This window comes from Artibeus jamaicensis, unplaced genomic scaffold (assembly GCF_021234435.1).
Source record: "Artibeus jamaicensis isolate MK-2021 breed Jamaican fruit bat unplaced genomic scaffold, CSHL_Jam_final contig_465, whole genome shotgun sequence".
Lineage (NCBI taxonomy): Eukaryota > Metazoa > Chordata > Mammalia > Chiroptera > Phyllostomidae > Artibeus > Artibeus jamaicensis.
This window is the reverse complement of record NW_026521843.1, coordinates 25,408,684-25,697,041: the sequence shown is the minus strand read 5'-3', so window position 1 is coordinate 25,697,041 and position 288,358 is coordinate 25,408,684. Positions and strand designations below refer to the sequence as shown.

General features: G+C 40.9%; 2 protein-coding genes across 5 annotated transcripts; one reads left to right on the top strand and one right to left on the bottom strand.

Moving 5' to 3' along the window:
• Nucleotides 1-46,304: 46,304 nt before the first annotated feature.
• Nucleotides 46,305-55,337, top strand: LOC119061534 (cytochrome c oxidase subunit 7A-related protein, mitochondrial). Its single transcript, XM_037162088.2, has 3 exons — nucleotides 46,305-46,449; nucleotides 53,175-53,306; nucleotides 54,506-55,337. The coding sequence occupies exons 1-3, from the start codon at nucleotides 46,378-46,380 to the stop codon at nucleotides 54,644-54,646; spliced, it is 345 nt and encodes a 114-aa protein (XP_037017983.2). The 5' UTR covers nucleotides 46,305-46,377; the 3' UTR covers nucleotides 54,647-55,337.
• A 6,471-nt stretch (nucleotides 55,338-61,808) lies between these two features.
• On the bottom strand, nucleotides 61,809-269,978 carry EML4 (EMAP like 4). 4 transcript variants are annotated; one of them, XR_008391938.1, is made up of 24 exons: nucleotides 269,823-269,978; nucleotides 153,119-153,301; nucleotides 135,599-135,728; nucleotides 132,080-132,253; nucleotides 129,949-130,077; nucleotides 129,235-129,260; nucleotides 114,059-114,182; nucleotides 112,616-112,765; nucleotides 109,820-109,889; nucleotides 108,564-108,674; nucleotides 106,058-106,153; nucleotides 101,069-101,203; nucleotides 100,819-100,954; nucleotides 94,268-94,419; nucleotides 92,346-92,471; nucleotides 92,131-92,262; nucleotides 91,377-91,444; nucleotides 84,554-84,642; nucleotides 83,132-83,229; nucleotides 76,423-76,510; nucleotides 75,832-75,930; nucleotides 73,244-73,374; nucleotides 69,987-72,420; nucleotides 61,809-61,870 (listed from the first exon to the last, which is right to left on the bottom strand). XR_008391938.1 is itself a non-coding variant. In XM_053666818.1 (23 exons), exons 1-23 carry the CDS (start codon nucleotides 269,956-269,958, stop codon nucleotides 71,950-71,952), a joined length of 3,054 nt encoding a protein of 1,017 aa, XP_053522793.1. In that variant the 5' UTR covers nucleotides 269,959-269,978; the 3' UTR covers nucleotides 69,644-71,949. The 4 variants fall into 4 exon arrangements, 2 of the variants coding, with proteins under 2 accessions (XP_053522793.1, XP_037017969.2); XR_008391937.1 differs by lacking the exon at nucleotides 61,809-61,870 and adding an exon at nucleotides 63,400-63,463; XM_053666818.1 differs by lacking the exon at nucleotides 61,809-61,870 and having other exon boundaries at nucleotides 69,644-72,420.
• Between the last annotated feature and the right edge of the window lie 18,380 nt (nucleotides 269,979-288,358).

The following is a 288,358-nucleotide window of genomic DNA, read 5'->3' as shown; positions in this document are numbered from 1 at the left end:
TCCATTTGTCAGGTAACACTTATGTGCTATTAATCAGAGCAATGATTTCTAAGCCACAGGCTTTGCTTCTCAACAGAGGGTTTGTTTTTGTTTTTGTTTTTTTAAACTAATCAGGTTTTTGTTTTCTTTTAAAGAAGAATAATAGCAAATGTCAGACTGACTATTATATGGTTGGATTGTTTTTCGCAAATTTAAAAGAATGACAATTTAGTGTGTATGATTGAAAATTTTGATACCCAAGAAGATAATTAATGTTTTGGTTTAAAAAAAGCGGGGGGAAGTTTCACAGGTCCTCCCTCCCATCTTTTGTTGGTGCCTCAGGTTGGCAAAGCAAGAGATCCGCCACTCAAGTTCCATCATCTCCATTCTTGATAAATCTCAGGCAGGTTCTGTGAATGTACCTCTTTGCTGTGTTAGGCTGTGAGCCCAGTGAGGTTCTGACGAGTGTTTGGCCGAGAATGGGTTTTGGCACTGAGCTACCGGAGCAATGCAACCTTTTCAAGGCCAAGGAATTTTTGTGTGTGTGGGTGGTCCTTCTGTCTGCTGAGAGTGGTGAAGTAAGTGTTTCTACTTTGCTAAGTTCTGAAGAATTTGTGGAGCTTGAGGTGGGGGGTTTCTAGGAGCCAGAGAGGTCTGGGGAGAGAGGAACTCAACTTTACTTAGGCAGTGAGTGCTTTTATTAGAGCTCTGTAGGAGACATTGGACCCATCTTAAAAATGAACTGATTTTTAAAAATGGGTAAAAATAGTAGAATCCACATGCAGGAGAATATAGAAAACAGGAAGAGAAAAAATAAGCACATACGTCCCTACTGGTGTAACAAGTTGCTGTCTCACCACTTGGCTTTCTTCCTCTTGCTTCATTTCTCTCTGTGCTGTGCTCTGGACCCACATTTAGAAGACACGCTCTTTGTCCTTACAGAGCTCCTGGTGGGGAAAGAGACCAGGAATAAAACATTAAAGAGGTCTGGGGGTGAGGAAAAGGTTGGCAAATAGCTGCTCTGGATCCCAGAGGGCAGTCACCTCTTTTAGCTCAGGAGTCAAGGCAGGCTTCCTGGAGGAGTGATTCTTAATTTCAGTTTAGGGAGGCAGACAAGGATTTGTGACACAGAGGTCAATGTGTACCAGAGCAAGAGAACGTGGCTTGTTCTGGTAGTTGCGCTTGGTCAGGCAAGTCCACAGAGAAGAGCGAGGGGCGCTACTGGGTGGCCAGAGGCTGGATTAGGAGAGGCCCCGGTGTCAGCCAAGGAGGTGGGCTTCCTGCTGCAGGCAGAGAGCCCCTGCGGGACCTCAGTCAGGGGCCTGCCCTCCAGGGATTTGTCCTTTAGGGGGATCACTCTTTCAGCTATGTTAAAGGTGGAGAGACACAGGGGACAGTGGGACCACTTAAAAAAACCTTGTGGTCGTCATCCTGGGAAGAGAGAGTGGTGAGAGAGGGTCCAGTAGCAAAGACGAGAGACACAGAAAAGGAGCGAGCAGCTTTTGGTGGGAAAGAGTTAATAGTTGGAAGACATTGCCTGTGAGGAGCCTGGACAGCATCCAAGTGGAAATAGCCAGCAGGCTAGTGACTCTGCCTTGAGCCCCAGGGAGGGGACAATTTAGAGTTACACAGTGGCCAAGATTTGGGGACCCTTGGCACATAGGTGGGAAGAGAAGCTAGTTTGGAATAGGATATGAAAAATTCCTCTGAAAGAGAAGGCTGAGGGAAGAGATGAAGTAAATTGAGCTTGGCCTCAGGGAATTACCAAATTGGGCAAGAGGAGGAAAGGAGGTTGAGGGACCCAGCAGGGAGGTGCAGATGTTAACTGCCTCCCAACACTCGGGTGAGAGGAAAGACTGAGACGTGTCATTAGGCTCAGCAACCAGGAGTTCTAGGGGACTTCGGAAAAAGCCACTCTGGTGGCTTATGTCACCGATGCAGGTTATATAGGCTTTTTCCTAAAAACAGGTATAAATGTGATAGACCTACAGAATTTCTGTAAACTTTCCCCTGTTATTGTTGAATCTCCACAGCCATTACTTTTAATATCTCTTTAGGGATGTACCAGAACTTACTTCCTTAGGATAAGATTGCCAGAAATGGAATTACTGGACCAAAGAATCTTCCTTTGATGGCTTTTGAAATCCACTGTCATGCTGATTCTCCTTGGGGTGTACTGCTTTGCAGTGTCATCAGCAATGAACTGATGGTGTCCCCACACCCTCGTCAGCCTTGGATTTCCCCTCATTAAGTTATTTTCCTAATGTACCCGATGAGCAGTGGCTTCTCACTGTGTCAGCTGCAGTAACCCCTTGGTTACCAATAGCCGTGTCTCACGGTCACTTTCAGTCCCCAGCCAGCCAGATCAAAACCCACATGTTGGAAGATTGAAGATTTTAAAACAAAAACTGAACTTGTCACACCGTGCAGACCGGCGCAGTGGGGCTGGCTCCTCCTGCTGAAGTGGCTTAACGTTGGTGGGCCAGTTTCTGAACTGAGAAAACCAGTTGATGTTTTCTAAGGGTCTTTCCAGTTCTAAGATTCTGGGCCATTTAGCTTTGTTCTCCCCTTGACTCTTCCAGTGCCTGAGAGTATGAGGCCTACCGCTGGCCCCAGATAAACATCAGGAAGTTAACTAACTTTGGGTGTGACTGGAAAACATTTTGCCTTGGAGCATGAAGATATTACCAATAAAAGAATAAGGACGTGATCTCTTATGTTCATTAAAAAAATTAGAGATCATCAAAAAGAAGAAAATAAAAATCTGTATTGTTGTAACTGTACTTGTACCCTGCCCCCCCCCGTGTACCCCCACTTACCATCCGGTCTCAGTGTAAATGTCCTTTTCCCAGAGGGCCCTGTTGACCTCATTGCGGTAGAGCAGGTTCACTAGATGTGCTGTCACCCCACTGGAGTTCCCTTATGATAATTGCTTCTGCACTATATCCACTTCATCAGAGCCATGACCTTGCATGGATCACTAATTCCTGTATCACCGATACATGGCACTGAGGACAGCACATGTTTGGTGCTCAGTATTCATTGAGTGCGGAAACTCAGATAATCCCTTTAAAAAAACAGTGTGGCTTTTTTAAAAACAGAATCTTTATGAATTTATTTGAGCCAAGACTGATGACATGCACCAGGGAGCAAGATGGTAAATGCTCCCTGTGGCATGCTTTCTTTTATTGTCTTTTTTTTCCTTCAGCATTTTAAAATTTATTTATTTTTTAAATTTTTTAAAATATATTTTATTGATTATGCCATTACAGTTGTTCTATTCCCCCCCTTCATTCCCCTTCACCCTGCACACCCCTCCCCCACCATCTCCCCCCTTTAGTTTATGACCATGTGTCTCAAGTTCTTTAGATTCTATATTTCCCATACTATTCTTACCCTCCCCCTATGTATTTTCTACCTACCATCTATGCTACTTATTTTCTGTACCTTCTCCCCCTTCTCCTCCTCCCACTCCCCTGTTTCTTACCCTCCACGTGATCTTCATTTCTGTGGTTCACTCCTGATCTAGCTGTCCTCTTAGTTTGCTTTTGTTTTAGGTGTGGTTCTTAATAACTGTGAGTTTGCTGTCCTTTCACTGTTCATCTTTTTTATCTTCTTTTTTTTCTTAGACAAGTCCCTTTAACATTTCATATAATAAGGGCTTGGTGATGATGAACTCCTTGAACTTGACCTTATCTGAGAAGCACTTTATCTGTCCTTCCATTCTAAATGAAAGCTTTGCTGGATAGAGCAATCTTGGTTGTAGGTCTTTGGATTTCATGACTTGGAATGCTTCTTTCCAGCCCCTTCTTGCCTGTAAGGTCTCTTTTGAGAAATCTGCTGACAATGTGATGGGAACTCCTTTGTAGGTGACTGTCCCCTTATCTCTTGCTGCTTCTAGGATTCTCTCCTTCATTTTAATCTTGGCTAATGTAATGATGATGTGCCTTGGTGTGTTCCTTCTTGGGTCCAACTTTGGGACTCTCTGAGCTTCCTGGATTTCCTGGAAGTCTATTTCCTTTGCCAGATTGGGGAATTTCTCCTTAATTATTTGTTCAAATAAGTTTTCCACTGGTGGCTGTTCCTCTTCCCCTTCTGGTATCCCTATAATTCGGATGTTGGAATGTTTAAAGATGTCCTGGAGGTTCCTAAGCCTCTCCTCATTTTTTGAATTCTTGTTTCTTCATCCTTTTCTGTTTGGTCATTTTTTTCTTGCTTCTGGTCCACTCCCTTAATTTGAGTCCCAGTTTCCTTTCCATTACGATTGTTTCCCTGTGCATTTTCCTTCATTTCAATTAGTTTAGCCTTCATATATTCCTCTAATTTGTGACTAAAATCAACCGGTTCTGTGAGCATCCTGATCACCAGTGTTTGGAACTGTGCATCTGAAAGTTTGGCTATTTCTTCGTCACTTAGAGTTATGGGCTCTGGGGCTTTGAGCTGTTCTTTTTGAGCCATAATGTTTTGTTCTGTTCGCACCTGTTATGTATGAGGAGCAGAGCCTTAGATGTTCACCAGGGCGGGGCCACCCAGGTCACTGGTTTGCGACGCTGTATGTGGGGACGGAGTCAGAAAGGGACAATGGCGGTCCCCTCTGCTGCTTCCTGCTGCAGGGGCCTGCGCGGTCTGTCTCAGTCCCACTGCTCGCTCCTTTGCCGGTTATCTGCACGCGAATGTGTGGACCACAGTCAGCCCTCAGTGAGTCCGCCCGCTGCTACTCCACACCTGGGATCCACCCACTGCCTGTGAGCCTGGGTCACGTGCCCTGGTCGGTCTGGTGGATCTTTCCTGCCTGACCCCGCTCTGCTGCTGGCTCTGCCCCTCTTACCGGTTTGGCTGAATGGTTCATTGTTGTTAGACTTCTGTATAGTTCAATTTTCTGTGGTTTAGCTGCGTTTTTGTTGCTAAAACTTTGTTGTTTTTAAACTTGGTTGTGAGAGAAGGTAGAGTGTTTCCCTCTACACCTCCATCTTGGCGGAAGTCCTATTGTCTTTTCTATCTATAGATTTATATATCTATATACCAAGATGACTCTTCCTTCCAAAAGTGAGATCAATTTATACTACCGGGTTGTTGTTTGTTTTTTACTCCCATCGAGTCATTAAAAAAAAAAGATTTTATTTATTTAAAGAGAGAGGAAGGGAGGGAGGAAGAGAGGGAGAGAAACATTGATATGTGAGAGGAGCCTTGATCAGTTGCCTCTTGCACGCTCCCAAACAGGGGACCTGGCCTGCAACCTAAGCACATGCCCTGACCGGGAACCAAACTGATGACCCATTGCTTTGTGGGCTGACGCCCAACCAACTGAGCCACACCAGCCGGGGCCCACTGACTCATGCTTGCATAGTAGCCTGCTGGCCTGCAAACCTGTTCTGGGATGTAGCCCCGAAGCTCATGACTCGTCTGCTCAGCGCTGCTGTCGGTTGGTTGTGAGCACTTACTGATAGTGCTGAGGTTGTGCTCAGCAAGCCCAGAACAGGAAATAAAGTAGTGATCCTTTTAACCAAAGGGCTGAAAGTTCAAGTTGTGTTAAGTGAAAGAGGAAGGTAGCTGAATGCGAAGGCCAGGCTTTTCAACTCCGATTTAGCAAACCTTTGATCCAGAGTTCCCATTTCCTGGAGTCTAACCTTTTCCAAGGATATTAAGAAGCACCATTTGAACTTTATTCTGATCACTTGGGAACTTCCCCTGGGCCTTCCAGGAGCAGTGTTATGTCGTTTGCACAGCTAAAATCACAGTCACATTTTCAGTTAAATATCAAGGGCAGTTACCCAAGGGTAGCATTTTACTACAAATGATGAAGCTGGAACTGAGTGTGTTCTTAATCACATTTAGACTCAGGGAATGTGGCACTGTAATAGCTTACGCTTTGCTCCAAAAGAACTGTTTTACTAATAATCATTAATCATTATGAGCCATAAAATCTTATACAGAAGAATAGGAGGATTAAAGGTGAAAAAGGGGATACTCTTAGGTGCAAGAGTCTTCACTGAGTTGTATACAGCTTTCTGCAATGTAATTTTAATTTTCAATAAATGCTCTTCAGTTTTGGAGAGTCCACGGCTGGTTGATTAGGGCAGCCACCTTAAGTTTTTACTAATAATCTTTAAAAATACATTTGCAGCTATTTTTTAGATCTGGTATTCATTCCCCTTATCAAAAGGAAGCATTTTTTTTATTGATTATGCTGTTACAGTTGTTCTATTCCCCCTTTATTCCCCTCCACCCTACCCCCCATCCCCACCATCTCCCCCCTTTAGTTTATGACCATGTGTCTCAAGTCCTTTAGATTCTATATTTCCCATGCTATTCTTGCCCCCCCATCTATTTTCTATCTACTGTCTATGCTACTTATTTTCTGTACCTTCTCCCCCCTTCTCCTCCTCCCACTCCCCTGTTGCTAACCCTCCTTGAGATCTTCATTTCTATGTTTCCACTCCTGATCTAGCTGTCCTTTTAGTTTGCTTTCGTTTTAGGTGTGGTTGTTAATAACTGTGAGTTTGTTGTCCTTTCACTGTTCATGTTTCTTTAACTTCTTTTTCTTAGATAAGTCCCTTTAACATTTCATATAATAAGGGCTTGGTGATGATGAACTCCTTGAATTTGATCTTATCTGAGAAGCACCTTATCTGTCCTTCCATTTTAAATGAAAGTTTTGCTGGATAGAGCAATCTTGGTTGTAGGTCTTTAGATTTCATGACTTGGAATACCTCTTTCCAGCCCCTTCTTGCCTGTAAGGTCTCTTTTGAGAAATCCGCTAACAGTCTGATGGGGACTCCTTTGTAGGTGACTGTCCCCTTAGCTCTTGCTGCTTCTAGGATTCTCTCCTTCATTTTAATCTTGGCTAATGTAATTACGATGTGCCTTGGTGTGTTTCTTCTTGGGTCCAACTTCTTTGGTACTCTCTGAGCTTCCTGGATTTCCTGGAAGTCTATTTCCTTTGCCAGATTGGGGAAATTCTCCTTTATTATTTGTTCAAATAAGTTTTCCACTGGTGGCTGTGCCTTTCCCCCTTCTGGTACCCCTATAATTCGGATGTTGGAGCTTTTAAAGATGTCCTGGAGGTTCCTAAGACTCTCCTCATTTCTTTGAATTCTTGCTTCTTGACTCTTTTCTGTTTGGCCATTATTTGCTTTCTTCTGGTCCACTCCATTGATTTGAGTCCCAGTTTCCTTTTCATTGCTATTGGTGTCCTGTGCAATTCCATTCATTTCAATGAGTTTCGCCTTCATATATTTGTCTAATTTGTCCGTATAATCAACCAGTTCTGTGAGGATCCTGATCACCAATTTTTTAAACTGTGCGTCTGTGAGTTTTGCTATTTCTTCATCGCTTAGATTTATTTCTGGGGCTCTGAGATCCTCCTGCGCCATTCTTGGTCTGTTCTGGCCCTTTAAGTGTGAGAAGCCGGCGGCTTGGATTCCCAGGTCGCTGGGTTGTGACGCTGTATGTGGGGGCGTGGCCAGAGCAGGGAAATGGCAACCCCCTCTGCCGCTTCTCACAGCTGGGTGCGGAGGAGCAGTGGCGTAGGTGGTTCACCTGGGCCGGGCCACTCAGAGTCGCTGGGTTATGACGCTGTATGTGGAGGTGGGGTCAGAGCAGGGAAATGGCGGCACCCTCCACTGCCGCTTGCCGTGGGGACCTGCCGGCCTGGTCCAACCGCCCACTTCCTCGCCTGTCCACCCTCGCACAAATGCGCGACCTCAGTCAACACGCAGCCCCGGCCCGGCTGTCTCCCCCGAGGTCGCTCGCCTGGTTGCTCGCTGGGTCGCTCGCTAGGTCTGACCCTGCGTCTGGATTCCGCGGGCCTGAGTGTGTCTGGCCGAGTCCTCCTGTGCAACCCTGCTCCGCCAGCCGCTGGTTTCGCCCCTTACCGGTCAGGCTGAAGAATTTGTTGTTAACGGACTTCCAAAAAGTTCAATTTTCCATGTTCTGGCTGTGTTTTCTGTTGCTAATATTTAGTTTTCTCTAATCTTGGTTGTGGGAGAAGGCACGGCACATCCACCTATGCCTCCATCTTGGCGGAAGTCCAGGAAGCATTTATTTTTAAAATGCTCTATTTGTTTAATTATATAGGAATTGTAACAAATTTAAATAATACAGGAATATATAAAATGAAGGGTAAATATTTTCTCAGTTTCAAATTCAACCCAGTAGGCACCCGCTGGCAGTGGTTGGCTGTGTAGTACTGAGGATCTTTTCTGTAACAGCCTGCATTTAGCTACTATTTGATCAAGAAAACAGAGACAACAGCCAGAATGGTGGTGGGAACAACTCAAATGTCCATCAGTACATGGAGGTAAACCCAGTGTGGTACACGCACAGCAGAATATTACTCAGCTTTAAAAAGGCTGGTAATGAACCCTGAAAACATTACACCAAATGAAATAAGTCAGATACAAAAGGACGAATAGTGTCTGATTCCACTTACATAAGGTCCCAAGAATTGTCAAATTTGTAAGGAGAGAGAGTAGAATAATGGTTACCGGGGGCTGGGTAATTATTGTTTAATGGGTGTAGAGTTTCTATGTGGAATGATGAGAAAGTTCTGGAAATGGGTAGTGGTCACAGATGCCCACCACTTTGTACTTAAAGCTACTGAATCGTATACTTAAAAAGACTAAAGTGGTAAATTATATATATATATTTACCGTGCTACAAAGGAAAGCACAATATGTAACTTTAGCATGTATTCTGAACACTTAGAAATGACATAAAAATACAGTTAAAATTTTCAATGTAGTTACCCCGACAGCTAGAAATATGTATGTCACCCTGAACTAAGTGACACAGTGACAACCGACAACCCTGCATCTCGGTTTCTTATGATCACTGGAGTTTATTTCTTGCTCACATTCTGTGTCTTTCACAGGTTTGCTGTGATTCTATGCCACATCCTCTTCATTTGGGGTCCATGATGGAGCTGCTTTTATCTGGGATGTCACGGTTCTTGTCAAAGAAAAACTTTGGTGAAAATATGCAGACTTTTTTAAAGTTTCTACTGGAAGATGTCACGCTTCCTTTATATTGGCATTCTATTGACAAAACTAGGTACGTGACCTCACCTGAAGTTACTGGGGTGAGCAAACATAACCCTTCCATGGGGAGGGGAAGTAAACATCTGGAAGCAACATTCCATCCCTGTAGGGCTGTGACCAGGAATGTGACGCTGGTCTGGGCCACAGGAGGCAGGGAACAGGCTTCCTCGTGTGAGGCCACACTAAGTTGGTGCGGAGCCTGGAGTCACACTGAATGGGCTAGAGCCCTGAATCAGCTCAGATCCCTGCACCTGTGTGGGCTGGACTGTATCACCAAGTAGAGCACCTGACAGGAAGGGGCGCAAGCAGGATCAAACTCCCAAGATTTGCTTCCCAAGATAAATTACAAAGCCCTGTGGAAGAGGCAACAAATCTAAAGACATGGAGATTTGTATTAGGAAATAGAACTCACAGGCCAATCCAAAAGACTTTAAAATAAAAAGTACATTTAAAAGGCTTAGATATAATAGACGGACTAGTATCCGTGAAGTAAGATGAGAGGCAATGACATAAGGACAGCTAGATGTGGAAAAGATAGTCATTGGAATGAAAAACTGGTCTGGACACATTTAAAGGGAGAATTAGTACATTTGAAGATGGAACTGAGGAAACAGTATGGAACAGAGGCACTGGCTGGTGACAGGGATGGTAGGTTGAGATGCTTCAGCTTATGTGAACTAACGGTTTCACATGGAGGGACTATGAAGAGTGAAGAAGAGGCAATATTTGAAAGCAAAACAGGTAAGAATTTTCCAAGGTTCAAGGACACAGGTTGTCAGATTGAAAATGCTATTGCATCCTTAGGCAGATTATAAAAAATATGAACAAGAGCAAAAGAAAAGAAATTATACTTAAAACATTGCAGTTAAATTACAAACTACTAGAAATAAAGAGAATCATTTTAAAAGCTACCAGAGAGAAAAGACAGATTATCTAGAATGAAAATCAGATCAAAAATATGCTTCTTATTAGTACAAATAGTTGCAAAAAAAATGAAATAACACTTTTAAAGTACTGAGGGAAAATAATTTAAACATAGAAGTTTATACTCAGCTAACCTATCAATAATATGTGTAAAATAGAGATATTTCAAGACACACAAAGACTAAGAGAATTTACTACCAAGACTGAAAATTTATATACCCTCACTAGAAGGACAGCTAAAAACTGCTTCAGCAGGAATAAGAATGAATCCAAAAGAAAAAGCATGATCTCACAAAGAAAAGAGAAAGAAAGAAATTGGCAAAGCATGTTGGCAAATCTTGAATGTAATAATTACTATTTTGCAAGAACTGTTTTTTGCATGCATATGTATGTGTGTGTTTAAAATCAAGCTGTTTGCGCCCTGACTGGTGTGGCTTAATGGGTAGGGCATTTTCCCATTGAACAGGCGACCAAAAGGTCGCCTGTTCAATTCCAGGTCGGGGCACATGCCGAGGTTGTGGGCCAAGTGCCTAGATGGGGTCACGTGGGAGGCGACTGATGGATATTTCTCTCACACATCAATGTGTCTTTCACTCTCTTTCTCCCTCCCCCTCTCTTTAAATATAAATAAAATCTCTAAAAACTGAATCTGGTAATACTTCACTAGAATAAAAATAGAATATATAACTTCTTAATCACTAGAATTAGAAAATAGAATACATTTTTATCATTTCGGTAGAAGGCAAGAGAAAGAAAAAAAGTATATTCCCAAAACATGAATTTGAAAGAACATAAGCACCCCTATGTTCACTGCAGCATTAGTTACCATTGCCAAGGTGTGGAAACAGCCCAAGTGTCCAGCTGTAGATGAGTGGATAAAACAACTATGGGACATTTACATAATGGAATATTACTTGGCTGTAAAAAAAAGAAAGTTTTACCTTTGCAAGAGAGTATAGATGGACCTGGAGAACATTATATTAAGTGCAATTAGCCAGTCAGAGAAAGACAAACACCATATGGTTTCACTCATGTGGAATCTAATGAACAAACTGAACTAATAAGCAAAATAGAGACAGACTCATAGAGAGCAGGATGACAGCTATGGAGGGGAGGAGGGAGGGGGTGGAGGGATTGAACACAAAGGAAAAAGGACTCGAGGACATGGACAACGGTGTGGTGATTGTGGCAGAGAAGGGGAATAGAAGGGACTAAATGGTGATAGAAAAAAATACCATAAAATCATTTAAAAAAGAAAAGAAAAAGTATGATAAATAGAGAAAGCAAGACAGCACCTATACATCTACATAAATTAGTAATCACAATATCAGGAGGTTATATTCTCTTAAGAGCAGAGACTTTTACTGGATTTAAAAAAATCCAGGTATACACTGTTTGTAAGAAATACTGCTTTAAAACATGACATGGAAACATTCAAAATAAAGGAATGCAAAAGGAATCCAGATGCCACTAGAGGGGGGGAAACCAGGTAGCTGAGGTCAAGGATGGAAGACATCGCTGTACACTCTTAAATTTTCAACCACATAAATGTTTTGCTTCCTTAAAAAAAACTTGAGTTACTAGCCTAAAGAAACTCAGCATAACAATATAATATTACATTGCCCTGGCTGGTGTGGCTCAGTTGGTTGAAGCCTTGTCCTGTAAACCAAAAGGCCACAGGTTTGATTCCCAGTTGGAGCACACGTACACGTTGCAGTTTTGGTCTGCTGAGGTGCGTTCAGGAGGGAACTGATTGGAGTTTCTGTCTTGTTCTCTCTCCATCTCCCTTCCTCTCTCTCTTAAAAAAATATATATATATATATAAATTACATGTAACAATATAATAGTGATAGACCCAGTATCATTTAAGGATAAAGGAAAGAATTAATGTGCACAAAGGTTATTTTATACTACTGAAAGAAACAATATACCAAGAAATAATAATAACCATGTACTTTATACCTCACAAAAGAGCATTTAAAATATATGAAGCAAAGGTAGTAGAATTTGACAAGTTTGTAATCATAATGGGAAATGTTAACACAGCTGTCTGAGGAATTGATAGGTCTTTGTGTTCACAAACACAACAGAAACCATCGTGACAATAGGAGACCCTATTATTCAATAGTCACACAAAAGATAAAATACTGAATGAGTCAGGGTTTCGTTCAGGAAACCAAAGTCACTGTTGAGTATTTTAAGCACAAAGGAATACAAGGAACTGGGTGCTTCCCAAATCGTTGCCAATGTAAATAATCACTTTTAATTTTTAAAAGTTGCTTGTATCACCTTCTGCACATAGTATATGTTGCATGAGTATTACATAAAATTTAAAAAGGTGTATACAGTTGAGGACTGTCATGAGGTTAGTAATTTCCAAGTTAAGTCACCAGAGCCGTAATTGAGAGGACAGGAAGCTGTGGCTGCTGCCACCGCCACGATCCCCTCATGTCCACATGGGTGGTGACTAGATGCTGAAATGCTGAGTCCAGGGGCTGAAACCCTGTGTCAGGCCAACCTCACCTGCTGGGCACCCCGGCAGCAGCAGGCTCTCCACCTGTGTCCACCTTCCTGCTTTTGCATCCATGCATGTGACTGGGTCAAAGCCAAGTCACATCCAGAACTCTTGCGGTCACAGTCTGGCTAGTGTCATTTTAAAAATTTTTTTGCCTTTCAGCCCCTTCAATTCAGAGGAGGAACAGCGAAGTAGATGAGAATGAACGGTAAGTGCCAATTGACCCATATTAAGCACGAAGCACAAATATCTAAGAATTGCCTTATTAAGGAATATCTTCTATCTTTATGGAGAAAACTTTAAAATATTGCTGAGGAACATCATAGGAGACCTGAACAAATGAAAAATGTTCCATGTTCTTGGACCAGACGTGTCAGCATCATAAGGAGGTCAAGTCTCTTAAGTTAATTTATAAAAGTAATGCAGAAGCAATAAAAATGCTAACTCTTATTTAGGACCAGAAGTGCTGATGCTATGCTTCACACAGAAAAATGAACAAATAAGAACAGTGTGGGCCCTGGCTGGTGTAGCTCAGTGGATTGAGCACAGGCCTGCGAACCAGAGGATCGCGGTTCGATTCCCAGTCAGAGCACATGTCCAGGTTGCAGGCAGGTTCCCTGCAGGCCAGTTCCCAGCAGGGGACGCACGAAAGGCAACCACACATTGATGCCTCTCTCCCTCTCTCCTTCCCTTCCCCTCTAAAGATAAATAAATAAAATAAAAAAATATATAAATAAAGATTAAAATACATAAGAAAATATTTGTGTATGTTCAAAGGACTGTCACAAATCAGTGGGAAAAAAGATTATTCAATAAATTGGATTGAGAACAATCAGGGAGCCATCCGGAAAAAAAAAAGCTGAATCCCTACCACAAAGCATACACCACAAAAGCTTCAAAGTGGTTAAAGATTAAAGATAAATGTACAACACAAAAACATAAAAGTACTAGAAGGAAACATACGAAATGTCTCCGTAACTTTAGAGCAAAGAAGGCCTTTCAGAGTTCGACCGCAAAGTTCTGCGCAGCGCAGAGAGAGAGAGGGGCCCATATAAGCAAATCGAAGTCGAAAGACAAATGAGAAACTAAGATAAAACACGGGGTGACAACAAACTCCTGTGACTCACACTAGCGAAGTATCAAACACTGAGGTATGCAGATAAAGCAGTGCGCTTGCTCAGAAACAGAAAAGATTGAAAATGTTATTTAGTGTTCACCTTAAGGCTAGAGAATGAAAAGGTAAAATGCAGAACAGATAAAGATAAAAGCACAAATAGAAATAGAATACAAAAAAAAATCAATAAAACCAAAAGCAGGGTGTTGAAAAGATAAAATAGGCACATGTCTAGCAAACCAACTGGGAAAGGAGAGAAGTCAGAGACAAACAGCATTTGTATAACAGCGCACGTAAATGCATGGACAGCAGAGACTTAAAAATCATGACACATATTAGATACAAGTGATTAGCACTCAGCCGTGCTTTGCACTTTGCTCGGGTGCATCTTCCTGACTGCCAGGGCTGGAAAGCTGAAAACCGAGTTTCAGCCAGGTTTCTAGATGACGGTCAGGTTTTGCCATAGCAGCACTTGGGCGGGATTTGGTTGGAGAAGGAAAGCAGAGGCTGTAATCCGGGAGCCTTATTTCATTTTATTTTTAATTTTTTTCAATTACAGTCTACATTCAGTATAACTTTGTATTAGTTTCAGGTGCACAGCATCATGGTTAGACAATCATATACTTTGCAAAGTGTTTTCTCTGATATTTCCAGTACCCACCTGGCACCACACGTAGTTATTACTCGTTACTGACTGTATTCCCCATGCTGTACTTTACATCCCCGGGAAGTACCAATTTGTACTTCTCAATCCCTTTACCTTTTTCACCCAGATTGACTCGATTTGTTGTCTTTTATTTTTGCTCGCAAACCAGGCTGTGGAGACTCCCAGCTCAGGACACAGCTTCGAGAGTGTCAGAGTTCATTGTAGCCACGGCAGAAGCTGAAGTCAGATGTCTCGAGCTAGTCACAGCTTAAGGGTTGGGAGTCTGTTTTAATCTTGGCTTCTTTTTAAAAAATATATATATACTTTTAGATCGGAAGGGAGGGAGACAAAGAGGGAGAAAATATCAACATGTGGCTGCCTCTCATGCACCCCACACTGGGGACCTGGCATGCAGTTCAGGCATGTGCCCTGACCGGGAATCAAACCAACTACCCTTTGTTTTGCAGACCAGCACTCAATCCACAGCCACACCAGCTAGGGGTAGTCCTGGTTTCTTGAGCCTGGGTTGCTGCCAGTGATGTGTGCCCTTGAATTCCATTTTCCCTATGGCAGCATCTGGCCCCCACCCTCCTGATGATAGCACAGTGGGTAATTTCCCTGGTGGGCCAGTTCTAGGTTGTTCTGGGAGACATTTCTGAGGGCTCCAACCAGAGCTTACTCCTCCAGAGCGCTCTTAATTTTGTAAGCATGCAGTTTCCTGTGTTAAATTAGCGGTTCTGAGTCCTTGTGTTGAGCATGACAGATGAAAAGAGAACTATCAGTAATTCTATGCCAAGAAATTTGAAAACTAGTAAATGAATCATTTCCTAAAAAACATAAATTACTAAAGTGGACCCTAGAAACAATGAAAACTTGAATAGATGATAATAGTAAACTGAGCAGGGAGTCAAAACTGCCGGCTTCCCTCTCAACTCAAACCAAGGCTATTAGGTCCCAGCAGTTTTATGGGCCAGATTTCCAAGAAAAAGCTAACCCCTGTGTCATGCACATTGTTCTAGAGAGAAGAAAAATAGGGAAAGTTACTTCAACTCATTTTGCGAAGAGAGTCCAGTCTGGATAAGGAGAGGACAAGAAACAAAAGTTAATATCCAGTCTCAAGAGCTGAGATGCAGAGATTCTGATTAAACTGTAGTGCATGAGACCGAGTCTTGTATTTAAAAACTCATCATGGCCATGCAAGGTTTATTTCAGGATAACATTAGAAAATATACTAAGTAAATTAATAAAAATATGTTAAAATTAGCGGAATTCTTTGGTGCCAAATTTAAAAACAATGTTACCCCTAAGACATTGCATTTTCTGCCTATAATGCAGCGCTTGTAAATGGCACTTTATTTTTCTGTGCACAGATTCCTTAGTCAAGTGGCAGGAATGCCCGGTTATTCTAGAACAGCTCAGCTTTAAACCTGCCGTTGAATGTGCTACAAATTTTAGTTCTTTGGTGTTTTCTTGTGTGGAGGCATGCGAAATCTCTGCCCAGGTCGGCTTAGTCAGCCTCTTCAGTGGTGGGCCCAGCGGAGCCGCCACCGGACCGGGGCTCCACCCCCGGGGCAGCCTCGCCTCCTTCCTCCTGGCAGGCCTCCTGCTTGCACTTCTTACGCTTGGTGTTGACGGCTTGGTGTTGACGGGGCTGCAGGCTTTCTCCAGCTTTCTCTACAGATGTTCAAAATCTTCCTTCTCTGCAGTCTGGTTTTTATCAAGCCAGTTGATAATTTCATTACACTTGTCAAGAATCTTCTGTTTGGCTTCACAGTTGATCTTGCCTTGAAGTGTTTCATCTTCAACAGTTCCTTTCATGTTGCATATATAGGATTAAATGAGTTCTTGGAAGACACATTGTCCCGCTGCTTCTCATCTTCAGCTTTGTACTTTTCAACTTCCTGAACCATACGCGCAATGTCTTCCGTATGGAGGAACCATATGATTTAAATAGATTCAGAAAAGGCAGTTAGCAAATTTTAACACCCATTCCCGATAACATTTCTTGGCAAACTAGGGATCAAAGGGGCTTTCTTAACTTGATAAAAAGCTGTCTACCAAAAGCTGACAGCAAACGTCATTCCCAGTGGTTAAATTTTAGAGGCATTTCCACCGAAGTTGAGACAAGGACAGCTGACATCATTACTAGTATAGAGACAGCACTGTGCTCATGGGCCTCGTCACCGAGTATTACCAGAAAACCCCACACCAGGAAAATAGCAGAACTGATACAGCTATTTGCAAGGTGGCTGCATTTAAGCTCGACATAAAAGAAGCAATAATGTTTCTTTGCATGAGAAACAACCCATTGGAACATGTAAAAAAGAGAGAGAGAGATGCCATCACCATTAGCAAGATAAATAAGATACTTAGACATGAATTGCAAACTCCTATTAAAAATCCACATAAAGGCATTTTAAGGACATATAATGATAACCGAATAAATCATGTTTATGAGAAAGAAGACTCAAGAAATCTCAAAATAGCTATTCTGCCTAAATCGATCTATACATTCAATGCGACCCTAACAAAAATTCCCAATAGATTTTTTGTGGCCCTTTGACAGATATTTCTTAAATTAATGTAGATGAATGGTTATGACAATCCAAACTCAATTCTGATAAAAAAGAATAAATACCAGAAGTCAAGGCAATATATGTCTAGTGTAATTTAAATGCTGAATGCGGATGCAGGAATAAACAAATAGATGAGTGGAACAGAACGGAGAGCCCATAAAAAAAGAGCTCAAGTAATATGGGATCTCAGTATGAGATAGGTGTGGTCTCGCTAATCAGTGGTAGAGTGTGGGTGTTTAATAAATGGTAGTAGGAAAACTGGTTTTCTGTAACAAGTTTTAAAAAATCCCTATTCTGCCTGGCTGGTGTGGCTCAGTGGATTGAGTGCTGGGCCTGTGAATCAAAGGGTTGCTGATTCGATTCCCAGTCAGGGCTCCTTTCCCGTTTTCTCCGAGGACCTCTGGGACCCCACTACAAGCAGGAGTCCTGTAGGTCTGTCTTGTTGGCCATGAATTCCCAGAATAAATCCCCTTTTCTGCCCCGGGACACGTGGGAACTCTCCCCCCTCCACTTCCCATCTTTGTGGGCACATTGGCAGCTTGTTGGCATCTTGTGCGTTGCCTCACTTGCAGAGTTAAAGGGACAGACCTTCTACTGTGGTAGAGTGTATTGTTCCCAGGCCATTTCAGGGTTAATGACCAGATTACATGTGTCAAAAATACCCAGTGCTTTACATTGCAATAAGGTTTCCTTCGAAAACAGCTGCTACATTTCTCAGCCTTTTTTTCTTTGTTCTTTGTCCCTAAAGGATTGACTTCTGCTGGAAGATTGCTTATCTAATTTGGAAGGTTATAATAAGTATTAAAGCAATTCTTTTTTTAAATATATATTTAATTATTTATCTTTAGAGGGGAACGGAAGGAGAGAGGGAGAGAAATATCAATGGATGGTTGCCTCTCGTGAGTCCCCTGCTGGGAACTGGCCTGCAACCCAGGCATGTGCCCTGACTGGGAATCGAACCACGATACTCTGGTTCGAAGGCCTGCGCTCAATCCACTGAGCTACACCAGCCAGGATAAAGCCAAATCTTTTAAAAAATTTTTTAAATTGATTTTAGGGAGAAAGAGAGGAACATTCGTTTGTTGTTCCACACATTGACACATTCACTGGTTGATTCTTGTGTGTGCCCTGACTGGGGATAAAACCTATAGCTTTGGCATGTAAGGCTGATTGCTCTAACCAACAGAGCTACCCATCCAGGGCTCAAAGCTACTCTGAGTCTTCCATACAATGTTGTGTGTCTCAAAAACTTGTGGTGGGACTTAAGATTTGTCTCGGGTGGCAGAACCAAATCCCAGTTCCCAGGCTTTTCCTGGGGGGCTGTCCGCTCATCCCTGGCCCAGGGTGGAGATAGATCCTCAGAAGTCTGGGCTTTGCAAAACGAAGGCCTCCAGAATGCCAGAAGAACAGAGGCAGCCGTGGGGAAGAACAAGGATCTCAGAGTCCAAGTGTTGTTATCTTGCCTTAATGTTAAAGACAAAACTGCCTGTTAGAGTTGTCATGAGCATTAAATGATGAGATATGCACATGAGGGAACCGCAGACACCGAAAGGGCCATGTGAGTGCAACGTTTTCTAACACATAGCACACACAGTTGGCCACGTCTTCTTAAAAATAGATTCTCTTTTTTCCATTGCTAAGCCAATTCAGATTCATGAAAGAGAGTTTTGAAAATACAAGCAAGCAGAAAGAGGAGAACACTCAGTCCCACCATCTAGAATAGCCACATAACATTGGGCTGCGTATGTCCTTCCTTCGTTAGTCTCTGCACAGCTTCAGGCCCCTTTCTCATGCCATTGTAAACATATGGAACAGAAGATGCTGTATGTCACCCTTATACCTAAGCTCACAATACGTTCTCATATTACTTCATTCTCTCTAAATCTGTTTTTTCTTTTCTATTGAATGTGTTGATTATGTAAACCACGATTCCGAGTGGAAACTATGTAATAGGCGTGTATATATGAGCGGCAATCCCTCCCCACTCCCACTCTGTTCCCTCCTCCCCCCGTGGGCAGCCATTTATATTTGTCTCTGAATTGTCTTTCCAGTGCTTATATAATATATGTTAGCACTTTCCCCTCCCTCCCACACGAAAAGGAGCATACTCTATATACTGTACCTTGCTTTTTTTTCATTGAACAGTATATCAGGGTGACCATCCCACATCAGCAATTACAGATTTTCCTCAATGTTTTTATGAAAAAAAAACAATGCCCAGTACTCTATGGTATGGCTGTATTTTAGTCTATTCAACCACTTCCCTAAAAATGGACATTTAGATCCCTTTAAATCCTATGATATCACAAATAATGCCGCAGTGAATGACCCCTGTGTACATGTGATTTTGAATGGCTACAGACTGTGCCTAACCTCACCTGTCCATCAGTTTTCGAAGCAGTCATCTGAAATCCCATCCTGTATCCTCCGGCTCTGAATTCTCTCTGCCAGGTTCTTAATCTGACTTTGGTGACAACCAATCTCAGTCTCGCCTGCCCTGAACTTGGGATTCAGGCACGGGTTCTCCAGGGTTAGAATCTTGACTTTCTCAGGGGTCTCCAGGTCTCCAGTTGGTAATTCCTCAGCTCTCACTACCCCCCTGTGGACTGGGGTAGAAATGCCTGCAGGAGCTCCCCCATGCCCGCCCCCATCTCCCACCCAGCTTCTTTCCAGAGGAATTTGAAGAGGTTACACCGCAGTTTATTTTGTCATCCCTGGATTGTTTTTTGCTTGGCTTGGTTTGCTTTTTTATTATGAAAATTTCGAACACACAAGAAAGGAGAAGGAATAAAATTAAACATCCAATATCTCCACCACCTTAAATTAAAAATTGTTAACATTTTACCATATTGGATTCATCTGTATTTATTTTTCCTGAGCCATTTTCAAGAAAATTATAGACATCATGATGCTTCACATCTAAGTACTTCTGCATAAAATTAAAAAAATAAGCCCTGGTTGTGTACTCACTTGGTTAGAGCACTGTCCCGATACACCAAGGTTGCGGGCTCAGTCCCTGGTCAGCACAGAGAAGAAGCAACCAATGAATGTGTGAGTGCAACAAGAAATCAATGTTTCTCTCTCTCTCCCTTCCTTTCTCTTTCTCAAATCAATAAATAAAAAAAGAAAAAAGAACATTCTCCTATGTAAACACCATTATCATTCTATTCATAATAAACAATAATAAAAAAGTAAACTAATTCCCTAGTTCCTAATACCCAGTCCATATCCAACTATCCCTGGTTATTCTAAAAATATCTCTTATAACTTATTTTTTTAAACCAGGATCCAATCAAGTACCACAGATTGCATTTGGTTATGTCTCTTTTTATTTACAGCAAACACCCCTCAGACCTTTTTACATTTTTCATCAAATTGTCATGCTGAAGGGACCTGGCCAGTTGTCTTGTGACATGTCCCATATTCTGGATTTGTCTGATTATTTTCTCACGGTGTCACTGACCTTTTTTTTTTTAGGTTTTGTTCACCCAACATGGTTTCTGTTGGTTTGTTGTAATCCCTGCCTCATGAGAAGTTTTTCTCCTACGACCCCTACTGGCTGTTTACCTCACCGTGGACCCCGCCCTTGCTGGTTGGGTCCTGTCCTTAGATGTCCCCGATGTCAGTAAGTCTAATTCCCCAAAAAGGTGCATTTGATTTTCTGCCCGGAGTGGATGCACCTGGGAGCCAGGGGGGAAAAGAGTTTGGAACTTTCAACATATAAGCAATTTTTGATCCCCTGTATTCCAATGGAAAACGTGCTCTTGCTTCTCAGAGTAGAGACCCTGTCTTCTCCCCAGAGAGTCAACCTCTAGTCTTCTGCTGGGGACCTGGCGGTCAACTGCTTTTCCTCCTCCTCCACCTTCTCCTCCCCTCTCCCCACTCTCTCCCTCTTCCTCCTTCCCTCGCCCTCTTCCTTGTTCTCCTCCTCCTTGCTATTAAATTGATTTTAGACTGGGAGAGGAAGGGAGATACAGAGAAACATTAATTTGCTGTTTCACTTACTTATGCATTTATCGGTTGCTTCTGGTATGTGCCCTGACTGGAAATCGAACCTGCATTTTTGGTGTATAAGGAGGACACTCTAACCAACTGAGCTACCTGGCCAGGGCCTAACTGCTTCTTAAACAGCCTTTCCGCCAATCTGCCTGATTTTGGCTCCACCTTCACTGTTATTACCCACAGTACCTGTTCTGCTAATTCCCAACCATTTGGGGTGCACTGTGAAAGGGATTCCTGTTTGTTTTTCTACCTGCCAGTTTATAATTTGGCTCTCTTGGAACTGTCTAAATCACTCACCATTTGCCCATCTATTTTACAGCTTCCAAAATATTGTTGCAGTTATGTTCTTCCCAAGCTTCTTGGTCCTTTCGGGTTTGTATTCTTTACAAGTTCCTTTACTGATACCGTAGAGGAGTGTGAAGAGGGAGCAGGAGTAATACATGTATTTATGCACCAGTTGCATCCATTCTTTGATTTAAAAGAATACTCTGACTGGTCTGACGGGCATTGTGGGAGAGAAGGACTTGACCCAGCCATAGCAGCACCCCAGGACATTAAGATACAGGTGAGAGCAGTCACAAGGGGAAGCTGAGTTGCCCAGCATCACACTGAAGACAATTTTGAATTTCTGGAGAGAAGTGAGTGGTCTGAGACCAGCAAGAAAGTGGATGATGTGAGACAGGTGCAGGCATGACAGAGGTCTACAGAGAGACAGGAACCAAAGTGATGTCAGTAAGTTAGTGCCTTAAAGAGAACCAGAACTAATGAAAGCTTTCCCATGGGAGGGGCTGGCTGTGGAGCTTTGGAAGAAACAGGCTTAATATCCAACTTTAGGTTGTTTGTTGTGCTGTGGTGTTGTAGCCGAGATTATGATCCCTATGGTTACTCTCCCCTTTCTTTTTCATAGTATTTAGTTGGGTGCATTATTATCTGGAATAATGAGCATATTTCCCAGCTTCCCTTGCAGCTAGTGGTGGTCATATTACCCAGTTCTAATTCATAAGTTATAATCAGAAGTGTGACCAAGTCTAAGCCAATAAATGTAAGCTGAAGTTCTAGGTTGGAATACTAGGCAGGCTAATAAAAGGGGAGCTCACTCAGCTGACATAACCTCTTTTTGCCCATCTGCCTCCACTTCTTCTTCCACACTACAATTTGGATGCAATCATGGGAGTTCCTGCAGTCATCTTGTGTTCTGCGGAATTTTTAGGAAGGAATATAAAGATAAGAGTTTGGGTCTAATAATACCTTAAAGCTGCCATACAAAGTCTGGACTACTTACCTCTGGACTTTTTAAAAAGTATATTTCATTGATTATGCTATTACAGTTATCCCAGTTTTTTCTCCCCTTTATTTCAATCTGCCCTGCACACCCCCTCCACCAGCATCCCCACCACCCCTTAGTTCATGTCCATGGGTCATAGGTATAAGTTCTTTGGCTTCTCCATTTCCTATACTGTTCTTAACCTTCCCCTGTCTATTTTCCACCTACCATTTATGCTTCTTATTCCCTGTACCTTTTCCCCCATTCTCCCCACTCCTCCTCCCCACTGATAACCCTGCATGTGATCTCTATTTCTGTGAATCTGTCCCTGTTTTAGTTGTTGCTGAATTCACCCTATTCCCACCCATGTCCTCAACCTCTCCAGTCACCTGTCCCTTGGCACTGGCTGAAGGAAGGAGATCCGGGAGTTTCAGGCTGTGAGCAGTGGTGTGAGCAAAGGCCCAGGGAGAAGCAGAAACTGCAGGAAGGAACCAGGTGACTTGGAAAGCCAGGGAGATGTGAGCCGCGGCATGGACCAGAAGTGACTTCCCTAAACACATGAGAGGAAGCCAGCAGAGAGATGCTTGCGTTCATGCCTATGAAGCATTTCCAGCATTTAACACCATTTCCTCAGGACTGATTCCCAGGCATGGGCTTTGGTACATCTTGACTTCATTTGAATTAAATCAATGAAAGAATTCTGTAGCCAATTTTAGATGCTCTACTCATTCTGAATAAAGTGATCCCCACAGATTCTGCTATATTATCCCTGGTAGGTAAAATTAGGGGCCAAATTTACTAGTTAAAGCGCTTGGCTTCATAAAGCCAGCTTTATTGATTGACTTAACACAAGATGAGAGCTGTAAATGTTAAAAAGAGACTTTCACTCCTTTGATTAGCCAGGAGGCCCAAGGGGTACAGCTTTCTTTGAAAGCTGTAGTTAGAGATCAGCTGTTCCTGTTGCCGCGTTGTCTCTCTGAAACTTCTAATACTTGGGCATAAGTCCCAGTCCTGGGTCACCAAGCTGACTGCAAGCGGGCCAACCTTAAGGACACCTTTGCAAGCTGGAAGGTGCTTGGGGCTGAGTTTGAGCTCAGCCTTGTTAAACCGTGAGTTGTGTGGGCTGAGCCACGTGACTCAGTTTGCTCTGGGTCCTTTGGCAGCTCTCAGGGGCTTACCCCAAGTCACAGAGGAGAGCGGAGCCAGGCAGGCTCCATGTGGGAATGCCATGAGGGGGATACAGGATTAATAACACCATCCTGCTCTGATTTGTTCCCCCTTATTCTTCTCTTTTAAAGTCCTCAGTGAGGATATGGGTTTTTTAATTGATGTTTTTTAAGACAGAGAGAGAAATAACACTGTGACAAATATTGATTGGTTGCCTCCCATACATACCCTGACTGGGGATCAAACTCACAACCTAGGTATGTGCCCTGACCAGGGATGGAACCCACAACGTTTTTGGTGCACAGGATGATGCTCCAACCACCTGAGCAACCTGGCCAGAGATCCCCACTCATTCTTAATAAAAACACAAATATGGTGAAGCAAATGAGCCCTGCCTGCATTTGGAATGCACATTTGTCCTGCAGGGCCACATCTGGTGTAGCCGCCCTGAGAGAAAACCGTTGTAGCAGCTGTCACCAGAAGAGTCTTTCTAGAAGATTCCCCAGGAGAACCATGAGCTCTGCCCACAACACTTCTCTAAACGAGGGGGATGGCAACGGCCTGGGGAAAACCCTAAGCCCAAACTGGACTTCCCAGAGGAATAAGTAGGTGTCCTCAAGGAGAAAAACGAGAGAAGAGGAAAATGGAAGTGAATCAGTCGTGGTTTCAGGCAGGCTTGGAGCTTAGAAGATAACTAGGCATACACAAATGCTAGCCCAAGACTCGTTGTAACAACTCACTAGATCCTTAAGTTTTTGAATCATCTAAGAGAACGGGCCATCCTAAGGAAAGAATGAGGATTTCTAAATAGGCAGCCTGATGAAGGTCCAGAGCTGCGCCCCCAGATCAGCACAGCCTTTTGTAGGAAGCTTGACAAATATCCCGAAGCCTTTTCTTCTCGGCTTTTATCTTCGCCCTGCTGATCATTCTGTATTTCCTGACTTCTCGTCCCTTCATTGACTCCTGCCCTGGGGACAGCATCACGAAGCAATCTGGGATATAACCAGGAACAGATCGCTGTTCCACATTAAGGGGAGGACGTCGTAAGCCCTGGAAATTAAACAAATCATTCACCTAGGACGGCTCAGAACAGATCATCCCCCGAGCTCTGCGCCCACTGTCCGTAAATGAACCCAGGGCCTTTCTATAGCAGTTTAAAAGATTTTATTCCTATTCTGTTTTCCCCCCAGAGCTTTGGAAATACATCTCTATAATTTAATAATTACAGGAGATGAGCAAAAGAATGAACTAAATAAGATAGCGTCAGCCTGCTTTGTGATGAAGGGCCAAATTTTCCAAATATAGAGCAAAATCCAATTGCGGGTCTGCTTCTGCTCCTGCATCACACTGGCAGGAGAGACCCCGAGGGGACACGTGCATGGCCTTTGCCTCCTGAAGAGCTTTCCCCTTGGCTCTTCACAAAGTCTGGGGAAATAAACCACAATGCTCAGTTTCTCTAAATTACCCTCACCACCCTGTAGGACGGTAACTTCACTGATGGAACAAGTCAAACCCTGAAGCAACAAGCAATAACCACTCATTAGCATTAGAGATGTCGAGCCCTCCAAAGCACCAGGGACTCTCCCGCGGTTGATAAAATATAAGATTTAAAAAGCAATGCCACATAAAACACAACATGGTATCCTGGATTGGATCCCATAATAGTAAAAGGAGCTTGGTGGGAAAAGTTGTGAAATGTAAGTAGTCTGCAGTTTAGTTCATAATAAGGTGCCACTGTCAATTTTTTAGTTTTGACCAATGCACCCCGGTGGGGTGATATATTAACATTCAGAGAAACTGGGTGGAAGGCCTGTAGACACGCTCTGTATTTAGTACTGTTGTTGCAACTTTCCTGTAGGCAATACATTTTTTTTCCAAACAAAAAGTTAATTTTCTTTAAAAAGGCCACAAGTTCATTTGTTCCGTGTGGGAGTATAAATGGGTATGAATGTTTGGACACGACTCACGGAGGGTTTTGACAGGATGCATGCCCACCAACCAGTAATTTCAGTCCCAGGAACTTGTCCTGAGGAAGTAGTCAGGGGTGCTCATGCCAGCTGTCTGTAATGGGGGATGTTGGCTGTGACCCTCAAGGCCAGAATTAGGGGCTAAAGGAGCCATGATGCAGCCGTACCAGGGAACCCCTGAAGTCACTAACAGCAACGTCAGAGAAGTAAGTTTGATGGTGTCTGAAGACTGGCGCCATGTATTGTTGAGTGAAAAAATCAGCCTGCAAAGTATTTCGCACAAATATCTCTTATCTATTTCTTAAATCTGTGTGCTTCGAAGAAAAGGAGGAGATATAACAAAGTATATAGTGAGTGGTTTTCTCTAGTTGGGTGAGATCGTGGGTGCCATGGACTGAACTGTGTCCCCCTCAAATTCTTATGTTGAAGCCCTCATTCCCAATGTGACTGTCTACTTAGAGAGAGGATCCATAGGGAGGTGATTAAGGTTCAGTGAGGCCAGAAGGATGGGATCCTAATCCTAAAGGATCGATGGCCTTATAAGCAAAGGAAAGTCGCTGTGAGCACACAGCTGGGGGACAGCCACCTGCAAGCCAAGAAGAGAGCTGTCACCAGCTCCAGACCATGCAGGCACCATGATCTCAGATTTTCAGCCCCCAGGACTGTGAGAAAAAATACATTTCTGTTGTTTAAGCCACCCGGGGTAGAGTATTTTGTTATGACAGCCTGTGCTGACTCAGACAGTGGCTATTCTAAATTTTCGTGTTTTGGCTGTCTTGCTTTTCTATAGTGCATATGAATCACCTTATTATTTGAAGAACAATAAATGTGAAATTTTTATTCTTAGAGTTTCACTTTACTGATGACAGAAAGAAACACAACTGCCTAGTCTCCTTCGGGAACAGTCTTTGAGAGGAGATAGTAACATCTCCAAGGTCACGTCCCCCGTAGGGTTGGCCTGCTCTCGGGCCCCTTCTGCCCAGGTCCTCAGGGGGCATGGACCCCTTCCTAAATTGCTGTCATGGTCAGTAATTTATAGTTCAGTTTGTATGGGACTTACAGTTTAAGACGCACATATGTGTCTATTGATTTAGTTGATTACCATAGGTAGTAAGCAAGGAAGGTAATATAGCTCCTCATGAGCGAGGTTTGGGAAGGTATGAGACTTGCTCAAGGCTGCACACCTCGTGGTGGTGGAGCCAGGCCTCTCGACTCCAAGACCAGTGCCTGTCTCTGCTACCAGCGACTTCCTGTCTAGCCCTTTCTTTTGCAGCCGTCCTGAGCCATATCATGAATAAGATGCAGAGAGCTGTCTCAGTCCTCCAGATGCGCACCCCAGGCAAATGCTGGTCCTCATCTGTTTCATACTGGAAATAGAAAGATGTCCCATTCTCCTGTGTCCATGCCAACCACGAGCTAGCTGTCCCTGGGTCATGTGTTTCTTGGAACCTCAAAGGCTATGTAGGCTTTGATAGCCTTAAGCAGCCAGCCTTTACTTGTCCTGTGCCTTCACCCTGACTGTGAGGTGAAGCCTGGACTCTGGGCCCCACAAGGAGGATGGCATTTTCTCAGAATGGCTCTGCTGGAGCTGGAGAAAGCTAGGGTCTGTCAGTGCTGGGATCTAGTTTCCAATACATTTACATATTGATTCAGCATCAGCAAATATGAGCTTGGATAAACATTTTTAAAGTCTCTTAGGGATTTTGCAGTTTTTGCATTAGTGAATGAAAGCAGTTGCAGACACCAGTACTCTGCTAGATCACTTAATATTCAGAGAGTTGAGTGAAAATTTAGGTGACTAAATGGAAGAATCAGGAAGAGTTTGTATTGGCATGGGGATTGCCACTTCTTGCTTTGACTGTGGAAGTTAAAAAAATCAGTTTACTTATAAAGCAGGAAAACAGAAAGAGCATTCATTGCACTCTATGTACATTCAACAGACATATCTGTGCTTGAACTGTGCAAGATTGTACCAGGTGTATAGGAGATGCAAAGCTGAACCCCAAAATGACACCTGCCCTCCAGGTGCATACAGTCGGCTGCCAGACACGGGCACACAACGTCATCACCCATGGCAGTCAGGTTTCTGATCCCTAAAGGTGGCTGGAGAGGTGAGGGCAATTATTTTCTTTCCTTTTATGTGAGGTTTTGAAAAATTGAGGTGTAATTGACATATAACATTATATTCATTTCAGGTGCTCAGGATAACAATTCGACATCAATACATATTGTGACAGGACCACCACGATAAGGCCAGTTGATATCAGTCACCCATGGTAGTTAGAAATAGATTGTTTCCTTGTGGTGAGAACTTTTAAGATCACTGTCATGGCAACTTTGAATTTGCAGCACAGCTTTATTAAGTAGAGTCACTACGCTGCATAGTACATCCCCGTGACTTACTTTAGACCTGGACGCTTGTACCTTTCGGCTCTATTCACTCATTTTGCCCACCCTCCACCTGCTGCCTCTGGCAACCACCAATCTGTTCTCTGTATCTGTGAGCTCCAGTGCTTCAGTTCTGTTTGTTTGTTTTTAGATTTCACATATGAGTGAGATTATATGGTGTTTGTCTTTCTATTTCTGACTTATTTTACTTAGCATGATGCCCTCAGATTTCATCTATTTTGTCCCAAATGGCAAGGTTTTGTTCTTTTTTTATGCCCAGATAACATTTCATTATACATGTAATGAAATATTACATACACACACCCCGTCTTCTTTATCCATTTGCTCATCGGTGGACACTTAGGTTGCATCATATCTTGGCTATTATAAATAATGCTGCAATGAACATAGGGGTGCAGGTATCTTTTCAAGTTAGTGTTTCATTTTCTTCAGATAAACACTTAGAAATGGAATTGCTGAATTGTATGGTAGTTCAATTTTTTAAATTTTTTGAAGACCCTCCATACTATTTTCCATAGTAGCTGAGCCAATTTACATTTCCACAAATAATACACAAACATTCCCTCTTCTCCGCATCCTCGCCAACACCTCTAATTTCTTGTCTTCTTGATGATAGTAATTATAACAGATGTGAGTTAATATCTGATTGTGGTTTTAATTTATATTTCCTTGATGACTAGTGATGTTGAGCATCTTTTTGTCCATGTACCTGTTGGCCATCTCTATGTCTTCTTTGGAAAAATGTCTATTCAGATCCAGATCCTCTGCCCATTTTTAAATTGGATTGTTTTTCTTTTTTCTCTCTCTTTTTTTTTTTTTTGCTATTGAGTCATATGAGTTCTTTATTTATTTTGAATATTAACTCCTCGGCAGATGTAAGATTTGCAATTATGCTCTCCCATTCAGTAGGTTACCTTTTCATTTTGTTGATGGCATCCTCTGCTGTGCAGAAGCCTTTTAGTTTGATGTAGTCTCATTAGTTTATTTATTTATTTAGTTCCTAGATTTTATTTATTTATTTTTTTAAAGAGGGGAAGAGAGGGAGAGAAACATCAATGTGTGGTTGCCTCTTGTGCGTCCCTTACTGGGGACCTGGCCTGGAACACAGGTCTGTGCCCCGACTGGGAATCGTACTGGCAACCCTGTGGTTCACAGGCCAGCGCTCAATCCACTGAGCCACACCAGCCAGGACTCGTTAGTTTATATTTGTTTTTGTTGCTTTGCTTCTCGGGTCAAATCCAAAATCATCCCCAAGACTAATGGCAAAGTGCTTACTGCTTATCTTTCCTTCTAAGACTTTCATAGTTTCAGATGGGACAGAGGAGTCTACTCCATCACCTCCAGGGGCTGTGACTTTGGGCAGCTTCCTTTTATCTCGTTTGGCCTTGGTTGTCTCAATTGCAAAATACCTAGCATGCCAATTGTTGTAAGGTTTGAATGAGACATAATGTATGTAAAATGCCCAGCACTCATTGCACAGGCCCAGTAAACAGTGGTTGTTAATTGCAGCTTTGGGTTTATTGGTTTCTATAGCTACCACTATGAGCTGCTGGCCAATAAAACTAACCATAAATGTGCGAACTGGTGTAGGTTGGCATATAGGCATGTTAGTGGCTGTGAGAGGACATTTCCCCTTGACCTTCCTTCCCACCGAGGAACTAGGAGAGGCAGAGCTGGGGCCTGCCTCCCATCCCGTCCCTAAATGGGCTGTCCCTGGTCAGTCTGCTCCGCACTTGGCTCCAGCTGAGGAAATTCAGGGGAGAGGGGAACTGGCTCGGAGTCACACAGCGGGGCGATGTGGTAAGAGTCGGGTTGAGAAGTTCCAACCCAAGCTTCCACCTGCCTCACACTGTCTCATGGTGTGGAGAGAGCCAGGGGCTGGGTTGCCCCCCCCGCCCCCACCTTACTTCTCAGGCTGGAAGGCAGAGGCCCTCATCAGGAAGGGAAGGGAGGGGTCAGTGAGAGGAAGCCAGAATGATCTTCCCTGCCCTGTTCTGAAGAGCCCCCATGGCTGCCCAGTACAGCAGAATCAGACTCCCGGTAGCCTCCAGACCCTCCCTGCACAGCCAGACCTGCAGGCGCAGCTCATGTCTCCCTGCTCCTCTCCACACTCCCGCTGGCTTTCCCTGAAATGCTCCCGCACGTTGCTGACACTGGGACTTTCTGCATCCTGTTCCTGTGTCGCCACGTCCCCACTGGGGACGTGCCCCTTTGTCAGTCTGGCTCAGGTGCCTCAGCCTCCCCGAAGCTTTCCTCCATCCCTGCCATGTCTGGGGTCCTGCCTGTTCCGCCTGTGTCTTAGTGGGATGTCGAGCACCTGCCACTTGTCTCTGGGGCTGTGTGTTGAGGGAAAGGACTGTGTCTTTGGTCAGCATCTCAAGCATAGTTCTTGTGAGGTTCATTTTGGCATTCTCAGGGCTTACCTCGGGGCCTTGCGTAGCCTCGGGAAAGATGAGTATTTCTTCCCTGGTATCACATTTCTCTCTCCTCCACTGGGTGACACTAAGTAACTCGCCAAGGAATCTCTATTGAATTGATTCGAGGAAAGAATGAGGAAAGACAAGCATTAGGGAGGCATTTGTTCCCCCAATTATTTACAAGAAATAGCAGAGGCCTGAAGTTATAAATGACAGCTGGCAGCCCCGCTGACAGCCGTGTGTCCCAGCGTTCTGGCAGGGCAGCTTCAGCCTTGCTCAGGACCACACTCCAGAAACCCTGACGCTGGCAAAGCTGACGTCCTACAGAGCTGAGAAGGGCAGGTGAGCAGGAGGGGGGTGGGGAGACCTGGAGAAGCACCTGGCTGCTGGATTTTTGGAAGGGAAGCTTTTCAGTGTGAAGTTTATGATGCCCTCTTCTAACATTTCCTCTCATATAGCCAGTAATAAAATCATTAATGACGGTTTTCAGTCTAGACAGTCCCTTTCACCTGAGCAATTTTGAGGTTAAATGACTAGTGAGCAGATGGATGGCTTGGGGGTGAGAAGGTTGTTCTAATAACTTTATTTATTTATTTATTTTTTGCAAAATGAAAGAAATCAGCCTCCAAGAACTAGGTGGTATTTAGGCAACTGCACAGCAGGTTCAGGGTCACACTGGAACTGGATTCAACTCCAACACGCATGCAGTTGTAGGAAACCGGCAAGGCGGCTGGGCTCTGGAGGTCTGAGAGCTGCCGTCACATATTTATGAACTGAGAAGCCTTGTGGTGTACCTGGTACCCAGTCCTTAGGCCTCTGTTGTTCCTTGGGGCTGTCTCCAGAGAGGAGAGTCCAGGAGGGCAGCTGACCAGCCTGCTGTGGAACTCTGCATGCCGTCCTTACCCTCAAACATCAGGCCTACAAACACTTAGGGTGGTACTTCCATTGGTGTGGAAGCACCAGTCCACTCCCAGCCCTTTGTTGGTTCCCCCCATATGACCAGCTTGGTGGCCGGGATTCTGGGTTTATGAAACCATGGGGATCTAACCAAGATGTGGGTTTGAGGCTCCATTTATCCAACCAGTTGGCTCCATACTGGCAGTGGAGAAGCCAAAGGGGCTTAGGGTGCAGAAACCATCTTAGGGCACAAGAGGTGACCAGAGTCACCAGAGACCAGAGAAGGGGCTTGAGGCTGAGGAGGGGACTTGGGGTGTGACTTCCAGACTTCCTTCTCTACGGACAGATACAGGGCAGTGACAGGCCCACTGAAGTCAACCTTGAAACACCACCTCTTGATTTCCAGACTTTCACAAAGCTCGGCACAGACGGCAGCTGCATACCTCCAGACTGTAGGAAAAAGCCATTTGTTCTAAAAATATAAAGATCCTTTGTCGAAGACTGCAGTTCATTCCACCACCCAGGGTGCGTGTCATGGAACAAACGCGGGTGTTTGGGCTCTGTTTCAGCCCATTAGCTTGACGGCTCTGGTTCTTGGAAGTTCTGCCGAGGACAAGCATTACCCTGTCACACAGACATAGTCATCTGGCTGAAAAATGTGTGCTATTGTTTTCTGAGTAATGGTCGTTGGAAGTAATGCGTGTGTTTTTTCCTTTCGATTGTTGTGAATATTATCTGGGCTCCTTTGGGAAAGCAGGAAGGGTCCAAGGAGGCCGAAGGATGACAGACTTTCTCTCCTGCCCAATCATCTCACACTAGCGGAGGACGGGTAGCCAGCCATCACCGCTGAGAAGATAATTAGGAGATAATGTCAGTGGCAGAGAAAGTTGTCAGAGCGGAGTGGTCTCCCGCTGCTCTCCGAATGCTGAGTGTTGATGCTGGGAGGGCGGAGGGGACAAGATCCTCAGTGGATGTAAATGTGGAGGCAGAGCCGACTATTCCTTTCCCCCGAGGATGCGCTTGTCCTACAGCAATAGTTTGCCAATGGCGGCGAATCCTACCCAGTGTCCACCTTGAAGAGATACGGGTAGAGGGGGTATCGCTGTTTATGACAATGTACAGCCAAGATAAGGAGACAGCTAACTGAATTTAATTCACTGAGGAGGCAACCAGTTTTGTGCCAAAGCTTAACTTCTGGCTGATAAATATTTTGCACTTAGTGCTCATCCCCTGAAAACCAAATTCCAATTGTTTCTGCAAAGACAGATTGTGCGGTTGAAGGGCAGAATGGTGGGCAGTTTGAAGACAGCTGGCAGGGGACCGACCCCAGGCCTGGGCTCTAGATGTCTTGGTGGGTTGACCTGCTTCCCCCTCTCCCGGGGCCTGCTGCATGCGAGACACACGCGTGACAGGGACCAGGGGTCAGTGAAGCTGGCTTAGTGATGATGGGGCTTGAGGTCTAAATTTAGATTTGCCAGAGTGAACAAAAACGCAACCCTCCTTTTCCACTGTAGGTGACAGGCTGGTAGAATGTTCTGGAATGTGTGCGTGTGATGCTTATTTCTGGAAACACTTAAGGTTTTAGATAGTATGCGATGAATTTCTAGGTAGCATCGTGTATTTCTGGACTTTGTCAGTCACAGCCGTGAGCAGTCAGCTTCGGCTTGTGCCCCCAGTGTTTCTCTTGGGCGGGGACTGTCTCTCTCTCTCTCCTTTTCTCTCTCTTCCTCCCCACCCTTATGTGTTCCATTTCACAGCCCACCAGCGAACAACCCAAGCATCACACATGCCAATTCTGCTGGGAAAATGAATTCACATGTGATCATTGATTGAATCCTTAGCACAGTGCCTGGCCCCAAAGTAGATGCTGAACAAAAATTTCTGGAATGAACAAGTAAAAAAAAGTTTTCCATATTTTTTTCCTTTTTCTTCCAGAAACTAGTCAGGAGAGGTGACTCCAATGCCTTCAGGTTGTGGAGCTTCCAGTTTGATCCACGAAACCTTTACCCACCCAAACTGGGGTGTCTCAGGAAGAGCTGTCATTTCTGCGTTTGTACCTGGGAACAGGGACTGCTGGCAGCTGTCTTGTCCTCGAGGACCCCAAGGTGGTGTTCTGCTGCCACAGCGCAGGGCAGTTCACTTGAGTTCTCCACACAGAAGAGCCCTGTTGCTTAGGACGGCTAGTTTGATAGCCTTTTTATTCATGGTCTGCAATCATGAGCCAAGGCGTGAACGCAGAGACTCAAGCAGACAAGTCCCAGTGGGGGCGGAGTTCGTCGTGTGAAAACAGTCAGATTTCAAAAAATTAATTATAACAAGAAAATAAAAGGAAAAAAGGGTTCATCCTAATAGAATGAACTCCATGAATTTATAATCACTGAGATTTATTTTCTTTTGAGGGGAGATGACTAATTATCAGAGAGGGACTCTGATGAACTGTGACGGGAACCAAAGACTGTGTGAGGATCACGGCAAGTGGGGGGCGGGGGACAAAAAGGAGAGCTCCAGCTGATGAAAACCATGTGCCAAAAAAAGTCAGTGGGCTTTTTTTTTTGGTACAAATATCAGACTAGGTGAATCAAGGTGGCAGCTGCCTTTGGAGGCTGAAAACCAGTCACTCTTGAGGGGCTCGGTGACAGAGCAGGCCCTTAAAGGATAGAGAATGTTTATTTTCTATAATTATCTATATTTTTTTACAAAAGGGAAATATTTCTCTCTTTTGTAAAACTTTAGAGTATTACAAAGTAAGAAAGCTGCAGGTACACAACCGTATAACCCTGCCTCATGGTCCTAACTGTGTCCATCACCTACCAAATCCCTTCGGGCCCTGGCTCGGGGTACCTGGAACAGGTCTCATACGCACAGTCCAAACTAGGGGCGGTGGAAGGCCCTTGCAGCCCCATCAGTGTGAGGTGACTGAGGGCCCCCGGGGGGCTGAGCTGGAGGTGCCCATCCACACACCCTTAGCCAGCTTCCTCCCTTCCAGTCCCATCACTCCACTCCCTCTTCGTGCTTCCTGGACAGGCTCCCAGATGAAGTGCTTGCCCCCAAATCCTTGCCTCTGGGTGTGCTTGGGAGGCCTTACTGCACTCATAACATCCTCCTGGATTTACCTTGTCTGTACCTGGGACCCAGAGAGCGGCCGGGGTGTGGGGGACTCCTGCCCTTCTGCCTCAGTCTTTTCTCTGCTACGCAGGCCTCTCTGATCATGGTGCTCCATTTGCTGCTCAGCTCTCTGGTCCAGAGCCCAGTTCTCTTCTGAACCGGTCACATTCCCACCCAGCACAGCTCTTCTTGTTTATTTCCATAATGCAAATTCGTTTTAGAAGCACACCCGGATTTACAATTCAATACGTATTCATTCATCATTTGCTCAAGTTCATGTGTCAATCATCATTGTGTCAAGCACAGGGCAGACTGTCTCTAGCCTTGAAGCAAGGGAGGAGGGAGACAGAGGTAGACATTTGTGACATTGTCACAACATAGCATGCCAAATGCTATGGTTCCACACACTGAGGAAGAAAGTCAGTGTTGGAGTCTGGAACTCAGAATTCCCTTTGCAACAGAAACAGCGGGATGCATGATGGTTGTCAGGTGGGTGGGTGTAGTAGGGTGAATGTGGCCTCCCCACCCCGAGATGTCCATGAACCTGTGCACTATCATAATCCCAGAACCTGTGACTATGTCACTTCACTTGGTAAGGACATTAGATGTGCTTAAATTACAGATTTTGAGGCGGGACGTTGATCCTGGATTACCCAAGTGGGCCCAAGATAATCCCAAGAGCCCTTAGAGAAGGGAGGCAGAACATCAGCGCAGAGAGAGGGGTGTGAAGAAGCTGCTCTGCCTCCAGCTTTGAAGACGGAGGAAGGGGCCATGAACCAGAGAATGAAGGCGTCCTCGGGAATCGGGAAAGGAACCAGCCCTGCCAGTGGTACCTGGACTGTAGTCAGCAAAACTGACTGCGGACTTCCAACCTCTGGAATTATGAAAAGGTAAATTTACATTGTTTTAAGCCACTGTTTTGGTGATCTGCTATAGCAGTAATAGGAAATTAATACAGCAGGTCAGTTAAAAATAAAAACTTGTTACCAGATAAAATATAGGACACCCATTTAAATTTCAGATAAACAATTTAAAATTTTTACATTATGTATACTGTGCCACCGGTGGGTATTCACGTGCGCGCACGCACACACACAGAGTTTTGTAAAGAAGTACTCTTCTAGTAACAAAACAATCATTTTTGCATCTTCAGTATGTGCCAGGTGCTTAAGGAAGACATTCATATGCATTGTTTCATTTTCTTCCCTCACAACCCTGAGGTACAGAGCGGGAGACCGAGGCACAAAGAGGCTTAAGTGATTTGCTGGAAGTCTTCAGCTAAGAAGGTGCAGTCAGGGCGGGAGCCCCCAGTGGTTGGCTTCAGAGCCTGATTTTTAGCCCTCATGCTGTCCCTCTTTCTTGTAAAAGAGAAATCCATTGGTGGAGCAGGGCACAACTCAGTAAGGGGCTAAAAAATGCTTCTGAGAGCTCTGACGTGTCTTGCGTCTGTGAGATTGGATAAATCCCGTGCCTTCCGACCGGTTCTGCGTTCCTGTCCCTCCACAGGGAATTTGGGGGCAGAGACGACGGTGGGTCCCTGTACTTTTCACAGCTGCTGTGTCACCACTGCTGCCGCCACGGCCTTCCTCCCTTCTCGTAGATCCCACTGCCTTTTTGACATGAAAAATGTACTATAATGAGTCTACTGGCTAATTAATTAAAAGGGAGAAATCCCAATCTTCGAGTATGAAATGATTAATTACATAAGCATTAACGCCCCTGCAGACTCAGAATGGCACGTCTTCAATTTAAAACTTTTTCCAGCACATTATTTTCTGCCGACGTATGTGTTTTCTGCTCACACGAGGCTGATTTCTCTTACACCTCAGTCCATTTCACAGCAAATGGCCCTGAATGGTGTTTATCCTGCTCATTAGGAGCCCGTATCAATTAAACAGGCCTGGCTGAGCTGCAGGCCCAGACCTGGCCTCTCCATGCTCTTCCCACCGGAGAGCTGGCTGGGACATCCCTTGCCCCTCCCCACTGCTTAGGGGCCCTGGGGCTTTTCACCCAACCTGGGCAGGGCTCTGACATCAGAGGGCGCTGCTGTGTGGTGTTTGTACTTCATGGATTTTTAAAAGCCTATTGTCTGGCCCAGACACCAGGCTCCAAGCTGCTGGCTTCCTGGATCTTTCAGTGGTTTGTTTTTAACCAGAAAAGCCTCACCTGCTCTTCCTCTGCAGCTTCCCAGCCTGTGCCCTGCTTGAGACTCTCTTTGTTTGGAATCACTCATGTCCCCTCTTCTTGACCTTTTGCTCTGGCCTGCTTCACAAGGGCTGCTGGGGCCTTGGGCCATGGGGAGGTGGTAAGGAGTCCCATGTACTGTGTTTTCCTGGTGCCAGTTGTCCGTGGGCAGAGGCCTCTGCATCCTCAGGGCATTTGCCCAGGCCCAGGGGTGTTGCTCAAATGTGAGACATAAGCTGGTTAATGAACCCCAATCAGCAGCAGGTGCAAATTTCTTAGTGGAGTCAGTTGTCACATCACAAGCAGAAATGGTAAAAAGCAGTGAACTGTTGAATGGCATGGTTGTCTAACTCAGGGCGAGAGACCTGACCTGCCACTAGCAGGAGAATGTTATGCTTTGGGCTATAAAAATCATCACAATGTTCGAAGCCTCCAGAGGCAAAGCTCTGCATGACTGGAAGATGGCTATGAATGGTGGGCGCATACCAAGAACAACACTGCCATTGTTCAGAAGCATAAAATGGTATTTGTCCCACCGAAATTATGCAGAAGAGAAGCTATTATGGTTCAGAATTTAGACAGGCATTAAAGCACTTTCAGTACAAATTGAATTTTTTTTCACTCCTGTGGCCTGAAATGATTAGCAAATGAGTTGGGTTTCCTTCTCTCAGGACTTAGACAGACAGAGAAGTTGTCCTCATGTCTCCTTTCTCTTTTCTGCTTTGGTTCCCTTAAGCCTGAGCTATGCAAAACCAAAGCCACGAGCTGTATGTGGCCATCCAAATCAAAAAATTATAATGAGCCCTGGCTGGTGTAGCTCAGTGGATTGAGCTCGGGCCTGCGAACCAGACAATCGAGGTTCAAATCCCAGTCAGGGCACATACTGGGTTGCAGGCCGGTTCCCTGCAGGCCAGTTCCCAGCAGGGGACGCATGAAGGCAACCATACATTGATATTTCTCTCCCTCTCTCCTTCCCTTCCCCTCTACAGATAAATAAATAAAATCTTTTAAAAAAATTATAATGATGTAAAATTACAATTAAGACCTTCAGCTGACAGCCACATTTCCAGTGCTCAGTCACCGCATGTGGCCAGCACAGACAGAACATTATCATCGCTGCAGAAAGTTCTATTGAACCGCTACCCACCTTTATTATTGCAGTTAGTTTGTGCATTTTGGGGTCGTATTTATTGATCAGCATTTTTGTATCCTTTAAGTAATTTAAATAATGAGTCAATTGAACACTGTAGTTTTTCCCCTAAATTGCTCCCTCCCCAAACCCTACCACACAGAGACCCCACCACCCCAATGCCCCGGCTATATGGTGACGTGTTGTTTCTTTCTTACATGGCTCTTCTTAGAAATGACAGGTTCCCCACGGTTTCCTAAATCAGAGGTCTCCAATGCCCGGATAAGGGTATAAATGCCCAGAGGCAGCAGGCCAGTATCTGGCTGTCAACTGCCCCTGGGCAACTGCCTCCCCTTGTCAGGGCCACTGCTGCTGCCCTCCTTCCAACTGGGGCTACCGCAGATACTTCTCAGCCTGACTCCACCCATATTCCTTGCCCTTCTCTCCCCTTATGGGTGGGGCCGTGTCTAAGTGGCTAAAACTTGGTCCAAGCAGCCTGCTCAGGTCATAAGGGCGAAGAATCCATTTGCACCCACGAGATACTGCTAAATGGCTGCCAGCTTCCAGTGGCCAACTCAGGTTACACGTGGCTTCATCATGGAAATGTAATGGACAGTGAGTCCTTTGCTGCAATATTTGCAATCGGTATAAAGATAAACTTAGTCCTTTTTTTTCTTTTTTGCTTTGTTTTTCATTCTGATGCACAAAATCCTCACTGAGAGTAGTTACTTTTGCATCATTTAACTTAGAATCCTACTGGGCTGCTGGCCTTGAAGCTCACAAGGATAAATGGCACTTTTACAACCCACCGGAAATTAAGTGCTAGGTGACTGACAGCATTACAGCTCTCTTGGAAAAGTCTGTGGCTGCTGCTCTCAGTTCTCTAATCTGATCTGCTCCTGGAGTGGGCTAGGCTGGGGATGAACCGCCCCCAGCACTCCCAGAGATTGAAGGAGGTGGGACTGCTGGCACGGTTAGCATTCCTGTAGTTAAGACCTTGTCCTGGACACGCACTGTCGGCTGGACAGGCTCTCAGTCAAAAGGCAAAGTACCTCTGTGGAGCCTCCCAGGGAGGGAAGGGTTTGGTGGCCCACGGCCCTTCATGGGGCCTCCCACGCCTTCCTAGGACTGGCCATGTTCTTGCATCACCCCTACCGCTGCGACCCCATCTGGTTCCAGGCTGGGAGGCTTCCCTGTACCTGTTAGTGTTGTGGGTACAGTCTGCAGCACCCTCCTGGGGATGAAAGCACTCTGGAAATGCAGTCTCATTAGCCTGTTGAAAAGCAGCAATATTCTCTTGTTTCCAAAAGAATCTCTGCAAGTAGAGCAGACAGAGGAGAAATTATTATGGGACTAAGTTATTAGATCTGTTCCATGGAACATTTTTTAGAAACCAAGTTCATTTTCCTGAGAGAAAATTTAATGCAATCGCTCCCTCCGTCTTCTACAGCACCTGGTGCCACTATTCTCTTCCCTCCAGCAGCAAGCCAGCTGCCTGAAACAAGGGGATACCACAGCCTCAGACAATGCACCTGGGGGCAAGTGCCAGACAGGACAATGCCCAGAAGCCGACGACAAGGAGAGAAAAAACAATAAAGGAAGTTGCAGCCAGATGGTAAACGTAACATCAGAGCTCACCAAAACCGTGTGCCCCTCCCGGGGTGGACAGAGTGGTGGGGGGCAACTCGGCAGGTCAGTCTAGGCACAGGCGGGCACTGTCGGGGGTCCTGGAAGCCTGGAGCACTAACTGGGGTTCTTATCGCCAGGAGAAGTCTGAGAGGGGTGTCGGCTTTGTGCCAAGGCTGGGGGAAGAGTGTATCAGAGAAAAGGATTCACAGGATTCGGCAAAAGCCTACTATCCTGTCAGCCTAATCACTGCAACTGTTAGTAATAATAGTAACGGTTGTAGTTTAATGAGTGCTTACTATGTTCTACTCACTCAGTCCTCACAAAGTGGATATTATACCTGTTTTATAGATAAAGAAACTGAGGCACAGTGAAGTTAAGTGAAGAATCCAGTGACAGGAGCATAAACCACTAATTAAATCCTGCTGATAATTAGCACCACAGAACTTTCTTTAATTTTTAAGAAAAAATTTCGGTTACAGTGGGTATTCAATATTATATCAGTTGCAGGTGTACAGCACAGTGGTTAAACATTTATGTGACTTTACCAAGTGATCCCCTGGAGAAGCCGAATTCCCACCTGGCACTACACATCGGTGTCACAATATTACCAACCGTATTTCCTGTCTGTACTTTCCATCCCCAGCACCACAGAACTTTCAATTCACTGGGTGAACAAGGTCCCCATTGCCCGGTGATGGAAAAAGAAAAGCAATTTTTCAGATTTGGGAGCTCTAGTTTGGAGCCGTTTGAGCAATATGGAATTTTCCTGTGCGATTCCTACTACCAGATCATTCATTTTGGTTGAGTAAATGGGATTGGTTTAGGAAGACAATGCAACCTGTTCTTTAAATTTGTAGACATTTTTGTAAAGCTCTCTGTTCCTTTTCACTGAGTGTGGGAGAACTGGGGACAGGAAGGAAGGTGGGGTGTTAAAAGGCAAACACAGAGAAGATCCTTCTTAAAAAAAGAAAACACGTCTAGAAATGATGGCTTCATAAACAAAACATGAGTGCACACAGCAATTTCATGTTCTCGTTCCACCCACTGGGTTGTTCTTAATGATTCAAGAACAGAACTGCCTGGGCAGATTTACAGGCGCCGCGTTTCTGACATCTGTGCTGAAACAAGGCTACGTGTGTTTGCAGAGCGCTTGCTTTTTGCTCAGGGGAGAGAACACTAACACCTTGATTCGATTTTTCCCTTTCCCATGACTTAAGTGAAAATGGAGGCGGCCATCCTCCAGAATGCATCCATGGACTGTGAGGACAAGAGAGTGGGCACCGGGAAAGAGGACAGGGAAGTCTGGAAGTTTGGGGGCTGAAGGACAGGTGAGGATCACACAATTCAACGCCCACACCAGTGTCTTCTTCCAGCTGTCCCCACGGTTACAAAGCTGGGCTTCAATGTAAGCCTCGTACCGGAAACCTTTGGGTTGTTTGGATCGGTGCTCTGGCAACCCCTCTGCTGGGTGAGAGCCAGTGCGGGGCAGGGGCTCCTCTGCGGGTTGCCAGGCCCGGAGCCAATGCCACTTGACTTGGGCTTTCTCAGTTTCTCAGCTCTGCTTTGGGGAATGTTGTACTCTCTCCGGTCCTTTTTCTTTTAAGGGAGGTTGTGTATGGAATTTGCCTTCCATTAGACATGTCCCCATATTTGTAACTTCCTCCGACTCCTTTTTCCGTGGCCTTGCTTCCCAGACTATAATGGTGACCGTCACGGGCCTGTCCAATTTTTGGAAGAGGACCCAGGCTGATCTTGCTATCCCTCTTTCCCAAGTCAACCATTCTGGAATCACCTTCCAGGCTGAGCTCAGGAATTTAATGAACATACAGGCTGGTACCTTTGCTGCCCAGTAATACACCGATAACCCCGTGGTTTAGAACCTTCATTTCACCTCTGAGATGCTGAGCGGGGAAGTAACTGTGCAAAGGTAGCTGAGTTTGTCAGTAGGAAGAGCTGGGATTCAAATTCAGGCTGGGCTGAGGTTGCAGACTATGTACCTGTCACCCTCTTCATAGGGTGGTCTGGAATTAGGGCTATGACTTTGGGTTTCCAGGCAGCAGAGCGAAGGAAATGTCAAACCTCTACTGCTTAAGAATCTGAGGCAGAAGGGGAGGCTAGTAAAATTATGGATTTGGCATTTGAAAATGATATCATTTTTTATTTTAATGCAGATGCTGAAAGGCTGGCTATTATTTCAGTGGGACACTCAATTCCTGTCTTTGGTCTTCAAGCTTTCAAGATAGATTCCACATCTTTGGGGGCTGTTTTCATACTGGGTCCCACCTGACAGCTCTCACCTTAACTGATATTTACGACTTTTGCAGAAAGGAGACAGGGAGACAGAAGAGCAGAAGGGACAAAGGTGAGAGGATTGGAAAGATTTTTAGGTTACAATTTTTATTATAATCTGCTGCATTACATGAACACAGAATTGAACAGACTTACAATTCTAATGCTTTTTATCATGCTAAATTAATTTTGGGTTTCTATCAGTGACTACAAATCTAGTTTTTAATTAAATTTATTGGGGTGACATTGGCTAATAAGATTATTTAATTTCCAAGTCTACATTCCTCTTATACGCGATCTGTATACAACATTGTGTGTCCACCACCCAAAGTCAAGTCATCTTCTGTCACCATGTATTTGACCCCTTTACTATTTTCCTGAGTATTATTTCCCATGTAGACATTTATATATTTACAGATTTTCTTTTACCTTATTTAATCCTTGCACTCACCACGTTAAGCTGACACTTTTATTCTGTGGCCAAAAGAGGTTAAGACAGCAGCCCACAGTCACAGGCCTCGTGCAGGCCTGGGACCTGGACATGCAGATGCTCAATGGCTGTGGAGCGCCCCGTGTTTTGATACTGGATAGTGTCAGATTTTTTCAAAGACAAAAAGTTCTGCCTCAAAAGAAAATGATCCAGCAACATTCACCTTCTTGATACCCAGGTGTATCGTTCTTAATCTTCTCAATTTGACCACCCAGTTTCAAAGAACTCGTGGAAATAACCACCCAGGATGGTTGTTCATGTCTCACAGTAATGTGTAGAGATGATGTTCCTTCACTGTTTGTTCATTAGTTCATTCATTCATATGCCCACTGACTCATTCATTCCCTCATTTCTTCGACAGCCTGGTGAAGAACCACTGTAGTGTTAACGTCAATGGGCAGAAGGGCCCTTGGGTGACTCTTCCTGTGGCTTACCACTTGGAAACTATCACTCAATAGTCTCCTTACATCTGCACAGGGGGTGATAAAAAAAACATTCTAATTAATTGGTAATTTGTGTTGTAAGTATGTGGAAACATTTTTAAATTCTAATTTTTATGCCTTTCGGGGATTTTATATTATTTGTGTGTATATGGGCTTACAAAAGGCACACATGCACATTGCAAAACATTCTAATGTTTCAGGCATGCAGGATGCAGAAAGTGGGACTCTCCAGTAATGAGGCACCACCCTTTGACCCCAGACTGGAGAAAGCCACTGCTAATCCGCTCAGTCTGTATCGTATCCACTGTATTTTTATAGATAATATCAATGTAAAATTGCATGACTCTTGTTCTGGATCTCAAAAATTTTAAAGCATAATTAAGTGTATTTGAAATGATTTAAAATAAATTATGACTCATACCTCAGCCTTTCTTAACCAGTGGAATGAAATGTGATGTGTCAAAATTGAGTTAAATCCACGATCTCTGTGGATGTGCTTTTGACTTGCACACAACAAAAAGTAGGCAGGCAAAAGTAAGGCAGCTTCGCACACCATATTGACATTCAACAATGAGAAGGTCAGAGCAGAGAGTTGATGTCAATATGTTCGGCACGTACTGCAATAAAGCTGTCCCAGAGACTGCAGTCCCAGCTGCCACTCCCCCTGTTGTGAGTGAGACACGCACCATTCAGGCCCTCAACTCCTTTGCTATAAAAATACTGTGCTTTAACAATGGTTTAATTATTTTTCAATAATATTGATATACTCTAGATTGCAGGTTTCAAAGACAAACTTAGAATTTCCACACCAGATAGAGCTTTATGTGACAAAAAGAATAGGAGATGACAGCTGAGCTTTCTAATTCTGCTGCATGAAAATTTCTGAGTAATTGCATGACAGGTGACATTGTTCTGAGAATTACAAAGTGCATGTAGCTCTCCATTTTGTTTTCCAGTATTTTATTGGGGATGCTTTTCTTGGGGACATCACTAGCAGTTTTAAATGTTGAAGAAAATGTTTTCCCTTTACCTTCTTTTTTGTCAAAAAGACGGTAGACACAAGCCACGATAAAAAAAAGATCACACTGCACTATAATGTGACAGTATTATAATCTCTTTTCCATCAGGGAATTGCCCTTAGAATGGGCAAAATCCACACCCATAAACACGCTACCCCAGGTTAGAAAAGGTCTTCAGTTTTCAGATTTGGCAGCAAACAGAGAGTAAGAGGGGGAAAGCAGGGTTTCCTGAAGCCGTATTTCCTGGAGAAGCCCGTCACATGGTAAATCATCACAGAACAAATGCTCATCACTCATATTACTGCTCCCCACTGGTGACACTGAAGCCAGGCGATACATGAGTCCTTCTGAAGACAGGGAAGGACTGGAGGAAGTAGTGGAGCCCACCAGGATGACCTGAACTGCTACAGGGCCTCCAACCTTCAACTCTGCCAGACACGCCAAACGTCGGTTTTTTTAAAAAAAAGTCGATTCTGAGAAAATTGGAGAATTAAAAAAATTAAAAACTATTTCACAAGGAGGCAGTTCCCATCTACATTCAGTACAACCCAATTTAAAATTTATGTTGGTCTTCCATCCCTAAGTGCTCTCACAGAGTGGCCTGCCAGAGGCCATTAGCACACAGCCCTCCCAAATGGAGCGGCAGCAGCATGCAGATTCACCGGAGCCAGGCTGGCATTTGCACTCACAGAAATTGCTTGGTGATTGACAAGCTTCTCTGCCCTGTGAATTATGGTTGCTTCCACTCCGAATAGAATCAAGGGTCCAACCTGAACGGATCATGATATAAAGGCAGATCATGCTTTGGTGCTGGGTGGGGTATGCAAATAAGAATGAGAAAAGGGTGCTTTAGTGCTGTCAGAGTGTGCTGGGTTTTATTTGGGAAATGAAACAAAATCTTCCTCTGATCAGCCACTCCATGTGACATCCCAACCCACACTCTGCTACTGACATTTTATCTCCCACTGAACAGCCCGGCTGTTGTAACATTTTCAGGATTCTTAATTTATGTCTTGCAGGATCTAAAATCAGATGGCAGAAACTTTAAGAAAATAACCAGCGTTGACAGACACTTTTGTACCTCAAGAAGCTGGTACACCTCAGTGCTGCGAAGAGTTGGGTAATATTCTCTACTTTCTTCTTTCAAAATATGTCTAGGAGATGGTGGGATGGAGATAGGGAACTGTACTAAGTCATTTAATTTCTCTTTTCAATCTAAACTCTTTGAGAGACCTTTTTCTTCCACTCAGTAATTGCTAGCAAGCTCATTCAGTCCCCTTTCTTGGTATGAGTGACTCTGATAATCAATCAGTCAATCAATCAATTAAAATGAGAGTAACCAAGAAAAGAACTAAGATCCTTATATATAACCAAGAACTATGAAAAAGTAAAATGACTCAAAGTTAAGATCTGCAACATAACATTTGTGTAAGATTTAAAACCCACGGAACTGTTGGTTCCCAGAACACTACTGGGGGACGATATTATGATAACGACTCCTCCTTACCTAGGATGCAAGTGAGGCTCAGGAAATGGACAGGACTAGCTGTAAGTCACTCGGCCTTGAAAAAATGGTGACTCAAACCCAAACCACCATTTTCTTTCCATTATATTATAATGCTGCCTTGTAAAGCAGTGACTTTGGATTGGCTGATCATATGAAGAACCCGAAACCTTTGCTTTCCAAAGCACTGGTGTTGCTGAACATGCCAGACCCTCGGGCTTACACCTGCCTAAGCTGGGATACTGGTGTACACCCTAGCCCTGGAGTACTTGGCATTCATCCCCCTTTCATCAGAATGGATTTATACCTATTTAGCTACAACGTAGTGCCTGAGAGTACAGACTCAAGTCAGATGGCCAGCTCTGCCACTAACTAATAGCTGCCCTGGGCAAGATACTCAACTTTTCTGGGCCTCATTTTCCTATACTGTAAATGGTGATGACAATAGCACCTACCTCATAGGATGGTTGTAAGGATTAAATGAGCTTATTTATGGAAAATATTATATAGGGGTACCACCCATCAAGTTTGCCACATGCTTTCATAAGTGCACTATAAATGAACCCATAATAGGCTTTTGAAAAACTCTGGCTAGATCATAAAGCTAAGAAAAGTCTTGCTCCACCCCCGTAGGTAGAAAACTAGTATACTCCTTTTATACAGTACCTTGCACATACTGGAGGCTCAAAAAACGTGTTTAAATTGAACAAAAGTCAATTCTACCAGAACGGAAAGTTGTAGTCCTGAATCATTCAAGCTCAAGGCCCAGATTTCTCAAGTATTTCTGGTCCACTTCCCTCCACTCGTTGCCTCATTTACTCAAAGGGCAGAGGTCAGGAGAAGGATGAGTAACCAGTTCACATAAAACTCAACTGAGAGTAAAAACTAGTTCTGAAAAACTGCAACATTTACGTTTTGGTGCCTGAAATTTAGGTCTCTATGCATCTTTTCTACATAAATCCCAGGAAGCTATCTTTATATTACTGGGGCGAAATCCTTCACATCCCTCTGTACCAAACAGCTGCCAGCAGGTGTTTCTAAATTTTATTTGCATCCCACTCCCTGGTTGCAGGAGAAGCCTGGCTGACGGGTATCTACTCCTGGGCAGGCGACAGGAAGGGGAGGGAAGAAATGAGACTATAAGCAAGTTAAAAATCGTAAAGATTTTAGCTTGAGAAGCCTTCAACCCAACGCACCAGGTGGAGGCGGAAGCCTGGCGGTACTGGCTGTCCGCTTCAAAGGGAGAGGCGTCTTCCCGCTGAGGCCCCGCCCCTCCCGTCCTAGGCCCTGCCCAGAGTCTGCCCTACTCAACCCTAGCAGGTCCCTCAGCGTCAGGCCTGGGACGCCGTGCGCTTGCGCATTTCTTAGGTCGTCTGGGCACTTGCCCTAATCCAAAACGTGGGGAAAGAGGCAACTCGTATTTTCCTCAGAACCCGCTATAGCGACTGTCCGCTGTCTCGTACAGATGATTTTTCCTTTCTTGGAATTGGGAGTCCGGATTCTTCTATGTGATTTAAAACTACATATTTTAAGTTGGGCGATCTCCGGATAGCCCGTCTTTTGGCTCAGGGTCCTTCAGGTTGAGCCTTGGGACCACTACGGGGAAGGCAGGGTCCTTTCTTGGGGCCGTCGCGCGGGTAGCGGCTGTGAGTAGCCGGACACAGGGCGCAATGTACTACAAGTTTAGTGGCTTCACGCAGAAATTGGTGGGAGCAGGGGCTTCCGATGCCTATAACCCGCAGGTACGGGTTTCACTGCGCCGGCTGAGACTGAAGAAGTGGTGGCCTGAGCCTCTGCGCCCGGCAGTCGGGGTGCCAGAGCTGCGCGAGGCTTCTGCTAACGGTTTGGGTTAGTTCGCCCGTCACCTCCCGGCGCCTCTCGGCACCCACTTGGCGGCGGCCAAGGGGGTTCCTAGTACTGTAGTTGCTCTCCCAGTGGAGCTAGCTTGGCCGGAAGTTGGGCCTGGCAGGCAGCAGGGGTCAAGGTGACCCTCGGACTTGTTGCTTGTGGCGTGTTCATGGAGTTCGCGGCACCCAGAATGTGTCCCGACCAAGTCCGAAGTTCTGCTCAGTCTTTTTAAAGGAGGTCCTGCTTTCACTCTTATTAGTGTCACATTGTCACCCTCTGCCGCAGTCCAAAAGACAGCTTCATGCAAGCACGAGATTGGAGAGCTGGAATGACCCCACTGGGGAATTCGTAGAGCCAGGAGAGGCTGTACGATCGGAATTGGGAGACTTAACGGGTTCCTTGAAATGTTTGGGTGATTCTGGGTAGTTGCATGCAACGAGCTTGCACTTTCCCAACTTTAAAGTGGTTGATAGATGCCTATTATTTGAGTGGCCTGAAAAGTGTTCCAATTTCACTCAGATTTTGCCAATTAAGAGTTTCAGTCTTCCTCTTGTGTTGTAGAGATGAAGGACTTTATATAGAGTCCAGTAGTTCTAATTAGTACCCAAATCCTGGCTTCGCTACTTTACTTTATGACCTTGAGCAAGTTACTTAGGTTATTGTGAGGTCAGTCTCATTTAGGGCAACTGGAGTGCAGGTTACATGAGGTGTGTAGCAGTCTTTGGTGGGTGCTTGGTCCTGGCTAAGTGGTAGCTGTTCTCCAGAAGCCGAGCCTGAGCCACCACCGTATTTCTTTCTCATCCTCTTAGAGTGGTTGTGGGAAGGGTTAATAAGGTAGTTGGAAAAATGGACTGGAATAGTAAGGGGCCCAGCTAGCGTCTAAAGGATGCTCCGTACTTAACCTTTTTTCTGTGGGACATTGCAACTTGCCCCAAAAGGAGGATGTTGAGGAATGATTTCAATCTAAGGTTAGATGTGCTATTAACTAGCAGAGAGAGGGCAAGAAGAAGGGCAAGGTTTTTTTTTGAGGGGGGCGTGGGGTTGGGGAGAAAGGGTTTACGTTTATAAATGTTGATGTGATATGCCTGGTAACAGCTGGCTTTGTGAATATGGAGTTTAATAGATCTGGGTATCTTAGGTGAATAGGTGGTAACATAATCTGAGGGTGTTGGATAGTGTATAGTGAAGAAAGGTGGGGATATAGTTAGAGTACAGACACATGAAAGGAGGGTGAAGTAGAAAAATTTACTCAAGTGGAAATCAGTGTGGTGCCACTGAAACCAAATTGAAAACTAGGTCTAAAGAAGGGATTGTTTTCAGTGACTCCTTTTACAGATAATAGCTGTTTCTATCTTATCTGCTTCTACTGTAAAGAAACCATTTTTCAGTGTACGGATCATAAATGTTATTACAGTTTGGTGAGTTTTAACATACATCACCCTTAAGAAGTTTCCCTCTTTTGCCCAGCCAATCCCTGTCCGTCTCCCTATTATTTTTATTACTATAAATAGTTTTGCCTACTTTTGAATTCCCTATAGATGGAGCCACAAAGTATTCTTTCGTGTAAGACTTCTTTTTCTCAATATTTTTGAAGTTCATATTACATGTATTAGTGATCAGTTTCTTTTATTGTTGTGTAGGATTTATTACTACGAATATATCACAACCGATCTATTGTGTTGGTGGTTGTAGATGTTCTTTTAGTAGAGTTTTAGCAGCACTTAGGTTTTGTTACCCACTGAGGAAAAAGTGAAGTTTTAGACTAAAACAAACATACTGAAATTGAATTGGCAGTCAGAGCAGAGATTACCCTGAGATGTGTTTGGTACAGCTGGGGCTTTCAAGTTTCTAGCACCTCTTGAATTGTGTTGCTCTTGAGAATTTGAACTTTTTAGTTACTTACGGATTTCTTATGTTGATCAAGGTGATAACAAGCGGCCTTCATATGAATCATAGATTTTGGAGTGACTGTGACTGGCATCCTGCCAACCAGGTGTTCTGACTTTGGTAATGTGAAGTGTTTCAGTTTTTTCCTTTCTTGGAAACATTAGCACACTGGAAAATGTACATATTTGTAACTTTCAGTATTATGCAAAGTGCACTGAATAACTGAACATACATAGACTAATCTTATATGGAAAAGCTAGTTCTTTAACAGTAGTGTACATAGAGATTTATAAATCAACTGATGGCAAGTAATTTGGGGGAGTATTTTGGAGTGTTGGTTGAAAAGCATTTTCCTTACCTTTACATGTGGTGCCATCTAATTGAGGCTAATAAACACGTGAAGAGGTGATCAAATCATTAATCATTAGGGAAATACAAATCAAAACCCCAATGAGATACTAGTTTACACCTAAAAATATAATGCAGAAAATTGTGGTAGGGTCTTGTCCAGAGGTTGCAAGAAGGACATGCTTGTAACCCTTAGTTTCATGAAAGGTTTATGAAGCTATTCTTTGAAAACATGAATCTAACTGGGAGAGACCAGTGCCAGGGATGCCTGTTAGACCCATAAAATCGTTCAGGGTCTTCTGAGTAGGAATGCAGAGTCAGTTCTGGGAGATAAGGACTTAGTGACTGAGGAGGGAGATTTTAGGGATGAAGAAAGAGGAATTCAAGATGACTGGGAAGTGGGAGGGTGCTGACGCTTTCCACAGGAAAAAAGCTCCTGAGTGGACACGTGAGAAACTGGGTGAATCTGGGACAGGCCAAGTGTGAGATGGCAGGGAAACATGGAGGCGGTACTGTCTGTCTGGCTTGTGGTTAGAAATGGAGGACTTCAGCCCCCGCGGGTTGAACTTGTTTCCAGTCCTAAATCACAGTGCAACAATTCATAGGTTTCTGTCATTTAAAAATGAATAATTTTTTGAATAAGTTTTATTTCTCCACCTTTCTTCCTCCTCCTCAGACCCAAGAAGTAGGAGAAAAGGAAAAACTTTTCTTTGTCAACTTTGATGGGGAAAAAAATCATGTTTACTTTTCTCTAAAAAAAAATGTGGAGCAACTAAAATAGAGTAGGAAGAACCCAACTGCTAAAGGTGGTTACAGGTGAATGGCTGTTTGTGTCAACAGCCAGGAGAGTCCATTGATGCTAATAAGCAGAACCTGTGTTTTCTGTTTGGCCCATAGACCACTTATTTTAAGAACAACGTTCAGTTGTTTTCTCATTGGCCATCCAGGGCTGATTTACATGATTTAGTTCTGAAGAATTTGTCTACACTGGTGAAACTAAAGACTTCCTTAGCTTATTTATACATTCAACAAACATTTACTAAATGCAGTCTCTGTGTGAGTTGTTTTTGTAAGTCCTGGGAAATAAGAGCATGGAAGAAAAGGGTGAAATCCTGCCCTCACGGGACTTTCATTGTGGTAGGGAAGGCACAGCGAACAAAGTAGAAAATAGTATGTTGATGGTGATAAGTAGTGTGGAGAAAGAGAAAGCAGAAAAGGGGGATAGACTGTTAGCAGGTTAAGCAGGAGGACATACAGTTTTTAAAAGGGTGGTTTAGGGAAGTTCTCACCGAGAAGTTGACATGTGGACAAAGAGTTGAAGGTGAGGGTGCAAGCCACGTGCGTACCTGGAGAAGAGCGTGCTAAGCAGAGGGAGCATGCTTAGTGCTTGGGAGATTTAAGGGGCTAGTCCAGTGGGCTGGGGCAGAGGAAGGGATGATGTAAGTGGGGAAGGGGTTTGAGGAGTGCATCTCAGGCCCTGCAAGCCATTGTAAGAACTTAGAGTTTTGCTCAATGAGATAGGAGGCCTTTTGAGAGGATTTGAGCTGAGTAGTGACATTGCATGTTTTAACACAATCACTGCTTCCTGCATTTAGAGTAAGTAGACCGTAGGGCAGCAATGTGGGAAGCAGGGTGACCAGTTGTAGAAATCCAGGGCTTTGTACCAGAGTGTGGCTTGGTGGAGATGGGTGAGAACTGGTCAGATTCTGAATATATTTTGAAGGTAGAGCCAAAGGGATTTGCAGGTGTGTGAGCGAGAGGTAATAAGAGTAATTCCAAGGTTTTTAGCATGAGTACCTGGAATGATGGCATTGTCATTTATTGAGATGGGGTGAAGTGTATTTGAGGTTCTTAATTTTGCTGGGTTGGAACAGGCATAGCCCCGGATTTTGTACTAGGTCCCTTCCTGTAAATCGCAGGTGGCAAAAGCAAGGCCTGTGGGCTGAATCTGGCCCTCCGCCTTGTTTTATCCAGCGGCAGCACAGAGCTCCTCGCCCCTAGTTAAGGAGAAGTTACATTATACAGTCCTAAAATTTGGCCCCTTGAAGGCAACTGCGAGGCTGATGTGGTGAAAATGGGTTTGATACCCCTCTTGTAATTACAGCTTCCTGGTCAAGTCCACTCTTGAGAACCCTAGTGCTAGTTCTATCCAGCTGCCTTGGAACATGGAAAAAAAATCACCTGCTCTTAAATTATTAGATATAAGCCCTGGCCAGGTAGCTCAAGTTGGTTAGAGCATCATCCCGATATACCAAGGCTGTGTATGTGCCCTGAGTGGGGCACACCAGTGAATCAGCCAGTGAATGAATAAGTCAGTGGGACAACAATTGGTGTTTCTCTCCCTCTCTTAAAAAATAAAAAGAAAATAATAAAGATAAAAAGGTAAAAGAATTGTTAGATTTAATGATGAGTAGGTGAAGTCCCTTCCCATCACAATCACTCCTTTTAGCTATATCTTGGCAGACAGCTGAGTTATTGATACTCTGGTATTTGAATCGCATCTTCCTTATGGAGTCTCTGAACTTTCTTTTAATCATTTGTAATGTGGGCTGACAATACCTCATTTACAGGGTTGATGTGAAGAGTAAATTTAGTTATGAAGATTGTATAAGAACCTGAAAAAAATTGCATATTAAATAGAAATGAAAGAAAGAATGTAGGATTTTACATTAAGACTCTAAAGATATTAAAATATGCCTATGAAATAAGACCAGGGAATATACAATTTATAATAATTGATGGGATAAGATCATGGGATGATAGATAACTTTAAAATTCTATATTCTAAACTTTTACAGTATTATAAATGGAAATATGAAATTATTTAAAACTGTTAAGGTTTTGAGATGATATTGTTCAAAACCTTTGATGTGGTTCTGAATCACTTGGTGCGTGAACACACACAAAGCAGTCAGGTGTAATGGCTGTCTCAAAATGCTTTCACGTTAGTCCTGTCAAAACATGAATTTCAAACCATTTTTGGAGATGCTTGGTGGGGTTTTTAAATTTTTTCATTCAAGGGGAAATGATTATTAGGAGAAAATACAAATTGCTTACAGAATAAGGGAGTACATAAAGTTCTCTAGTTCAAAGAGAGGCCCTTTTAAGCCTTGTTATCTCAGTACCTGGGGTCCCGTCCTCCCATCCCAGACTCCTCCTGCAACTCCGTTTATATATGTTATATACCAACTGTGGGCTCACACCTTACTGACCAGTCTTTCCCTTTAAATGGATTGTTGTTTTTAGGCCATAGTTGAGGGGCAGTAACCTAGGGTAGATGGTGAGGTATTTAAAAATCAAGGCTCTGGACTTCAGAGAGGCTTGAGTTTTGACATTACGCTCTCTTTGCCGTGTGATCTCAGATAAGTTACCCTCTCCGTTCTAGTTCTCTCCTCTGTAAAAAGGGAATCGGAACATCTCCTTAGGGTTGCTGTCAGGATTAAATGAGATAATTGTGTGAAATGCTTAAATTAACATGATACTGGACACATAACAAGGGCTCAGACATTAGCTTCTGTTACACCATAATAATATCCGTAATAGCAGAGATTGTGTCTGTTTTCAGTGTAGAGTAAGTGCTCGGTAATATGCGTGAATGAGTAAATGCAGTACAGAATAAAGGCTGTGATTCAGCCCCACTTACAGGACTGTGTCTGAAGAAATAGATGCCAAGTTTACTTGAATACCTTCTTGTTGCCATGTTGATCCTAATGCCTGCCTGGTGGGAGTAACATCGAGGTTTTCAGTATTTGAGTTTTAGAAAAGGCTTGGTCAATTATAGGTAAATTTGGATTCCTTTGAAGAGATCAGGAACCAGAGGGTGGACTGCTGTATTTATTAATTTGGGCTGGTTTGGAAAGACAAGTCTTTTACCATTACAGGCTCTTCCAGATTGGGTTATTTCTTCAGTGTGTGTCTGGAAAGAATCTGAAGTCATCTTCTGGGGTTAGAGGCTCCATGTTAGTCCCTCATCACCAAGAGAAGAAAAGGGACAGCCAGCTCTCTTGAAATCAAACCAGAGTTCATACAGATTAAACTGTTTTACCGGTTTGATAAGAAGATATACACAGGTTATTTCTAGCTCAGATTGGGCCTTTGTTTGCTCCTCTCTCCCTGTAAGCTCCCCTTCCTCGTCCTCAACTGGAAGGAGTTCTTGATAGGGTTGCTCTGGGAAAATGGACTGGAGTGCTTTTTTGAAAGTTTACAGACTTTAAACCTTAAACTTAAAAGATTAAAGGCATCGTAATGCAGAGTCGGAGAGACTTTCCTTCTCTCGTGTGGTCAAATAGGACTGCCTCCACTATTCCAGACAGCCTGCTCCTTGGAAGTCTTGTTCAGATGGCCAGACATACTTTCAACTTGACATTTCCCTTTTTTCCTGTAGGGATTAAAGCCTTTGGTTTCCACAGAATCACCGCCTATCATATTTGCCACACCAACGAAACTGACCTCGGATTACACTGCATATGACTATGCTGGGAAAAACAAAGTTCCAGAACTGCAGAAGTTTTTCCAGGTGAGAGAAGACACCCTAGAACAGAGACGCCTGTAAAGTAAATACGTTTAAAAAACGCTTTGAAACCAAGTCTTAATCTAGTTCACTACCCACTTTCTCTCTTTTTTCTTTAATAGAATTCTCTTGATTTTAGTTTGAGCCATAAACTAGTAGAAGCCTATGTAGGTAGAAACAGAGAGGGTGGGTAATTTCCTCATCAGTATGTGAGGGACGCAGCTTGTCACATTGCATGTATCAGCTGGAGGAAGCAACAGCACATGTAACGTGTGTTAATACCGTGAATAATCTAATATGTATTTGGCTTTGTGAACATGCAGTGACTTTTGACATCGGATTTTCTCCCTAGCTTTTTGCTTCTTTGATATTAACACCCACTGAGCTGTTGCTAGAAGTGAAAAAGGCTCTCTTGGGTTTGCTGATCAACAGAGAAGCCAAAGTTGGATTTAAAAATACTGTTAACATTAATCTATATACAGATAGTTGAGAGGTCAGTGACCCAGCTGTGTCTCGGGTGCCCTGGGGGAGGCATTGCCCGGGGCTCTGTTGTTGGAGCTTTTCCAGGTTTAGGATCAGCCTGGGGACTTGTGATCAGTTTATCCCTTATTAGCTGGCAGGTCAGTCTCCAGTGGGCCCCTGGGGTCTGGAGTTGCTGTGGGGAGGGATTTTGGAGACAGTGCCGAATAATGGACTAAGCGGACTAAGCATTCTGTGGAGTCTCACTGTTAAATAGGGGTTTTAACAGGTTAATGGAGAGAGAAGGCCCCTAAATATAAAAATGGGTTAGAACCTGTTAGCTGACCTGGTCTGCTCAGATGTCATCTGCCAGTGATCAGGAATTCACACTAAATGTGGAGCGTTTCTTGTGCCTGTAGTTCTGTGGTTAGCTGCTGGTTACCTTTGCATTAAAAGAAATTCATCAGTGCTTCCCTCCTAGTTAAACAATACGACAAATTCCTTAGAAATCTGGAATCTGTTGTATGCATGGTACTGAGGCTGTTTTAGCAAATGACTTTGGACTTACAAGCTTTAGTTACATTTATAAGAAAATACACTAGTATTTTAATTAGCATTTTAGTGGATTAGGGCTTTTTCCACTGTAATGTGTTGATAGTTACAAAGGAAAAACATTAGTTCTTTATTAGCCTAAATTATATATCCGTTTCTTATCGACCGTATCCTTGATAATTCTTTCTTTCAAGAAATCCGACGGTGTGCCCATCCACCTGAAACGGGGCCTGCCTGACCAGATGCTCTACCGGACCACCATGGCGCTGACGCTGGGGGGGACCATCTACTGCCTCATTGCCCTCTACATGGCTTCACAGCCCAGGAACAAATGAGCCAGGCTGCAGAGGGCTGGGTTTTGGCTTAAACCCTTTGAATTTTTATTGTTTCTGTAAAAAAAATTTTTTTTTTACTTGAATGACCTTAACATTTTGCAAGAAAAAGAATAGAATGGTAATAAAACAATACTTGGTTTGTTTATGAAATGCACATGGCCTGTGAGAGCTCATTCAGCAGTTAAAACTGTCGTTCAGAGAAATGCTGCCACTCTTTGAGTCTGCGCCCTCGGGTTCCGCGGAGGTGCCCGCAGAGGCTGCGAGTGGGCTCGCTCACGGCAGCCTTTGTGAGCATGCGGTGCAGGAGCCTCTGGTTCGAATGTGTCTGAGGAAGGAAGACAAAAGCCAAGGCCAGGTGCATGAAACAAGGGGCTTGAATTTATAGTTACCTTGGGGCTTTTCCCATCTTGCCGTAAAACGTTACCAGAAATTATTTACAGCGTGCTTCTATTCATTGGGCAGTTTGTTTCAAAGGGTTACTTGCCTCATCTCAGATCTTTAGTGAATTTTATGTGTCATTATTATGTATTTATTCCACCGTGGGAACAGAACACCTGCTTAGTGTTGCGTTGTCGGCCGATGTTTTATTAATGAAGCTGTGACACGAAGTCTCCTTTTTAAAAATGTTGTGACTTTTTGAAATTATGATTTATTTTGATTGTGGAATAAATACATGAATGAAAAATTTCAAGTTTGGAGTTTTTTTAAATGATCTTTCAGAATAATTTCAGAATACTAGAAGCATTTTAAGCCTGAGTCTAATTTCTTTCTTTTCAATTTGGTACCGCATAATCTTTACAAAATGGTTCTTCAAAGTCAAGTAACAGGAGGCTAATGGCATATTGACGTAATAGTAGCATATGGTTCCTTACAGGAAACCTGCTTGCCCGTTAGTGAAATGTGTCTCAACACACAGCTCATTTCGTCATTAATTTCTGGTGCTGTCACAGTCGGTAGACTCACATACCAATTAATGCTGGAAAGCGGTGGAATTTTATTATATACGAAGCGGTGGTCTGTATCGTGCCATAGCAAAGAACGGTGATTTCTTACTGAGGGTAAAATCGTGTTGGAAAGTAATAGTGTTCTTACAAGCCAGGGAGCCTTTATTTGTCTGTACAAGTCTAAACTTTATTCTTCGGTATTTTTCCCCAAGTTTTTATTTTGAAAAATGTCAGATCCCAGAAGTATTGTAAGAATAGTACAAAATGCACCTGTACATCCTCTACTTAGATCTCCAGTTATCTATCAGTATATTCCCACCTTTGCTTGTTCCTGCTCTCAAACACAGGCACGTGATGTGTGTGCGCATACACATTTGGTTTTTGCTGAATCATTTATGATCAGGCTAGACTTGTGATTCAGCCATAAGCACTTAAGTCAGCGTCTCCCAAGGGTAAGGACATACTGTGGTTGTCACACCCAGGTTAACTGATAACATTACTAATGTTTAATATATAGTCTGTGCTTAATTCTCCCCAGCTGTCCTGATAATGTGTTGTTTGAAAATTTGTCTTTTAAAATTACAGCTTTATTGTGGTATAATTCACATGACACGTAATTCACCTGTTTTAAACTACTGTACAATGCAGTAGTTTTTACTACAGTCAGAGTGATTCCACCATTGCCACAAAACATTTTTTATTTCTTTACTTTTAGAAATCTTCATTGTGGTTTTTTTCTGTTATCATTTAGTCTCCTCCGCCAGTGATCACCATACTGCCCGTGAGTCCGTTTTCCTTTTTGCTCGATGTCTCCACCCCCTGACGCCACAGATCAGGTTTAAAACATTTTTACTGCTGTAAGAGGAAGCCCTGTGCCCCATTAGCAGTCACTCCCCTTCCCTACCCTACTTCCTAGCCCTAGGCAACCACTGATTTCTGTCTCTACAGGTTTGTTTTTTTCTGGGTATTTCATATAAAATAATCACAATATGCGATATTGTTAATCCATGTTGTATATATCGGTACTTCATTCCTTTTTATAGGTGAATAATTTTTCATTGTATGGATATCCCACTTAAAAAAAAAGATTTTATTTATTTTTAGAAGGGGTAGGGGGAGAGAGAGGGAGAGTAACACCAATGTGTGGTTGCCTCTTTTGGGCCCCCTCCCGGGGACCTGGCCCAAAAACCCAGGCATGTGCCTTGATTGGGAATCAAACCTGCAACCCATTGGTTTACAGTCCGTCGTTCAATCCACTGAGCCACAGCAGCCAGGACAGATACACCACATTTTATCTTGTTTATCAGTTGATGGACATTGGGTTATTTCCACTTTTTGGTTCTCATGAATAATGCTTTTATGGATGTTGGTATACAAGTTTTTGTACGGGCACATGTTTTTATTTTTCTTGGGGGTACCCCTAGGAGTGGAAATCCTGGGTCATGTGGTACTCACATATTTAACTTTTGAGGAACTTGCAGACTGTAAATCAGATCCACCATTCTTAGCAGCAGTTGGTTTTTGGTTTTGCTTTGGATTCAGGATCCACTCAAGGGTCACACGTTGCATTTAGCTGTGACATCCTTTAGTGTCCTATCATCCAGAATGGTTCCCAGCGTCCTTCACGACACGGACCTGTTTGGAGAGTTGAGGCCAGTGTTGCGCAGGGTGTCCTTCAACGTGGATTTGTCTCATTGTCTCCTTATGATTGGATTCGAGTGAAACATTTTTGTCAGAAATTCTTTGTAGATTGTGTCCTATCCTTATTGTTTATCAGGTGGTACTTGGTACCAGTTTATCCCATTATTGGTGATTTGAGTTAGATAATTAAGATGTTGTCTGTCAGATTTCTCCCTTGGAAAGATACCTCTTCCCCTTTGTAATTAGTAAGCAACCTGTGGGGTGATGTTTGAGACTGGGAATATCCTGTCTTCAATAGTTTTGCACCCAGTGTTAGTGTTCATTGGTGATTTGGTTTTTTGAATCATTTGTTTCTAAGGTGATTGTAAAATGGTTTCCTCTTCTATGATTTCTTCTACAATGTGGACGTTTTTCTGTGAGGATGAGTACCCCCCTTTGAAGACGTTACAGTGTAATTTTCTCCTTCGGTGAGTAACCGTCTCTCATTCATTCCGATGCCCCAGTCCAGCCCGCAGTTGGTTCCTGGGGCCGGTCAACACGGTCCTGTCGGTCTCTGAGCATTTCTTCACTTTCTGCCACTCAAGGCACTCCGTGCTGGCCTTGTAGTTTCCCCAGTTTGCTTCGAGGTGTGTTCTGTTCGTACACGGAGGTGCATTTTCCTTCTCCGCTGGTTTTATTTTGCCTGAGTGATGCTGTACCTTCTCACTGCTCACAGTGTGGCGAGTGCTCTCTGCTCCGTTGCTCTGCCCTGTGTTCCGTCATATGAACCTGCCATGGTTTATTTAACTAATCTTCTGGTGATTATTTAGTCTTACATTTTTTGCTTTTACAAACACTACTTTAATGTGTAATCTTACGTCATCTTTTATATTATCGAGTGTATTTGTAGGGTGATGTCTAGAAGTGAGACCTACAAGGCAGAGAGACCACACCCCGCACTTCGATAGCCGCTCCTCTCCGAAAGGGACGGTGCTGCCACCAGGGGGCCGCCCGTCCCCCCTCTCCTGTGCCAGACTGGTAAGTGATGACATTTCTTTGGTTTAAATTGCCTTTTCGTTGTAATAGTGATATTGGATATCCTTCTTTTATTTAAAGTTTATTCTTAATTTTTAACATTTTATTTTTAATTTATTAATCTTTTTGATCTTTAAAGGTACGCGTGATTTTTTTGGTTGGAGGGGGACTGTCTGTTCATGTACTCTGCCCACTTGTGTCCAGGTCCTTTTCGATGATGCCCTTGAGGTCCCGGGTCCCTCGGGCTGACATCCTCAGGAGCCACCTCTGCCGCCTCCTGTCAGAGCCGCCGCTCTGCCCACTGCAGGTCCCTGAAACTCGTTCCAACCCGCCTCTGCAGACAGGGGCATTTTCCAGGGCCCAAGCACGGTTGGGCCTCACAAGGACTACCTTTGGGACCGAGGTGGTCGTCCTTTTTGTCTCTCTTGGCCGTGTAGCTGTTTGAGTCTCTGTTTCTGTGGACCAGCGTTTTCTGTCTCTCCTTGCATGTGGTCGGAAACGGCTGTGCAGCTCCTGGAAGTCAGCCCCAGATTTTAGGGCCGAGAGTGTCGTTGGCCCCACTTCTGGGTCAGGCGTCCCCCAGGCTGTGGGGGCATGCAGAGAAAGAGCTCAGAGGGGTCTGTTCCTGGAGCCCACCAGACGGCTCCGAGCTCTCACTATTCTCAGGGTCATTCCATCTGAGCACTTAATTTGACTCTTGCCAGGCTGGCTTGTTTACACAGAGGGGCGCCATCCTCCTTGTTAGTGCCGTGCAGATGAGGGGCTGCAAAGAGGGTCATCTTAGTCTTTACAGCTGCACAGCGGAGGTCCCAGCTCACCGACCTGGGGGCAGGGAGATCCCCTGGGGCACCAGCCCACTTAATAGTTTGAAGGCAATCATTTGTTAGCTCCTTGGCTTCGTGACACTTCTGTAGTCGAGCAGCCTGAGAACACACCTGGCTCGGGGATGCCCTCGGACCTTCTTCTACTCAAAGGAGGGGCAGTGCCCACCCGTTCTAGTCAGACTGTGGACCACCTCTGGGTGGTGATGTTGCGAGTGTGACTCCAGTGGCTGGGTAACAAATCAAGTCTCTTTTGCAAGTTACCAGTTTTCTGAGTCTTTATTTTAACCGGATTGAAGGAGGAAACAGTTGAGTTGTTGGTCATTAAAAATAATTGTGGTAATAGATCACTATATTACTTTTGGTGTATAATTCAGGAGTTCAAAGAATTCAGAAGTACTGCTATTACAAAACTTCCATCCCCATGTTCATTTATGAGAATGTTTCTCAGTGCTTAATACTTGTAGAAATTTTAAAAAGGGATGGAATTGGTGCTGAAACTAACAGTTACCAAGATTCATCCGTGGAAGCATGAGCCAGCTCCCTCACCTATAACTGGGATGCATTTTGAATAAAATTTTGCTCATATTTAATAATCATCAATATTTCTATTCTGTTTTGATCAATTACATACTAATTGTAATGCAATGCAGAATAAAAATTTTTTTAACACTTAGAGCTTTATGGTCACAGAAAATTTAACCAAATTTATAAATATTATAGAGAATTATAAGTGATCAATAAGAAACTTTCAAGACTAAATATATGTGACATTAGGGTAAAATTTGGGTAGTAAAATTCTAGTTGGAAGAGTGAAAGGGAAATACAAGCTCAAGAAATTTCTGACTTTAGTAGACGTTTGTGTTTTTAACTAGATGCAGTTAGGTGTCTAATGGCAATGGGGTTTGCATTTCAAACTATTACGTCACATTTATGAGTGACGTAATAGTTTAAGCAATTGCTTATAATCAGAAACTGTACTCTTTGCAACTATTTTAACTTACAGTGAAAATTTTTAGATGTTGAACTTACATATGCAAAAGGGTACACATAAATTTTCAAAATTCTTTAGGGTACACAAGAGCAAGAAAGGTTGCCGATGGCTACTTTACAGTTCTTTCAAAGAAGGGCCCACTTACCCCCGCTTTGCTCTCTCTGCCAGCCAGATGCCCTTCTGGGTTCTGACTGGCTTTCCTTTTCCTTCCAGCCCCTCACCCAGGGGGCTCTGGCCTGAAGCCGTCGATGTCCGGAGGAAGGTGGGAGTGACTTTGGTAACCCTGGCTGACTTTCTTTGATTTATGGACTTTTTCTCCCCTTTATGACTGTGGCTCTGGGCAGGCTGCCCGGCTTTCTGGCTCATTGATCTTCAGTAGCTACAGGATATACCAGGGGCAGTAGTGATTGATGGCTTAGAGATTCTGGTAGTCTCTGGTCCCAGCGACTTAGTGCATTTGACTGCACATGTGGGGGTGGGGTCACTCTAATCTGTAACCAAAGACTGCCCATGTCCCCTTGGTTGACAGGTGGGGTCCTGTCCTTAGGGTGCCTCTCGTCGGGTACATTGTTGTCATCCTTGGTTGTCCAGGGCCTCCTCTGACCCATGGTCATCAAGGAGTTCCACTAATCCTCTGCCTCACTTAGGTGTTTAATTAGTATGCAAAAACCACATACTGCCAGGTGCCAGGGATCCGAAGATGAATCAGACACCTTTGCCTTTGTAAGTGAGCTCTGTTATTTCAAAATTAAGTATTATTTTTCAAGTTTAAAATTTATTTATTTAAATTATTTATTTTTTAGAGAGAGGGGAAGGGAAGGAGAAAGGGAGGGAAACATCAATGTGTGGTTGCCTCTCACATGGTCCCCACTGAGGACCTGGCCCTCAACCCACGTATGTGCTCTGATTGGGAATTGAGCTAGCGACCCTTTGGTTTGCAGCCCATGCTCAATCCACTGAGCCACATGAGCCAGGGCTGACATTTATTTTTAAGTCTTTCTTTAGGGTATCTCTCCTCTCTTTGGGTCAGTAAACCATCAGCTACAAAACTTTTTTGCTATGGAAGAATTCCACAATGACCCCCCACCCATGCCGACCAGGGAGCTCCTTGGGACTGGTGGGTTTGATTACTTTAGGACAGGCCGCCCCTGGGGGGCTGTGGGTCGGGAGCCTGGCTGCGGCTTCTCTTCAGGGAAGTGGGTAGCACCTTGGTGGTAGCAGGTCGGCCCTCAGGGTTGTGAGGGCAGCATTGCTGACCTTGCTCTCTCTCTGCATAAACCAGAGCAACTGGGGCGGCCCGGCCCAGCCACCCCTAAGGTAGTATTGGAGGTGTTGGAGGTCATGGGTCATGTGCAGTCTCCTCGGCCATCAGCAGCCGTCACTTGCAGAAGCCTGAATCTGGAGTCCTGACCCTGGTGTAGCTCCAGGGTGCACAGGGTGCCGTGCTGCTGCAGGATGGCTTGGGATGGGCAGATTGAGACCAGATGCTGCTTGTTGCTCAGCAAACTGTGCAAGGTACTAATGGAGATGGTCAAGCAGCATGGCCGGGAGTAGCATTCTTTAGATGATGCTTTCTTCCGAGAGTGCTTCACAGCCCTCTTGGGACATCACGCCTTCTCGCGCCCCCGATCTTGTCTATGACATGGAGCTTTGTCATGGTTGCATGGCTCTTCCTCAGGTCCTTCACACTGCCCAATATGTACTCATCAGACAGGACTCGGCCGGCTCCCACAGCACATTCTGATGGAGGTTGGCTGATGCTGCCCCAAGCTATAAGAAGCGGTGTGGTGCGGTGTGTTAACCTCTTAGTCTGCAGGGAAAAAGATTCAGAAAGAAGCAGAAACTCATTGCAGAAGGACCTTGGCAGGACTACAAAGTACTGCTAACAAAATCAGGGACCTTGATTTTCAAACGCAGCGAAGGAGTGAGGCAGGTGTGCCCCCAGGGCCTGGGTGAAGTGCTGGAGGTCAGCTTGGGAAATAGGGGTGGTTCCTGAAGGAACCTATCTAGGCAGCAATGGTGCCGAGCCAGGGCCCTCCACACTTTTCTGCACCACCCCCCCAGGAGAGGGGCAGAGGCGGGAAGAAGCAGGTAGGCGAGAGTAGAGGGGAGGCTCTTGGGGAGGCGTCTGCTGTCCCCATTTGAGGCCCATTTGAGGGGGAAAAGCCAAGAAAGGATGCAGCCTGGTTGCCCAGGGAGGCCTGGGACAGGTTATGGAAGTTTCTGGCTGCTGGAGAGGGTCAGGGAAAGCTAGAAAGTGTTTCAGAACTGGTTAGTACTGTCGGGCTCCACAGCCATTTCCCCCCCTCCCTCCTCACCCTGCTTAGGCCACGGAACCTTTGTGTTAGACAGCAGGTTAATTTGAAAATTGAGTTGTAGCTGGATGTGTGGACGTTGACTTCAAAGTTCAGTGGTGTTTAATTAAAGCCATCTAGAGACTAAACCCGCTCTCAGGAAATTATTCTGACCGAATAATTAAAGAGAATGAAGGTTAGATTTGTGTTTCTGGCTAAGCCTGTGTTGCATCGTGCATCTCCAAAACACGAGTTTCATTAACCTTTCATGAACCAACATTAAATTGCTTTTGGTTAGGTGTCATTCTAATTAAAGTAGAGACACGCAGAAGAGCCTTTGTTTACACTTGGTGTCCTGTTTTCTCTTGGAATTATGTCCTCTTGAAGAACAGTCATGTGGAAGATCAGTTTATACCTGTCTGTGTCTGCCCCTTGCCTCCCTTAGGCTGGGCCCGAGGAGGCAGGCTGGGGCTGCGGGGGAAGTGGGAGGTGTAACTTGCAAAAGCCTGTCCTATGGCCGTGGGAGTAAAGCTAAGGAACAGCTAAGGTGGCCCACCCAGCCAGGCCCGCTAGGGCCGGTCGGGGAGCTAAGGCGTGGTCCTCCAGAAGGGCCTTGTGTTCCGGAGGCCAGTGTGCTGCCCTTGGTGCTGTCCTGACCCAGCTGTGCCTGAGCCGTAGGCCTTCGGGGTGGGAGGCCTGCCTTCTGCCTGGTCCGGGCCTGTGGGCAGCCTCGGTCTCCTGAAAGAGCCTTCCCGGGTTTCTGTGTAGCGGCCCCGGCGGGGGGATAAAAGCTCTGTTCCTGCTCCAGGACGCACTATGCCTTGTCAGCCAGCATATTTCTCTTTATTTTGTGGAGTGGGTTATGGATGTGATGTGTTGTGACCGAGAAGGAATCTTTAAGCCAATGCACATTTCCTCCAGGTGGATAGTTCTGGAACCCAGATGTGTGCGGGTCTGGACAGAGGTCAGCGGAGCCGACCGCACCTATACTTACGTGTCTCAGGAATGCAGGTGTGTGGTGGGGACACGTGCTGGTCCTTGCAGAGTTCTGTGCTCTGTTCCGGGTCTGGAAAAACCTCACTGTGGGTTGGGATCCGGGCCAGATGCCACTAAAAACAGAGGGCAGACTGACCCCTTGTGAAGGCAGTCCTGCCTCAAGCTTTGTCCCCAAGAGCAGGTTGGGCCTGGGCTTTCCCAGTGCTGACCGCAACCCGGCCACTTCTGATCTGGGTCTTGAAGTCCTAATAGCTTGTACCTTTCCCCAGGATTCCCCAGTGCCCGGGCCATCTCGACTTCCCACAAGTTTCACTTTCTTCCCCTATCGACTACCAGGTACTCTGTGGTCCTTTTCCCCAGGGCTGTTCTGTGATCAGATCTGGGGTTACCTGAGGAGAGGCGCCCTGTCTCCTTATCAGACTGAGGACTTTGCCCCATCTTCGCCTTCGGTAACCCTTGGGGCGCACACCATCCGCCCTGTAATCTCTACATTGGGGTCTGTGCTGACAGTAGAGACCAGCCCTCCCACGATCACTAGGGTGTGTCCCCAGCTGCTGAGCGAGCGGCATCACAGGGATGCTGACATGAACGAGAGCGTGGAAGGCAAAGACCCGCAGGCTCAGGGCCTGCCTGAGAAATCGCCCGACAGTGCCAGTAGCCACGTGTGGTTTTCTGAGCGCTCTCCCAGATGAATCCCCGTGTTTAACTCTGCTAATGTTTAATAAAAAATGTAATTAACTACTATAATTTAAAAGAACTTCCTTCTATTTTGATGTGAGGGTTTCCCATAGAAACCACTTCAGCTTGGTGGCTGTGAGTGGCAGCTTTATTAGTACAGCCATCTGCGAGCCTCCGAACAACCTGTCGCACTGCTCACGGCTTCCAGGGCAAACAGTGTTTACGTGATGGAGGCTCAGCCCTTCCTGCGCTCTGACGCAGGGACGGCTAGTCTCTGTCTGCAGCTGCTTCAGTGCTGGGCCTTCACGGAGCAGGGGGGCGCTAAGCCCATGAGCTCACCAGGTGGTCTCCCATGTGGCTGAGATTCCCTGGGTGAGCAAGGCCTTTATTCTTTTAAGACTGAGACCAGGGAGAGGGGCCTGGGAACAGCACGGGTGGTACCTAAGCCCTCAGGGCTGTCTTTCCCATCACCGCCTGTAGTTTATGTCAGATTCCTCACTTGCCCCCCAAGGGAGGCTGGCGTCTTATCAGGGAGGAAGGGGGTTGGGTCGCATGGATGCTCCAGGGTCCTGTGAGGGCCCGAGTCCTAACGCATTCTTCCAAAAGAGAGGACTCTTGGCTCATCTCGGAATTAATTCATCTCCCAAATGGAAATGTCAAAGCCTGCCAAACAGTAGGCCACGCAAAAATAGATTTTGCCGATGAAGCCCGAGGCCTGTCAGTCTTGTGGGAGAAAGCCTGATCACCTAATCTCAGTTCTGTAGCAGTTTCACAAGGGCCCTGCTAAAGAGTGGGATTCTTTTTCTTGCCATTTTATGAATTCTGAATAAGGGAAGATGATTCACCCAAGCACATGAGGGAAGGCAGCTGCAGGGTTGGCTTCTGCAAGGGTTTCCAAGAAAGGGAGTACCAGAAAAACGAGGAGGCGGCAGAGGGCAACTGCCACGCAAAGGAACAGGACACCAAGAGGCCACCTCCTGCCGTGGGTGGTTATACAGTAGGTGCCTCTCAGCAGGAAAGGGGGCCAGCAGGTGAGTTGCCCCCAGTTGTCTTTGCCCTGCTCTGCAGGTGCCGAGCTTGAGAACCCCAGCTCTGAGCAGCAGACCATGCCTGCAGCCCCTTCATGCCCACAGCAGAGCCAGGAATTGCCCCACAGGCCCCCTGGGAGCAGAGGGGTGGCTGGAAAAGCTGCAGAGAGCACCCAGGTTCACAGCCTGTAGGGTCTGCTTTGACCCGCAGGTGGAGTACCCTCAAGTGCACGAGGACAGAAATCGTGTTGCAATTTCTTTGTTGTAGTAAGACCCATGTTCTTTTCCACATTCTCGTCAGAAGCGTAAAGGGAAGGTAAAGGTTCTACCTCTTTACTTTTTGAACTTTTTAATTTTGAAATACATAGACTCAAAGGAAGCTTGAAAAATAGTAGAGTTTGGTGAACCCCTCCCTCAGCTTCCCCCAATGGTGACAATCTTCTGTAACGTATAATAGTAAGACTAGGAAATCCATGTTGACACAGTACAGTAACCCACACTACAGACCTCTCTCAGTTTCCACTTTTTGCATGCATTCCCGAATGTGCTTCTGTGCAATTTAATCCCATGTGTATATTCACGTAACCACCATCCCAACTGAGAGACAGACTTCACTGCCATAAAGGACCCCTTGTGCTACCTCATTGCAGTGATGCCCCCCCCCCCCGCTGCCCCCTGGCAATGACTGCTTCGAGCTCTCTGGTGTTGGCATTTTGAGAATGTTATGTAACAAATTGAAGGTTGGTAAACTTTTCAAGATGGACTCTTTTTTACTGTGTATGTATAATGCCCTTGAGCTCCATCCAAATGTGCCTGCATCAATTAGTTTGCTTGCTTTTATTAAGTATGAGTCCATCTTATGATTTCTACATTATTTTTTAAATATCAAAGTTTAACCCTTTTGGATGTTGTAGGATTTGAGCAGTGGGTGGTTTCAATAGGTGACCTGTCCAAAAAGATTCCTTAATAGGAATATTACGTCCTTTTCCCGCTTCAAACCATGTACTTCATAGCCATGGCAAGGACTATAGTGTTGAGGGAAGTGGCAAAGGTTGTCTTTACCACCTTTCCAGGTACATGACCCGAGGGCAGAGGCTGTATCTTTGCCGTGGTCGGACTGCACAAGCCCAGTTCCTGGCATGAGGTAGGTTTGTAGTAGACACCTGTTCAATGGACGACTTCTCTGGGTCCTTGTCCCACAGAAACTCCCTGGGGTTCTGCCTGCTGCCACTTTGGACGTGTGAGAGCACAGTGCGTCTCTGCTGTGGGGACTGACGTCTGCAGAAGAGGACCTGCCATGTCCGGGCGTCTGACCCACAAGCTGTTAACTGAGAGTTAGTTCTACAGCTGGCCAGTGGGAGTGTCAGCTCCGTGGACGTCACTGTGCAGAAGCAGGCTCCAGTATCCTGTGACCTTCCCCAGGACGCATTCTGGCTTGGTGGCTTATGTGATCATGGAGAGTGAAATGGGATGACCAGGTGCGAAGGCTTTGCTTCTTATTAAGAAGTTAAATTTTCCTCTTTGAGGCCATTTCTTCTAGCACCTTCAGCTTTCGGTTCCTGCAGGGCAGCCCAGGACAGCTGTGAAGCCAACACAAAATCGTGTGCTTGAAACCTTTGCTTGACTCCTCAGTGTTTGTTAGCGTTCGTGTATTTAATGTGTGGCCCAGAGATGCCAGAAGGTTGGACACCCGGCACTAGTGCGATCTGGTGCAAGTTAGAGAGGAGCTGGAATTGGCCTCTGGAGCCAGTTCTGAGTAATCTGCTGGATGCCGTCATCCACGCCGGCAGTTGCCTGTGTTCGGCTCTGTCAGCGAGTGGCTCCTTAGTGAAACCTGTTTTCAGGACTACGTGTTTACACTGCCGAGGAAGCGGAGACGCAGATCAAAGCCCTGTGGCTTGGCACGGGGCTGGTGGAACCTCCGGGCTGGCCATGGGAAGTGTGGGATGTGAACTGAGGCAACGTGGAAAAAGCACTTGGCCAGTGACAGAAAGCAGCAGCCATGCTTCTTTTTTGGTGAAATGAAAATTGCTCAAGGGTTGGAAAATAAGGAAGCACCATCACTGTACAAATAGGTTTAAACTGAACAGTAGGGACAGTACCTTGACTGTGGCCAACAAAGGCACGAAGAGTAGGCAGCTGCCAGCAGCAGATGTTGCACTGTGACCTGAGAGCCCGGAAGCGCTTCTGCCCTGTGCTCCATTGTAGGGGTGGCAGGTGGGAGACTTGTGCATGAGAAGGGTCCCTTCAACATTGTCACTGTTCATTGCCCAAAGCCACCTTTTCCAGAGCCTAACCACTTCCTGTAGTTTTTCTTTAGCTGGTCTTAAATCCCTCCTACCAGAAGCTCAACCCATTTCATTCTCATGTTAATAAGAATCAGTTGAGAGTAAACATCTCCAGCGCCCGCGACGGGGGCTCTGCAGGTAGGACCCGGCTTCAAATCCTGCTGGGAGTGTAACCTACCTGGCTTCTCTGTTCTTCAGGTTTGTCTGTAAAATGGGAGTGATCGAATTTAGGATTATGAAAGGATGGAATGAGTTAGTACACGTAAAGCACTTGTTCTACTGTGTTAGCTGTTATTGAATAGTTTTAGTTGTATGGATGTGCTGTACTTAGTGTGTTTGGTTTTGCCCGTTTCTTCATGTTTGTCTTTTGAGATCTAGAAGTGGTGCTGTTAAGTTCTTCTGCCAGACTTCTGGCAGAAATTAAGGGGGAAAAAAAAACCCCAACAAAAATGTGTTCAGTAAGCCAGGTCTCTTAGGACACTGCCCACAAGGAAAAGGTAAAGTGATTAGCCAGGTGTAAACAGATTACCTGAGACCCTGAGAGCAGGAGCTGCCCCTTTATGTAAGTAGGGCTGCATGTATTTCTTGGCGGGGGAGGGAAATGGCTGGAGACCTTTCTGTGCTCCTTGAAGACTAGTCTTGGGCATCCTAGACAAGGCGGGCTTCTCCAGCAGGGCCTGGTTTCTGTGACAGTGACGCAGACGCACAGGCACTCTACCCACTCCTGGACCAAGGTTCGACACTGACACGGCCCTCTTCCGTCCCCGATTTCCCAGATCCCCGTGAGTCTTTCCTGTCATCCTTTCCCGCTTGCTCCGTTTCTAAAGAACGTTTCTCCTGGTGCAGGTGGGGGAGGTTCGAGCTTCGAAGTTACACAGCATGGCGCCTTGTGAGACCCTGGGCTAGGTAAGTGGACCGGGCCGGGTGTTGGGCCAACGCATGTTCCTCCGATGGCAGTTGTTTCTGCTCCACGTCCCACGTAGCTGCTCCTCAGCTGGTCTTTGTGCTGAAACGTGTGTCTTCGCTCCTCATTTCAGTTCCAGCTTTTAAGCTGGACACCTAGTTTCTTCTAGAAGTTATATCAATGCCACAGTGTGTCCAAAATCTAACCCATCGTTATAGTTCCCCATAAACAAGTTTTTTTTTATCTCCTTCATACTGAAAAATAATTTATACCTAAAAAATATTTATTCATTTTTCAGAGAGCAACATCAATCAGATTTCTCTTGTATGTGCCCTGATCGGCAATTGAACCTGCGACCTAGGTATGTGCCCTGACTGGGAGTCGAACCTACAACCTTTAGGTGTACAGGATGACACTCCAACTAACTAACCGAGCCACACTGGCCAGGGCTGGATCTTTTTGTTAAGAGTAAAAATCACATGGTTTAGTGGGCTCGTTCCAGTGCTCACCAGCCGTCTGGTCTCAGGACGGCTGCAAGAGTTCTCCCAAGACAGCCTTTCACGGCTTGGTCGGCACAGGCAGACCTGGGGGATGCTGTGATAAAGCAAGTCACACAAACGTTCTGTTCCCCAGTACATATAAAAGTTATGTTTATACTATACTGTAGCCTGTAAAGTATACAACAACATGCATTAAAAAATACATACCTTAATAAAAAAGACCCTATTGCTAAAAATTGCTAACCATCATCTGAACCTGTTAAATGGCTCTGATACACCTGCTTGCTGTAGGGTTGCCAAATCTTCAGTTTGTTAAAAAAAAAAAAATCCGTGAAGTGAGGCATGGTTGTGTATGTGAGTGGTTGTGACCTTCAGTCACCAGAGAGGGTAAGGTCATAATGAATACCCCATCATTTCCATGATTTTTAAAGCTGCAGAATGTATGGAATTCTCTCAATCTGCCTCTTCATAAAGAAAACCGCGTAGCAGCCAAGTGGTGGCCGTGGTGCACACACGATCTTGTCACTAAGCCAAAGGTGGAGAAGGCAGGGAATGCAGTGTCCTGCTGAGTTCGAGGAGTTGACAGACTAAGGCTAACACCAGGGAGGCGGCAGCAGCCAGTGGAGTTGGGTCAGGCAGGCAGCTGGGTCACTAGATCACCCAGCGTTAAACATGTACACGTGAAATAAAATGAAGCTATTTCTCTATTAAATGGGAGCATAAATCAGAATTAATTTCCTTTACCATTATGAGATCTTTCACTACTGGAATAGTTGTATCCGTAACAAGCAACCGTAATGGACTGAAAACTGTCATGTTTCCTAATAAACAGATAGTCATGGGAACTAGCTGTACACATGAAGAAAGAGTTAAGGCACATTTACAGAGACAAATGAAACATTTTGATTATTTTATTTTTAATCTTCAAAATTTTCTGCCATTAGACAGGAATGCATGATAGAAATGGCTCAACATCTTCACATGAAACACTTGGATTCATTTTCATTCACAAGTTTTTCTAAAAACATCTATAATTTCATAATCCCACCCACTTCCAACCATTATCACAGATTTGATTTGACTGTTAAAACAGTAGTTGCCAGCAATACAGCTGGAACGCTTTCTGCGTATTAGTAGTGTCTTTTGAAACTACCACCCAAGAGTATCATGATTATAAATGTCATTGTACACAGCAACCTCAGAGGTGACCAATGTCCCCACATCAACTCCCTGCTTACCGTGGAGCCTGAAGAAACGCTCTTCCTGCTCTTGGACTACTTGTTCGTCTCAGGACTGTTCTCGCAGGGATGCTTCAGTCACCGCTGCGAACAGGCAAATGGTGTGCCTGATAACTTTCTGATAACTATGTACAGAACATACTAAAAATAGACGGGTTGCTTGGAATCTGAATCTCTTCTTTTGAAGAGCTATTTTGAGGTGTTCCTTTTTTTTTGAGCAGTTGTAAACAAAAGGAAAGAGATCTACACAGACACGTATCTATCTACATAGTTAGAGATACACACTGAGTATTTTCAGTGTGGCGTATACCTGCTTATACAGAGACACACACACACACAGAGTGAGTGTCCACACTCACCCCTTCACACATACCCACACCCTTACACACAGCACGGGAACACAGATGTGGTGAGGGTCCTTGGGGGTTCACTGGAGTTTGCATGTTACCAAATGGTGATGAAATACCTGATCTGTATTACTCCTGAGAAGGTACTAGAAGGGAATGACAGTTCTGATGCACTTTGGAATGGCACAATCACGTAAACACTTGCATACTTAAGACTTCTGAACTCATCCAAAGTTTCTAAAACATAATCTAACAAAGAAGATATCAAAACAATGCAGCAAGTTAAAAAATAAATCAAAACAAAGTTTTTTATAATCCAAGTATAAACATAGGAAATGCATATTTTGTCAGTAAATGTTTTTAAAGTAGGAAACATGTACTTAAGAAAAAGTCATCTGACAAAACTTTAAAAAACAAACAAAAAACTAATATCCAATGCATAATAATACATGCATTGTCCAAAATAGCAGAGGATAACCACATTAGAATTGCAGAGCTTATAGCAAGTCCACCAGAGAAAAGCTACCATATATAGCAAGTCTGTTAAGTACACAATGTATATAGATTTTAATTACTATGACTGTTATTCACACTTCCGTAAAAAAGAATTTGCAGTTTGCTGAGTATCTTACCCTCAATGTAATTAATCTGTATAAAAATTAACAACTAAGCCAATGAACTTCAAGCACCAATTCTGTATTTATATTTCTCCTATTATTAAGGGAACAAATTATGTTGAAGGCTGAGCTAAAATTAGCTTAGTAATTATTACAGTTGTTTTATAGGCATGCGGCTTTTTCCCTTGGATGCCAAACATTTAAGAATGTTCAGGCTGGTAAAGGAATCCTTGGGGGACTCCATTATTTCTGAGTATCAATGGTTGTTTACTATACATTTAAAAGCTCTCTAACAAACCACTGCTTTCTTAGTTCTAAGATAAAATAGATCGGCACACAAGAAATTAAGAGACTGTTCCTTATTATGAGTCTTAGAAAAGGCAGCACCTATGTAGTAGACTAACAAGCACACCTGGGCATCTACCGGTAGTGTGGGGAAATGGCATTATTACTCAAGAAGGCAACACCACTGCCTGTGGCAATACTGCAGTTTTTCTGAACTAAAAAATTTCCTCTAGATATTTAGGGTAGGAGGGTATCTCAGTAAGAAAGCATTTTTTTTCCTTTTGATTTCTTTTTCTGCATCAGGAAAGAAGTAGCACAGTCTCAGCTACTGAGTTCCCAGTAGCTGAGTAACAGTGTTAGTGATGCCTCCGGTTGTTCCTGAAGAAAATGCGTTCAGACACCAAGGGGTTTGTTGTAAATCAATCCAACTGCTGTTTTTGCTTCCAGTATTTACATCTTATCACTTACTTACGCAGTACTTTCTGAGACATAATCGATGTTGCAGTCTTTCCTACTATTAGGTTTGGTTAATCTTTAACACACACCAAACTGCACCTTTATGTTGGCTGCATTTGACTGAGTAAGGATAAGACTACTGGAAAAAAAAAAACAGGTCACATGGAAACCAAAATCTCGGTCAACAGTGATTCTCCATCACTTCCTGGCCTGTTGTCTTAACTCTAGCTCAAGATCACGAGCATTCAAGCCCTGGTGTTAGGATAGAGGTGGAGGGTCTTGCTGGTCCCCAGTGAGAGCGGCTTCACCCTGCTCCTCACTCATCTCATTGGACAGCTCTTCATAGGCAGGCCCGCCGAGGTCTTCGCTGCCCCCTTCACTCTGCTCCTCACTGTGGTCTTCGCTGGGCTCCACAGTGTGTTCCAGGCTGTTCTCCAGAAGTGTGGGAGAACTGCTCATTCTACCTTCCTCAGCTGCCTCATTTAAGGGCTGGGAAGGAGGCGGCGTGGGAGTGTTGGACTGCACGGCGCTCTCAATGGAAGAGACGGGACCTTTGGTTAGAGCAGTATCTGCGACAATCTCGTTTTGAGGCAAAGACAACTTTTCCACAAGTTTCCACTGAATGATGCTCATGTCTTTTCCACCAGTTGAAATCAGGTGACTGTCATTATGAGTAAAACTGACATTGGTGACATGACTGCTGTGGGCACTGTACTTGTGACTGGGAGCCTATGTGAAATAAATCAGACAGGAAAATTAAACTCATTTACATACTTGCTTTCAGGTAATTCAAATCAAAGCCATAAGTCATCAATAAAACTAGCAGTAATTTCCTTTTAATACCTATTTATATGGGAGAAACAAAACATAATTAGACATCTATACTTTAGACTATATGTTAAAAAAAATAAGGTGCTGGCTGGGTCGCTCGCTTGGTTGAGCATCATCCTGATATGCCAAGGTTGTGGGTTTGATCCCCACTCAGAGCACATTCAAGAAGCAACCAATCAGAGCATAAACAAGTGGAACAACAAACTGATGTTTCTCCCTCTTTCTCGAAACCCTTTCCCCTCTCTCTCTAAAATTAATAAAAACTTTTTTTAAAGTCCATTTCTCCTGGGTATCAGGTTGGAGCACTTAGTAATTATTCTGTTGGGATGCCAGGAAAGAATTTACTAGGTTAGGAGGATTGTAGGTGATTTAGGAAACAGTTCCATGAGTTTTATAATGCTGATTATATGTGTAACAGAATACTTTAACATGTTTAGGAGCAATCTGAAACAGCCAGAAAATAAAAATAAACAAATGGACAATAAATAAAAATGAATAAAACATCACCAGCTGCCTTGTAGAATTATCTTCTCTTCGACCTTACTGAGGAGAGAGAAGACAAGCAATGTCTGCCTGGATGCTTAGAGACGACCGTGTGTACCCGGGCACTGCGGTCCTCGTGGACAGCAATCAGTCACCTTACGTGTTTTCATGCCCCTGACACAAAATGACCCCCAAACAAAATGCCCGGCAATGCTAATTTTTATTAAATTGAGTTTACCTTTGCTTTGGAGCAGGGATACTGAAACAGATGGACTTTGCAAAAGTCATCAGCCACAGCTATCACCTTCCTGTTGTGGGACCGCACCAGCGCGTTGATGTCTGTCCCATCAGATCCTTCTGGCCAGACACCTTTCACATGGGGACACGGGGGTGCAGAAGATTAGCCTGAAATCTGGAACTGCCACGCTACAGAGGTTCACTGAATTTTAGAATCTTGTTTTTATCTGTGTTCAAACTCTTAACTGCTAACATTTTCCCTTCCAAATTTCTTAGTGGCCCAACACTTTATTCAAATGAAGTCTTAGCCAAAGTCTAATAATAAAATTGTTAAGTCAAAATAGCCTCAAGATGGAAAGTTTGACACAAAAGTACTCACTAGTAACCAGCAGGTGGTGCTAAATTAATTTTAGATTTAAGCCTTAACACCTCAGCTTATAAGCGTTTACTTGTTCAAGTTTCTAGTTAGAGGGGAAGTTCTCAGTTACTTGTGTAAAGCCACAGCACTAACTCTTCAAACTGGGGCGCTGTGTAAAATTTACACACTTTTCCACTGCTCCCTTTCAGGCAGGCACTTCAAAGAAAACCTAGTCTACCTGTTATCCCACAGAAGTTTCTTGTAACTGTTATTTACGTCCAAAGATAAGACGTAAATAATAGCAAATTTAATTATTCTGAATCATTATGAGGCACTGGTGATTATGTTTAACATAGCACAAAATTCTATTAGACTAGATTACAACCATGGAGTACATAAGGGTTGAGATGCTGGCCTCCAGCTGTTCAATGCTAGGGAACAAATATATGTTTGGTAAATATGCTAAAACAAATCGAGACACTTGTGAAATGACCTCTCTTAATAATGAATATTGTATACTGCTTCATTAAAATAACTAGATAAGTTATCAGCTACTGGCCACTGCTTCAGCTGCACCCAGAATAATTAAATTGTTTATGGATTAGTCAGGGTTATTTTGTTTTTAATTTCTTCCTAGCCTAGGAGCCTTCTCCATCTGTATAGCAGTTGTGTTTAGAACCAACTCCTACAGCGGGTCATTTTTCTCATGTGCATAAAGTGTACAAATCTCTACCAGGCTGGAGGTGCAGCCCAGCTCTTGCAGGGCAGAGGTATATCGGTAAAGGACAAGTACTGCTTTAGGTATCGGTGCCACATGCTTTTATAATTAGTCTACTTAGTATAACATCTCTTTTTTAATTCTTGGCAAACAGGGCTTTATTATTTTAACTTTTCCATTTATTCTCTACCTTTTTCAGAAGGATACCTACAGATCAGGAAGGGCTTAGAAAACTGTCACCAAAGGCAGATTTCATAAGGAATGACCTCTCAATTTTACCTTTCAATAATATCTATTAAAAATGCCTTTATATTTCAGCAAGTGGTGCTGGGACAGTTGGACAGGTGCATGCAAAAGACTAACAATAAAATCTGCCAAGGAGAATGTGGAGAAACTGAACCCCCCACATTGCTGGCAGGAAAGTAAATGGTGCAGCTACTTTGGGAAGCAGCCTGGAGGTTCCTCGAAAGGTTAAACCGAGTTGCCATTGGACCTTGTGATTCCACTTCCAGGTATACACCCAAGGGAAATGAAAACATGCGTACACAAAAACTTACCTCGTTCACAGCAGCATTATTTATAAAAGCTAAACAGTGGAAACAACTCAAGTGTCTGTCAGCTGCTGAATGGAAAAACAAAATGTGGTGTATCTGTACATCGGGATATTATTTAGCCGTAAATGAAGTGCTGATCCGTGGCATCACATGGATGAACCTTGCAAACATGCTAAATGAAAGACGCCAACCTCAGTGGACCACATGCTGTATGGTTCCATTTATACGAACTGTCCAGAACAGACCAGTCATGGGAGGAAGAAAGGAGACTGTGGTGGTTGCTGGGGTGCAGAGGTGATAGTGACTGCGGATGGGTGAGGGTTTTCTTGGTGGGGGGATGAAAATGCTCTAAAATTGGTGATGGACCTGGCTGGTATAGCTCAGTGGATTGAGCGCAGGTCTGCGAACCAGAGGATCGCGGTTCAATTCCCAGTCAGGGCACATGCCTGGGTTGCAAGCCAGTTCCCTGCAAGCCAGTTCCCAGCAGGGGACGCACTAGAGGCAACCATACATTGATGTTTCTCTCCCCCTCTCCTTCCCCTCTAAAGATAAATAAATAAATAAATATTTTAAAAAAATAAATAAAATTGGTGATGGAAGCACAGCTCTGAATATATGCAAACCACTGTACTGTGCACTTGAGTATGTGAATGGTATCCCAATAAAGCTGTTTTTAAAATGTTTTTACAAATGTTAAAGTTTCAATTTTTACTTCAAGAAAAAATGGAAAGGCAGTCTGCTATTATGTAAGTACCTTTTGTCTTTCGTATTTATTGGGGATTAAAAGACTGGACTCTGCAGAAAACAAACCTCATACTGGGGTTTAATTTTTCTGAATCTGGCATTAACAGTGATAACACTAAAGAACACATAGAGACTATTTCATTAAGGAATGGAAGTGATTATTATATACAAAAACGCACAAACAACATTTCCCCATTGGGTGCTCATGTCCTTACCAAAGACTTGAAAGCCCAGTACACAGGTGTATGTCGTCCAGTCAATGTCCTTACACTCCGATCGATTCCTGATTAGTTTGCAGCCACTTGGAATGTCCCCTTTAAATTTAGAAACAGGAAGTATAAGCATAGTGCTTGTGTATAAATGTATGTGAATGTGCATCTTGATTCAAACTAGCCACGTTTACTTGTATTTATAATCCATACACTGAAAACATTAAGACACATAAAAAGGAAAAGTGTTTAATAGGGTTTATGGAACTACCCACTGAAGTTGTTCTTTTTTCTTTAAGAAGCATAAATGCCCATCCATTATACTTTTTCCTGCCTCCAGGAAAAGCTGTAGAATACAAAACCATTCAGAACAGTATCAATCTCCGAGTTATTTTCTTATGACTACAGGTCCACACATTTAAAAACTGGCTCATTACTTTCCTAGAGAAGTGAAGCAGATCTGAGATTCTCATGCCTTAGCTCACAGTAACACACACACTTTGTCAGGTCGTAGAGGCGGACATGGTGCCCCACGCAGCCTGCTCACTGGTGCCCCTGGCACACACACCTCAGCCATTCATGGTCATTCATACTTACAGTACAGTATTTCGTAGTCTCCCGAGTTAGACATTATGTACTTGTTGTCTGGGGACCAATCAAGGTGTGTGATATAGCTGGAATGTCCCTAGGAAACAACAGATGGATCAACTATTAGAAAGCATTTAGAGTTTGGTATAAATAGTTTAACAATCCGTACAACTGCAGGGCTCATCGCGGGTCTTCAGCCCTTTTCTGCTCCACCTTGTTGGGAGTCGAAGGTGCAGATACACGAGGAGGCCAGTGATACATGATGAGATCAAGCAGAACTTTGGAGCTACAGAGTACTCACCACGGTGGAAATAAGAAGCACTTGGAACTTGGGAGTATCCTGCTGGCCTCTCCACTTAGATACCAGCAATGAGCACCTACTATCTGTGAGAGACTTCCAAGAAAGAGAGTCTCGTTTTTAAATGTGTGCCTTAAAGGACACTGCAACAGGTACCATACCTTCAGGCCATATTTCAAATTACTGGTGTCCCTGTTAGAGTGACTTCATATTTAAAAAAAGAGACATATTTATTTTTAGGGAGAGGGGAAAGGAGGGAGAAAGAGGGAAAGAAACATCAATGTGTGGTTGCCTTTCATACCTGCTACTGGGGACCTGGCCCACAATCTAGGCATTGCCCTCACTGGGAATTGAACCAGCAACCCTTTGGTTTGCAGGCTGGCACTTAATCCACTGAGCCACAGTGGCCAGGGCATGGAATGACTTCATTTTTGAGAATGAAATATTGGCTCCAGGTTGTTCAGAGTACAATTATCCTGGGATGCTTCTTGAGTAGCCAAGGAATACCCCAGAGGCTGAGGAACACGGCACACATACGAGGTCTGTCCAGAAGGTATCCAGTCATGTAACATGAAGAGACATTTATCAAAGAAGACATAAGGAACAGTGTACATAGGACAATGATGCCTCAGTCCCCTTCAAAGTAGGCACCTTGGGACCTCACACAGTTCTCCCAATTGCCAACAGCTGTCCCACTGTATTTTCCTCAATGTCATCAACAGTCTGAAATCTTTTTCCCTTTCAAACGTGATTTTAGCTTTGGGAAAAGCCAGAAGTTGCAGGGTGCCAAATCTGGGCTGTAAGGGGTCTGAGTCAGCTGGGTGATTTGGTGTTTTGATAAATAAATGAATGAATGACACCCCCCCAAAACAACAACAAAAAATGCCGAGGTCCAGCTGACTCCTTGTTCTAACCTTTTGCTGAACACGAAACCATAAATTTACTTAAAACGAGATATTTTTGTGATTACATGTTACAATGCATTTAATGTGTGGCCCAAGATAACTCTCCTTCCAGTGTGCTGTGGAGGTGCCAAAACGCTGGACCCTGCCTTAACACGCTCCTTACACAGGAAGACAGTGAGCTTTTTCCGCTTAGACTTACTAATACTATGGGGATTAAAAAACTCCTAAATGCTGTATTTTGTTGGTGTCACATGTAAGGAGTCGATGACTTCCAACCATTTCAAATAAATCACAGAGATCAACCTACTGGTTTACCAAAATCAACGGAGACTCAAAATCACTTTTTATGTCCTAGAGTCTGTGGTAAAACATTTAATTTCTAATATACTTTTTGAATTACTAGTTTTCTGTGCATGTGGTTTTATTTTTTAAGTTAATAAGTTCAAAGTATCTTAGGTGTAGTTTTTAATGGTTTATACAAAGTATTCCAATTTATCCTATTACCCTTCTGAAGTCTTCTAACCTCTCTGAAGCCACGACCTCACCCACAGTGCTGTAAGGCACATAAACACACTTACGCATTTAAATGAATGTAAACTAGATGAGTTTGAGAACCGAAGCTTTCTGAAATGACCGGAAATTAGGTGGTGTGCTGGGAGACAGGTTGGCAGTCACTCGGCACACAGACCTACCAACTTAGTAAGAAACCAGTTTCCAGGCCAGAAAGACACACGTGGTCACTGGATATTGTCTAAATTTAGAAGGACGGGGTTTGCACAAATCCTTTTCATAGTTCACATGAATTTGATGCCTGGCTCTGGTACATGTGGAAGCCATACTTCTAAAATAAAGAAAACTTCTGCTACTCGAGTGCAGAATTTAACCAGATTAGTCATGACAAGTGTAGTCATCCCAAAAGTATTCATCCTAATGTAGAAGTATATGAAATTATCTGAAATATCTGTGAAAGCCTTTAATAGCATTAGTTAGAATATCAAACACTGTATATATACATAATATTCATATAACTCATATCTGTTTTGGACAAAACATACTTAGAGGACAAATCAATATAAAGTATTCTCAAAAGACTCTTGAGCCCTGGCTGGTGTGACTTAGTGGATTGAGTACTGTCCTGCAAACCAAAAAGGCACTGGTTCGATTCCCAATCAGGGCACAGGCCTGGGTTGCAGGCCAGGTCCCCAGTAGGGGGTGCACAAGAGGCAACCACACATGGATGGTTCCGTTGCCCCTCCCTTCCCTTCCTTATAAAAATAAATAGCATCAAAAAAAAAAAAAAAAAGACTCGAGTAGGAAAAGCAGCAAAGTCCTTGGAGAACCTGTCAGTTCATATTGTAAAGTGAAGTATTTTTTCCCCTGGTATGAAATCCAGTATCTAAGCAAAAAAAAAAATAAGAAGAAGAAGAAGAAGAAAGATGAAATGCAACTGCTAGGGGTCTATAATGCTACCTCTCCAGACACTCCCTCAGAGTGTCCTTGCCCCACCCAACTCATAGGCCATGGAAGGTACATGCACAGCGGGAGGGAACAGAGCCTCAGACATTACCTGAAGGTCAGAGACACAGTGGGAGCGAAACCTAGCACACCTCCTTAAAGAGAAACAGGAAAAGTATTCTAAGCTGGCAACTTCATCACTATCATTAAGTAGGTTAATGGTGTAACTACAACAGTCACAAGTGATGAGGCCCCAAAATACTTTAGAAAAATCGGAATATTTTAACTAAATTTGTCAACTGCATGGACAATCATCTATGTCAGTGATTGCAACCCTGGCTGTTTATTAAAAATACCTGAGGAATTTTTAAAAAAAGTACGAAAGCCCAGAGTTAAGGGTCTATTTTCCTCAGGAGGCATCCAGGAGTCCCTTCACCCTCTCCAGCAGCATTGCCCAGTGGGAGTTCCTGCGGTGATGAAAATGGTGTGCACATGCAGTCGAGTGCAGCAGCAACTGGCCGTCTGTTGCTTCTGGGTGCTCAAAACAAGGCCAGTCCTCCAGGAAACTGGACTGTATTTAATTCCATAATCACAAGTTGTGGTTAGTAGCTGTGATTCTAGGTAACACAGGTAGAAAACAGTTCATTCTTTCTCTACTGGTTTCAAATACCTTTTATTACCTAGTAAGTTTCCACATATGCAGAGCTCTGGATTCTCCTTTCTATTCCACTAGTTTATCTGCCTAACCCCAGCCAACGGTGAGAGTTTTGTGGTATGCAGAAAATTTCAGATAAACTTCAGGATCATTTTATCAAGCTCATAAATACCACCTTGAAAACCTAAGAGCGAGTGCATCAAATTTAGAGAATAATTTGCAGAGAACAGATACTTCTATTGTCTTTTCATCGAGAAACATTTCACATCTCTATATTTTTAGTTCTTAGTTCTTCTTTCAGCCATGTTTCACTTAAGCTTCCTGTGCTTTTTCTTGCTGTTTATTTGCATGTTGTTCTTGCAAATAGGACTTTTTTTCCCACTGCAGTTTTGATGTGCTTTTGCTGGTTTGGGAGAAAGCTTATCTTTAGAGTATAGACTGCTATTGCCTATTTTAATCCACATTCTGCCCTTTGGTTAAGTGCTCAGCTAAGACTATTTCCCAAACTCTTTTGCAGCTAGGGGTGGCAGATGTCACTGGGTGGGGCTTCCAGGAAAACTTGGGAGAACTTAGCAGGAGTGGTGCCTCGCCCCCTTTGTGCCGTTCCTTTCTTCCTGGCACTGGAACATGATGACTGAAGTCCCAGCAGCATCTTATTGAGGATGATGGAGTAGAAAAAAGGAAGGATCTCGAGTCCCTGATGACTCTTTTAAAATGAGAATATATCCCTCTTTTAAGTCTCCAAACTGTTATAGTAATAGTGACTCCTACTGCCATCCTGAAATACTGCATCAGTTTTATGGATTATTTTTTTGGAGATATCTAGGTAGACAGTTTTTCCTCTTCTTTTCTTTTGCATATGTATTTTCAATTACCAAAATTTTACTGGCACTTCTTGCCCATCCTGACTTTGTAATGCTTTTGATTTTTAGTACATTGCTGCAATTCTGAAACACTGTATCTCCTAGGCTACGATCTTTTGAGTACTAGTGTTAAAAGGTACACAGGAATTTGAGTCAAACAGAAAGCCATTATGTTACACTGAGGTGCACAATAAAATAACCCTACTTCTATTGCACACAGAATAGAACCTTTAGGTCAATCCAAACAATTGAACTTTTTCAAGGAAAATACACAACTGTCCATAATTAGAAAATTTTCAACTTTCATAGACTAAGGTTAAATTCATGTTAACAACACCCCTAGGTACAACCCAGGGTTCATCTAGTTACTGAGAATAACACTAGTCCCACTCCTAATAACACCTAACATTTACTGAGTACTTTCTATGTAGAGAGCATTAAGTTTAAGTACTTGACATACATTATGAACTCTAAATCTCACAGCGACCTTGACTGAGGATGCCCACTTTAGTGAGGTAAAGAAATTTAGGAGGCAGAGAGAGATTAAGTAACTGCCGAAATCACACAAAGAACTGGTGGAGCCAGAGTTTAAACCCAGGTCAGATGATTCTGGGCCAAATTAAACAGAGCATTTAAATCATGCTTATCTTTTACTCATTTCTGTAATACTGAAGATGAGCAGAAAGCTATTTAAAAGTAGAATTAAAAAAAAAAAAGGAGTTTCTAAGTACATCAAGGACCTTTCCAGTACATTCTCAAAACACTATGGGAGAGGAGGAAGTTAAGAACTTAACAACACTAAAAAGGCACACAACTCAGGAATCTTTGAGAAAACCAACTTTAAAACTCTTTTTAGCTACAAAATCCTTCTGTCACATTAAATTTCACCCGAGAAGTCCAATATGTAAAGCAAATAAAATCAGATCCATGCCAGCGCCACCCCCAGCCTCAAATCCGAGGGCTTTGCAGCAGAGAGAGAGTTTCTAAATTCAAGGCCTTAAAATGTTTTCTGTAGCAGCAGCTACAAAATCAAACTGCTTACACAGTGAATATGATAGAAACATGAACCCACGAATCCTGTAATTTAGGCAAACCACTTTTACAAATATTTACTGAACACTAAGATGGAAGCTCTCACAGGAAGTAAAAAATATAAAAAGGTCCTTCTAAATCATATGATCTAAAAAGAGGAACGAACTGCCGCAGACGAGGCCGAGGGGTCTGCAGCGTGTGCGGGAGGGAACCTGGAGAACCCAAAGGCAGCAGGACAGCGTGCTCGCGGGGCACAGGCGGGGACGGAAAGGCTGCTGCGGACGGTCAGTGCACAGGGATGACTCCATTCGCTTCCCTTCCCTCAATTCCTCAGCTGGCCCCCAGAAGGCAGGCTCATGAAGAGCAACTTATTTCTTGGAGGATCACCGCGCCTCCTTCGAAGACGTGGGCCAGGACCAGTCCTGTAAACACACCTGAGGTGTTTGTGAGAAGGTATCATTTGCCACCTAACAGCACAGTCTCAGCAGAAAAACCATGTTCACTCACTCTTCTTCATATAGATCTTTGAGGCACATGTGAGCACCATCTGTAAGCAGCAAATACTGAACTGTGCTCTACTGTCTAATTTGGACTGCTTTTTGAGATAACGAGATTTACGCTTTTCCATGGAATGTGTTGTCACCATAGTGCTAATTAAAGATTAGGCCTTTGTTAAAATGTGGCTACTGGAACTTCTCTTAGAGTTCCAAGTACAAATGCAGTTTTCTTTTCTTTACAGTATCTTCTGGTGACCACAGTAGCTGCAGAAGTGTGTTTAGAACTTTACAAGATGTCCCTCTAATAATTAAACTGCAACCCAACAGCTGGAGCTTGCTCCCCTTCACGGCACCACTTTCTGTGGAAACGTCAGGCGGGAAGGAGGCGCTCGAGCTGGCAGGAGGCAGCTGGCCCATCAGTGGTGGGCCCGGGGAGGGCGTCGCCGGGCCCGGAATACGGCTCTAGTCACAGAGTACCTGGCATATGGGGAGGACCAGTGTATCTCCAGAACTGAATCTAATGTTCACTTTAAAGTGATACCCTAGTCAATCTGAAATGGGCACAAATTAGAGAAAATGTTTGTTAAATCTCTTAATTTAGACAAGTATCTATATAAATTACTTTAGTGGCAGACAGGCGACACAGGAAATTGCAGGGTGTCAGGGTGGGCAAGAACAGGGGACATTAGGATTAAAAGTGAATTGCTCTTTCATTCCATTTTCAAACCATGTTCGTCTAAGGGGCTCTGATGGCAATCGCTGGGGAAACCAGCCTACAGCCGGCCAGAGACAGACAAGTATTCAACTCCTGTCAGAGGAGAAGGCTCTCCACAACACGCAGGGGACTGCAATGTTCTGCCGCCGGGCAGTCTCAGTTTCTCTCAGTTTCCAGGGAGACAAGCCAAAGTTTTAAAGCAGCTGAGGGACAGATACATCAATGTAAACATTTAACTCTCTTTTTAACAAATTAAATTTCCAACAGTTTCACAACTTAATTTTGCCTCATTACTTACAGTGCACTTTCCATATCTGCTATATTTTCTTCCATTTTCAGAGACTACATAGAGGTAAATAAAGTTGTCATGAGATCCTACAGCCAGGAAGGTGCCATCTAGAATGAAAGAGGAAAACGTGTCGACTAGAGAAATACACTGATAGATTTATCCACTGTTACTTTACCATCAGTTTAACTGTCATCTGATGAACTAACCATTCCATCACTAAGCACACTTGGAAAACGAACGGTCACTAGTTCCGTACATCGTCCCTTCTTGTAGATGCTCCCCGGCTTTGCACTCCACACACTCCAGCCTCATGTCCTTCTAGGTAGGTACGATCTGGCCCCAGGGAAGTGAACCTGCTTTGATGGGTCTAGGTCACAGTGCTCTCACTGCTGCAAGGCTGAGTGTACACCGGCTCATTTCAGCTGAGCACACCTGTCCAAATACAGGGTCGTTTTCTTAGAAGGGACCAGGTTCTCTTCTCTAGGGTCTCCTCTCCTGTACTTGTTACATAGCAGATGGTAGGTAAAGTCCAACTGATCCTTGGGTTTTAGTTGCTACATCTGCAGTAGTTTACCTGTTACTACAGTGCTGAAACCAAGCCAATCCAAACCAGAAAGGCTTTGCTGCTTCAAGTCCTGCCACTTATACACTGCAGGAAATAACTTTTCCTTCCTTTTTCAACTCAGAACAGTATTCAGTGCTTCCTTTAAAACAACTTAGAAGCAACCAAAAGGATCCCTTGGGACCCACACTGACCCAACAATTACTGGAATATATCTTTGAACATAGGTGAATGTCACTATAATTCCAAGGGGAGAATGATATGAATCAAAACCATAATAGGGGGACAAGGAAATAGAATACTACAGAAACTTAACATTTTGAATGAGGTACAAAGAATTACTCAAACAAAGCTAAACAAATGTATCAAATCCTTATGAGGTGCTGAGCATTATATTTAATCAACAAAACAATCATTACCATGTAACTGGTAACAATGTAACCCAATTTCAAAGAGGTTGAAGGGCCTGTAAAGTTTGTGTAATTTTAATATTACTATAATTTCTTTTATATTCTCTATATACAAAAAGGTTGCTAAACAGATGTACCATTCAGTCTAGTACCCATCCACATTCTAAGTATCTATAGTTCCCCCTCCAAAAAAGAAGGGGAGTTTGTGCACTGTTGTCTGCTTTCAACTGCACATACGGTCGTTTGCTATAAATTTATGTTTGCTTGGTGATTTACAATGTTGTTTAACTTTAGAAGATCTTTTGCAGTTTCCTGCAGAATTTAATTTGATGTTGGGGGGAACATACTTAAGACTTAACTCTAGAGATTAGAGAGAAAAAAAGCCGACTTTACTGGAAATGGAAATACGCAGTTACAGAGAAACGCTGGGAGTGCCAGGGCTGGGGCAAGACTACCCACCCACTGAGTAGCGCATCACAGAGAGCTGTTCATTCCCGTCTGTGTGGATAGAGACAAGATCTCTGGTTTCCGCATCCAGAACAAACCACCTGTTGAGAAGTAAAAATCAAAAAATGTTCAGATATTAGCACTTATGGGGAAAAAGTGGTTGCTCATCTTTTCTTTTTAATTTTTAAAAATTAAGAAATTTTATTAATGCCCTTGAGTGTGACATGTTTCCCTCTTCTAATGAAGGATGAATTCATTTTGCAAAATGCTGCTAGATACAATATAAATATACCTATATGGGCCAGGCGTGTTTTTCATTTCTATTTAGGTATTCACTGAATGCCTACAGGTGTCTTTGCCTAGGCACTGTTTAAATAGAGTAAGACGGCAGGATCAGTATTCTTGAAGATTATACTAGAGTTGAGAAAATGGAGATGAGCCTATTAAAACAAAATAACCTTGCAGAGGTGGTGGTCAAAAAAATCACAGCATAGGTTGCATGTATCTGAGAGACACATTCATTACTAGTGTGTGAAATGCAAAAAAAAAAAGAAACATTGCAAATCTGCATTTATTATATTGATATACATGATTGTTAACTTATTTTCAGTTACAGTCTAGAAATTATTAAACAAAGAAATATAAAAACATAAAGGATGTTTTCATTTTCATATAATGGAAACATGGATATCGCTAAAAAATATGGCCAAAAAAAAAAGTCTTCACTCGGCTCTGCAAAATGTCAGTAATAGTCATTGCACACAATACTGCTGTGCCCAAGGGGCACACTCTTTTCACAGCACTCAAAGTTATTTTGGTAGTGACTCATTTGGGATGCACAGCACCTAACACCTTTTCCTTTTTCTGCTTGTTGAAGGAGCCATATCTATGGCTTAAATGTTATGGCTTGACGTTAGTCACATACAAATGAGCAGCTAGTCATGACCTTGAACCTATGTACCTGATATTATGTATCAATATTTAAGTACCAATCTTAGTAATGGTGACTAAGCACAGGGTGGGGCAAAAGTAGGTTTACATTTGTTCATATGGAAAATACAATAATTAATAAACAATAATACAAGAATAAATTCTGTGTCTTGCATATAAATGTAAACCTTTTACCCCGAACTCTCATTAGGAAAATGAATGGTAGTAGACACAGAAAAACCTTTAGGGAGGATCAGATGTAGGAGTGGGTTGAGCTGAACTCAGAGAGAAGACATACGGCAGTTCAGGCAGGAGGAGCGAAAGCTGCATAGCTATGGAGGTGGGAGGGAGCACGCAGTTAAATTCAGAGAGAAAAGCAGAGGGCCATTCATTTGTAACCAGCAGGGGGCACTCTGCCTCTCTAATATTTCCAACATTTGCACATGGAAACTAAATCTGAGACAATTTTTCATTCACGCTTACAGGAAAAGTCAAAGTATAAAAGCCTCTTGAGGTAAACTGATGACTTAAATACAACTACATAATATGTGACTCTCATCAGACCTTTTTCTGAGAACACTCGAAGGACTGAATGGTGTTTCAGAAGAGCACGGTGAGATGGGGGTATAAAGAAAAGCTGGGAACCGAAGATGGGATGAGAGAGGAGGCAGGTCACAGGTGGGGCTGAGCTGGTTGAAGGACTGCAGATCGGGGAGCTGCCTGGCTCTGATCACACACTAAAAATATTTGTACAATGAATAAACGAACTAAATATAAAATAAGTCTTGAACACGACAAAACAGCAAGAATTACTTGGTGGTAGTGCAGTGTGCTGGGAGAAATGGTTAGGGTGGAGAAAATGGAACAAGACTAGAAAAATAAAATCACTACCCGAATCTCCTAGGACAGGATGGGACAAGAGCGGCAAGTTTTGTTTTTAATTATTCACATGGGGAAATTCCACCAGCAAACTAAAAACACTGCAAATCTGCATTTATTATGCCAGTAACAGAAATCATGACAGTTCTTTTTAATTTTGAAGCTAATTATATAACTACTAGCTGGAAAGGGACAATTTCTTTTTCAGATTAAAGAAAATACTGTTCAAAAGAGTAACGTGCTTTAAATTAAAAAAAAAATGTTTAGTGATGTTATTTCATATGCCAGTATATTCAAAGTAGGAGATGAAAGACGAAAAGATCTCAACTGTTTACTTATCAAATGAAATCCCTCTCTAAACATGTTTGTAAATGAATTTTAGTAACTTGTGAGCTATGAGTTGAAACCTCTCGGTAGCTAACCTAATTCATAAATTCTGTCTTCTATTCAGCTAACAGAAATAACTTCTCTTTGTGAATACTTGATTTAAAAGCAGGAAATGGGCACTTTGAAGCCTATGCTGTGTGTTCATTGAATATTTCCATTTCAAAAGGTATGTAAGAAACACGCTTTACTGCAACTGGACGGTATTCGTAGATCATGGGTTTCTTCTGAGAATGTATTTCATTAATCAACTTTTATAGCTACCACTGTGATGCTCCTCTAAGCCATGCAATGCCAAAATTGAGGCCAAGTGAACTGCCCTTTCAGATTAAGGGAACAAATATCAACTGGGATTAAACAGATGCACCTAAGAACAATGAGAGAGAGAAATGCTCTCATCACATCAAATGTGGCAAGGATAGGTGGGACGTCAATTTTTAGGTGGAGAGGAGTAGATAAAAAGGACAAAGGGGGAACTTCCACCAAGATGAAGGCATAGGTGGAAACACTTTGCCTCCTCGCACAACCAAATCTAAAAACAACAAAGTTTTTAAAACAATAAACGCAGCCAAGCCACAGAAAATCAAACAATATAAAGTCTGACAACAATGAACCACTCAGCTAAACCGGTGAGAGGGGCGGAGCAAGCAGCAGAGCAGCTGGGCAAAAAAGATCCCCCAAACAGGATGCAGGGCAGCCGAGGGCACAGATCCCAGGTGCAGGGTAGCGACGGGTGGACTGAGGGAAGGCCCGGGACAGCTGGATGACTGTGGTCACGCATTTGTGCGCAGATAAACCAGCGAAGAAGTGAGCATTGAGACAGACCTTGCAGGCGTCAACACAGGGCGGTGGGCTGACCATGGTCGCACATTTGTGCACAGATAAACAGGCGGGGGGTGGTGGTGGTGGTGGTGGTGGTGGTGGTGGTGGTGTGTGTGTGTGTGTGTGTGTGTGAGCGGTGAGGTGGACTGGGCGGGAGGGAGCGGAGAGGACCGCATTGCTCCCTCTCTGACCCGCCCCCACATACAGCAATCACAAACCAGCGACCTGGGTAGCCCTGCCCTGGTGAACACGTAAGGCTCCCCCTTCTCATACATAACAGGCACAAACAGATAAAAACATGGCTCAAGAACAACTCAGAGCCCCAGAGCTGATAAATCTAAGTGAACAAGAAATTGCCAACCTATCAGAAGCACAGTTCAAAACACTGGTGATCAGGATGCTCACAAAAACTGGTTGATTTTAGTCACAAATTCGAGGAACATATGAAGGCTAAACTAATTGAAATAAAGGGAAATGCACAGGAAACCAATAGTGATAGAAAGGAAACTGGGACTCAAATCAAGGGAGCAGACCCGAAGGAAGAAAAAAATGACCAAACAGAAAAGGATGAAGAAACAAGAATTCAAAAAAATGAGGAGAGGCTAAGGAACCTCCAGGACATCTTTAAACGCTCCAACATCTGAATTATAGAGGTACCAGAGGAGAAGAGAAAGAGCAAGTGGAAAACTTATTTGAACAAATAATAAAGGAGAACTTCCCCATTCTGGCAGAGGAAATAGACTTCCAGGAAATCCAGGAAGCTCAGAGAGTCCCAAAGAAGTTGGACCCAAGAAGGAACACACTAAGGCACATCATCATTACATTAGCCAAGATTAAGATGAAGAAGAGAATCCTAGAAGCAGCAAGAGATAAAGAGACGGTAACCTACAAAGGAGTTCCCATCAGACTGTCAGTGGATTTCTCAAAAGAGACCTTACAGGCAAGAAGGGGCTGGAAAGAGGTATTCCAAGTCATGAAATCCAAAGACCTACATCCAAGATTGATCTATCCAGCAAAACTTTCATTTAGAATGGAAGGACAGATAAAGTGCTTCTCAGATAAGATCAAGTTCAAGGAGTTCATCATCACCAAGCCCTTACTATATGAAATGTTAAAGGGACTTACCTAAGAAAAAGAAGATAAAAAAGATGAACAGTGAAAGGACAGCAAACTCACAGTTATTAAGAACCACACCTAAAACAAAAGCAAACTAAGAGGACAGCTAGATCAGGAGCAGAACCATAGAAATGAAGATCACATGGAGGGTTAGCAACAGGGGAGTGGGAGGAGGAGAAGGGGGAGAAGGTACAGAAAATAAGTAGCATAGATTGTAGGGGGGGGGGGGGGGGGGGGGGGGGGTGGTGGGGGGGGGCTGATTTTTCTAGGATGTTCTTGTCCTGAATCCAGTTTCCTGAATTTGCTCAGTTCATTCCTCTTGCCTGATACGAGGTCTCTGCTCTTCACTGCCCCTTCCAGACGCAAGAGTGCCATCAAGGCAGGTCTGGTCCCCCCTCCTGTGTGCAGTGGTCTCTGACAACTCAGGCTCATGGGAATTTCTCTGTGGGTGTCCCAGCACTGGTGCCTGTTTATTCAATCAAGTAATACTGAACTACTAATGCACCCTTACCTTTTTATGCGCACACATAATCTACTTGGGGCAGGGACCATGTCTCCCTCTATTTCTCAGGGCCACTCGCTGCACCTGGATCAATGCTCTGCAAGTTGCAGGAGCTCAATGAGCATCTGAAGAGGGACTCAGAACCGGAGTTGCAACAAGGCAGAACTGAGAGGAATTCATGCTGACAGAGTTTAAAAACACTGTACGCCTCGGGAAATGAGCTCAGGAGTGCCCATGGGCCAAGTTGAGAAGCTTCAAATTACAAAGGGAAAAGGCTGTTCACTTTTTCTGTATCACGCACAATTGGATGTGTGCTGCTTTCTTTATACTTGGAGGCAGAGAGGGAGAGAAACATCGATGTGTGGTTGCCTCTTGCACACCACCCACTGGGGACCTGGCCTGCAACCCAGGCATGTGCACTGACTGGGAATCAAACTGGTGACCCTTTGCTTCAAAGTTTGGCACTCAATCGACTGAGCTACATCAGCCAGGGCCAACTGGTATGTCTTAATGATTCAAATTCCTCTAACCCTTACACTCCATTCAATGTTTAACTCCTTCATATATATGGTAAATGCTTTTTAAATCTCAGCCAGTGATTTAGCCTTCAGAGATAAACATTTGTTACAATATTTCTAAGTATGCTGAACCACTCTACTAAGCACATCTCAAAGAGTACTGGTGGAATAGTGGAAAGAGACAAGCACTGGAACCATACAGAACCTGAGTTCAAATCCAAACTCAGTTACAAGTGACCGGAACTCTGTGGGTCTTAGTTTCCTGTCGGTACAATGGAGAAACAAATAAACATTCTGTTGTCCTCTTGCGAAGATTTAACGTGATATATAAAAAAATTCAGTACAGGGTCTGTCATCAGATACTAGATAAATAGTAAGTAATTCTTACTTTTATTATTTCACTGAGTTTATTTAGCATTTGGGATGTCTGTTCAACTGCTCAAAAAATAGACCTGAAGTGAACTCCTTCACGGGTTTTCTGAAAACTAGTTCAGTACAATAGCTCAAGCTGTTTCCCGCATGCTTGACTAATTGTTGGGGTACAATAGAAAATAATTTCCTACAAAGTGACCTTACACATACCTATTTAGTCCAAGTCTAAGTAATATTCCAGTATAGACATGTGATTGGAGAAATCTGAGATAGTAGAGCCATCTGTACTTGCCAGCTATCACCAATTATTTTCCAAGAAGCCTAATTCTATAATTCAATTATTTCAGAACCACTGAAATAGCATCTATAATTACATACTACCACATTTCAAAGTTTCATCTTTACTTTAATGACCTGTTCTTTCATGATTCTGAAAGACTGCAGCACTGTTTCTGAAAAGCAATTTTAATGTTTTGACTTTCCAAAGTTGTTAATTTGTACCCAAAGTCAATGGGGGTGGGGGATGGGGAGTGGGGGTGGTTTGCTTCAAAACAAATAAAAACAAAAACCCAAAACTCTAAATGACTAAATTTAATTAGAGTCAAATGAACTGGCTGATTTGAAATATTTGTTATATAAACAAAAATATAAGTGTGTTCACAATAGTTTTACCTCATTAATAACAACTGGCATTCCACATTTTCTATAGGTTTAACTTTTGGAAACTGGCTTTGTATTTTTCCTACCTCTTTTTTAAAAAAAGAAATTATTTGTGATGAGAACTTATTAGCAGAGGCAATATAAATGACTCAAAAATATACAGATCATAAATATGTATTAATAAACTTGGAAAGGTACTATATAAGGTCTGCAAAGACAACAACAATTTCAGGAAATATACTTTCATTATCCATCAGTTTGGCATTCATGAAGACAGGATGACAAAGGTACAGCACAAACAACTTCATGTTCAATCCTTCCCCACCACAGCTCTTAACATTTTCTAATTTAGTTATGTTAATTTTTAAAATTCTGCCTCCATCCCTAACATACACTATAATGTGGGCTGCACAAGGGTAGAAATTTTTGTTTTGTACCCTGATGCAGCCTAAACACCCACAACAGTGTCTAAGAAAGAGCTCAATAGTTACTGATGACTAAATAAGTAAATGTAACAGGTAAGAGCAACAAGCATATTAGTGTGCCATTTAAAAGATTAATTCCCCAGATCAGATTGACAACATTCCTACACAATGATCAAACACCCCACCACTTCAAATTACTCAACTTGCATTTCCCTTAGAGACCCTACCTGCCTGAGTGCGTTCCTATGGCCACCACTGTGCCACTTGGATGAAAATCTGCACAGTGTCCTGGTTCCTAGAAGAGAGACAGACAGCTGTTGGGGAGAACATGAGAAAGTCTCCCTAGATCTATGCGAATAGTGGCAAAAATGTACTTGACAATAACTTGTTTCATAAAAACGTGGAATTCTAATGAACTTCCTTAGAGCCATCTGGTATGAGAGGAAGAAGAGTCTGAGAGCAGGAAGGGATGTACATGCTGGCAGAGTGGTGAGGGGAAAGGACAACCAGCTTGTGGCGAGGCACTGGGATAATCATACGGATAACAACAACAAACATTTGCACAGCTCTTCAGTCTGCAAAGACATGTTTATGCCCTTTGGGCTAGAAAAGATACCTCAGTGGGGTAGGGAGAAAACACAGTAGGAGGCCAACTCAAAAAGAAGACAGTCTGTTAGTCAGCAGCACTTACTGAGTCCAACTGCAACACCACCAGAGGCCCAAACGTTTCTGTAACAATGCTCCATGAATATTCAAAATCTTGCTTTTACTACAGAAACCGATGGAAACATTGAGCTTTTGCACTAGTTTGCTTCTTCAGGGTGCGTTCACTGTTCACGTTATACTTTGTGACTAAACACTCTCCTGGTTACTTAAGCACTTTATTTTAACCAACGCTGAGTCCTTTCTCCTTTGCTGCTCCCAACTGCTAAGCTGGGGAGGTTCCGTGGGGAGGGTACCACTCCATTTTGCTTTACTCACATCCACGAGTCTCGTCCATTCCAGCTTGTGTTCCGCTGAGTTCCACATGCACACCTGTCTATCCTGAGCACATGTCAAGAGCAAATCTTTGAAGGGATGTGTGGCAAGACCCCAAAGCTCATCTGTATGACCCTGAAGATAAAATATACCTACTGTTATATGAAACAAAGAAAATTGCAAAAAATATTCAGTTAATAGTTAAAATCTCAGTTTACCTGGACTTCTATTTGGAAGCCATCGTTAAATGTTCCCCGTAAAATAAAGTTTCGTGATGTGCCTACTAAAAATTGATCTGCCTTTCCTTCTGCTACAGCTCTGATTGTTCCATACTGATCAGGAACCTAAAAAAGAAAATTGTAATGTCACCAAACACACACTACCATCCACTAGTTACTACCTTCATGGAGGCTACATTTACAGCTGAAAGCAATTAAGAACAGAATTCCAAGTTTGAAAGTAACATGGTAATCTTACGCTAATAACTTGTTCAATTACATTTTATTACACAGAAGTTATAATGTGTTAACAGAGTTTGCTTCAGTTCATTTTAATTTATATTTTATATGATTTAAAAATTTATTTATTTATTTATCTTTAGAGGGGAAGGGAAGGAGAAAATATCAGTGTATGGTTGCCTCTCATGGGTCCCCTGCTGGGAACTGGCCTGCAACCCAGGCATGTGCCCTGACTGGGAATTGAACCGCAATCCTCTGGTTTGCAGACCCATGCGCAATTCACTGAGCTACACTAGCCAGGGCTTTTAAAAAAATATGTATTTTATATGATTTTAAATGTTCGGGGTTAGGAGGGGAGGACAAGAAACTGGATAACATGAAGAATGAGGTCTGGCTTTGTTACTTACTAGTTATCTTACTTTGGGTAGGTCACTTAGCCTAAGACAAATTTCTTTACATGAAATATGGGGATAGTGAATACAAGCCCCACCTACTCATGACTGTTGTTTAAGGATCAAAATACAAGTGCAGTACATGTGAGATTTCTCTGTAAACTAAAAAGCAATATATTGTAAAGTGTTATACCTCATTAACAAGACTCCTTGGGAGATCAATCTCATTTAATGCACTACACGGCACTCTGACAGTGAATGCTGTATCAATACAGTAAGCCCAAAGAATGACTCTGAAATAATGCAATTCTTTCTTCTTTACGAAGTGAGATCTAAAACTACTCCTAAAAGTACAAAGAACTGAATTCTAAGAGTATCCAAATTTGTGTTAGAAATGGTAAAGGGAGGATGAACCAGATAGTGTAGCTTTAGATTAGAGGGTATGAATTATCTGTGAAGAAACAGCATGAACTCAAGGGTGAAATAAAACAATTCTTATCCATCTTAGAAATAAAACTCAAAAGCAGTATTATTGGGATCCTCTTTTTTAGAGATTTTGTCTGAAAACACGTTATGTGTGGAAAACATTGAGCGTAAGTTTGAAATCTAAGTCACTGAAAGAGAGGCGATACTGAACTCTGGGATCTGCCTTTGCTTTGAGAATCACTGATCTGGAACACAGTTCTCAGCTGCCCCGTGTCCTGAAACCTCAATGCAGTCCGTACACCTTCCATGAGCACAAACTCGGTCAGGTTTTATGGCTGCACTTGGGTCCATGCCATGAAGCAGACACATACATAGAAATTAGCTATTATCATTAAGCCCAATGTTGAACTATTTTCAAGTTTTAAAACTAAACTGGCCATTTTATACACCCTGGTTCTATTTTGGGTCACCAAAAAAAAAAAAAATCAAGCCAGGCTCTGGCCAGGAGGTCAGCTGGTTAGAGCGTTGTGCCCAATACACCAGGGTTGCGGGTTTGATCTGTGGTCAGGGCATGTACAAGAAGCAACCAGTGAGTGAGTAAACAAGTGGAACAACAAATCAACTTTTTGTCTTAAATAAATAAATAATCTCAGAAACAAACAAGTTAGTTATTCTGCTCAATCTTTTTAGTTTTTTCAAACTATTTAGTTTAATGTTTGGTCCTTTTTTTTCTTTTCTTTTTGAGGGAATTAAATGTCAAGAATGGGCACCAATTTCCTGGAAAAGTAAGTTATCTTAATGTGAGACTGAAGACATTAGTTTAGAGGGTTTAACATCTTACAGTTTTCATTTTCCCATCCTTACCTCAATTTCTCTCTCCGAGTTCAGGTCATGATCCCACAGAAGCACTTTTCTGTCTTTCCCTCCTCCAGTTAACAGCATCCCATTTCTCATCTGACAAAGTGTGAACACACTGCCGTCATGAGCTTTGATCTGTTTGCTGATCTGATAAACACCTGATGTGAAGAGGAAAAAACAAAAACACCAGTGATAATATTTCCATCGAACTTTAGTGGCTTTCTGGAAGGAAAATTGAGCAGAACTACAGATGTTCCTTGACCTATAAGATGTGGCTACATTCCAATAAGCCCACTCTAAGTTGAAAATGCACCTGACATACCTAATTTACCGAAGATCCTAGCTTAGTCTAGCCGGTTTCTACTGAAAGGCATGCTGTTTTCGCACCACTGTAAAGCTGAAAAACTGTCAGTCAAACCACAGTAAGTTGGGGATCATTTGTATGGAGCAAATATCAAAAGTGCTTATGACTCAACAATCAAAACCTATTTCAGCAAGTTGTACAAGACTGGTAATAAAGCTTAATACAATTTTTTGCATTTATGTCAATATTTAGTTACTCTGAAAATATTTCAAAATACATTCTTACAAAAGAGCAAACTAAAGTACTAATAATTCCATAGACTATAGAGGATATTCAGAACTTTACAATCTCATAATCATCTTATATAGTAGTTAGGGTAGTCTGACTTTTCTGATTTTAGAGCTGAGGACACAGAGTGGCTTAGAGCTGAAGTCACCAGAAGTAGCTTAACCAATACCACACAGAGTTCGCTAGTGGCAAAGCTGTGAATAGGACTCCAGTCTCTTCACTCAATGTTCCCTTACGTCTGCAAAAAAGCTTTCACTCCCTGCTGAGGTACAGCCTTAATATTTAACAATTAGCAACCACTGGTGACCTACCTGCTCTGCCAAGGACTACCCCTTTATTTGTTAAGATATAGGGGCCTGGGAAAGCACTGAAGGCTTGGAACAGTGGCTTTCGACAGACCAGAGAAGGGCTACCTTTCTTATACACTTGCAATGCTTTACAAGTACCCAGGGAGGGACAAGGCACATATATTAAAATATTTTAAATCCACGTGGAGATTAACACACACACACACACACACACACACACACACACACACACACACACAGAAAGAATATAATCAAATCCACTTTCTTAAAGGTGAGGACGAGATTTTAGTACATAAACCCTTTTCTTTGTTATTTATCATGCCTTCCTCAGAGAAGCTTTATCTGGCTAGTGAGATTGATAGAGAGAGTTAAAGCTTTTTGGATGCTAATTATCTTGCATAATTAGTTATTAAATTCAAAATGGGAAGGTAGAACCTAGATCTTTAAGAAAAATAAAAGTGCAAGTTTAAAAATTATTCAGTGGAGGAAATGGATGAAAGTGGTCCAAAGACACAGTGATAAGGTAAGTGAGCACTGGGAGTCCGATGGCCGCAGTGAACAATGCTGTGTTGTGTATGTGAAAGTTGCTGATGCCAGATCTTCACAGTTCTCATCACAGGAGAAAAAAATTTTAACTCTGTGAGGCGATGGACATTAACTAAACTTGTGGTTAAATAATTATGTTGTATACCTTAAAATTACACAATGTTATATATCAACGGTTACCTCAGTAAAGCTGGGAAAATGCTCATTTTCTAAAACTGTTCACCAGCTGATGCATAAACAAAAGGTGACATGTCCACACCATGGAACTTTTTATTCAGCCATAAAAAGGAAAGTATGATACATGCTATGAACATGGATGAACCTTGAAAACGTCCAGGTTCAAGTGGAAGAAGCCATCACAGAAGACCACATATATATGATTCCCCTGATATGAACTGTCCAAAATAGGTAAATCCAAAAAGGGCAAAAGCAGACAAATGGCTGTTAGGGGCTGAGGAAAGGGAGGAATGAGAAGTGATTGCTAAGGGGCATAGTGCAATAAAATGTCCTGAAATTAAATAGTAGTGCTGGTGGCCCAACTCTGTGGATAGAGTAAAAACCACTGAACTGTGTATTTTGAAAAGGGGAATTCTTTATATATCTCCATAAACTTGTTATTGAGATTATTCACTTTTGATCTTTTTATAATATTTGAGCTGACAATTATATTTTAAAAATTAACTAAAATTTGTAGGGCTTCAGTATCCTTAAAAAAAAAGCTACAGCTGACTAAAGATCACTGAGTGTGAGGGTGCTAGTGGTACAGATACTCACCAGACGGTATGTCTGACAGGGAGGAAAGAAAGCCTGGCTGAGTTGGAGTAAAGCTTGCCCGATTTAGCGGAATGAAAGCAGAACTCCAACAAACTTGCTGTTGAGGGTGACTGCTTCAGCTCGCACCAACATTCATCAAGTAGAAATACTTCAAACAATATAACTGTGTCCAGCAGGCTAGCTAGCCAGTCACCTACAATGTGTGAGGTGACTAAGAGAGAAAGGGCATCTGAGACGTGAATTTTCTGAGTACTGTCGGCTTTATTTGAGCCTTTAAGGGGGAGGGGGCATACTTTCTCATACATGGTTAAATGAATAAGAGTAGTCTTTTAAACTACAATGTAAAATTACAAAAAGCAGAGGTGTGGAGGCTCACAGATCTGCATCAGAAAGCAGAAAAATGAAATACAGTTTTTCCACTTTTAATTCAGTTTTCCAAACTTTTAAACATGACAAAAACCTTGCTAAACACTTAAGATCTTCCTAGAATGATGGAATGTTACCAAATAGAAAATATAACTGAAGAACAAATGCTTCCTGAAGCCTGTATTTCTGACATTTCAATTCAAGCCAAGTAATGTTTAAAAAAGAGGCCAAAAAAAATAATTATGCCTGAACTTAAAAACCTATCGCGTCTCCAGATGCAATCAGTGCCACGTCCCTGCGAGCGTCCCTGCCAGCTGCCCCTTTCCTCTCATCTCTAACAGAGCGAAGCTTCCATAAAAAGCAAGTTTACCTGGACTGCCAAGTAAAGATGTTTGGCGGGCTTTCTGTGCCTAACACGAATGCCAAGGAGACTTTGAAATTTATGTTATATTCTTAGCAACTGAGCAAATGGGCCCATGTCAATTATTTGGAGAGTAGGTAAAATGGTGGTGTGTTCCTTAGTTCCTAAAAAGAACTTAGATGTAAGAATAATGAACATTTTTATGGTGTAGTAGATACCATCAACTTCCCATCCCCCTCTTAAAAACTATGTATTATTTAATATAAGAAAAAACTGAACTATTTCATGTATGTAGGAAATAACAAATACCTTGTACAACTTAAGTGTCTACTGACAGAGAAATGAATCAAGAAAATGCAGTGTGTGTGTGTATACACACACAGACCCGTACACACACAATGGAATAAAAAAGGAGATTCTGCCATTTTCAACAATATAAACAGTCCCAAGGACACGACGTTAAAGTACAATGAGAGTGAAATACAACTACTGTATGATCTCACGTACCTGTGGAATCTAAGAAAAAAACCATAGGAAGAGAACAGACCAGTGGTTGCCAGAGGCCAGGGTAGGGGAACGGGGTGAAAGTAGTCAAAAGGTATAAGCTTTCGGTGATCAAACAAGTAAGTTCTGAGAGGTAATGAACAGCATGGTGACTAAAGTTAACGGCACTGCACCATGTATTCGAAGGCTGCCAAGGGGATGATATTCAAAGTTCTCATCACTCACACACGCATACACAAAACTATGTTAGGTGATGGATATTAACTTATGTTAATCATAGTGCAGTACATATCAAATCATTATGTTGTATGTCTTAAATATACAGTGTTATAGATCAATGAAACTGGGGAAAAAGAAATAGAATATACTAACTACTTTGAAAATTTCTGTTAGTACATATTTAAGATACCAAAGCAAGAAATTATACAGGAGAGCTTACAAGGCACAGAACACAGTTCTGCCTTGTGTCTCATACTAGAATAAAAGAAACAGCTGTGGAATTATGTTTGTGCCATCCAAAAAACGTCCCTTAAGGAACATGACAGCACAGTACACTCACATTTTAGTTGTAAGATTGCAGTGGGTACAAAAATGTCCTATTGGGGAATATACAACTTGGATCAATTTATTGAATTTTGGCAAGACTTTTAAAGCGGAAACAGTAAACTCTGCTGTGATCTGAGTTGACACATTTATTTCACCGTATGCACCAAATCCTTCCCAGACGTACTGAAAACCCCAAATATACAAATGAAGAAACAACATTCTTAGCAAGTTTGCCTATAACAGGGTCAGTTTTGCAGCAGAGCACAACACAGGCCATTTCATGTCCCCAACAGTTTACATCAGATTTCCCATTTCCTGTGTTTGCATATGCAGATTTTCATTGCACAATTTTTTCAGACAAAAACTGTAATAAAAATCACCTCCGAACCTTTCCCAACCTCTCTAGTCTTGACACACATTAAGCTAATAAAGGATACATTTATACCCAAATCATGCTCTGTACCAGAGGATAACATGTCAACAATTTAAGTCATGGTTTTGAAATACAATGTTCTGGGCATTTCAGATTCTGAAAAGTGGGAAAGGTAGTTGATAAAATACTGATGTTCTAACTTTCTTTTCTATTAAGATTCTTCAACCCACTGCCATCCTTGTCATATGTGAATTTTGAACATAAAGTAAATGAAAGAGACTATGAATACATGGCCAATCATTGAGATCAGGGTCACTGATAATACAATTTATGGATTTTTTAAAGCTTCTGAATACATCTAAATTCAACTCAACTGCAAAACTTTTAGAAATTCAGGTGAATGGATATGGAAAACACCAATGATGGTAATCTCTTACAAAACACACAATAAAAATCTTCACAGTCACCCTGGCTTGTGTGGTTCAGTGGACTGAGTGCCGACCTGGAACCAAAAGGTTGCTGGTTCAACTCCCAGTCAGGGCACATGCCTGGGCTGCAGGCCAGGTCCCCAGTAGGGGGCACATGAGAGCCAACCACATACTAATGTTTCTCCCCCCCTTTTTTGCCCTCCCTCCCCCACTCTCTAAAAATAAATAAATATAAAAAGATTTTTAAAATACGATCATAAGACACCTACAATGCTATACTCAAATTCCACACTTCAGTGAAAACAGTACTTCGATTAGTACCACTCAACTACAGTGACACTCAAAAGTAAGATTAAAGTCATTTCCTTAAGGAAATGTTTAACAAATAATTTTCAACAGTTAAGAACATATGCCCGACACTGTTAGTCCTGAGGAAATCCATTAGGAAAGTCAAACATATAAATTGGGTCTTCCCTTCTGAGCAGGGGAACAAGGATTGCCTTACGTAAGTGTAAATCACACGTGGTGATTTCCACGGTCTGATGCAGAGACTCCAGAGAGACGAAGCCAAGGATCACCCTGTTTATTTGCTGAGACACAAGGAACAGGAGATGGCATTGGGACAAAAATGGGTACTTGGAGCAGTGGCTCTGACCAACTAGAGAAGTATTCTATTTTTTTAAATTATATTTTATTAATTATGCAGTTAGTTGTCTCAACTTTTTTCCCCTTTGCCCCCCTCCACCCAGCACTCCCCCTCAGGCCATCCTGCCACCATTGTTCACGTCCATGGGTCATGTATATAAATTCTGTGGTTACTCCATTTCCTCTAGTGTACTCTACATCCCATGGCTATTCTGTGACCACAAATTTGTACTTCTTAATGCCCTCACCTCTTCACCTCTTCCTCCACACTCTCCCCACATATAGCAACCATCTGAGATGGCTGGTATTTGTGCTGGACTTGGAGATTCCCAAGGAAGCCAGGCTGTGAAGTCAGGCTGGCTGCTTCTAGTGTCAGGCCTGGGGCCACCTGACATAGGTGGGGGATGGGGGGTGGGGGGAGTAGCTGGCCATTGCTTGTTTGATAGTATCGGAAGCTGCGAAACAGAGCCAAGACTAGCCATTTACATGGAACAGTTCTGATTAACAGTTTGGGCAGGCTTACAAACTGAGAAAACCTGTATCTTTCATTCCTACATGAATTTTCAATGGTTTAGTGTATATTAAACTCTTGAGAAGAACTATAAAACACTGGTATTTTAAAAATCATATTTCATTCGATTGGCTCTTTTTTCTATTACCACTTTCACATGACAGATTTATTCACATTACCCCGAATGCCTCACATTCCAATCTTTCTACTTTTGCTTGTACTGTTTCTCTAAACTGGGATCAGAGTTCCATAACTTGTGATCTTGTAACATTCTTTTGGATTAATTTTAAATACCATTTCTTCTGTGAAGGCATCACAGAACGCAGAAGATCAGAGAGATTTGTCTCTTAATCTTTATACTGTTTAAATTAACATATATCTATATAATTTCTAATTATTTTGTATTAGGTTATATGTGCTTAATAACTGAGTATTTTAATTTAAGAAAGGTCATCATGAAGAACCTTAAAAACATGAGGCATGTTAGTGGTTCTCATATGGTTTTGCTGCAGTTTTCTTCTGGACTGGGAATGAGATGGGACTGCAATAGCAAGCAGTATGTGCAAATTAAAAAGGAATGACGTTAATATCAGAGTACTGTACCTTTAGGTCCTTTCCCAGGTGTGGGTTCTACAGTAGTTTTGCTCCATGTAAGTAAGACTCCACCAGAGTCTCCAGTTAGAACATCTCCATTCCCCAAAAATGCTAAACACTGCACAAATTTTGGTTTTTCATATTTCTACAAAGAAACAATAAGAATTTTCAGTTTTCCCTTTGGCATGATGACTTCATGCTCACTCATCAATTAAAAAATTAAAGTGTCATAATGAATTTATAACATTCTGATCCTTACCCCAAAAATTCCCTGTTTCCTTGTTAGTGAATTGCCACTCCAGGTCCAGAAAAAAATATGAGATTTACCACATGTTATTATGGTATTTGCATCTGTTGGATGGAATTCCACAGCCAAAACAACTTCGTTTGTTGTCTGTGGAAAGAGAAATGAAGCCTTAGATCACAGGTGGCAAACACAAGGCCCCAGGGCCGAATCCAGCCCTCCACCTTGTTTCTACCTGGCACCGAGCTCTTGCTTAACTGTTAAGGAGCAGTTACATTTATACAGTCCTAAAATTACATTTAGCCCTTTGAAGGCTAGTGCAAGGCTAATGTGGCCCCTGGTGAAAATGAGCTTAACACCCCTGCCTTAGTAGACTATATATTCTTTTCTCTATCAAGTACCAATCACAGCTACTGATGATCAAAGACAGGAACACGTTTTCAGGAAATGCTTTTCTTCCAAGATCTATTTTCCTCAACATCTTTATAATAATGATTTAAAAGTAATGTCTTTATACTATTATGTCATCTCTTACACTATTTATATATAATAACTGCATTAAGAAGACATTTATATAAATTAGTTTTAGGGTATTTCAGTTTCTTGCATGTTTAGCGGAAAGAAAGTACACTAAAACTATCAAATGCAAGAGCAATGTATATTTGTCTTAAAGACACTGACATTCTGGTTTTTAAAAAAGTCTTATCTTTCTTTGTACTACTATTACTGACCACTTGCTCATTTAAGAAAAATATTACTGATTTAGAGATTTGCCCTCAGACTTAAAACTGGTCACTACTGATTCATACAGACATAAAAAAATTAAAAAACAAAGAGCTTTTATGCCATTTCCTTAAAAACAAAAACAAAAACCTCAGAAAAGTCAGAAGTTAAATTTTTGAAAAAACTAGAGCAAAAAAGGAAGAAAATAGGCATGAGAGTCTAAAGGAATTACAAGTAGTTTTTTCACGAAAATTTCTAAATTGAGGATTAAAAACACCATGTTTCAGTAAATCATATTCAATTCTTACTAAATTGATGTTTTATGGTAAAAGCACCTACTCAAACTTAACAGTAAGGTGAAATCTATGTTTGTAAAGCTATTTACTGGTAGATGGTGTCCACCTGGAGGGTAATCTTTAAAGTTCTTTTTCTTTTAGCGAAGAAGTAAGTTTATGTGTGTAGAAACATTTATTCATTGTAATCCAACATGGTAAATATGCTAATCTTATAAACAAAGTGAGTTAAATATAATGCCAAAAATCTTCTTATAAAATGACACTTGAAGGAACTAAACTAATTTTTAAAAATTCCCCATGGCTCCAATATTCCTACAAATTTTACTTTTCTACTAACAATTGGGCTCTACAGCCTTGTATAGACAGATAAGTGAGACCCAAACAATTTAATCTGAATGCTTTCTCCCCTTACAAGTTATAAAATGAAGAAAACAACAACGATATAACCTTTTCTGTTATAGTTTTCCACAATGTTTGAAATAGAACTACATATACCTAGCAAGTCAAAGTAAAATTTAAAGACAATGTGTTAATTAACAAAGTAAAATTAATCAGCTCTCTTCCAGGATGATGTTGTCTTTTAAAACCAGCCTGAACAGTCCTTAGTTTTCACTTAAATCAAAACTCCTTGACAGTTGAGTCTTATGACAAAGTGATTAATCAAGGATTATAAAATTAACTATAAATATTCCTACTATATAAACACATAATGCTAGTGAAAAAGATATCTGAGATACAAAATGGAGTGATCTATGAAATTTTAACTTTTTATTGATGTATATTATCTAGAAAAGTTTGCAGATCCTAAGTACATAGCTTGATAGATTTTCTGAAATTGGCATACCTCTGTATAGCATCTAGAACAAAAAGGTGAATATTACTAATATCTCAGAAACACCTCAGATCCCTTTTCCAGTCATTATCCCCTCCCCCTGCTGAAGTGACCATGATCCTAATTTGTAAGACCACAGATTAGGCTTTGTATGTCTTATGTAAATGGAATCACATAGAACCCACAAAAATCACTGCTGGGATTTTGACTATGTTGAACAATACAGATCAATATGCAGAAAAGTAACATCTTTATAATACTGTCTTCTACCTGTTTTTATTGTATTATTTCTCCATTTACTTGGGTTGTCTTTAACTTCTGCCAATAAGGTTTTCAAGTTGCCTTACTGAATTCTAAACTTATATAAATCAACAAGTTATATAACACAACTCCCCAAATTCTTGTAACTTAAGCAAGGACAGAGCTCACGTACAGAATAGAGTAAGGTCAACAAGCGGGGAGAAGCTAAGAGGAATGACAGGGAACCAGTGACTCAGCCCCTGAATCAAGTCACTCCTAAGGCAAAATCCCCCTATGACCTTTACTAGAGGGCTTTTTTCTTCCCTAAATATTAATTGATAGATTCTCTTTTGGATAGCTTTCCTTGTTTTGCTGTCACTTGCACCGGAAAGAGTTCTAATAGAGACATTTGGAATAGAGTTTAGAGAACCTGCTACATGATTGGGTATGAGAAACAAGGGACAAGGAGCCATATCTATCTTGGGCAACTAAGTAGAGTGAAATTGGCTGGGAGCTAAGAAAGATGGTTAGCCAGAAGGAGAAGAGGAAGAGCGAGATATTAAAACCTTATTTGAAAAAATAATGGAGAACTTCTCCAATCTGGCAAAAGAAACAGACTTCCAGGAAGCCCAGGAAGCTCAGAGAGTCCCAAAGAAGTTGGACCCAGGGAAGTACACATCAAGGCACATCATAATTACATTATCCAAGATTAAAGATAAGGAGAGAGAGAATCCCAAAAGCAGCCAGAGAAAAGAAGACAGTTACTTCAAGGAAGTTCCCATAAGGATATCAGCTGATTTCTCAAAAGAAACCTTGCAGACCAGGAAGGGGCTGGAAAGAAGTATTCAAAATCATGAAAGGCAAGGACCTATATCCACAATTACTCCATCCAGCAAAGCTTTCATTTAGAATGGAAGGGCAGATAAAGTGCCTCCCAGATAAGATCAAGTTAAAGGAGTTCATCATCACCAAGCCCTTATTATATGAAATGTTAAAGGGACTTATCTAAGAAAAAGATGATAAAAAATATGAACAGTAAAATGACGACAAACTCACAACTATCAACAACTGCCCCCCCAAAACAATAGAAACAGAAACAAACTAAGCAACTACAACAGGATCAGGATCACAGAAATGGAGATCACATGGAGGGTTATTAGCAGGGAGGAAGGGGAGGGAGAGTAGGGGAAAAGGTACAGGGAATAAGAAGCATAAAAGGTAGGTACAAAACAGACAAGGGGAGGTTAGGAATAGTACAGGAAATGGAGAAGCCAAAGAACTTATATGTTTGACCCATGGTCATGAACCAAGAAGAGGGGGTGGGGGATGCTAGTGGGAAGGGGGTGTTGGGCAGAGGGGAATAAAGGGGAGGAAAAAAATGGGACAACTGTAGTAGCATAACCAATAAAATATTTTTAAAAAAGAAAGAAAGATGATTGGTACAGATTCGGCTATGTTGATTTTGACTTGTGGGATAGGACATTCAAATAAAGATGCCTAGCAGGCAAGAAGAAATGTAGGCTTAAATCTGTGAGAGAGATGTGAGCTGCAAGTAAATGATGTGGGACACGGCAGATAGTAACTAGGGCCATGGTAGCAGTATATGATGTCAGTGGAGGACAGAAGATACAACTCTGAGTAACACCAACATCTGAGGTCCTGGAAAGCAGACCAAGGAATGGCCAGTAGGGGGAAAACCATAAGACTTCATCTGGTAACCTTTATTACAAAGGATCAAAATTCACATAGTGCACTTTGCTGTAACTTCCTATGTTTCAATGTTATTCTGAATAATTCAAATTATTCTAAGAAATGACTGAAAGATTACCTATATTTTCATTTTACTTTTCCTTTTTACTAAATTTATTGGGATGGCATTGGTTAACAAAATTATATAGGTTTCAAGTGCACAGTTCCACTGTACATCATCTGTGCACAGTATCGTGTGCTCACCACCCCAAGACAAGTCTCGGTCCTTCACCACTTATCCCCCTGTACCTTCCTTCACCTCCCTCCACAACCCCACCCAGGCAATCACCGCACTGTTGTCTGTGTCCATGAGTTCTTTATACTTTTTAAAATCTGAGATTTCCTGATGTCTTATAGTCTTCTCCAGTACAATCAAATCTACTCTATATCTTTCAAAAGATTAACTTACACTATTTGAAAAACATAACCTCTTTCCAACCAACAAGCTAAAAGCTGGAAGCTAATACAGAACAAAACTGCTGAGACAGAGAGAGAGAGAGAGAGAGGCTCGCAACTAAAGAGGAATGTGATGTTATTTAAGAGTACAGCAAATATGTCACAGGCTTTTTTTAGTCATCCTGTCACTCTGAATCCCTCTGAAAGCCTGTCAGAGGGAGGCCATTTCTGACCCATGTGAATACAGTCGCAATGCTAACCTTACATTCCTCTTTTACAAGTTATAGCCCGACCCACACAAAGAATCAACACTATTCAATAGCTACTAGAAAGTATGCTGTAATAATCCAACAAACATAATTAAGACCAAAAAGCTTATTGTTATACATGCTTTTCAGTTACATCAGCCATACTCCTATGAATGAAATTTTCCTTAGATGTTTAAAGCTTTAAACAGTGAATGAAATAACACATTTTGTTTAAAAAGCAGTAGTCAAGTAGTATTCAGTATTAATTTTGAGATTAGACATCCATTTACTTTGCATTTCGGTAGCAAATGCAATGTGCCTGAAATATCCCTAATATTTTATCTTAAGAAAACCATAAAAATGGTGCTCTTAATACCATAAAATGATGACAATTCAGTAAATCTGATGGATTTGGCCAGTTGGTAAGCTCTTGCAAATAGAGGATATGCAATATACCTCCAAAAATGTGCAAAACAAGTAATGTATTCTAAAAGATAATAACTGAAAATTTTTGACTTACCTTTATTTCTGCTGCTTTTGACTTTTTGTGCCAATCCCACACAGTAAGCATGTGCTCATTGGAGTCGTCAATAACACACAGATGAACACCCGAGTCCTAATGAGAGTCGATTAAAGGCTTTTAAAATTTTCCAGATAAGGCTGACTTTCTAAGAAAAAATACATTATTAAAACTGCCAACATTAAGATAGTCCCAAATCCTTTACACTTATAATTCCCTGAAATATACTGAATATACTACTTACTAAAACTATGTGTTCTTCAGAAATACAATAAAGATTCTTAAAAAAATTTTTTTTTAGATTTTATTTTTTTATCTTTAGAGAGAAGGGAAGGGAGGAGGAAGAGAGGGAGAGAAATAACAAAATGTGGTTGCCTCTCATGTGCCCTTTACTGGGGACCTGGCCTGCAGCCCAGGCATGTGCCCTGACTGGGAATTGAACAGGCGACCCTTTGGTTTGAAGGCTCGTGCTCAATCCACTGAGCTATACCACCCAGGGCTAAAAAATATTTTCTTTTAAAAAAATTTCCCCCAAGTTGATTTCTACTTGCCATCTAGTCAATTCTATTATTCAGAGAGAGCAAATAATTCATTTTGAAGATTGCTAGTCTCTTCTGCATCTTATGCTTCCCTCTTGCCTTGCTGTATTTAAAGTATATTCCCTTGAAATAGGAGTGAAAAGTACATATTTTTATAACTTTGCTTCTAAGTTTTGACAGTTTGATGGAACAAGCTAAAATTAATGGCTAAAGTTTGCCAATTTTGGGTTCCATGCTATACATTAATATGAATAAACAAAAGAAAAGCATAGCTAAATTCCTTTCTATTTATTTTTCCAAAATGATTTTCATTCACATAATTTAAGCTTCCCAGTTTAAGAAACGCAACTGTGGATGACATTTAAAAATTATTTTTTAATTTTTAATATATTTTATTGATTATGCTATATAGTTGTCCCATTTTCCCTTCATTACCCTTCACCCTGCACACCCTCTCCCACCCACATTCCCCCCTTTAGTTCATGTGTCATAAGTTCTTTAGCTTCTACACTTCCCATACTATTCTTGCCCTCCCCCCTATCTATTTTCTACCTACCATCTATGCTACTTATTCTCTGTACCTTTTCCCCCTCTCTCCTCCTCCCACTCCCCTGTGGCTAACCCTCCATATGATCTCCATTTCTGTGGTTCTGTTCCTGTTCTGGTTGTCTGCTTGGTTTGTTTTTGTTTTAGGTGTGGCTGTTAATAATTGTGAATTTGCTGTGATTTTACAAATTATTTTTTTCCTACTAGCATCTGCAGCATATGCCTTAGATGTCTATGGAACAAAGAAATACTGTAGTGAAAAGGAGAAGTACCAAGGAAGGGCAGAGCTCACTCTCTCCTCCAGATCTTTTACCTTGTACTGGAAGGATGACCTAACCTAGGAAAAGTTAGAGTAGGAGGCAATCCAAGATACTCTTAACTTGTAGCAGTGCTATCAATGACATGACAACAGTTCCTGCTACAAAGATTTTAGGGAGAGAAAAATAAGATAGTATAAAAGTATTTCCTTTCTGTCCTTTTATCTCCTTTCCTATATGCCTTTCCCCTAATTCCTGACTCATCTCATTCTTGACATTCACAGTGCCTTCACGCTAGCAACATTACTATATCCACCCAAATTTATCTTTCTGTTCTAAAAATGTCCCTTCCTCCTCCATGTCCCCCACAAAACTCCCATAATCCAGAACACAGCTGCTGATAGGAACTGCAGAGATGATATGAATACATATATTCTAAAGTATAAATGAGACCCAATAAAATCTGGAGGAATATTTATATCTGAAATTTAAAATTATGGATCTTAACAAGTAGGTCTCCTATATACTTTGTAGTAATTACATATAATTCAAGAGTGAACAGAATGTTTAAATGAGTAACATTCTGTTTTATTTTCCCCTCAGAATAAAGCCTCGAGGGTAAAGTAAGATTGCTAAGCCCTGAATTTTAAACTCATGTTGTCATCAATTCAGAACAAAGATAATTCATGACTTTTGTGAATAAATACAAAGGTCTGATTGTTCTCTTGCTCCAACATGACATTAAGAAAAGACAATATTTGTGCATAATTGGCCAAGTTACATGTCCATGAATTTTCTAAATAAACAGAGAGCTCCATCATTCAAACTAAACAAAAGTACATCTTACTGCTTGTTTTAATTTTACAATGGTATGCATGTATTCCTCTAATTATTTCCTGATAGTATACTAGAATCATATTTCAGGAGAGAACAAAATTAAGCATAATTAAGTGTAATATCTTGGATTCTGTCTAAACCAAAGTACTTCAGTAAGTAGTGATGCTGGTTCACATCTCATATTTCAACTCAGAGTTATCACTTTCTGTGAATATGCATGCACAGCACACACACGCGCGCACACACACACACACACACACCACTGAGCTTAACTTCTTGTCAGCTTCTTTGTATCACCTGCTTACTTCTTTAAAAATTGTTACTTACTGCTTTTGAAAAATCCAGGCATCCTACTCCACGCTCAAAAGTCCCAAGTCCAATAATCTGCAGTGTGGATAGACTAACTGAATCCCACACCCTGACATGGGGTTGCAGAGGCTGCAAAACCAAGGGGAGAAACACAAGACAGCAGGACTCATTGGTACATAGGTGGATGCCAATAAATACCACTAAAGCACAGAACTGTTTAGTATCTTTAAAGAGTAATAGGGATGAATAAATAGCTAGTAAAAATACCTACTACATTTAGATATGCCCCCTAACAATCCTGAGCAGGTATTTTCTCCTCATATCTTGAAAATAACCATGTAACAACAGTGATAACAGTAGCAGGAGATGATCTGAGTAGTTTCTAAGTGCCACACATCATTCTAAGTACATCACAGGTATTAATGTATTTAATCTTCATAATTCTATGAGCTATGTACTATTACAATCACCATTTAACAAATGAGGAAACTGAGATACAGAGATTAAAATAACTTGTCCAAAGTTCTATAGCTATTAAAAGCTGGAGTCAGGATTTCAACCCAGGAAAACTTGCTCTGGAGACCCTGGTTTTATTGCATTACCTTTATTTCTAGGAAAATAATACTTTAAAAAATTAGTGTTCAATAAATTGCTACACAAACAGTTTTTTAAATCAGAATCTGGACCTGGAAGGGGTCTTATAAGTCATCCAATATTAGCCCTCCAACTCTTTTTTGTCAAAGAAACTGAAGCCAGAGAGTGCTGTCAGTACAGTCACGTACTGCTAGTCACTCACTACTAATTTTCACTGCTGAGCCTTACAAATAAGAGATTTGTTACTTAAGCCTATTTAGTGTTACTGAATAGTAACTAAAAAATTTTAAGCGTTATCAGTGCTACTCATATATAAAGTCCAGGGGGTCCTTCAATTTAGGGAAATTGCAGTACTGCTGACAAGCACTGATAACTTATTCTATGTAAAATAAATAAATAAATAGATAGATAGATAGATAGATAGCAACCTTATCAGCCTTCCCATTTTATAGAGAAAATAGTTTTCTTAGAGAGAACACTTCTTTTTTAGAAAAAAACTTTAAGTAGTATGATTCTCTTTTGTTTTTTTGGAACGTTCTTATAATCTAATATTTTTTCCCTTGTTTATACTAGAAATCTTGGAAGTTTTAGAAGAATAAAAATGAGATATAAAAAGTACCATCGATTCCGTTCTAATAGCAATGTCACCAGGTACACAAGGCATAAAACCGCACACTCACCCTTCCATCTTTATCCACGCCAGCTATCTGTCCAGTTGCAATCCTGATTTTGTCAGGGTGCACGGCAAGGCTAAAAAGCAGTATTAACGACAATTTTAAATGGAGGAAGAGCTTGTGAAACAGCAGAAATATGCCTTAGTATCTATGAATACTTTTTAAATAGTTTTTCAATCATTAAGATCTCATCGTGACTTATTTTCTTTAGCAAATCAAATAAACACCAACTATCAAAGACTTTCTTTTCTAAGTTTTCAGCCGTACTTCTTTGTTAAACTTAATGCAAATACTAAATCTGAATACTTATTCATAACTGTGACATAATAAATCAAGCTGGTTTTTTTTCTTTCACTTTTTCCCTTTTTCTTCTACTTCCTTCCATCTGCTTCCTTTCTGGTAATCACCATGTTGTTGTCTGTGGTTATAAGGTTAGTTTATACTCGACCCCTTCACCTAAATGATCTTCATTTGTTCAGGTTCCTTTCTAGTCCTACACCTATGTTCATATACCTATTCATGTGGCCTTATTACAATAAAGATGCAATATTACACTGTCATTTTAATCTATTAAAACAAACATTTTTTTCCATTTTGCTACACAACTTTATACATATCATTAACCTAACAGCTCTTCTATTATTTCTACTCTTCTACAAAGGAGCACTAGTGCCTCTAGCCTTTTAATTAGCTCTTAAGGCTACATTCTTATAGGTCAAACTTAGGGCAAGAAATTTTTATGTACAAATGGAAAATAGTACAGTATATATGCCCACATTCCTCATGATAAATATATAACTAGTAAAAAATTTAAAAAGATGTCTTCATGTTACTATGTAGAATCTTTCTACATCTTGCAACCAAGGGGCAAGCCCAACTTGAGAATATACATTTTTTGTTCTTGATATGTATTGCTCACTGCTTTCCAGAAGAACAGAATCAATAAGATACTGTTCTTAAGAAATAAAAACTATCATAAGAAATAAGTATGTTTTTAAAGTTTCATTATAATTTCCCCATAAGAATTATTATCTCTTGAGATGACTTGATAACCTGACTGGTATAAATAATAACTTGTTTAAATTTCTTTGATTGCTAAGGAGGACAGAGTTTATTAATAATGTTTCTTTAATATTATTTCTTCTTACTAGTCTATGTCCTTTACTCAGGTCAACTGCACTAAAAGTAACTAAAAATCTAATAGATTAGCAGTTGGAATATCTTTTAAAACACATTTAAAAAATATATTTTATTTATTTATCTTTAGAGGGGAAGGGAAGGAGAGAGGGAGAGAAGCATCAATGTATGGTTGCCTTTCGTGCATCCCCTGCTGGGAACTGGCCTGCAGGGAACTGGTGTGCAACCCAGGCATGTGCCCTGACTGGGAATCGAACCGCGATTGTCTGGTTTGCAGCCCCGCGCTCAATCCACTGAGCTACACCAGCCAGGGCTAAAACACATTTTGAAAAGTAAAGTTTCTGGAGTTGCAGTCAAGGTGGTGGAGCAGGTCAATGCTGTGCTCACATTCTCCCACAGCCATGCCAAACTCACAGCTAAGTTACTACAGAACAAGCACCATGAGAACCATCTAAAGACTAGCTGAATGGAACGCCTATAATTAAGGATATAAAGCTTTGTCGAGACTGCCTAATGACAATTATAGTTTCTAGTCAGACACACACTCAAGTAAAATTTCTGGATTAGGTAATACAACTGCATGGTTCAAATGTCAAAAGCTATAAAAGGACATATTGAGAAAAGTCTCTTTCCTACCCTGCCCCATCTTAATCAGCTTCTTTTTGTTGATTCTGAAAATTTTTCACATGTGGAACCCAAGGTAAGTATTTATTTTGCACACCCCTTTCACACATGGTAAAGCATTGTGCACATTTTCCTGCTCTGTAACTTGTACTGGTACATATTAGGGGTCTTCCTAAATTACATATAGAAAGATACTACATACGCGTACATAAAGAGCTTCCTCATGCCTTTTCAATAGCTGCATGGAAACCTATGGGTACCTTACAACTTCACTAGTCCCCAGCTAAGTGACAGGCTGTTTGCAATTTTTACTATTGTAATAAATAATTCTATGTTATTCTTCCAGTGTGAAAGGCAATGTTTTAATCATCTCTAAAAGTTTAACAATGTCCATACAATATTCTAATAGTTATATATTAATTTCTTTCTGATAAAGATATAGTTGCAAGAATAGTATGAACAGAGGAGTTCTGAATGTTGCAAAGTAATAAAGTCAAGCAATAAATTACCGAACTTAATTAAAAAGTAGCAAAATTAATTGAGTAATTTTAAAACATGCCTAAACATTTAGTTCTCACATTTTTACAGTTTGACACCCTATGGGATACTTATGATCCTTATTCAATTACGATGTCTTTCTCCTAAAAAGAAAATCAAGTCCAAATATTTATTTGCATAGACTACATCCTCAGTAATATTTAGTAACTAATAATCACTCTCAGATATCTTTAAAAGTCTAGTGTGCCTCACATACACTTGATACTATAGGCTGGAAGAAAAGGATCAGGAAAGATCAGAGAAAGAAGAGGTCCCAATTGAGAATTATAGGTGATGTGTTTTATGGCTGCTGATATCACACCAACTGTTTTGGAGGCCTGTAAGTTCTTTTTTCTTTTCAAAATATATTCTACAAAATGCCCGTAATACCTAAAATTCTGAGCTCTCCACAAGAAATTTCCAATAAAACCAAAATTTTTACAAAACCCTAAAAACAAAAAGGGGCATGAAATTTAAAAAAGAGCAATGTTAAATGATACCAACCATTTCACACAGTCTGTATGACCCAGGTAGTGTCGTTGAGTTCTCTCCTCGTAATTAAATAGTACTACTACTGACGCTATGAAATAAACTATTTCCCCAGTAGGAAGAAGGTAAACATTAGCTCGACAGTCCTTTCCTCGATAACCATATCTTAAAAGAAAGAGTCAAGTTTTTTAACGAACAAAATTTTTAAGGTGTTAACAGTTCTGTCAAGAATACTTAAGGGAATCAGAAAGGTACAATGTAAAGAGGACTAGACTGGACCTCGAAAACTCATGCCTGACACTGTGTTTGAATCTTAGTTTCTCCCACTCACCAGACAAAACACGCACTGAGTTCCTGATGTGTCAGGCACAGAGCTAAACATTAAAACCAGTGTGGGGCCGGTGTCCCTGGAGCTTATACCCTAACAGAGTTGACAAGAATAAAGGCCAATTAAATCTTTACAAACTGTGGAAAGAAAAATAAGAGGATGCTAGAAGAATCACATTGTAAAAGGAGGACCTAATGTAAATGGAGAGAAAAAAACAGGGATCAAAAGAAGGACTGCCTGAGAAAGTGACATTTATGCTTGACCTAAATGATAAATCAGAGATAGCCAGGCACAGTTTTATAGGCAGAGTATCTATTAAAAAGTTTGGTAGGGAGAATGTCTATTAAAAAACATTTTAAATTGATTTTAGAGAGAAAGAGAAAGGGGGAGGAGTGAGACACACACACACACACACACACACACACACACACACACACACACACCACCCCCACCCCGATTTGTTGTTCTACTTATTCATGCATTCACTGGTTGATTCTTGTATGAGCCCTGCCTGGCGATCAAACCCACAGCCTTGGCATATCAGGACAATGCTATAACCAACTTAGCTACCCGGCTAGGGTGTGAGTTCCATTTTACAGAGTCATTTCTTTAAAAAGTCTAGCTGAGAACAGGAGTTAATTCTGGAATTAAAAGACACCTTGTTAATTTGAGCTCTTAGTAATTCACATTACTTCACAGGTTACAAAATACTTAAAACTGATGCTTTCTTATTTAATTCTTACAACAGACCTGTGAGGCAGGGGTTGTTAACTCCTTTATAAATGAAGAAAGCCAGGTTCACTGGCAGTAAGTGGCAGAGCAGAAACTCAAACCCCAGTCTTTCAATTCCAGTCCAAGGACTTTTCTACTGTATCACAAACACCTGCTGTGATGATCACAGAATACTGTTTGCCCAATTCAAAGACATTAATTTTGGCAATTTTAATTGCTAATAGCAGAATGTATAAAATATGTGATAGGATCAGAGCTGACATCTCCTTACTTTTTCAAGTGGCTGTTATGCTCATTACATTTACTTTTCTGGGATAAAAATCATTTTGGCAGAGGTTAGGCAAACTCATTTTTTTCAAACAAAGCAATAAAGTTACTGTCATGGTAGAAAAGGATACGCCCACTCCAGTTTGAGCTTCTCTGGAGGCAGTTCTGTTCTGATGTCATCATAGTTGTCAACGTCAGAAGGAAAACACATTGTAATTGGTCGACCTCGCATAAACATTTTAACATATTCTCCTTCTGTTGAAACACAAGACAAAAATTAGATGTCTTTTCTGAATAATACAGAAAAGTGGATTATTGTGATACAATAAAATCAATAAAAAATAGCTACTTTACAGTTCTAGTCTCATATAGCTTTAGTCCAAAATGCTGTAGGAAAAAAACTAATGGTCATTTCCTTAAATGAGAATAACTATTTTCATAATCAAAATAGAATTTATCTGATTAAGTTGACACACTTCAACAAGGCCAGGAAGGTTGAGGTAGAAAAATAAAAAAGAAAATAATTTTGTCATGGAAGTTTCTCTAACAGTTAAAGAGAAGAGATTATCAGGGCAGACAACAACCATGTCTACCACACTACTTGATCACCCTACTGATGTTTAATGACTTACATACCACAAGGAGAGGAGTGCAATACCCTCGTAAGTCAGGACAGAGAGAGAGAGACTAGGAGCCCTGCTACCCCTGGCTGTGAACAGGGCTAAGAGGGATAGAAGACCAATGTCCCTTACTTCACAGTTGTGCCTACAATTGGCCTTGGAGCTAAGCAATTAAGTTCAATAATAATACACTAACAATTTTAAAGACAGTGCTACAAAACAATTGCTAGTTAGCAGCATAGGTTCTAAAACATCTTTTATTTATATAACCAATAGTTCTTTATAAGATCTGCAACAGTTTAAAACTAAGAATGCCCAAAGGACAACTCTAGAATCAAATCAGTATTTATTATATACCTTTTACAAATGGAAGCAATACCTCGAGTAACAGATGAGACTGTTTCTTATTGCCTAAAAATAAAAAGCAACCCATCTCTGGCCCCACTATTCCCACCTATGTACAGACAGGTTTAATAAATATTGATAGTGGTTGTGAAATGGTTATAAAACAACCTGAAAATAAGGGACTGAATACAAAGCACAGGAAGAGTCTAGCACTTGCCAACTTGCCTGGTGCAACATGAAAACAGCATCAGAAACAGACTGAAAATGTGGTCATTAACTGGAGGCTGATGCATCCTGAGAACCTCCAATAATGACCTAAGCTGCTAAGGAGGAGAGGTGCATAGTAATTTCAATAGTCTATATAATGCAAACTATGGAAGAAGGAAAGATACATTACTTTTCTAAATGTCTACAAGTATTTCTTCAGAGTCAGATTTAAAAATTGTGCTTATTATGGGTGAGAAGTTCAAGTTATTTTTATTATTATTACTCACAGTGTGCTCAGTCTCTAAGATCTAAGAACAGGCTAACACCTCCCACGCCTTGATTTTAACACCACATGATGTATGTCTTCATTACTTCTGAATCTAAGAGTGGGCTCTCCTTCCTGATGATTTTTAGCATAGCTGAACTTTGATAACTCAATGATTACCAGCTGCAACTATTTCCCTGCAATCATCTTTATCTGTATCTTCTTTGTCTTTTTTTTTTAGTTTACTTTCTTATTGATGTGAATTTGTTCATAAATTTTCACTTTTTTTAAGAACATAAATTCTTAAAGGCAGATACCCTGTTCTTTGGAAAAATGTTTTCGGAATGAAAAATAAAAGCTTTAATTGATGCTTCGATCGCCATCTTACAGGAGACTGCATGTCCAGCAAAGGGAATAGGTTATGGATAGTATCAAAGGGAAAAAGCTCTCCTTTGCTAATAGGAGAGTACTATACTGATTTTTTTTTATCATCTGTCCAGCAGCACATGCAACTAAAGTAAAAATGGCAACACTTGTTAGGATAAAAATGTTTTCCCTGCCTGTAAACTGGCAGTATATATTTTGGAGATCAAGTATGTAACCTAGGCACTGCAAATAATTTCTGGGACTGAGAGGGGAGCAATACATGATAGTAGAAAGAACAAGAGCTTTGGAAAAAGACCAACTGGGACCCTTGCTACCTGTGTGACTTGGCATCATTTTTTCTAATACCTCAAATACTACTATTCTCGGATTATAACTGACCAAAGGAGACATCGCAGTATAAATTACAGTATGCAATCCTCACCAAATATATATTACCTTCCCTTTGAGAAAGATTTTTGACCATTCTAAACACTGTCTAGGAACTGCTTATAATGCAAGATTTAACACACCATAAGATCTCTTCGTAAGCTTTAGAGCGACTGTCCTAAAAACATTAAGTATAAGCAAATACGCTAGAATTCCGCTAACTCTATCATGTACACTTTAAAACAGAGGTCACAAATATCTACAGGCCCAGGCAGGTAATGCAAAATGAGAGCAGTGGGAGAAGACAGGATGACTGGGGGTGGGGGAGCACTGGCATACCCCAGGCCTCATCTCAGGGAGGCAGAGCCAGTCAACTCCATGGAAGCAGTGGGCCCAGTGTTGCTCGATTTTCTCATTTTCCAGGAGTGAGGAAATTTATACCTCATTGAGAAATTTCCCAATTTTAAAATATTTACTCCTTTGCCAGAAAAAAAAAGAAAATACCATGTGAAAACACGCCTTTGGCCTACATACAGCACAGAGGTCACTAGTTTGCAACCTCTTTTTAAAAGATGACAGCCTTCTACCCTGGGGATTAGGTACAATACTTAAAGGAACTGGAGCCTCCGTGATGAATCCAATTCTCACTGCAGACTTTATTCTGAGGCTGTCAGGCTTCTTGATCTTGCAGTCAAAGGTTTTTACAGTTAATGAACTTGTTTTAATTAGCTTGTTTTACCCCACTGCTTCTTTCTGGCTATCCTTACTGTAAAATAGCATGAAAGTCAAGGGGATGAAAAGTCCATGTGACTGGTCAAAGAGTATGATTTGTAATATTAAAACAAAGCCTGGTGGCCCAGAAGAAGGAGGAAGGAAAAGAAATTAAACTAGCTCATAACAATCAGTAAACACAGCATAAAGCTATCAGTATTCAATAAAAAAGCTGCTGCTTACTGAAATGTAATTAATCTCAATATTTTATCTCCTACCCTGGCACCATAAACATTCCTGGGACTGAGAAGGAGGTTATACAGTATAGTGGAGAGAACACAAGCTTAGTGATAAAGACTGACTGTGGTTTGAACCCAGCTTTACCACTTACTAGCTTATGGTCCAATAAAATATTCTCAATTGAATCTGATCAATGACAGCTTAACTACAGAGGAAGAAATTCCGTGGGATATTGTTATAAAAATATCATTAGTTAGTTTCTTTAGACACACATAATATTGGAACCAAAAGAAATCTTAGGGCTTACCTACTCCAACACTCCACTCTACAGGAGAGGAAACCAAGACTCCGAAAGGTCAATGAATTTTTAAACTATTCCAAAATTTTGTCTATTATTTAGAACTTGGGAAACATTTGCATTCTAAATCTATATTCCATATTTCATTCTAAAGCTGTATTTCTAAAACTAAAATGACAGCTACTGGTTTTTGAACACTTACAATGTGGCTAGTCTTAACTGAGATACACTGTTAAGTGTAAAACACAAACCAGATTTGGAATAATTAGTATAGAAAAAAGTAAAACATCTACACAGTAATGATCTTTTATATTGATCACACATTGAAATGATATTCTGGATGAATGACAGACTGAGTTAAACATATTAAACTTAATCTTACCCTTGTTCTTTTTACTTTTTAAATTGTGACCACTAGAACATTTTAAATTAGACTGTGCTATACATTGTATTTCTATTAGACAGTACTGTCAGGCAGGTGGTGAGGTCCTCAGGCAAATCCACAGAAGTCCAATTACCTGACAATAAAGCTTACTTATGATAATCCAAATTATACTAGCTTGAGCTCTGCACCCCAACAGCAGGACATAGAAGTGGAAGATGATGTTCCTGCTCTATTATCTTTGAGAAGAGTGAATACTACTACAAGTCCTGAAATACTTGATGCTACACTTTCTTTTCTATGTCCTTCTCACACACCTCCTGGCACTTCCTCTTCAGTCTCCTTAGGTTTTGTTAACCTTCTAATCAGCATCTCCCTGAAGTGGTCCTGCCCCCAAAGTGCTCTAAGTTGTGAAATGATCTTCAAACTTTGTGGGACAGTTACCTTTATCTCAGGTGTTCTGAGAACTGAAGTATTGCCAAAATGATTCATACTGATGTATGTAACTATTAAAGTTGTTTATACATTTACAAGATGCTTATCAAGCCCTGGCTGGTATAGCTCAGTGTATTGAGCACAGGACTGCAAACCAAAGGGTCATAGGTTCAATTCCCAGTCAGTGAACATGCCTGGCTCAGTAGGGGGCGCACGGGAGGCAACCACACATTGATGTTTCTCACCCTCTCTTTCTCCTTCCCTTTCCCTCTCTCTACATATAAAATAAATAAAATCTTTTTTTAAAAAAGATGCTTATCAAAATTTATTAATCTTTCACAGGTTGTAAGAAAGTGAAAGGAAAACTTCAGACAGAGTGGAAAAGGAAGTTACCACTCAGTAATTCTGCTCCGGGATCAGTTCCTCCAGTTCTTCTCTTACCTCTATTTCTCTCTATTTCTGGACTTAGAAATTAAAAAACAAAGCAACAACAACAACAAAAAACCCCAGCATTTTAAAGACAACAGCAGAGCCTCAGGGGTTTGGGCCACGACTCTGATTTGTGTAATGGGTACTACTGTCTGCAGAAAGCCCTTTAAATTCTGAGAATGCTCATATGTTAAAGCATCTTTCTCCTCAAATTTTTTACTTTCAGAACCCATTTTCTAAAAAATTTTCCAATTTTTAGAACAAAAAAGCCCATTAAAACTGGAATTTGCACTTTACCTCAAACTAAAGTCTAGCTGCAGTGTGATGCTACCTAATTCTAGCAAACAAACAGAAAATTAAAGAATCTTTACTTAGTTTGAGCTTTTTCTCTGATATTAACAATTCTAGCCTCCCCCAAATCAGATAGCTAAACAGACTTATAAACAAGATGATAGAAATATCTATTACAATATAGCTTACAGTAGAAAGCAACAAAGAACATTGTAGGCAGGCTAAACCTTTTCTTAAAAACAGTTTATTTTCATAAGATTTGAAACCCCAATCCCCAATTAATGACCCAGCTATACTGCGGTAATGGTGTAATATTTTAAAATTCCAATGAAACAATGCAATCTGTAAGGGTCTTTGAACTTTGAACAAGTAATTTGATTTGTACTATCATAAAGTCTAACTGAAAGGTCTAACTGTAAAAACAGATCAGAAAATATGTAGATCCCCAAATTAAATAAGGGGGGGTTAAATTAATAAGAATATAAACTAGAGACTTCCAGCCAAGATGAAGGCATGGGTGGAAACACTGTGCCTCCTTGCACAACCAAGTTTAAAGATGACAAAGTTTTAGTAACAAAAATGCAACCAAAATACAGAAAACTGAACTGTACGGAAGTCCGACAACAAACCATTCAGCCAGACCGGTAAGAGGGGCAGTGTCAGCGGCTGGTGGAGCGGGGTAGTGCAGGAAAAATCGGCCGGACTGGACCGACCCAGGTGCGCAGGCAGCTGTTGGCAGATCCCAGGCGTGGGGAGGTAACGGGCAGACCCAGTGAGAGCGCAAGGTGGCTGGCTGACTGCGGTCACACATTCACACTCAAGATAAACCAGGCAAAGGAGTGAGCAGTGAGACAGACCACGCAGGCTAGGGCCCCTAAAAGCGCTGATTGGAAAAACTTTCGGGATAGAGAAGCTCCCAGGCTCACAGTTTGTTGGAGAGACCCACAGGGTCCTGGAGGGTGCACAGGCCCACACACCCAGGAGGCGGCACCAGGGGGGCCCAGTTTGCTTGTGGGAAGCAGCAGAGAGGACCAAAATACAAGAGAGAGCAGAACTAACACCATTGCCTCTCTCTGACCCTGTCCATACATACAGCATCACAATCCAGCGACCTGGGTCGCCCGCCCTGGTGACCACCTAAGGCTCCGCCCCTCATACAAAACAGGCATCAACAGACCAAAAAGTTATGGCTCAAGAAAAACAGCTCAAAGTCCCAAAGCCAATACTTCTAAGCAACCAAGAGCCAACCTATCAGATGCACAGTTCAAAACACTGGTAATCAGGATGCTCACAGAACTGGTTGATCTTAGTCACAAATTAGAGGAACAAATGAAGGCTAAACTAATTGAAATAAAGGGAAATGCACATGAAACCAATAGTGATGGAAACGAAACTAGGATTCAAATCAAGGTAGTGGACCAGAAGGAAGAAAGAAACATTCAACCAGAAAAGAATGAAGAAACAAGAATTCAAAAAAATGAGAAACTCAGGAACCCCCAGGACATCTTTAAACGTTCCAACATCTGAATTATAGGGGTACCAGAAGGGGAAGAGGAAAAGCAAAAAGTGAAAAATTTATCTGAACAAATAATAAAGGAGAACTTCCCTAATCTGGCAAAGGAAATAGACTTCCAGGAAGCCCAGGAAGCTCAGAGTCCCAAAGAAGTTGGACCCAAGAAGGAACACACCAAGGCACATCGTAATTACAATACCCAAGATTAAAGATAAGGAAAGAACCTTAAAAGCAGGAAGTCAAAAGGAGACAGTTACCTACAAAGGAGTTCCCATCAGACTGTCAGCTGATTTCTCAAAAGAGACCTTACAGGTAAGAAGGGGCTGGAAAGAAGTATTCCAAGTCATGAAAGGCAAGAACCTACATCTAAGATTGCTCTATCCAGCAAAGCTTTCATTTAGAATGGAAGGGCAGATGAAGTGCTTCTCAGATAAGGTCAAGTTCAAGGAGTTCATCATCACCAAGCCCTTATTATATGAAATGTTAAAGGGACTTACCTAAGAAAAAGAAGATAAAAATATGAACAGTGAAAGGACAGCAAACTCACAGTTATTAACAACCACACCTAAAACAAAAGCAAACTAAGAGGACAGCTAGATCAGGAGCGGAACCACAGAAATGGAGATCACATGGAGGGTTAGCAACAGGGGAGTGGGAAGAGGAAAAGGGGGGAGAAGGTACAGAAAATAAATAGTGTAGACGGCAGGCAGAAAATAGATAGGGGGGAGGGCAAGAATAGTATGGGAAATATAGAATCTAAAGAACTTGTGACACATGGACATAAACTAAAGGGGGAAATGGTGGGGGAGGGGGTGCTCAGGGTGGAGGGGAATGAAGGGGGGAAATTCAACAACTGTAATGGCATAATCAATAAAAAATATATATATAAAGAATATAAACTAACCTTATATCACAGATAAAAAATTTCTAGTTGTGGTGCTTGACAAATACTATGAAGTTAGTTTTACTGGCTAGAACAAGAACCCAGGTCTGAAAATTTGACCGAGTACTAAAATACTACCTTAATTTTCTTTGTTCTATAGGCAGAATTCTACCGGCTGGTAAATTTTACTGAATTCTCAATTACATGGGGGCAGGCAGTGAGGTGCACCATGGAGATATAACAGCTGTGAGCCTCACCACTTAGGAGATTACAACAGAGACATAACCAAGTCTTATACATCTGCTAACCAACTCTTATACTAATTACTGTAATAAGCCAAGGTGAAGTTACTACTTTCTTCAACCTATACCCTTTTAAATCAGTTTTCTCTTTGCTGTTTTGTTCACAACTGTGATTGTTAAAATACTTGAAAATACCAGCTATGGAAGTTGCTTAAACATTAAAAAAATTCTTTTTTAAAAGATTTCATTTATTTTTAGAGAGAGGGGAAGGAAGGGAGAGAGAGAAAGAGAGAAACATCAATGTGTGGCTGCCTCTCATGTGGCCCCCACTGGCCTGCAACCCAGGCATGTGTCCTGACTAGGAATCAAACCAGCAACCCTTTGGTTTGCAGCCTGCGCTCAGTCCACTGAGCTACACCAGCCAGGGCATGCTTAAATACTTTTTAGATTATTTTTACTCCCTGGAAAAGTCTTTCTTTGGGCAAAGAGAAAAGAAATATATTTCTTCAACAATATAAGATACAGAAAACCTTATTTTAAGCACTAAATAAGTGGGAAAAATGTTCATTTCATCTACACATACCAAGTTTCATTTAATTTTTTGAAAGTAAGAAATTCAAAAAATAAACTTCAGATATTAAAATATTTCTTTCTAGCTCCTTCTCAATTAACTATAGTAGAAAGAGAGAAGCCCCCAGGGGAACAATAAAAACTTATATATGAAATTCTAACTAAACAGGATTAAAAAGAGGCTTTAGCTTTACCTTCAATAAATGTGTCCTTTTTGGTCTCCCTTTAAAATAAAGAAAATATCTGGCCCTGGCCAGCTGGCTCAGTTGGTTGGAGCGTGGTCCCCTATACCAAAAGGGTGCAGGTTCAGTTCCCATTCAGGGCACAACCTAGGTATGTGCCCTAAAAGGGAACAAATCCCAGTGAGGGCATTTACAGGAGGCAATTGATTAATGTTTCTCTTTTTCTCTCTCTTCCCTCTCTAAAACCAATAATAAAAATATTCTTGGGTGAGAATTAATAAAATTAAAAATACTCAAGAATTTGAGTATTTCAAAATTCTCAAGAATTAAAAAAAAAATTCTTGAGTGTGAATACGTGGACAAGCCAAGAACTAGGGATGTAATTAATGTTTATATATCCCATTTTAAAAGACCCAATACCTAAGGTTTTTTTTTTTAATGCAATATTTGGTTTCCTGCCCTTCCTGCTCTTCACACTAAAATAGACTTAAATCAAGCACACTTTGTCCTTAATTCTGAAATTGCCAAGTTTTGGGTACCATCTCAGTCACAAGGAAAGATACTACCTGTAGCTCAATTACGAAAGGGCTTTTAACATTTTTTGGTCTGTTTCATACTGCACACCTTCTTAGCAGGTGAGAATATACTCCCTCTTAATAGGCAACAATATATAGACAGTATCAGTAGGACTGCTGGCCTATATACCTTACAGATAAATTTTGTTAGCTACTCTTTCAGATACAAGGTGCTGTTTGCACAGGTATGATCAGGTTTTTGGACAGAACATGTCTGGAACCAACAAATCAGAGAACATAAGGCACTGAATAAAAGCACCTCCAGGCCTGGCTGGTGTGGATCAGTGAATTGAGTGCCACCTGTGAACTAAAGGGTCACCAGTTTGATTCCCAGTCGGGGCACATGCCTGGGTTGTGGGCCAGGTCCCCAGTTGGGGACACATGAGAGGCAAGCACACACTGATGTTTCTCTCCCCCTCTTTCTCCCCCCCTCGAAATAAGTAAATAGAATTTTAGAAAAAGCACCTGCATTCAATTCTTTAAAAGGTAGATTAAAACACGTTAGTAAAGGAATGGGGGGCTGCTCTCCACTTTCCATTTGCTGCAAGAAAGAGCTTTCCAAAATTATTAAAGAGGCCCTCAGTGCTGGCCAGTAGAAGTCCAAATATACATGAGGAAACAGAGGGCCAACGTCTGAGTCACAAGAGAAAAATTAACACAGGAACAATGTTTCCCCCTTCTTCATAATTTCTTTCACCAAATGGAATTTTGAAGTTCTCCCCAACTCACATTCATAATTTTGATCATTATAGGATTCTGATTCTTCAAACTTCTGCAGTACGGGGCCACTTCACCCCTAACTAGGTCTCCTGCTTATGCTCTTCCCACTACACCACTCTGCCTCCCTTTCTTAAGTGAGGTGCCTCATGAAGCTTCTATTCCTTAGAATAAATCTGTGTAAGTGTAATGTTACCAAATATAAAATCCTTTGCACATTATGATAGGTGACCTTGCTGTTCCTTAACATAGTAAGAAAGTTCATGCCTTGAGGGGTTTATGTACTTCCAGATTTCTTTCTTTTCTCCAGATAAACACATATTTCACTCACTTCGTTCAGGAAGCTTAAATATCAGTCAATCAAAAATGTCTTCCCTAACTACTCTCTATAAAATAGTAATTCCTCTACTCTTCTCATTCTTTCCCAATATAATTTACTTCCTGACATATTAAGTATTTATTACCTGCTTATATACAGGATATAAGTCCCACAAAGTTCAGACACTGTAACTGCCAAATCCCCGGGTGCCTATAACAGGTTCTGACTAAATAAGCACTCAACAAGTATCTGTTAAATGAATGAATGTTTAAAATGTGTATCTGGTGATAAACACATCAGAACTGCAATAGCTTTTAAAATGACAAGATTATAGAGTTTTCTTTCTCCAATTTTATAAATGATTTTATATTTTACATTTTTAGATTATTTGACTAACTGTCTGGCTACAACAAATTACCAAAAAATTTTAGACAATATGTATTTCAAAATGACTTGTAAAGTATTTTTCAACCAAAGTCATTTTTAGACAGGTATCTAGGTAGCTAATAAGAAATAGCCCAATTTTCTAAGATATTATAATAACTATTCTTCCCTCTAAACATACCTGTAGTTAGAATATTATTGCATCAATTTGACAGTTAAGCAAGAATCTACTCTCAGAGCAGTGAAACCCACTCTAAGAAGATCATGATTTGGTGATTGCTGAGTCCCATTTTCTTCAATTAAGCAGATTTCTCTCCAGTAGAGTCTGACTGAGTCATGCAGGTTCTCAACATGATCAGACAATTAACTATGTGCTAATTCTTTCTTTTTTAAGACTTTATTTATTTATTTATTTATAGACAGAAGGGAAGGGAGGGACAAAGACAGGGAGAGAAACATTGATGTGTGAGAGATATACTGACTGGTTGTCTCTCGCTCGTCCCCAACTGGGGACCTGGCCCACAACCCAGCAAGTGCCCTGACCGGGAATCAAACTGGTGACCTTTCGGTTCACAGACAAGCACTCAATCCACTGAGCCACCCCAGCCAGGACAAGTATGTGCTAATTCTAAACAGCACAAATTTAAGATGCTACAATGGAGAAATGATAAAAGATTATTCAAGATTTTATCATTTAAATACTTGATTCAAGCCTCAGAAAAAGAAAAGGTAACATGCAGGAACTTGGGGGCATTCAGGTTCTGCCCTAAAATTAGGACATGTGACACTTTACATATTTCAGAAATGTCAGATATTTGATAACTATTATAAGGATGAGCTTATAAATTGTACTCATTTGCTTATTACAAAATTTGTCAGACTATTATCTATTTTCCCCAATAGATAATTTTATAAAATGTTTATTGTCCAGCTCAAAAAACTTCCCAATCAATACTTACCAAATGATTAGTTTTGTACTTGAACCTAACTGCTACATTTAACAATAAACGCTCCCACAGAAGAACTTATTCAGTTTAACTTGACGTGCTAAGTGTTTATTTCTCTTGAGATGGGAGCAGAATCCACCAAAAAAAAAGGGAGAAGAGTAATGAAAAGGGTTTAAGCTTCTGGGACTTGAATGCAGATAAAGATCTAAGTTAGTAAGAGCCTCCTTTAGTGGTATAACCTGTCCTTCCACCTACACTTAGCCTAGAAAATTGCCCCTTGAACTTCCCTTTCTACCTCCAACTGCTTTCACTCAGGTTTCCTTCCTTCTGCTCAAATGCTGATCAGCAATTTACAGCTATTCTACTTTGCTGTGGTTGCAGGACACAGACCTTTGAGGTAGTTTTCCCTGCTACCACTCACCTAAATATACCACAAGTAAATAGGCTTTTCCCCAAATCAAAGCAGGTGATTTGGAGCATGTCATACTTGTCATCCTGGCCCCCAAAAAGAGGTAAACAAATCAATAAATCATATTTTTAAAAGACTGATCACACAGCCCTGGCTGGTGTGGCTCAGTGGATTGAGCACTGGCCTCCAAACCAAAAGGTTCCCAGTTCAATCCCCAGTCAGGGCACATGCCTGGGTTGCAGGCCAGGTCCTCCCTCAATAGGGGGTGTGAGAGAAGAAACCACACACTGATGTTTCCCCTTTCCCTCTCTTTCTCCATTCCCCTCTGTCTAAAAATAAATAAATAAAATCCTTTAAAAAAAGACTTCACAAATTACACGTATTTTTGGATCAATACCTAAAGTGTAAGTAAATGTGTTGTGAAATGTGCTATGCAAATGAATAGCACATTTATTTCATGGTCATCTATTTCATGGTCATCTTTTCATCTTACTTTACACATTTGAGTACAAAGATTTACAGCCAGATTCATATATTAATAACTAAACTTTACTTGGTACTATGTGCCAGGTACTATGTTTAAACACTTTATTGTCTTTGAGGGTTTACTATTGTCTCAATTATAGATGAGAAAGCAAAAACTTAATTAAGAAGAGGGAAGATGAAGTTGATGTAAGGTCACACAGCTAAGTAATGGTGAATCCAGTCTCTGGACTCCAAAACACATGTGTTTAAACATCTACACTATTTTGCTTGCTACACAGTAGATTAAGTCTTATAGACAACTCAAGTGTAACTGTCTAAAACCAAACTCTTTTCCTTTTTTCTGTATCTACTCTTCCCTCAAATGCTCCTTACTTTAGTAGATGTCTCTTACGTAGTTGCTCAAGCTAGTTTTCATAAATTCCCCTCTGTTCCTTTTCTCTTGCACTCCACCTATTCCTAAGCCATTTACTAGAATCCATTCACTTCTTTCTATAGACTTTGTCTCAATTTTAGTCAGGCCTGAACTACCTAATAGGCTGAAGCACAAGAGTTATCTCTGAAGATACACGCTAGTGTTAAGAGTATACAGCAGATAGACTACAACTCATTAAATTGGCAAAGGAATAGATTCAAGTTCCAAAAATAAAGCTAACTGCAAGCAACAATTGATATTACTAAGTTCCAACAACTGGGGCAATCCTTTTGAGTTAAAATTCTTGTAAGAGAATTTAACTTGTATTTCTACATCACTTCCCCGCTTTTCATTCTATCCTTTTTTCCAGACGCTAGCATTAAAACCCTAAGTGATGCTTCCATAACAAAATCTTGTTCCCTTTTAAATACATTTCTTTACCCACGTGCCCACACAGTATTGAAAACGGTCACCAATTCAAACCACTCACATCATACATGAATCCTAAGTTCCTTTTCCTTTCAAGGAACATAGCACAACATGAGAAAGAGGCAGGTAGCCCTTTCTCATTTACCCTAGAAAGATTTTATAAAATTTAAGCTCTTTAGCAAAATTTGTAATAACAATTTTCTATAATTAGTCTCTTCTATTTTTAAAGTACATTCATACACACGTACATACACATACATAATTCGATCCTTTGGCAGCCATGCGACATAAGCTTTAACTAGCAGGGTGTACCTATGAATGAGGCCCAACACAGTATCATACATTTACTTAAAACATTATGAAATTTTTGTCTTCATTAGTGTTTGTGTATTTAATGGGTGGCCCAAGACAATTCCTCTTCTTTCAGTGTGGCCCAGAGACACCAAAAGCTTGGACACCCCCACTTTATAATTACTATTCTCAGATTAGAAAACTAGAAGAGACAGTCATTTTGCCTAAGTCACAAGGCTATTATTTAGAAGAGCCGAAAACAAACAGTAAACATAAGAGATTCTCCATTCACTGCTCTTTTCATTACATATCACGGCTTCTGTTTTTTTTTTAACACCCTCACCCAAGGACATTTTTTCATTGCTTTTGGGGGGAGGGGGGAGGGTTTGGGGGAACAGAGAGAGAAAGAGATGTGTGAGAGGGAAACATCAAACCCACAACCTAGGTGTGCGACGACAGGGAATCCAACCCGTGACTTTTTGGTCTATGTGATGACGCTCCAACCAACTGAGCCACGCCAGCCAGGGAACCACTACTTCTGTTTTTAAAAATATTCTGATGTACATTAATAAGAATTGTCTTTGTAAATAAAATCTTGTTTTTCCTTAAACCATTTCAACCACTACTTCGTCTATATAATTAATTATGAAAGGAGAAAGACCTAACTAGAGATGAAGAATGCCAGCTAAAATCAACTTCATTTACAATTTCTATGTGAAAACAAATAATCCAAAGAAGATTACAAATAATTATTTCTTTTCTTACCAAAATCAAGAAAGTAAAAATCCACAGGAATCGGGTTAAATCTCTAACAAAAATTTTAACTGTATTGTATCTGGTTCATATAATAGCCAAAAAGTAAAGATAATTATGATACATGGAAATGACCAAGCAAAAAGCAAGCACAAAAAGGACGACATGCTTTCATTCAGAGAGCATACTTCAACTAAACTTGCAGTCAGTCTAAGAAGAATATAAAACTGGTGTATAAAACTTACCCACTTTACAATTAAATTCAATACACATTTACAGAAAGGCTCTTCTTTTTTGGTCAGAACAAGCCAACAACAGCAAGTAGCCAGAAATTACAATTAATATAAAAAATTTAAGAGGAAATGAATGGATTTGCTAGACTCATATTTTCAGTCTGAGCCTCAAGAAATGAGCGATTATTTGCAATAAAGTTGGCAAGACAGGAGACTGAGCTAAATTTTATCAATTTTTAAAATCTATCTATCTACCTGTTAATGTATCTGAGAGGGGAAGGGAGGGAGAAAGAGAGGGAGAGAAACACTGATCAGCTGCCTCTCACACATCCCCAACTGGGGACCTGGCCTGCAACCCAGGCCTGTGCCCTCATTGGGAATAAAACCAGTGACCTTTTGGTTCACAGTTCAGCACTCAATCCACGGAGTCATACCAGCCAGGGCAAAATTTATCAATTCCTTAAGTGGCTTTTCTAAGTACAATTTTTATTGTTTTTAAAAAGGTAAATTCCCTTTAGCATTTTATACCTTTTTGTAATGATGTATTTATTTCTACTGTAGACCTGGAGCCTTCAGAACTCAAAAATAAGATGGATTTTTAGAAAAGTAGTTGGATTCACTAGTTCAAATGACAATACTGGCATTTCCTTTATTAAGAGGAAAGCCAGGTAGTATAAATAAGGAAAAGTCAAATATGAGATCTAGGAAGAAATTAACCCAGAACGTGACCGATTTCGTCTCATTTTTACCTTGGCTGGTTTTTTCCCCCCCATGGGTTGACATTTTTGCTGGTAGAGACAAAAGTGACCTATTTTACAATACAAATGGGGGATTTTCTTAAATAACTACTAGTAATGCACTTCTCTTTAATTACCATGCACTGATAAAGTACATTGAATGAAATAGTCAACATACTTACTAACTAGCAAAAATTTAACTGATATAGAAAAGCAACATAAATATTTTTAGCAGGATTTTTAATTTACCTTGGTTTACGATGACATCTTTATGCCTGCAAAAGAAATTCAAAGACATTCATTTTACAATTGTATTTGGCTGACAATTATTAGAACCACCTGAATAAACTGTAAAAGCTTCAACACTGAGGCCACACCCCAGTTAAATCTCTAGAAGTGAAATTCAGGCACCAGCACTTTAAAAAGCTTCTCACTGGTCTCAACCACTATTTTGTAAAACAATGGATATTTCATAAAATCAGCTAAATAGTGAAAGCATTAGAAACAACTTACAAAAATATTCAAATCTTATGGGATCATTAGATTTACAAATTCTTTCAGTTAAGGAGCATTTACATGAAAACGTAGCCTTTTTAAGAACACTTTAAAGAAAAAACGCAGGAGAATAAAGATAAATTCTAACATGGGTTTTTATTTTTTAATTGAATTTACTGGGGTGACATTGGTTAATAAATTATATAGGTTCCAGGTGTACAAGTCTATATCATCTGTACACAGTATTGTGTTCACACCCCAAGTCAAGTCTTCTTCCATCACCATTCATCCTGCCTATACTCTCTTATACCCCTCCAACCCTCCTGACTCTGGTCATCACTGCGTTGTCTGTTTCTGTGACATAGATTTTTTTAAAAAATAATTCAAACAAGGCACTTAGTTGGACATGCAAACATGATAAGCCACATAATTAACTTTCAGCTATAACTGAGAAAGTATAATACTTACTTGTCTGTATTTTTTATAACTTTTGATATTATTTTTGAGGTTGAAACTGCCTTCAATAATTTATTACGAGTATCATCTGAATTTTCCCATGAATTATGTGACTTTTCAGCCATTGGTGGTCGTTTTATGCTGGAAGAAACATATTGATTTCTTAGAGAAAAATTCTGTAAGTAGCAATGACAGGTAATTGACAGTTCATATAGAACACAAAATCAGCATTTAACATTGCCTTATAGCTAATCCAGAAAAGAGAAGGATTAGTTGAAAGGTCCTGCCTGGATGAGTGAAGGAGTTAAGCAAGGCCATCACCAAGTCTGTTTTATAGTGGTCACTATTATTCAGAAGATTCATTAGAACAAATACTACTTGATTTTTAAAAACTTGTACTTCTTTGTTGTTAACTGAAAACACCCCATTTGTTTGAATCTCCAAGTAGCTAGTCCTATTTAGCGCTACTGTGCATTCATAGTAGTTTGTGAAACTGTGTGAATTTGTGGAAAAAAACCCAAACCTGTGCTTTTTCATAAGTCATAAAGCTATTTTCATTTTTATGATCTCATATATGGCACATGACAATTTCTAAATAAACTATAGGACTAAAAGTAAAACTCTGGTTTATACCTTTTAGAGGCAATTTTACCCATGACCAGAAATAAACACAATGTAACAGAAAAATGTTGTATTATCAACACTAATTTCATTTATTTGTAACTGAAATGTTTGACTTATGAATGAGTTTTTGGATGCATTGCTAACAATCCTATAACTCATCCAGTCTTCAAGATTTCTCGCAATAGCATATCCAAAGAGCATTTAGAATGGCAAGCACATTTCCAAGATATCTTAATTAGCTGAAAAAAAGATCTGGGACAAAGAAGGTACCAAGTCAAATCAGAACCTTTAAGAAATTGATTATTATAAAAATAGGCCACCTTTAACCACACACACACTTCAAAGATGCGTAACATTAATAAGCTATATCCAAGAAAAACTCCACATGAGACCAGGCAGAGGAATTTGTGTGAGCAACACAGACAAAGCATTTTAAAATGTTAAACATGCATCAAATGAAAGATTTTTGTTTTCCCAAATTTCCATTAGTGATTTGAGACAAAATATTAAACTGATTAAATAAAAAACATTTATAAATCTTTTAGGAATAGTTATTTATTTTACCAAAATTCTAGCCAGTTCTGGGAATGGTTTAATATTTTCCTAAGATTTCCAAGTATCAGTATGATAAAACACAAAGGTGCACAAAAGTAAGTTTACAGTTGTGAGTACGTGAAACAGTTTATTCTTCTATCATTACTTATTTATTATTGTATTATTTTCCATATGAACACCTGTAAACCTCCTTTTGCCCACACCATATAACTATACCTATTCATACAGCTGAAATCAGCATTTCTAAAGCAGGCAGACTTCATTAAGTTGGTCTAAATACTTGATTACAAGGCAGCTGTAGCACTGAACTCCCAGCATGCAGGTTTAGATCCCCAATTTAGGCTTACACACATTGTTAGAATGATTTTCCATTCTCCCCCTCTCTTAACTTTAAAATATTAATTATTACAGACACAGAGAGAAGCCCTTAAGCAAGCCTTTAGCATAGAAAAGACCAAGTGAAATGGATTCATTTCTCTATTCAAGCAAGAACTTATCCTCCTAAAACCCAAAACTAAAACTGAGATGCAGTCACAATGAAGAGCCATGTGTTGAGAGGGTCCCTTGAAAATCGAAGGTTGTAATGATGCCAAAATATGAAGAGGATAATTACATATTGCAATTTTCTATCCATGGCTACAAGCTTATGCACAGTTATATAAAATGTTAAAATATTCTATAATTTTAATTTTCTAGGAATATATGTTTGGGTCTTAGACTAGGTTATTTCTGCCTTCCTTTCATTGAACTGTTTTCCCCTCAGTTTTAACTGAGAAATTCTGACCTTAAATCTTCATTTCCCAATGTGCTAAAAAGTAAAGATAGACGACAGCAACAAAGAAGGGAAAATAAAAGCCATCAGGCTTTCTCCCGGAACCCGTGGATAGTCAGCTTTTCCTCGTGTCATAGAATTTAGGTATCATTACAACCATGCCCTAGCTCTGAACTCAGGGACAGTTAAAACCTTTTGGTGGGAGCAGAATTCTTGCTTTCTTGAGTTTGTCTGGGTATTTGGAGAGGCTGTGCAGAGGGCTGGGGAGAAGGTGATGCTCGAATTTGTGGACTTTGATCATTAGAATGTGATTCCTCTTTTTTTTCTCTCTGTCCTTGTGGTTTTTCTTTCTTTTTTTCTGTACCACTGTAAAATAAAGTATAACATGGAACAACACAAATTTAAACAAAAAAAGATATAGCAAATGATGGGAAAAGTGATTATTATATAATTCGAAATCCTAAATCAAATAGCTAATACAATTTACACTGGTTTTATTCAATCATGAAGATGTTTCTTTAAAAATGCGGGAAGCCATTAAAATCTGCAGTGAAGAATTTAAGAATAATACGGTAATATATCTATGAAGATTGTCTATTTGGACCAAAATGACCTCTAAGGTATTTGCCACCCTAGCATATTTGGGGGGACAACAGTAGATCTGACTTCAACTTACCCAAATGAGAGCATCAGTGACACTTTCCATTACCTCTGTAATACACACTGACACCCAAGAACACGGAATGATCGCATTTAGTAGGTTATTCTCTAATTCCCACTCCTTCTGTATACTTCTACTCCTGCCAGTTGAGTTTTAAGCTTACCAAGAGTCTACTGTGTTTTTCCCCCGAATCTGTTTACACCAGTTGTATATTATTTTAATTGTAATTAAATAAAAAAAAAACTGACAAAAAATACATAAAAAAGAAAACTGTAATTTCTCTGAATACTAAGTTAAATGCTCTGGAAAGACCTCATAAAAACGAGTTACTAAAAAACTTGTCCTTATGTTTTGTGTAAGTTGCGACAATTATAAAAAAGATCGTGGGGGAAAAATCACACAGAAAGATATGGGTTATTAGTCATATTGTTTTCTAGAATTTTAAATTTCTGTTTTAAAAAAATGAAACAAAAAATATAAAAAATGATTTACGGTTATACTTTAGTCAAGATTACCAAGGAATCTAATGAGATGCATACATAGAAAGAAAGGGGTGCGAAGCTCATTCAAATTGACAAATAAATATATGTGAACATATTTCATGTTAAAATAAAATATGTACAAATTCTTATGATTCTGCACTCTTGACTCTTGATTAATGAAGCATCTGCCATTCCCAATCACCCGGGGTAAGAATCTTTATATTGCACACTTTAACGATACTACAAAACAGAGTCAAAAGCTTGAATTCCAGAACTGAAAAGCCAATTCCAAACCACCAACTCTCTCCGCATCTAAATCAAAGGACATTTTGTAATTTGACTAGAAGGTACATAATCTACAAGAAAGCATGTTTAAGGACATTTTGAACAAATATACATAGTATATATAATTTATTACATTACAATAGTTTAAAACATTAAAAATATATTTTTGATAGTAACATTTCTTAATCTGATTCAGTTCTGATATCTTCAGACTGGCCCTTGACTGTCTATTCCACATTCAGTTTTTTAAAGTATGTGCTGAGAAATGCAATTCAACCTCAAAAAAATCAGACTAACTTTGAAATTTGTATGTGTTAGAAACTGCTTCTTCCTTGTTCTTCAAACTATCTTGAACGCACAGGTCACTACTCTTATGTGGGCCCAGTACAACCTAAAAGATATTTTCCTCCTGGGTTATTTAAGAGCAAAATACAGCGGTACCTTGGTACTTGTTAAATCATTCTGGAACTCGTGACAAGTGCCAAAACCTATGAGTACTGAATAATGAAGCATTTTCTCTTGAGGGGAGGTGTGGTGACTCATACAAGTTCTAGCAAGTCCCAAGCTAGTGCCAACTGATGAAACAATTTTTTTCTTATCAAAATGCGACAAGCACAGGCTTTGACGAGTTCTGAGGTTAACGAGTACCAAGGTATGTTGTCTTTATTACAGAACCCCTGCATCATAAAGTAACAAACTCAGTCTTAGGCTGCTAAGTCACTATCATGTGTAATACTGATCACTGCACAGAAATATAGCTGTGTAAGAAAATAAGTACAAGTTGTACCCAGTAATAGTTTAAATTCAGCCTATCTTGCATCAAAAATTATATTAAAAATTTCCACTCTGCATTTGTTTTTCTTATAATTTGTCTTTTTCTTTCCTGAAAGTGGAGCACAAGTAGTAAATTTTGGCATGCTTTGGAAGAGAAAGTCTAGCTTCTGTAATGACAATGACTTCACTGTCATTACAGAAGGGGCTTTTAAAAGGCCTAAAGGATCTTGCCACTGCTTCACAGTTCCTGGTCAACGGGAATGGTGTTAGCTTCACGTCACCCACCGACTCCCTCTACCTCCCACTCTGCTTACAAATGGGTACCTTTTAGCCACACTGGTGAGCGATTTAGTCATCGGCATTAGTTTACTGAGGCAGTAATTTTTTATCGGTACATTTAAAATATTGTTCTATTACTTAAGGTCTGCAATCATTCTCTCAAGAAAACAGCTCTAACAGTATACAGGTGATCTTTTGTGGCCTCTCCAAACTGTACCTGGAATAATTTGCTAGGAATTACACAAAAGCAACTTTGTTTACACAACAACAGACTGATGAAAAGAACATGTAGAATGTAAATCTGTAACCCACAGAAACTTTTACACTGCACTATTTCCACTGCCCTCTCATAACACACACAAATATACACACCACATACTATTATAATATTTTGAATTAAGCCTTAATTTTATAGTCATGGTTAAAGAATAAATGTTGTAATAGTGTTTAGTTAATGTGGATACACAGCAAAGATTCTATTTCTCCTTTTAAAAAATGTATCAGAGAATGACAAATACTGTATGATTTCATTTTTATGTGGAACTAAAAAGACGAAACAGGCAAAACAAATTCAGATACAGGGAACAATTTGATGGCTGCTAGAAGGAAGAAGGGTGAGTGCAAGGTTGGGTAAAAAAAGCATAAACTTCCAGCTGTAAAATATGTCACAGGGGTGTAATATACAGTACAGGGAATACAGTCATTAATACCTTAATAAGTTGTACAGTCACAGATGTTTATTAGACTTAACAAGGTGATCATGTGTCCTAACGCATATAAATGCTGAATCATTATGTCATACAGCTGAAACTAATATATTGTATGCCCACTGTACTACTAAATATGTAAGTTGCAGTATCAAATGTATCACTTGCTATGGAAAATTCACTTATGTAATTACATTAAACACAGAGATGCTTATCTCATCACAAATGCTTGTTAAGAGAAATAAATAAAACAAAACCAGGAAAAGCAACTGCTTTCTTTTTTTCGGAAAAACCAAAAGCTGTCCTCCCACAACTCCACAGGTACAATAAATGCAAACTGAGTACTGGCTACATGTCTCTATATTCAGAGTTAAAGAATTCAAAGGACATACTCCTTTGAATCCCAGCTCTCTATTTCATATTTGTTTCAGAAGTAGACTGATTTATCACATTCAACCACTTAAAAACCTTAGCTCTCCCTCCGAAACTCCCTCCACCTCCCACCCCATGTACAAATGGCTACCTTTTAGCAGCAGATGAAAGTGTTTCTTTTCTGGCAATTGAGACAGAGCTGGTATGACTTGGTTTTCTGTTTGCTCCACTCCCATTGGTTATACAGGACATGGAAATAGCTTCTCGAATGCCTGGTTGACCTAGAGGTGGTTAAGAAAAAAATTTTTATATCAAAATATTTCTCAAAGACTAGAATTTAAAAAATTAAATCGTTAGTGTTTGGAACTAGTAAGCAAACTGCCTCCTCTGATATACACTATAACAATATTCCTGTCTCAAAATTTAATCTCATCAGAACAAACTTACAGAGAAGCTATATGCTAAGTTGCTAAATTGTAGCTAGATCATTCTCTGGCTTACAAGGTTTGCTTTCCACACATAGCAGCTTTAAAACACAATTTTAAGTTGCACTTTAAATTAAACCACAAATCCCTCCTGTCACTGATTTTCAGAAATAGTTCAGGGTGTGTTGAAATTTAATTAGAAATCCTACAAATCATAAATGTTAAATGTTAAAATGTTATTCCATATTAATAAATCCTAAGTATACAAAGTAACTTCTGCTTTTTAAATTTATATAGTAGGACTGGAATAAACATTATGGGTATGTTAGAGTGGTCAGGAAGATTAGAAGTCACAAGATAAAACAGCCACATATACTCAAGGGCTCAGGTTATTTAGATTTGGAAATAGAGAATAAGTTTTGAATTTTTGGACCCAGTTTTCTCACATATACACAACAAAATCTAACTTTTCAACATGGCCAATCTCGTATTTGTTTGCTTCTCTTCATAAAAACACAGAGTAAAAGACTTTTATGTACAGAGCCTAAACTATCTGGCACCCTCAAGTGTTCCATACACGATAGTATAACATTGCATTTTGACATGAACGAGGAAATAGGGCACCTGTATCATAATTCTATGAACTGTTTCCTAATGGAGAGATTCCTAGACCCAACCTGAGACCAAATGACTCTGAAGAGAGGAAGGTGGAGACCTATTTATTGTTTTGAAACTTCTTAGGAAGTTTTTCACATATTATAAGGTACAACACCCTTCCCCACCCCCCACCCAAATCGTGCTAATATCATTGGTCATCGGATCTAGTGCTAATCTGCCAAACAGGTGGCTTCTTGTTGTTTTATAGCTTTAAAAAAATATTGTGGTAAATGCTCATAAAACTGACCAATTTAACCATTTATAAAGGTACTATTCAGTATATTCACAATGTTGTACAACCTATCACTGTTATTCAGTCACTCAACACTTTCATCACCCCCAAAAGAAACCCTGTACTTATTCCCCATTCATTCCTTCCTTCCCTCCCCCAGCCCTTGCCAACCATTAACCTGCATTATCTCTACAGATTTACCTATTCCAAATATTTCACATACATGGAGTCAAACAATATATGATCTTTTGTGTCCAGCTTATTTCCCTTAGCACAATGTTTTCACGTTTCATCCGTGTGGCAGCATGTATGAACAACTTATTCTTTTTTATGGCTAAAAAACACTCCATTGTATATTCGAATATACCACATTTTGTTTGTTCATTTATCCATCATGCGCATCTGGTTGTTTCCATCTTTTGACTAGTTTGAGTAGTGCTGCTAACATGGGAAGCTTTGGAAAACCTTTGTTCACCCAAACCCCAAGTGCTGTGGAAGGCCGTTAAGGCCAGGCCGTCTGGGAAATGCAAACAGCAGGATATTCACAAGGGCTAGGGCTAGCACCCCTACTGATAGAACTAATTTTCACATTTAGCCTTTGTACTCTGCTTCTGCTACGTAGCTAGAACTAATTTCCGCATTCCGCTTCTGTATCCCGCTTTTGCTACGTAGACAGGAAGACCCCGTAGACTATATAACCCCCAAAAATCCTTTGTTCGGGCTCAGAATTTGGAGACTGACTCCTCTGGGCCCGTACATGTTAATAAACCTCGTACTCCAGAATCCCTCGGTGTCTGGTTGCTTCATTTTCCTGTAAACACTTCTTTTCAATTATTTTAGGTATGTAACTAGTAGAACTGCCACATAACATGGTAATTTTATGTTTAACTTACTGAGGAACCAACAAAGACAGTAGCTGTACCATTTTACAATCCCACCAGCAATGTGTGAAAGTTTCAATTTTAACACTTCCTTGCCAATATTTGCTACTTTCAGGTTTTTTTTTTTAATTACAGCCTGCTCAATGAGTATTTAGTGCTCTCTCACTGTGGTTTTGATTAGTTTTGGATTTGGCTTATTTTTTCTTGTTTTATTTCCTTAAGGTTAATGTTAGATTACTGACTGAGATTTTTTTTAATAAGATTTTATTCATTTATCTTTGTAGGGGAAGGGAAGGAGAGAGGGAGAGAAATATCAATGTACGTTTGCCTTTCATGTGTCCCCTGCTGGGAACTGGCCTGCAGGGAACCAGCCTGCAACCCAGGCATGTGCCCTGACTGGGAATCGAACCACATTCCTTTGGTTGGCAGGCCCATGCTCAATCCACTGAGCTACACCAGTCAGGGCGAGATTTTTTTTTAACATAAGGCATTTACAACTATAAATTTTCCTCTGAGCACTGTTTTTCCTGTGTCCACAGCTGGTTTTTGAAATATAAATTTGTTTCTTTACTTTTTGTTATATGCACACAAACACAACCACTGTAAAAAAAAACCACACAGAGTCAGCCATCTACTTCCCATGCTCTCTTTCAATTTCCCAAACCTCATCTCAAAAGAGATCAATCACATTCATTAGAACAGCTACTATTCAAAAGAAGAAAAAAACACACTTGTGCCCAGGATGGAGGTGTAGGTAGATATACTCTGCCTCTACGCACAACCAACAGAATAACAACAACCAAATCTAGAAACAAAGAATAACCAGAACTGCCAGAAAATCAAACTGCATGGGAGTCCAACAACCAAGGAGTTAAAGAAAAACATTCATTCAGACTTGATAGGAGGGGCACAGACAGGAAGACAGGCAGCACGGCAGTGGCTGGTGGACCAGGTGGTCCCACATTCACGAGCAGATAAACTGGGAGGAACAACTAGGGAGTGAAACAGACCGTGCAACCCAGTGTTCCAGCAGGGGGAAACAAAGTCTCAAAAGGTCCCCAGTAGGTGGTGAGCAAGAGGCAACCACACTTTGATGTTTCTCTCCCTCTCTTTCTCCTTCCCTTTCCCTCTAAAAATAAATAAGTAAAATCTTTTAAAGAATTAAAAAAGAAAAAAGTAAAAACACATAAAAAAGAAAAACAAAAATAATAATCACACACAAACAACAAGTGTCGATGAGGATGTGGAGAAAGTGAATCCTTGTGTATTTCTGGAAGGAACTGAAAATGGTACAGGTGCTGTGTAAAACAGTACTGGCTGTTCCTCAAAAGATTAAACAAGAAATTTACCATATGATCTAGCAATACCACTTCTGTATATATACCCCAAAGAAATGAAAGCAGGAAGTCAAGCAGATATCTGTACATCCACATTCACAGCAGCATTATTCCCAATAGCCAAAAAGTTGAAGCCACCCAAAAGTCCACTGACCAGATAACCAAATGTAGTATACGAGGTCTGTCCAGAAGGTATCCAGCCATGTTAATATGAAAATAGAGACATTTATTGAAGAAGATACAAGAAACACTGTACAAAGGACTGACGCCTCAGTCCCCTTCAAAGTAGGCACCCTGGGATCACCCAGTTCTCCCAATTGCCAATAGCTGCCTCATTGTATTTTCCTGAATGTCATCGACAGTCTGAAATCTCTTCTCTTTCTAAGTGTTTTTAGTTTTAGGAAAAGCCCAGAAGTTGCAGGGCACCATATCTGGGCTGTAGGGAGGCTGAGTCACCTGGATGATTTGATGTTTAACCAAAAAACAAGACATGATGTATGAGTGGGCACATGATGAAGCTGCCAATCACCAGTTGCTCAGAACTGCAATCTTCTGAATCACCTAAATAGTTTCCATGGCGGAATGTTCAAACAATGCAAAACTGGATGCAGATTGATTGCTCTACTCACTCCCTCTCTCCTAGAGGTGCTTCTGATTTGCAATAATAAAGCCACCAAACACAGGAGAGTAACTTTCTGAATACTGCTTAGCTACAGTAAGCAGTTTTTAGCCATTGCGGAGGAAGAATCTGAAACATGGTTAGAAGAAGGGAAAGAAATAGCAGCTGGTGAAACAAGGCTTCTTCAGAGGCAGGAAGCAGGTGGGCCTCAACACTCCTAAAATACAAAGGTGAGTCAGGATGAGATGAGCACTGATTAGTTGTATCAGTTAACAAGATACATTGCATCTAATTATCCTGTCACTCAAGTTATAAACCGATTGTTTCCTGTTCTCTCCCTTCTATCCCCAAATTCAGCAGTTCCTCTTCCTCTGTCTCTCCCAAATCGGTCTCCATCTTTCAGTTCTACACTACCATGGCTCACCTTCATCCATGACCCTTGCCTTGCTCCTCCTACCCCTCTAGCAGATTTCTTTTTCTGAGACATATATCTAATCATGTGAACTCCCTCAAGTTAAAGACTTTGATGAAAGTCTGAAAAACAGAAACCTAAATTGTTATAGTAAAATTGTGGGTAACTTTTTAAAAAACTTCTTCAATGTTGTGAAATTATCTAATTATTAAAATCTATTTTAAAAATTAAGTCAAATATTCATGGTAGTTCCTGTAGAACTTAGGTTCATTACCTCATGCAATGCTCATTATCTGACCCTGACTCACCTTCACACCTTGGTTACACCTGTTTATCTTCTTTGTTGAAGATCAGCCTTGCCTTCTTACTGCCAAGACAGACCCCCAACTACCTGGTTAAATGACTACACTACCATGTTTTATGTTTTAGTCATTTCTAGTTTTTTACCATTGTAATTAAGCTGAGATAAACTAAGGGTTTAAGTCTTTGTGTGGATATATGCTTTCATTTATTAAAGGTAAATAACCTGGGTTGTACGAATATACTACCATATTTTATTCATTTACCTGATGACATTTGGGTTGTTTCCAGTTTTTTAATACTATAATTAAAGCTGTAATAAACTAAGTGTGTAAGTCTTTGTGTGGACATAAGTTTTCGTTCATTAAAGGTAAATAACCTGGGTCATATAGTAGGTGAATGTTTAACTTTTTAAAAAGTTGCCAACTTGTTTCCAAAGTAGTTATACCATTTTACATTCCCACCTGAGCTGCGTGAGTTGGTTGCTCCACATCCTTGAAAATATTTGGAATGACCAATATTTTTATTTTTCATTATGCTGATGAGCATGTAGTGGTATCTCACTGTTTTTAGTTTGCATTTCCTTAATATCTAAAGATATTAAATATTTTTTCATGTGCTCATTTGACGCCCATATGTCTTCGGTGATGTCTTCAAATTCTTCTGCCTATTTTTTAAATGTGCTGTCTTAATTACTTAAGCCACAAGAGTTGTTTATATATCCTAAATAAAAATTCCTTGACAACTGTTATGTTTTGCAAATATTTCCTACTGTTCTGTAGTTTGCCAGTATATTTGCAAAACAGTTTGGAAAGAAAAAGATTTTAAAATTTTGATGAAGTTCAATTAATTGATTTTTCTATTATTTGTACTTGTGTCTTATTTAAGACATCTTTGCCAAACCCAAGGTCTCTAAGATTTTCTCCTATATTTTTTAAATAAAAGTTTTATGGTTTTAGCCCTTATACTGAGGACTATAACCCATTCTGACTTAATTTTTGTATATAGTGTAAGAATCATGGTGGATTTGTTTTTTGAGCATATGACCAAAATCTTGAATTCCTTTCCTCCCTATCCCTTCTTGCACCAACATTTTTTCATTTGCTATTCTACTTGGAAAGTTCTTCACCTGGAAGGTTCATACGTATCTTTTAAATTACAACTCAATACTACTTCCTCAAAGAAAGCTTCTATGATCCCCTTATCTTAAGTGCCTCTCCTAGTTTACTCTCTCAGTACTTTCTTTACTTCTTTCACAGTCTTCATCACCATTTATAACGATTCTTAACTCTACAATGGAAACCTTCCTTCCTTTGTGACTCCTGTATAGATTTCGCCATTCTTAGTATTATGCATGCATGGCATGTACAAAGCACTGAATTATCTAAATGGCTAAATGAATGCATCTTCACCACTACTGCCTCAAACTTCTCTCCTGGATTATGTTCATAAATTTATCTCTATACTAACTGTTTGCAGTATTATCTTGCTCTTACGGTTATTTTCTACACTGTGCCAGTATGTTTCTAAAACATGTTGTATGTCTTTAAATTTAATATACCATGGATTATATATGCACCATTATCTTGAATACCACTAGGAAGTAGTGCTGCCTGAGAACTATAAAACATAATCAATTGTAAGATGAATTGTAATTTCAGAGATGTTAAAATCCAAGAAATGCAGGCCTCTTAGAATTAATGGATTAGTGTAAATCTACCTGTCACTCCTCAGTTTAAAATCCTTTAATGGCTCTTCAGTGTCCTCAGGATAGAAATTAAATTTCTTAGTAAGGAAAAAAGAAAACCTTCCACTCTGGGTCTGTCTACTAGTTGAGGCTCATTTCTTGACACTCCCAAACTTACACCTCATGCTTCAGTTTATTCTGAACTCTACTTTTTTTTAAGTACTTTCATTCTGTGCTTTTGCACCTGAATGGTCCTTCTCTCTGGCATATGCTAGTCATCCCTGCATGCCTAAATTAATATGTATTCATCAAATGTTTACTCAGGGCCTATTATGATTGTAGCCTTGTGTTTACAAAAGAACACAAGGCAGCCACTGGCATCAAGGAGTTCAAAATCCTGCAAAAGATTCACACTGGCAATGAAAACTTAGTACAGTAACTGAGTATCATGGAAGTACAAAGACAAGACATACAATTCTGAAAGGACGATTTAGGGACACAGAGCTCAAGAAAGGCTTCATAGAAAAAATGAAGAACAAAGTCTTAAAGGATAACAGGTAATCAGGTAAAATGCAGATAAGATACAGAGATCTGATTCTAGTATAAAGGACCAGTAAAGTGGGGTGTGTATATGTGAGGCAGGAGTGGCAGACAAAAACCTCTTTGTGTAGTGAGACTGTAGCCTAATAGAGGGCAGAGTCCAGGTGGGAGAGGTAAACAGGACTTAGATGACAGAGACTTTATCTTTGAGGACAGATTTTACTAAAAGGTTTTAAGCTGAAAAAAGGACTTAGGTCAATTTACATTTTATAGAAAAACACTCTAGCAGGGGTGTCCATCCACCCTTTTGGCATCTCTGGGCCACAATGGAAGAATAGTTGTCTTGGGCCACACATTAAATACACAAACACTAACAAAAACTGAGAAGCAAAAACATGTTTTTAAGTAAATTTATGATTTTGTGTTGGGCCACATTCATAGCCATCCTGGGTTGCATGTGGCCTGTGGGCCACAGGGTGCACACCCCTGCTGCAGAGGCTAAATGAAGAGCCGATTTCAGGGCAACTGTCTGAGCATGAGATAATGGGAAGCTGAAACGAGAGCCAAGTAGCATGAATGGAAAGGAGGAAGTCGTTTTAAGAAATGCTTGGGGCTGAAGTCAGTTTGGGGACATTTTAAATTTATGAATTTTGAGGAGCATACACGCAGAACACTGTAGAACAGTCAGTTCTGAAGTGCTGAATATAGACAACAATTTGGAAAGCAGCACCAATAGTAAGCTGTTAAGACCATGAAGGCAGATGAGTGCTAAAGTCACCTCCCACAATAAATCTTCAACTTCAGTTGAAGTTAGGTATTTTTTCCTAGGTGCTCCCAGAGCACCCTAAATTTACCTTTTTAATACCAATTATCAGATAATATTGTATTTTTTTAATTTTTATTTATTTATTTGTTTATCTATCTACCTATCTATCTATCTTTAGAGGGGAAGGAGAGAGGGAGAGAAACATCAGTGTATGGTTGCCTTTCATGCAACCCCTGCTGGGAACTGGCCTGCAGGGAACTGGCCTGCAACCCAGACATGTGCCCTGACTGGGAATCGAACCGCGATCCTTGGTTCGCAGGCCTGTGCTCAATCCACTGAGCTACAACCAGCCAGGGCCAGATAATATTGTATTTGACTTAACTGTTTTCTTACTTTTTCTGAAGTCCTTTGGGGGCAAATACAGTGTCTTTTATTTCTTTAATCTCCAGCACCTAAAACAGTGCCGGGCACATTGAAAAGATGGAGGAAACAGACAACTGTCCATACAATTAATGGTGTGGAGTAGTATTAGTTATCAAGCACCTGCTGCATGCAAGGCATTCTCCTAAGTACTTTGTAACTTTTATATCCTTTAACCTTTACCATAACCTTAAAAGGGATGTCCTATTGTCATGCTGATGAAGAAACTAAAGCCTAGAGAGATTGTTAATGTGCTCATTTATATTGTAGTAGGCAGTGAAGTCAAGATTTGAGTCCAGGAAGAAGAAATTCTAGCTAAGGAGAAAGGAATAATTCTGCCTAGGAGAGTAACATTTTGAACTGTGTTAAGATAACAGATAATAATTTATCAGAAGGAATTCAGAACAAGTAAATATCTAAGCAGATAATACTACTCAATCATCAAGGTCTCCAGGTACTTACATAAATAGCAAGAAAAGACCAGAAGATTTTCATGGCCTCTTTCAATCCTACAGCTTAATTTGAGATAACTCTCAGTACTGGGAATCCTTAGTATTTGAATAAAAGAGTGACTGATCACCTCAAGTAGAGAAAATAAGCAGAAGCAGAACAAAAAGGAACTGTGAGCAAATGCTTGTTTTTCAACTGAGAAGTCTAAACTGTATTCTCTGAAACTTAGAATATTAGATTACTGGGAGGAACATAAAAATTGATTATTTCGGTTATAAAAATTCATGAGTGGAATACATTGGTAACCATATATATATATAATGTGTATATATGCATCCTTCTCCCCCAGTGCTTGGGCATTACAAAGGTTGAGCCACAACCCTCTCGAAGATTAGCTCGCCTGCAAGTCTAGAAGTAATAGTGACCTCTAGTACCCAAAGACACCGTGGTAGTTCTATTTCTGAGTGGCAATCCAGAACCAGGAATATATCAATTTAGTTTTAATCACAGTGGAAACCATCATAATCCCAGGGCTGGAAGCCAATAATAATTTTTATACTTTATCATGACACAAATGGTTTATATTCCTTGGTGACGTTCCTAAGCAGATGACCTTTCTAATACCTTAGCCTGACAGTTCATTAATACTAATGAATTTCATTGTACTGTAAGACTTACACAGTAAAATTATCACTAGGAACTGTTGCATATTCAAAACTTCAAAATCTAAAATTCTTGCAGCCTCATCCATAGTATCTTCTTGTTCTTGCACCTATCCCAATTCCTCCTTCTAAAGCAGTAATTTTTAAAAGCACAACTTCTTGCTTCAATAACTTTCTTCTTCCCACATTCAACTTAACAAGTATTTACTGAATCATTCCAAGGCTGGCTGTGTTAGTAAGAAACTGTCCCTGCCTTCAAAATAGTTTATAACCTAGCAGAAATAGCAAATATAACAAAAGAGACAGACAAAAAAATTTAACACAATTCCAGTAAGAAACAAAAAATGAAAAAGATCAGTTTCAGGAAATAATTTGAGGCCCTTACGATTGAAAAAATTTGATTAGGAGAAAGGTAAATATGGTCTATGGAGCAAGAACTCTAGTTGGTACTCAACTTCCTTATCTCAGATTCCCCATTGTATGCCCACAGCTCCAAGAGCAGACCTCTCCCACTCTCTCTCTGCGTATCCTCAAGCTCCCTGCCCCCTTGTTTCAATCTCCTCATTCTTTGAGATGATTGAGGACTACATATACTCCATCAAATTTTACCTTTTCCCTTTGGAATTTTATCTGTCCACTTCTCCGTTACTCTTTATCTCTAAGGAAGGTGTACTTTAGTCCCGGTAATTTCCTTTATGTATATTACAACCAAAGAAGGATTGACTCTCAGAGAGAAGTAAAATTCTATAAATGGCAACTGCTGCTTGGTCTGAGGTAATATCCACCCAAACACTTCAGTATACAAAGAGCAGCTTAGAAGTCTTTGATCTGTTGTCAAAATAATAAGACACTCTCCCATCTTCTACCACAATTATGAGTCATTTTAGCCCAAGGGCCCCGCAAAGGAAATTCACAGCTTCCAACCAGATTAATGCATCTACTTATCAACAACACTTACAGAAAACCCATTACAATCCCTGTCTTCTCCTAAATGTTATTTGGAATAAGAGCCAAATGATACAGATCTGTGCTGATAACACATCATCCCAGATTCTAACATAATTAGGAATGTTTCTTTTGGAGAACTGATATCCTCTTCAATCCAATTTTGCCTCTGGGTTCTCTCATTTCTCAAGTGGCAATTACAATGCCGGATACTTTCGGTTTGCCGGCAGTTTTCCTGGTTTAAAATGACTGATTCCCACCCTCAGATAAATTTGATTCCTTTGCTTTTATACCATTGTGTACTAATAGCTTGTCTTCACATAATGCCACTGGGCTGTATTCTCAAATTACATTCATTTGGTCACCTTAAAAGGTCTTAATAGGTTTCCCAGGCACCAGCTGTGACATAATTTGTCTTCCCAGCAGTTAAAACTGCCAAAGTGTTCCCTGGCCTTCCATTTTGCTGCTAACTACAGGTAATTTTTTTTCTTTTGGCAGGGATTCAGTTGCAACTGGTGCATATATTATTAACACATGCCGTCAAAAGGAAAGAATTCCCCAACATAAGGTATATGAGAAATTTAAATGACTGGCACCTTAGAAACTACTGGGAAAACTTTCTACCTGGTAAATACTCAAGGAAAGAAAACAAAGCCAAGCTTTTAATAGTTCTCCCCTTATCTGTAGTTTTGCTTTCCAAGATTGTAGTAACCTGCAGTCAACCATGATCCAAAAATATTAAATGGAAAACTCCAGAAATAAACAACTTTTAAGTTTTAAATTGCACGCCGCTCAGAGTACCTCACTTCATCTCATCATGTAGCCACTGTACCATCTCACATCATCACAAGAAGGGTGAGCACAGTACAGTAAGATATTTTGGAAGAGAAAAAGACCGCACTCACATAACTTTTAATACAGGACACTATTACGACTGTTTTTATTTCATTAGTCATTATTAATCCCTTACTGTGACTAATGTATACATTAAACTTTATCATAGGTACTTACGTATGTACAGGAAAAAACAATAAATACAGAGGGTTCTATTGGCAGTTTCAGGCATCCACTGTGGGTCCTGGAACATATTCCCTATGCATTAGGGAGGACTACTATACTGCTGGCACACCGGAGAGGTTACTAGAAGAACTACAAATATTAAAATAACCAGTTAGGGGTATTTCTGATTGTGACATTTACTGAATGGCAATACTACTATGAAGTGACATAGTAGAAAGTCTATAAGCTATTAACATTTAGTTTTAGCCACACCTGAAGCCAATTTACATCCCTCATATCGCCACCAAAAACTACTGCAAAACTATACAACAGCTGCCTTCATTAATAAGGAAGGTGACTTATACTTTTCTAACCACAGCTTCTTAAAAGAATTCCACCCTAAAAAAAAAAAAATCCACCCTATTTATCCATAGTTTAGTCCTACCTCAAGAGAAAAATCCTCCAGAAAATGTAATTACCTTAAGATGCTGCATTTCCTGTCAGCAGTTTATATAAAAGTGAATGTTATAAATTCTAATTTTACAAGGGCCTTAAAAATTCACATAAGGTAAAATTTTCCACACTATCAGAAATGACTTCGCTTATTAATTGAAGAAAAAACACAAAATCCTACAAAACAATTTCACTGTTGAAATCTTCATAAAATAGTCATATCATTAATATATTAATCCTGTTTAACTCAAAATTGACAGTGGACCTCTATTAGACTATAGACAAATACCAATAATGAAGCAGACTTAACATGATTTCCAATTGCTTTCTTTTTTAAATTTTATTTATTTACTTCTTAGAGAGAGGGAAAGGGAGGAAGAAAAGAAAGGGAGAGAAAGATCAATGTGTGGGAGATACATCAACTGGCTGTCTCTCGCATGCCCCCAAACCAGGGAACCTGGCCCTGATGGGAAACTGAACCTGTGACCTTTTGGTTCACAGAATGGCACTCAATTAACTGAGCCACACCAGCCAGGGCTCCAATCACTTTCCATAGCATAATATGTATAAACTCTAAATTAAAGCTGTTTAGAATCACTAATAATAAAGTTAATAAAACTTTAAATATGCATCTTTCTTACTGTTTTAATATCAACATTGGAAAACATAATTGGTTAGTCAAATTCTCCACTAAAGGGAAACAGAGTAATTCTCAACAATGAATTATGCTTATCTCTAAAACAAGTTCCCCAAATTACTAGATATAATCAACCCCACCCCATCAAATCCATTTTATAGAAAGCAACTCAAAGCCTATGTCTAAGGCGACAAAGCAACTTGACGAATAATCACTAGTGGAGCACAGCGACTCCTGGCCAAGATGGAAGTGTAGGTGGACACACTGTGCCTCCTTGCATAACCAAAATTAAGGACAACAAAACTTTAGAAACAAAAAAACAACCAACAGACAGAAAATTGAACTGTACGCAAGTCCAACAACCATTCATCCAGACTGGTAAGAGGGGCAGAGTAGGCTGCCAGCAGAGAGGGGTTGTGGCCAGGGGTTGTGGCAGGAAAAAGCGGTGGTTAGCAAACCAGGGGCAGGCAGGCGATGGCTAGCAGACCCCAGGGGCAGGGAGGAAACCAGCAGATCCAGTGAGGCACAAGGCAGCAGGCTGACCGAGGTCACACATTCACATGCAAATAAACCAGGTGAAAAGGGGCAGGCAGCAAAAAAGACTGCGCAACTCAGGGCCCCAGTGCTGGGAGTTAATGCTTAAAAGCACCGCCTGAAACAACCTGTGGTGGTTGAGGTGCCCGGAGAGACTCCCAGCCTCACAGGAGAGTTCATTGGAGAGACCCACAGGGTCCCAGAACATACACAACAAGCCCACCCACATGGGAATCAGCACCAGAAGGGCCCAATTTGCTTGTGGGAAGAGGCAGAAGGGGCTGAAATCCGAGAGAGCGGAGCAAGCGCCACTGTTCTCTCTCTGACCCCACCCCCCACATACAGCTTCACAACCCAGCCTTAGGTTACCCTGCCCTGGTGAATACCTAAGGCTCCACCCCTCACTACACAACAACCGTGACAAGACCCTCTCCCCTCAAAAAATATGGCCCAAATGAAATAACAGATCAAAGCTCCAGAAAAAATATAAATAAGCGACCAAGAGAAAACCAACCTATCAGATACACAGTTCAAAACACTGGTGATCAGGATGCTCACAGAACTGATTGATTTTGGTTGCAAATTAGATGCAAAATGAAGGCTACACTAAGTGAAATGAAGGAAAATGCACAGGGAACCAATAGTGATGGGAAGAAAACTGGGACTCAAATTAATGGTGTGGACTAGAAGGAAGAAAGAAACAACCAAACAGAAAAGAATGAAGAAACAAGAATTCAAAGAAATGAGGAGAGGCTCGGGAACCTCCAGGACATCTTTAAATGTTCCAACATCCGAATTATAGGGGTACCAGCAACAAGTGGAAAACTTCTTTGAACAAATAATAAAGGAGAACTTCCCCAATCTGGCAAAGGAAATAGACTTCCAGGAAATCCAGGAAGCTCAGAGAGTCCCAAAGAAGTTGGACCCAAGAAGGAACACACCAAGGCACATCATCATTACATTAGCCAAGATTAAAATGAAGGAGAGAAGCCTAGAAGCAGCAAGAGATAAGGGGACAGTCACCTACAAAGGAGTTCCCATCAGACTGTCAGCTGATTTCTCAAAAGAGACCTTACAGGCAAGAAGGGGCTGGAAAGAAGTATTCCAAGTCATGAAAGGCAAGGACCTACATCCAAGATTGCTCTATCCAGCCAAGCTTTCATTTAGAATGGAAGGGCAGATAAAGTGCTTCTCAGATAAGGTTAAGTTCAAGGAGTTCATCATCACCAAGCCCTTATTATATGAAATGTTAAAGAGATTTATCTAAGAAGAAGAAGATAAAAATATGAACAATGCGAACAGTAAAAAGACAGCAAACTCTCAGTTATTAACAACTACACCTAAAACAAAAGCAAACCAAGCAAACAACTAGAACAGGAACAGAGATCACATGGAGGGTTAGCAACAGGGGAGTGAGAGTAGAAGAGAGGAGGGAAAGGTACAGAGAATAGCATAAAAGGTAGGGAGAAAATAGGGGGAGGGCAAGCATAGTATGGGAAATGTAGAATCTAAAGAACTTAGGACACATGGACATGAACTGAAGGGTGGGAATGTGGGTGGGAGGGGGTGTGCAGGGTAGAGGGGAGTGAAGGGGGGGAACTGGAACAACTGTAATAGCATAATTAGTAAAATACATTTTTAAAAAAGAATAATCACTAGTGGCCCTGGTAGGGTGGTTCAGTTGGTTGGAGCATTGTCTTGTACACCAAAGGGTTGTGGGTTTGATTCCTGGTCAGAGCACATACCTAGGTTACAAGTTTGATCCCCTGTGGGGGCACATACAGCAGGCAACCAGTCAATGTTCCTCTTTCACACTGATTTCACTCTCTCAAATCAAGTATAAAAAATATCCTCAGGTGAGGATTAAAAAAGAAAGAAAGAATAAACACTAGTAGATCCCATTTCAGAATGTATCGGTAACCATGTTAGCATATATTAATAGCAGTCCAAGTAAACTTATGAAGTAGAATTATTGGAAAGGAACACAGTATCTCTCTAATGAAGTTATTAATATAAATTAAAGAGTTTGTACTACATGAAAAAAAATTCCATTGTAGCAGCTGTAGGTGGCTCTGTCGTTCCAGGACTGGCTAACTCTCCACTAAAGAGCCTTTAACAAAATGATCTGAACTTCACTTTGAAGACAAAGGAATTACAAATACAGACACCTAGAAAAAGTCTAGAAAGGACAACTTACAAAAGCCATGTGCCTGGGAAATAGTAATTACAGCTGTTTAATTGTATTTATATGTTATGACACTGAAACAGGTAGGTGCTAACTAACTGATGTGTCATATAAAATACCATCCATCTACCAAATTTTTAAAAAGCGGCCTCTAAATTTCCTTGTAAATATTCCTTTACTGAAATACCTTGATAAATAAAGAGAAAACATTTAGAAATTTCCAACACAAGATTACAATGTACTACTGTTTTACCATAATCAACATTTTTGATCTTTTCAGATTTGTAAACTATTTAAAACAAGCTTTTAAAAAACATATGGATAAAAAACCAAGCGTATCATTTTCTATTATAGGGTTTAAAATACTTATTATACAGAGTCAGAAACTGAGGGTACATAGACCAATGAGAGATGGGAAACCTATTCTTTATGCCAAGTTTACCTTTTCTGTAAAGCTCACATACATTAACTGATCTCCTCCTCATGCTACTCCAGAATCCTCTTGTAAAAATCAATTTTACCTGGTGTGATCCTAGCAATAATCAAAGTTGGCTCTCAAAAAATTAAAAAAGCACAACATAACATTATTAGCTAAAGAGGTTTCTTCCAAGTCTTCTGCCAAACTCTCAAGTCTTTTATCCCAGTCCTGGGTCCAGTGTGCTTGAGGGTGGGAAGTATAAGAATGGGAGTCACAAAACCAGGCAGAATAAATGCCTCTCCCCCAAAGTCTCCCACCCCAGTGCTCTCAAGGTCATTCAGCATGTCTTCCGTATGTCTATAGTCTTCCATTTTCTACTGTAACCATTCCAAGCATTAACTTCTTTTTTCTACCCCCCAGGAACTGTTTTATTTTCTTAAAGGACCCCACTGTCCTGTGAGGAGAAAGAGATAAGGAAGGGAAGCTCCAGCCCTGACAACTGTGATATGTAGCAAAGTTCACTTAGTTGTATCTTTTTCATGTTATCTTGTGGGAAGAGATGTTTTCTAAGACTAATAGTTTCTTACCTGCTCTAAGACCCTTTCTCAAACTCTGTCTCATCAATTACCATCACCCTTCTTCCACCACCTTCCTTTCTGATGCTTTTTGGTCCTCAATGTATCTTTGTGCTCAAGTCCATAACATTTTAAAAAATAAAAATAAATAAAATGGGCCTTTAATTTAGCATCTTCTTCTAACTATTATCACCTTCTATCAACTACTATAAATTACTAGCACCTTCTTCTAACTACTATCACCTCTCAGGCAAATTTTTTGAAAGTTGGGGCTCTCAATCCCATAATTCTCCTTAGTTGCTGCTTCTCAAAAATACTGCAATTTGATTTACAATCCTATCATTCCATTTAAATCGCTTTTGGAGAAGTTTCTAATAATCTCGAAAATGTCAAATCAACGAATCACCCCTCAGTCATTGTTTTCTTTGACATCTCTGTTGCAGCTGGTAACTTTGTTATGATGAAATACGGGAGCTCTCAACAGAGCTATCCTGAGCTTTGTTCTCATTTTACATCCTCTTTCTATGGCTTCAATTATCATCCATAAGGTGAATGTTTCCTAAATCTTATTCTAGCCCTGACTAAAATCAGCACTAGACCCATAATTCAGTTATCTAAGATATTTATATATAGCGTATATACCTCAAACTCAACATTCAGAAACTAAATTTGTAATTTTTTGAACAAATTTGCTCCTCATATACTGGTTAATCTCTTCTATGTGGCCTAGACTCTAGTAGGACTTACTAGGAGTCTAGTAAGACTCCTCTCTAGGTTACTAATTTGCACTAACATATTACAATAGTGAGGTAATAAGCCAATGAATATCCTCACTTTTCTTATCACCAAAATGGGGATGATCAATCATCAGTATGTCCACCTGCTCTATCAAGAAATCAGTAAGATATATGAAATAATATGTTTAATTGTTCGATTAATGTGGAAGAAATTTTAAATTCTTTCTGGGTGACTGGAGAAAGGGAAAGGCCACAGTACATTTCCTCTAAACTCAGAGTAGCAAAGTCTTAATGCTTTCTCTCAACCTGTGAGAAAGTTAAAATTCCCATTGTACTGTGGAGTTAGCAGTAAGTTTCAGAGCTTAAATTCTTCAGGATTCTGCTGACTCATGACCACAGAAGGCTTAGAAAGAAATATTTAAACTATAATAATTTTTATAACTTCTGTAATAAGATTGATTCAAAAGTACATGTGAGTGCCTACCTGCTATGTTCAAGATACAATGCCAATAACTATGTGAAATGTAAAAGAAGATTCAGTTTCTGCTCTTGGTGAAATACTAAATTCACACAAATACTATAGTATAAAAGCCTACACATACACAATTAGTGGTATTACACAAAAAATACAATTTAAAATAATAATAAACTTTCAAAATTTCTTGAGAATAAAGAAAGAGGAAATAGAAAACAAACTGTAATCACAAGTAATCCAAAAGAGAAACTATAGTTTTATATATTACTGCAAAGAAAGTGTTGGAAAAGCAAGACTCTTTCTACTTTACAACACAATTGTTTACCTTTACTCGGGACTGATTTCTTCACTGAGGCTACATGATCTTCAGAGCTTGCAAGACGCCTCAAAACATCAGCCAAAGCAGCCTTTAGCACAGTGATTTCGTCTTCTTGTTGTTGAACTCGTAACTCAAGCGCTGAGAGGCGATCTTGAACATCAGAAGTACTTGCAGCAGATATACTATCATCTATAAAGAAAATATGTAATATTTAAAAAATAAACTGCCTAAGGAAGAATCTACTGACAAATAAGAACAATACCAGGTAAGTCTTTTAAAAAATGAGAAAAATTGGAGGTAGAAAACCCTCATTATTATTACAGATTAACTTCTGCAAAATTTTTATGGCTATTTAAGCTTAATATATCTGACAAAAATTAAAATTATTAAACGTTTCCCCAAGGTCAAATTTTTCCAATTTATTCTATTACCTTAACTGTTTTTTTTCACCAAAATGTTCCCTAAATATATCACTTTATAGAGTTTTGGAAACTTGCAAGAGAGCGAAGTATTCAAAGCATCCTTTTTAATTACCACATCATTATCATACTTCTCTGAAAATAAAATAAACAGTACAAATCACTTCAGTTTTGCCTTACCTATCAGATCACTCTCCTTCAGCATCAATGCCCAGAAAGCACTCTGTAGTACTGAGAGTCCCCAAGCCCTACGCACAAAGCACTACTGTATAATCAGCAAAAGACTCTTTGTTATTCTTTCTTTCCCCCAATGTGTCGACCTTTGAAGAAAAGGTATGGTCTCCATAAAGCACATAGCTAACATCTGCCTTAAGTATATAACAACAACAAAAGACTAGTTAAATAAAGTGTACCTATAATACAGCAATTACAAACTACTTCCAAAGCTACGCAACTTTAGAGTACACTATTGGGTCGATCGGAATCTACGTGTACAGGAAGATAAAAATATGACTAACAGTAATTTCATAAAGTTCAACCTAATACTACAGGGATGGTTGTGAGATATGAGCTAGGCCAAATGGAATTCTCCCAAATTTCCCCGTAAGAAAGGGAGGTGTACGACCTTTGGTGCCACACTGGAAGAAGAAAAGCTGTCTTGGGCCATGCATTAAATACACTGTAACATGTAATCACAAAAAAATCTAATAATGTTTAAAGTAAGTTTACAATTTTGTGTTGAGCTGCATGAGGCCCACAGGCTGCAGGCTGGACACACCTTGTGACCTATCCTTCTTGGTTTGCCAAACCTAAAGCTGTAAGACGTAAGTCTTGACTACCCTAAGCTCCAGTTCTAGTCTCTAAAGCCCTGGAGCATCAATTCTGAGAGCTGCTCTAATACTCCTCGTACTTAATTATATAACCTAATACATTCCCTTTTCGAGCTATCACTTGTAAGCCCAAGGTCATAAATCAGTAAATTATATGAACACTCTTTTCTAAATTACTCAGAATTTACAAAGGATGAATTACATATATATATCTAAATTAAAATCACAGATAAAATATTTATGTGCTTCTAATACACAAATAACCTTCTTAATCATTTTGGAAAGGCAACATAGCCTGGTGGAAAGCTTATTAGCCTATAATGACAATGTTATAGCCCTGAGCCTCAATATTGACATGATAAATTAGCTTTTACTTTTAGCAAGTCACTTAACTTTTATGAACTTTAAAAAAAAATGACTAAGATTTTTACTTTGTGAAACTTAGTTACATGAAAGGTGCTTCAGCTTGTAAAATTCCTACCATTACCTGCTAGATACTGTGATAAGATACTAGGACAACTTTTCAAAGGGCATAGTAAACACAAAGTTAACTATTAACAATGTCTTGCAGTTATACTGCACCTTTCATAGTTATCACCTCATCCCCCTTCTAATACTATCTATATTTTGTATTTAAAGGAACAATTTGAGTTAAATAATTTTCCCAAGGTCACCGAACTAGTCGATATCTGAGACTCAAAAACACAACTCGACTCACATATAAGTGCCCTTTATTTCATGCTGCATTCTAACAATAATCACAGGAGGACTAAAATGAACGTTTTGGTTTTTTTTCCCCCACAAAGCCACTGAAGAAGGGGTTTTAAACTATCAAGTGATCTAATCAGGTTTTTGTTTTAAAAGGTCATTATGGCGGCTGCATGAGTATGGACTGAAATAGGATAGGAGTAAATGTTAGGAGACCAGGCAGGGTGCTACTGCAGTAACCTATGTGAAGGGTGACCGTGGCCTAGGCTAAGGTTAAAGTGTCCACGTGCCTCAATTTGTTCAGGAAAAATATGTCTGCTATCTCCTATAAATATTATCGTAATGCTCCTTCTTTCGTTCTCAAGTTTCCCAGTTTGGATAATCAATTACACAAGCAATTACAGGGTCACAATGAAGACGCAAAGGCGTATGGCAGTTGATTTCTACAGTTCCTTATAGCTCTAAAATCCTAGAACACCTTCCTTCTAAAATCTTGGCTTTTCACTGTTTTAAGACCCAGAATCTCTTGGGGAATCCAATAAAAGCAGTGGCAAAAATTGTGCATGAGCTCTGGAGTTACACTGCTTGAGTAAACCTGTTACTTAACAGTGCTGTGACTGGTTTCCTCATGTGTAATTTCTTCATGCTAATGAGTACTTATCTCAAACTTGGGATTTGATGAAATAATGCACAGCACTGTCATATACTGAGGGTTCAATAAGTTATTATCCTATATAACATGTTCTTTACTGTAATGTTTATTACTGATGCAAAATTCAAAATTTAACCTAAAGTTCATGAACAGAGTTAATAAGCTAATGTTCACACAAAAAATACCATGCAACAATTAAAAAACAATATGGTTGGTATATATGCTAAAAATCTGAAAGATCCACAAAACAATTTAAGTGGAATAAGCAAATTGTAAAACAATATGTACTGAATAATTTATTAAAATACACACCCCCTCAAAAACATACTTCTAAAATATAAGCAAAAACTTCCTATGTACATAACATAAACATAGAAATAAACTCTAGAAGCATGCACATCAAACTGATGATTGGGTTACTTCTGACTAGAAGAGCAAGATTAAAAGGACGGGGTCAACAGAAAATTTTGCTTTTTAGTATATTTCTATATCATTTGAACAGCAAACAAAAATGTACCATATGCTACTTAAACTTACATTTAAGCTAAAATAAATTTTTCTAAGCCTTGTTTTTCAAAAGCAAGTTTCCTTTAGGCGGAGATTTCCAATTTTATTGGGCAGGAGTGTCCAACCTTTGGTGTCTCTGGGCCACACTGGAAGAAGGGTTGTCTTGGGCCACACATTAAATACAGAAACACTAACAAAAACTGATGAACAAAACAAAAAACCGGTTTTTGAGTAAATTTACAATTTTGTGTTGGGCTGCATTCATAGTGGCCTGCCCCTCTGGGTGCGCCGCATGAGGCCTGTGGCCTCGGGGTGGACACCCCTGTAGGAATATGTTCAAGTGTAAATCAATTAACTTTGTACTTCTCGGTGACTAAAGCTAGAAAAGAGACTATCCTAAAGACCAACAACCCCTCCTGGAACTTACAGATATAAACTAAGACTGGGAAATTAGTTGACTTATTCATGCTCATGCAACAAATTGGAATTAAGAGTTCCTCAAGACTCTGAAGAATTCACTCTTGCCCTTTCCAGTTTGAAAATTGTTATTTGTCTTCCAGTCTCTAATGTAATGCACTCTCATTCACAATCAAGTTTTTAGGAATACATATGTTCAGTAAAGAGAATATCTATTTCCGGGGGTGGGGGGTTTACACTTCTTTTTCTTAATCCAACTATATTAGTTCCTTTTCTTCATACTATGGCAGTCTCTTATTTCTTTGCTCCCTCTAAAAACAGTAGTTTCTAGCCTTGGAGGTTAAAGTACAAAATGCAAGTGAATTCTCAAGGGTTCTTAAATTCATGGGGGTTGTGGGGGAAGGGGGCCCATAAACCTTTATCCATCATTCTATTATATTTATTGGCATAAAATAAGTATCTTTTTTAAAAAGTTTATTTTTAGAGAGAAGGGAAGGAGAGAGAGAGAAACATCAATGTTTAGTTGCCTCTCATGCGCCCCTGCTGGGGACCGGGCCTGCAAGCCAGGCGTGTGGCCTGAGTGGGAATCAAACCACAACCCTTTAGTTTGCAGGCCCACATTCAATCCACTGAGCTACACCAGCCAGGGCATAAATAAGTATCTTTTATTAGAGGTGCAAGCAAATTTGTATGTAACTAGTAACTTTAACATTCAATATTATAGTTTTTAAGTATATTTGATTGTTATGCTATTATAGTATCCCCTTTTTTCTCCCCTTTATTCCACTCCACCCCATACTCCCACTCCCTACCCCCGCCCCCAGTTCATGTCCATGGATTGTACATATTAAGTTCTTTGGCTTCTCCATTTCCCTTACTATTCTTAACCTCCCCTGTCATTTTGTATCTACCATTTATGTTGTTTCTTATTCCCTGTACCTTGTCCCCTATTCTCCATTCCCCACCTCCCCCCACCGATAACCCTCCATGTGATCTCCATTTCTGTGATTCTGTTCCTGTTCTAGTTGTTTGCTTAATTTGTTTTTGTTTTTTTAGGTTTAGTTGTTGATAGTTGTTTGCTGTCATTTTACTGTTCATAGTTTTGATTGCATTCTTTTTCTTAGATAAATCCCTTTAACATTTCATATAATAAGGGCATAGTTATGATGAACTCCTTTAACTTGACCTTATCTTGGAGGCACTTTATCTGCCTTTCTATTCTAAATGATAGCTTTGCTAGATGGAGTAATCTTGGATGTAGGTCCATGCCTTCATGATTTTGAATACTTCTTTCCAGCATCTTCTTGCCTGCAAGGTTTCTTTTGAGAAATCAGCTGATAGCCTTATGGGAACTCCTTTGTGGATAACTGTCTCCTTTCCTCTTGCTGCTTCTAGGATTCTCTCCATTTTAATCTTGGCTAATGTAATGATGATGTGCCTTGGTGTGTTCCTCCTTGAGTCCAACTTCTTTGGGACGCTCTGAGCACCCTGGACTGCCTGGAAGTCTATTTCCTTTGCCAGGCTGGGGAAGTTCTCCTTCATTATTTTTTCAAATTAGGTTTCAATTTCTTGCTCTTCCTCTTTTCCTTCTAGCACCTCTACAATTAAGAGATTGGAATGTTTAAAGTAGTCCCTAAGCCTCTCATTTTTTTTGAATTGTTGTTTCATTCTGTTCTGGTTGAATGTTTTTCTTCCTTCTGTTCCATATCTTTGATGTGGGTCCCAGTTTCCTCCCCTTCACTGCCTGTTCCCTGTATATTTTTCTTTATTTCACCTTGCATAGCCTTCACTTCTTTCTCTATCTTGCAACCATACTCAACCATTTCTGTAATTTCCAGTGTTCTGAACTGTGCATCTGATACAGGTTGGCTATCTCCTCATCACTTAGTTGTTTTTCTGGAGTTTTGATCTGTTCTTTCACTGGGTCATAATTTCTTTGTGTTGGTGCAGCTGTTACGCTGTAAGGGGCAGAGCCCTAGGTATTCACCAGGGCTGCATTGTGGCGCTGTATGTTGGAGAAGAGTCAGAGTGGAAAAATGCCACTTGCTCAGCTCTCCTCCCACTTTCAGTTATTTCCCTCAGCTACCCACAAGCAAATTGGGCCCTTCAGGTGCTGGTTCCCCAGTGGGTGGGTTTGTATACATTCTAGAACCCCATGGGTCTCTTCAGTGAACTCTCCTGTTTGGCTGGGAGTTTCTCCCGCTGCTGCAACCCCCACAGATTTTCACAACCAGAGGTTTTGAGGCTTTCTTTTCCCACACTGGAACACTGGGTTGTGCAATCTGTCTCACTCCCTAGTTGTTCCTCCCAGTTTATCCACACACAAATGTGGGACCACTTGCTCCACCAGCCGCCTCGCTAGCCTGCCTGGTTTCCCATCTCTGCCCCTCCTACCAGGCTGAATGAATGTTTCTTTTTTAACTCCTTGGTTGTCAGACTTCCATACAGTTTGATTTTCTGGCAGTTCTGGTTTTTTTCTTTTTAATTTGCTGTCTTTCTTTTCATTGTGCGAGGAGGCAAAGTTTATCTACCTATGCCTCGATCTTGGCCAGAAGTCCTCAATATAGCTTTAAAACTAAAATGACACCTGTTCATTATAATTTTATTAAAGTGAACCATAGCTAATTTGTCTTCTGAACTGTCAGAAAAATGTGTTAGCTTTGCAGAGATATACTGTATTTTAAATATGCAAAAATTGGCAATCCAGTATGGTAGAATGAGATATGCCTATATCCTTCTAACAATTATGAATATTAATGACTTTATGTAAATCATTCTAAAATGGAATACTTACTTTCTTGTTTTCCTAACAAGGGCATGACATTACAATGTAGACACTTCTAGATGACTGTTTTCACTGAGAATATTAATTACTTTGTGCTGTAAGCACTATGATAAAACAATGCCCTAGAGGCTGTAATATTTCTAATTAAATAAATGAAAGTACATCATTTTCAAATTTTTCATCTTTCATAATACTCTTCTTGCTTCCTTCTTTGCAGTTAGGAGTAACTATTCTGGTCCATAGCAACAATCCTTTCTGGATCAACTGCCTACTTTCTGAAATACAGGATAACCAAGCTTTTTGAATTGTTTGTAAGAAGAGAAAATAACCTCTAAAACTAGGATATTTTCTATTTAAAGAAGTATATTTTGTATGTATATTATATACACATACATCATATATATATATATAATTTATACAAGTGAATTAAGAGGGGAAAAATGAACACAGCCTCACATCTAATATTTGTGTCATAAGAGTCTCAGAGAAAGAGGAGAAAAAGATTCTTGCTGGGGGGAAAAAAAGTGAAGAAATAATGGCTGAACTTCAAAGGTAAATTAAAATTTGCAAATTCATTATAATTAAGTATATATTGAAGTCCCTATCTCCAAACACACACATTAAGAATCAAATTAAAGAACTAAAGGCAAAATTATAAAGCCTTTAGAAATAATAGAGAATATTTTCATACCCTGCAAGTAGAGAGGAGGTTCCTATAAATAAAATACAGAAGAATTCAGAGTGTATGCTCACTAAAAATCGTATGTATGCTCACTAAAAATCGTAAAACAGAGAAAAAGCAATTCATAAACTGGGAAAATGAAGTGGTAGCACCTATAACTGGTAAAGAATCCATCTCTTGAATAAAGAGTTCTTACAAATCAGTAAGACGGACTGACAATTCTATAGGAAAACTGGCAAAAGCCTTGTCTAACACCTCATGGAAAAGTGAGCATAAATATAAATGGCCAGTGAACATATGAAATGAGGCTCAAGTACCTTAATAATCTTGGAAAGGAAAATTAAAACCATTATGAAATGCCATTTATGCTCACCAAAGTGGTAAAGAAAATTAAAATTGAAATTAAAATTAAAGCCTGTCAGTATCAAGTGTTCCCAAGGACAGAGAGTAACATGAAGTCATTCTCACATATTACTGGTACTTCAGGGGAAAAAAAACACTTTGGCATGACCTGGTACAATTGATAATAACTGGAAGATACACACATCCTATGACCCAGAAATTCCACTCTTAGGTATAAATACCCTAACCTGTGGCAGGGCCATTCCATTCCTAGGAGTATATACTCTTACCTACACAGCAGGTTTGTCAAACTTCTGTAAATGATCAAATAGTAAATATTTTAGGCTTTAAAACCATATAGTCTCTGTAGCAATTACTCAGATGTCTTTATAACATAAAACAGCCGTAGATAAATATGTAATGACTGTGTGTGGCTATATTCCAATAAAACTTTATTAACACAACAGGTGGCCTGCCAGGCAGTTTTCCCATCTGTGTTCTTGCACACATATATCAAGAAACATGTTCTGCCCTAGCTGGTATAGCTCAGTAGATTGAGCACGGGCCTGTGAACTAAGGGATTGCAGTTCGATTCCCAGTCAGTGCACATGCCTGGGATGCAGGCCAGTTCCCAGTGGAGGACACACAAGAGGCAACCATACACTGATATTTTTCTCCCTCTCTCCTTCCCTTCCCCTCTAAAGATAAATGAATAGAATCTTAAAAAAAAAAGAAAGAAAGAAACATGTTCAAGAATGTTGACAACAGCATAATTCATAATAGAAATAAAGTGGAAACAACTCAGATGTCCACCAACTGTAAACTACACAAATAAATTGATACAAACATTCAACAGAGTATTAGAGTGATAAAAGTAAACTATGGCTACATGTAACATCATGTATGAATCTCAGGAATATAATGATGAGTGTAAAAATAAGTCAGATGAGCTTTATATAAAGCTAAAAATATAAAAGTAAATAACATTGTTTATAGAATAACACAATAAAGCAAGGGATTAACACACAAAATTTATGACAGTTACTTCTGACAGTCTAGGACAGGGGATGGTACATGCAGGCGTCCACGGATCATAGAACACCTACGTCATAAAAATGAAAACATACGTTTTATTATACTTTTTTGGGGGGGGAGAGGAAAGCTGAGTGCTTTTTTCCTCTTTTGAAACAGATTGGGGGATAGGGATTACTAGACTACATAAATTATAGGTTTACCTTATTTTTTTTGAGAAATAAAACCATTTTTTGCAAAGTAAATTCCAAAACAGATAAAAATGGAGTTGCACTTCCAAAAATATATTGAGGTTTTCTGCCATAAAAACAACTAAACTAGATAGATTTTATGATGGGTTGAGGGCCAACAGTATGACCCTAAGTTTAGTTGTTGCCTATGAACCTGTGGGAGGGGAAAGTCCATTTCAAAAAAGATACACAATTCCATCCAAAAAAATATTAAAAAAAAAAATTAAGAATTGCCTCAGTTTCCCCTTCCTAAAGCACTTATGTTAGACACTGAGCAGATCTCATTGTATAGAATGGTAATGGCAGAAGATCAGAAGATTAAAAAAGCCAATATGGGTTAAGAACCATGAGAAAAAAGTAACAATACCATGCATTGTTTGTAATTAAAAAAGAAAAGAAAGGACTTCCGCCAAGATGGAGGCATAGGTGGAAGCATTGCACATTCTCGTACAACCAAGTTTAAAAACAACAAAGTTTTAGCAACAAAAACACAGCCGAACCACAGAAAATTGAACTATACGAAAGTCTGACAACAACGAACCCTTCAGCCAAACCAGTAAGAGGGGCAGAACCAGCAGCAGCGCGGGGTCGGGAAGGAAAGATCCACCGGACCCACTGGGGCGCGCAACCTAGGCTCGCAGGCAGTGAGCAGGTCCCAGGTGTGAAGTAGCAGTGGGCAGACCCACTTGAGGGTGCAAGGCGTTGGACCCACTGAGGGCTGACCAAGGTCACACATTCGCGTGCAGATAAACCGGTGAAAGAGTGAGCAGTGAGACAGACCGTGCAGGCTCCAGTGGTGGCAAGCCACAGAGGGGACCGCAATTGTCCCTCTCTGACCTGCCCCCACATACAGCATCACAAACCAGCAACCTGGGTGGCCCCGCCCTGGTGAACATCTAAGGCTCCACTCCTCATACTTAACAGGCATGAGCAGATCAAAACATGGCTCAAGAACAACTCAGAGCCCCAGAGCTGATAAATCTAAGCGATGAAGAAATAGCCAATCTTTCAGATGCACAGTTCAAAACACTGGTGATCAGGATGCTCACAGAACTGGTTGATTTTAGTCACAGATTAGAGGAACATATGAAGGAGAAACTAACTGAAATGAAGGGAAATGCACAGGAAACTAATAGTAATGGAAAGGAAACTGGGACTCAAATCAAAGGAGTGGACCAGAAAGAGGGAAAAAAATGACCAAACAGCAAAGGACAAAAAACAAGAATTCAAAAAATGAGGAGAAGCTTAGGAACCTTCAGGACATTTTTAAACGTTCCAACATCAGAATTATAGGGGTACCAGAAGGGGGAAAGGCACAGCCACCAGTGGAAAACTTATTTGAACAAATAATAAAGGAGAACTTCCCCAATCTGGCAAAGGAAATAGACTTCCAGGAAATCCAGGAAGCTCAGAGAGTCCCAAAGAAGTTGGACCCAAGAAGGAACACACCAAGGCACAATCATCATTACATTAGCCAAGATTAAAATGAAGGAGAGAATCCTAGAAGCAGCAAGAGATAAGGGGACAGTCACCTACAAAGGAGTTCCCATCAGACTGTCAGCTGATTTCTCAAAAGAGACCTTACAGGCAAGAAGGGGCTGGAAAGAAGTATTCCAAGTCTTGAAATCCAAAGACCTACACCCAAGATTGCTCTATCTAGCAAAGCTTTCATTTAGAATGGAAAGGCAGATAAAGTGCTTCTCAGATAAGGTTAAGTTCAAGGAGTTCATCATCACCAAGCCCTTATTATAAGAAATGTTAAAGGGACTTACCTAAGAAAAAGAAGATAAAAATAGGAACAGTGAAAGGACAGCAAACTCACAGTTATCAACAACCACACCTAAAACCAAAGCAAACTAAGAGGACAGCTAGATCAGGAGCAGAACCATAGAAATGAAGATCACATGGAGGGTTAGCAACAGGGGAGTGGTAGAAGGAGAAGGGGGGAGAAGGTACAGAAAATAAGTAGCATAGATGGTAGGTAGAAAATAGATAGGGGGGAAGGCAAGAACAGCAGGGGAGATATAGAATCTAAAGAATTTGAGACACGTGGTCATAAACTAAAGAGGGTGAATGGTGGGGGAGGGAGTGTGCAGGGTGGAGGGGAATGAAGGGGGGAAATAGAACAACTGTAATGGCATAATCAATAAAATATATTAAAAAAAGAAAAGAAAGCACTAGCTTCAAGGGCTGTTATTAGGCAACTAATTAAATAAATGGTTGTACTATGGTATACTATGTATGTCTTTAAAAAAAAAGTGTACTCAGTATAAGTAAACTTTGTAGCAGAGACAACATACTATGGAAAGAAAAAAATTGCAGGACAACATTTATAGTGTATTCCGTGTCTGTGTATAACTGTGTATTCATGGGCAAACATACATATACAGATGCAAAGGGAGGATGGAGGCATGTCTCTGGAAAGAAAGGATTTAGAGGAAATTTTGCTTCCTTGTACTCTTTTAGATAAATTTACTAGAAAATAAAATTCTTTATAAACAAAATTTAAATTATTTTTACCCAGGCCAGCTAGCTAAGTTGATTAGAGCATTATCCCAGTATGTCAAGGTTGTGGATTTGTTCCCAGAGCAGGGCACTTATAACAATCAACCAATGAATGCATAAATAAGTGGAACAATAAATCAATATATCAATGTTTCCCTCCCTTCATCTCTTTAAAGTCAATTTAAAATATTTAAATTGTTTTCTCAATTAAAAAAATAAGCAGAGCTAACTTAGTCTGTGATTAATTTGGTAATGAACCCAAATTTATAAGTTTGGTTATATTGTAGATTTTTATGCATAATGAATGAAAACATTTCTGTAAAAAGACAGAAAAATCAATATAATGCATCTGAAGGAAGACCTAGTCTTCAAATATTATTTCTTCAAAACAAAAACAAAACTATAACTCATACATCACATTAGTAAATTAAGATCAATTAAGTTGTTAAAAGCATTGAGCAATGTAGCCCTGGCTGGTGTGGCTCAGTGGATCAAGCAATGGCCTGCTAACTGAAAGGCCACTGGTTCAATTCCTAGTCAGGGCACATGCCTGAGCTGCAGGACAGGTCCCGGGTTGGGGCCTATGAGGCAAGTAATTGATGTTTCTCTCCCTCTCTTTCTACCACCCTTCCCCTCTTTCTAAAAATAAATAATATCATTTAAAAAATTTGTTTAAAGCATTTAGCAACTTTAATGATTTCTTAGTTTTGTTCTAAAATGGAATTTGTCTTCAAATATTACCACAAAAAGACAAAAATATTTAAGTACTATACCAAGAAGTTATGCACTATGTATTCTAAAATAGCTAAAATTTATTTTTGGAAATAAACCATAAGAAAATATATTCATAAGAGCAGCATTTCATATTTATGCAGGAATTAATGTTTTCTAATCACATTTTTCTCTCAAAGAAGTTTAAATTATATAAAGCATTTCAACTGTTAAAGCTTGGACATTTTATTTCTTTAGTAAATGACAATATTAATTACCTCCACCAGCAACATGATTATATGAAAGAAAAAGACTACCTAATTTCTGCTTTCAATGAAGTAACACAAATAATTGTTGCTGATTTGTTTTTCTATTTTTAAAAACTAAGTTTGTATTTTCCTTGTAATATATTCTTACTAAAAATTTACCTTCTAGCATAAATTTAAAGAGAATTTTTGTTAAGTTTAAAAAAAAAAACATTTTGCTGCAGTACTTTGAGCACAACCAGTGTTCCCAGGGAAGGACTTTACTTCCTTATACCACCAGAATTCAAGCACAATTAAAATTGTCTTTTTTCAAAGTCTTAATTTAACATGGAATTAAAAACAGATATTCAGATAACTGATGCTTTTGATGAAGTTTCTGGTTATACTTCATAGAAGTAAACAGCCTGCTTAATTATAAAATTTCCATTTGCTATTATTTGAGGCACTTTTTAATTATATACCAATAAAATCTGCTGTCTTAATTTTCTCCCCTCAAGAATGTAATGACCATCTTTCTGGGAGAGAGAGGGAAAGAACAAGTTGAGCAAAGCCCATTGTGCCCTCATAATACAAACATACTTGCTTATAAAGTGGTTACAGTCTTAAACACTTTAATATGACATTATTGACACACACTGCTAAAGGGAAGAGGAATAAAAACAAGCAAAGCATGGAGATTTATTCCAAAGTCCTTAGACTTCTTTTGTCACAAGCAGTAAAGTTTATGAGACGGGTCTGAATTTCTAGTAAAGGAGAGAGAGGTTACCAATGCAGAAGTCTGTAAGTGCAGAGGAACTACACACTGACGTGAGACCAAGCAAGCTGTCTTCCCTTCTCAGCACCTACGTTACAAGCGATATAAGCCAGTTCTGTCTACATTTCCTGCTGCCTTCCCAGATAGTTTCAGAGCAAATCCCAGCTTTCTAAATTTCACGACATACTTTACATTCTGAGGAAATCCTCCAGTCCAGATGGCCTACCACAAAGCGCTTCTAGTTGGCACAAATAAAAACATCTTAAGATAGCTCTTCTCCTGGACCTCTGCTCTCTGAACTAAAGAAAGGTTTTCTAACTTGTTTATAAAGAGAGACAAAGAAACTGAAGGAGAGCGAGCAGACAGAGCATGCAGGCAAAGGGGGGTAGGATACTGACAAAAAAACTTGCACTGCTTCCGAGAGTAGCCAAACTCCAGGCTTAGGCAGAAACACATGAATTAATGAACCACATGAAGACTCACTACATTAATTTGTTTGTCCTGGGGGCACTACTTTTCTGATCTTCTTTTATTTGGTTAAAAGATTAATGCACAATTGCTTAAAATATTCTGAAAACAAAACACAAACTAAACGGTTTCTATAAATACACAGTTAAAGCCCCCAAAGTGAGTATTTTCTCTACTAGGAAATGAAAGAAACAATGTGTGTGCAAAGTGGCAAGTCACATTTCCTTTTTCCTTTGGCTTTTGTTTAAAATAAAATGAAATCCACATGAACTGTAAAGAAACAGAAAGAATGATCACTTTCCATTAATTTTTAAAACCTAAGTGTTAAGACTAACATGGCTGATTTATTACTACCATTTCACTAAAGATAATGAATGTAATTAACAATGAGAAGAGTCACTTTTTTAATTTCACTAACTTTCCAAATTATTTTAAAATACAACAATACTAGTAACATATAATAATAAACAATTTACAACTGGTCAGATATTCCAATTTTAAACCACTCATGCTTACACTAATGTAAACATATAAAGTAGTTCAATTATAAATATCTTTATTGTCTTACAATATCATGTAAAACCAGGTGAAAGTTAATGAATGCAACATGTATTTATTCTTTTGATAACTAGTTCTAAAACCACACCTAAGGCTAATCAAAGAACAAATTCTTAAATTTGTTGCTTTTAAGCTTTGTAATTAAGGCAAGCATATTTAAACCAACCCAAAGTAAAACAGAAACAACACAACTGCTATAAATATACACCCTCCTCAAAATACTATGAAATGGATGAAACCTAAACCAAAATTGGACATTAAAAGTTGTGCTACAAAGACTGAGATAAGGATAAAATAATAGCAAAGCTAATAAAAGGGAATGAAGTAAAATGATCCAGATTAATATTAACAGAAAGCCTTATGACAAAAGTGTGTTTCCTCAAGTGAGACTTGGGAAAATACTTCTCTTTCAATGAATACCTGGTACAGACTTATCAAAGGCTAGGAGACATTTGAAAGATCAACAGAAGTGGGCTGGGGAGTGTGCAATAAGGACTCTGAAATAAGGACATTCAAGTGAGTCCACATAGGTAAAATAAGAGCAGCCATAACGGGAAATATAATGATACAAAAAAAAATGTGGTGGTATATCAGCCACGGACTAGGAAGGATTTCAAATTCTAGGTATATATCCAAGAGAAATGAAAACATATGTCCATGCAAAAACATACTTGAATGTTCATAATAGCATTATTCATAAGAGCCAAGGAGTAGAATTTGGTCCTTACTCTCAAGGAGCTTTCAAAGATGCAAAAATCCTCAAAAAAAAGTATTAGCAAACCAAATGCAGTAATATAGAAAAAAAAACAGTAAACTACAACCAAGTTGAACTTATTATAATCAATAAAATTTATCACATTAACAGAAATAAAATCATGTTTATTTCAACCAAAAAAGGCATTTTGTAAAACTAAATATTCAAAACAAAAACATTGTATCGTAAAAAGAAGGAAGCATTTTAATCTGATAAAAAGGCATCAGAGCAGATCATATTCTCTGCATTTCTGTCTAGCTAGACACATATAAAAATACATACATGTAAGTATGCACGTATGTATGTATGCCATCCCAAATGCTCTTCTTACAATGTGTCTGATTGACACTCCTTTCACCAAAAAGCAGGGTCTATGTTCCCTCCTCTTATATCTGGATGGAGGCTTCTGACTGTTCCAATCAGGGTACAGCAAAAGTGATATATGTATGACTTCTTAGGCAAGGTTGTAAAAGGATAAAGCTTCTATCTGATCTTCTCTCTCTTTGGGAATGCTTGCTTTAGCAGAAACCAGAACCATGCTGTGAAGAAGCTCACACTAGCCTACAAGTAGAGACCATATGGAAGGGCTCACGTGCAGAGGAAATGAGGCTCCCTGCCAAGAGCCAGCATCGACAACCAGACCTTTGAGTAAATGAGCCTTCAGCCAAGCCCTCAGACAACACAGCAGACAAGCCTTTCATCATATGCCTTACCTAAATTCCTAATCCACAGAATCATGATCATAACAAATAGATGATTTATACTACTAAATTCTTAATTGGTTATGCAGCCATAGTAAAGAGAAGAGGCATATACCAAAATACAAATAATCACATCATATTTAATGTTGAAATACCGAAAGCTTTCCTTTTGAGATAAAAAGTAAAAAAAAAAAAAAAAACCCAACAAAAACAAAAAACCTCACCACTTCCATTCTGTGTTGCAGTCGTACTCAGCTCAATAAGACAAGAGAAATAAAGATTAGAAAAAATCATAACTATCATTTCACAGACGAAAAATATGTAGGTGACTTACTAGAGTTATTAGAATTAATACCAAGTTTAGCAAGGTCGATAAACATAGGTCAATACACAAAATCAACTGTATTACTCTATCTTAGCAATGAACAGAAAAAGAAATTTAAAAAAATATTCATAATAGTACTAACAAATAATAAATATTTAGGAGTAAAAATAGTGAACAATGTTCAAGGCCTCTGCACATAAAATTAGTAAATTTTGTCAAGAGAAATGAAAGGCCTAAATAATTATATAAATATACTATGTGGATCCAAGACTCAATGAAAGTATGCCACTTTAACCAAAACTGATCTGGAAATTTAATGCAATAAAAAAAGAATTCCAACATTTGGTGTGTGCATATGTGGAATTTGATAAGTTTATTTAAAGTTTATATGGAAAAGCAAACAGTCAAGAATAACTAAAACCCTCATGAAGAAAAGGAAAAAAAAGGAGGAGCACCTGCTGTATTAGATATCAAGACTTATGAAATTTTAGTAATTAAGACAAAGACAGACAGACGGACTCATAGAACTGAAGAGAACCCAAAGATAAACACAGTCATATAGAGACGGAAGGTGGCACTCTAGAGATCTGGGGAAACGAGTCACACCATTACATCATGATGGGTCCAACGGTTCTCCATATGGAGAGGGGGAGAGGGAGGGAAGGAAGAGAAACTTCACCCTTAATTCACAGAACATACAAAAAATCAATTTCAGATGGATTGTAGATCTAAATGTGAAAGACAAAGAAACTTGTTAAAGATAGTTAAGACACAGAAATCACTATTGTAAAAGGAAAAGACCGACAGCAAGACCACTCTTACAAGTAAGAACGCTTTTAGCAAGCATATTTAAACCAACCCAAAGTAAAACAGAAACAACACAACTGCTATAAAAATACATGCCCCTCAAAATAATATGAAATGGATGAAACCTAAACCAAAATTGAACATTAAAAGTTGTGCTACAAAGACTGAGATAAGGATGAACTAATAGCAAAGCTAATACAAGGGAATGAAGTAAAATGATCCAGATGGTATTCATATAACGGTATTCATAGAAAAATACCATTAACAGTAGGAAAGCCGTGCCCTGGCTAATGTGGCTCAGTGGTTTGAGCACTGGCCTGTGAACCAAAGGGTCACTGGTTCAATTCTCAGTCAAGGCGCATGCCTGAGTTGCAGGCCGGGTCCTCAGTGGAGGGCGCTCCAGAGGCAACCACACATTGATGTTTCTTTCCCTCTCCTCTCTCTCTTCCCCTCTCTAAAAAAAGCTTTAAAAAAAAAAAGTAGGAAAGCCAGAATAGGGAAAAGTAGTTGGAACACACAACTGACACAGGGCTCACATTCTAAATATATTTTTAAAGAGAGGGGAAGGGAGGAAGAAAAAGGAGAGAAACACTGGCGTGTGAGAGATACATCAATTGGATGCCTCTCACATGTCCCCCAGCTGGGATCCTGGCCCACAACCCAGTAATATGCTCTGACAGGGAATTGAACTAGCAACCCTTCAGTTTGCAGGCTGGCACTCAATCCACTGATCCACACCAGCCAGGACTAGCAAAAAGTTAATTATAGAATGTAAGTGGTAGATATACAGTTGTTCACTGTAAATCTTTGATCTTTATATATTAAATATTTTTCACAGTAAAACAGAAAAACCTGTATCTGAGGAAGACACACTCTAGGGGAAAATACAAATAAATTGCAGAGTACTCTGGAAGATTTTATGGGAAAATATAAATATTAAGGTAGTAGAATTTTACAAAAATCAGTTTGGATTGTATGATCCCAATACCATTCTGTTAATAAATAAGTTTTATATATACTATGCAGAGGTATAAATTCTTAGATCCTACAGTATAGCTAGTTTCCAAAAATGACCCCTCCAAAAAATAAACAAACAATACCTTCCAGTATTCATTCCCTTGTGTAGTCGTCTCCTTTGAATCTGGGCTGGCTCTGTAGTTTGCATCTGACTAACAGAAGTTGCATAACTTTCAGGACTAGGTATTAAGTCTTGCAGATTGCAAGACTCTGGTTTCTTTCTCCAGGAGTACTGAGCTGACACTTAAGAAGTCTAACTACTCTGAACAGTGCAGTTAGACCATGTTAGAGAAGCCACATACACATGCTTCGTTTGATAGTTTCAGTTCAGCCTAGCCTGCCAGCCATCCAGATACATAGCAGACTTGTAAATGAAACTAACATTGCTGTCAGATATCATCAAGTGACCTTAATAGAGAAGAAATTCCTAGTTAAGCTCTGTCCAAATTCATGACCCACAATAATGTGAGATACAACAACATGAATGTTGTTTTAAGCTACCAGGTTCTCAGCGATTTTTTAAAAACCAGAATAAACAAGGCCCCTTAAAGAGTAAATATTTAGTCCAAGTCCTTCGCTTTTATGAACTGATCCATTCTCAATGTACTGAAAAATAAAAAAAGAACCCTGTAAATTCTAGGCTAAACAGGTGACAGAATAAAGAGATAAAGGAAAAGCCTAAGTAGTTAGAAATATCTCTGCCTACCCTAATATGCAAACTTCACTATATATTAAAAACTCAGCTAAGCAACAAGTAACAGAACATTTGTTTAAAAATGTTTCCATTTGGGGTGATATTTATAGAAGAATAAAGGTATTAGATATAATTTTTGCTTTAAGTTCATACGGAATCCATTACCTGACATTCTATCAGTGGTCTGTGACTCCCACCAAAGTTGCTCCCTTAATAGAGAGTTAATAGAGAATTAACTGAATTTAAAATGTTAAAATGTCATCTTTTACTATTGTTTTCACTGACATGCTGGGAAAAATTTTAGGGACCACAAATTCATATGTGTTATCTACCACTTAAATAACACTTGATATAGGCAATAAAACAAAGTTCTATGTCTATACACATAATAGTTGCTTGATAAATATTGATGGAATGAATATAAAAATCCTACACAGCTTATATAATTGTGGGAGAGAATGTTATGAACATTAACTTACGCTAATGTATCTAAATAATAACTCAGTCATTAACACCCTTAAATTTTATAGTTTTAAGAAAATACAAAAGTATATTCTAATTAGTTGTAAAATACTAATTAAAACTGTAATTGTTATATCTGTCCTGGAACTGAAAATTTAGAAGGTATTAAATTATTGTCCATATAATCTTTAATTCTCTTGTATACTTCTAGAATTTTGTCGTGTTATTCAAACAATGATCAAACTACTCCTTTCTTCCATTAAAGGTGGCAAGGCAATATTCATATGCCTGCTGTGAAAAAGAAAAAATGGGAAGACATTAGACTAATTTAACTAATTTGAAGTACCCACTTGAACCTTGAAGAATCATTTACACAGTATATAAAAGTATAAATTGGAAAGAGTCAATCCCTGAAGATTAAAAACCACCAAAAGTTCTTAGTTTTAATATAGTTCAATTTCCCTTTTTCCCCCCTTTATGACTGGTGCAACAGGAAACCGGATTAATCAATTGTATATTTATACAAAGGAATTCCAAACAGCAATGAAAATGAATGACAACTCTGTATATCTTACAAATACAATGTTGAGGGAAAAAAGCCAGACATAAGAAGCTGTATTAAATGATTTCAAAAACAGCTAAAATTAATCTATGGTGTTAGATGTCAATAGTGGTTACCCCAAGACAGGGGAGGAAGAGGTATAACTAGGAGTCACAAAGGGGCTTCTGGGATTCTGAAAATATTTGATATCTGTGTGCTTTTCTGTATTTATACTATACTTCAGTTAAAGTTTACATTAAAATGGGGGGGAAGCTATAAGATTTTAAATTTTACCTCTGAAGCAGAGGTATTCCAAAACTTTGTTCTTGATACTTTTACACTAATACGCTCACTTGTTTGCAGAACCATGGCGCAAAATGATATAATTATAGAAGGTGACTTGGAGATCGTGTAAGACAAATGAGAACGCACTGACTTTCAAGGTTACATAACACTGGGCACAACCAGGACTAGAACACAGGCCTCCAACGTCCTATTGTGCCTTACTACTAATACAATATTGCCAACTCCTCTTTCCCTAGCAGCTACTTTAAAAATATTTGCAGTTATGCTTTCCTATTCCCAAGTTCTAAACAATACAATTGTATCAATACAGTGCTGCTCTAAAAGAAACACTGGAAAACATTATACAGAAGCGCATGAAAGGAGTAATAAATCTGCATTACTAGGTACCAAGTAATGTACACATAAGGTAAATGTATCGGCCAATGTCATGTCCCTACACCTGTAAACTGGAAAGAATAAAAGTTCTAATGAGAAATAAGAGAATTTTAGCAACAACTTGCTGGGAAATGGAAGCTTTCTAAAAATGACCCCCCAAACATTCAAACATTTTTAACATTCTGATTTCTTATTATAAAACATATGTAGCTAAAAACATTTGTTACAGAGTCTATTTTTAATATATTTCCCCTACTTCCCTTTAATGTTAACCAGTTAATGAAAAATTTTTAATAGTACTGAAAGGTCAATTTGGAAGTCTAATATTTAATTCATTAGAGGGATTTTAAATATACACTAGTTCATATTTCAACTTACTTTGAAGTAAAATATACTTTGTAAGTAAAATATAAAAGTTTTAAGAAATTAAAAACAACAAAAACATTCTAGTTTTAGTAGAAAATCAAAAAGGCTCCAAAGCAGTCAAGTCAAGTCATGATAACTACATAAAGTCATGACATATGTTTATTTGGTTGGACAAAAAGTCTGAATGGTTTTTTACCATAAAATAAAAGATATTTTTCATTTTCACCAATAACTTTATTGACTTGGGTATTTTGAGTATGTTGGCTATCTCTCACATGGTATAAACTTTGATTGTTCTCAATGTCTCAATTTGATCGCTATCAACTTCAACTGGTGTGCCTGACCATGGAGTATCACAGTCAAGAAATCTCCAGCACAAAACTTCACGCACCAGTTCTGACAAGTTCAATCGATCAACAATACCTTCTCCATACACTGCACAAATATTTTTTTGCATTTCAATTGTTTTTACCTTTCTTGAAACAATAAAGCATAATATGCCAAAAAGTTGTGTATTTTCTTCCATCTTCAATGTTAAAATGGCTACACAAAAATTCACCAATTTTGATGTTTATTTAATGCATGCTGGTATGATAGCTGTCAAGATACAATCTAATGAAATTGTTTTGAATGAAATGAAAGACAACTAGGCACTACTAGAGCCATTTTATAGAAAAAAACCAAATCAACTTTTCAGCCAACCCAACACATATCATTTTTAAGTAGGTTATTACACATCTGGGAAGAAAGTATTACTGTTTGCTGCCAGCCTAAGTCTATATTACCCATTAAGACGAAGGTAAGTCTTACCCTACTCAGAACATTGGCAATACACTATGAAGAGGAACAGTTCTACAACTTAAATTTCATGTTTCAATGAAAAGGCATATAACCTTCCTGGAAGAATGAAGATTTCAATGTCTCTTAATAACATTTTTCAAAATATTTTATTTATTTCTTTTTAGACAGAGAGGAAGGGAAGGAGGAAGAAAGGGAGAGAAACATCAATGTGTGGCCGCCTCTCACATGCCCCCAACCAGGGACCTGACCCGCAACCCATGCATGTACCTTGACTGGGAATCGAACTAGTGGCCCTTTGGTTCCCAGGCCGGCACTCAATCCACTGAGCCACACCAGCCAGGGCTCAGAGTTCAGAGTTTGCTTCTGTTGGGTTTGTTTGTTTACTTTTTTTTTTTTTAAGATTCCACATATTGGGACTTCCACCAAGATGGAGATGTAGGTGGAACCACCTTGCCTCTGTGCACAACCAAATCTAAGAACAACTATTTTTAACAATAAACACAACCAAGCCACACAGAAAATCGACAATACGGAGTCCAAAGACAACTAAATGCTCAGCTAAACCGGTAAGAGAAGCGAGGCCAGCAGCGGAGCAGGTTGGCAAGAAAAAATCCCCAGGTGGTGCGCGGTGCGCAGAAGGCGCTGATCGCGAGCTAGCTACGGGAGCACACAGGGAAGAGGCGCAGCGGGCTGTCTGCGGTCAGTCGCGCATCTGCCTGCGGATAAACCAGTGAGAAGGGAAGCCTGCGCGGGGCAGCAGGCTCGCACAATTCCGATCGGATATTGATGCACAGTTCAAAATACTGGTTATCAGGATCCTTACAGAACTGGTTGATTTTAGTCACAAATTAGAGAAACATATGGAAGCTAGACTAATTGAAATGAATGGTAATACAAAGGAAACCAATAGTAATGGAAAGGAAATTGGGACTCAAATCAAGGGAGTGGACCAGAAGGAAGAAAAAAATGATCAAACAGAAAAGAATGAAGAAATAAGAATTCAGAAAAATGAGGAGAAGCTTAGGAACCTCCAGGACATCTTTAAACGTTCCAACATCTGAATTATAGGGGTACCAGAAGGGGGAAAGGCACAGCCACCAGTGGAAAACTTATTTGAACAAATAATAAAGGAGAATTTCCCCAATCTGGCAAAGGAAATAGACTTCCAGGAAGTCCAGGAAGCTCAGAGAGTCCCAAAGAAGGTGGACCCAAGAAGGAACACACCAAGGCACATCATCATTACATTAGCCAAGATTAAAATGAAGGAGAGAATCCTAGAAGCAGCAAGAGATAAGGGGACAGTCACCTACAAAGGAGTTCCCATCAGACTGTCAGCTGATTTCTCAAAAGAGACCTTACAGGCAAGAAGGGGCTGGAAAGAGGTATTCCAAGTCATGAAAACCAAAGACCTACAACCAAGATTGCTCTACCCAGCAAAGTTTTCATTTAGAATGGAAGAGCAGATAAAGTACTTCTCAGATACGATCAAATTCAAGGAGTTCATCATCACCAAGCCCTTATTATATGAAATGTCAAAGGGACTTACCTAAGAAAAAGAAGATAAAAAAGATGAACAGTGAAAGGAGAGCAAACTCTCAGTTAGTAACAACCACACCTAAAACAAAAGCAAACTAAGAGGACAGCTAGATCAGGAGCGGAACCACAGAAATGGAGATCACAAGGAGGGTTAGCAACAGGGGAGTGGGAGGAGGAGAAGGGGGGAGAAGGTACAGAAAATAAGTAGCATAGACAGTAGATAGAAAATAGATAGGGGGAGGGTAAGAATAGTAGGGGGAATATAGAATCTAAAGAATTTGAGACACGTGTTCATGAACTAAAGGGGGAAATGGTGGGGGAGGGGTATGCATGGTGGAGGGGAATGGAGGGGGGGAACAGAACAAATGTAATGGCATAATCAATAAAAAAGTTAAAAAAAAGATTCCACATATTAAGTGAAATCATGTTATTGTCTCTCTGTCTGACTTACTTCATTTAGCATAATATCTATCCCCTATGTCCATCCATGTTTTTGCAAATGGTTAAGATTTCATTCATTTTTTAAGGCCCAGTAACAAACAGTCCCTTGTATATATACCTATCTTCTTTATCCATTCATCTTTTAATTAGAGCATTTAATCCATTTAAAGTAATTATTGATAGGTATAGTTATTGCCATTTCATTGTTTTCTGTTTTAATTCTTCTCTGTTCCTTATTATTTGTATTATTAGAAATATAGAAATTAACAAAAGAGAGGTTAAGCCAAAAGTTATATAAGCAATGGATAATAGGTTCAGAATTTGAACCCAGGCCAGTTTTTTCTTTTTCTTAATTCCTGGAAGCACAGCCTATAGCTCCTACTCCTACCTCCCACAATTCTTCTCAAATGATTCTGGAAGCCATTTAGTACCATGTAGTAAGTTCCTTTCTGCTCAAACTAGCTAGAGAAGACTGGGTTTTTGCAGCACCTGTGTGTGGTAGACACATAATGGTTCAGGTCCCTTGCCCCCCAGGTACATTAACCAATCCATCCTCTTTGCATTAATTTGAAGTATAACCTTCATCATATGTCAACTACTTTATATATTTGAGTCTGTTCTTTTAAAACATTTTTTCCAGTTTATTCAGCTGCCAACACCACAATTTTTTTTGATTACTGTAGCTTTATAGTCATCTTTAATATGTCTGGATAAGTGCCCAGGCCTGTCTTGATCACTGTGCTATTCAAACTCACCAGTGACTATTATAACTCACTATAATGATTCAAATTTTATTATTTTCTAAATTTAACAGCAGTTGATATCCCTCAAGTTAATGCAGGTAATGGCCTCAAATATTTCTTATAAACTAAATGACCCCACTGTAGGAGAGCCCATAGGCTTGGTTAAGAAAGAGAACCACTTTAACCAAGTAATTAAAAATAAAAATCACAAATAATAGAACAAACATTTTTTTCCTACTACATGCCTCCCTTGTATGATGCACTCTAAGGACACAACGTCACTTACATACATGCTAAAAATGCATATCCTACATCTAATAATGAAATATCACACAAGCTAAGTTTGAGAAACAGTCTACAAAATGGCTGGTAATCTTAAAAAATATTAATCCCATAAAGGGGAAAAAAAGATTCAGGAATGGTTTGGTTACAGATTAAAGAACGCAAGAAGACTAAAGCAATATAAAAACTAAATGCAATACCTGAAAAAGGAAAAATAATGATATAGAAGACAAATTGGTGAATTTTAAATAATGCCTAAAGATTTTAAAAGTTTTATACAAATGGTTATTTCCTGACTTTGATTATTGTCTAACGGTTGTATAAGTGAATGCCCTTATTCTTAGGAAATGTACGCTGAGGTATTTAGGGATAAATGGGTATTACATTTGAACTTACTCTCAAATGGTTCAGTAGGAAAGAAATGCATGTAGAAAACAAATAAGTATACAAGGGCTAACCCCACCACCACCAAAAAAATCCAGAATTATCTTCTGGAGCCTTGTAGTGTGGCCTTCCCTAGCTAGGTGAGAGTTCTAGGAATTCATGTGTATCACTGTACCAGCTGGCGCTGTTGTGAGAGGCTGTGTTCAGCTTCACTGAATTTTTTTTGGGGGGGAGACTATTTAAACACATTTGCCCATTTTATGATGAGTGATTTATAAGCACACTTGCCCACACCATGCTGATTGTTCAAAAGTTTTTAACTAAAGAACCCACCTGACTCCACTGTCCCTCCTTCCGTACTCACCCATCTCACCCCCAGGGTAGAAGATGAAAAAGTCCTCAAAGGAAAACATTTTGCTGATATGCAAGAGGTGAAACAAAAAATGGCAGAAACACTAAAAGGTATCAAAAAGCATCGAGTTCAAAAGCTATTTTGAGCAATGGGAAAAAAGTCTCGATAGATATATTGCATCAAATGGTGAGCACTTTGAAGGTTACTTAAGTTTAAACAAGTGGACTTCTGTCAAGATGGAGGCGTAGGTGGGAGCACTGTACCTCCTCCCACAACCAACTTTAAAAACAACAAAGTTTTAGCAACAAAAACGCAGCCAAAACCACAGAAAATTGAACTTCACAGAAGTCTGACAACAAACCCTTCAGCCAAACTGGTAAGAGGGGCAGAGCTAGCAGCAGAGCGGGTCGGGCAGGAAAGATCCACCTGACCCAGCCGGGCATATGACCCAGGCGCGCCGGCAGCCGTAGGCGGATCCCAGGTGTGGAAAAGCGGGCGGACCCACTGAGGGCACAAGGCGGTGACTCACTGAGGGTGCTGGGAGGTGGACTCACTGAGGACTGACCACGGTCACACATTTGCGCGCAGATAAACCGGTGAAGGAGGGAGCAGTGAGATAGACCATGCAGGCCCCAGTGGCAGGAAGCGTAAGAGGGGACCACCATTGTCCCTCTCTGACCCCGCCCCCACCTATAGCGTCACAAACCAGCAACCTGGGTGGCCTCACCCTGGTGAACAACTAAGGCTCTGCTCCTCATACCTAACAGGCACAAACAGATCAATACATGGCTCAAGAAGAACTCAGAGCCCCAGAGCTGATAATCTAAATGATGAAGAAATAGCCAATCTTTCAGATGTACAGTTCAAAACACTGGTGATCAGGATGCTCACAGAACTGGTTGATTTTAGTCACAAATTAGAAGAACAAATGAAGGCTAAACTAATTGAAATGAAGGGAAATGCACAGGAAACCAATAGTAATGGAAAGGAAACTGGGACTCAAATCAAAGGAGTGGACCAGAAAGAGGAAAAAAATGACCAAACAGAGAAGGATGAAGAAACAAGACTTCAAAAAAATGAGGAGAGGCTTAGGAACCTCCAGGACATCTTTAAACGTTCCAACATCTGAATTATAGGGATACCAGAAGGGGAAGAGAAACAGCCACCAGTGGAAAACTTATTTGAACAAATAATTAAGGAGAACTTCCCCAATCTGGCAAAGGAAATAGACTTCCAGGAAATCCAGGAAGCTCAGAGTCCCAAAGAAGTTGGACCCAAGAAGGAACACACCAAGGCACATCATCATTATATTAGCCAAGATTGAAATGAAGAAGAGAATTCTAGAAGCAGCAAGAGGTAAGGGGACAGTCACCTGCAAAGGAGTTCCCATCAGACTGTCAGCTGATTTCTCAAAAGAGACCTTACAGGCAAGAAGGGGCTGGAAAGAAGTATTCCAAGTCATGAAATCCAAAGACCTACATCCAAGACTGATCTATCCAGCAAAGCTTTCATTTAGAATGGAAGGGCAGATAAAGTGCTTCTCAGATAAGGTCAGATTCAAGGAGTTCATCATCACCAAGCCCTTATTATATGAAGTGTTAAAGGGACTTACCTAAGAAAAAGAAGATAAAAAAGATGAACAGTGAAAGGACAGCAAACTCACAGTTATTAACAACCACACCTAAAACAAAAGCAAACTAAGAGGACAGCTAGATCAGGAGCGGAACCACAGAAATGGAGATCACAAGGAGGGTTAGCAACAGGGGAGTGGGAGGAGGAGAAGGGGGGAGAAGGTACAGAAAATAAGTAGCATAGATGGTAGGTAGAAAATAGATAGGGGGGATGGCAAGAACAGTAGGGGAGATATAGAATCTAAAGAACTTGAGACATGTGGTCATAAACTAAAGGGGGGACGGTGGGGGAGGGGGTGTGTAGGGTAGAGGGGAATGAAGGGGGGAATAGAACAACTGTAATGGCATAATCAATAAAATATATTAAAATAAACATGTAAGAATGCATATCACATGCATTCAATTTTTAATAAATAAAATTGATAATTTTATTTAAAAGAATACAAATTTTTATCAATAAATTCCAGTTTTGGGGGGGGGGTCTGCCCTCACAATGTAGCAAAATGTTACCAACCATATATCTGAGCAAAGAATATTCAGTTCTTTGTGTTAGTCTTATAACTTTTCTATATCTTTGAAACCATTTCAAAAAAGTTAAGAAAAAGAAAGGAGAAATAATGCATTATAGAAATAAATTTCCACATCATAACCATGGAATTCATAATTTTCACTTTTCTCCGAAGGTCTAAGAAATATCAAAACAAGTACAAGATATGGTCTCTAATCCTAATAAGTTGTACATCTAGCTGGGGTGATAAAAGCAAATATTTTCATAAGAAATACCACAAAGAAGTACAACAGTAACTACCAAAGAAGTGACAAGTGTTAAATGCTTGAAATTTAGATGAAATATAAGATCATGATGGACAAAAGTGGTCCTACTGAAAGACGAGTTTTGATCCAGGTCTTGAAGTCTAAGCAAAACCTGGTTAGGCAGAAAAAAGGAAGTGACATTCTCAAGTGGGAAAATATTTGTGGATAAATGAGTGAACGGTAAAGACTGACTACAGTCTGTTACCACTGGAGAATGAAAATCAAGGCTGGAAAAGAAGGCCAGGCCAAATTAAAGAGGGTTTTGAATCCTATCCCAAAGAAAATTGGATTTCATATTACAGACAATGGCCAACCCCTAAATGATTCTGACACACTGTTATTAATACAAATAATTTCTCCATTTGTCTAGAATCTGACTGATTCACTCAGTTTGACACTTCCTAAAAAGAAAGAACCTTTCCTTTCATGCTAAAAAGACCTTTTCATTGCTCCATTTGAGTGCCTGCTTTTTCAGGTCACATCACACAGAATTTAACATAAACATATAGTAAGTGCTTACTGTGGGTTAGGCAAGCTAGAAAAGCTGACTCAGCATCACCCGTATAGTCCTTACAAGGGGCCGTTTAATTTGAAACCATCTACAGCTATAGTTGTTATGGCTCAAACTGAACTTAGTTTTAGTGTATCTCTTTTCCTTACCAAATACTAAAATGTAAATGTTTGCTGATAAACTTCACTACCTATAGGAACAGTTTTTTTATTAGTGTTGATTTGTCAACACTGTAAGGTTTCATTAAGCATTTTAATTCAGAAGCATGTATCAGTGATCACATCTGGAAGTATTTTTTGTTGCACATAAGCCAAATTTATATAAAATTCACTCTACAAAGTCAAGTTTATAAATGACAAAGTATAACCTAAGATGCCAATTTTTAAACTCTGCATGAATCATCTTTTTTGAGAACCCTTCATTATATTTCCAACACCGTTTCTCCCTTACCAGAAGAATCAAATTACCTTAGCACCTTATATACAAAAAGACCTAGATTCAAAGTTTTATGATGATTCCAGAACAAATGACAATTTAATAGGAATAACTAAGAATTGAATATTTATACTTTCTAAACACATATGGTGTGGTAATGGAAAGAATTAAAATATTAAAGAGTCTCATAATCTTAGCATTTCAAGAATATCTTAGCTCAAAAAAAAACAAAAACAAAACATTTACCTAGACTCACTACTGACCTGTAACTGTAGCAAACAATACTAGTTTATTCTAAAAAACTGTTAGAAGAATCCTTCATTTCCATTATCCTTGTTGGAGGAGAGAACAACTGCAGCAAGCCATTTGGCAGGGGTCAGCAATCTACCGCCCAGAAGCCAAATCTGATCCCATCGCCTGTGTTTTTGTAGGGCCAGAAAAGTAAAAATGATTGTTTATATCTTACAACAGCTAAAAAAAAAAAAAAAAAGAATAGTATTTCATAAAAATTGTATGAAATTTGGTGTCCATAAATAAAAGTTTTATCAGAACACATTACCACCCATTTTTCTAGGTATTGTCTAAGGCTGTTTTACAGAAACAGCAAAGTTGAGCAATTCTTCCCACAAAGCCTAAAATATTTACTACCTGGCCACACTTAGCAGAGAACGTGTGCCAATCCCTGACATATAGTAGAGTAGACAAGGGATTCAGACCAACCTGGGTTCAAAACCTATGTCACTAATCACGTACCTTTTCCATCATTTAATGGCTCTAAACCCAGATTTCTAAATGTTTTAAGAGAAAACAGACAATATTATCTACCTACTGTGTGAGGATTAAAAATGATAAACACATATAAAGTGCTTAGATTTTACCTAATACATAGTAAGAACTAAACATTAAATACTGTTATTTATTTTTATTATTACCATCATCATATATTTAAAGGGGAATCTTTCCCTCTCCAACTGTTGAGTTCCAGGCCTCCTTCCAACTATACACACGGCACAGAAGTACAGTACCTATCTTTGTGTCATGTGTATATAATTTTTTCTCTTTCTTTCTAGGCAACTAACACTCACACTAAAAAACATGTAGAAAAGGCCTATATAAATACAGGGTGGCTATAAAGTCTGGAAACATAGATGAATATATATAAATGACTCGTAAGATTAACCTGTGATTCCAGACTTTATAGCCACCCTGTACAACTACCTCCACAGGTAGCGATACCATCATTGTACTATAAATGAAATCTGTATCACGTTCAAGTGAACTGTTATATTAACTTTATATAACAGTTATGTCAAGACAATTTGCTTAATAAATGACAAACCAAATTTATTTAAGTTCAGAAAAACTATACTTATCTAATACACGTTTAAAACGTTTTAATTTCAGCTCCTATGATAAAGAAAAAAAGGCTACCACACATGGAAAGATAAACTATGTCTATTGGATTATGAAAAAAATAAACTTTCCTTTAAATATTATGAAAAATGTTGTTATAGATATTTATAACTTGGTGTTAAGTTTTCAAAAGTGTAATGATCTTAAGTTCAACTTCATAAACCAAGTTAAAAACTGGTACACACTAAGCGCCTAGCTGTGTGACCTTGGGCAAGTTACTTTTAACCCAAGCCTAAGCTTCCTCTTCTGTAAAATGGGGATAAAACTAACTCCTTTATAAACATATTGTGAGGACTGAGTCAATACATGTTGTATACTTGAAACAGAACCTGATACACAGTGATGCTCAATAAATGTTAATTATTACTATATATTCATTTAATTAAATAGCTAGATTTGGGGGGAATGCTTTCAGTTATAACTCCTACCTAGCATGTAGGCAAGAAAAACTCTGAAAATTAACACTTCATAGAATCTTCAGAAATTCAATTCTCTTGATGGAAATTAGAATACAATATAGGTATCCTCCGCTTAAAAGAAATTAGATGGACTTCAAACTTTAAGTCATAAATCTAAAGACTGTCATCTTCTAGACTTGGGAACTTTGGGAAGTATAATATACCACTGCCATGCTGGTGTTGCAGTCACCAATTAGAGGATGCAATTCATTTCACTGATCTGTGTTACCCCTAGGAGAAAAGAGCAGGCAATCCAAGAATAGGGGAAGTGGTACTGGTGAAGACCTGAAACTATGCTGTGGTAGTCTGCGGGAGGGCCCTCATTTCCTGCCTGCTTCCCCTACACTCCCTTGCAAAGCACTGGAAATTTCAGTTGTTTGCTTTATGTATTATTTTCTCCCACCAAAAATTCAAACAAAGATATGCCAATATTATCATATGAGTGTCTGCAAAAACTCTTAAAATACCAAAAAATATTTAAAACATTCCTTTAGGTCTGAATTTAGAATTGTTATGATGTTTAGAGCCAAAGTGCTGAACATGAAGATTATTGTTTTTATAGAGAAAATCTGAGCCTGAATTAGTGACAAAATTTCTGAAACTCTTTTCAACTAGAGCTAGCTTTTTTTGAAAGACTGACTGATTATTAGAGAGAAGAGAAGGGAGAGACAAAGGAAGGGAAAGAAGACTGACATGTGAGAGAAATGTAGATTGGCTGCCTCCCAAAGGCCCCCAATTGGGAACCTGGCCCTCAACCCAGGCATGTGCCCTGACCGCAATTGAACTCATGACCTTTTGTTTCATAGGCCAGCATGCAATCCAATGAGCCATACCAACCAGGGCTACAGAGACAGCTTCTGATCCCAATGACCAGCAAACAAAAATTCAATATATTTTTGTCAAATGAATTAATTTGCTTTGCAACCACAAACTAGCATTTATATATCCATTTACACTGAATTCACAAAAGACTGTTGTCTGTAGGGATATGTATAGCAAAGGCCGTAATTAATTACCTTTGAAATTCTTACTTCCTTACTCATTTCTACACAGTATTGATATTTGTATTCTAATCTTGGCAATCTTATTTACCCAGCCATTGTTCATCTCATTAAAGAAGGCTACCATGTCAAAATTGGGTGTGGTTTTTTTTTGAGACTGGCACAAATGATGGTCCACATACACTTGTCACCACTTCATAGCAAATGGTCCCCTCCTTCCATGCTCGCACAGGAACACACAGATCACTTTTTTTCCATAATGCATTCACCACCTGACTAGTAAATGACAGACCTTGAATTTCTGTGAAGCTTGGTTCCTTCTCTTTTCAACCCACCCTCTCTCATAATAGGTTACTTTCCTTTCCAATTTTTCCCCCCCACTGGGCCCTTTTCAATGCTTCTTTTATAAACAAACTTCTCTGGATACTTTACAGAACCTCACTCTATCTTTCTCCATACCTCTCATACCACAGAATGGGAGATATCAGCAAGTTCTTATCTTCCTTACGGTAGCACACATGTTGATTACTCCAAGTCTCCTGTTACAACCCTTCTTCTTTACCTGTAATTAGGCTCTACCTAACCCTTATCGTTATGATCAGCCAATTTCCCAGTCAAGCCTCAACATACATAGAAGCCTGTCTTATTATCTCACTAAGGAGACAGTCAACCACAATGGTCTTTACCTCCAACACACAATCCAATAATCCACCTCTATGACCACTCTAGACCTTATCACCAAGAATACTCATCTGAAGCCTTAAAATTCTTTACTTTAGCCTATAACCACCAATTCTCATCCTTTCACTTTTCCCCAGGACACTTTGTTCTTTATTTAATGGAAACTACTGACAGTATGCCCCTCCATTTTCTCCTTACTTTCAGCCTTGGCTTCAATTCTTTCCCTATGTAGCGAAGGCCCCAAGATAAATCCTATTAAGCTCTGTCACTACAATACCTTCAACTACTCCTGATTTTTCTCATACCATCATCCTTCTTTCTCAAGTCTTGTCCCTCTCATCCCAGAGCACTGCAGAGAGAGCCGGGCCCACCAGAGGCCACTACGAAATCCATGGCCCTCAAACTCATCCAAGTCTCTGTGCATTTCTCAAGTAAATTCCCACTGCCATCAGCCTCAGTAACTGTTTCAAACCTTCATATTTCTCTTCCAGCTTTAAACTCTACCACTTCTATCTCACACTCACTCTCAGAATGTGTCAACTCCTCTCAAAAAAAAAAAAAATAGCAGACTTCAGATAGAAATACCCCTCCCAAAATTAGCATCCTTACCTTCTCCTTTTCTCCAAACTCATTGAAACAGTTAAGTACAAATCCTTCCCCCAGTTCTCCGCAGCACATCCCCTACCGCTACACATCCGTCATACATGCTCAGCCCAACATTATGTCAACAGCATGCATACACACATTCACATCTCCATCAACTCAAAATAATTTATGCTCAATTTTAAGCCAGACTCCCTTCTCTCACTTTCACAAGAAGGCTCTGTTAGGAGTAACCTATAGTTGTTTTCGCATTTTTCATTTTTCCATTTACCACCTACTCTGTAGCAAATTGGTCTTTATGCTTCCATTACAATCACTAATAATCTAATTATATCCACATAACACTATGAACTAGATACCTGTATTGTCCCCAATTTAAAAATGAGGCACAGAAAAATTAAATAATTCACCTAAAGACATAAACTAGTAATTGTGAGAGCCAGGAACTAGTAATTTACACTCAGGCAATGTGACTCTCACAAAAGCTCAGATTCTTAACCACTATCTTACAAGTACATACAAGCATACATTTAAATTATCCACACATATATTATTCCTCTAAATCTACCTTATAAATTCTGGCTAGGGGAGTGGGGTAGGGGGAGTTGGCACCTTTCAAATTACTTCTATAACTGTGATCTTTGTCAACAGGTCAAAGATCTTACACACTTAATGCCTTAACTGACAGTTTTTCACTATTCTGTTACATGTTCACAGTTTCTTCTAGAGTACCAGAAAACAATTACTTTCAAATTTTTATTTAAGATAAAATATTCAATACAATATAGTTCTTATTTGGAATTACTCATATATTTAAAGGATTTACAATTTATGTTGCATTTACACTGCTTACCTTCCTTTCTTTCTGAAGACTGCTGTTTTTGATTTACTAATAGGAATTTTCATTTAAAAAAACATTATTTGGTTAAGTAGATGTCCTAAATGTATCTTTGCAAACAGAACTATTTTATCACATGTTTGCAACAGATAACTATTTTACTGCTTATGTTTATCTATAATTTTCTATCAGTAAGTAAAAAGACACAATTTACTTCCTTAGGCCAATGTTTCCTTACATTCTTCTAGGGTGGCTTGCTTTTCATTTTTGCATAGTTCCTGTATGCATTTATTGTACAGCCCACAAAAACACTATACATAAATAAATAAAATTTATTTGTTCAAAGTAGGAAGGTACTCTTATACTAATCTCACACTGTAATGATAATGAATAGGATTTTCCTTCTCTTTCCCACAGCGATGGGGGGACAGCAGGCAGGGGTGGTTAATATATCAGGTATTACACAGAAAACTTCCAGTTTCTCCCTATGCCACAAACTTGTGCTTCATCCTGGGAAGGAGGAGAAAGAGCTACTAATTTGGTGGGTCAGAGTACCAAGCTCTCTTTAGATTTCATTTTTGACAAAAGAAAGGAAGTTACTGCATAGAAATCAAGGCCATCATCCTGTTTCTCAGGCGTAGTCTTGCTCAGGCTCTCCCTTGGGATGTTAACAAGGTGTGTAAAGCAAGACTGTAATCTTCCAGCTGGCTGCCAGGTAAGTGTATTCAGAGAGGCATAACAGACTGAACTCTCTGCATAGGGAAGGATTTGTTAAGGACAGCAGCCATATCCCAACTTGACCGTAAATCCATGTTGTAGTTTCAAAGTCCAGTATTACTAGAGAGCCTAAGTTTTAGAAAGATGGGGGCATCTGCCTTGCACTATGTCCATTTTTTATTTTTTAGAAACTTGAAAGAGGAGGGATATGAATGACTGGTACCCCTAATCTCATAATTTAGTGTAAACTAGTGTCAGCAGGTGGTAACCATCATAATACTACACTGAATTAAGTGCATATTAAGTATTAGATATTTTTAGGTCATTTTAATTCTGAATCTTGCAAGATAACGATTTTTATCCAAATTCATTTATGAGAAAACTAAGGCTCTGAGAAGTTAAGTAATTTGCCAGGCTTCCAAAGCTAATAAGTTTTGTAAGATTCAATCTCAAATCTCTGTAATTCTAGAATTCTCAATTATAACATTTGACTTAACAAAAACAATAAAATTTCATCTAAGTAAAATCAAAGCATGATATAAAGTATATTCAATATTTAAACAATCATCAAAGATACATCTGTCTACCATAAAAAATGAATAACTGATCCCATAACATTTGGTTAATAAAATACTATGTTCTACAGAGAATTCAGTTATTGAAAAAAGTTCACTTTAGTAACACTTGGTGCAATAAAGACTGGAGGAGTTCCTTCCAGCCAAGATGGAGGCGTAAGTGGAAACACTGTACCTCCTCGCACAACCAAGTTAAAGACAACAAAGTTAGTAACAAAAATGCAACCAGAACAGAGAGAAAATTGAACTGTACCAAAGTCTGACAACAAACCATTCATCCAGACCAGTAAGAGGAGTGGAGTCAGTGGCTGGCACAGCGGGGTCGGGCAGGAAAAAGCAGCCAGACAGACCCAAATGTGGGGTCAACCTATCAGATGCACAGTTCAAACCACTGGTGATCAGGATGCTCACAGAACTGGTTGATTTTAGTCACAAATTACATAAACAAATGAAGGCTAAACTAAGTGAAATGAAGGGAAATGCACAGGAAACCAACAGAGACCCTGAGATTCTGGGTATATCTGTACAAAACATTAAGGGTTTTGCTAATCAAGAGGAGTGATAGGTGAATCCCAACAATAGGACAATTATTTTCCATGTCCTGACATAGTGGACAGTATGGCTGGGAGGCTGTGGGAGGTGACATGTTTGGCTGGTTAGATCCATTAGCTACACATTAGTCCTTAGCTATCTGACAGCATGCTTCTTAGTAAATACTACATAGTGTGCACACAACTTATTCTAATGAAGAAAAATATTAATAAAAGGTACTTTGGGATGAAGAATACAAAGAAGAAAAGTATTTAGAGTCATGTTTGTTGTGTAAGTGTTTAGATTGACAGTGGAGAAATTTCTTAGGGAAGATTGTTGCAATTTTATTTCTTAGGACCAAACCCAATTTAATGCTATAATTAAATTGGAAGGAAACTGGAACTTAAATCAAGGGAGTGGACAAGAAAGAAGAAAAAAATGACCAAACAGAAAAGGATGAAGAAACAAGAATTCAAAAAATAGGGACAGGCTTAGGAACCTCCAAGGACATCTTTAAAAGTTCCAACATCCGAATTATAGGGGTACCAGAAGGGGAAGAGGAAGAGCAACAAGTGGAAAACTTATTTGAACAAATAATAAAGGAGAACTTCCCCAATCTGGTAAAGGCAATAGACTCCTAGGAAACCCAGGAAGCTGAGAGTCCCAAAGAAGTTGGACCCAAAAGGAACACATCAAGGCACATCATAATTACATTAGCAAAGATTAAAATGAAGATTTTAAAATGAAGATTAAAATGAAGACGACAATCCTAGAAGCAGCAAGAGATAAGGGGACGGTCACCTACAAAGGAGTGCCCATCAGACTGTCAGCAGATTTCTCAAAAGAAACCTTACAGGCAAGAAGGGGCTGGAAAGAGGTATTCCAAGTCATGAAATCCAAAGACCTACATCCAAGATTGCTCTATCCAGCAAAGCTTTCATTTAGAATGGAAGGACAGATAAAGTGCTTCTCAGATAAGGCCAAATTCAAGGAGTTCATCATCACCAAGCCCTTATATGAAATGTTAAAGGGACTTACCTTAGAAAAAGAAGATAAAAAAGATGAACAGTGAAAGGACAGCAAACTCACAGTTATCAAAAACCACACCTAAAACAAAAGCAAACTAAGAGGACAGCTAAATCAGGAGTGGAACCACAGAAATGGAGATCACATGGAGGGTTAGCAACAGAGGAGTAGGAGGAGAAGCAGGGAGAAGGTACAGAGAATAAGTAGCATAGACAGTAGGTAAAAAATAGACAGGGGGGAGGGCAAGAATAGTATGGGAAATACAGATTCTAAAGAACTTGTGACACATGGACATAAACTAAAGGGGGGAAATGGGGGGAGGGGGTATGCAGGGTGGAGGGGAATGAAGGGGGGAATGGGACAACTGTAATGGCATAATCAATAGAATATATTTTAAGAAAAGATTGGAGGGAAAAAATTTCCAATGATCCAATGCTCCATTTCCATCCAGACTTCCTATACTAAATATGCAGTGTTGCAATAAAGCTCCTTAAAAGTGAGTCATTTTGAAGCAAACATAATCAACAAAATAATGATTAACCAAAGGCTAGCACAAATACTACCAAAGTGACATAAATGCTACCAGAGTAATATAATTCAAATTCAGCCTCTTAAAAGATAACTCATGTTTAGTACTTAAATCTCAGAATGTAAGTCAATGACTGGGTCTATGTAAATGTCTGTATGTGGACACAAATATATGGAGACCTACATTTAGAATTCTGCTGTTTTATATTTTTATAACTATCATCATTTACCCACAAAACCTAGCAAATGAACTTCATAATGTCCTATCTACATTTTCTTACTTTATACAAAATTCAGAAAAATTATTTCCTAATGATTATAGAATTCATATATTTCTGCTTGTTTTAGAATGGCATAAAACTGAGTATGGCATATTAAGCATTGTATTACCACAAATACTATATCCTTTAAAAATGTAATAATGTACTGTCTTTCACACAAAATTAGTGAATTATCATGTAGAACATTTGCTCTAATATTTCATCTGATAGCACAATGGAGTTATCCTATAACCTCTTACTTCAGAAAAACAGTACACATTAAACAAATGGCTAAAGAAGGTTAGAAATATATTCTATGGCCACAAAACAAGGCCAAGTTAACTGGATCCTGAAGAAATGAACCTATAATTATGACCTCAGAAGCTCGGTTTTGATAATCAGTGATGAGCTAGCTAACCATTGAGATCTAATTAGAGATCTAATTATTTTATAATGTAATATTTGAAATGTAATTAAGTAAAGCAAAGTCTTTAAAAAACAATGCTATTTCTTATTCATAAGTAAAAAAATAAACTTTAACCCTTATCTCATATTATATAGAGAAATGAATTTGAAATAGATCAAAGACCTACAAGGAAAAGCACTAGTCCTAGGGAACAAACAATAAATTAGACTTCATCAAAAATTTTAAATTCCTATTTATCAAAAGGCGCCATTTACAAAGTCACCAGGCAAGCCAAAACATGGAGGAAAATACTAAGAGCATATATGGCTGACAAAGGATTTGTTGTATCACAGTACATAAGTTCAACAAAGTCAACAATGAAAATATTAAAAATTCAGCAGAAAACTACAGTGACAAATAATTACAAAAATAAGTGTATTTTGTCTAATACTATTTTTAAAATTTTTGATTTTCCTCACCAACTGCTGCAAGATATTCCAGTTTTAAATACACCATTAACACAGAAAAGAAGTTTATGACATCTTCGTGTATATGTACAGACTATACAAGTAATATATTATTAATATAATTTTTTAATTAGCAATACATACATCACCTTAAAAATGGCAGAAGGGAAATACTACAACCATCTGACAATAAAGATCAGCACATTTAAAGATAAGAGTGCACCCTATGGCTCTTACCCAATTAAGGACAGGTGAAAAGCTAAACAAAGTATACCTACAATATCCTCTTAAGAAAATTCAGAGATGAAAAAAGGCCAAAACTTAGAAGAATTTAAATCACTTTAGTTATTAAAGCATTAAATTGGGTTTGGTCCTAAGAAATAAAATTGCAACAATCTTCCCTAAGAAATTTCTCCACTGTCAATATAAACACTTACACAACAAACATGACTCTAAATACTTTTCTTCTTTGTATTCTTCATCCCAAAGTACCTTTTATTAATATTTTTCTTCATTAGAATAAGTTGTGTGCACACTATGTAGTATTTACTAAGAAGCATGCTGTCAGATAGCTAAGGACTAATGTGTAGCTAATGGATCTAACCAGCCAAACATGTCACCTCCCACAGCCTCCCAGCCATACTGTCCACTATGTCAGGACGTGGAAAATAATTGTCCTATTGTTGGGATTCACCTATCACTCCTCTTGATTAGCAAAACCCTTAATGTTTTGTACAGATATACCCAGAATCTCAGGGTCTCTAATAAGGATGCGAAAAAACCCCTGAAAACAATGAAATATAACACAAGCACATTCATTTATTATACGTATGGTGGCTCTCATGCCGGAAGAGTTGAGTGCTTGCCTTTAAAGAAAGTTTGCCAATCCCTCTACAACACTGTAAACACACATTAAAATACTGAAAAGTTACAGTTCCGAAAGGTAGGATCATGAGTAATTTCATCTTGTCTCTATCTTCCAACTCTGGAGATATGATTTTACTTTCTATAAAAAGAAAACTTTAGCCCCAGACTGTGTAGCTCAGTTGGATGGCATTGTACCACAAAGCAAAAGGTTGCCAGTTTAATTCCCAGGGCAAATATGGGTGGCAGCTAATCAATGTTTCCCTCTCACATCAATGTTCGTGCTCTCTCTCCCACCCTCCACACCCACTTCCTGTCTCCCTAAAACAATAAACACAATCTCAGGCGAAAATTAAAAAAATAAAATGTAAAAAAAAAAGGGGGGGCTATAATTGCTTCTTTCTGATCTCCCTTCCTCCATGTATAGCACTTCTAATTCATAAGTCTTCCCCACACCAAGTAAATAACAGCACCAAACTGATCAGGCTAAAAAACTAGTCCTTATCTGTGTGGTTCATTCCTTTTCTTTGTCCCTTACATGTATCCAACAGCACACCCATAGACTCTTCAAAATATATTACAAATGTTACCACTTCTTTCAGGAGGACTATCAAACTCCAGTTGTCACCATCTTTCACTACCAGTCCTACAAGAAACTCCTAACTATGACCTCAGGTTGTTGGGGGTTTTAGGGAGAAGAAACTTAAGGTAGTAGTAAGTTTGGCATTACAAGAGAATGAATATAGGTAACTCACACTCAAATAGTATAAAAGTTAAGTTTTATTATTTTTTGTTCTCATTTTGAAAAGAGTATCCTCAATTCTAAAAATGGATTTTTAAAAAAGAATCTTTCAACTCTCATTTAACAAATCTTGCTACCTTTTTCCTGCATTTCTAAACTTAAAATGAATACCTATTCTGGTTGTAAAACACACCACCAAAAAAATAAAATAAAGCCCATTTTAACTTCTTAATGTGTCTTGTGATGCTGGTGACCAAAAAAGTGAATTCATGGTTCTCCTATAGCTCTATACTTCAAAGTTTAGTGACTGAATTTTTCATGAAACACTCCTCCAATATTCAACTTTAGAGAACAGGAACAAATGAAAATACTGTGGTGTAGCAGAAGAGCATCCTAGATTTTTGAAAACATGACATTTGGGCTTTAGTTCTTATTTCATCACACAAATAGTACAGTCTCAAACGTAGTTCTCTTAAATCTTTAAGTTTTCTCATTTATGAAATATTGATATTAACACCTGCTCTAACTCCTAAAATTGTTAGTGAATCAAGAAAGATTGTGTTCTTTAAAGTAATTTTAAAAAGCAAACTCTAAAATAGAAATATAAAATGTTAACACTGAAATAACTTTCCTGCCAGTGTATAAAGTTTTAAAGTCAAATTTGTTTCCTCTAAATTATTTTTCAGTTATAAAAAAATTAAACCAAAATCTTTACTACACAAGTATAGTAATGAAGACAGTGAACTTAACGATAAACCTAACAACCTATGAAACAAAATACAGCTCCAGAAACAGATCAACATGTGTGGTCTACTGATTTTCAGCGAAGATGCGAAGGCAATTCAATACAGAAAGCCTAATCTTTTCAACAAATGGTGCTGGAAAAATAGGTATCGATGTGCAAATGAATGAACCTTGATTCTTACCTCATTCCACAAAAATTAACTCTAAAGGGATCAAAGACCTTAAAAAAGGAGCTACAACTATAAACTTTTAGAAGAAACAGGAGAGAAACTGTAATGTAAGAAATACATATTTCATTTCTACCCCTATTTCTGGCATAAGACTCCTAAAACCCTTAGAATTTTCTGAGTAACAGGGATGAGAAGAGCCCCTTTCAACCATGCCTGAATCAATGCTGAAGAGATGACTTTCAGAGGATGGGAGCTGGTAGCCAGAGGAACCAATCACATTAGAGAGTTGGAACTTTCAAACCTACCCCTCAGAGGAATTGGAGATTGACTCAATCATCATTAGCCATGATTTAATCAATCATGCCTATGTAAACCTCCACAAGAACCCTAAATGGTGGGGTTCAGAGACCTACCACAGTAATGAGCACATCAAGGTGCTGGGAGAGTGACATGCCCAGAGAGGACCTGGAAGCACCACATCCCTTCCCATGTACATTGTCCGATGCATCTCTTCCATGTGTATTTCTGTGTTGTATTCTTTATAATTACTCAGTAATATAATAAGTAAAGCATTGTTCCTGAGTCTGTGAGCCATTTTAGCAAATTAACAACCCGAGGAAGGGGCAGTGGCAATCTCCCATTTATAACTGGTCGGTCAGAAGTATGTGAGGCCTGGACTTGAAATTGGCATCTGGAGTTGGGAGGGACTGAACCCTTATCCTGTAAGATCTATATCAACTCCAAGTAATGTTAAGAATTGCCTGGTGTAGAAAACCCACACATTTGGTGTCAAAAGTGTTATGAGCAGAAAAAATGGTTTTCTTTTGGAATCTTTGTGAGCTTGAGTTAGGCAAACATTTCTTAAACAGGACATAAAAAGTATCTACTATAAAAGGGAAAAAAATAAACTTTATCAAAATAAATCGATAAAACTGGATTTCATCAAAATAAAATACTTTCACTCTTCAAACAACACTGTAGAAAAAGATGTTTACAAAACACATGATAAAGGACTGATATCAAGAGCATTATCAAGAACTCTCAAAACTTAAGACAAACAATGCAATTAAAAAAAGAAAAAAAAAACAGCACCAAATAGGCAAATCCACAGTTAGAAAGTACGTTAGTGATTGTGAGGAAACATGAATGTGAGTGTGAATGTTCACAGCAGCTTGATTTCGGATATCCAAATGTCCACGATCTGGTAGATAAACAAACTAACAAAATGTTACTTAGCAATAAAAAGTGAAATGCAAAACATGAATGAATCTCAAAAGCATCACACTATGTGAAAAATCACACAAGATTTTTAACATTTCAACTATATGAAATTCTACAAAAGACAAAATGTAGTAACAGAAAGCACATTAGTGGCTGAGAGTAATCAGGGGTAAAGAGAGGGGACTGACTGCAAAGAGACACAAGGAAACTTTGGGGGATAATGGAAAAATGTTATATATCTTGATTGTGATACTGGATACACAACTACATAAAATTTTCAAGACCCCATTATACACTTAAATTTGCTATATGTTATTATTAAAGGAAAAGCATAGCTCAATAAAGCTGATTTTAAACATTTGAAATCTCAAAACTACTTTGTAGTTATATTTTTTCAATAAAATTAAGATAAGGTAATGAGATGTTTGTTCTGTGACGTCTTAAGACAAATGACTGTGAGAATCTGCTATCAAGAATGCATTTCACTTGATGACAAAAATGCCAGACAAATCCCAAAGAAATAGAACACACCAAGTTTTAAGAAGTCCAGTAATACAAAATAGCAGAGAGGCTCATCCAGGGATACACAAAACGTCAATGATGAAAGGTAAAAACAGTTTAGCAGACAAGGCAGGTGAAGAAAGCAATGTTCAAAATCATGCTCTAAAGACACTTTCTCATACAACTCTTAGAAATGTGTCTTTATCTTATCTGTTGGTTTTAAAATTCCCTCATTTTCCTAGGGTATATGGCAATTTTGTCAATATCTTATATACACATAACACATAATATAACAAGGATATAAGAAACAAGATAACAATAAATGAGGCAAGAAAAAGGATACTGAGAGGATCCATATAAGATTCCAAAAATTAGCCCTGGCTGGTGTGGCTCTGTGGATTGCACGCCAGCCTGCAAACTGAAAGGTCCCTGGTTCGATTGCCAATCAGGGCACATGACTGGGTTTCCCAGTTGGGGGCATGTGAGAGGTAACCAATCAATGTTTCTCTCTCACATTGATGTTTCTCTCCCTCTCACATTAATTTCTAGATACTTAAAACAACTGCCTAAGGTAGGTCAGTTAAAACACTTAAAAAACTGTAAAAAACTGTATCAATGGTTTTCAAACTACTGAAACAACTTCTTTGTTGTTGCTGAGCCTTATCCAAAAAACATCTAACATCATCTTATAAGTGCTACTGAAAAACAGCTATTCAGAGCACAGCAAATAGCTTGAACTGCTTTAAGCACCAAAGTAGGTGTTAAGGTCCGGAAAGAAAGAGGGCCAGAAGGTGAAAAAGGTGACCTCATCCTAGCCACACAACCCACTGCTTCCCTCTACCATCACCACCACCCACAAACAGCTGTTTGGAGATCTCCACAGCATCCTGGGAATTCTTAGTAACTGAATAGGGCCCTGAATTCAGGTTGACAAACGGTGACCTATAGTAATTAACCTACAAAAAAATAAGACCTTACAGAAATACAATCAATTCTTCCACCAGAAAAAATACATGTCCAAACATACAAAAGTACTAATAAACACAATCAATATTATATGTAAATGATAAAATGACAAATCAATAATCTGAGAATGAACACCTAAGAAAATATATAAATTCCCAAACCTTGTAAGATCAGACACAGTGACTAAGATGTATGATAACGAAGTAGCCTTAGCACAACTGTCAATGTTTTACCTACCATCCTCAAGATTACTTTTCTGTAAGCTTATATGGATACAACCAAACCTCACACAGGTTCCATCACCATCTATGCTATGACAAAAAAGACAGTATGTTTTATATATCAATGTTTAAACAGGAGTCAATGATGTCATAAGAGTGAATAATTTAATGATTATTTATTGTCTATCTCCCCTCACTATAACGTAAGCTTTAGTAGAGCAGATATTTTTGTTTCTTTTGTTCATTGATATAGTCCCCATATGAAAACAATTCCTGGTGTGTAGCAGTTGCTGAATAAATATCTGTTGATCAGATTTTAATTTGGGGAGATACAGTTAATTTCAGTCACCAAAAAGCTATCACAGATATTACTACAATCATCCCCATATGAAGGGTTGTAATAACACATTCAGTCTTATTCCACCTACTTAACAGTTACCTCTGAGAGTATTTTTTAAGCTGAAATTAAGATGTTTTAGTCCTTTAGAAAATTATTACCATTAATTTACATAAACTGCTGACACAGTTCCTAAAGTCATAGCTGAATAACTGTTGGGTCCTTTGCCTTGCTATCACTTTTCAAAAAGTTATCCATGTGAAGCAAATTTCTTGAAATGTCCACAAACTACAGCATCAATAATTACTATGTCCTAAAGCAAGTACATATACTACAGATCACAGACTAAACAATCACAGGACTCATAATCCATCAAAGACAAAGAAAAAACAAATATCTTAGAAAACTAACACTTAAACAGGCAACAGAGAAGATAGAAGTCACTGAATTCACTGCCTTAAAACATGACGACATCAGGAGGGTACATAATGACAACAGCCCCCATGGGTTGGGGGAAAAAAACAAAGTGAACTCTATAGTTATACACAGTTTGTCATTTTCTCAGGTCTATAGGAGCGACGGGGAAAGTAAATGTCATTCCTTTAAACTGTTTCCAAGAGCTGAGAGGACCACTGTGAACTAACTTCTATTTTTCTTATACCCTAAAACAAACACACAAATGTGAAAAAAACATAAAAGGCTAAAATGGTGGAGGTTTAAGGTAGCCCTCCATGTTTCCAAAACTTCCTATACTTCACCATCACAATTCTTATTATCCTTTATTTTAAAAACCTACATTATAAGCTCATAAGAGCTTTGTTTATAGCTGGAAGACTGCTGAGCACATACCAAGCATTCAATAAATATTTCCTGAATAAATATTGCCTGAATCCCCCACAAAATTATAAGTTTCATGAGAGCAGGGATTTCGAGCGTCTCATTCACCAATCTACCACTGCACTTGGTGTATAGTGTGATCCAAAGAAGCTAATCAAAACCCATTTACTTATTGAACTTGTTTACGACCAAGAAACAAAAACAGTTATGACTTATACAAGACTCAAACCTATATATAACCTTTGCCCAATTAAAGTATGCGCTGATGAACCAAGAAGTTTCAGCATGCATATAATCATTAAATTTCATTCATAAACAAAAATATCAAGTCAAATATTGATTACTTTCCTAATCAGCTCTCTCTATTCTAAACTTTGTCTCCCAATACTTTATTCCACACAATATCAGATCCTTAAAAAAAAATCAAGAAATTATTCAAAAAACATCCAAACTAACCACAACTGGAGAGAATTAAAGATGAATGCCAAGAGGTACACAAAGTAGTCAAAGAAAATCAAAGGCGATGCCCCAACTAAACTGAAAACAGGATATCCTTCAAACTTTAAAAGAAAAAAAAAAAGAACCTCCTACTTACTCATCAACAGAAATCATTATGACACTATTCTGGAACAAATGGCTCAAAGAAAGTGCAAATTTTGTTATTTGCTCTGATGTGTCAAAGACCAGACTATTACTGTTAACTTAAAGATCAGCACAAGACAGTCACTTTGAGATCAGTATGCCGGAGTAAAAAAATAATTTAAGGAAAAATATCAGATATCAACACTAAACAGTTCTGCTTTAAAACAGGAAGTCATCAATTCTGGGAAGTCAGAAAAAGTACATCTCAGAAAAAAAGTTTTTAAAGAAAAATTATATTCTTAATTGTGGAATACTGCAAATATAATACAGTATAATTTGACTCTGTAATATACTAACACCTCACTGATCTAAGGATTTATCTTAACAAAAGAAACAAAATGACAACCTTAACAAAAGAAAATACAAGGAGTATAAGTGATCTATAATGTAAAACATACATGTATCATCAAGTTTGTGAACTAAAGGCTGATGCACTTATATTAAGGTCCTCAATTCAAAATGTCAAAATGTATTATTTTACTCTGAGGGAACATCTGGTATCCTGTTATTCGCAGAATCATCAACACTAGCAATATTTATTAGTTATGATCCTGCCCCTGTAGGTGTGACACCCACAATTTAAATACGTATAGGTCTTGAACTTTTTGGGTTCTTCCTTTTTGAAGTTCAAAACAATCCTTACATAAGTCGAACGAGCTTTGTTATCTGGCTTCCCAGCCCAATGCAGATTTAAAATAGGAAATTAAAAAAGAGACTAGAAACAACAGATCTAGAGACGAAACTAGATCTAGAAACAATAACCAATCCAGTAAAAATGAGCACCTCTAGAGTCTAGAATACCATCTTGTGACAAAAGGAACCAGAAATTCTTAAGAGAAACAGCCAATTGCAAAATTAGACCAGCATGTGTAAAAGTCTGAACATCCTGTCATATCAGAAAGCAAGAAAGCCCACAAAAACCACTAGGATCGAGATTCAGAAGTCAATTTGAAGATGCTCACAAAGGCCAAAGATGGGGAAAATCTGAGCATTAAAAAAAAAAGTTAATAGCAGCAAACAGAAATACATCAAATACATAAAAGTCTATGAGGTTCACCTTATTGAATATACAGAAGAGAAAGAAATATGTTAAATAACACCAAAGGATACAATTAGTACTTGTGTTTAAACCCTGTAAGACAAAATGTCTAGTTTCTCTAACAAATTGCAAAGAGAAAAAGGGAAGGGAAATATAGATTAAAAGTCTTAAGAGACGCAGCAACCAAATACAATGTAGAAATCTTGTATAAATCCTTACTTAAACCTCTGTAAAATGTCACTTATGGGAAAGTCAGGGATACTTGTATATTTGGTATTAAGAAATTACTGTTAAATTTTAGGCCTGATAATGAAAGAAGAATCTGACCTTTCAAGAGATATAGGCTCAAATAGTATGAATGAGATTTTTTAAATAATAAAAAGGGAGAAAATAGTAAAGCACACTGACACTATGTGACAAACAGCAAGGAAGGCTGTCTAGAGTCATTTAGCGTGTAGAGCAAACAGCCCTACACAAATAACACAGACCCATGTCTAATGCTCATAATAACCACCATTAGTCATCAAGAGTAAGTTAAATTATGTTCTGTATATGCAGCTTAAGAAGACCAGATGTTCAAATAATGACGTACTAAAGTTTATATTTATATTTGCAGAAAAGAAAAAATAATCACAATACTTAAAGTGGAAAAAGACATGGCTGATTTTGCCTAACAATACCTTGCTCTCTCAAATAATTGCTGATTGTTTAAATATAGAAACAGGGTAATAAGTAACATCCCGAAGGACTTCTCACTGACAGCAAATACCCTCAAACTAATTTACATAAATGATCTAGTCCATGCCTTTAACACAATGTTTAACTATAAGATACATAATGCAGTTACAAAATTACAAAACAAACAAAAAAATATTCACCAACTTGAAATGACTTAATCTAAAACTTGAACACTACTTAAAATTATACAAAGTATATATGTGATTACAGACTGAATTATGCACATGAATTGTCTCACTGTGTCAAAAAGCAAGAAAGTCCTCCAAACAATGATGGGAATATGTCAAGACAATGCAGAAGCCAGCATAAATGGGCACCCAACTAGCCAAAATGGAGCCAATCTGAGTTTCAAATTAAATTGTAATGGATTATAATCCACTGGAAAAAAAACAGAATACCTGAGTCCATATGGATATAAATAAACCAATAAATTGAAGGTCCGATAAGAAACAGAATAATTACAAAAGTTTCAGAGCACTGCCTACAAATACATATTAATTACAAAAAAATTAAATAGTAATTTTATAGTAGCAAAGCCTCATAGACACGACCTTAATACAATGATGAAAACAGACATCACTAACAATGGGACAAATCAAAATTGCACGCCACCTGACAGGATACGAGACAAAACACAGCTTCACTTCTGTGGCATTTATGCCAAAGATACACAACTTGTATCTAATCAGGAGGGAACATCAAACTTAGGGACATTCTAAAATATTTGGCCTATAATCTTGTGAAGTGGCAAGGTCACAAAACCCAAGGAGAAAGACTAAGGAACTGTTCCAGATTGAAGCAGACTAAACAGACAGGACAACTAAATGCAACAACTGATTCTGAACTAAATTCTTTTGCTATAAAAGACATTATTACGGCAATTAGTAAAACTTGTATGGGTCTGAAAGAGGACAGACACTACCACCTCCCGGGCTAGGAAGAGGCCGCAAACATACATTGATAGGATCCCTTTAATAAGACAAATACCTGAAACAACTTATGTATAAAATAGGGACTGGGGCTGCTTACCTGACACACCACTTAGTGAGTACATACATCATCTATGGAATTCAAGTCTAGAGTGGCAAGATCATTCCATTTTTTCAAGAGAAACCAAAGATCCAGATTTTTATGTGAATTTTCCCAATCTTTAAAACACTCAATAGAGCCAAACAAAATATGTCTGTCGGCTAAATTTGAACCACAGCTGCTTCTGGCCTAGATGCATGTTTCCCAAACTGAGGCCTAGGGATAAAAGGAAACCACATGATATACATGGAACATATTCTTAGGAGCCACAATTTATCCCAAGAGTTTGCCTGGAATTTTCTGGGGCAGGAGATATTTCTATTTCCATATTTTAAAAATGTTGTATTATGGAGTAGAATGCAAAGTTCATACGATTTTTTAAAACTTCAGTTGAGAGTAGTTTCAAGCTTACAGAAAAGCTGTAAGAACAAGAATAGTAGGAAGAATATCAATGGTTATTACCAAATTCACCTACTTTTAATATTTTACTCGTGTATTTTATTTGCATTCGAGCATCCTCCCATCCTCTCTTGCTCACTCCCTCTCTATATGTGGCTATGTATACATACATACATTTATATGTATATATATAAAACACATATACATATTACACAATTTTTCCTAAACCATTAGAGAATAAGTTACATATATCATGGCCCTTTTTATCTAAAAACTTCAGTGTTTATTGCCTGAGAATAAGGATAGCTATCAACTTCAGTAAATTTAATATTGATGCAATACTTTACTTAATCTACCACCGCTTTCTCATTTTGCTAAGTGATCCTTGCGGGGGGGGGGGGGGGTCCAACCTTTTGGCGTCTCTGGGCTACATTGGAAGAAGAGTTGTCTTGGGCCACACATTAAATACACACACACTAACAAAAACTGATGAGCAAAAACAAAAAAAGTCCGTGCATAATTTTGGTGATATCTAACATCACAGACAAGTGACAAAGTTCTCACATAATAACCCCAATAATTATGCAGTGGCTCTTTCAGTAATCTTTTAAAATCGTTGAGCAGGTCCCAAGTTTGTGTTCACTAATATAGAAAATGCACATGTGTAAGTAATAGAATTTAGTATAAACCTTAGTAATAACACTAAGTAATGTTTTAAGTAAATTTATGATTTTGTATTGGGCCACATTCATAGCCATCCTGGGCCGCATGTGGCCCACGGGCTAGACATCCCTGTTTTACAGCATTAGTCCTTGTAATAAAAGATTCAGTCTAGGATCAGGTACTATAAGTAGTTGTCATGTCTCTTTAATCCCCCTTAATTTGGAGCATTTCCACAGCCTTTCTTTGTCTTAATATATATTTTTTAAGTACAGTCTCTTCACTCTTTAAAAAGATAGGATGTTCCCAAACTGGAATTCAGTGTTTCCTCATTAGATTCAGGCTATGCATTCCTGGCTGGAGAACTACATAAATGATGTGTTCTCAGGGCATCACCTTCAGAAGCACACAATGTCCACTGGTGCTATTTATTTTGATCATGAACTCAAGGTGTTATCTGATTTCACCACTGTATAATGTTACTATTTTCCCCCTTGCAACCAATGAGCAATATATAGGGAGATATCCTTAAGACCATGCAAATGTCTTGCTCATCAAAATATCCCCTAGATTTAGCATCAATGACTGCTATCTGAATCAATCCTTATTATAATGGCTGCAAAATTATCATATGAATTTTGAAGCTAAATAAACTCTAAGTTTTGGCTACACTCCCAGATCCCTTAGGTGTAAGCACTCAGTCTGCTGCACTTGAGGAGCACCATAGTGCAATGGTATGTGCGCAAGACTAGAACAGTCAGGCCTTAGCTTCCAGGGAAAAAAAGTGTGCTTGAGCCATGCCTTAAAGACTAGAAACATTTTAAGTAGCTAAGGAGGGGAAGAACCAGTCAAGAAACAAACTTCATCAGGAAAGCCAGAAACATAATATAGTGAATTATTTTGCAAAAAAAAAAAAAAAAGTAAATAACACACCCATTGTATATGTTTTTATAAAACCACATTTCTGCATACTGAGTTTGCCTCAATTAAACTGATACTAGAACTACAGATACATTTTTGCTGCTATTGATATGAACTACACTATTATATTCAGGTTCTAAAAACTTCAAAAACAGAGAACACATTTCATTGTAACTATTTCAGATTGTTCACCTCCCATTCCATGTTTAGATCAGCCTCTCACCTGTCTCTCAAAGATAGGGATCAGCCAATGAGAAGTGTATCTTTCCTCTGTTGCCCAGAGTAGGAAATAAATTTTACATTGCAATTTGAAAGCAAAAATATGAAACCGAAAAGTTTCTTGAAGCAATAGCATGTGAATCACCAATGTTTTATAATCTCTTTTCCTTTCCTCCTCCTCTTTATCGCTGGTCTTGACCCCAAAGAAATCAACTTCTAAATCCGTAATAATATGTCATACACGAGATTTGCGCTTGAAAATCACCACCCCAGAACCTGATGCAGAGCTCTTTTCAGACTGCCAATAAAATTTGGAACAAAGTTTTCACTCATTTTAGGTGAAATGAGAAAAATAAGAACAATATAATGAGTTATTTAATATTTAACATAATGAGTTTTTAAAGGACTGAATTCTGAGACTGTGTATGATCATCTTTTTAGCCTTCAAAATTATTTCTCTTATGAAATAATGGTAAAGGTTATAAGTTGCAAATTATACACTGGTCCCCTAATTTCTTCCCCAAATTTGACTGGATCATGAAATCACCACTGCTCTGCTATGAGATTTCAAAGACAATATAAGAGTGTCAGCCTTCAACAGGTTTATACTTTGGCTGGAGAAATGAGACTTACAGTAGTTCTAAGACTTGTAGTAATTATTTATACCTTGAAAGAAGAGATACTCTGTGATAAGTGCCTGAAGAATGCTCCTATGTTAAAAGTTTACGGGTAAAACCCTGGCTGGTGTAGCTCAGTGGATTGAGCGCAGGCCTATGAACCACACAATCGTGGTTCGATTCCCAGTCAGGGCACATGCCTGAGTTGCAGGCCAGTTCCCAGCAGGGGACTGACGAGAGGCAACCATACATTGATATTTCCCCCCTTCCCTTCCTCTTTAAAGATAAATAAGTAAAATCTTTAAAAAAAAGTTTATGGGTAAAAAACTTTTGGCTGGGAATGACAGGAACAAATAACGAAGGGTTTTTAGAAAGGAGTGTCTGAGTTGGGCCTTGATAGGTACTGAGAGTAGTTACAGGGATGAAAATATACCAACCAAATTTGGGAAACAAGAAATACGTCATTTTGGCCAGAATATATTAAGACAGCAGAAAGAAACAATGGAGGACCTTGAGAACAAGGCTAGAGTGTTCAAAGTTAGTCATTAAGGCAGTGATGCAATCTGAGAGTGAACGGCACAATCAAATCACTGCTTTAGGAAAGTTAATCTGAAGCTCCCCTCCTCCCACCCCCATCCCAACAATAAATTGAACAGGTGGAGATTCTTGAGGCTACCAATAATCTGAACATGGAATAATAAGTACTTGAATTGTGGTGGTGAAAAATGCAAGGAAGGGATGGAAAAAATAAGAACTGACAATCTTAGAAGAGATTTTAAAGTAGTAGGCAAAAATGGCAGGGAATGAAACATGGTTCTGAGATTTCAATCCTGGGTGATATTTACAGAAAGTGGAAAATAAAAAGAAGCTAAGTTAGAGGAAGAACAGTTCAGATTCAGGTACATTAGATGTGATGTACAGGAGTTAAGAAAAGTCAGTAATGAGAGAAAATATTGGACTCCATCAGAAAAATCTGAATTCAAGTAAAAAAATAAATTATCAGGAGCCAATGGAGGGAAAAATAAAAAAACAAGAGAGCAAACTTATACCTATAGTATGATTTTAACTATGTAAAAAGAGTATACATAGAAGACACCTAAAAACAATTTTACCAAAATATTAACACCAGATGCATAGAGATAAGCTAGAAATAAATTCATTTTTCTTTATTCTCTTGTACTGTTTTTATTATTTAAAATAATAAAATAACAAACCTGACAAATTAGTCTCCACCACTCCCTTCCCCCAGTAAAGTAGAAGAAAAAAAATGAACACAAATAGTCTTTTCTAAAAAACTGTAAACTCTCTAAACCTCAGTTTCCTTACCTATGTAAGGCAAATTTCTTCTCTCCCCAGGTTAATTAGATGAGATAAAGCTTCCTACAAATTACCCATCAATAAACAAAGTTAAGGCATTACAACAGTCTGAGACAGCTAAAACTATAGTACACAGATTTGAAAGTATATTGTAGACTGGGAATCTTCCACACTGAGGCAATAGTTGATGAGGTAAATTATTTCCTTACTTTTTTTTAACATCTTAGATTTCATCTGTTTTAAAATCTAAATTTTATTCTCAAATTTCTTATGCACACTGAAATTTTACATTATAGAAATGGACTCATATACGTGAAATTAATAGAGCACTTTTACCATGTGTTATTCAAACTTAAGCAGAAAAAAACCTTAGTAATATTATTCCCTAATATTTGAACTGCTAAATAAATTACTTCATTGTTTTAAAAAGCCAGGTTCTGTAGAGATAAATTTAGCAATCTCCAAATGTTCTCTCAGAAGTTACATGCTTGATACATTAATGGCACAGGATTCTAAATGGTGCTTCCCTCCTTATGCCTAAACATCTCTAAATATCTATTTAAAACCAGATCGTAAGCTCCTAAAAGGCGAGAAGCCTGTCATAGATCGTCCCTCCCATGAAAACAACCAAACATAGTTCTGCTCACAAAATAGGTGTTAACCTACATACATGTACTCTGACTTGTGTTATAGATGTTGTATGGACCATGTAAGAGTTACTACTCCTGTGACCTTATATAAGTAACTCAAGCCTGTATCTTCAGCCCTACAACAGACAACCAATAAGTAATTAAATGTTAAGAAAAAAATTCTCAATAATATTATTACATGAGAAACATTTTTATGTGACTAAATATATAAAGAATGCTTTGGACTAGATTAGTATGTAAAAATCATAGACTGCATTGTTTCTTTAAGAAAGCAAGAGTAATTGAAAGAATCATAGTTCTAATACAGCAATAGGAAAAGGACTCTTTTCTTAAACCTTTTCATAAACTCAAGTATACTGCTACTATTTGTTCACATACCCTGTACTCAGAATGTTATGTTTCTTATATACACCAACCCTACAATTTCATTCGTTACAATTTTTCTTTAAAAAACTTTTTGAAGTTTGTTCCATTTTTTTTCTTTAATTCTTTGGAGCAGAAACAGTTAAAACTAACATAGCTAACATATGTTGTCTTTAAAGTATAAATTATACTTACTAACCTCTAGTAAATTCCAAGGTAAAAACTCTTAAAATGAAAGCCTTTATTACAAAAAAAAATGTTAAAAAGACTAGGCATGAAATGCACCTATTCCCTGCCTTATGAAAATTAATAAAAAAGCCATGTCGACAGCTTCCCACCTTTGAACATATACCTGAGATTTAAAATATATACTGTATATACAATTTGTGGATGTGTGTGTATTATGTATGCATGTATATGTATGTATGTATATAGTGGTTTACAAGCAGGACATTAAGATAGTTTAGGGTACTTGCCCTCCCCCAAGTTTTTAAAAAATTGTTTCCAAAGTATTGCCATTTTTAATTACCATAATTCATAAACTAAAGGATACTAGCCTAAGGGAAATTCCAGAATACAAGCACCTGCCAGACAAGTTGCCTGAAATTCATCAGCTGCAGAGATTAAAAGCATCCTTTAGCCGTTCGTGCGTAAAACTAAAGTTATACAACTGGTCTATGCTTTCAATGTGGCGCATATAACACAGCCAATCAATTAACATTCCTCTCAATGATTTCAAAAACCATTACACATAATTTTAATTGCCATTAGATATTTTATAAAATGCACGTAAGTGTCTTCCTTATCTAAACACTCAACAATCAAGGGCACAGTTTAAATTTTAAGTTTTTCACTTACAAAATGATCCATCATAAGATCCTCTTAAATACCTATTTCTCTAGAACCATTCTGTTCATAAAGCACTTAACTTTTCTGCTTATAAAAATATAGTTTTTTCCACATTTTTTAAGAACCCATCTAGCACATACACTTCCTTGAGAATAAATAAAATGCTTTCAATACTTGTGACCTCAGAAGAACTTCGCATGTTTTGAATTCTTGTTTGGTTAAATAAAAGTTTTTAAACATCTACCAGAATACAAGTGCTTGCCTTTACATTCATGGCTGTCCTAATAAAATAAAGATCAATGTAACTCTCTGCTCTAGACTAATAATGAACTGCAGGGAACAGAAACAAGCAATTTGGCAGGAGCTGAGCAAAGCTCTGTTTAAAGGCTACCAGTAATATATACCAGCACAACCCCTCCCCCACCCCAACCGTTAAAGGTTTCAATTAAGATTGGGCCTAATTTTACTCTTGGGGGGGGGGGGCAGAAAGAGAAAGCACAGTACTCCCACTGAGAGGCATCTTCATCAGGAGAAGCTCCAAAAAAATACTCCCTCTACTGACACAGGTTCCTCAATTTAGGGGCCAGCATCACCCCTGTTCCTGATCAACACTATAGCTAAAGAAAGGAAAAGGTGCACCAATGTACCTCCCCAAGGATGGCATCAAATGAGTAAGAAAACATCCAATATTGGGGTGAGCTCTAACACTCTTTACGAAACATGGGAGTCCTAACTGAAATCCATCATCTTTCAGTCCCTCTCGTAAGCTGCCTCATGAAAGGGTAAGATGGGATACAGTTACTTAACAAGGTATATCCACAATAAACCTTATCAGAATAAACCTTAGTGCCCCAACTGGTGAAAAAGACTTCCTCAAAACACTTCCAGAAGTCCTCAGAACCAACAGGAGAGTAGAAAAACAGCTAATTGTACTATGAGTACCAGCGACTCCATCATTTCTACTGGCCGAGGAGCCAACAGGGCAGACGGCTTGGTCTCCCTGCCTCCAACATCCCTAAAGACACTCAATTTTGGCCCTACACATGACCACCCATTGGTGACTATATAAGACAAGTCTTTCAGTCCAATGGAATTAGCAAATAGATTAGGACAGGAGGCCAAAAAAAAAAAAGGCAGTGAAAAGTTGATGCCCCTTTAAAAGGAGCCCAAGGATGAAAACAACCTCACTATGTAAGGAATTGTAAGACATCAAAGGTTAGATAATGGACAACAGGTGCCTTTGGGGAGGAAAGAGTAACACTCAGTTGCCTATTTTAGGACTTCACTCTCAACACACTCTAATCTGTGCTTTTTCTTTCCTCCCCAGAGAAAGGACCAAAATTATGGTTTTTCTAGTTAATACTTATGATGGATCCGTTACCCTTGGATTTATTTATTTTTTACTTTAGATTTAAAGTAAACCCCACATGTTTGAATAAAGTATTGTCCATGGCCTGATCATATCCATGAACATGAACCAACTAAGGATTAATTATCAAGAAATGCAAAAAAAAAAAAAAAAAAGAAAGGCGTCTGAATACAAGCTACCTCCAAATAAAATACTCAAAATACAAATCCAGCAGCAGGTATCACATAAATGCAGTATCAGCCAAAGCAGAAACTGTTTCTCTCACCATCTTAACAACTTAGTTCAATCTTTACAGTAACCAGATTTCAGTGGCCTCAAAGAACAATAATTCCAGACTCAGGTTATAGGGCCCTGAGTACCAGCCTCGAGTTCTGATTCCCGTAGCCAGTTACAAAATTTACTACCTTTATTTGGGTGAAAGGGGACACAAAGGACACTTGAGCCTACTTAATAACCTCTCCCTTTCTCCATTCCACAAACACAACATACTCCAAAAATGGAGAATCCTTTCTTTCCCTGATAGAGGCCCCCTTTCCTATGCATTCATTGGGCAGGATTACTCCTCCCGAGCACGCTTGCAGAGCCAGAAAATACTTCTGCTTTCATTCCTCTTAAAGAGGGTCCCCCAACACGGATACACCTCTTCCTTTTCTGTATTAGGCAAATGATGCTTCAGTTTTTCTGGTTCTCTCCACCACTGCAAAATGTTCAGAGAAGTGAAGGGAAGTTGTCAGTTAGTGAGAGATGCAAGAAGTCTCCAAATTTAAAGTGAAGACTTGGGGGGCGGAGTGCCCCCTTCCTGAGGAGGAACGGGGTCCCTACACTAAAACGGAGCCTCTGCGTAGGTAAGGGCCGTCCCCGTTCTGAAAGAGGGTTCGGGTGTGGAAAATGGGAGGAATGTTGTACCGTGAAGAGGGGTCAGAGTTTGAGAAGGGATGTCCCAACCACGAAGGTGGTGCTGTGGGGGGGAGCCGTGAGCGTATGGGGTGAGGTGTACCAGCTATTGGGGCCCCTCTGAGAGAAGGGGTTCTCACTTTCGGGAAAGGAGGGCCAGGAGTGAGAAAGGGGGGAGTGAGAGGAAAGCAGGGTCTTACAGTGGAGGGCTGGGCCAGGGGGGAGGGGCTCTGAGTCGACCGGAGCCTGAGCAAGGGCGGCAGCCTCGAGGGGAACATGTGCAGCACGACTGCTGGCATCCCGAGGGGCAGGGTGGAGAACAGGGCCCGGGCTGTATGTGGGAGGAACAAGGTTTCCACCGTGCGCAGGAGAGGGAGGATTTCCCTACCGTACTCACCCAGGCTGCCGGCGAAACCGTCCATCTTGCGGGGAAAGCGCCGGGCTCGGGGCTCAGCGGGGCGGGCACTTCATTCAGCGGACCGACAGAGTGGCCGACGCTGAGCCTGACTCGCTCGCTCTTTCAGTCACCCGGCTCGGCTCCCAGCCTCCGCCCCCGTCTCCCGCCTGTCCGTCGGTCAGTCCGTTCGCCTCGGGGTAGTTAGTCGCAGCCGCCAGGGCCACTTCCCCGTCAGGTTGAGAGCCGCGCCGCTCCGCTGCCTGGCCAACCTCCCTCCCAGGCAGCAGCCGCGAGCACAGCGCCGCGCCCCGCCCCCGCGCCCGCGCACAGCGATAGCCCCGCCCCAGCGCACGCCGTCACGTTTCCGACTCCGCCTCCCACGTGACGATACGGAGGCGGAGTCTTGGCGACCCTTCCTTCTCACCTTGCCTCGGCCGGGGATTCCTACAGTCTCACGCGGGACTGGTGGCTGAGTTTGCATGGTGGGCCTGCTGAGGACCTAGGACTTGGGTCTGGAAGCTGGTTGCAAATGGGTGGGGGTAAAGGAGGGGCCTCCGGCTTTTGATGCTCATGGAAGGATTCACTCTCTTCACATTTCCTGGGGAGACAAAGTCGGAAGCAACCGCCCCCCTCCCGCGCCCCAAGCAGGAGATGGTCACTCCCTTTATACTGCTAGGACACTCAAGAGGCAACTGAGTGCAGGAAAGGATCACCAGTCTTCATCCACCCGATTGGATGAAGGACAAATAGGGGCGAGTCTTCTTGACTAGCTCTAGGCCACCACAGCTACAGCCACAGGATCCAAGACAACCAGAAGCAAGGAATATTAGTGCTGGACAGGACCCAACAGTTCAATTTGCCTACCCTTTAAGTTGGACACTGAGCCTCAGAAAGGACATGACCTGCCCAAGGTCATGGAGCTTGGTAAAAGCAGAACAAGAACCCAGGCTTCTAAACTCCTGCTGGTGTTCTTTCGACAAGACAATACCGTAGGGCAGATCATAGGATTGCCTACTAGGGAACATTAACAAAGGACTGAAATGAAGTAAACCTAAATTTAGGTCCAACTCCATGTGACTCAATAGATGACTATCAAGCTACTAAACTTATTTGGGCCTCACTTTATTTATTTGCAAATGGAAGGACTGGACTTAAACCAAAACAATAAGTACACACAGGCTTTATCTTCCTTCTCCCTCCCTCATCCACTCCTCTTCTCCATCCTTTTAAAGACCTTCCAAAGTCCCTCCTGGGAGTTGGTTGTGTGGATCAGAGCAGTGAAGAGAACTTAAGATGCTCAAGAATTAAATTTATCTACACAATAATAAAGAACTGAATTAGGGTAGAATAAGACATTCTACAGAGAGTTGCAGGAGAGAACAGAAAGAAGAAGAGAGATAAGAAATAAGTAATTGGTGGGGGGAAAGTGGAGATAACGGTGCTTGAACAACAATAAAAAAAAATAAATTAAAAATTTTTAAAAAGAGGTAACAACTGTCCTAAGGAGAGGGACTTAGAGGAATTAGGTAGTTGAAACACTTGTTAAACATTTTGTTGCTGTCTTGCAGTATACTTTTCCCCTTAGATGCCTCTTTAAAAATCTTCTCTAAAGATCTAAATTACTTTTCATTTCTTTTTGGATACAAGACCTGCATATTTTCTGAGTGCCATATTATGTGGAGACTGGCCATAAAGCAGCCAAGATAAATTTAGGTTACAGAAAAAATAATGCCTAAAGTGTCCTCCTTCGAAATGAAATTATTTACCCAAAGTTTCCCCTACTATGGACTTTTTCATTCCTGTGAGTTTCTGTTAAGTCTAACCACTTAATGTTTAAGAAGTCCTTGATTTTGACACCTGCTGCTCTGAGTCTGCATGTAACCCTCTCCATCATGTCAGTTAAAAGAATAGGAACTTGCCTTGATATACTGATATGTATTATTATTATTGGTAGTAGTAATGTTTTAATCCTCACCTGAGGATATGTTTTTATTGATTTTAGAGAGAAAGGGAAAGACAGAAAGAAACATCAATGTGAGAGAAACATCAATCAGTTGCCTCCTGTACACCCCCCAGCTGGTGATCAAATCCCCAGTGTAGGTGTGTGCCCTGACTGGGAATCAAACCCGTAAGCAACCTTTTGATGAAAGGGACAACCAGGGCTATATGTATTGTTTTTAATTCAGAAAAGATCCACATTTTGTGGGGCCTGAAGGTTTTACTATTTGTGGGGCTCTTTTGAGATAAATGAGTACAAAAATTACAAATACAAATTAGCTTAGATGGAGTATTTATTTAGACTGAGAAAAGAAATTAGAATAAATTACATATTTTTAAGAAGTCTGTAAATGCTACAGACAAAAATTGAGAGAGACAACATTTAATTAACTGCGTAACATATCCTCAATGCTTTTTTTCCCTAAATCTCTTGGCTGTATACTCTTTGATTATCTCTTAATGTGATTTTTTTTTCTTAATAGATATCCTTTGCTGGGATCCTGCTATATGACAGGTTTTGTACTCAAGTGCTTTATAAACGTAACCCCATTTCAATGTCACAGCAAGCCTAGGAGATGAGTATTATGAATGTGACAATGATTGTAAAAATAACTTTTTAATAGGATAAAAAGATAATTTAGTTTTTAGTTTCTAGCATGGTTATTCAATTCCTCTTTGTTACTGATAGCTGGGATGCATAAAAACTCACTTTGTATGTATGGTACAGGCTGTTTGTAGTATTGCTCCAGAAATTCTGATTGATTCTATTTCACATAATGCCCATTTCTAAAAATAAATAAACTATAAGGTGAATTTTAAATTATGCATACTGCATTATTAAGCATATTCCCAACAGGAGAGAATTTCCATTATGGTTTGACATCAGCAAGAACCAAAATTTCCTTACCCTTCACTTACAGTGATACGTATCTGGTGGTTAGAAGAGTTTTTCCCAGACTTGCTTCTGGCTCATGTTTCAAACCTTGTTTCTCCCACACTACCCACATACTTAAAGTGCCAGCCATATGTTTGTATCACATTATAACCTCTAGCCCTGCACGTCCATGACAGGATCTTAGGGGGTCATCAGAGTACTTCTGGAATCTATTGCTAAATGAAAACACAGCAATAACTTGAATGTAAGTGAGACTATAGTGGAAAGGCACCCTAGCCTAGAGCCTTGGAAGGAACCCATGAAGCTTATTTCATAAAACATGCCTGTTTTAGTCACTTTTATTTTTACAAAAGGAATCTATGCTCATCCTAACTAGTAAAGCCAACCAAAAGTTTTTCATTTAAAGGCAAGGACATCTATGAAATAAAAGCTCAATCAGAAAAAGAACAAATACATGGAGAATTACAGCAGTTGTGTGACCAAAGTAATTGCAGATTCCTGCCGGAATAGGTATTATGAAGGGTAAGGAAAGTTCTTCACTTAAATCTCACTGTTCTTTCCAAGGATTCCCTTGTCCATTGTACTCCTCGGCTTTGCTGTTCTGCAAAAATGTGTTGGGAAGTGTGCCTTCCCTACAGACTGCTCAACTCACTTCCTACCATTACAAATATGAGATCCAAACCTTACTTTCGAACTCAAATAATGAAAGGATTTGTTTGACAACATGATCCTTCAAAAAGGTATAGGTCTCTGATTTGTTTACTACCAGTCAGCAATATGTGCCAATAACCACACCCAAAGTTCTTTCCTATACATAATTCTCAAGCGTGGTTTATGTCTTTGCTTTCCTTCCCCAGTTACTCTCTTTGTCTTTCTCAATCTAATAGGGGGCTATCTTCAGGCCACTGACTTGGATGAGGAGACCGCGCTCTTAATCAGGTCGTTGCTATGAGGCTGGGTCTAAATGGACCTTACTCAAAGTTTTTAATACTTTGTTATATATTTGGGAATCTAGAAATAGTCAGCTTTCTAATCTTTCAGCCCTCAAATTTCTGGACTTCTCTTTAATTCTCTTTTATTTCTGCTTGCAAATCAGTGCATTCTTGTTTGAGCCTTTTCTCTTTCTTACAATGCTTTACTCAGGTTGCAAACAGTAGCCAACACACCCTACTACTCTCTTTCCCAAAACTTCCTCTAGAGCTATAGGCTTACTTACACAACTAGTGTGCCACCTTCTAAGTTGTTATAAGCAGTAGTTGTAACAAATCCTTTGCCATGACATAACAGTAACTCAACCTCCAATCTGTTCCCACACCATTCCTGACCCAATGAGGAATTCAAGGTCACATGTTTTAGTTCTTTTTTCCTTATAACAGCATTCACCTTTAAGGTTTCATTTTCTTCAGTAGTCAAGACAGGCTGACTGCTATTGCAAATAATCCCAAATTTTCCGTTAGTTTAATATAAGAATATTTTTTTACTCTTATCAGTACCCACAGCAGATCATCAAGACATTCAGCTCCATGAAGTCATTCAAGGACCCAGGTTTCTTGTGTCTTGAACTCCACTTTTTCAGCCAGTGAATAGAAGTAGTGGTTGAAGAACATGGAGAATCAATCAGGAAGCTTTTTTGTTCTAGGCACAGAAATGTGTACCTCACTTTTATCCACAGTCCATAGGCCAGAATTTAGTTGCATGACTACATTTAATGGCAGGTAAGGCTAAGATATTTTTTCTAACTCTGTAATTAGAAGGAAAAGAGAAACATTTTGGCAACAGTGAGCCAAATAGTAGTTTCTGCCATACTCCTCTTCATGGCACTTCTGAGAATTATAAATTTTCATTTCCTTGAGTGGTTATTTAATGGGCCTTACCCATTATATTGTACACTACAAGGGGGGAGGGTTTAGAAAGTAGGGTAAGTAGTGAGGACATCCCAACAGTTAAGACCACACACTCTGGGTTCATACTGCCTACAGTCAAATCCCAACTCTCTACTTACTGCCTTTTGAACATTGGACAAATTGCCTAATCATTCTGTGCCTAATTTTTTTCAACTGTAAAATGAGGATGATATAATTTCTATTTCCTAGAGTTACTGAGGGTTTGCAATGTAACATGTAAAGCCCTTAGAACAAGGCCCTTTATTCCATGGACAGTAAGTATTAGCTGTTGTTATTATCATAGGGGCTTGCGTAGTGTCTGTTTTTGCTCACCTTTACGTACTCTGTGACTGTTAAAAAATAGCTGTCCAATAAATATTTACTGAGTATTTAACAAACATAGAACCCTGAAAACTAGTCAATTTGAATACATTATTTCAACTAGTGCCCAGTTGTTTTTAAAGTGGTCGGTATTAATTTTTCTGCTTTATATCTATAAAATTAGATCTTATAAACTATTTAATTAGTACCATATTAAAATAGAAGGTTTAATATAAACCCCTCAAAAAGAAAACATACTGTACATGATCATCAAACACATAAAAATCCAAGTATACTAGCCAGTTACAAATTACGGGGTAGTTATTTACATTCTTCACTCGGACATAGGATTTATCTTTTTAAAAAAATTATTTATTTATTTATTTTTAGAAAGAGGGGAAGAGAAGGAGAAAGAGTGGGAGAAAAACATCAATGTGTGGTTGCCTCTCATGTGTCCCCTACTGGGGACCTGGCCTGCAACCCAGGCATGTGCCCTGACTGGGAATCGAACCAGTGACCCTTTGCTTCACAGGCCCGTGCTCAATCCACTGAGCTACACCAGCCAGGGCTAGGACTTATCTTTCGATTACTTTCAATGCAGGACTCCCCTTGCTCATCACTTCAGGTCCTTTAAATGCAATTTAATTCAGGTCAATGTACATTCTAATGTGTACCATTTTTCTAAGAATCTAATTATTGCAAAAAGCTAAATATTGTTATATCAAATAATAAACATTCTAAATGTTCTCTTCATGCACAGAATCTTGATTCTGTACAGTTACCTTCCCCTTTACGTCAAATGAGTTTATTGTGGGAGGAGTTCAGAATGCTTGTGAAGATACACATCACCTATTGCCAAAGCCTTGCCCTAAGATTTGGAGAAAAATAAGATCCTACACTGATTTCTTTGGTTTACTCTCATTAGCTAGATCACCTTGAAAGGTAACTATAAACTCTTTTTGGCTTCTTGACTTTCCCTCAGACATTTTAAAAGTGTTATCAAGAGTAATTAAGTTGGGTTTGTTTGATTTTTAATTATGCTAGGCTTTCCACTCCTTTTATTTCATTGTCTTAGTGTTACTTTAAAAAACTAAATCCTATAGTCATGGAATTGTGTAGATTCCATAAAGCTATAGTCCACATAAGCATAAGTATAATAGAGAAAAAAATGGAAATGTTTTTCTTTAGTCTATAAAATAAAAAATTAATAACATCTGAGTGGAAGAAAGGGGTTCTTTGTTTTTGTTCTACATTTAACATAAGCAGTATATGAAAAAGTTCCAAAAATTTATAAAAGACTATATTATATGGCAATGATGATCTAGCTCCTCCTAACCATGAATAATGCCTAGGGATAATTTTTAAATTATTGCAAGAGAAAAAAAAAGAGGATGAGAGGATATATGCTAAAGTGTTAAAAAAAAAAGTAGCTGCCTCTGAGAAATGAAATTGAGTGGGGAAAAGACAAAGAAAAAGGTGGGGAGGAATACAGGGGTGTTCACTTTTATATTATTTTAATGATATAAAGGTATTCATTTCTAAAAACTATTAAAGTGCAAAAACAAAATATGTTGCAGAGCATATTCATTTGGATACCTGCAAACTGTACTTTTAGAGACTGATTTAAAATATCATAGTTATTAAATAACTGTTTTACCAATCTTGGCACGATTGTTATCTGTCACTAAGACTTTCTAGACTTACTGGACCTCAGAAAAGAATCAAGCAATTAGCAGCGCTGTATGTAAATTCTTGGCAAGAGCTTATGAGACTGAAATCTATCCCCTGGGAATCACAAACCATGCTTCATTTAGGGGGATTTGCTGCGTGGATGCCTGAGTGAGTGAATGGATGTGGAGCCCGGTTAACTTCGGTAGCTCTGATGCTGCTGCCACTCATGACTAGTAAGGAGAAGCTGGGCTGTGGAGCTGTTTTCCCAGTGCTGACCCAGAACACATGACATGATGCTGGGCTTAAATTTATTGAGATTGTAGAACCAGTAAAGTTTCTATGTGCTAGAGCTTCATCACATTTACTGGATGTTGGGCAAGCCTTAAAAATAGTAACTGATCAGCCCTGGCTGGCGTAGCTCAGTGGATTGAGTGCGGGCCTGTGAACCAGAGTATCGCAGTTCGATTCCCAGTCAGGGCACATGCCTGGGTTGCAGGCCAGTTCCCGGCAGGGGATGCATGAGAGGCAACCACACATTGATGTTTCTCTCCCACTCTTTCTCCTTCCCTTCCCCTCTCTCGAAAAATAAATAAAGAAAATATTTAAAAAATAATAATAATAATAATAACTGATCATTTTCATCTCTTCACCATAACCATGTACGTTTTCCCCACAAGGAATTCATAGCATCCTTTCACAAAATTACTGTTAATAGCAGTGTATTAGTGGAAAGGAGACAATCATGAATACTCAACTCTAAAAATTAGTAACACCGGAAGTTCTTGAGACATCTATCAACAATGTAGTTTTAGCAACAAGTGATATGATCAAAGTGTTGCTACAGAAAAATTAACCTGTGGCTGGATAAATTGGAGGAAACAGTGGAAGTAGGAGAAGCAATTAGGAGGCTGCTACAGTGGAGTGGTAGCTGCAGAAAGGTCCAAGAAGAAAAAAGTTGAAGGGAAACTTTTGCTCAATAAATGAGCAACAACAACAAAAACCCTTGCAGGCCTAGGCTGGTGTGACTCAGTGGATCAAGTGCTGGCCTGCAAACCAAAGGGTTGCCACTTTGATTCCCAGTCAGGGCACATGACTGGATTGTAGGCCTGGTCCCCAGGACGGGGTGCCCAAGAGGCAACCACACATTGATGTTTTTCTTTCTCTCTTTCTCCCTCCCTCCCTGCCCCTCTGTCTAAAATAAAATCTTTAAAAAAAAAAAAAAACCCCACAACCTTGCAGACCTGGATGACTGATTGTCTCAGAAACTAAGGAAAAGGAGGAAGAGAGACTTTCAGACTGCAACTCCCAGTGATGAAGAGAATAATGGCAGCATTAAATGCAAAAGTGTACTTAAAAAAAAAGTAGGTGATAAAGAAAAGAAAATATAGTGGGTAATGGCCATTTTTTTTTTGTTGGTCTGCATCAGAACCCCTTTCCTTTAATGGGAAGCTGAAGGGAATCAGATGTCATCTTCGGCAACTGGGACTCAGGCATGTGATCTTAACCAACTGGAAGCCCCAGCCCAGGTCTTTTAATCTCAGAGGAATAACACAAAAAACCAGCAATTTAGGGACCAACACCATAAGGTAGTTGTAAAATTGCAGATGGGCAGTGATGGTGTGTGGGGGAATAAAGGGAGACAATCAGCTCCAGGGCAGCATCCTCAACGAACTCCTCCTATGGGGTGCAGTTGGCAGTGCTCTCTGTGCCCTCGATTGCCTGGGCCCCTGCCCACTTTCTGTGCTCGGTCCTCTGGGATCCCTGCTGACCCCGTGAACCACCTGATGTCCTCCCAGTGAATACATTTTCTGCTTCAGTTAACCACAGCGGGTTTCTGTTGTTTGCAGTGGAGAATCCCGTGTGGCATAAAAACGGCTTTTAGTTTTAAACAGACTGTGCTGGTATCCTGACCAGATGCCCAGATGGAAGCCTCCAGCATACAATTCAAAATGTGGGGTTAGAGTTTAGGAGAGGGTTGGGTCTGCGAATGTAGATTTACGATACTTCTATCTAGAGCCAAAGATTTAAGCCATGGGAAATCATCAAGCAAAAAGATTTGAGAGAGAGGAAATGGAAACGAGTAGAGAATAGAACTTGAGGGGACGCCAATCTTTTTTTTAAATTATTTTTCAAGTACACTTTTCTGTCTATTTCTCCCATCCCAGCCCACCCCGCCCCATGCTTTCCACCTCCCTCCCATTTCCACCCCCCTTAATTATTGTCCCTATGTCCTTTATACTTGTTCCTCTAGGAATGCCAATCTTTAGGCAGCAAGAGAACCCGTCAAGAAAGAAGCAATAACAGTTGCAGGAGGCAAATCATGCCAGTAGCACATTAGAGAAGCCAAAGGAGCCAAGACTTTAAAAAATATTGTGGAAATCAGATGCTATTAAGTGGTACAGGGTCCAGGGAAGACGAGGACAAAAAGTGGAGCACTCAATACTGGGACTGGAAGGCCACTGACTGATCTTTAGAGAGTTATTTTATCATGATGGTGGGAAAAGAAACCAAGTGGCAGGGGGGTAATGACTAAGAGGGTGGTGTGAAAGTGGAAGGAGAAAATATAGCCTACAGCTTGAAGAAGTTTGGCAAGATTTTGTCTGTCTTGTTCATTGCCATATTCCCGGCTCCTAGAAAAGTACCTGGCATATGACAAGTTCTCAATAAATATTTGATAAGTGAATGGACAGTGAAGAGCAGAAGCAGAAAATTAACTTGGGTAAAGTATGGTAAAGGGGCACATTTTTAGAATTGGGTACACCTGACAATGCCTGCAAGCCAGGGGTATCCCATCCTCTCTCCCACTTCCTCCTTGGGCTGGGGGACCTGACTTCCTGGATTCTCCCCTAGTTAACCTGCTGGGTCCTTTTTCCCCACTACGGCTCCCTCCCTCCACTATTTAGTTTGTGTGTACTATAAGCTAATATAATTACCATTCCTTAGATAATTTGTCATTCTTATTTCTTTCTTATTCTCAGAATATTCTGTTTCTTTTACTAATTTATGTTCCACACAGAGTTAAGTCAAATATTCTTCATTCGTATTTATTTTGTTCATACCACAGTAGAATTTCAATAATTGATTGTGGATGACCCAATAAAGCAAAATCTGATTAACCAGAAACTGAATTTTAGGTGTACCATTACGTGATAGCTCAACTGCACATTTTTAGAAATTCACTACTCTATGGTCCTTTGAAGTGCCAAATTTTAAATCCAATAATAAAATGATGAAATAAAGTATCAAAACATTATAAACACATAACAGCATACAATTTAAATAGCCTCTGGTTTAAATAATAATAAAATGTAAGATTTACTCTTTTTATTTTCATTTTTGCTCTTTCCAAATGTCAGAAGTCTTTGGATAAAGAACAGGCATTTAAAAAATAAATTGTAACTGGAAATTTATGAAGTCAGAAGTGCTGACCTGACTGGTGTGGCTCAGTGGACTGAGTACCTGCCTGCACCCTGGAAGTTTGACCTTTCCATTCCCGGTGGGTCAGGGCACGTGCCTGGGTTGCAGGCCAGGTCCCCAGTTGGGGGCACGTGAGAGGCCACCTCAAAGAGATGTTTCTCTCCCTCTTTCTCTCTCCTTTCCCCTCTCTTTTAAGAAGAAATAAATTTTAAAAAAAATTAAAAAGTCGTAAGTGGTTCTTAAGTGCAATATACTTGGACTATAATAAAAAATTAAAGACCTGGAGGTTGCCCCACCCCTAGTTTCTTCATGGATAGAATTAGAGCACATAAAGCTTTTCCAGTGGATTGAAGAAGCAGTATTTTTTACTTGCAAACTTTAGGGAGGCAGCCCTTGCGTGCCTATCATAGGTTCATCAGAGGAGTAAGCTATCTGGGTGTTACTGTATTAATTTACCTTCAGGCAGTCTGAGCAACAGACTAATTACTTTTAGAAATTACTTTTAGAAAAAGACAGGAAGAAATATAAAATAAATGATTTGCTTTCGATCATCTCATTCCCTTGAGGTTTGTTTCTTAATAATTTCCTAGTAATTTTATGTGCACATACACATGGGTGTGTCTCCAGGTAGATGATCAAGAAGCATTTTGTATCATTCGTCACCCTCCTCCTAGTCTAAAACTTGGCTTTGCCCACACAGAGTGCTCGATCAAGGTGTGAATAGTCTGTGATAGCACAGTGTTTCTGGTTGCGTAGGCTGATGATGTTCATCAGCAAAGTCCTCCCAGACACAGGCAGTGTTTTCCATTCTCAGGTACCTGGGGACTTGTACTTAATCAAGCAGTCATTTCCAGATAAGGGTACCCTGGATTTTAAATTGTGATGGCTGAAATTTTGGGAGGATCTATGGATTTGTTAATCTATGAGCTAAAATGACATGAGATTACCTTGTACCTGAAACCATTTTTTTTTTCCAAAATGGCATCATTTTTGCACCAGGCTGTGTGGTGAGACTTGATCCAGGTACAGACAGTCCGTGGTGTGAGATGAGCTATTCTCACCCACAAGTGCGAAGTCATTCCTGTGCAAGAGGCCAGGGGCCTCTCAGTCCTAAAGGTGCAGGAAAGGCATCTTCTCATCAGCGTGGAGCAATGGCCACTCTCAGTCATCTGTACAAAACCAGCCTTGCTACCTTAGCCCCGCTGCAGGTCAAGAAATGCAGGCATGACAAAGGACATGAACAAATCACCAACAATCCTGTATAATAACAGAAACACTTAAAAAGCAGTACAAATTAAAATGAGGAGCTCTACTTGCTAGAAATTAATTGGGAAAGTTTTGTTTTTAAAATACATTTTAGTGCCCTGGCTGGTGTAACTCAGTGGATTGAGTGCGGGACTGCAAACCAAAGGATCGCAGTTTGATTCCCAGTCGGGGCACATGCCTGGGTTGCAGGCCAGTTCCCAGCGGGGGACGCATGAGAGACAACCATACATTAATATTTCCCTCTCTCCTTCCTTTCCCCTCTAAAGATAAATAAATAAAATACTTTTTAGTGTAGAAGATGAGGCAGATAAACAGGTAGTTTTATATAAGGCTAATAGTTATGTAAATGGTCAACACTTCATTTATCAAAAGCCCTAAAATATGACTACCTTTAACTTAGCAACTTCACTCTGAGAAGTTAGCCCAAATGTGCAGATATATCTACTAAAAGGTCTCCTCACAATATTATTTTTAATGGTGCAAAATCAGATACTACCTACCACAAGAAAGAAGGTTACAGAATAATGCTGTATGAGCTCAGTATTACAAAAGAGATGGTTTGTAAACATCTATGGGTAAGGGAATGGGGAAAAAAATCCACCAAAATTTTAACAGTGGCAATCTCTGGGTTGTGGGATTCTGGGTGATTATCATTTTAATCTTTGTACTTTTTCTGTCTCTACAATGCACATTATTACTTTGGCCATCAGCTACTTGTTAAAAACAAGTAAAAAGGGACTTCTGCCAAGATGGAGGCGTAGGTGGAAGCACTGCGCCTTCTCACACAACCAAGTTTAAAAACAACAAAGTTTTAGCAACAATAACGCAGCCAAACCACAGAAAATAGAACTACATGGAAGTCTGACAACAATGTACCCTTCAGCCAAACTGGTAAGAGGAGCAGAGCCAGCAGCAAAGCGGGGTCGTGCAGGAAAGATCCACCAGACCAACCCGGGCGCACGACCCAGGTGCGCCGGCAGCTGTGGGCGGATCCCAGGTGTGTAGTAGCGGGCCGACCCACTGAGGGCGGACCGTGGTCACACATTTGCACACAGATAAACCAGCGAAAGAACTAGCGGTGGTGAGATGGAAGTGCAGACCCCAGCGGGCCGGAAGCGGCAGAGGGAACTGCCATTTTCCCTCTCTGACCCCGCCCCCACATGTAGCGTCATAAACCAGCAACCTGGGTGGCCCCGCCCTGGTGAACATCTAAGGCTCCACTCCTCATACCTAACAGGCACGAACAGATCAAAACATGGCTCAAGAACAACTCAGAGCCCCAGAGCCGATAAATCTAAGCGATGAAGAAATAGCCAAGCTTTCAGATGCACAGTTCAAAACACTGGTGATCAGGATGCTCACAGAACTGGTTGATTTTAGTCACAGATTAGAGGAACATATGAAGGCGAAACTAATTGAAATGAAGGGAAATGCACAGGAAACCAATAGTAATGGAAAGGAAACTGGGACTCAAATCAAAGGAGTAGACCAGAAGGAGGAAGAAAATGACCAAACAGCAAAGGATGAAGAAACAAGAATTCAAAAAAATGAGGAGAGGCTTCAGGACATCTTTAAACGTTCCAACATTCGAATTATAGGGGTACCAGAAGGGGAAGAGGAACAGCCAAGAGTGGAAAACTTATTTGAACAAATAATTAAGGAGAACTTCCCCAACCTGGCAAAGGAAATAGACTTCCAGGAAATCCAGGAAGCTCAGAGAGTCCAAAAGAAGTTGGACCCAAGAAGGAACACATCAAGGCACATCATCATTACATTAGCCAAGATTATGATGAAAAGAGAAAATCCTAGAAGCAGCAAGAGATAAAGAGACGGTAACCTACAAAGGAGTTCCCATCAGACTGTCAGCTGATTTCTCAGAAGAGACCTTACAGGCAAGAAGGGGCTGGAAAGAGGTATTCCAAGTCATGAAATCCAAAGACCTACATCTAAGATTGCTCTATCCAGCAAAGCTTTCATAGAATGGAAGGGCAGATAAAGTGCTTCTCAGATAAGATCAAATTCAAGAAGTTCATCATCACCAAGCCCTTATTATATGAAATGTTAAAGGGACTTACCTAAGAAAAGGAAGATAAAAATAGGAACAGTGAAAGGACAGCAAACTCACAGTTATTAAGAACCACACCTAAAACAAAAGCAAACTAAGAGGACAGCTAGATCAGGAGCAGAACCATAGAAATGAAGATCATATGGAGGGTTAGCAACAGGGGAGTGGTAGAAGGAGAAGGAGGGAGAAGGTACAGAAAATAAGTAGCATAGATGGTAGGTAGAAAATAGATAGGGGGAGGGCAAGAATAGTATGGGAAATATAGAATCTAAAGAATTTGAGACACGTGGTCGTAAACTAAAGGGGGGAATGGTGGGGGGAGGGGTGTGCAGGGTGGAGGGGAATGAAGGGGGGAAATAGAACAACTGTAATGGCATAATTAATAAAATATATTTAAAAAACAAGTAAAAAGAAATGTACAGCACTAGTCCATGTTCCTTCATGATTTAAGTGCAATTCAGGAGATGCATCTAAACTCCTTACTTGGTTTTCATATCTGCTCAGTGGAGGATTTTCAATGTCAAGTTTTTAACGTGCAGAACAAAGCTCTAGTGTCCAGAGAATGACTCCCATGAATTAATAGTCAGAGAAATTGAACAGCTTACATAGATGCCTTCCCTGACTCATGTGGAACAGGGCCAGCAAAAGGGTAGATATTCCCGAGTGGACTGTGCCCTGCACATTCTTGCTCGTGTTGGGTGCTGGAGACTTTTAGTTGCTCATGGTTACCCTTGAACTGAGGGGTGCACTTAAGGGAGAGCCAGGACAGATGGTGTAAGCACATCACTTGTAAAATTCCTCTTACAGCTATGACATTGAGTCCACCCTGAAACACTTCAAGTTATAGCGGACATTAGATAAGTCAGTCTGGTCCTGTAAGTGGTCTCCATGCCCCCATCACATTTTCCAGTTAATATTCCCCATAATTATATTTAAACTCGTAGTCACTATGGTATTTAACCTGGCATATACTGAGAACCAGGATGCCTACTTATAGGAGTAACTTTGAGTCAGAGACAAAGCTTTTCCTCAATCACGTCACCAGAAAATGGATCATTTCACTTTACCTTCAAAGAAGAAAGGGGAGAATTAAGAATAAGCTCCTTTAAGGGAAGCTAGAGAGTTCTTCCTGTAAGGAATATTTATGTTTCCTCACAGCTAAACCTTCTAAAAAAAGACTATTGTAGAGGTAAAGAAAAGCAATTGTTTTGACATTGAGACATATTTTCTTGGTGAAATCCCTTGGTAACATGCAAATGCCTTCCTGTGTTGGTCACCTTCAGCCTCTCTAAATGAGCACAGTTTATCCCCCAAATGTGCAAGTTACCCCATGAAGATGGAGTGAAATAGACACCCATAGTGATGATGGTGTTTTTCTGCTACCATCTTTCCAGTGGGCAGCTTGTCAATCTATATAAAAATTCTAAAACCATTCATATTGTGTCCCAGGGAAAATACTCTGAGAACTTATCTTGAGAAATAATTTTTAGTGGTCAAAGACTATGTAAGAATTTTCACTGCAGTGTTATTTACAAAAGTGAAAAACTGGAAAAAAAATCCCATGATTGGAATTAGTTAACTAAATCATAGTATAATCATAATCATGTGTTACTGAGAGGCCATTATTCATTATGTACTTGTTATGTACTTGAATAATATGTAAGAACACTAAGAAATGCTCATAATATAAAATTAAGTGAAAAAAATAGATGCTCTAAACCCAATAGTGGTATATATTCTATGTACACATGCACACACACAACACACATCTGTGTATGTACGGGTAACCCTCACTTTTCAAAGGTTTGAGTTATGCCACTTTGCTTTTATAAAAGACCTACTCTAGTACCTGTTTTCAATAACCCAAAGAAATCCAAAGAGGATTTTCACTTAAAAAAAAAAAAGGTGAAAAGCACAAAGAGCTGTCAGCATTTCTTCTGCAACAGCTGCTGTCGGGGCAGTGCCCACCCGGAGCACAGAGAGTGGCCCTGCCAGCTCCTTCCCCGGGAGCGAGCGCCGCAGCTTTGAACTGTGGCTGTGAGCATCTGCGCTTTATCTCGATTTATTTTGTGCATCTGTTAGCAAGATGTGTTTTAAGGTATCAGGAAAGCCTAAGAGAGCTCATAAAAGTGTTTACACTTAGCTCAAAACTGGATGCTATTAAGTGCATTTGGTACAATTTGGTAGATTATTTTTGGGGTCTGGGAATGCTCAAAATTTTTTCCATATAAATTAATGGTAATCGTTTCTTCACTTTATGCCATTTTGGCTTCAAAAGTTTTCATAGGAACACTGTTTTCAGACAGCAGGGGACATCCATATACACATACAAACATGTGTGTTTTCTATCTATCTATCTATCTATCTATCTATCTATCTATCTATCTATCTATCTATCTATCGAGAGGTAAGAGACTAGATTGTCCAGCCTTACTGGATTACCTTCTTTGCATATGCCTACCCTATAACTCATTGCTCCATCTTGTATGACCACAAGAAGTTCAGTCATCTCTCCAGATATTTTTGAACACCTCCAGCAGTGGTTACATATCCAGGGATCCACACTCATTTCCAGTGGTCCCCTCACACTCAGCAAGCCTGCTCCAGGGCTCTCTCCCGATCACCTCTGACCAGCTCATAATGGCTTTTCCAGCTGACGGTCACTGTCTAATATCTACCCTACATGAAATGTGAAAACCTTCTTTCTGTTTCCCAAGAAGCAGCTGACCTAAGGCTGCAATTTTAACAAACTTGAGGAAGACTTACGGGTTACGTAAGAAAATTGCAGTGCAGAAAAAGAAATTTTAAAAGTGGGTATTGATATCACTACCCCGAAAGTTCCCCCTAAAGGCTCTTTCCAGGACCTCCCAGTGGGACCTGACAGTCCCACTCCTTAGCTCTTAGCTGGCTGCTGTGGTGCTAGAACCTGCCCTACCCTCCTGAATGGAATCTCCTCTTGTACTCTTGGGACGAGTTGTGGGCCCCCAACTCCTCATTTCTGACCTTCAACAGAGGAAATGAGACATTGCAATTATATGGACAGAGGTATACTGGCCCCCAATCGAAGTGGCTGTTTGTGGCATTAAACAGAAACCTCAGCATCTCTATCTAAAACGTCGGCATTTGAATTCTTCTGCCGGTTCAGGGTGTCCCCCAAAACAATTGGTTGCCACTTCTTTCAGATCCTCAAGAACATAAAAACAGTTGTCACTAAAGACAAAGCCTACTTTCCATCCTTAGAATATTCAAGAAAAAATTCAAAAAATTTGGAATACAGGTTCAGATACATGATAACAACAAAAAGTAAACAAGTTCACACCATGTACCAGGCCCTATATTAAACACCGAACACATATATTACCTTATCAATCTTCATGAGACCCCTCAATGGTAAGAACTATCATTAAGATCTCCATATGGATTAGAAAATTAAGACAGAGAGCAGTTAAATAATTTGCCCAAAGTCATGGAGCCGGAAAGTGGTGAAGCAAGGCCATAGCCAGCTCGTCTCATTGTAGAGATTTAACCACTTATTACATTATAGTGCCTCTTGGAATTGGAGGAAGGACATAACTAGAAAGTAAAGGAAGGAAAGAAGTATTGAAAAAATGGTGACTAGATTGTGTGTGTGTGTGTGTGTGTGTTTTTCAAATTGCCTAAAAGGAACTTTATCTTTAGAATTAAGAACTAGAATATCCATATCTATATAATCTATATTCATATCCACATCCGTGGCTGCAGTCATGCACCATATAATGACATTTTGATTAATGACAGATGCATATGTGGTGATGGTCCCATAAGAATACATGGTAATAGAGCTTAAAATTCCTGTTGCCCCGTGACACTGTGGTTGATGTAACTTCATAGCACAACACATTATCATGTGTTTGTGGTGATGCTGGTGTATATACAAGGCTGTGTTTATATATATTCTATAAAAGTATAGTACATACAATTATGTACAGTACATAATACTTGATCATTATAATAAATGACTATGGTACTTCTTTATGTACTTACTTTTTTGTTATTTTAGAGTGTACTCTTTATACTTATAAAAAGTTTGCTGTAGAACAGTATGCACTGTTATGCCGACAGTGGCCTCATGTATCTCATGTTTATGCCTATTGACTGTATTACTTTCTCTTGTACCTGAACTTGATTTAATCTCATGTGGTTTTATACAGTAACATGTTACACAAGCTTGTAGCCTAGGTGTAGAGTAGGCTAGACCAGCTACATTTGTTCGCGTTCTACAATGTTTGCACAGTGAAGGAATTGCCTAATGTCCTATTTCTCAGACCGTATCTCCATTGTTAAGCAGCACATGACTGTATATCTGTGAGTGTGTTGGGGAGAGAAACAAAAAGCTGCTCTGGGCACCATGCATTCATCTCCCTAATTCACACCGGCCTTCCCTACTTAACCACCATAGTAGACATCTTTTCCCTGAGAAATGCCACTGGCTTCCATGAGTAGAGCCCAAGAGGACTACGTTTATACTCTGTGACCTTATGCACTGACTTTAATTAACTGAACTTACTAGACCACATAATTCACTTTGGGCCAATACAATTTTCTTACCTGAAGATTTCGATTGTAATTGAGAGCTAGCTAATCAATCTGGGTTAGTCTTGAGGACATAGACAGTCAGAGTAGGTTAAATGCTAACAATCAATCCTCAAATTTCAGGAGCTTAAGCTTATTTCTCAATCATATCACAGTGCAATGTAGGTCATTGGAGATGGGGAAATCCTGTGCTCCACAAATTTTATCAAGTACCCAGGCTCATTCCATCTAGGGGCTCAACTATTCTCTGAGGACTTAGTTAAAGGATGAGGGAGAGGATGGAAGGGTTCAGAGTATGTCTTTTTTTTTTTTAAATTAGGCCTAGAAATGGTATGCATCACTTCTGCCCACATTCCACTGACTAACTCATTGCTTGACCCTATGGAACCACAAAGGATGCTGGGAAATGTCATATAGTTGTAGGTCCAGAAAGAAGAGAACATGGGTAAATGACCATCCATTTAGTCTCTGTCACAACACTTAGGCTTTGAACCGTGGGTTTCATAGTCTGTTTACTATGAGCATGAAAAAGTCAAGAAAGCTGATTTGTAGAGACAAGAATGAAGCAAAAACCCACAGGAAAGCACAGATGAGAGAGAGAGAAAAAGACAGAAAGAGAGAGAGATTTATACGGTTTCTTTTTGGTTTCCTACTTTGGGCACTATGGTACTACTTTTTAAAAATTTTGTTTTGCTTAGTTCTGTTTTCATGCATATAATTTTTGTAATAACAGCTTTGCTGAGATAATTTGCATCATAAAATTCAACCTTTTGAAGTATCCAATATTGTAGTATATTCAGTGGTCGTTAGTATATTCGGAGTAGTGCAAGCATTATCACTGTGTAACTCCAAAACATTTTTATCTCCCCCAGAAGAAACTTCAGGCCCATTAGCAGTCATTCTCTATTCAGCCTCCTGCCCAGCCCCTATCAACCACTAATCTATTTCCTGTGTCTATGGGCTTGTCTATTTCAGACATTACATAGAAATGGAACCAGACATATATGGCCTTTTGTGTCTACATTCTTTCACTTATTCAAGATTTTTTCATTTGTAGTATATATCAGGACTTCATTTTTTAAAATTTTTATTTATTTATTTTTAGAGAGAGGATGAGGGAGAAAGAAAGAGGGAGAGAAAAATAAGGAGAGAAACATCAATGTGTGGTTGCCTCCCACATGGCCCCCACTGAGGACCTGGCCCGCATCCCAGGCATATGCCGACTGGGAATTGAACCAGGGACCCTTTAGTTTGCAGCCCATGCTCAATCCACTGAGCTATACCCAGCCAGGGCTGGTTTCTTTTTACGACCAAATAATATTCTGTTGTATGGATATACCTATCTGTCTATCCACTCAGCAGCTGATGGACATTTGAGTTGTTTCCACTCTTTAGCTAGTATGAATAATGTCACTATGAACATTGGTGTACAAGTGTTTGTGTACATATATGTTTTCACAGGAATGAAATTGCTGGGTCATATGGTAATGACTCTATGATTAACATTTGGAGGAACTAATACTATTTTTTAAGAATCCTGGCTGTCCTTGAGCTACTTTAACATCCTTCACATAAATATATGAATTTCTTTTTTTCTTTTTTAATCAACTCGAGTTAGTTTTAATAATATTATTTGCAACATCAAGAGGCTTCACCAAGTCACCTATGCCTGTTGCTTCTGCTTTAGACTTTCCTGATTCCTTAGTCCCCTTTATTTTGGCTCTATTTTTGCCCGCCTATTTGATAATGTTTTAGTTTGGCTTTTTTTGGCTACAAGTATCAAGAACCCATTGCAGATAGCTCAAGTATAAGAACTTTAAGAAACACATGATAAGATAATGGAAGCTTTCAGAAACCCAAGAACAGGCACCATAAGGGGCTGGCTTCAGAGAAACGTAGTGCTAAAATCTAGTCCTCACTTTGAGGTGGTTCTACAGGCCTCTCCAGTAGAAATTCATAGGTATTCATGGTATTTCATCATTATAAATACAGTTGAGCCAGATCCCTTCTGTTCAGATACTAACCGGTAACTTCTCTCTTTGCTTTCATGCCACCTGTCTGAGAGAACGGATTCTGATTGGCCCAGCATATCTTTTCAAATCTGGCTGCAGATCATGGGAATGTAGCTGGGGCAGTCAACACACAGATCAATCTATGCATTGACTGCCCTTGAAACAGGTGCCCACCACTGGTCCAATCAGCCATGAGGAGATGAGAAATTAGAGAGTTGGATCACATGCCACAAAACATGGTGCTGGACCTACTTCTCCGCCAGGGACCAGGGCTTAGAGCAGTTCCCACTGGATGCTCCTGGGACAGGAGGGCATGGAGACTGATTTTTGTGTGCAGGATAGATATTTTGAACAAAAAAGGGATCACCTCTTTTCCAATCAGCTTCTGTTTTTGGTCTTAGCAATTCTGCCAGGACATACAGGTTCAGGCAAAAGTAGGTTTACAGTTGTTTATATAGAAAATAATACAACAATTAATAAATAATATGAGAATAAACCCCTTATTGCATGTACTCACAACTGTAAACCTACTTTTGCCCCACTCTGTGGCTTCCTATCCTTAATCTTCAGCGTTATGTATTGGAATTAAGGGTAAGACAAACCCATGGTTCCATCTCAACCCAGTCAACTCCTTGCTCAACTACCCCCTCGTGAGAAGAGTTAGACAAGACATGTAGTAAAGACGCGCTGTGAAGAATAAAGCACTGGAAAGGAGTTCCTGGGAAGAGCCTACTTCCTGTTCCCATCAGAGCTCCTCAGCCCCCAACTCCACTCTCTCCCTACTTTCCACCCAGTTTCCTAAAACTTAAAGCTAAAGCCACAGCAAAAGCTCAAAAAGTACAGCAAGCCGTGCACAATTGCCGGCTCTACTTTCAATATGTCACAGCTGGAACAGGATACGAGGCTCCTTGCTCCAGAACTGAAGCTTCGAGATGGGTAGAAAACTGATGGGCCTTATGTAATGTTCTTTCTATAAGGACAGAACTCAGATAGAAGTTTACTTATAAAAGGAAAAATGCAGGTTTTAGTATGTTAGGGGGAGCAATAACTTTTGAAATGAAAAATTAAACTCTAACTAATAAAGCAAAACATTAAAAAAAAACCCATTTAGTTTTATGAAGCCTTTCATCTAAAAAGATATTCTGATTTCTAAAGAAGGTAGGCCCACAGTCTGCCCTATTTTATGTCTTGTTCCTCTGTGTGTGTGTGTGTTTTTTTAATGTGTTTCCCTGTGGCTAATGTCAAGTGTGGATTTGCCAGATTGTCTGGATATACTCCAAAAGAAATATCTCACACATATCTTTAAAGAAAAAGGCATTTAGAACACACAAGTCTAAAAGCTAAAGTAGCTTGAGGGTAGGGATGAGGCCATTAAGGAGGACAGAGAAGCTGGGGTTTTATATTTTAAAAACTAGCAGACTTTCTGAACCTTAGCATTTTATGAATCTGAGTTGGCCAAGTCAGTTGTGAAAGACTCATACACAGCAGGAATAAGAAAAAGAAGAGACTATTTATATGAGTTTAGCACCACCTAATTGGAAATGCACTGTTCCATAACCAGGCAAAACGCGAACATGTTTGTTTATTTTAGGGCTGCCTGCTGACCTGCGTTGTGAGTCTGCACAGGGGCCAACCTGGCACAGAGAGGCAGAGTTGAGAACCCAGACTAGGAGCCTCTGAAGGCAAGCACTGGGATCTCTCTTGAAGGGCTTTCTCAACACTGGGTGGCTAGCATCAGGAACAGTCCTTGGAAATGCTGGCTCTTGGTAGCTGAAGGAGTCAGGCTGATTTAGCAAATCATATTGCCTTTTAGCTTACCTGTATATTCCTAAGCATATTCCCAAAGAGGCTGAATCCCCACTCATGACATGGTGTAAAAATGGACAAGATGAGGCTCAGGGTCTAATTGAAGTGACGCCACAGGTCTTAGAATAAAGAATAAAGGTGCCAAGTGTGGACAGAAAGGCTAAGAGTACGGACTGGGGAGTCCGGCTGGACCACCAGCGCTCCCTTCTTTTCCTGGCTCTGCAATCTTGGGTGAATTCATGTCTCTGTTCCTCCGTTCCCTGATCTGTCATTCGAGGATTAAATAGCCCAGACTGCAGTAGTGTCATATGTGTATTAAATGAGTTAACATTTTAGAGGTAATCAGGACATTGTGTGTCAGGCAGTAAATAATATATGTGTTTGTTAGGAAAATAAAGTAGAATACACCGATGACAGGTGGACCTTGCGTTGGCAAACTCCAGAGCTCTGTGTTCTCAGGCAAGAAAGAGCCAGATGCTAGAAACAGCTCGTACTGGGGCACATCTAAATAGACTACAGTGGGATTGTTTTATGAAACACCATACTAGCCACTTTTAAAACGAGGCCTGTCCATGTAGAGAACACCGCTGCGGAGCACTCCCCCGGACACACTGACCGGTGAGAGAGATGGAGGCCCACGTCGACTCATGGAGAAACCAGCACTTACTGAGTACTTTTCATGCATCAGGCATTGTTTTAAGAGCTTTATGTGTATTAACTCACCTAATTTCCACCAAAAAAAAAGGGTTTTTCCCCATTGTGGAAAACAGAGTGTCAGAGAGGTTAGATAATCTGTCTAGGGTCACCCAGCTAGGATTTGAATTCAGATGGTCTTGCTCCAATGTCTGTTAACTAATCACTATGTTAAACTTTTCTCCCAGTGGTATAATCCCAGTAGTGTATAAATAAAACTATATACATGTAATTACACATATTTACATAAATGTATGTGTATATGTATATATACAAGTATCAAGGTCTGGAAGCATAGACACTAATCATTAACCCCTAAAGAGAGGAGTGGAATTAAATGGGGTGGAGTAGAGGCAGCTGCTTAAGGAGAAAGGGGGTTTTCAGTTTTTACTAAATATACTTCAATTTTATTTGAGTTATTTAGTGTAGCACAAATATGAATTCATATATTGCTTTTGGAATTAAAAATAATTGTCAAATAAATGAATTTGCTTTACTTAATAAGCAATTACAAAGGACTTACTGTATTCCAGGCAGTGTCCTCAGGGCTTTACAAATATTGAATAACTTATTAATTCTCTTAAAAATCTTTATCTTGCAGATGAGGAAACTGAAGTATATCATAACAACATTGTTAAAGGGCCAGGCTAGGATTTGAAACCACAGAGTCTGGTTACAGACACTATGCTCTTTCATCACTGTATGATACGTGTACACACGTGAAAGCTGAGTCCTAAACTCATGGTCCTTACACACTTTCAGATGCTAAACCAGGATAAACCAGGTTACCACCATCACTCTGTGCTATGGAATCACCCTTCAGTCCAGTAGTCAGAAGTATAGGCCCTGGAATCGCACAAACCTGGACTTGAATTCCATCTCTACTCGTGACTAGCTTTATGACCTTGGGTTAGTTATTTAACAATTTTGATCTCAGCATAATAATCACTACCTCTTAAGATTGTAATAAGGATGAAGTGTTTATAGCACAGAACCCGGCATACAGCAAGAAATAAACATGTCACTTATAGCCACTATAATTATTAGTTTATTATCTAGGCACCCCTTTTCCAACTCCCACTAAGGTTGGGGGTGGGCTTTTTCCACCCACCTTTATTTGGGGCACAAAGGCACATACCTTTGATCCAGCCCTTCCCATTGATGTGCTTGCAAAAAGTACACCCAGCTGTCTGCATAAAGGTGTTCATAGAGGCATTGTTTGTTTAAGCAATAAGCTAGAACCACCTAAACATCCATCATTAGGAAACTGATTAAATAAATTTTGATGTTCCAAGCAAGGAACAATACTGAGAGACCCTGCGTGGGCCCAATAAACAAACAGCAGCCTCTTTCCCTACTCAGATTCTCAACAAATTGAGAAATAAAACAAAGGAGTGGCAGACAAAGACCTGAATACCCCTGATAAAAGGCAAGGTACCATATGCTGGGTCATATTAACTGAAGACAAACAGGTTTCCTAGTACTGAAACCGAGAATCGAGCAGACAGTCACACAGTTCTCACTTTTAGGGGGGTGGACGGCACGTTCCCTACAACTAAATCATGAGGAGAAAGGGCGGAGCCGACCCAGCATGTCTAGGCTATTCTTCCAGACTTGCTAGTCAGCTAAGTCGCTCTGGACTCAGGGAGAAGGCACTGGGACAGAGAGGGGCCAGCAATTGTTTCAGAGTGACTCTTCCCCTGGGAGGGCACACTCTCTTCTGACAAAGACAATGCAGACGTTAAAAGCAGGGCTTGTAGCTGCCGCGCACATACTGGAAAGATCTCTAAAACAGCATTTACAGTGAAAAAAGCAAATGCAAAATTAGTATAATAATATCTCTTTTATGTAAAATTTTGTTAAAGGATTTACATAAATAGGTACACACAAAAATAGTAATAATGGTTACATTTTGGAAGGGAATTCGGGGGCGGAAAAGGAAACTTTTATTTCCCCTTTTTAAAAAAGGCATTATTTATTCATTTTTTAGAGAGGGAAAGGGAGGGTCAAAGACAGGGAGAGACACATCAATGTGTGGCTGCCTCTCGTGCACCCTCCACCAGGGACCTGACCCACAACCCAGGCATGTGCCCTGATTGGGAATCAAACCGGTGACCCTTTGGTTCCCAGGCTGGCACTCAGTCCACTGAGCCACCCCAGTCAGGACTTTATTTTCTTTTTTTGTGCCTCTTTTAATTGTTTTAATTATCTTCCTGTGTATACTTTTTACTTTTATTTTTTAAAATACTCTTCGGGGTTATCTGGACTGTGGGATTAATAACCATCACTGTTTTCATTGTTATATTCTTGTGCAAAAACATTATAATACATGTTACTTTAAAAAAATAAAAACAAGGCTGCACTGGGGGGAGAGACTGCCTTGTAACCTCCGGAGTCCTAATGAGCTATAATCATAGAGACGCCAGACCAGTCGAAATTGGAAGAAAGAGCTATAATCACAGGAAGAGAACTCTCTCCACAACTTGAAGTATCCCAGAAAAAGCAGCAGTAATGATAGCAGGGCTGACTTCAGAAAAACAGAGACGAGAGTGGCCACGGCAGGGCCTGCAGCGGCTGGTGTAGGTAATGACACGAAATGACATCAGAACACAAAAACCTGAGGGCCCCCCGAGCAAGACACAGATCACACAGATCGAAGGACCTGAGGTGTGAAATAAACAACCGGGAATTTAGGAGTAAATGCTAAAGTGATTATGACTCATGGTCTGATGGTCCTCAAGACGTGAGTGTCCTGGGAGAAACCCGGGCAGAGTTGTGTAACCAAGGCATTGTGTGAGGGACGGGATGGAGGACTGAGTTTCTTCCCGCAGCCCCAGGTCATCAAAATGAGGTCAGTGTGATGGACCCTGCAGGGAGGAGGCAAGATAGGTGCCGCAAGCAACTGTTTCATCTCTCCTTCCGCCTGCCAGAGCTCTGGCAGAGAAGAGCGTCATTACAGGAAAGCATGCATGTGGCTTAGTGACTTGTCACTAGACCAGACCCTGTAAGAGGATTCCAAAGAATTGATTTTCATGGGAACAAAATACAGTAATTCATGTTGCAATCCTGTCCAAATCACTGAGCAAATACTTTAAGACCCAAATTCCTTAAAACGGCTTTGAGTTAGCACACGCTGCACGTTCCAGCTAGAGGTTGAAGAGAGTGTGTAGCTGCCCACGTGAAGCCATTTCTCAGGGTTCTCTGGCAGTGAAGGGCTCAAGAAGAAAGATACTTGTTAAACTTCCTTTGGTTCTCACAAACCGAAAGCAGCCGTTACATAATGAAGCATGTAAAAAGCTCCTCGGGTTAAAAAGTCCCCGATGTTTTTTCTGCCTTCAGTCATTTTCTTTGTTTAAAGTCGTTCAGAAACAGTGAAAGTTCGTAAAGAAAAAACATCTCCAGCAGGAAAATGAGTGTGAGAGTTAGTCACAGCTAGACTCACTCATACGTCCATGAGGTTGTAACTTAATCTTGACAACATAGTCTTTCCTGGAAGAGATTTAAGCAGAGATTTATCATTTTATAATTTGTGGTTTAAATTTGAGCCATAAACCAAGCAGCTGTATCGGTCTGAGGCAGTTTTGAATCTTTGTAAAAACCCCAGGAGGCAGGAAGACAGTTTGAAACTTGGGGTTAAACGGAGAGAGCACGAAAGCCCAGGTTTCTGTGTGCAATCTCCCTTCTGAGGAAATGTATGGAATGCACGCCTTTGTTTGTTTTAGACTCTGGAGGAAAAAAAGCAGACTGAAGGTGGGTTTTCCTCTGTTCCACGGTCCCCTGGGAAATGAGAATCTGGAAGCTGATAGGAGGGAAATGGGTGGAGAAAGGGGAAGCTGGGGGGAAGGGAGGAGTGCCGGAGATAACCGCTGACTTCACAGTTTTCCACCGGGCCTGCCCTGTGTACCTCTGTTGACATCAAACTCTCATGCACTTGCTCCGTCAGTCCTGCAGGCTACTACTGGTGGGCGAGCGAATTGGCTGTTAGTTAGCTCTAGGATCAAATGTCTGAAATTAACTTTGCCTTGAAAAAACAAAAAGCAGATTTGCAGCTCTGTGTGGCAGCTCTGAGCCTCCCCATGCTTGTGTTCCAACACCCACCAGGGAGAAAGGCAGCTTTTGCAGCGATGCTTCCAGAAACTTGGGCAGCTCCCCAAGGTGTCTCACTGGTTCTGCAGCAGTGCTGGCAGTCTGTGGGCTGATGGGTGTGGCTTTCACAATCATGTTGGGGCACCTGGATTTGGGAAGACATGCCTCCGCTCCTCGGAGCAATCGATGCATCAGATTTTTGCTGGCAGTGGAGCGCCCACATTGCCATTCTCTTTCCTTCCCCCTGGGATTCACTTGTTTTCCTTCCCATCTTTCTTTTCTCTGGACTCCTTTCACTGCTCCCCAAGGGAGGAAACAGGAATTACGGTGACCAATGACCGTCACGTGTTCCTGTCTGCTGTCACTTACAACCTGCAAATCTACTTATCATTCTAAGCCCTGGGCTGAAAGAGTTGAAGTACCCTCACCGAGCAAAAATAGTCTCCGTAGATTCCACAGTTTAAAACGAAGTTGCACAGTACAGATTTAAAACATATACACTCGTACACGTGTAGGAAATTTCACAATTCTCTGTTTTACCAGTCCCAGATTGTACTGGAAGTGTCTGCTTTATCTTCTACCGCTCTATGTGAATTTAAAGATAAGCCAGGGCTAGCAGTGGGTGCCAGCAGAAATCTAAGCACGATAAGCAGTTTAGAAGGGCTTGTAACTGGTCACAGATCACAGTTGCAGGTCAGAGGATGCCAGCATTCTCCCTCTTCTAACTTTGTCACTTCTAGCCTTACATCCTGGCTTGAGAAGGTTCTCAGAGGCGTCTGGCCCAGGCTTTTCCGGAAAACTGCCACACTGCAGGCTGTCTGTGCCTGCAGTGTCCAGCTCTGTGCTTGGACGGAAGGGTATATTTAAGAAAAACATGTGATTCTCGTCCTTAAGGAAAATCACAGAAATACCACATTTTAGATAGAAAATAGGTGGGTGAGGTAGTCCAAACCCTCTGTTATAAAGCCAGGGGTTTTCAAATTGGGAAATGAAAACTTGGACAAGTTAGTTAAGAGGCTGGCCTAATGTAAGGTTTCATGGGTTCAACCCGCAAACAAGAACAAGGACCAGACTCAGTTTGTAGCGCGTGCATCCTTGTGACCCCCAAATCCAAGTATGAGTGTTGCTCAAAACCAGCCTCGCTACAACGGATGCACCGGAGTTCTCTTATGGGTAATGTAGCTGAGGGGGGAACCTGCCCTTGGTTTTCTCTATTCGAATGAACGTTGCCTACCTCCCCCCTACTCCAGTTCTGGGGCTTCACTAAAGTACTGTCAATGCATGTGAAATTGATTCAAAATGCTTTTTGGAGAGCCATCTCAGTTCAGCTTGCAGGCGCTCTCAGGGCCCCCTTCCAAGAAGAAAATGGATCGGCACTCTGCCTGGGCTGCACCCAAGTCAGGCTCTGCCTGCCTGGGAGTGTGTCGTCTCTGTCTTTGATAGTCTGATGGCTAAAGCTCCAAGCTTTTGCTCTTCAGTCAACACCACCAAATATCTGCAGTGCTGGCTCGGCTCACAGGCTTCATCTTTAGCTCCCACATAGCTGAGACTATTATTTTTTTTAAAGAGACACTAAGGATATATTAAACTTCTCTGAATTCTCTTTCTCAAACTTCCATCATCATTCCTTTCCTGGTATTTACTGAGTGTGCAGCATGACATAGGTACCGGGGAAGAGAAGGCAGGCTTGGCCCACGCCCTCATGGGATCTTAAAGTGCCACGGGTAATCATCATATAATCAAGTTAGAGATTAAAAAAATAAAATATGATGAACAGCTCACAGCTTTCTGTCTCATTAATCCTGCATCCACCCCATCTAACAAAGTGAGGGATCTAATAGTCAAGTCCTTCAGAGTTCTCTTGGCTCACTTCCCAGCTGTGGTCAGATTCTCTGCATGCTCATTCCTCCTTTTCTGGATTACTTGTGGAACTGCCAGGAAGGCAGAGGCATAAAGAATGCAGGCAGTGAAGAAAAAAAAAGCATCTGCAAGCGATTGACTGAAACCAGTTGTAGTTGGACAAAGTCAGGGGTCTCATTTACAAGCAACAGAAACCAACTCTGACTTGAGTTAAGCAGAAAAGGAATTTGTTGAAAGGCTATGGAGTAACTCATAGAACCACTGAGAAGGCTGGAGAAACAGGCTCAGAAAAATACAAGAACTAGGAACTCAGGATCACATCAAGGCCACAGGCACGATCCATCAGAGCTCAGAAAGGGTGAGAGAGTAGGACACCAGCGCAGCCGCTGCCCCGGGCTGCGTGCACCAAGGCCTGCACTGCCACCTTCAGCCCTGGATACTGGGTACCACCACGAGTACCACTGCCTGGGAGCCTGCACAGTTGTGTTGTCCTGCAAGCCTCCCTCTTGAAAGGATTCTCCACTGTCCTTGTTTCTTTGTACCAGTGACTTTGGATTCCACGTGGAGCAGGTGCACCTGATTGGTCAAGTCTTGGTTGTGTGTCCATATCCTAGTTGCAAATGAGACTGGAGAAGAGAATATCTGGCCATTGGGGTTTTCTCTTAGGGCACGAAGATTCATAAAGCAGCAGATATTCTAAACATGGGAAGGGAGTTTAGATGCTGGGTGATCAAAAAATGATCCTGATTAAATCCCTTTCCTCTAATCCATGTGCAAAGGAGGGCCTGGGTCAACACTGCTGGCCTGACAGAATTGAAAATGAATCCAGTATACACATTCCAGCACTAAGTAAGCAAGGTCAGCACAAGTCAGGGGAGGAGGGAAAGACCTGTCCCTGGCTGTGCCCCTCACCTCAGTGAGGAGAGCAGGGGGTGGGGAGCTCCCTGGAAGGGAGAAAAGCTCTCACTCCTGCTGAAGCAGCCTCTCCACCAGCACTTGGATTAGCTCTGCCCACTCCAGCCATCCTTTTGCACCAGCTGAAAGGACACAGAGGCTGCCACCACCTAAAAGCAAAAGACCAAAGCCACTGTCAGAGATTTTTACCTTTGGCCTTGACCTCTCATTCCCAGACCTGCTTGCTGCTTAGACTTTTGATAGTCATGGATATTGACATATGGTGATTCATCTTGGTTTTGTCACTGCTAGCCACCCGGCAGAAGGACTGGCATCTGAGATGGGGGGTAGGGAGAGGGAATGTGCATCAGTCAGCAACCCCTCAATGCCCCAGGCCGCAGTTTCCTCTCCCAGATGTTGACCAGCATGGGGCTGGGGTGGAGAGGGGGCTGCGGTTTATTTTTTGTTTGTTTTAGTCTCCCACCCATTTTGGGTGTTGGTTTAAAAAAAATAGCTGTAACTAAAACCAAAAAAAGGAAACTTTTTGAGTCATGTAATTATTTGTTCCCTGCCTTTAGAAGAGAAGCAAGCAAACACCAAAGTGTAGCAGTCGTGAAAGGGTGATATGCAGGGTCAGGCAGTCCCTTGTCATTCTCAGAATCCTGCCTCTGGGGTGGGCCCCTGGTGACACACTGTTTTCCTTTATCCTTTTCCTGGGGATGTGGCCAGGAAGTGCCTTTTGGGCAGGGTGGGTAAATCCAACTGTCAGCTTCCAGTCTGCAGTCTGCGGGGAGGAAGGTCGGACGGGAAGTGAAATGTGGCTATTCGCAGCCGGGTTTCCGCTGCCCTTCACTACAAACCTGCTTCACGCAGCATCCCCACCTTTTCCTTAAGATGTCAGAAGCTCCTTAGGGGAGACTCGCATGAAGCCTTCGTAAAAGCTCTGGGCCGTTGTTAACAACTCTGAGTGCCTCTTCAGTAATCAGATCCCTGGAAACCAATGCACTTAAAATATATTAGCTTAACTTCTTATAAAAAATGCCTTCATGGAGCCAAGGTTCAATACTATAGTTTCACATTTTTCACAAAGCAAACAGAAGACATAAGAAAAAAAAACATTTTTTTTTTGTATCTCCTGAAAACTCGTTATGTTTCTCAGAGTCCTGTCTTTGAGGATCTACGTGATAAATGTCGATTAGAATTTAGCATGAGGAAAATGATTGTCTCATCGTGAGCTGATATTGCTTCCTTTTTTTAAAAAAAAGATAATCAGGGTGATGTAATCTTGTGTTTCCCTTTTTGCTTCGACTGCCAGGGAGTCCAGACTTAAATTTAATATCTATTTACAAAGTTCTCTTTATCTCTAGTTCCTGGTCTTCCCCTCCCTCTATGTGGTTGCTCATCTCCCCTTTTATCTTTACTTTAACTGCCTCACTTATCTGTACATTTAATTTCAGCTGCACCAGAGTTTTACTTTTTAACTTTTATTTATTTGTTTATTTTTAAAGATTTGATTTATTTTTAGAGAGAGGGGAAAGAGGGAGAAAGAGAGGGAAAGAAATATCAATGTGGGGTCTCCTCTTGTGTGCCCCCTACTGGGGACCTGGCCCACAACCCAGGTATGTGTCCTGACTGGGAATCAAACCAGCGACCCTTTGGTTCACAGGCTGGCGCTCAATCCACTGAACCACACCAGCCAGGGCTATTTATTTATTTTTAAATTGATTTTAGAGAGAGTGGAAGGGAGAGAGATAGAGGAGGCAGAGAAGGACAGAGAGAAACATCAATTTGTTGTTCCACCTATTTATGCATTAATTATACACCAGAATTTTAAAGAAGCAGATAAAGTGTAACAAACAGCAAAACCAATCAATAAATCAGTAATGTGACTGAAGTCACCCAGAACTTGATCTCACTTCTCTGATGTTTCCAGGCTAGCTGGAGAGACCAGTTTACAGGCTGGCAGAAATGCAACGGTTAGAATAAATTCAAGTTTTAAACAAGAAGTATAATGGTTTTAGGGATTAAGAAGACAGACCAGTGAAGACGGGAGCAGTCAAGGAAAGCTTCCATAAGGAGGTGATACTTTTGGTAAATTCTGAGGGCTTGCAGTTAGTTTCAGGCATTCATTTCCTTGAACTAGCTGCATGGTTTTGTTGGGCTATAGGAAGCATTGGGGAAAGTACCTGGGGCTCTGGGAGATTGGCTCTTTCCTATGGGCAGGTCTGAACTCCTCTGAGTGGGCAGTGCATTGCTTCTAGGGAGCAACCATGTGAAGGCGATAGGGTCAGTCCTCAGTAAAATGGTGAAGTGGGTGGAACTGGTCTGGGTGAAGTTGGCGTTTTAGATGACGACTCTTCATTGGAACTCTTCCACCTACAGCAATAGTTTTGCCTCCCGGTTCACACCCAATAATCACCAGTAGCGATCTCCAGTCATCGGGACAGCCCCGAGTGCCTACACATTTTCCCCAATACTGCCTGGGGGGCAGTAACCACCCAGGTAAGAGCCACCACTCCCTCAATACCTGAGATGCTCCTCTCTCACCTGCCACCCACAACTGGGATTTCCAGATTTAGCGAATGAAATGTAGAACACGCAGTTAAATTTGAATTTCCAAAAAACAACGAATAATTTTTAGTATAAGTGTGACCCAGATATTGCATTCTTTGTTGTATGTCAGAAATCCGAATATAAACACTGGTCCTTATTTTATCTGAAAGTTCTACTCACAACCCATCACCACCACATACAAACGTGCCTCCCCACAGTCCGCATGGGGTTGGTCATTGTTCTGTGTGCCGAACCAGCCCTGCCTCTTCCCTGGGAGACTCATCTAGTCTGCACATTTCAGTTCCTCAAGTTCATTCTCTGTGCTAAGTCTCAGCAGTACAGTAAAGAGTTTGAGTCAGATGAACAAATTATTTCTAATAAATAGGGTAGTTATCCCACCCAGACAGCATCTGACCTTAACCTGGTTAAAGTACACAGTGCTCTCCAGAAGGCCTTCAAACTGAACGGTGTTGGGAGGGCAGCCGGGGAAATAGGAACCATTCTGAGGGCTAGCAGCTGATGCCAGGGGACCCTCACACTTCAGTGATTCCCAGTTTTGCCTGTACAGTGGGGAGCTTTGATGTCTGGTCCTACCCTCGGAGACTGAGTGAATTATTCTGGGGTGGAGCCTGGGTATGGGAATCTTTAAAGTGTGTTGTTACCCTTCCTCTGGCCCCCAGGGTCATTCTCATGTGCAGCTGAGGTTGAGAATCATTCCTTTACTCCCTGAGAAAAGTGAGAGAAAGCAGACAGCAAGATGGGAGAGGAGAGGGAAAGAGAGAGAATGAGACCTGGTTTCAGGTGCTCTGCTTGGCATTGGTCATTGAGGGGATTTGGAAGAACTGGGAGCCAAACACATTCCACTCATGCAGAAAGAAAAAAAGTTCAAGAAAGTAATATACTCTGAATGTGTTCCATTTCGAGCAAAACAGATGTGAAAACGAACTTCTGAAGAACCCAGGAGTGCTTCACTTTGTGCCAGACACGGTCCTTCATGCCCCAGCTTACAAAAAAAAAAAAAGAAGAAGAAGAAGTCCCCTAGAGAGAGTGCGATTTGTCTTTACTACACCGTGATTCTAACCAGTGCCAGCATCAGGTTCAGAACCCAGGCTGCTCACACTCGTGGCCTTGCTGGTGTTGGCCGAGGAGCAAGCTTCTGATGTCACCATGGGCACCTCTGCACAAGTGGCTCCATGTGGGCTGTGAGCCCAGGGTGTCAGTCCCTATGCCATGAGGATACACCAGCCTCTCCCCCTGACAAGTAGGTCAGCACAGACAAGGCTCCAGCCTCTCAGAGAGGTACTTGCTGCTGGCAGGAAGCTGCTTCTGCAGAATTAAAAACCATCAGAGTTGATCAAAGGAAGTGCAGGGTAGGCTGGCGGGCGGGCCAGATCCTAATCTCTGCTTGCTGGCCTCACACATCCCTGCACATGAGTCACCCCGCTGAGCTCAGCGGACATGCTGTTTGGATTAGGCTTTTACAGGCGAGGTTTGCCAAGCTGGCCTTTGCCGGCTCACTGCCCAGAGCCGCCGAGAAGCGTGGGAGGAAGGTGGGGATGTGGGTTAGATGTGGTTGCCCAGGTGCCATGCAGGAGGTGGTGGGCTCCTCAGGTATCCGTGACTGTGGCACCAGGGAGAGGTTGTGAGCCCTACTGTCCCCAGTCCACCTTCTCAGTGGAGCCCCATGAGCCCCCATCAGGAGCCACAGAGCCCACACCAGGCCCGCATATCCTTCCTCTTTTGCCAACTCTCCAATTAAGATGTACTATTACAGGGCACACATCTTGCCTTCACTCAACCATCTGCCTCTCAACGAGTGGCAGGAATTCCTTTTTGCAAAAGCAAGCAACACTTCACCGCTCAGGCATCTTGCTCAAAAGCAGTGGAGTCCAGCAGAAAAGGGAGGAGAGTCAGGATATAAAAATTTCTAAATTAAGAGCCAACCCATAAAAGCAGGGCTTCCCCTAGTGCCTGGCTGGTGTGACATCACCAGGAACTGCTCAATGAAAATGGTGTCAGAGCAGTGGCTCAATTCTATGTGGAAAGTTTCCTCAAGAAACAACACTCTGCAAAAAAAGAAGTTGGGCTTGAAAAATCTGGCCCTGCACTTAGGTCTTTGGGGGGTTGACTCCAGAGGGGCTGGTTTCCCTGGGCACAGGGTAGGGTGGGATTCTCTCCCAAGAGTGCTAGGCAGGGTCTTGGTGCTCAGAAGAAGTAGATGTAACCAGGTGTCTTCTTTTCTTTGCTTTTTTTTTTTTTTTTTTTTTTTTTTTTGCTTCCTCTTGTGAAAGCAATGGTAGGAATAAGATCAAAATCCTTTGTTTCAGATTCTGCCAAGTTTTGCTTCTGTGCATGGTAACTTGGGAAGAAGCAGCCCCCATTCTTTTGTAAGCCAAGGATTCTTGGCTTGTCGTCTCTGCTGGGATTCTCTTTAGAGTATTTTAGACTCTCATTTATTAAAGGCATCTAAATGGAGGTGGCAGCCCTTGACACTTTCAAAATAAATGTTGCCACCAGTCTCTGCACTGCTCTCGACTTGAAACCACAAATTCCAAACCTACCCGTTGCTCAATTAGCTGTAATTTAAAGGTTTATTTTTTTCTGGCTTCAGGTTTCTTCTCATCTATCTCTAATTTTCGGGGTGGTCAAATTTGCTTACAAAACCTGCTTTTGCCTTCCTTTCCTCTTCTATTATATCCACTTAAAAATGGAAATGGAGATGAAGGTACCACCCTGAATTGTCTGTCGTTTGCTAAATACAGCTCAACAGGATAGCAGAGTGGTTAGGTTCTGACCAGCAGGCACCCATGTTTGAGCCCTGCCTCTGCCACTAACCTGAGGTGTGACCTTGGAGCAATTTTCTTAACCCCCACAGCCTCAGTTACCTCATTTGTAAAGTACTGGTAAAACACGGTCCTAACCTCTGCCCTGGTGGGATATTTCAGTTGGTTAATGCATCGTCCCGATATGCCAAGGTTATGGGTTCAATCCCCAGTCAGGGCACATTCAGGAATCAACCAATGAATGCATAACAACAAATCAATGTTTCTCTCTCTCTCTCTCTTTCTGTATCAAATCAATAAATTTTTTAAAGTTTTAAAAATAGCCCTAACTCATAGGTGAGGACTAAATGAGCTAATACAAGAAAAACATTTAATAAAATCCCTAGCACCCACTAAATGCATTATCATGTATTAATATTTAATAATTACTCCACAACCACATTATAGTGTAGCGAATGGTGGTCAGCTTAATCAGAATCTATAGCTAACAACTATGCTTTTTGAAATCTGCCAGTGCCCAGAGAGTTAACATTTACTTTAATCAAAAATATTTGCTTGATGGTGCCTGCACATTCTTTATTAGGAACAGGCCGTTTAGAGGAGGAGAGGATAATCTTTAAGTGATTAAAAGGAGGTACTCACCCTTGAGAGTTCCTTTTTATAACTAGAAAAAGAAAGTCACATTAACTCTTGAGGGCTTGCTATGGATAAGGGACAGAGGGCACAGATTCACTTCCTGGTGGAGTCTGTTAGTAGAGGAAACCATGGGTAGGAATTTGCTGTGGCTCAATATAACAAAAAACGCACATTTACCCAACTTTTCCCAGTTTTCTGGGTCGCAGGGTATGATGGTAAAGAGCAGAGGCCCTTCCACTGGTAAAGACAGCGGTGGGTAGCATTCCCGGTGCACAGGTGGGCCCTGAGCACCATGTATGGGTGGGGCCTGAGCAAAGGGAACTGGAGCTGCTCTGCATAATGAAAATAAAGGCCTGTCCTTATTGAGTTGGGCAGATTATGTTGCCTTTAGGAAGTCTTCCTTCCCCTCTTTCATCTGGATTTAGACTGAGCCCGATGGTTTATCTTTGGGGTGTGTGCGTGTGTATGATCTAAGAATTACTCACAGATCAGAAGACCGTAGGAAGAATGAGGAGGCACATCTTGATTTGGCATTAGCCGGGGGACCCAGACAAGAATAAGAACGGGAGAAAGAAGCCTGCAGGGATTATTCTGGGAGTCATCTAATTACATGGCATGATTCCTAACTGAGTAGCTCATACATTGAGAAATGTATTGCTGTGGACTATCCATATTTTACAGAGTATCCTATTTGGGATAGAGGGTAAGGGTAGCATGGGAATACCATGAAATGCAAGCATTGTGATAACTTGCATTATTTCTCTTTCCTGTTCACTGCTCTATTTCCGGCACCTAGAACAATGCCTGACACACAGTAGCTACTGTGCTTGTTGAATGAATGAATTTTGCCTTTCAGAAGAGAAAGCTGGCTCACAAAAGAAAAGAAGAGAAAGAGGGTGGGCATTGGAGCCAGTCAGCAAGGCTGGGAAATGGGGTATGCCCACAAACAGACCCTGCTAAAGGTTTTTCCTTCTCTTGGATTCTGGGAACGATCATATTTAATACCCAGCTCTTTTGATGCCTTCTACTTATTGCCAAACTTTCAATGAAGTGACTTGCACATTTGTGATAGAGGTGTGGAATCGAGGGGTAAGACAGTAAATGAAAACATGGCTTTCTGGCAGCATCTCTTGTATTAGTTTTCTGCTGCTGATGTAATAAATTCCTACAAACTGAGTGACTTAAAGATACCACAGACTTACTGTCTTACTGGCTTAGAGGTCAGAGGACCTAAAATCCAGGTGTCAGCAAGGCTGCATTCCTTCTGAAGGCTCGAGGCGAGAATCTGTTTTCTTGTATTTTTCAGCTTCTAAAAACTACCTGCATTCCTTGGCCCCTTCTCATATCCCTCTGACCTCTGTTTCTATCACCACATCTCATCTGATATATATTCTCCTGCCTCCTTTTTTTCCCTTATAAAAACATATGATTACTCAGATAATCCAGAATAATCTCCCCATCTCAAGGTCCTTAACTTAATCACACCTTCAAAGTCCTTTGTAAGGTAACAGATTCATGGGTTTCAGGATGTGGACATTCTTAGGGGCCATTTTTCTACCTACTGCACCCCGGAGGCTACATCAGTGTCAGATCACAGTAGCAGAACACGTGGCAGTGGCGGAAGACATGGCAGGGTCCGTACACACTACAAGAGCTGTAGAGACCTTGGCTGAGAGTGGAGTTTAGGAGCAGGGAAAAGCAGAGGAACAGGCTGCAGCTTGGACTGGCTTTGGAGATACGAGACCAACTTCTTCTCTGCAAATATACTGGAGGAAAGTGCTTCTTGGGGGCAGAGGCAGAAAGATAGATTCTGCTATTATGGATACAGGGGCTACCCAGGCAGCAGATACTCAGGTTACAGCTCTTTTCCCACTTGGGGGTGAAGGCTTTGAGACAATTACTATGATGCAGGGCCTGGCTTATGGCAGGTGCACAATTCAGTAAGAGCCATCTATTATTAACACCCGAAGGAGAGAGGCCGAGGGGCTGCCAGGGCCCCAGCTGTCTGGGGAGGCAGGTCACACACAGCCCTATATTCCTGAACATGGGAAAGCAAGAAGACTTATCAGAAGGGAATAAGGTATGAGGCAGGTGTGCAGAGGTAGAGTTTCAAACGCTCTTTATCTTAACTTCTTCCCACACAAGTTAGGAGGAAGCATCTGGCCAGTTCTTTAATGAAACTTGGAACTCAGTGCTGCAGTCAAGAAGGAAATATTTTTGTGGTTTTTCTGTGGGGGAAGAGAGTAATAAACCTTTCTGTTGTTGAAGGCACACCTTTCAGTGGTGTAGCTCTGAGAAGGACATGTTCTTAAAGTGTATGTGTTTGAAAGTTTAGAGTCAAGGCATTGGGAAGGCCCACATAGACCCTGATGGGCAAGAGCAAAATATGAGCTGGTGGTCACAATCTCTATAGAAGTCACCAAGAATATAGAATTAAGGAACAGGCATTCCTATTAGAATCACTAGGTTTGGGGGGTAAGTGGTGGCTCTGGAAAGCTGCTCTGTGTCTCCCCATGAATTTCCTGGGGAGCCCCTATTCGTCTGTCATCAGTGCCCGCTCTGATCAATCATGTGTGGTAGAAGAAGATGTTGTTCTTAAGGGATCATATATTCTGCACAAATGTGGTGAATCCTGGCTGTATGCCTGGCACCGTTCTAGGTTCAGGGGATAATGTAGTGACCACAACAGACAACGAATGACAAATATGTGTCAGGCTGTGATAATGGGTACAGAGACACATAAGGCAGATTTAAGGGCTCGAGAGTGGCAATGGGTGTGTGTTACTGGTCAGAGAAGGCCTTCCTGATGATAATGTGGAGAGACCCGAAAGAAGTGAAAGTGACAAAGGGGAAAGTCACAGAGACATCTGAGGGGTGGTTCAGGTGGAGAGAACATCTGTCAAAGTGTATGAAAAGAGCTCATTTTTTTAGTTGGCACTATGTACAGAGCTGGCCAGGCTCACAACATCCATCCCTCACCTTTTGCATAGCCCTTACCCACAACTGCAGTTCCTAGCAGCTTCTCTGAAGAGCATGTACCAATCTCCAGCCGCAGTTGACTGGACCTGAAGAGGGCATTGCATCCACACTGGGACTATCTGAGTCCAAGAGAGAAGTGGTTGTAGTAATCCTGTAGAGTGATGAGAACCTGAAGGAGGGCAATCGCAAGGGAAAACCAGCAACAGCTGTGACTGTCTGAGGGCTGACTGGGGTTTTAAATACAGGGCACTGGGGCTAGAAGGTCTGGCTGCAGGCAGAAGCCCAAAGTTTGTGTGGGATCTTTGTAATTGACGGTGGGTTTATCAGTCTGTCCTTTAGGCAAAGACTCACCCCAGGGCTCTGCTTATGCAGTCCCCACCTTTACTGGGGTAAGTCAGCCAATGTAGCTACTCTGCCTCCATCTCCTGAGCCTAGATATTTATGTGAGGTGCAGGGATCATGAAGGAACAATACACAGCAAACAGAAATACTTCTATGGAGGTTGCTTTTGCCTGAAACCACCATTTCCCTGTGCTCCCTACGCATACACACCCAATGAGTAGAAATGTAAATTAGATGTTCAAAACTCTTCCTTTGAATGGTGTCTTATAGAAGGCATAACCTTTTCAAGGAGTGGGGTGTTTCTTTATTGACAATGTAACTTCAAGTGGTAGGTGTAAGGTACTTAAAAAAAAGGGCAGTTTTCAGATGAGGAAGCGATACTCTTAATACCCTGAATACACAGGGGCATGGAGCCATGAGGCTCCAACGTGCTTCTTGTTCCCAGCTCTGCTAGCTCCCAGACCACAGCCTTGCTGCAGATCACCTTGACTTGGTTGTACAGTTTTCTTCATGAGCAAATAGCAATGTTCTTAAAGCCAGGGCATTTCTTTCTCCCGGGGTTTGTGAATTTCCAAGGTGTTTCACTGCTGAGCTGAAATTTCATAAAATTAACTGTGTGAAGAGTCTTACTATAATACCTTGTGCCAAATATTAAATGCTAAACAAATACCAGTAGTTCACAAATACGAGTGCCAATAGAACTTATGTCAAAAAAGAAAGTCCTTTTTTAGCTAGAGATGCATGCTGAAGTATTTATGAGTGAAATGACAGTATCTGGGACTTGCTTTTAAAAATGCTAATAAAAAAGTGTGGATAATTGTCAGGGGATGAGAATGGGGTGAAGAGTGATAGATGGAACAAGACTTGCCCATGTGGAGATCGTCCATGCTGGGTGGTGGGGACATGGGGGTTCGTTATTCCATCCTTTCTCAATGTATGCGTGTTTGAAAAATTTTATGATAAAAAGTTAAAAGACAGAAAGGAAAAAAGATGGCAGCATCTGATCCACTCTTTCCCTTCCTGACTCTCTTGTTACATAATTATCAGCAGGGATCCTAATGTGGGAACTTTGATTATGGGAGTTTTCACAGTATGACTTCCACAAAAAGAAAAGTTTGATGGATTATTTCTGGAGAGTAGAGCAGTCAGGGTTTCCAAGAAAAGTGATGTTGAAATGAATAATGCAGAGTCCTTGCTCAGTGATGTAGCTGGGTGGGCTCCTGTCAAACATTCTGGGAAGTCTTTGGGCTGGTGTTGCCCATGCAGCTCGGCATTTGCTTGTGCAATGCAGGAAAGACCCACAAGCTCCTGCAATCTGGCTCAGTTCCCTGAGGACCATGGGGGTAGGATTTACATGTACTTTAGACCCAGGGCTACAGCCAGAACCGTGAGGGAGACTGTCAGTCCTGCATCCTGGCTCTCTGGGCATGACATTCTCAAAAGCCTTGGTGTCTTCCAGGGGTGGATACCCTTGAGGGAAATGTGTACAGTGCAAGTGGGCAGTTGCAGCCAGGCTCCAGCCTTGCACAGGCATTCCCACTAAGCCCAGAAAGGAGGACTGGAATGCAACACTGGGAAGTTCTCTCTTCTCAGCCTGTCACTGGGCCTGGAGGGTGGGGTGGAAACTCGCCTCTGGGTGACCACACCCAGCTCCCTATTCACTCTAGCCAGAGACTTTACATCCTCAAACAGCTGCTGTCTGTGTTTGGCTTTCAACTCGCTGCCTTGACCCAGCTCCCAGAGACCAGTTTGCAAGGGACAACTGTGCCACTGGCGTGCCGATCATATCTGACCTGCACCCCCTCCCCACCACCCTCCTGCCACACACACTCTATGTCTTCATTTAATTTCTAAGGCAGGGTTTATCTCAGGAAGCGCATCGTTGATTTGCCCCATGGTTTTGTTCTGGAGTTTTAAAGACTGATTCCCAAAGCTCATCACTTAAAATGTGGGAGAAATGGTTTCATTTTGGGTTTTTTAGTTGTCTTCAGTGCACTAAAGAATAAGGTAATGGAGAAACATTCAAAGTGCACAGCTTGGACCACTCTATGAGATGAGACTGGACAGTGAGTGATGCTTTAGGAAGTATCTTAGCTCTTCTGTCATGATTAATTTAAAAAATCATGACAGGACATGGGATATGAACTTTGTGGTACCCTCTTTAAGGGCTCATCATCCCTTAAAATTCATTCAAACCCTTCAACATGGTAATAGTATTCCTAGAAATTTGTACAAAAGAATTCAGAAGAAGTGGATATATCTTTATACGTACTTAGATGTTTATGGGAGAATCACTTATGACCGTGAAAACTGGGAATAACTTGATGTACAGTAGTAGGGAATGGTTACACAAACGGTGATATGTTTAGGGAAAACTACGGCCACAAAAAATGATAATTAGGAAGACTGTGTGCCCTGGTGGGGCAGCTCGGTTGGTTAGAGCTCTGTCCTGCTGGCCCAGGGTTGCAGGTTCGAGCTCTCTGGTCAGGCCACATGCAGGAGTCAACCAATGGATGCAAAAACGAGTGAAACAACAAATTCATACTTCTTTCTGTCTCTCTCTCTCTCTCTAAAATCAATAAATAAAAAATTTAAAAAAGGAAAACTATGCAAGATCAATGGAAGTGTTAAGTGATGTGAAACAAGAACACAAAAATTATATGGATTTTTAATTATGTAAAATATTTCTGTATCTGGCCAAAGACTGGAAGGAAGACCGGGAGAAGAGAAAGTGGTTGCAGTAAGTGGTGAAAAAAATGAGTGATGTGTCTGTTTTTAAACACCTTCAGTGTTATTACAGACTTGTGTTAGTAGTAAATAATTCCTTTTTCAAAAAAGAATGCCCATGCTCCCTAACTTGTAACTGTTCTTTACTTTGGACCATGAGAAAACATTGAAAACAGAGGCAGTCATATCAGCCACTATCAAGTCTTGAGCTCAGAATGTGACTTATTGATAATGAGATGAGTTAGGTGAGGGCATCTGAGGATAACAGATAGAGAAAATAGGTCCAAGGAGGCAGTTTTGGGGAAAGGATTTGCATAGTTGAATATTTATGAAAAGGAACAAACATCTATTCCTTAGTCTATATTGAGGAAGAGGATATCTGAAAACAAAATATAAAATGAAATAAAGAAAATATAGATGAAAGATAGAGAGAAAGAAACAGATGGACAAACAGCCACTTCCTTAGTCTTTCTGTTTATTTCTTTGGAAGGCACATTGTTTTTAAAACATTAATGGTCCATTTTTTTGGAGTTTTCTCTCTTTTCTGGTCCATTTTTTTTAACGGATCTTTTCCCTTGATGCAGCTAAGCCATTCACTTGGAGGAATAATTAAAATCATTCCCTCTTTCTAAATATTAATCTTAGGCCAACTTAATTAATCATCATATACCAGCATTTGCAAGCACTCAAACGAAACAGCCTTTACACATAGGAGATGCATCCACCCCAAGATGCTCTTTCCTCATAATCTTGCACCAAACCCATGGGGGTAGCTCAGGGCAAAATCTGATCCCTAGCTGCCAGTGTCATATATTACCGGATCAACCATATGCAGCCTGAGAAGGGTTTTGGAGAAGAAACTACGTGACAGGCTTACTCACAGCCTGACTTAAGCCTTAGGTTGTAGATGGACCATGAAAAAGGCAGACTGATGACTACTATGTGGTCAGATGAGCCCGTATACTTACATCTTTCAAGAGAAAAAAGAAAAACCTGAGAATCATCGCCAGGATGCAGAGACTGTGGTAGGTCCAGTAAAAATTACAAGGTTGTGGTTAGACATGGCTCCTGCCCACAACCCAAAATAGTGTATTAGGGGGATTAAATAGAAGAAATACAGATACACTTCAAGTCAATAAACATAGTTTACAGAAAAGATATTTTAAAGGCATTAAACTTGGAGTTAGGAAACCTGGGTTTCAAATCCCAGCTAGAATTGATTCTCTGATCAATTCTGTGATCATGGACAAGTGTCCAATATGCAACATGGGAATGAAGAATGACTACTTCAAAGGCAGGTAGGAAGATTCAGAAAGATAATGCATTTGAGAACCTGTTGAACCCATTGTGTGGACCACACAAGTCAGTGGTTCTCAAACTTGACTGCACACTGGAATCACTCAGGGAGTTCATGAAAACACGGATGCCCCAGTCATACCCCCAGGGATTCTAAATTAATTGGTATCATGTGTGGCTTTGGCAGTGGATGTTTAGAAGTGTAAAACAGAAAGTAACAAACCCACTATTACAGTTGGAGATTTCAATACTCTTCTCTCAAGAACTGGTAGAATCAGTGGATAAAAAATTAATAAGGATATATCAACCAATTTAACTTAACTGACATTTTAAGAACATTCCACTTAATGTCATAGTACACATTCTTTTCAAGTGCGCACAGAAAAGATTTCAAGATACATTAGATTCTAGGCTATAAAATAAGCCTGAAGAAATTTTAAAATATTCAAAGCATTCAAAGTATATTCTTTGACCACAGTGGAATTAAGCTAGATATAAATAACAGAAAGATATCTGGGAAATATCCAATTATTTGGGAAAAAAAACTTACGTACTTTTATATAACCCACAGGTCAAAGAAATCAAAAGGAAAATTATAAAATATTTGGAAATATTTATAGGAAAATGTATAGCACTAAACACTTAGAAGAAAGGTTTCAAATCAGTGACCGCATATTCTACCTTAAACAACTAGAAAAAGAGCAAATTAAATGTAAATAAGCTGAAGAATGTAAATAATAAAGATTAGAGAAGAAACCAGTGGAACAGAACACAGAAAAACGATAGAGAAAAATCAAGGAAACCAAAAGCAGTTTCTTTGAGAAGATGAATGAACTTGATAGACTTCCAGCCAGACTGATTAGGAAAAGGAGAAAGAGAAGACAGCCCTGGCTGGTGTGGCTCAGTGGGTTGGGTGTCATCCTGTAAACTGAAAGGTGGTCAGTTGATTCCAGGTCAGACCACATGCCTGGGTTGCAGGCTAGGTCCCAGGTTGGTGGTATGAAGGAGGCAATTGATCAACGTTTCACTCTCCCATTGATGTTTCTCTCCCTCTCTTCCTCCTTCCCTTCCTCTCTGTCTAAAAATAAATAAATAAAATCTTAAAAGCAGAAGAGACAGAAGACAAAAATTAGTAATATTAGAAATGAGAGAAGTGATATCACTATAGATTCTATAGATTTTCAAATTATTATAAAGCAATATTAAGATCAACTTAGAGGAAATGGAAAAGGTGTTTGATAGACAGGAATCAGCAAAGGTTATCCAAGAAGAAGTAGCTAACCTGAACAGCTCTACATCTGTTAAATAAATTGAATCTAGTGGTGAAAAATCTTCCCACAAGAACACTTCAGACCCAGATGGTGAATCCTACCAAATATTTAAGGAAGAAATAACAGAGATTCTACACAAACACTTCATGTATATTAAAGAGGAGGGAAAATATCCTGACTCATTCTATGAGACCAGCATTACTCTGATACCAAAACCAGACAAAGACATTACAGGAAAGTAGAGACCAATAACCTTTATGAGTGCAGATGCAAAAATTCCTTAAAATTTATTTTATTTTATTTTTGATTTTAGAAAGAGAGGAAGGGAAGGAGAAAAAGAGGGCAAGAAATATCGATGTGAGAGAGAAACATCAATTAGTTGCCTTCCATATGTGCCCTGGAGGACCAAACCTGCAACCCAGGCATGTGTCCTGACCAGGAATTGAACCAGTGACCTTTCAGTTCCAAGGACGATGCCCGGCCAACTGAGCTATCTTGGCAGGGGCTACATGCAAAAATTCTTAAGCAAATTTTAGCAAATAGAACTAACAATATATAAAAAAGATAATAAGTAATAATCAACTGAAGTTTACCCCAGGAATGAAAGGCTGGTTTGATATTGAAAATCAACCAATGTAATTCACCATATTAACAGACTTAGAAGAAAAAAACATACACATATCTCAACAGAACCAGAAAAAGGATTTGACAGAATCTAAGCTCCATCTCTGATTTTAAAAAAGCAATCTGTCAACAAAGTGGGGAACTTCTCACTTGAGAAAGGGCATCTCAAGGGAAAAACCTAGAGCTAACATCATATTTAATGGAAAAGGTCGATGGCTTTCCAGGAACAAATCAAGGTGGCTCACTGTCTCTATTCAACATTGTACTGCTTCTAGCTGGTACAGTAAGGCATGAAAGAAACTATAAAAAATTCCAGACTGGACAAGAAGAAGTAAAACTGTATTTTCAGACAGCATAATTATTTATGTAGAAAATTCTATGGAATGTGCAAAAAAAAGCTACAGAAATAATAAATGAGTTTCATGAGGCTACACATCTACTAGAATGGCAAAAATGACAAATACTGACAATACCAATTGCTGGAGAGGATGTGGAGAAACTGGAACTCGTACATTTCTGGTGGGCAAACAAAATGGTACAACCACTTTGGAAAACAATTTACTAGCATCTTTGAAAGTTAGATGTACTCTTATCATACCTACTTTTAAGTATTTACATAGATGAATGAGAATATAGATGCTCATACTTGAACATAAATGTTAATAGCAGTGTTATTCTAATTGCCTAAAACTACAGACAACCCTAATGTCTTTAAATGATGAACGGTTAGACAAACTGTGGCACATCCATAGAATGAAATATTATTCAGCAATGAAAAGGACAAAGTATCAATACATGGAACAACATGGATAAATCTCAGAATAATTATGGGAATGAAAGAAGTCAGACCAAAAAAAGAAAAAGAAAAAAACACACACCAGAAAACAAAAAAACAGAGTATGGTCCCATTTATCTAAAATTCCAGAAAAATCAAAATCATGTATAGGGTCAGAAAATAGGTAAATTATTGTAGGCTGAGGGGAGGGATTATAAATGAGCAGGAGGAAATTTGGGGTGTGATTAGCTTGATTTGGTGATAGTTTCACAGGTGTGTAACATACATAAAAACTCATCCAACCACACACTTTAAATATGCACAGCTTGTTGTATATCAATTATAACCTAAGAATGCTGGCTTAAACCCTGACCAGGTAGCTTAGCTGGTTAGAGCATCATCCAGACACACCAAGGTTGCAGATTTGATCCCCAGTTGGGGCACATACAAGACTCAACCAATGAATGTATAAGTAAGTAGAACAACAGATCATTGTTCCTCTCTCTCTCTCTCTCTCTCTTATCAATGAATGAGAAAAATTTTTAAAGAATACTGTTTAAAAAAATGTTTTTCATGTGATTCTAATGTGCAGCAAAGTTTGAAGATCACTGGAGCACATATATAACTACTCTAAGTCCTTCAGTCTTCAGTGTATAGGTTGGGCTTCTAATAACCCACAGAGTTTCCTATTGTCCAGATTCCAGGTATGTTACAAATCTGAAAACTAGAGGATAACAGAATCACCAGATAAATTCACTTTAGATGTTCCAGGGCCTTCATTTTAAGCTGTAGGGAAGTACAAGATAAAAAATTACTAATCTGAAATGAAATACAGCAAGAGATTCAAGCATAAGCTTCCAGGGCTGTAAATCACTCAGAGCTCAGAAATGATTTTTGGAACTGATAATTTGGTGAAATTTTTCCTCCCATCCCTTCTGCAACTCAGCTTCTGTACTACCCTTACTTTATGAGAGCTCGTTTTTTGAACCTACTCCATTTTCTGCTTCTCTTTCCTTTGACCTAATCTGCAGGGCTTCAACACTTGAACATATTTAAGAAGTTGCTAATTTTGTTATGCTACGCAAGACTTCCTTAAATGAGTATATTTCCCCTTTCCTCTCAATGACTCAAATAGGACAAACTATAAAGGACCTGAAATAGGCTGAACGAGACCTGTCTTTTCATTGTGCCCAGTTGGCTCATAGGCAAGGGAATGACCCAGAGTGGCATATTTTAACCTTCACGTGCATACAACTCACCTGAGGATCCTGTCAAAATGCAGGTCAGAGTCGGTAAATGTAGGGTGGACCCAGATTCTGCATTTCTGACCACCTTCTCCCTAGTGATGCAGATGCTGCTAGTTGAGTTGCAAGGCAAATGACCTTTCAAAATCCTTTCATCCCTGGGACACTTGTGAGGCAATAATGACCCTAGTAGGGAACAGGTCAGTCAAGTCAAAGGGAGGAACACTTTTAGTACTACCTTGATGACACTCCCCAGGTGACAAACCAACCCCTGCCTTACAGAAATACTTATATATCTGGTAAGGGTCAGAATTAATTTGTTCTAATGATTCGCAATTGATAGACTGGTTTTTGTACGTTATAGTTAACCCAGCCTAAGCCACTTGATCCCTGTTGCATCCAACCACCTCTCTTGTGTGTGCTCGCTTGTTTATTTTTCGGTTACAAGAGATGTATAATATTGAGAACTGACCCTTTCAGTTCCTCTGACAAAAGGGCTGGTTTCTCTCTTAGACGGTGAGGGGTTATCTTGCATGTCCTGAATTTTCCTCTTTCTTGAGGCAAGGATAACAGCAGCCCTGGTAACAGCAGCAGTCATTTCTAATGATTGAGAGTTACAGCAAAGTCTGTTGGAAAGACTTGCAGGACAATATTGAGGCACGGCCATGAATCTTCTGGGAAAGCTGGCTGCAGCCCTTGGGTGGGTCTTTCTCACCCACTGCATACTTTTCATCCCCCTCTGCTTTGTACATCAGACTGCAAGATTTTTTTTTCTAAAGCAAATTCTTGATTTTTGGCAAGGCATAGAGTAATTTAGCTTTGTCTAAAGCTGACATGTTTAAACAAACATGTTTCAGATATATGTGAGCTTGCAATTTAAACAAAGCGTCCTTGATGTACTTAAAACCAAGCCAGTCTATATTTTCACCAAAATTCTTATTATGGGTAATTTTCCATCTCAGTTTACCTTGCTATTTAAATTAGTTCATCGTGAGTTTCAATGAAAATAACTTGAGAAAAATACGTCCATAAAAACTCAGAGTAAATCCATATTTGTGGCTCTGTATTCCATGTCCAGGATCCCTTATTAAGTGATTACAAGAGCAATTTTCTATCTTTCAAGTCCATTTCTGCAGAAGAATTTGAGTCACCACTGGAATGAATGTGGTAATGAGAGCAGTTCTGTCAACAGTGTGTGACACAGGGGAGGGAAGCCTAGAAGCTGGGCCGTCTGGACGATGGTTTTGGATGGGGTTTGGGATTTTTGTTGTTGCCAGCAAACTCAAAGTTCAAAGCGAGTAAAAAAGCATATTGATTAGCTCTGGATTGGTCGAAAACTAGATTTATATCTGAATTTTACTAATGTTTTACACATGGTCTCCTTTGTGTGTAAAAAATGTTGTACCCAGGTTATTTAAAGACGAGGGCCAGCTGAAAGCAATTCTTCTTCCTGTCTTCTCTCCTCCAAATCCTGACCATTGAATAGGAAGGTAGATATTAAATCTCTGAGAACAAAAGGGAGTGGGACTGGCACAAATGAACTGTGATCTCAAAGTCTCCGTTGGCGCCTCAAGAACTTCGTGGCTTATTTTTCTCCCCAAACCTCCTACTCCAGAGGCTGCCTTCACGGGGCTGTCTGGAGAACTGAGCTGACCACTGGCCCACCTGCCAATGCATCTGTCTTTCGCCCAGTTTATCAAAGATATTTGGATCTGCTGATACAAACGTCAGCCCCATGAGTTAATTTTCATGAAAAAATCACGTTGCTAACACTATTGAGTGTGTTGTGTTCGGTGTTTAATCCTCATGACACCCATTTTACACGTGAGAAAACTGAGACTACGGCAGGTTGCATAACTTGCTTAAGTCCTCAAGGCCAGGCTCCAAAACACAGACGGTTTAACCCCAGACACATGACTTTAATCGCTGTGGATGCTGCTTCCCTCATCCGTAGATTCTCCCAGGATTTGGGGACTAAAGGAGTTTGGGTAAGGGGCAAGGATATGGACTTTCTGTTGAATTGCCTTAAAACTTAAAGTCACTCATTTACTCAACAGGACTCTGCTCCTGCTCAGCTCTGCCAGGGGCATAGTTTCAATGAAAGCTTATGGTTTCACTGCAGCAGACACCTTTTCCTGGTAAGGGCCCCCCCCCACACACTAATTCAGAGGGTAAGTCTTCTGCAGCCATGTTTGTATTTTAAAACCTGCTCCTATTCAGAGTTGAATGAGCCCCAAGATTCTTTCTACTACGAATCTGAAATTGGGAAGGAGTGATGGACAGTCGCTTTCTGATGTGGCTGGAACCGTGACAATGCAAACCTAGAGTAACAGGAAAACGCATGAACTGTAGGGAAGCTGTCTTCTTCCACAGATGACAGCAGGGAGAGAGGAGGGGAGGAGAGGAGAAGAGAAGAGAGAGGGAAGAAGGAAGAGGAGAGGCGAGGAGAGAGAGAAAATGCAAAGAATATAAAACAGACACAAAGAAGAGCTTCGACCACATAGACAGGAAGCTTTTGGCCAGCTTTCCAGGAGATGGATCGAGTTCTTTACAAAGCATCCCTATTTCCTTAAAAACTCTCTTTTTGCTTAAGCTGGTCCCAGTTGACTTCTGTCTCTTGCAATCAAAATCCTGATTAATGCTCATCGAAACTCCTGTAAAACCCGGGACACTTCTATATCTTCACAGAGTCCAACAAAAGACTCCTTTCAATCAATGCTTTTGCTCTCCGTTCTGTTCTGGTATGCTCTTACCCTCTCCACTTATCCCAAGACTTGATCCAGTTATTGAGTTGTACTACCTGAACCCAAGCTCTTTTCTCTCCTGCTCACCTAGCATTTTACCCTGAGATCCATCTTCCAAAAGTTTATTTTCCCCATGTGTGGTTTTCCAGCTCAAAAATCCTTAGTGGCTTCCTACCTCTTCACTGAGTCTCATGGAGCACCCCCAGAGATGTCCCACGAGTTCTGTGGTCCAAGACTCTTGGGAAATCTTAGTTCTCCTTCTTGACTTTGCCACACATACCAGCAATATGAAAAGCTTGAGAAATTCTATTTATAATTCATGCCCACCACCACCAAAATATAACAAGACAAAAAAAACCAGCTTGAATTTGTTTGATTCCATATTTCCTTTCTCAGTGTAACACCTCCAACACAAGCGGAAATATCTACAGCATTTGATACTTATATCTAAAAGAATTATCAAACACCTTTTTGGCCCTCTGCCCATGTGCCCACATGGGAGTTATCTGATCTGATTGACAGTTTCTTCCTTAGCTCTAACCACAGGAGTCTCCTTGCTTCCTGTGCTTCCTCAACTCTGCCTCTGCCGGTGTCTTCCACATGGCACGCTGCTTGCCCACCCTGCCTCTAAGCTCCACCCTCTCGATGGAGTCTTCTTAGACCCCTCAATTCCACGTTGTGCTTATAATTTTCCCACCTCCTGAAGCCCCTGTGATTTGAACCAGAGTTAGCAGTTAGCACACACAGTCTATGTTAATACCTAACTCTTTCATAGTTATGTTTGTCAACTCCAAAAGATTGCAAGTTTCTGAAAGGTAGAAACTGAATATTTTCTTCTATAATATCTACTTCAGGAGCAGCATATATGTCTATATTCAAGAATAATGCATTGAATGAATGGAGCCAAATCTCTGACTTAGAATAAAAAAAGTTTTCTCTCCACCTGCCCAAGAATGGTCTGTTGTTGGCATTTAGAGGCAAGGATGCTCAAGGTCTACCTCATGCCAGGCTTCCTCTGAAGAACAGGAGGACAGAAGATTTCTTCTTGGGTGCAGAACTTTAAAGGGATCCTTATCTGCTTGTAAGGGATAGAGGTCAGCACGTCTCAACATGGGTTGTGTAGACGACCTTGTACCGGTTAAAATTCTATGCGCAGAAACAGCCTATATGCTCATCTCTATAAGACTGGATAAATCTAGAATAGCAAAAAATCATAAATAGCTTTAACAAGTTATATTGTAGAATAATATTTAATGACTTAGGAAATACTGATTATATATTGTGATGTAAAAACATTTCTAAAAGTATGTTCATAACTTGATTTAAAAATATTTATTCATTGGAACATTGGAAAAATAAACTAACATCTCAACATTCGTTATAGCTGAATGGTGGTATCACAAATATTTTTTTCCCTTCCCTTCTTGAATTTTTCTGTTTTTCATATTGAACATATATCATTGATTGTAATAAAAAAATCCAATATATAATTCCACATTTTCTCTTTTCTCTTGGTTCCTGTGTTCACATTAAATGCTTCAAGCCAGGTCCAGAGGTCCAGAAAATTCCCTCTATTTCAACTTTGTGCCTTGACCTATTGTTGGCTATGGTCAGCTTTCTTTTTCTAACATAGGAATGTTCCAGAACCCACTGATAACCTAGGCACTGTCCAGTGTAGACATCTGAGCTGAGTATACAGATCAAGATAACCTCTGCCTTCTTCCTTCCCCAGACATGTTCTGATTCCTCTCACTCCTGTCTCCCTATTTCTCTCTTTCCCTCTAGAAAGAATATGCTGAAGGCTGTGGATATTAAAGCCACCAACTTCTGGAGGCTAAAAAGAGACATGGACGAAAGGCCCAGGATCCCACGATAGCTCCACAGGCTCATGTACAGCATCCCCTGACTGATGTCTAGGGAAGGTTCCAGTTTAGCTTCTTTAGTTGTTTATTCTGCTGATCAGAATAACAACCAGGAAAAGCCAGGACTTGAAAGAAGCCAGAGCAGGTCAGGAATTATCACACTGAGAACGGAGAAAAGAAAAGGTCCAGGGAGAGAGGAAAGGCATCAAGAGTCTGTGTGCGTACGTGCGTATGTGCGTGAGTGTGAGAGCAAGAGCGAGAGCAAGAGAGAGAGAGAGAGGGAGGGAAGGAGGTGCAGAGGGTGGGGAGAGTGAAGAGGAACACAGTGGGGCAGCTGTGAGCAGAAGAAAGAGGTGTTGGACTGGCTGTTGAGAATTTATTCACTCCCTTTGACTTTTTCTCATGAGGCTGGGTAAACATTGTAACTGATTTAAGTTATGTTTTTCTGCAGGAGTGCTATTCTTCTATTGTTTTGTGCTTGCTCTGAACCACATAGGGTGTCCCTATTCACATGTCACATGTGAATATCTTCCTTATGAACAAATTTATCCATTTTATGGAGAAAAGGACACAGGCTTGCCCTGTTTCAATGCCTGTCAGCCTCCCTCTCGGCACTAGATAACTACCATCAGTATACTCCTCTAACACACATTTCTTCTGATGCAAGGTACCATGGAGCACACCCCTTTTTGGAAAGAGCAGGGCAAGATGGTTTGAGTGTCTCCTGTGAACTGGGGTTTTATCATCATGTCTTGGTCAAGAGGGATCATCTGGAGCTTCTGCCTAGAGCCCTTTGAAAACTAAGAGATGCTTGGGTTTATTCGGGCAAGTTGTAAGGCGAAGCCTCAGCTGTGATGGCTTCTGGGATTCTGTTTCTCCTCAGGACAGGTAAAGCCTTTGGCCTAAGTGTCCACTCTGGCCCTAAAGCCCCTGGGGCAGCCAAACCCAGCTGATACTCCAGGGTCTTCTCTAATGAAAATGTCTGTAAGGCCTTAGGAGACTTTCACTCGGTTTATCCTGGGTGTAGAGAGAGACTCCTTGCATCACACTGGCATCTTTGGAGACAGAATATGTTGGCAGCCTGCCTTGAGGCTGCAATCCCTGTGGGAAATGAAGGCATGGCTCCAGAAGGCCTGTTACCAGTGAACTCGGTGAGGAACAAGCAAGCAGAGTCGTTAACCCCTCTGCATCCAAGGGCTGCAGGATTCTGATGAAATGGACCCGGCGACTGCCTCAAATATCTGGTGCTGCAATATCCTCTACTGAGAAGGCACTAAAGGGGGCAGAAGGAGGACAGATAATAAGCAATAAATATAATAATTATACAAATCATATAGTATGTTATAAGGTAGTAAGTGCTGTGGGGCCAGAAAAGAACAAGGTTGTGCAGGTTAAGGGTGATCAGGAGTGTTGGGGTGTAGGGAAAAGGGCACATTTTGGTATTAAACAGGGTGGTCAGGGCCGGCCTCGTTGAGAAAGTGAGATCTAAATATTAAGTGAATGAAACAGTTTGTCAAGTAGATTTCTGGGGCAGACGTGTTTAGGCAGAGTGTTCAGGCAGAGCAGAGACCTCAATGTGGAAACACGCTCAGTGTGTTTGAGAGGCAGCAAGGAGGCTGGGTCCCACTATGAGTGAGGGAGAGAGTATCAGAAGAGAAAGACAGAGATGAGAGGCAGAATGGGTGGATAATGCAGGACCTTTTGGGCCCTTGTAAAGACTTTGGTCTTTACACTGTGAGAAATGAGGAGCTATTGAAGAGTAAGCCTAAAAGCAATGGGGGAGGAAGGCTACTGAAAGGTTTTAATTGGAGGATTGTTATGATCTAAGGCAGTGGTCTCCAACCTTTTTGGCACTAGAGACCAGTTTTGTGGAAGACGATTTTTCTGCTGACCCAGGGTTGGTGGCGGGTGGGGTAGGGATGGTTTCAGGATGATTCAAATGCATTACATTCAAGCTCACCTCCTGCTGTGCAGCCTGGTTCCTAACAGGCCTGGACTGGTTGGCGGTCCGTGGCCTGGAGGTTGGGGACCTCTCTAAGGTATATTTGTCAAAGATCACTCTGGCTGCTGCGTGGAAGACAAGAGTAGAAGCAGGAAGACTTGACAGGCTATGGTAGTGATCAAGGTGAGAGTAACGATGACTGCAACTAGGACGGCAGCAGTAAAGATGTGGTTTGATTCAGGACATATTTTGAAGACAGAGTTAATTCCTGCCTGATCTGATCTGCATGTGAGAGGAAAACAGGAGAAAGATGACTCAGTATTTTGGCTGAGCAACTGGAAGAATAGAGTTGCCCCATCCACTGTGATGCGGAAGGGCTAATATGTAGGTCCAGGTTGAGGGAGCATATCAAGGGTTCAGTTTTGAACATCTTGAATTTGGAGTTGGGTAGATGAGTCTAGTGTTCAGGGAAGAGGTCTGGGCTAGAGATACAAATATGGGTCATGAGTGGTACTGATGGTGTTTAAAACCACATATTTGTAATCATCCAGTGAGATTGATAAGGAAGAATAGAGGATTGGGGTCTCAGCACTGGGCACTATGACATTTAGGGGTCAGGAAAAAGAGAAGGAATCAGAAAAAGATACCAGGATGGTGGGAGTAGTGAGATAGGAGGAAAAACCAAGAGCATGAGATGTCTGGAAGCCCAGGGGAGGAAGTGTTTCAAGGAGGAGGATGTGGCCAATTACATCAGATGCTATTAATCAACAAGGTGAGTACTGAGAACTGACCACTGGACTTAGCAATGTGCAAATCACAGTAACATCGACAAGGATAATTTCTATGGAGTGATGGGCATATGAGCCTGATTTTGGACCGGGTTAAGAGAGAACTGGAGGAGAGGAACTGGGCAGAGCAAGTGCAGATGAGTCCTTTAAGAAGTTTGCTCTAAAGGGGAACAGACACATGGGACAAAGGCTGCCGCGGGAAATGCAGTCGTTAAAAGGTGTTGCTGTTTTTTAAGATGTAAAAAATAATAGCATGTGTGTGCTGATGGAAATGCTCCAGTGGAGAGTGATGATTTGCTGTAAGAGAGACCTGCTGAGGTAAGGTCCCTGGGTAGGTGAGAGGGATTCAGTTGAGTGCACAGTGGAGGAATGTGCTGTTGATGCATGGGTCACCTCTGATAACAGGTAGAAAGAAAAAGTATGAAAATGCAACTGCAGCACAGGGGACAATTGTGATGGGAGGGATCTGCACAGTTCTCTTCTGGCTGTTTCTATTTGCTAAGTGGAAAAAGAATCCAATTAGCAGCTGAGCGTAAGAATGGGAAGAAAATGTTAAGGGTTTGAGAAGAGGAAATAAGGAATAAAACTGTTGTCTAAGAGCATAGTGAGTAAATGGACCAGGGAAATATGACTGTTGGGCAGCATTAAGAGCCCACTTGAGTTTATCATCACGAATTTAAAGTGGGATTAAGTAGCGTGGCTCTGTGTTTTTCTGCAGCCAGGTGTGGCATGTGGTCAGAGAGTTGAAATCGACCAGGTCTATTGTCATGCTAGGTGAGTAGACAGACAGGAGGCAAAGAGTTGAGGGTGTGTTGAAGGAAGAATGATTACGATGACTGATCATGAACTTTACACTGGGTCAGAAGGAGAGTGAGAACATCAGAGGGGTGGTTCTGGTGAGGTCAAAGTATGGTTGGGATTGGGCAAAGAGATAAGCTGGAAAAATAGGAGGTTGGCATCAGAGAGTGGGATGCACGAAATTGAGATTATGGAGGGGCTGCTGTTATGAGTAGTTATAACTATGGGTTGAGTAGAGGGAAAATCATTAGGGGAGAGAAGTTCAAGGGACTGAGAGCCTGGGTGTTGGAAGGGTCATCTGTGTATATATCAAAATCACCAAGAGCTAAGACAGTATTGGAGAGAAAGACCGTGAACCAGGATCTAGAATAATTGAAAAATGACCCCTGAGGGTCAGGAGAGGACAATGATTGATATAATCTGATGATACAAAAATCAACCTGGGGTGCAAGGGTTTACGCAAGAATGAGGGAATACTTCTGAAAGTGACAATGAGGAGCAAGAAGACACTGATCTGCCCTCCATGCCTAATGATGAGAGAAAAGTCAGTGAACTCAGGGAAGATCAGTTGTCTCCTGAAGGGAAGGAAGAGAATGCTCAGAGTAAGTGAAGGATAAAGGAGATTTTGCAAATCATGGATTCTGAGCTCCAGTGCTTATGGAAAAGCTTCAGGATTTTGGAAGGGAGGGAGAAGGCAACAGAATAGGAAAAGATAGGAGTTTGGGGGATTAGAGAGCTGGAGATGAGGTGATCTGGGAGCCAGGGAGATCTCTGGACTGACATAAACAGGGACAAGGACATGGAAGATCAGACCCACTGGATGCAAGGCGATTAGACCTACTGGTGGCGGCAAGATGGAGCGATGGCTTCAGAAAGGGTCTCAGGGGCCCTTTCCCACCTGATAAAGGGGAGAGTTAGGGGAGGCTCTCTGAACGGAGTGTGCCTGGACCCAGCCCGGCAACTCTCCCTCTCCTGCTCTCCCAGTTTTCACCCTTTCCAAATGCTGCCCCCGGCAACTGTGACAACTGACTCTGTTATATTACCCACTGGCGTTAAAAGAGGTCAGATAGATTTCCCTGTCTGATGACTGAACTGGCCACTTCTCCAAAAGCCCTAAACGTACTTCATCACATTCACCCCACTCCCATCCCAAAGTATACATCTGGGGCTCTGTTGACATGTGGACTACTCTTTTGTCACATGGGCTACTGCAAAAAAAAAAAAAAGTTCTGAGTTCAAATATTCACACAGCCAACACCCTCCCAGATGTGCATTTGGAGAAGGCTGAGGCAGCCCTGAAGCCCATCAGAGAGTCCATCTAAGGCCATCTCATCCATTACGTATCTCCATACAAAACCTCTTCCCCTCTCTGCCCACACAATAAACTGCTTTGGCAGGAAAAGCTTCCAACTTCAGGGAAGATGCTTTTCCCTCATGCAATCCACATTTTAGAAAACACAGCTGCTCACCATCTTGGTGAATGAGTTCGTGCTTCAGTTCCTGGCTGCCCAGACCCCAGTTAATCACTTGGTCCTCATCTTCATTCAGTTCCTCTTCTGGGCTTAGCTCTGTCCTGGGCAAAAGCCAGATCCATTCCTTTGGGCTCGCTCACAGCCCGAGTCGGCAGCCCTCTAATCACCTCCAGGGTTTGCTTCTGGACAGCACCCAAGGCCCTTCCAGCAGGTTTGGGGAAGGGAGCCCAGGCTGCTAATAAAAGCTCGGTGTTTGCTAAGTGAAATAAAAGGATGAGCTCCCGGGGAACAGGTGATGTTTTTTGTTGCACATACAGGGTCCAGCACAAATAACCTTTTCTTTTTTTTTTTTTTTAACAAAATCATAAGCATGTGATTCTGTAACATAACAATATCTCACTCAAGCACACCATATGACATTTTAGGTAAAATGTTCAAGTTAAAAGTATAAAGTATTACACCCATATTATTACCCTATACCACACTCAAACAGGCATTACTTCTGCTGGACTCTGTACATGATGGCTGTTTGAACACCGATTTCTCATCCTGTGGTTCTCTGGGACCCTAGAAATATTCTCTGCCCTGCTCTGGTTTGGCCTGACACCTTATGTTGGGGAGTCCCACTTTCCCTCCTACCCTCACCTTGATTTATCACAAATTAATCTCTTTCAACCAGCTCTCAGAAAAAGATATTCCATACTGGGATGTGACTAGTTAGAGCCAATAGTTAATCTCAGTGAATATTTGCATTTTAGTGAGGGAGAAGGGAATCAGCAAATTCAGATGCCTATGAGTCAAGCAGTAGGGTGGGAGTACAAGCCAGGATGAGATGGCGGGGACTGTGGTGGGCCACAGGGCACGTGCCAGTGTGGCCAGATCTGTAGACCTTGGGGAAGAAGAAAAAAAAAAATCCAGATATTTCCTTGTAATTTTCCAATGTTAAATGTTTGGTAATTGACTCAACTTAAAAAATATGCTAGGGCCCTGACCTGTGAGGCTCAGTTGGTTGAGCATCATCCCACAGAGCAAAAAGGTCACCAGATTGATTCCCAGTCAAGGCACATGCCTGGTTTGCAGGCCAGTCCCTGGTTGAGGTACATGTCAGGGGCAACTTATTGATGTTTCTCTCACACATTAATGTTTCTCTCTCTTTCTCCTTCTCTCTCCCCTCTCTAAAAAATAAATAAATAAAATCTTTAAAAAATATTCGAAGAAAGCCAGACAAAATATATCTCTGGGTCATGTTGGCCCACAGCCCAAGGTGAGATCCAATGACCTGTGTAAGTTCAAGCACACATCTGGTTCGGTGTTAAGCACAATGATTCTTTTATGGTTGATTTTCAGTAAAAAAGCCACTTGGGGCCCCTTGTGGTCCTGACATCACACAGGAAGGGCTGGGCCAGGGCTGACTCTGACCTTGGGGACTTGTGTCCAGTCCATTTGGAATCCTGCTGCTACGGGGTCTTGGGCTCCTTAGGAAAGCCATCAAGTTCAACGGGGCTGCAACCACTTAGGTCTGCTTGAGTCAGCGAGTTACAGGAAGGTCTTCCTCACTGTGAAAAGCAGCTGAAGACTCTAGTGGAGTCATTTCCATCTCTGGTCACAGACCAACAGAGTTGATTATATCACCACAGAGGTTAACACCTGACCACTAAAGTCAGATCCCTGGGTTCAAATCTTTGCTCAAATCTTAGCTGGGTGTCCTCTGGCTAATTAGCCCCTCTGCCCTCAGTTTCCTGATGAGTAAGGAATCAACAGTATATTCTAGGTAGGATTCGGTGAGACAGAGGTTGCAATGTGCTTTTTTAGCACAGCGACTGAAGAGAAAGCTCCCACATGGGGAGAGAGATGACTTCCATTTTTAGAAAGATTATCTACTATGTTTTAAAACAGGGATTTATTTATCTAGTTAAAGCTTATTTTTACAAACTTATTTGAAAGCTGGTGATTCAGATCTGTTTCACTCATTGTCAAGCCCGCTTTTTCTACCCTCTCGGGAGGCCATCAGATCTGCTTCCTGAGGACAATGTCTGTATGGCCAGCCCCGGGTGGTGGAACTTCATTAACCTTCTCTCCCAGTGTAGTCTCTGGCTGCCCACCGCCTCAGAAAGTCCTGAGACCTCCTGGGACGGTCTCTTTTTAGGGAGCTCCATCCACTCTTTGCGCCCACTCCCAGATCCATCTTTTCTCTTCTGTTAGATCTACTTCTTCTCCTGCCAATGTGTCCCCCAAACAAAAAGTGCTACAAAAATAAAACTTCCCATCCAAATTTACATTGTAAATCTGATTCCGGTTGTTGCCTTCCATCCGAAGGCAGCCGCTCTCATCCATCTCCAGAGAGGGGTCAGCCCTCCTGGAAGACCAGCCACAGAATCGGGTCCCTGGGAGAAGCCTTCTAAAAATACGGACCAGGAAAGGGCGGAAGAGGTCGGCGACTGGGTAGGGAAGTGTATCCTGAGTAGAGGGAAAACCCTCAGGTCTGGAAGTTGGGGGGGGGGGTCTCCGGTGAGGAAGGGGAAGCCAGGCCTGTTGCCGATGAAGTCCGCCCCCACCTCCGCGGGGAGACCCGAGGGCCGCACCTCGATGGCCGGAAGTGCTGGGATCAGAGGGGGGTGGGTGAGGGGCTGTCGGAGATATTTATGGCACCTGTGTTTCTAGACCTGTCTTCACCTGGATTTATGCGGCATGTGGCTGTAGCAGATGTGGGGAATGGGGGGGGGGGCACGTCTTGCTGCAAGGGCTGATTCTCGGCCTTGGGACTCTAGCTGAAGTGGAGGTTACAAAATGAAAACGAGGGGCCATCTGGGGCAAACACCAAAGCAGAGCGGCTCTCTCGTGCAGCCTCTGCAAAGCAGGCGGTGTTTACGCCCGGTGAAACCCGGGGCTTTCCAACCCCACCTAACGTGACATTTACGGCAGCCAGGGGCGTGGGTGAGGCAGGTGTGGGCGGCGGGGGACGCGGTCCCACCCTCCCAGTCGCCCCAGGCTCTGGCTCTGCGTTTCCTTGCTGCTCATCCAAAGGGTTAAAAGACAGAAAAAGACTGTTGCCTCCCCCGGGGGATCTGCACTTTCAAAGAGGAACGAGAGAGCCCGAGGTGGCCCGTCCTCTGTTCGGACCTCCCCGTGTCTACGTTTGCGGTCCCATCATCCTGCCCCACGGCCCACAGCCCAACTTCCCCTAATCACCACGTGTCTGGTAGGCTCTCAGACTGCAGTGACATTATACAAAAAATTAATAACTGTCCTTTAGGCTTTTCAAGAATCTCGCGGGCAATGCTTGATCTAAAGAAGCTCTCCTGTCGGACCTTCAGGCATTTTTTAGACAGTGAGAGAGCAGGCTCGAGCAGGCCCCGGCGGGAGGCACCCACCTTCGGTGCCTACCTGTAAAGCCGGCCCGGGCTGCTCCACCCGCAAATTAGCCTGCAGAGGAGGCCAGGGCAGGGTGGGCGGGAAGATCTAGGAAAGCAAAGGACAGCAATACCCAGAGACAAGGAGACATCGTGGACTCCTGTCCAGCACGTTCTTTTTCTCATTTAACGCAGGGCAGTACAAACGGGGTAGCACTATTGTTAGCGCTACCATTTCACAAAAAGAGAAACTGAGGCTTAGAAAGGCTAAGGAACTTGCCCCAAGATGACGTAGCAAGTGCCAACTTCAGTTTCGAAGTCGGATTCTGGGGAGTTCCAGGGGTCCGCAGTGGCCGCAGGGCGAGCGCGCGGAGCGGGGAGCGGTTCCGGCCGCTGCCGCGCGGGGAGGAGCCGGAGCCCGGGGGCGCCAGGCAGGCCCGGGGCTACTGGAAAGGCCGGTTTGGTCGCCGGGGACCAGGGGCTGCGGGCCCGGAATCCCGAGTAGGACGGCGAGGCCGAGGCAGCTTCCAGACCCGGCCCGGGACTGGCAGCGAGCGGGCTACATACCGCGCGGCGCAGAGGAAATGGCTGGAATTCCTCCCGCGGGACTTCGCTCCGGCTTCGGGGCGGGCGGGGCCGGGAGGACGCCCCGGGGACCGTGAGCCGGCTCTGCGCGGCGCTGTTGAGAGCTGCCGGTGCTCCCAGCCCAGTGCATCGGCGTGAACCTCTTACCTCTCAGCGGACCCCCAACCACTGCCAGCATCTGGGGTTCCTCCGCGGACTTCTGGGCCCAGCCCAGTCTGCTGGTCACTTGACTTGGCTCTGGCTCAGGTCGTTTGGGTCCACCACCTGCTGATCGGTCCTGCATTTCTGCATTATCAGGCCTTCAGCCTGAGGGACGGCGCTCAACGCCCACAATACGCGTGGGCGCCAGCGTAGGAGGACGCAGAGGCTTTGAGTAGTCAGGCCTCTGCTGCTAGCCCCAGCCTACACCTGGCCACTGGTAGTCCGCAGTCGTTTTAGGCCTGGCCTTCGTGGCATGCCGTGCAGGCCTTACGTTACTACCCGCGTTGAGAGGAAGACAGGGAGGCGTTTGCTTGGAGGGAGAGGCCGACACCTCTGCAGCTGGGTGGTACAGCATGAGGATCTGGGAGTGGGGTGTAGAGTAGTAAAGAGAGCGCCACTGTATGTGACCTAGGCCTGAGTCATGAGGCCGTCTCCCACTATTCTAGCATGTGGAGGCATGAGGAAGGGATAGAAGACCTCCTTGGAATCAGCATACGTCAGGAAAACCACCCTGGACACGACCACAATATAACTGGGGTGAGGGCGGGGAAGGTGGATGGAGGGTCCTAGGCTGGAGCCCGGCAGCCTCTGCTAGGAGGGTGGCAGGTGGGGCTGGAACGGGAGCTGGTTGAATCAGAGCCTCCCTTCTCCTTCAGTCTCCACTTCCATGGGGTGCCTGGTTCATTCAATAGCATTGAAGAGGCTTTTACCCTCTGTCCCATACTCCGAAACTCGAACTACTGAGGACTTTTGTACTCATACTCTCTCCAGCCTCTGATTCTCATCACCGCGGAAGGTCCTCCTTGCCCTTCTCCGGCAGGTGAGTCTCATTTTCAGCTCAAATATCTTCTAATTTCTGTGAATTCTTCCTTGACCCCCACTGTTTTCTACATCCTCCACCTGCTTCCACAGCATACATTATTTCACCTTTTGCACTGGATCATGAATATTTGCTTATAAATTTATCTCCCCAGTTAGACAGTAGCTTCACAAGGTCAAGGACTGATCACTGACTGACTAGTGTGGTACTTGCCGTATAGTAAAGACACTGTTTAAATGTTGTCGAGTGAATGAATGAGAGAAAGAGGAAGGAATTCAGCGGGCACAGTACAAACAGAAGCAGAGACCAAAAGAAAAGCAGGCCGAATGCAGATCCTGCTAGCAAGCTCTAGTCTTTGCTTCCTATGAATCTGAGAATCTGCTACCTGGGCCTTGTCCCGCCATCTCTCACCCCATGCTAGAAGAGGGCTGGGCGCCATTACTTCTCCCAAATCACTCTGACCTTCACATCTTGATCCTAACCTTAATACTTGGTCCAAGGCCCATTCTCACTCTCTCACCCTGGCTTTACTCTCTGAGCTTGGCTCAGTTGATCTGTATATGTTTCCCTGTCCCACCCTCCTCCAATGCTGCTCACGCTGGCTCTCTTCCTTTCTCCACCTAGGGCTCAGGAGGGTCTGATTCCAGTTGAAGTGGCGCTGTGCCCCCATTCCAGATAGGACTGGGGCACAGAAGATGGTGGCTATCTGTTGGGCCCTGCGGCGGGATGGCTTCAAGCTTGGGAGCAGGGCAGGGACAGAGTTTCCCCAGATGGATCCGTATCACCTCTGAGTCTGAGATACCAGCTTAAATTTCCACCCTCTCAGGAGGCTTTTGAGTAGCCAGACCTAGACCTGGGGAGGGTCTCTCCTGTAAGGTGCCGGGACAAGACAGGAAGCCAGAGGCTGGCGTGGCCTGATGCACTTGCTCCTCCTCACACAGGCCTGGTGGGTGGTTGGTGGTAGAGCTGGGGAGGGACAGGGAGTGAGGTGTCATTTCCAAGGCTGCCCCTGGACACTCACCCATGAGGAGCAGGCCAGGAGGCCTCTGCAGACCCTCTACACAGAGACACACAGACAGAAACACAGACGGCCCAGAGTGACAGTATTGGTTCTGGGAATTTTGGAAGTCAAAACCACCACATTTTTCTCAAGAAAAGGGAACAGATTTTGGCATCTTTGCTCCAGAATCAGGAACTGACCAAGACAGTGACCTCTGATAATCACTTCCTCATCTCAGTGTTCAGAAGGGGGTGGATTTTCTCAGCCCTTCTATTTTTCTCCCCACAGTTGTGTGGGCAGCAGCCCCAGGGCTTTATGGAATAGTGGGGGAGGGAAGGGAAGGGAAGGAAGAAAGGCAGAGCAGAGGGGAGGGAGGGAAGAAGGGGAGATATTTTTAAAGTGGTGTGTCCTGGAGGAGTGAGGAGGCCGGGAGCCTGATGAGGATGGAGTCAAGGCCAGAAGGCACCTAAGAGGTGCTTAGGGTTATTTTCCTCTCCTCATGGAAAGGATATCCACCTTGTGTGTCTCTTAGAGCTCATGGCTCCTTGGACCCGTGTCTCCTATCAAACATCCTTAGCTATATCACCTCTTCTGCATTAACTATGCACCTGCTACATGCCAGACAAGTTGCTAGGTACTGGGTAAATAAGAGAGATTTTTCCTTTACAGAGCTTAGAGTCAAATAGAAGAAATGGGCATTCAAAAAATAATACATTAACATAGCGAAGCTGACAATAACAGTTGCCAAGGGAGGAGGGAGAAGCTGCTTCAGGTTGCAGTGGAGTATGAAAGGCCTTAGGAAGATGGTACCATTTGAAGTGGGCCTTGAAAGGCAGATGGGCATTTGCCAGGTGGAGATGAGGAAAGAGGACTTCCCAAGGTAAAGGATCTACATCAAAAAGGTGCAGGGGAGGGAACATGCAGGCACATTTAGGGTGCTGAGGGCGTGGGATGCAAGTAGGTACCAAGGAGTAATGGGAGAAACACCTGGAGCGGGAGGCGGGGTCCACTTTGTAGACGGCCTGAGTGCCAGACTGAGGTATGTGGGACTGTTCAGAGGGCCATGCAGAGGGTTTGACTGGCAATAGCATGACAAATCCAGCACCACGTACTGCTGGCAGCTCAGAGAAATCAGTGAGGCAATGGGGAGGACTGGGAAGAAAAGGGGAAGCAGGCAGTCCATTAAAGTGTTTTACATTCCCAACCCCTCCTCTGTGCAGCCATCTTGAAATTGGTCCCATTGAGTAGTTCTTGGTTGGTAAAAGGTTTTTGCTGCAAAACTCTGAGCCTTGGTCCTCCTATGGGAGCTAAGTGAGGAATAAAGGTAGCATCTCTGCTCTTGTGTGAAATAACAAGAGTGGATGGGCTCATGAGGGGCACCTGTTCTTGTTGCATAGGGTGGATGAGAAGGAGAGATTACAGGTTTGGACTCTTGAAAAGGGTGAGGCCATGCCCCGGCCCAGATGGGGGACAGAGAGAGACAGTCTCCTAAGGCAGCTGGGGTATGGAGGGGTTGGGGCACAGGTACCAGGGGCCAGAGGGACACTAGGCAGAGGCCTCTGGATCAGAAGGTCCCCTAATAGACCCAGCTGGACCCTCCTCTGGCTCTGTGTGTACTTCCCATGTGGGGCAGGAAGAAACTTCCTCAGCAATAGGCAGCAGGAGAATTATATTGGTTGTTATATTTTTTAAACATTACTTATTTTTCTAGACTGTAAGCTCCTAGAGACCAGAGGTGGTATTTCCCACAGGTCCTAGTGCTCACTAGGCTGAAGGAAAGGATCAGGGTTAGATGCCACATGAAGGGGATGGATGTCCCAGTGGTGACAGCACTGGCTGAGCTTTCTCTTTGATCACACATCCCCCTGCAAACCCCTCTGTGGCTTTTATATGTGTGACTGGAGTCCCATTTCCTGTGGGGTCTTGACTGGGGGGCTGCCTTCTCTGTAACTCTTTCCCTGGCTCTCCCCATCTCCTACTTCTCCCATGGGGCACGTTAGCATTGCATCCATTCATTGAATACATGTATATTGAGTATTTCCATTTGCCAGGTTCTGTGCTAGGCATGGGGATACAATGATGAGTAATGCTAATGATGGAAATAGATAAACTAATCCCCAGCCCTTACAAGGGGATGTCTCCTAGGCTCCTTAGGGTCTGAGATGCTACTTGGCTGGAAGAGTAAGAATTGTCCTCACTAGTTATGATTTTTTAGTGCCATCTGCTGGCCACATATAGACACAGTATAAATGTACACACAAACACTATTAAACCTGGGAGACACAGCTGTGCACACACAGTGAAACATACACGTGTTCACAAACAGACACATACGTATGGAAACACAGATACAGAGTCATGTGTAGACATTGAGGATCTAGTACAGTACCTCACCCTTGGTAGGAGTCCAAAAAATGGCAGTCTACAACATACAATGCAAATTCTTTTTTAAAATTTTGTTTATTATTTTTAAAGAGAGGGAAAAAGAGGGAGAGAAACATCGATGTGTGAGAGATACATAGATCAGTTGCCTCTTGCACACCCCCCAACTGTAGATCTGGCCTGCAACCCAGGCATGTGCCTTGATTGAAGATGGAACCAGTGGCTTTTCGGTTTGCAGGCTGGCACTCAACCCACTGAGCCACACCAGCCAGGCTAAACTGCAGATTTTTTAGGCTGGCTTTCTTTCAGGCTTATTTTTCACCACCCTTTTCATCCGGTTAGCTTAGAATTCTCCTTTGTTACTTGCCCTCTGCTTGTGTTCCTTCCCCCATGCTATTAATTCTTTAAGACCAAGTTCAAATGCTACCTTCTCCCTAATCTCTCCAGCTAAAGTAATGAAGTCCTCTTCTACAGTTTTATAACCTTATGATGTTTGTAATTTTACTTACTTGCATTTGAGCTATTTGGGGACATGTGTTTTCTTGCTTTCTACTCTGTAAGCTCCTTGAGGGTAGGTTTTGTGCTTGAATCACATTTGTGCTCCCGCGTAGTACTGGCACATTGCCTTGAACAAATTTGAGGCTTAGTGTTTGTTGAATGAATGCATAAATGACACAGTGAAAACCAAGATAATATGCAGAAATGTATGTCTACTTACATAAATTTCTCTGTCCATGGAAAAAAGATGCACATTTATATGAAAGCATAGAAACACATATCTACGCCTGTAGCTATGAGAAGACATACCCTTTAAATTAAGCCCTTTGTTATCTCTGCTGTCTTCATTTTAATCCGTATCTTCATCACAGAGTAACAGTAATAACCTCTTAAGTCGTCTCCGTTTCCAATTCTTTCCTTTTCACTTTTCTGTTGCCTCCCGCTTGGGCTGCACTTTCCTCAAACGCCTCTTTGATGATATTCCCCAGCTCAAGAACTCCAGCAGTTCTTGCTGTCTTGCATGATAACCTCTGGGAAAAAAAAACCCCTTTATTTTCTCCTTTCCTTTTAGGGAAGGGAATCATAATTATAACCAGTGAAAAATCAGTGGAAGTCATTTCTGGAAAAGCCTGTCATTGCCTTTTAAAAGAAGACATCTGTGGCTGGTGCCACTCGTCCTCCTTCCTTATTGCTTCAAATGTGGTCACAAAGGAGCTATAGCAGCCATTCTGCAACCATGAGGGAAAGGCCAAGCGGCTGCTCCTTACTTCACTGAACAGCTGAACAAATGCCACTGCTTCTAGATTCCTTGTTTATGTGACAAAAAAAACTTTTGTTTAAGTCTTAAGTCTTGTTTTTTTGTTATATGCATCTGGATGTAATCTGAACTCATGATTTTTAAATATCCTCCTTTCTCCAATACCCACAGGATGAAGCCTAATTTCCTTTACCTGGTATTTTTTAAACTGAGCCTGAAGAATGAGACAGAGCAGACAAAGGATGAGCAAGGGAAAAAGCTCGCTCTTTCTCAGTCCACTCAGTCACACCGGCCAGGGCTCACCTGGACTATTTTTTAAATGATCAGTAGCTGAGCTTCTACTCCTAAGTATTCTGATTTAAATGGGCTGGGATGGGGTCTGGGGTACCGATGTTGTCATAAGTTCCTGGAGTAGATGGGAAAGTATAGCCAGGGTTGAAAACCTCTGACTGAGACCCTGCCTGTTTTTCCATCCTCATCTACCACCACCATGACTACAGCTGACTGTGCTTTAACTGCCTCAGGACCTTTGTAGATGCTATTTCTTCTGCCTGGAAAGATTTCACCCTTGCTCATCCAGCTTTTGCTGCTTTTTCATCCTTCAGGCCCAGTTTAAATATCTCCTATTCAGAGAGGCCACCTCTGATCTTAATCTAAAATTGTTCCCCCGTCATTTTCTTACAATTTCCTTATTTCTTTCTAAATCCTTGTGGCCATTTAAAATTTTTGTTTGTTCGCCTTTAAAAATCTTTGTCTCTTTCACTAGACTATAGGTTGCAGAAGAGCAGCTTATGTCTTTTCTGGTGTGTGGCCCACTTCTTATATTCGGAGCTTGTGTCAAGCACTGTGAAGGAGTCTGAGACTTTACCTTGCTTTGCAAGATTAAGCAATCTTTATACTGTTACATGATGCTGGCAGGAGACACAAGACTTTTAAGTCACAGACAAAGGGCTTTATTACTCACAGCAGCAGCAATGGCCAGAGTCTCAGCATCTGCAGTGGTTCCGTGGGTCCCAGTTCTCACAGGTCCAGGTGACATAGGCACATGTAATTAGTTGCATTACAGAAGGGGAACCCTGAGCTTAGGGAACCAGAATCCTTTGTGATGGGGAGTATTCCTGCTTGACCTTTGCCCTGCAGGGACACCTTATCTTTATACCACTGGACAGTACACAGACCTGCCCTTTGCTCCAGGGAGAGACACTGTCTCTGTCTCTCAAGGCTGTTCACTCTACCAACAGTCTGAAAAGACAGTCAGAAATGAAGGCAGCGTCTTGGCTTGCGAGACCCACAGAAATGGAGGAGATGCACGGAGAACTCTTTGATGACCCAAGTTTTCTGCCTGGAGGCACTTTATAGGCCAACACAGGGAAGGGCCCATCCCAGCAGAACCTGGGGATCTCATTTAATTGAAGTGTCAGAGACAAAAAGGCTCAGGTGGCTGGAATTTGTGCGGCGCAGTACCGGAGAGGAGGGAGCTGTGCAGAGAAAAGAGCCTCAGCAATTTGCATGGATTCCACTGAGCAATTTGCACGGGTTCCACTGAGTTGTTACTAAATAGTAAGCCATTCATGTGTGAGGTAAGGTTCCACTATACCAGGCAAAGGGCAACTACCTGGAAGCTGGAAGCTGAACAATTTCAGAGCTCGCTTCAGGCTGAAAGATGTTCGAGTTCCAGCTGGCCAGGCTGAAGAGCAGAGAGACGTGTTGAGTGTCTGGGGCATAGAACAGATAGCCTAGTAGTGAGGTAACACTGGCCCTAGGGTTTTTCCAATGAGCATGATTGACCCTTTTAGGGAAGAACAATTCTTTGTTGGGGGGGCTATCCTGTGCTTTGAAGGATATCAAGCAGCATCTCTGGCCTCTAACCACCAGATGCAAGTAGCAACTTTCTGGTTGTGGCACCCAAAAATATTCCCAGGGGCTGAATATCCTGGGGGTGGGGGTTAGGGGGAAATTTGACCCAACCTACCCTATACTAACAAAGGACAAAAACAAGCCTTGAAAGCATTTAGCTTATCTGTAAATTGCTCAGCTATCTCACTCAGCTGTCAGTTTTTGCCCCGTGTATTTGGAAGCTCTCACTTATTTGTGAGATGCTTCAGCATTTTGGATTATTGTGTCTTCTTGGCGAATCGACCCCTCTATCATGTAGGAGCACCTTTCTTTATCCTTGGTAATATTTATTGTATCTAAGTTTCCTTTGGCTGACATTAATACAGCTACTAGATTTTTGTTATTAGTGTTTACATGGTATATATTTTACCATCCTTTCTCTTTTATCCTATGCATATCTTTGTATTTAAAGTTGACTTCTTGTAGGCTTGGCTTGTGTAGCTCAGAGGGTTGAGCACAGGCCTGGGAAGCAAAGGGTTGCTGGTTCAATTCCCGGTCCGGGCACATGCCTGGGTTGCAGGCCAGGTCCCCAGTGGGGGACACATGAGAGGCAACCACACATTGATGTTTCTGTCCCACTCTTTTTCCTTCCTTTCCCCTCTCTTTAAAAATAAATAAATAAAATATGAAAAAAAGAGTAAAGTTGGTTTCTTGTAGACAGTGGATAGTTAGATCTGACTATTCTATCTCATGACAGCCTGTCTAACAGACATGATTGTTAGACCACTCGTATGGATCAAAACTGAACACCTTTCTGGTTGCTTTCTTTTTGCTTTATCTGTTCTTTGTTCAGTTTTTCCTCTTTTTCTGCCTTCTTTTGGATTAAGAATTTGTTATCATTTGTTTTTGTCTCCTGTTGTGTTATTATTTATACCTTAAACATTTTCATGTTGCCCTCGGGCTTAAATGTTACATATTTAATCATGATTTTAGGTCACCCTAGGGTTTAAAATATATATTTAATTAATCACAGCCTTTCTCCAAGCAATATTCTTCTTCTTCAGCTATAGTGTAAGAACCTTCAACAATGTAATCCCGATCCTTTTACCTTTTAGGTAGAGGCCACTGTTGTCCACTTCACTTCCATGCTATAGACACACAACAACACTTTAATACTATTTTTGGATTAGACGGCCAATTATCTTTTGCAATGACTAAAGCTGAGGAAAAGAAATCTTTTGTATTTACTCTGTAACTTTTCTGAAGATCTGATTTTGTGTGGATCCCAGTTTCTGTTTGCGATCACATTGGTTTTCCCTGGAGAACTCGCTTTCACATTTCTTGTAGCAGAGACCAACTGAGATACTTTGTTCTCTCAGCTTTCATCTGTCTGAAACATTTTTGCATTTCTTCTTTACTTTTGAAAAATATTTTACTGTGCATAGAATTCTGGGATGACAGTTCTTTTTTCTCTCTCAGCTTTTAAACCGTGCGGCCCCTGCATGGCCCGCGGGGTCTCTGATGCCATTCTTACCTCTGTTCCTCCGTGTAGAATGCTGCCTCCTACACGCGTGCTCCTGGCGGCCTCAGCCTCCCCTCCCCTGTCCTGAGCAAACTGTACTCCGGCCCCAAACGTGCACATCCCGCCAGGTATGAAAAAGCCCGTCTCCTTAGGGCCTAGTTGGAACTGGGTTCTGTATCACTTCAGCATCCGTTGTTGCCCCTAGTGGTCTGACTCCCGCCACCCCGACCCCACCTCCACCCAAGCAGCTTCCACAGTGTTCTTTCTGACCACACCCAGAACTCCGCCCGGCCCCAGAGGCCTTCTGGGAAATGCAGATTTCTCTGTGCCGTGATGCGCGCTGGTGCTCAGGTCTAGTGTCTGTGCTCTCGAATGAGGTGGGCCTTGAGATGGCATCTGAAGGTTGGTGGCCCACTGCGCTCTGTGTAGCCAGGCTTGCTGGATGGGGCGCTTACCTGCCCTTGCAGCCCTTTGAGTGCTTTCCCTGTTAAGGATACTAGTTTTGTCCATTTAAACACAGGACATTCACTTTTATGTTTTCATTAGAGAAAGTGCTGTGAGTGTGTGTGCGATTCAACCTTGCAGTTATTTTATTAATCCACCCATTTTTCTTTTACTCTGATCCATCTTATTTTCTTTACTTTGTTAATAAGCTAAGGTCCTCCCCTTATCTAACCTATTATTTACGGTGAGTGTCCCCTGCAGAGACTGACTCTATAGGCTTGTGGTAGGGGCTGTAGGGACACGTGGGTGGGATATTGTGGGCCCCCTGAGAGAAATGGCGATGAAACATTTGGGACCAACCGTCAGGACCAAGTTTAATAAAGAAGGTGGGGGACAAGGCTGTGGGCAATCTCTCTGGGTCCCGATTGCTCTGGGGTGGGGAGGGGTGAGGCCATCCCCGAGGCCAGGCAGGGTTGAAGTTCAGGTAGTGATTCGGGGCTGCTCCACCCGGATGCTGTCAGGTGGCATTAGTGAGTTGCAATCTGTGTCCTTCAACTTTGCCTTGGGAGAACAATTTAAAAGTGAATGAAAAGGAGCAGCTGTGGTGAAAGAGAAGCAAGCAGGCCACTTTTTGGAAGATTAATGCAAAAAGCTATCTGTGCTGGGGGAGAATTTTCCTTGCTGTGGTGAGAACTGGTGCATGAGAAGCAGTGCTGACTCGGGCCACCTGGGCACCAGCAGAGAGCAGCATCGTGGAGGGAAAGAAACCTGTCATTGCTTGTGAGCTGCCGGGGATGCTGCGGCGGGTCCACTGGAGAGCCTGATGCTGACAGCAGACACCCAGAGATGCTCCCCTGTCCTCAGGGGAACATCCTTGGCTAAAACGCCCATGTGGAATGGGTTAGGGCCTGCGTCGGGAGTGGCAGAAGGATCCGCATCTGGGTTTGCTTAGCAGAGGCACTGTTTGTACTCAGTTGGCATGCTCTTCTGAGATGGTTTTCGGGGCACTGCTGCTGTCCCTCAGCCAGTGGCAATTGCAAAAATAAAACATTGCGTGGAATTATAAAAAGACAAGTACAAAACACATATGAGCATAAATAACTGACGGGGCAGCTGTGTTCCTGCAGACCAATCCTTTCAATGTGCAATTCTCTTGTTACTATTCCTTATGCACGTTGCTCTGTGAGGTCGCGGGGAGGATGGTATTACCCCAGTTTGTAGCTGAGGATGAGGAGCTCCATGGCGAACACCATGTAATTAAAGGATGCTCCAGTAAAAGGTAAGCTCCGAAGGACAGGTTTTTTTATTTCCCATTTTCTCCATGGCCAGTTCTCTAGCACCCAGAATAGTATTTAATACACAGTAGGTATTCAACAAATATTTGCGGATATGAGTGATGCAGTAAAGCAACTAAGCTCTTTATAGTGCAGGTAAAGCTCTATTTCCTCTGTTTCATAAGCTTGGTCTGAATGTTGAACTTTTAAAAAGTTAGGGCCCAGTTGTTATGTGAACCCAGGGATGTCTGGTATCAAGGGAAAGACTGAGGAGAGGAAGAGGATACGTGTTGAGGAGTGTGCTTACCTGTCGTTGAGAGGAGGAGAGGACAAGACAGAAGTCCTGCATCCGCAAACAGCTGCACCAGCGCCCACTGCCCAGACGAGGCCATTGGCACACCTGTGCTCTTCCCAAAGGTGAGTGAGTCCTCATTAAAGCTGCCTCTCTCCATCCTACTTCTGTACCAGTTTTGGTCAAAGTCCTAAGTGAAACCTCAAATGATAAGAAATTTTCATAGGGAAGCCACTGAATCAAAGCTTCATTTGCACCACCCTCATTCCTCAGGTTAGTTGCTTCCCAGGGTGAAAGGTTAAGTTCAAAGTTAGGGGGACATGGGGCTGAGCCCAGCCTGAGGCAGGCAGGGCTGGCTGAGTGGCCATGATGCACAGAGACCTGAGAGTTGATGGAGGAATCCACAGCTTGACCAAGGGGCAGTCCAGCACAGGGCCCGCATGGTCTTAATTTCTAGCGCTGTCTTATCCCACACAAGAGACATTGGGGAAAGCTGGAGCTAGTGGGTTGACTTTCTGTGTGGCTGGGGGCTGGGCCTCAAGCTGAGGGGTGGCTGCTGGCCCCTCAGACAGTGAAAGCTGGGGTGAGGCCAGATGCAAGCCTCCTCTCTGTATTTTTCCGTTTTACCACCAGATGGCAACACCTCCCTTCAAACCGAACCAAAGTCACCCCAGCCCTTGACACAAAATTGTTACTTATCCTGAGGACACCGAGCTGCCCTGCAGGATTTGGGGAGGTGGTTATATCATGTAGCTTGGGGAGGTGGTTATATCATGTAGCTACGTGCTCACTCAGCACTTACTGAGAGCTGTGTACCCAGCCCTGAGCTATGTGTTGGGGTGCAGTAGAGGGAGGGGGTATAACAGTGAGCAAGATTTAAGATCCTACAAGGCTACTCCTTCCCTGGCTCTTACAGCCTCATAAGAGAGACAAGAATTAGGCAAATAATTATGAAACAATGGACTCATTTCAATTGTGGTAAGTGTTACAAATGATAAACGTAAGTGCAGTGGAGACCATATTAAGAAGAAGAATGCGATCTCCTCTGGGCTGTCAGGAAAGCTGCTTTGTTAATAAGTCATCACCTCTCGTAACAACCCCCACTCCCACACAGTGCCCTGTTATCCCTTCCATCACACACCTCATTACGTTCCCATTGTGTAGCTGGTGGAGCCGCCCCCAAACATCCCTCAGACTCCCCATCACACAGCCCATCACAGATGCCACTGCAGGCCTCCCCACTGTACCTCCCTCAGACAACCAGTAACAAGTCCCTCGACAGTCTGTTCCCAGTCTCCTACACAGCCCTTGCTGTAAATCCCATCACTCGCCCCTTTGGAATATCCCATTGCAAACTCTCAAAGAACCCTGGTTGTGTTCCTCTTTGCATTCCCAAAATCCTCCCACAGCACCCAGCAAGTAATGCATTTTTGAAAATATTTGGTAAACCAGCGTCCAGACCACTCGATACCCCCCATCACGTACTCTATCACGGGTCTGTTGGGGCTACCATCATAGAGCCAGTGTTACAGCCCCCAGACTGTATAAAACAACCCGTCTGAGCTGATGGGGCCAGACTGGAAGGGCTCAAGCCTGTGCTACTTTTTTTTTTTTTTTTAACAAAAGGGCTGAGAAGGAAGTTGCTTTCCTCTGGATGCTCTTTCTCCAGTCAGGCCCCATCAGCTCAGACAGGCTCCCTCCCTTCCGCTACAAGCTAGGTGCTGCTGGGGCACAGGCCCCAGTCTTGCGGTCTGACCTGGTCCATGTCGCCCACACCCATCTGTGGCCACCCCTTTACCTCCTGTTCAGAGTGCACCAGACTTCCGATTCCGGGCTGTCAGTTGGTCCCTAGGAAGCCTGTAGAGGGTTCTCCTTTCTCCTGTGAACAGCCAGAGATCACAGAAGGGACTTCAAGGCTGGAAGGGACCTCAGGGAATCACTGAGAACGACATCTTCCTCTTCTTCCCTTTCCTCTCCTTTTCTTGCCCCCTCTTCTTTTGGAAATGTAAACCCACTTAGCAGGCAAGAGTTGAAGAAACCATAAGACCAAGTCTATCTCCCTCATGTAACAAGTGAGGGAACCGAGGCCCAGCAAGCAGCCAGGGCAGAGCCAGATCTCCCACGCTCCCTGCAGTGTCCTTCAGAGACCACCCCCCAAGCAGCCTCTTTGTGCACATTAGCCAAGAAATGCTACTTCCATTAGGAAGGCACGTCCAATGCAAACCACTCCAGAGATTGCATTTCAAAGATTGATAGACATGGCTTTCGCATTATCTGCTGTTTCAGATTAGCTATGCTGTGGCTTCATTCTTTTAGGGCTGATATTGGGGGTGGGAGGGATGGAGACTGGGGGTGGGAAGCCGATTCCGAGCCCCTCTCACAGGCCCCAGGCTCTGGGCTGTGAGACTAGGCCCGAGCAGGACAGGGTGATCCATCCTATATTTTCAGTCCGTCAGGAGATTTCATTGTTTAAACAAACATTTCAGCGCAGCCATCCAGCTGGGCAGTGATTTATGGCTCTGGCTGCAGTTTTTCCCCAACAAAGATAAACAATCCTACAACTGTTGGGACCAGGGCTGGGACTCCTGGTTCTAATAACTTGGAGCCGGCTGGACCACGCCAGCCATCGCCTGGCCTGGGGTTTGGTTAGGATCTGTTCTCACTGGTCCTGCGGCTGAGCCACAAACCTTGGGGGACCGTGTTGTGTTTGGAAGCTAGAACCATTGCCTCCAGGGCAGGGGGGAGTGGCAGGCAGGAGAGGAACCGCTCGGCGTTGGGGCTTCAGGCCCATCTCCTTCCCCCAGGAGGGCAGTAGAGTTCTGCATTCCGCGCAGCAGGTATTTGGTGGTTTTGGTCAACAGCGTCCGTTCTTCCTTCTTTTGGTAACTGGATGTTGATTTCCTTCTGTGGAATGCCGCACCCATATGCTCCTAGAATCCACCCAACCTTTGGCTCTCAGAGTGGACATGTGTTCAGGGCTGATCCATCAGAGCAATACATTCCCATGGTCATAGTGATTGGCTCAGAGGTGGGCATCTAACCCATTAAGAGATAGAGAAAGGCAATGAGACCTTTGCTGGGCCTGCTAGGAAGTAGGCAATTGCCTTTTCCCTTTGAACTTGAATTTGGGATGAAGTAGGAGACCACTTGAGCTGTTGCGTCATCTTGCCGCCACAGGGGACAGCCTGTCTGGCGATGGGGCCAATACACAGGACATGAGGCTGAGGGCTGGGGAGAAAACCTGACTTGTGGTGACATCACAGCCCTGAATCTACGTAATAAGTCAGACCCTTTTTGTTTAAATGTTGGGGATTCTTCCACTTGCAGTTGGAAGATGGTTAACTAATCCCCACCATCTCACACAGCAGGGGAGACTGCCTGGGGGAGGCAGGCCTGCAGCCTCCAGCCCAGCTGCCTGGATGTGATGGTTTAGCCAGAGAATAGTAACTTTCTCCTAGTCTCCCCTCCCTCTCAATCTGATTACTTGTGTATACAATTTATTTCAGCAAAGGACTGAGGAGCTGTGGCAGATGCAGGGATGAATAAGACACAGCTCATATTTTTTCCCCCGAGATGGGTTCATTCAAGGCAGCTTGAGGTGCGTGTCTCAGGAAGAGAACAAGCAGGGTGCTTTGAGGGTACAAGGGAAGAAGACCTTGCCTGTGATTGTTGGGGACTGGGGAGACCTCACAAAGGGAGGGTGTTTGGGATGAGTCTTGAAAGATGAGGAGAATTGGGGAAGGCAGAGAGGGACAGAAGCTTTTACAGGTAAATGGCATAGTGTGATGAAAGTCAGGGTGAAAAAGAATTTGGGGGGGACGTTGAACAGTGGAGTTGGACTGGGGGGGTGGAAGACGTTGGAGGGATCATCAGCTGGCAAAGTTCACTGGTGTCACCCAGACAGATGCCTCTAAAGAGAAGCTTGTTGTCAGTTGTATTGGAGACGGGACGTTATGCAAGGCTGTGGAGCAGGGCGGTGTCCTGATTGGAGTTACTGTTGAGGGACTTCAGAGGAATGCAGGGAGAGGCCCAATGTGGAAAAGCCACCGAGGAGGCGGTAGGAGGTGACTCGGACTCACGGGACAAGGAGCAGCAAGGGGAAGTCAGGCAGTGAGAACAAGAAGTTGTTCTAGTTTTGATTCATTTATACTTGAAGAAATGTGACACTTCTGGAGCCTAGTTTGAAGTTCAAAAGTCACAAAAGAAAAGGTTGACATGTTTAACGGTACATAAAAATTAAAAATATCTGCACGACAAAAATGCCATAAAGTCAAAAGATAAGGACAAACCAGTGAAAAATATTTGCTACATAAATTAAAGAGGGTTAACTTCCTAAATATATATAAAGCGCCTTATGTTGAAGAAAAAATGGAAAATGGGCAAAAGATGTGAATAGACATCTTTTGTTCCCAGGGAAAAAATACACTGGTTGTTAAATATGAAAATATGATAACACACATAGAATTTTATCTTTATGCATATAATTTTTACAATAACTTTTTAAAGAACATATTATTATTATGATACCTATTTTACTAATTAGTAGCCAAATACATAGGTTACCATATGTATTTCACTGTGTACCCTGTATTTCACTGTGTGCAATGAACACATTTTCGTACCAATTTTTGAGGGAAAATAAGGATGCACATTATACATGGTTAGTACCTGAAATACCTTGTATCTGTTCTTGTGTTTTGTAATTATTTGTTACATAAAATTTCTTGTACCATAATATGCTCAAAAATAAATGCTAAAATCCCTTTATAATACAAAAAACAAGTATCTAAATGTAAATAAATAAAAAATTGAATTAAAAAATTAAAACAAAAGACTGTCTCCTGAAAGCTTGGCCCAAAAATGTGGGTGTGCATTATACACAGCCAAATATAGTAAGTAAATTACCCAGAGTTGCCCAACTAATAAACAATTGGGTTGCGATTTGAACCATTGAAATCGGGGACCAGAGCCTGTCCTCCCAAATATTATACTATGCCTCCTGCTCAATGTCACTTATTCTAAAAAAAATTCAAATTCAAATAATACCAAAACATCCTTCTCTATGTATCATATTGGCAAAAATAATAAAGTTTGGAGGGTAATTGCCAAAACTGTGAAGAACCCATGGTTTTGCATGTTGTTGGTGAAAGTGTAAACTAGAACAGCCCTTCTGTAGGCAACTTGGCACTAGCTCTCATGAATTTATTAAATATACATTTGCTTTGACCAAGAAATTCCTTTTCTAGCATTTTTTCTAACAGATATACAAAGGGGAACATACAGAGATATTTATTGCAGCAGATTCATGGTGGCCAAAGACGGGAGACAAGCTACATGTCCACCACCTGGGGACTTGGTGTGTGCCTGGTGGCACATCCATGGAGCTAATGAGAAGGATAAGGCCAGCCTTCATGTGTGTGATGGAACGGTCTCTGAGATAGATTGTTACATGCGAAGGGCCAGAGTAGCTGAAACGTAGAATGTTAAAGATGGTACAAAAACAAGGTTCAGAGTGTGTGTTTTATAAACGATACTGCAAAGAATATCTTGGTGGATTTCTTGGGGCACTTGCTCAATTCTTTGTTTAGAATAAAATTCTAGAAGTTCAATGGCTAAGTCAAAGGTTATGCCCATGTAAAATTTTGATACATTTCACCAAATTGCACCCCAGGAAGAATTTATAAGGCCCCTCTCTTCTCCCTCATATCTTTGCCAGTCATTTTAATGAGATTTCAAGGCAGGGAAGAGACATTCTTTAATGAGATCAGAGGGGAGATTCTGGCTAGAAGTCAGAATGAGGGCCTCAGAGGTTAGACTAGCGATCTCAAAGAGGAAATCAGGGTGAGAAGGCTCAGAGCAACTATTCCAGGAAAAATTAAGCAGTGCTGAGATACAGGAGAGACCCGGTGATGATTTACCAAGTTGTCTTCTCCTTAATTTCTTGCTCTTTAGGACTATCTCCTTTGCTCTGGAGCTGCTTTAATGAGGAATTCTGTTTTTAGTTTTAAAAAAGAGAGTTGGGCAGACAATTCAATTTAACTAGAGAGACATCAATTTAGTATCTATCATGTGCCAATTACGAGGCATGCAAACATGAATAAGATTTCGGCCCTGTTCTCAAGATGCTCCGGTCCAGTAATAGCTGTAGACCTGTTAATAAATAATTACATGGCAGTATAATAGTGGGATGATAGGAGGAAGAAAAGGTTGCAGATCTAACACCAAACAAGGAGAGTGACTGCTGTATGAGGCTGAGCAGTGCTGAAGGAAAGGCTTGGCCAGGAGTCCAGGTTTTAAGGGTGGGTGGGAGGAATTTACCCGCCGATTCTTACTCACGAAGTAAGTTAAGGCACAAAAAAGCCTTCTGAAGATGCCCTCCACCTGGCAAGTGCTCAGTGTGTGTTGGAACGGAGGGAGGGTTTAACCCTCTTCCAGCTCTGGGTGGTGAGGGAGGTTTGAGCTGCTTTGCCATAGGGTATGTCGGGTGGTGATGGTAGTGGGGGTTGAGGACCTGACTTCCTTTTCTTGAGGATCCAGGTATCCTGTGACACTGTGGGGTGGGGTGGAAGTGACTTGGGTGGGGAGACAGCAAAGTATGGCTCCTATCTTGCTGGCTACTGAGGGACGACGAGTTCCCGGTGGGCCTATTAGGAAAGACAGCCATGGGGCCCCTGGGTGCTGGTGATGGGCATTGCCCAGGGTTCTGGGTACCAGCGGTAGCCCTCCCAGAGGCCCTTTGCTGGCAGGTTCTTTGTCCCATGTGTGTGTACCCTTGGTGCACGGGGCCCACCAGCCTCTCGGTTCACATTGCCATCCCTCCTCCTGTCCTTCCTTCATTATTTCTGAGGCATCTTCACTGTTTATTTTGGGGGAAAACAGAGGACAGGTGGATAGAGGCCCTGCTCTCACTCAAGCTGTTCTCTTAAATAGCTTACTCTTGCCCAGGCATCAAAGCTTCTATTACCTTTTCTCTCCTTAACACATCCTTTCCTTGAGGCCCAAAGACCCAAGGCCTAGCACAGCCTTGTTGCTTGAATATGAGATGGGGGTGAGGTGGAGGGGTGGAGGGAGACAAAAATTGGTTGTCATCTCAAAAATGTTTCCTGTCGCGATTCTGGACTTCCGCCAAGATGGAGGCATAGGTGGAAACACCTTGCGTCCTCGCACGACCAAATCTAAAAATAACAAAGTTTTAACAATAATAAACGCAACCAAACCACACAGAAAATCGACAATACGGAGTCTAAAAGCAACGAAATGCTCAGCTAAACCGAGGTGCCAGAAGGGGAAGAGGAACAGTCATGAGTGGAAACCTTATTTGAACAAATAATAAAGGAGAACTTCCCCAACCTGGCAAAGGAAATAGACTTCCAGGAAATCCAGGAAGCTCAGAGAGTCCCAGAGAAGTTGGACTTAAGAAGGGACATACCAAGGCACATCATCATTATATTAGCCAAGATTAAAATGAAGGAGAGAATCCTAGAAGCAGCAAGAGATAAGGGGACTGTCACCTGCAAAGAAGTGCCCATCAGACTGTCTGCGGATTTCTCAAAAGAGACCTTACAGGCAAGAAGGGGCTGGAAAGAGGTATTCCAAGTCATGAAAACCAAAGACCTACAACCAAGGTTGCTCTATCCAGCAAAGCTTTCATTTAGAA

Bases quoted from the DNA above. Each gene is read 5' to 3' on its own strand.
- LOC119061534 (XM_037162088.2), top strand. From the start codon at position 46,378: ATGTACTACAAGTTTAGTGGCTTCACGCAGAAATTGGTGGGAGCAGGG. The intron at 46,450-53,174 runs GTACGGGTTTCA...TTTTTCCTGTAG, and splicing joins CCGATGCCTATAACCCGCAG to GGATTAAAGCCTTTGGTTTC. The intron at 53,307-54,505 runs GTGAGAGAAGAC...CTTTCTTTCAAG, and splicing joins AACTGCAGAAGTTTTTCCAG to AAATCCGACGGTGTGCCCAT.
- EML4 (XM_053666818.1), bottom strand. From the start codon at position 269,958: ATGCAGGACCGATCAGCAGGTGGTGGACCCAAACGACCTGAGCCAGAG. The intron at 135,729-153,118 runs GTAAACAATTGT...AACCACCTCTAG, and splicing joins GAAATCAGTCCCGAGTAAAG to GTCAACCAGGCATTCGAGAA. The intron at 130,078-132,079 runs GTTTTAACTGTC...TGTTTCTTCCAG, and splicing joins AATTCTGCTCCCACCAAAAG to CATAAAACGACCACCAATGG.